Source organism: Leptodactylus fuscus, chromosome 5 (genome assembly GCF_031893055.1).
Source record: "Leptodactylus fuscus isolate aLepFus1 chromosome 5, aLepFus1.hap2, whole genome shotgun sequence".
Lineage (NCBI taxonomy): Eukaryota > Metazoa > Chordata > Amphibia > Anura > Leptodactylidae > Leptodactylus > Leptodactylus fuscus.
The window spans coordinates 117,919,255-118,203,952 of record NC_134269.1 but is presented as its reverse complement, the minus strand read 5'-3'; the positions used below and the strand labels follow the sequence as shown (position 1 = coordinate 118,203,952).

The following is a 284,698-nucleotide window of genomic DNA, read 5'->3' as shown; positions in this document are numbered from 1 at the left end:
TGTTACGAGTGAGCTTACTTTTTCTCATAGGAATGAATTGATCAGCGTTGATTGGCCAGTGTACAGCATTCGGCCAATCAACGCTGGTTCTGCCGGGGGCTCGTCTATGAGGAGGCGGAGTCTAACATTGGACCACAGCAGTCTCCATTGTGGTCCGATTTTAGACTCCGCCTCCTCACAGACGAGCCTCCGGCAGGACCAGCGTTGATTGGCTGAATGCTGTACACTGGCCAATCAACGCTGGTCAATTCATTTCTATGATAAAGAGAGTCAGCTCCCTCATAACAGCAAGCTGCCAGCTCTCCTGACTAGCAAGGACAAGCCTGCTGCAGAACAAGCATTGATTTGGCGCAGGCTCGTCTTTGCTAGCCGGGAGAGCTGGCAGCTGAGTCTCTTTCTCATAGGAATGAATTTACCAGCGTTGATTGGCCAGTGTACAGCATTCGATCAATCAACGCTGGTCCTGCCAGAGGCTCGTCTGTGACGAGGCGGAGTCTAAAATTGGACCACAAATGAGACTGCTGTGGTCCGATCATAGACTCCGCATTCTCACAGACGAGCCTCCGGCAGAACCAGCGTTGATTGGCCGAATGCTGTACACTGGCCAATCATTCCTATGAGAAAAAATAAGCTCGCTCGTAACAGCAAGCTGCCAGCTCTCCTGACTAGCAAGGATAAGTCCTGCGGCAAATCAACGCTGGCTCTGCAGCACGCTCGTCCTTGCTAGTCAGGAGAGCTGGCAGCTTGCTGTTACGAGACAGTTGACTTTTTTGCAACTGCAAGCACTGCGCAGTTAAAGCGCACGGACCCCATAGACTATAAAGGGGTCTGTGCGCTTTAACTGCACAGCGCTCCTCCTAAACACTCTCCTCCTGCTATTAGTGGACTTGGTGACTCTCCTTTAGTCAAATAGTGGTTTTCCCTGAAATGAGCATTTTTTCCCCTAGACTATAATGGGATTCGATATTCGATCAAGTAGTCGAATATTGAGGCTCTACTTGAAACGAATATCAAATCTCGAATATTTCACTGTTCGCTCATCTCTAGTTCTAATATGTTTTACTCATTGGTTTGATTTGGTTTGAGTCTTTGATTAAAGAATATACATGTGAGCCCAAGTTAACCTCTGTTTTACTTGCTCAGCCCTGTACACTGAGTCTTTCTTGACTCTCCAGTTTCTGTAAGGGTTTTGTGTTTTCTCCTGACTTGAATCATAGCTTGACCATGGCTTGAGTCCTGACTCTGCATCTGTTTTTGTTCTGCTGTTTATCCATGTATTGACCTTGGCCTTTTTCTTGACCCTGCTTCTCAAGATAAGAGCATGTGAGTGAACTGCTATAAACAATGACAATACTCAGGCTGATCATCTGAACTATAAATAGATACCAGCGAACTACTATTGATGCTAGGTTCACACTAGCATTCACCTGTCCGTTCTGAGCTTTCCGTCTTCTGCATGCCAGAAGTCGGAAAGCTCAGACCGGGTCCGGCTGTGAGCGGCGGTGAGCGTTTTATGCTCTCCGCCGCGAAACCGGATTTTTTAATCCGGACACAGAGTACTGCATGTCCGACTCTGTGTCCGGATTATAAAACCCGGTTTCGCGGCGGAGAGCCTAAAACGCTCACCGCCGCTCACGGCCGGACAGCTTTCTCACCCATTCAAATGAATGGGTGAGAAAGTCTCCTGCAGGTTTCCGTCTTCTGCCTCTGTTTTAGGCAGGAAACGGAAACCTGAACTACGGAGAGGAGAACGCTGATGTGAACGAGCCCTTACTGGGGTCAACTTCAGGACTATAGTTCCTGCTGTTATGGTAACTTCCCATGTGGATAGATAATATGCACCATACTCAAAAGTACACATCGTTTGATTAATTATCGTTCTTATATTCTCATAGATGTATAGAGGTCAAAACCCCATCTCATGCATTTTGATATGTGTGCCAGATCTCAATGTGTTTATCTAGTGTCACTATGGCCAAGCAGATAAATAACAATTGTATATGAGCATAAGACAGGTTCCAGACCCCCTTTTGCTTCTTTCTTTTTTTCTCTGTTTGTCTCCTTGATCAACTCCATCGCATAAATAAGGCTTGCACATTCACCAGTGATAAGGAAATATAAAAAACAAAAAACTTGAGAGTCCTCAATAGATGATACCTTTTTTAATGGCTAACTCATAATGATGACAGAATATAACGTTTCAAAGCTCTTTGGCTTCTTCTTCAGATATAACTAAACACAATTTCTGAAGGATGCATATTTATGTACAGCAGGACACATAGGGATAGAATTGATAAGGAATAACATGATCAAAAAATCATGCATATCAGATAACGTCATTAAGATCCAGTGGCTTCATGCTTTTAGTCCTGAAAATCCTCAGGGTTTCTTTTTGTAGGACTTTCCTGACCAGATTCCCTCTTCACTATGTGGGGAGTACAAATTCCACCCCTTGAAAGGTCAGACGCTTGGGGTCCCCGTCATGGCAATCCCGGACATCCCAGACTTGCTTACTTAATCTCCCTGCATCTAGATGTTACCCACATGTTCTAGGATGCAATGCCTGAATTCCTTTTTCTTTTTCCCAACTTAATTCTTGGGGCATTGACATGTGGCCATATATACCAATGCAGTGGTGTAAGAATTGATGTAACACCGTATGTCATAGGTCTTGTCAGTGGCCACACTCTTAAATATTGGACCTCTAAGGACATATTTGCACACTTTGCACGAACCCCATCTAAACGTCCCCTTATACTTCTCCTTAAACAACTATGTGTTAGGTGATGCCATCGGAGACAGGTGGCTACAAATCAGCCGATCTTTAAGATTCCTCCCACTTTAGTAGCTAAATTCTGGTCTATCCCCAATCAAGCCATGTAAGTGGGGGTCCATTCTCTAAATACTCCAATAGGACTAAAGGATTTTCCTCACATCATTGGCCCTTTTGTTGTACATGCCAGTCGTGTAATTTTTGTGTCTCCATGCTAGGTCCATGTGGGTTGAGTAGGCTGACCCTATCACAAGTACCTACATTTGTTAAGAGACCTTATTGGGGTAACCTCTTCTCCTAAATCCAGTTCATCTACTGCCCACTGATATTCCTCATGAGACAAGCAGTTCCTCCTAATACGTAGGAACTTCCCTTTTGAAATACCTCTCCTCCGAGGAAGGGGATGTGCAATAAACTATTGCTCGCATCGATTAAGCCAGTGTCAAAGTTAGGGGAGCTTTGGTACTTTTGGGACGAAAGGACGAAAAAGAGCTTGTCATACCTTGACCCTCACTCCAAAGATCTTCTAACAATTTGTAGATTAGGAAAGTCTTCTTCATCAATCCCCCTGTCTTTGACACTGGCTTGCTCAATGCATTTGAGGAAATGGTAAAACAGGGTCTGGCACATCTGTCTAAACGTAAATTCTCGGGTAGGATTAATCTTACAAATGCAATTTCAGGCATTGGTAGATCTAGAGAAAAATGATTCATTAATCACAAAACCCTCAGATAAACGTGGGAATATTGTATTGATGAATCGCCCCGACTATAGGAAGATGTGTTTGGACATCCTCATGCATCATGATTCTTACTGTGTCCTTGAATCAGACCCTGTGTGAACTCATCAATTATTATTATTATTATTATTGTTGTTTATTTATTTATATAGTACCATTAATTCCATGGTGCTATACATGTAGGGGTTTACATACAATACACAAAATATACAGGTAGATATAATACTAACAATGACCAACTGGCACAGTGGGGTAGAGGGCCCTGCCCGCGAGGGCTTACAATCTATGATATATTGGATATTGGATGATGCCTTATCAGATGGGCTTGTCAATAAAAAGGAGTACCTAACAATCTGCACATAGACACTTTCTACGGTCTACCCAAGGAGCACAAGGGGCTTACACCCCTGAGAGATGTGGCTCATTATGTCTGAGATAGACAGTCTAACACAAGGCTTGTGTTCTCCTTCGCACTGGTTAAACTGAAAGTGCAAGTACATGCACCTCCGCTTTAACCAGTGGTATCTCGAAATCTTAAAACAAGACCAAGATCACAGGCTCTAGACCCACAGCTCTGGAGTTAGAACTGGTTAAAGTTAGTGTCTCTGACCATGCAGTACTCGGGGTGAACATTAATGCATTTAAATCAAGCCCCGAATCCTGCTCTTTGGGGGTTTTCACTCTTTGGCCTGCACAAATGTTAATCTAGTCTTGATTGGCAATAACTACACTAAGGCTAGGTTAACATGTAGGAATCTGCCACTGATTTGGGAGTAGATTCTGCTCCCGAATCTTTGGCAGAGTTTGGTCCCAAATCTGCCTCCCATTGTTTTCAATGGGATGCAGAGATCGCAGCAGGATGGAGGAAAAAAAAATCAGTGTCCTAGATTCTACGGCTTGGGATTCCCTGCTAATTAAGCCTATTCATCTTGTCCTATTCAACAGAGAAAAAGCGCAACGCAATGCTGATGCTCTACATCAGCATTCCTTTGCAACAATAATTCAGCCGAATAAGTCAGTGGAAAATGAAGTGAAATTTCACCGTGTGACTCTAGCTGTAAATGGCATAGATACGTTTAAACACATTTTGAATATTTTGAAAGCCAGTATGCCATGTGAAAGTATTAACTTGTACTTGTCTTGAGATATTAGCCAAGTGTATAGAATTTTGTACACATTTTGCCTAGCTGTTAAAGGGTGCATGCACACTACGTAACGCCGGGCGTGTATGAGAGCCGTACACGCCGGCGTTACAGCAGGGCTGCCGAACACTTCCCATTCACTTCAATGGGAGCGCTCGTAAACGCCGCTGTTACGAGCGCTCCCATTGAAGTGAATGGGAAGTGTTCGGCAGTCTGCCGTAATGCCGGCGTGTACGGCTCTCATACACGCCCGGCGTTACGTAGTGTGCATGCACCCATACAGAGTAAAATTCCACTTGTTTTTTTCCATGAAACAGAAATTGCAATTACATTTTTTACTTTAAAAGCGATAACATGCTAGCAATATGAAAGTAAATATTATATGCAGTAGTCAGTGAAACACTTACAGTAATGCCATTATACAGATGGCTTGGGTTAAGGATTAAACTTTATGAGCATTCATACTTTTGGTGAAGCTTTTGTCATACCAGAGGATTACTCTTTATTAACATAATGCTCTTATTAATAGAGGTTTTGTACTGCTGGACTTTGTGCAAACTTGAATATTAGCATGTTTATAGGCTATACAGGATCAGTGTATAGTATTATCAGCTTTCTTTCTGTTTTTTTTCAAACTTCTAAAGTCTGCAATGGTCTGGATTTTGGTACCATAAAATCTGTAAGAAACATTCCATGCGTGGATGGAGATATACATTATTGTCTAGAGGAACAGTATCTGCACAGGTAGACCACAACTATGAAAGGATATTAGACGTATTTACAAAAATGTATGTATATAAACTATATAATATACAGTATAAAGAAAGAAGTCGGCATGATCGCTTATATGGTGTCAGTATTAACACCTAGCCTTGCTGCATTTCTGAATGGTGGCCACTGCCCATAATTGCTGCTCCACATGATGGCAGCATCATGAGGCACACATGGCGATATCAAGCAGGGATAGCTTTTGTAGAGAAATAATGGTGGCCAGGTATTCTCCATTACGATTGCGCACATACCATCAGTTGGGGAAATGCAGTGGAATTCAATAAGTTGTACAAAAGTGACTGCACTGCAAGCAGGGCCGCCGATAGGCCAGTACTACTGCTACTGGCGTCAGGGGCCCGGCCAAATTTAAAAATTGGGGGGGCCCGGGCCCCCTGGCGCCGGCAGCAGTCATTGTATGTCCTGTTTGTTTCAACTCAGATCTGCATCCAGAGGACGCAGATCTGAGTTAAACACTTACACGGCTGAAGCAAGGAGCTGACACAGGTCAGCTCCTCGCTTCAGCCGCATATGTGTCAGCTCCTCGCTTCGCCGCTGCGGCCTCTCTCGCTGACACAGATATGCGGCTGAAGCGAGGAGCTGACCTGTGTCAGCTCCTCGTATTGCCACTGCCGCCGGCTACCCGGCAGTGTAGATGCGATGTGATGACGTCACATCGCGTCTACAACTGTGCGCCAATAAGAGAGAGAGGCGCGCAGAGAGCAGCGGGGGAACGAAGGAGAAGGTAAGTGTAATGTGGAACGTGAAACTGGGGGCAGATGAAGGAGAGGATGGCATGACACTGGGGGCAGAGATGGAGGGACATGAATCTGGGGGCAGAGATGGAGGGGACCTAAATCTGGGGGCAGAGATGGAGGGGACATAAATCTGGGGGCAGAGATGGAGGGGACATGAATCTGGGGGCAGAGATGGAGGGGACATGAATCTGGGGGCAGAGATGGAGGGGACATGAATCTGGGGGCAGAGATGGAGGGGACATGAATCTGGGGGCAGAGATGGAGGGGACATGAATCTGGGGGCAGAGATGGAGGGGACATGAATCTGGGGGCAGAGATGGGGGGACATGAATCTGGGGGCAGAGATGGAGGGGACATGAATCTGGGGGCAGAGATGGAGGGGACATGAATCTGGGGGCAGAGATGGAGGGGACATGAATCTGGAGGCAGATGGGGGGACATGAATCTGGAGGCAGAGATGGAGGGGACATGAATCTGGGGGCAGAGGTGGAGGGGACATTAATCTGGGGGCAGAGATGGAGGGGACATTAATCTGGGGGAAGATATGGGGGGACATGAATCTGGGGCAGAGATGTGGGGACATGAATCTGTGGGCAAAAATGGAGGGGACATGAATCTGGGGGCAGATGAAGGGTGTATATGAAGCTGGGGGAGAGACGGAGGGGGGGACATATAATTTACGGGTGACTGTAGGAGGATTATACAGTGTGCGGGCACATGAAAAATTAATGAGTGGGCGGAGTCAACATAACTGGGTGGGGCTAAATTTCCCGCGCCGCACATTTTGTCCCTCTTTTGGTTCTTCAAAAGTTGGGAGGTATGGGTACAGGGGGCAATGGAAAGATGTTAGAAGGTGAACGGGGGGGGGGGGGGGATTGTTGGGACATCGGGTGTGCGGCACTGCGGAGAGGGAACTGGGGCAATAATATATAATATATAAGTTTTTAGCTGGAGAATAATAATGATGTAGGCTATGCTACTAGCATAGCAGCCTGTTTGGGGGTGGGACTTTCACTTTAAAGGAGTGTTCACATTGTGTTTTTGGCCTCCCTTGCTGGGATGCATTGGTAACCAGTCACAATCAGCTCCCCACTTATCCCTGCACGGAGAAAAGCAGGCCCCCCTTTTTTTTTTAATGGCCAGTTCTTCGTGCAGGGATAAGTTGACAGCTGATTCTGACTGGTTACCAACGTATCCCGGCAAGGGAGGCCAAAAACGCAATGTGAATAAGCCCTGAGGATTTATTAAGAGGGTTCTTATAAATGGTGTTGGCTCTCTATAGGCACTTTCACACGTAGCAGATTTTACCTGCAAATAGAATCTGATTAAGCCTTGTAATGCTGCTAAATAAAGGGAAATGTAATACAGAATTGGTATGACGCAAAATAAGGTAGTTTTAAAGTGTGGGGGGGGGGGGGCCCAGACACTTAGGCTGTATGGGGCCCCAAAATTCCTGATGGCGGCCCTGACTGCAAGTAACATGGCCAAGTGCTAGTTAAGGTTGCAAACCGGCTGGGTGACTGGACATGTTACTGTTTCCTGGACACACATTCCCTTATTGGCAACTGATGTTGACATGACGACAATGACCATGTGCTAGGTGTGGATGTGGCTTGTATACAAAGAAGATCATGAGGAAAAGGAGTAGTACAGTCTTGCTCACTTTGCCTGCCACTGACACTGCCAATTCTATTTTTCCAAATGAGCTGTTAATGTCATTTCATGTGAGTATGGAGAGACCTAGTTCTTGCATTTTTGCCTGTACAACCATGGCTAATTTCTTGCTTGCAGATCTTCCACCTTACCATGGAATTGATATTTATAATGTACAAAATAATTCCCATATAGGAGATGACTGCATCACTACCACCACCACTTCTACCTGAGTTTACTTTACACAATATCCAGCAAGGTGGTGAATCCATAAAACTTACCGTATTTTTCGGACTATAAGACGCACTTTTTTTCCCCAAAATTTTGGGGGAAAAGAAGGGTGCGTCTTATAGTCTGAAGGTGGCGCCTGGCATCCGCTGTAATAGAGAGGCGGAAGCCGGCAAGTGATAGACGCCATTACAGGTGCCGGGGCCTGAGACATCGCTGCGCTCCTCTGCCCTGCATGCAGGGCAGAGGATCGTAGCGATGTCTCAGGCCCCGGTGTCTATCCCTCCCCGGCATCCGCTTCTCTAGTACAGCGGATGCCGGGTCAGTATCCGTGGCCCTTTCTCCCCCGGGGCCGGTCCCCACCGGCCCCGTACCTCTGAAGTTGCAGGCCGGCTCCTGCGCGGCGATATCGCAGGAGCCGACCTGTTCGAGTGACAGCCGGGAGCCTAATGAGGCTCCCAGGCCTGTCACTGCTGTATTAGTATTGCGGCTGGTCTCTATGACCAGCCGTAATACTAATAGACAGAATGTCCCATAGACGGCAATACAGTTGTATTGCCGTCTATGGGACTTGCGATCAAGCGACCGCAGGTTCAAGCCCCCGGGGGGGAATAAAATAGTAAAAAAAAAAAAAAAAACTTTAAAAATAGGAAATAAATAAAAGTTCTAAATCACCTCCTATTTTTTTTTCAATACAAGGTGATCTAAGCAATAGATATCCCCCAAAATGGTATAACTAAAAAGTACAGCTGGCCCCGCAAAAAAAAAAACGCTCTATGCATCCCCATACAGCTGCAGGGTCACCTGTCAATGTGGCCTTGCAGCTGTTGCAAAACTACAACTCCCATATATTAAATATTTTACCAGTTTTTGCTTCAAAATTTTTTTTCCCTATTTTCCTCCTCTAAAACCTGCGTCTTATAGTCCGAAAAATACGGTAACTTTTATTTCGTCAAATTGACATCATAAAATTCACAAAAAGTACATGTGATGTTTAAAAATTCCCCATATGTTGTACAAAAACGGCTTGACGCGTTTCTGAGATGCTCTGTATGTCTCCTTATTCATAGCCTAATGTAACAGAACTGAACCTGCGCTTATAAAGACATACGTGACTTTGCACATGTGTTCTATACCGGCTAATAATCGTTTAACCCTGTGTGTGGTGGGGCAAGTAACCTCCACAACAATATGGACACATAAACAAACAAAAAAACAAAACGCAGATCATATTATAGAACTAAAAAAGTTTCAAACAATAAATATAAAAGAAAAAAAAAACACAATGGGGAAAATAGATATCTAACACTAAATCATGTGACGCAAAAAAGACTTATGCCACCTACCATGAGTTGTTGATATCACACTAGGTAAGTAACACAAAGTTAGAACAATATGAATCCACCATTTCCCAGAGAAAAATATGCTGTTCAAATTAACAAGGCTGTATTGAATCACACAGAGATTCCACTATTTTCTTTTTTTCCCTGAGATAAGGAGTCCGTTACCTCTGTAGGTAAACACACACCTAAAACAGAGTTTATTGCAATCTGACTCTTGTTCCTGTAGCATGTTCTCATCACCTATCAAATCCAGCTCTGCATCAGCTTCATATTGCGCATCTTCCAGTGATACTGTGCTAATTTATTTACAACCATCCCTCATTGCTGACTGCAAACATGTACTGCTATGAAGAGAGCTAGCAGAGCTGGCTTTGTCTGGGTCACCACAGTCATCTCTATCAGAAGGTCATGGAGACCATGCTATCCTTCTCCTATGCTTTTCTACCTCATCTAACATGCGACAGAGGCCATTTTGTTTTGCCTGAAATGAGTCACAAAAAACAAAACATTTGGAAAGTTTGGGTTAAAATCAGTTTGTTGTCATCATCGGCCACTTTATGTATCATATAGGAAGGAAACCACCTGTACCAACAACCAGTATAAGTGAGTAAATCCAGGCAGGGTGTAATAACACAAAGAATGTGAGTTATAAAGTCTCCCAATGAAGTTAGAAGCAAGATACAAGATACGCTGGGTTCACACCTGCGTCTGGGGTCTCCGTTCTGTGGTTTCCGTCTTCTGCATGCCAGAAGACGGAAACCACAGACCGGGTCCGGCCGTGCGCAGCGGTGAGCGTTATGCGCGCTCCGCCGCGAAACCGGATTTTTTTATCCGGACACAGAGTACTGCATGTCCGACTCTGTGTCCGGATTATAAAACCCGGTTTCGCGGCGGAGAGCGCAAAACGCTCACTGCCGCGCACGGGCGGACAGCTTTCTCACCCATTCAAATGAATGGGTGAGAAAGTCTCCTGCAGGCTTAAAACAGATGCAGGAAACGGAAACCTGCAATAAGGACCGACGACGCAGATGTGAACGAGCCCATACAAATAAGCTTTATTAGCATTACCAAAGAATAAAACATTTGGTGTTGCCAAAACAAAAAGAAAGTTGGGGGTGGTGGAGGGGGAAGTTGGGGGTGGTGGAGGGGGATGGGTACAGGATTCGTGGGTTGGGGATTTGAGTGTCTTTTGGGTCTCCTCGTTCTTGTTTGGGGCGTTGGGGTGTCGGTGGGTATGGGGTAGACAGGTGATGGGGGAGCTTAGGGGGGTTTAATAGTCCATGGGAGGTGGGTGATACAGTATGTGGGGTCTTTTGGGTGGTGCGTGGGGGGTTTAATAGTCCATGGGGGGTGGGGGGTTTGATAGTCCATGTGTCTTATCTTCCTCTTGCTTGGTGACAGCTGGACACATATTGGGCAGCGATCTCCACAGTGGCCTCTTCTTCTCCCAGTAGGATGTAGAGTTTCCTCTTCTCGTCTGCAGATGTGAAGTCTGGGATGTGGGCAGAGAGTCTTTGGTAGTAGACGGCCCTCACAGCTAGTATTTGGTGCAGTGTAGCAGCCCTGCATAAAACTGTAAGTATATTACCTATCTACATGGGGTATCCTTTGTTGCATATACTAGCAGCACAGAAAGTTCACTGAAGTACATGCACAAATATGGTGTCGTGCTAAGCTTTACCAGATGAACTCGGTGGTTCATGTCTTGCCAAACTATAATTCTAGCAAGTATGGGCATATATGTGGCACTAGTGTCATTCTCTATGTATGTGCGCATCAAATGTGTGCCTGCTACTTCTTGTAGAAGACCAAGTACACTAGGTGGCATGGGACCCTTTTTTATGACATCGTTTTATGTTTTCTACACTTGTGCGTAGCAGCAATGTGTGGTAATATGGCATGTCTCTAAGATGGCTCTGGATAATAGAGTAATGTATTGTGCGTCTGTGTGGCTTAGTCAGACTAAGCCAGTTAGTGGTGGAACTACTGCCATAGAATCCATCCACCCAACTACTCGCTGCTCCCCATCCCTGACCTGTTTCTCCTCCATCACTGATGAAAAACTCTCCTCCCTAATCTCCAAATCCCACCTCACCTCCTGCGCGCTCGACCCGATTCAATCACATCTCATCCCCAAGCTCACTGAAGTTATCACTCCAGCCCTAATCCATCTCTTCAATCTATCCCTAACCAATGGATCCTTCCCCTCTGCCTTCAAACACGCCACTGTCACTCCTATACTTAAGAAACCATCCCTCGACCCATCCTCTCCAGCCAACTATCGTCCCATCTCACTGCTCCCGTACGCCTCAAAACTTCTTGAGCAATATGTCCACTCAGAACTCTCCTCCTATCTCTTGTCCAACCTGCTCTTTGACAGACTACAGTCAGGCTTCAGACCCCGGCACTCCACTGAAACTGCCCTAACAAAAGTCACCAATGACCTGCTAACCACCAAAGCCAAGCGCCATTACTCTGTCCTCCTCGACCTCTCCTCTGCCTTTGACACAGTTGACCACTCCCTCCTGTTAGAAATTCTCTCATCCCTTGGTATCTCAGACTTGGCCCTTTCTTGGATCTCCTCATACCTCTCCGACCGCACATTCAGCGTCTCCCACTCGCACACCACCTCCTCACCTCGCCCTCTCTCTGTAGGTGTCCCCCAAGGCTCCATCCTAGGACCCCTCCTGTTCTCCATCTACACCCTTGGCCTGGGCCAACTCATAGAAACTCATGGTTTCCAGTACCATTGCTATGCCGACGACACCCAAATATACATCTCTGGACCTGACATTACCTCCCTGCTGGCCAGAGTTCCAGATTGTCTAGCGGCCGTAGCCTCCTTCCTCTCCTCCCGCTTTCTCAAACTCAACATGGATAAAACAGAGTTTATCATCTTCAGCCCATCCTGTATGGCCCCTCCACCCGACCCATCTATCAAAGTTAATGGAACCCCACTTACCCCTGTCCCACAGGCCCGATGCCTTGGGGTAACCCTGGACTCCAACTTATCCTTCAAACCACATATTCAAACCCTCAACACCTCTTGTCGCCTACAGCTCAAGAACATCCACCGAATCCGCTCCTTCCTCACCCCAGAAACTACCAAGATGCTCGTCCAGGCTCTCATAATCTCCCGCTTAGACTACTGCAACACCCTTCTGCATGGACTCCCAGCTAACACCCTCGCCCCCCTCCAGTCCACCCTAAACTGCGCTGCTCGCTTAATCCACCTCACCCCCCGATCCTCATCGGCTGCTCCCTTCTGCCAGTCCCTCCACTGGTTACCCATAGCCCAGCGAATCGAGTTCAAGCTACTAACGCTAACATACAAAGCCATCCACAACCTGTCCCCTCCATATATCTCTGACCTCATCTCCCGCTACCTGCCCACACGTAACCTCAGATCCTCCAACGACCTCCTACTCCGCTCTGCCCTCATCCGCTCCTCACACAACCGTCTCCAAGACTTCTCCCGTGCATCCCCCATACTCTGGAACTCCTTACCACGACACATAAGACTGACCCCCACAATCACAGGCTTCAAAAAGGGCCTGAAGACTCACCTATTCAGGAAGGCCTACAACCTCCAATAACACTATCACCGCACCGCCATCTGCACAGCTTCCCCCCTCTCCTTCTGCCTCTACCCCCCTCCCCTCATAGATTGTAAGCCCTCGTGGGCAGGGCCCTCTACCCCACTGTGCCAGCCGATCACTGTTAGTATGATATGTGCCTTTATATTTTGTGTATTGTATGTAACCCCCAAATGTAAAGCACCATGGAATTAATGGTGCTATATAAATAAACAATAATAATAGCAGTTGTAGCTGCTGCCATTGGGCCTGTGACGTTAGCTACCGTTGCTTTTTTTTTTTAGTAGGCCATTATTTGCTGTATTACACTAGCAGATAACAACCCCTATATACTTACTACTCCCCGTTCCTTCCCAGGGTCGGCTCCACTCCCCCATCAGCACCCCAGTGGGATCCATTTGGATTCGCAAAACAAATCTTGTGAGGTTCACTCATCTCTAGTAAATATATTTCATGTATTAGGGATGTTGTTACAGCGAAGTAAAGTGAATGAATACAGATATGTAATAGGTAAGTGTGACTGAGTAAAGGGTCAAGCTACAGTTTGAAGATTTAAAAGTTTAGTTTTGTTTTCAAGCATTGATGGTGGAGAACAAAGTGTTAAACCTTCTGTTTACTCATATTTATTTCAGTTAGTTTGTCTTGTCCTACAAGGTTTAAAGACTATAATTCTTCATATACTACATACAATATGGCACTTTGTGAGGTTATAGCTTCTTGTAAAAGTAGCATAAAGGAATGTATTGTAACAGAGTGATTCAGTGCTGTCTCCATGGGGATATAGTTTGAGCATTAAAGGGAGCTTGTCAGCAGGAAAATCAGTATACAACTAATGACAGTACATTGTAGGTCTGTTTCTACACTTTGCAATGATGCCTTTCTTATTCTGTATTACAGCTCCATCTTCATGAATATCAGCATTTCATTCCTATGCTAATTAGTTGAAAAGGGCTTTAGGGGCCTTTCTTTCCCTGCCAGGGCTTCCCTCTCCATTCCATATAACCGCACCTTACTGTAAACAAAGTGTGACATAGTGGGTGATGTAGCAAATTATTGTGTGATTAGGACATTGTAATTTACACAACAATGTAATTGGCAAACATAGATGAAAAGTAGGTGTTGTGTGTATAAGAAACCTGCCACAAGGTTTGGTGCCTAAAAACCAGCAGCAAGTGCTTATGCTGCTAGAACAGGGATAGGAAACCTTTGGCTCTCCAGTTGCTGTGAAAGTACAACTCCCATCATGCTCCATTCACTTCCATGGGAGTTCCAAGAACAGCAGAGCAAGTATGCATGCTGGGAATTGTAGTTTTGCAACAGCTAGACAGCCGTACGTTCCCTACCCCTGTGCTAGAATATAGAACCCCAAACCTGGTGACCCTAGTGCTGTCCATTGTGGCTTTGGGCTGAAATTGAAAGTTCTTTTTAGTCATGACTTCTCTCAGCCATCCCTTAGTGCATGTGAGTGATGGCATTGAATTAGAGATGAGCGAAAAGTGTTCTATCGAACACATGTTCGATCGGATATCAGGGTGTTCGCCATGTTCGAATCGAATCGAACACCGCGTGGTAAAGTGCGCCAAAATTCGATTCCCCTCCCACCTTCCCTGGCGCCTTTTTTGCACCAATAACAGCGCAGGGGAGGTGGGACAGGAACTACGACACCGGGGGCATTGAAAAAAATTGGAAAAAGTCATTGGCTGCCGAAATCAGGTGACCTCCATTTTAGACGAATAGTGGATTTCAAATCCGGGTCATATGAGAATGTGAACTTTGTGACTATGAGACAGGGATAGCTGTACAGGCAGGGATAGCTAGGGATAACCTTTATTTAGGGGGGAATGTTATTAAAAATAACTTTTTGGGGCTCTATCGGGTGTGTAATTGTGATTTTTGTGAGATAAACTTTTTCCCATAGGGATGCATTGGCCAGCGCTGATTGGCCGAATTCCGTACTCTGGCCAATCAGTGCTGGCCAAAGCATTCTATTGGCGTGATGAAGCAGTGCTGAATGTGTGTGTTTAGCTCAACTACACCGGTGGAGTAGTTATGCTAAGCACACAGATTCAGCTCTGCTTCAATCAGCGCTGGCCAATGCATTCTATTAGCTTGATGAAGCAGAGTGTGCACAAGGGTTCAAGCGCACCCTCGGCTCTGATGTAGCAGAGCCGAGGGTGCACTTGAACCCTTGTGCACCCTCGGCTCTGCTACATCAGAGCCGAGGGTGCGCTTGAACCCTTGTGCACCCTCGGCTCTGCTACATCAGAGCCGAGGGTGCGCTTGAACCCTTGTGCACCCTCGGCTCTGCTACATCAGAGCCGAGGGTGCGCTTGAACCCTTGTGCACCCTCGGCTCTGCTACATCAGAGCCGAGGGTGCGCTTGAACCCTTGTGCAGCCTCGGCTCTGCTACATCAGAGCCGAGGGTGCGCTTGAACCCTTGTGCAGCCTCGGCTCTGCTACATCAGAGCCGAGGGTGCGCTTGAACCCTTGTGCACACTCTGCTTCATCAAGCTAATAGAATGCATTGGCCAGCGCTGATTGAAGCAGAGCTGAATCTGTGTGCTTAGCATAACTACTCCACCGGTGTAGTTGAGCTAAACACACACATTCAGCACTGCTTCATCACGCCAACAGAATGCAATGGCCAGCGCTGATTGGCCAGAGTATGGAATTCGGCCAATCAGCGCTGGCTCTGCTGGAGGAGGCGGAGTCTAAGGTCGGACCTGAATGGAGACTGGTGTGGAGCGATCTTAGACTCCGCCTCCTCCAGCAGAGCCAGCACTGATTGGTCGAGTTCCGTACTCTGGCCAATCAGCGCTGGCCAATGCATTCTATTAGCCCGATGAAGTAGAGCTGAATGTGTGTGCTTAGCACACACATTCAGCTCTACTTCATCGGGCTAATAGAATGCATTGGCCAATCAGCGCTGGCCAATGCATTCTATTAGCGTGAACTGAGTTTGCACAGGGGTTCTAGTGCACCCTCGACTCTGCTACATCAGATTGCTACATCTGATGTAGCAGTGCCGAGTGTGCATCAGATGTGTAGTTGAGCAGAACTGGCTCAGCACTGCTAAGTCTCTGCATTCGCATAGGAATGCATTGGCCAGCCTTCGGCCAATCAGCGCTGGCTCTGCCGGAGGAGGCGGAGTCTAAGGTCGGACCTGAATGGAGACTGGTGTGGAGCGATCTTAGACTCCGCCTCCTCCAGCAGAGCCAGCGCTGATTGGTCGAGTTCCGTACTCTGGCCAATCAGCACTGGCCAATGCATTTCTATGGGGAAAAGTTAGCTTGCGAAAATCGCAAACTGACAGGGATTTCCATGAGATAAAGTGACTTTTATGCCCCCAGACATGCTTCCCCTGCTGTCCCAGTGTCATTCCAGGGTGTTGGTATCATTTCCTGGGGTGTCATAGTGGACTTGGTGACCCTCCAGACACGGATTTGGGTTTCCCCCTTAACGAGTATATGTTCCCCATAGACTATAATGGGGTTCGAAACCCATTCGAACACTCGAACAGTGAGCGGCTGTTCGAATCGAATTTCGAACCTCGAACATTTTAGTATTCGCTCATCTCTACATTGAATGCATTGTGAAATACTGTTCTTGGGTATCTTGAATTGGCAGCATTAAGAAAAGTGCAGAAGACATTTTTCCACTATAGTTCTAGTATGTCGGGATATGAATTTGACCTTGGAAACTTGATATTCTAAAATGTCAACTTTTATGAAAAAGTTGAAAGTCCATTATATCAACATCAAACAGGTTTTACGATAAAAATATTGTTTTCACCACACAATACAATTACTTTATGTTCAAAGAACCCGAGATCACCTTGAGAATCAAACACTCTGAAATTAGTCATAAACATGCTAAATTACAAACAAATCACTGTTTTATAAGAGTCATAATGTTTCATGAGGGTAATAATCCTTTTGTTTATATACACGCAATAGGTAGTCTTGAATGTTATAAAGGTATATATTCCAAGTAAATGAGCACTGAAATTACATGAATTTTCTTACATCCTCCTGCTTCAGTTTTCAGCTGAAATAGTAAGTATGTGTGATACATTACTCTAGGTTTGTGAGAGCTGTATTTAAAGGGGTTGTCCAGTTACTGTTTTTATTATTTAACTTTAAGAAACCAGTAGTCATCTCTCCATGCCCCTCCATTTCCATCACTGGCAGCTGTGACTGTCATGTGTCATTTGTGAAGAGGGGATAATTAGCTACAGCAATTCCCTTGCACAAAAGGCATGAGACCTACAGTATATACAAAACTGAACAGAGCTGCAGGTGATGAAAACAGTGTGGGAAGATGTGAGTACTTCTCTTCTGTGTTTATAGTCCCTGTAGCAGCATTAAAATAGTTTTCCGGACAAAAAAAAACATTTTTCTTTTTTTTTTTTTTGTTAGGTCTGTTAGTGTTAATGGGTTAAATGTGCACCCATATACTTTTAGCAGTGTTTTGAGTGATTTCTAGGTGTTTGTGGTATGTTCTTTATTTGTTTACATGTGCTCCTGTTAGGGAATAGCCAGATGATAATTCCCCAGAAGCTGCTGGTGAACCCTGGAGGAAGGGGCACAAGGGACAGTGAGCCCTAAGCTGAAGCCCCCAACTTTCCCTTCCTATTGCCAGACCCTATCCTAGGTAATAGGCGACAACCACGAAGACAGTCCCTCCCTGAATACGTGAAACACAAAACGCAGACAAGACGTACAACAACAAAGGGAGGTCAGCTAGCCAGGGTTCGGTAACAGTAGAGCGATGCAGTGCCAAATCAGAGTCAAGAGAATAGTCAGTAGGGAAGCCAGAGGTCAAGGATTAGAATACAAGTGTAACATCTCTGCCTGTTCGGGCCTCTGCGCCACCCTCTGCTCGTGTGCTGCGGCGCAGGAGGCGTGTGCAGTTTGATAATCTGCTTAAAGTTTTTAGTCGCACTGTGTGCACTCAGCTCTAGTTCTGTGATTGCATTTGAACCACACCCGTCTTCTGCCTATGTTGCCTCTGTCCATTAAGTGGTTAATCTGTCTTGCCTGTGATTGACAGCTTTTCTTCCTATCAGGTTCTGGGCAGGTTCTTCCTCCCCTATTTAGTCTTGGCTCACAGTCACACTGGTGCCGGTTATTGCCCTTGCTTTCTGGTATCTCTTGCTGTTTATTTACTTGTATGCTAATCCTTGACCTCTGGCTTTCCTACTGACTATTCTCTTGACTCCGATTTGGCACTGCATCGCTCTCCTGTTACCGAACCCTGGCTAGCTGACCTCCCTTTGTTGTTGTACGTCTTGTCTGCGTTTTGTGTTTCACGTATTCAGGGAGGGATTGTCTTCGTGGTTGTCGCCTATTACCTAGGATAGGGTCTGGCAATAGGAAGGGCAAGCGGGGGGCTTCAGTTTAGGGCTCACTGTCCCTTGTGCCCCTCCCTCCAGGGTTCACCAGCAGCTTCTGGGGAATTATCATCTGGCTATTCCCTAACAGAATAACCAGCCCAAAACCTACATCCATTGCTTCCCTACAGATAGCATGGATCCTATCCAGTGCCTTGCAGCAAAGTTGGAGGGATTGACAGGCCTGGTAGCTGAGCTTGCTAAACAGGTTCAGACCCTAACTGAGGCTGCTGCACCATCCCCAGCTGTTTTGGCACCTTATAAGGTCAAGATGTTACTCCCAGACCGTTTCTCAGGGGACCGTGCAAAATTTGAAACTTTCAGGAAGTCTTGTCGCCTGTACTTCCGTGTGAATCCACATGCTACTCAGGCCCAAATGGTGGGAGTGGTTATATCTCTTTTACAGGGGGACCCACAAGCTTGGGCCCTTAATCTCCCTGCTGAGGCTGAGGAGTGGGTTGATCTGGAAAAAAATTTTAAGTCCCTGGGCTCTATCTATGCTGAGCCAGACCACATTGCGCTTGCGGAAACTCAACTCCTCACCATGCGGCAGGGCAAACGCTCTGCAGAGGAGTATTGCTCTGAGTTCCATAAGTACAGTGTAACCGCAGGTTGGTGTGAGTCAGCGCTAAAAGCTCACTTTAAACAAGGGCTATGTGATCGTGTTAAGGAGCTCTGGGTCGGTCACCCAGATCCCCCGACTCTTGAGAAGGCCATGACTTTGGCGGTCCGTATTGACCGCAAGATCCGAGAAAATTTAAAAGAGAGAGTAGGGCCTGTTGCCTCCAAGTTTTCTGTCTCTTCCTCTCTCTCCTCTGAAAAACTTACCTGTCCTCCCATCACTTCTGGTGAGGAACCCATGCAACTGGGAGCTGTGGACGCCAGAACACGACGAGAACATCGTCTCAGGAATAACCTCTGCCTGTACTGTGGTTCCTCTGGTCATGTCATCCAAGACTGCTCTATCAGACCCTTGTCACCTGCGAAAAAACTTCAGTGCCTGAGTGGTAATCAGAAGAACCACTCAGGCAACCAGGTATTTGGGGGAAATAACAATAAGATGTTGTTATCTGTGTCTTTGTCCTCTGGGGACAGATCTGTTTCTGGCAAGGCCCTAGTTGACTCTGGGTCTGCAGCAAATTTTATTAAATATTCAGTTGTTGAATCTTTGGGCATTGAGCTTTTGCCACTTGATACACCTATGTCTGTTACTGGAGCGGATTCTACTCCACTGGCCAGGGGTAAAGTCAGTTTTAAAACCCCCTAATCTCTTTGCAAGTGGGTTCTACACATTCAGAGGTCATAAGCCTTTTTGTTATGGAGAATCTGTCTGCTGATGTTATTTTGGGGTTCCCCTGGCTGAAGCTCCATAACCCTATTTTTGATTGGGGTAAAAAGGAGTTGGTAAAGTGGGGAGATCAGTGCTCATCCCACTGTATTGATTTACATTCTGTAGATTGAGTCACTGTGGAGAAGGTCTCAGCTACTAAAAGTTGGAAACGCCGGATGAATAAAAAATGTTTGCCTGGTTCTCAAGCGTCTGTGGTTCAAGATGAACCAAAATACAAGGCAGGGAAAACTCAGAATTCCTCCAGAACTGGTTTGTCTGGTGAGGGTCCGGTGGCCCCTCATAAAAGGGGGGGTACTGTAACATCTCTGCCTGTTCGGGCCTCTGCGCCACCCTCTGCTCGTGTGCTGCGGCGCAGGAGGCGTGTGCAGTTTGATAATCTGCTTAAAGTTTTTAGTCGCACTGTGTGCCCTCAGCTCTAGTTCTGTGATTGCATTTGAACCACACCCGTCTTCTGCCTATGTTGCCTCTGTCCATTAAGTGGTTAATCTGTCTTGCCTGTGATTGACAGCTTTTCTTCCTATCAGGTTCTGGGCGGGTTCTTCCTCCCCTATTTAGTCTTGGCTCACAGTCACACTGGTGCCGGTTATTGCCCTTGCTTTCTGGTATCTCTTGCTGTTTATTTACTTGTATGCTAATCCTTGACCTCTGGCTTTCCTACTGACTATTCTCTTGACTCCGATTTGGCACTGCATCGCTCTCCTGTTACCGAACCCTGGCTAGCTGACCTCCCTTTGTTGTTGTACGTCTTGTCTGCGTTTTGTGTTTCACGTATTCAGGGAGGGATTGTCTTCGTGGTTGTCGCCTATTACCTACGATAGGGTCTGGCAATAGGAAGGGCAAGCGGGGGGCTTCAGTTTAGGGCTCACTGTCCCTTGTGCCCCTCCCTCCAGGGTTCACCAGCAGCTTCTGGGGAATTATCATCTGGCTATTCCCTAACAACAAGTAATTTAACAGCAAGAGAAACCAGCAAGCAAGAGGCAATAACCGGCACCAGTGTGACTGTGAGCCAAGACTAAATAGGGGAGGAAGGACCCGCCCTGAATCTGATAGGAAGGAAAACTGTCAATCACAGGCAAGACAAAATCAAACACTTAATGAACAGAGGCAACATTGGCAGAAGACGGGTGTGGTGCAAATGCAATCACAGAACTAGAGCTGAGTTCACACAGTGTGACTAAAAACTTTAAGCAGATTATCAAACTGCACACGCCTCCTGCGCCGCAGCACGCGAGCAGAGGGTGGCGCAGAGGCCCGAACAGGCAGAGATGTTGCAGTTCCCTCCTACTATGTAACTTCCTGTGTATCTGTCACACTATCTCCCTGTCACTGCTCCCTCCTCCTCTCTCACTGTGTTACACCCCCCTCCCTGTCTCCCTAGCTCAACTACACTAAACTATCCCAACCACTACTAGCCCCCCCTCCTTCCCTAGCTATGCTAAGCTAGGCTATCCTGTCCACTGATCAAAACATACAGAGGCCAATAACACATAATAAGGTATGGGATATATATAGAACAAACTTAAAGCAACAACCACACTTCCATTTCAATAAAACTTTAGAAGTTTATTTTGTATCCAAAGGTAAAAAAAACAAGGACACATAAAGACAAAATTATATACATAAATAACAGGGAAACCGTGAGGTTAAAGTGCCAGCAGCACCAAAATGATACAGGTAAAGGTGCAGTATTATAGTACTTTTCAATGTAAACATTGCCCACAATCCTACTAATATTATAAGTGTGAAAGTTTGTGTGTTTGGATGTTTGGATGTTTGTGTTTGGATGTTTGTTCCTCAATCACGCTAAAACGCCTGGACGGTTTTGTGTGCAATTTTCCACAAACATAGTTTTCCCTTAGGATTGAGTCACAGGCTACTTTTGGTGCCACTAAACAACATGGCTTCCTAGCAGGAGACTCACAAAAGCAGGACTCCTAGCCCCAGCTATAGACTCACACACACTGCCTGGCATTTCCTGCCTCAACCTGCCTGCACACTCCTTACTGTCACCTCAGGAGTAGCCCTCACTCTACTCACTCACATTTTACATATAGCTTTCCACTATACACATCACATTGTCTGTATCACGATATACACAATACAACACATCACATTGTCTGACACAATACAACACATCACATTGTCTGGATCACGACATACACAATACAACACATCACATTGTCTGTATCACGACATACACATTATAACACATCACATCACATTTGCTAGCCCACCAAACTTTTTAAAGCACTTTTACAGTTTCACACGTCTGTGTCCGCCCAATTCTCAAATCACCGCAGACGAAGTCGCGGGTAAAAGCTAGTAGGATATAAAAATACATAAAGTCATAGGTTACCAAGAGGATAAGGGAAGGATATAAGATTAAGCCTATAAAGTGCAAACCACCTCCCTGAATACCCTTTGGCACACCAGCCAATAAGATCCAAAGTAAAATATCCAAATCGCAATGTGGAGTAATACCAATGTGTATGACACCTTACCAATGTATCATTATAAACTGTCCTGTTTAAAAAATAAACTTCTAAAGTTTTATTGAAATGCGGGTGTGGTTGTTGCTTTGAGTTTGTTCTATCCTGCCCACTGATAGCCCCCCTCCAGTCCCATAGCATCATACTTACCAAGCTTCTATAGTGGGAGACGACTGATCTTCTCCTCTTCACTGTGCGCAGCCTGGAGACGCTGCACATAGACCAGAAAGAACTGTGAGGCATGCACTGTAGAGATGGATTGCCATCTCTACTGCGCATGTCTTGAACTCACCTTCAGACTGCACAGGTGCTGGAAGAGAACAGGAGAGGAGGACCCATTTCGGACACAGGAAGACGTAAGTATTGATGGGGATGGGGGGGAGTATTGGTGACGTTCCGTTTTGAAAGTGGTGAAACGGAACATCATCAGATCATCTCCTAATTATGACCCTCACACAGCATATGACACCTTTTTGTATCCCTCCCCACAGCATATGACCCTTTTTTAAAGCCCACCTGCAGTATATGACCCCCTTTCCCCCCTCCCCCTCCCCTACACAGATTAGTGGCCAATAATTTTTACCTATCTGTTGATGCTCCAGTCCTGGCTACCCTCCACTACAGAGCTACAGGCTGGACGTATTGCCCAGGTGTTCTTTAGCATCGTGACGTAAGTGTAGCGCTGCCTTGAGGAGGCAGTGAAGGGCAGCCAGGACAAGAGCGTGGATAGGTGAGTAAAAATTATCAGCAACTGTTTATTGCAATAACATAATAAGTACTTGCCGATGTGTGTCACCTAAAATGTCTTGGCATGTCACCTTTGGCATGCGTTTCATAGTTTCACCATCACTAAACTAGCAGTCCACATTTAGGAGAAGCTATTCTGATGGTTAAGATCCTAACGCAGAAGTTCCTCCATCCACATAAAGCAATATATAGCTCCTGAGCCCACTCAGGAAGTTAGAAGGAAGCACAGAGGATCATCAATAACAACAGATCACAATGCAAGTCACAACCAGGAGAAATGGTAGAATCAATTTTTTTTTTTAAGGCCCTAGAGGGAGCTAGGTACTATGGGCAGAATAACCACAAGCGAAGAATTCTGCACTGAGGAACCAATAACCGTTAAAGTTCTACAATGTTCTCCCAAAAGGATCATTCCACACGGTGGCTCGGTGGTTAGCACTGCAGCCTTGCAGCACTGGAGTCCTGGTGTTCAAATCCCACCAAGGGCAAAAAAAACCATCTGCAAGGAGTTTGTATGTTCTCCTCGTGTTTGCATGGATTTCCATCCCATATTCCAAAAAAAAGACATACTGATAGGGAAAAATGTACATTGTGAGCTCTATGTGGGGTTCACAATCTACATTTAAAAAAAAAAAAAAAAGGATCATGGGTCTTCTTCACTAAATATGGAGTAGGGAAACCCTCTCATAAGAGAATTTCTAGAATGCATCATGGACTCCAAGAACAAAGGCATGGACGTCTAAAGGGTTACAATTTCACTGAGAAAGAATTTTGCAGTTTTTCTCTTGCACCCTGCAGGATGCTGTCAGTGGGGGAGTAAGGACGCTTTCCCTCTTCAGTTCATAAGGGTCTACAATCCAAAAGCCTTCACCAGTGTCAAAAGTGAAGGTAGTTGGACGGATTTTGGGGCTCAAGTTATCACAGCAGAAAATGATATAAGAAAGAAATACTCCACTAACTGAAGTCAAATGAAAACCCACAATAAACTTACAAGGCAGATAAAAAAAAAAAACAAAACAGGAAGATGAATCAGGAGAGTAAATGTCCAAGTTACAAGTCAGTCTGAGTGGTAGTGTCAGAGCCAAAAATCAAGAGACAACCGGATATCCAGTAACAAGCTAAAGGTCCATATGGGGCAGTCCAGCACAAACAATCAAATTCAGGATATAGCGGCCACACTACGTATAACCAAATAGCAGGCATCTGGCTGAAGAGGAAGAGGTTTCAAATATGCCTCCTCAGCTGTTTAATTGGATAGCCCTAGGAAAACATTAAAGCAACAGCAGTTAAATTCCCCCCCCCCCCCCTCGTCTTTTATGAATGAGGAGTCACCAAACCCTAAACCCTGGACTAGGTTTCAATGGAAATCTTTTGTAAAAATTCCTAACTATCTGAATGAACAGAATGAGACAGTATCCAAGTACTTTCTTCTAGTCTATACCCCTTCCAATGTACTAAGTATTGGAGAACACGTCTAACTCTACACGAGCCAATGATTCTTTGACCCTCAATTTCCAGGCACCTTTTTCCTGGATGGGGGGGGGGGGGGAGTTTATTAGGCAGAGTATCCAGCAGCAAATATTTTTTATGGAGAGCTTTATAAAAACATTTTGTATTTTGAAGGACAGGGGAAGACGTAAATGAAAAGTCATAGAATTAAAAACCTCAAGAATTTCATAAGGAACAATAAACCTTTGACCTAACTTAGGAGACAAAATCTTTAGGCAAATTTTTTAGTAGAGAACCACACTTTTCCCCCATAGCAAAAAACAGGACCTTCTGACGTCTTTCACCTGCAAATATCTTAGGAATTAAATTCTTCATGAAGAATGAAGAGATTAGGGAGATTTACCCCTGCAAACACATACACCTGGGGTCTCAGAAACATTTTGCCAACTTACCAGGGTTTATAAGTATAACTTATGGTCATTCTGGGAAGTACAAACCATATTTAAAACATAAGATAGTACCTCATGGCCTTAAGATCAATTTGACTGCTTCTTCCAGACTGTGCTTCCCCAAGTTAGTAGCTAAGTGGGAACAGGAGTCTATTGAATTCTCTGGGCCAGAGGTCTCCAATGACTGGGCTGCTGGAGATTTCCCATGATAAACCAAGAGGGTAAGTGTTGTATCGTAGAGCTAATGCTGCGGCTGTGCAAAAACAATCATGGCAATGATTGGATGAGCTTCTGAGCATTAGCCAATCAGTGCTCAGTTTTTATTTCCCCAGCATTCATCCAGTGGAACAAAGTTCTACTGGCTACCATTGAACCATTGATCTTTCAAGGAGCAGCAATCTGCTGGGAAAAAAGTAGCACTGATTTGCTAATGCTCAGCAGGTCAGCCAATCAGTGCCATGATTGTTCTTGCACAGCTGTTGCATTGACTCTGTGATCCAGCACTTTCCCCGTGGTTTACCTACTCATAGGACTGCAGGTAAACCTAAGGGTGAGTAATGGCAAACGACGGGCTGGCTGATACAATACTGACTAAGGTTTAGGCGCTAAGTCAGGGGTGGGCAATTAATTTTCCCATGGGGCCGCATAAGAAATTGAAACTATGCTAGAGGGCCGTGCCACGGCAAATTTAGCTCCACCCACTTCTGCATTGACTCCACCCATTCCCAATCATCTTACCATGTGCCCCCACGCAGTATAATCCTTTCTACAGTCACCCGTACACTATATGCCCCCACATTATAATGTTCCCTTCCAACTGCCCCACAGTATTAGGTCCCTCTCCTGGTGCCCCAGTATAAACTGGTGGAAACTAGAGGGGACATGAAGCTGGAACTGCTGGAGGGGGACATTAAACAGTGGGGGTAGTTGGAGGGGGGCAATAAATTGACAGCTGGAGCAGGACATGAAACTGGGGGCAACTAGAGGGGGACATTAAAATCGGGAAGCAGACATTAAACCGTAGGGGTAGCTGGAGGGTGACATTAAACTGGGGGCAACTAGAGGCAGACAGGTCCTCCTACAGCTTCCTCCACGGTTTAATGTCCCCCCCAGTCTAAGTGCCCTCTTCATCTACCCCCAGTTTCATGTCCCCCCCTCCATTTCTCCCTCAGTTTCATATCCCCCTTTATTTTCCCCTTTTCATGTCCCCCCCCCTCCATCTCTCCCCCAGTTTCATGTCCCCCCTCCATCTGCCATCTCTGCCCTAGTATAACATTCTCCTTCCATTTTTTCCCCCTAGGTTGCTGAGACACACACACACATACAGATAGACAGACACATATAGACAGACACACACACATATATATAGACAGACACACATATAGACACACACACATATAGACACACACACATATAGACACACATATAGACAGACACACATATAGACAGACACACACATATAGACAGACACACATATAGACACACACATATAGACACACACATATAGACACACACATATAGACACACACACATATAGACACACACATATAGACACACACACATATAGACACACACACACATATAGACACACACACATATAGACACACACACATATAGACACACACACATATAGACACACACACATATATATATAGACAGACAGACACACACACACACACACATACTCTCTCTCTCCACCCTGCAGCTCACCTTACATCTCTCAGTACTTTATGACACGCTCCACATCTCCATCTTCGGTCGGCACTAAGACACGCCCCCTAGTCAAAGCTGTGCGGGCCGGACTGAATCAGTCAGAGGGCCGGATGTGGCCCGGGGGCCGGGCTTTGCCCAGGTCTGCCCTAAGTGCATGCTAGGAGTTGTGCAAACAAATCTCAGTATCATACAAGCATCATAGGTCAGAGCATCAGCTAACACCGGGTAGGCGTGTCTGTATTAGGACTCATTTTTGAGAGTGATCTGCCTATACCAGCAGATCACTCTCCAAAATGGGTTCAGGGTATGCTTAGCAGGTGTCGGACAATGGTGGTATGCTCTGTGCATGCTGCCCCAAACTCCACCCTCATCCTGCCGGACCACAGGAAAATTAGCTTGTTTGATAATGGTCCATAGTACAAACAAGCTTGGAGACCACTGCTAATATGTGGTTCATGGGATTGATATTAAAGGAGAAGAAAAAGATTCTAACTGTAACCAAACAAACACTAAAGGAGAAAATAGAATCCAGCCCTCAAAATGGAAATGTGTCTGGTCCTAAACCACAAATTAGCCCAATACTGAAGACGTTAAAGGGGTTTTCCAGACAAAAAGATCATTTTTAAAAAAGGTTTGTCAGTGCTATTAATGAGTTAATAAGTGCACTCAAATACCTTTAGCAGTCTTTTGAGTGATTTCTGGGTTTCTCTGGCACCTCCGCTCATCCTATGATATGTTTACATGGTGTAGCTTTCTGCAGCCAGTTATAGGCTGACTCACATAACCTCCCTCTCACTCTCCCTCCCTGTCTCCCTAGCTATCCTGTCCACTATTAGCGCTTTTCAAGTAACTCAGCCCACCCCTCCACCCCATCATACTTATGTGTCTTCCTCTCCAGCGGATCCTCCTTTGGATAAGATTTATAGATGACATATTCATACTGTGGAACAGATCTAGAGATGACTTTCACAAATTTGTTCAACTCCTAAATATTAAACAGCTTACGCTGGGTTCACACCTGCGTTCATGTCTCCGTTCTATGGTTTCCGTCTTCTGCATGCAGAAGACGGAAACCATAGACCGGGTCCGGCCGTGAGCGGCGGTGAGCGTTTTAGGCTCTCCACCGCGAAACCGGATTTTTTAATCCGGACACAGAGTAGTGCATGTCCGACTCTGTGTCCGTATTATAAAACCCGGTTTCGCGGCGGAGAGCGCAAAACGCTCACTGCCGCTCATGGCCGGACAGCTTTCTCACCCATTCAAATGAATGGGTGAGAAAGTCTCCTGCAGGCTTCCGTCTCCTGCATCTGTTTTATGCAGGAAACGGAAACCTGCAATAAGGACAGATGAACGCTGATGTGAACGAGCCCTTAGTCTTTTTTTCACATTGGACCAACAGGAACGCAAAATGGCGTTTTTTGATTTTCTGATTATTAAGTCAGAATTAGGACATTTGAACATTTGAGTATACTGAATGGACAAGCTTCTATAGTGGGATAGCTGGACTCTAATTACATTACCTATATAATTACCTGAGCTATATAATAAGATAGCAGAAATGCGTTAGCTTTAGGTACTCTGCAGACTAGCATCAGGGGTGAACCTACCCCTTTCGCCGCCCGAGGCGAATGACAGAAAGCCACCCCACCCCCCCGGAGGAGGGGGCGGAGCGGGCGTGGCGGTGCGAAGGGGGCGGGCGAAGCAAAGGGGAGGCTTAGCGGCGTTCGCAGGCAGAGAGCAGGCACGGAGAAGACCTGCTCTCTGCCTGAGCGTGAGGGGAGTCCGCTGGAGCAGCGCTGCTTCAGCGGCCTCCCCAATCCACCGCTTGGTGCTAAGCCAGTCCAGGACAGCTTGTTCTGGACTGGCTTAGGTAAGCAAAAATGCCACCCTCCCTGGGGCCCTGACATAGCGCCGCCTGAAGCGGTCGCTTCAGGTCGCCTCATGGGAGGTGCGGCGCTGACTAGTATGTGTTCAGTCTGTAACAATATATCAGTGAGGGGGCAGACAGGATCAGAGCACTTAATGTACCTATATAGTATGCGATACTGAAATCAGGAGAACCTAACAATGGGTGCAAGATACGTTCACATAGCTATGAGATGTGATTAGATAAGAACTACATTTTATATATGGAGCTACAGGTCACCAGCTACATACAACTAGTTACTTTCATTTCTGGTTACAGTATTGTAGCAATATTTATTAATGATAGGAGAAGGTGTGAATAGGAAATTAACAAAAAAAAAAAACACCTCCCTAGTTGAAACAGTATTATTGCTATAACCTGTTTAATTTTTCCATCCTGACAGATAACACTTCTTTGTGTTGCTGACACGAGAGCTGGGGCATTCTGATATTCTATTATACATTTTGCCAAGAGCAATGCCACAACTATGAACCCCCTAGTGTATATACAGTAGGTGGCATTTTTACATGCTACGTCCACACCTGTTCGAACTTCTGTGCCATCCGCTCACACACTGCGGTGTAGGAGGCGTGTTCAGTTTTGATTCCTTGCTTGGGGTTCTTGTTGCTCAGATAAAAATGATCCCCATTGATGCAAATCTTTCCTTTGAAAGCAATTGTGTTCTAATTTCAGTTGACAAAAACAACAAGATATTATTTATCAGCCCACAGGTGATGGAGCAGCATTTCTCAAGGAATTAACAGAGTTGTTGTTCGTATTAACCCTAGACCACCAACGGTGTATCATACTTGCAGATTTTAATGCTTGGCTTGATGAGCTCCTTTCATAGCCACACAGCCACTCACAGGAAGTAAATCTTATTTTGATATAATTATTAATTAAGGTAGGGTTCACACTTCTGTTGGTGTCCACTAAGAAGGTGTCCGTTTAAAAAAAAAATCAGTTACTGTCTGTTATATGTCTGTAGACATCAATGTTAAAAAAAAAACAAAAAAAAACGGATACTTGCTGTCTGTTCTTTCAAACGGACAGAAAAGTCCTGCATGTAGGATTTTTTTGTCCGCTTGAAAAAACGGACATGGTTGTAAAAGGACACTAAAGGACATATGATAAAATCCCATTGAAATGAGTGGAAATTGCAAACGGACCAGCTAAAGTCCGTTGCTAAAATCTTGTACGGACAATAGCCACGGACAATGCTGATTGGAAACCATTGGTAGTGTGCATGCCCCCTTAGAAAAAAAAAGTACATTACAAATGTTTGTTGTTGCTTTCAGCTACAGTTCAATGGAAAATACCAATGTTCAGAAAGCAACAGCCAGATATCATCCGAGACAGATAACCCCCCCCACCACCACCACCAATTTTGACTTTTGACCTAATGATTATGTGTTTCACAGTATATTTTACTTTTAATGCATTGCAAATTACCAGCATTTGTATTACAGGCTGCATAGAGCAGCCTGTAATACAAACAAATGAGACACAAGCCTGGGAGTCTTCAATAGTCTCCTGGCTGTCATAACAACTGAAAAGTAGTGGCACCCATGTACTTCCACAAAACTGGCACTTTGGCCAGTGTCCTTAATGCCTGTGATCAGGGCGAAGGTGTTTCCCACATCACTTTTTTGTTGCATGACACTACATGAAGTCTTGGCCTTAGACAGTTTTTTTTTTATAAATCTGTCCTAATACTTTTTTCCACATTTCTTTTGTCCTCTACTTATGTCTAGTTGACTCATCCATTTATAGTTCTGTGTTCTCATCAGTGGCGTAACTAGGAATGGCGGGGCCCCGTGGCGAACCTTTGACATGCCCCCCCCCCCCCCCCGGGCTGACGCCGAAAACCCCGCACGACCCCACCCCCCGCATTCCTACGCACACTATTATGCTTCATAGTGGCCCCTGCACACATTATTATATCCCATAGTGGCCCCTGCACACAGTATTATCCCATATACTGGCCCCTGCACACATTATTATATCCCATAGTGGCCCCTGCACACATTATTATACCCCATAGTGGCCCCTGCACACATTATTATACCCCATAGTGGCCCCTGCACACATTATTATACCCCATAGTGGCCCCTGCACACATTATTATACCCCATAGTGGCCCCTGCACACAGTATTATCCCCTATATTGGCCCCTGCACACTCTAGCACTGATGCACCCCGAGCCTGCAGGATAGCTTGAATTTCTTTGGAACTTGATTGGGACTGCTTGTCCCCCATCCAGATTATCCTGCTTTCTAACATTTCACCAATTTAACTCTCTTCTGTCCACGTCCAAGGAGATTAGCTATAGTGCCATGCATTGTAAACTTCTTGATTATATTGTGTACTGTGGACAAAGGTACACCAAGATCTCTAGAAATGGACTTGTAACCTTGATATTGTTAATATTTTTTCACAATTTTAATTCTCAAGTCCCCAGAAAGTTCTCTTTCTTTCTGTTCTACGTGCTTAGCGTGGCACCACAGACATACAATGCAAAGATTGAGTCAACTTCTCTCCTTTTTATCTGATTTCAAGTGTGACTTTTATATTGCCCACACCTGTTACTTGGTGAGTTATAGGAACGAGCATCACATGCTCGAAACTTATTTACCCACAATTTTGATAAGGTGCCAACAATTTTGTCCAGCCCATTTTTGGAGTTCCCAGTGGAATTATGTCCTATATAATATATATATATATATATATATATATATATATATATATATTTTTTTTTTTTTACAATAATAATACAATGATTTTGTGCATATTGGCTGAAGTTCTGCCAAAAGAGGGTAATCATGCCAAACGCTTATTTACACTATTTTCAGCTAAGATTTCTGATATTTTAATGGCCAAATTAAAATTTAAATGCATAAGAGCTTACATTGTAATGAGTAGCAAATTGTGGACCAAATGTGCTATCAGTTTGACTTTGGGCTAACTATAGGGGTATAGTCTAAGCAGACTGCCAAATTCACTATTTAACTTCCATATAGGGTCTTGAAATTTGATAAGGGAATCTCTTCAGATGACTCTGGTATCAGTAGCCAGTGAAAAGGCAAATCAGGGACTATAGTAAAGTACACCACAAAGTTAGGCAAGGCATACTGAGTGAGTACAGACTAAAATCAAAGCAGAAGAAAATACATAGACTAAAACCAGACAGCAGTAGCAGAGGTACTAAATTAAAAACAGGTTACAGAATATAGGAATCTAAAGGAAAACATCAGGACAGTAGCAGTACCTACTGTACATAATAGCAGCGGATAGACCAAATATTCAGAGCAGAAGCCTGAAGGCCACAGGTAGCAGATGTAAGAATCTCAGTGTGCGGCGCTGATCGCTGCTCATGGCTTGAGGTTGCCATGCTAGCATATGAAGCTTTCTGCAGCCATCAGGGCTCTATTATGCTGAACCAATTAGCAGTAGTAGAGGGATATATAAAGTCAGTTTTCTACTTTCCATGTGCCTGCTATTTAGTTATTTATACTAGTTAGGCTCCAGATCTCTTTTAATAACTCTTGTTTTCTGTTATATTGACCTTTGTTGTTTATTGGATTTTTTTTTTACTGATTCGGCTCTCCTGGTTTGACCTGTATTGTTGCTGTGGATTCTGGTTTTGATTTCAGATTGTAGAGGCATCTATTTCTTGCAGTAAGCTTCAGAGGCGATCACCTGGGACTTTAAGTCCTGCAGGTTCTGATGAAGTCTTCTGAACATCCTTAGACTCTAACTCCCAGTGCTGTGTAAGATTTAGGTAGCTTGTTCTACTTCTTTTTAGTATCAGCTAGTTTTGGAATGTTTTGAAGAATTACTTCTTTGCCAATTCCTTAACAGCAAAAATACCTATGTGGCAGATGGAAGAACATGTGTTCAAATGGAAGGAAGGATGTACATCCAACATAACAGAATGAAGGATATACCTATATCCACACAAAATCAGAGATGCAAACATGGCGTAAGGGCAAACATGTTGACACAGAATTACTAAACAGATGGACATATGTACCAACACAGAAGCAAAGATGAAAACATGGAAGAAGCCCAAAGGTCAAACATACATCACAGAAGGATATATACAAAAAAGTATAGTAGAAAAAAACAAAGAAATAGGTATACAGACACTCAAAATAGTGAGGTCAGAAATAGACCAAAACTCAGGGGGGCCACACGGTGGCTCAGTGGTTAGCACTGCAGCCTTGCAGCACTGGAGTCCTGGTGTTCAAGTCCCACCAAGGGTATAAAACCATCTGTAAGGAGTTTGTATGTTCTTCCCGTGTTTTCCATCCCATATTCCAAAAAGACATACTGATAGGGAAAAATGTACATTGTGAGCTCTATGTGGGGCTCACAATCTACATAAAAAAAAAATAAATAAAAAAAAAGACCAAAACTCGTAATAGGAATATACAAACTTTAATAGTATCACATTAAAAAGTTATATAAAATATATGATGCGAGTAAACAAACAGATAAATGTACAAAAAAGAGCACAGCAAAGAGTCCAATACTGCCCAGGATAGTTATTATTAGTTATTAAATGTAGTTAAACGTGAGTGGTAAACAGAATATAAATATACCACATGAACCAGCAAGGTAAGCTAAAGCATAAGGCCAGATTATACAAATACTACCAAAAGGAGGCCAAATTTATCCTATAATATATATAGTGCAAAGTGCAATAAGGTAAGAGTGCAATTAAGCTAAAAGTAAAATATTATAACAACATGTAAGCATTGAGTACTTTTAGACAAGAAATAATGGCCACAAAGTATATTGTGAAAGACTTAATCAGCGGCAGCAGAGGTTACAAAGCAAGTCTATCATATTAATAAATGGAAGTACAGCTTACCCATGATATAAACCACATAAGTAGAAGAAGGGGGGCAAGAAGAGGAACCGCCGGCTCGCACCCGACGCGCACGTTTCGGCACGCCTGCCTTTCCCTCACCGCCAGACGAAGGCAGGCGTGCCATTTTTTAGATACCAAAATTTATACTACCATATGACAAACAACATGCGGTAAAAATGCAGCTTCCATATAATGAGAGCAATAGTAGCCAGTATTCGGTCCATTAAATATGGAATAATACAACTGATGTGAGTCACAGACAGTTGGTACAGTATAAATCGCAGAAATATGACAAATACATATAAGGAAGGCACAATTCTATATTAATAGAAAATATCAATCCATAACACACCAAACAAAAAAAGTGGCTAATTTAATTGAATAAGCCAAAGAAAGTTGTTAGTAGTGGTTGGTTCAAGATAGGGTGCAACACAGTGGCTCAGTGGTTAGCACTGCAGCCTTGCAGCGCTGGAATCCTGGGTTCAAATCCCGCCAAGGACAAACATCTGGGTTCACAATCTACAAAAAAAAAAGTTGTGTATAAGATAAACATGGGTTACAGTCCACAGAATAGAGGAAATATCTAAAATTGCTTCTCGCAAATAAATAAGCCTCTTGGCATTGTGGAGCAATATTAAAAGCAGCACAGCAACAGCTTCTTGTATACAGATAATCATAAGTCTGCATCCAGAACAGCAGGAAAGAACAATCTAAATATGTGAAAAAGATTAATTTAGTCTATAGGGACTAAATACACAAACAGTTGCCATAACTATAACTATAACCACTTGTGCATCCATCTTTGCTCAGAGAAAGCAAGTTGCCCATCCCAAGAGGCAAGACATAGATAGATGCTGCAGGTTCTGCTGGCATCTTATGTTAGACATTGGCAGGAGGACATTTAGACGAAGGCTGTAAAACATATGAGTCCTTATGAAGACTGAAACTGGGGAGGAAGAGCAAATAAACAACTGAGTCTATACTAGTAAGAGACTAGTTTTATACAAAGAGAAATTGATCATCAATGACTTGCACAATATTAATAAAAAATAACACTAACACTTCTCTAACATTCTATCACATTTGCATAGAACATTTATTTAAAGTCCTTGTCTTAAGCAGGCTTTTTGCTTTCTGGCAGGAGTTGTATTTCTTAAACGTCCCAACTATGTAACAGTGGAAATCTACTGAACATCTAAGAAGTAACCATCCTTTAGCAAACATGTGTTAGATTTACTTAGCCTTCCATTATTGTTTTATGCCATTGTAAATTTTGTTACAAAGGCTGGTTACCAATAAAATAAATCTAACGTCATACATTTTACTAAAATGAACATATTTATAACAGAAAATACTTGGGGGATTTATTGGAGTTTTCCATACTGATGCTATGATCTTTTTACATCAGATAACTCGCATAAGAAGATAAAAAAAAAATTCTCTCAATGTTTATTTGCTAGTGAATGAGGGATGGATATACTTAAAATAGTTTAGATTGACACACGACTTTCAGGTTATGTATGCACAGGGCCACAATCGAGGCTGAATGGTCGATACTATTATAAGGGGCTCATTTAATTTTACGGCGGGTTCATACCAGCGCCCGATCTCCGTTATGCAGGTTTCCATTTCCTGCCCGAGAAACTGGGCAGGAGATGGAAACTGGCAGGCAGTTTTCAAACCCATTCACTTGAATGGGCTTGAAAAGTGTGCGCTTGTGAGCATCTTCTGCTCTCCGCGGCAAAACCGTTTTTTTTTTTAATCGGACATGCAGGACTTTGTGTCCGGTTAAAAAAAAAACGGTTTCACCGCGGAGAGCAGAAGACGCTCACGGGCGCTCACTGGCAGACAGTGAATGCCAGTTTCCGTCTTCTGCCGACAGAAAATGGAAACCTGCTTAACAGAGATAGGGTGCTGGTGTGAACCCACCCTTACTCTGGTTCTACTATATTTCAGGGCCATTCCTTTCACAAGTGTAAATTACGCAGTCTCTAAGTCTCTGAAGTAGATGAGAATATTTTCTAGATATACAAATAAATACTCATCTAGCAGGTTATATCATGTATACTGAGAGATCACTGCAGAATTGCCTCTTTAGGCATCGATAATGTCTCTAGTATGATAAAAACACTTTGATCATGGGCTGTCTACCCTTTGGAACTATGTGGGTTAATGGATTTATATATAGCTTTATCGTTGTAACACTGTAAATGCGGTAATATTGTTTTTGTATATATATGGGTGAATATTGTAGTTTTAATTCAATTTAGTGAAATTGTTAGTTGAAAGTGTCGTTCATGATAAACATAATAGCAGTTTTGAGGGTTAACTTGTGCTTTGGACTAATTTTGATCAGGTGTTATTGTAAGGTGGATAATCGTGTTTTCAGCCTTTAAAAAGGTTTTGGTCGGTCAGTAGACTCTAGATTGGGCTATGAGTAAGACACAGACGTGTCGAAACATGTCAGCCACAATGAAACCTATGCGGTTTTAATCACTTTTTTCCTACTTTTGCACTTTTGTTCCTGTCTATGGAGTGTTTTTTAATCATTATGGATTAAAAGTTATTTTTTAAAGAAATATTCCTGGTAGAGCGGATCCTTCTATCAATTCATTTTGTCTGTACATATCTACACTTCCTTTTGGACTCCCCGCCTTCAGGCCACAGACCCTCCTACTTATCAAGATAGGAGGCGGACCTGAACCTGTCTCTCACAAATTGGCAGTGTGCTAGAATTCTTGAGTTCGCTCACAAGAGTTCGGTGGCTAGCAAATATCAGGAGGCAGGAAATAAAATCTTGACCAGATGGTACCTTGTTCCATCTAGGGTGCACAGGTTTTTCCATATGCGTAATACAGTCATGGCCAAAAGTTTTGAGAATGATACAAATATTAATTTTTACAAAGTCTACTGCTTCAGTTTTTCTAATGGCAATTTGCATATACTCCAGAATGTTATAAAGAGTGATCAGCTTCACAGCAATTACTTGCAAAGTCCACATTTCAACATCATTGCAGCCCTGCCTTAAAAGGACCAGCTAACATCATTTCAGTGATTGCTCCGTTAACACAGGTGTGGGTGTTGATGAGGACAGGGCTGGAGATCAATCTGTCATGATTAAGTAAGAATGACACCACTGGACACTTTAAAAGGAGGCTGGTGCTTGTCATTATTGTTTCTCTTCTGTTAACCATGGTTATCTCTAAAGAAACACGTGCAGTCATCATTGCACTGCACAAAAATGGCCTAACAGGGAAGAGTATCGCAGCTAGAAAGATTGCACCTCAGTCAACAATCTATCGCATCATCAAGAACTTCAAGGAGAGAGGTTCCATTGTTGGCAAAAAGGCTGCAGGGTGCCCAAGAAAGACCAGCAAGCGCCAGGACCGTCTCTTAAAAGTGTTGCAGCTGCGGGATCGGGCTACCAGCAGTGCAGAGCTTGCTCAGGAATGGCAGCAAGCAGGTGTGAGTGCATCTGCACGCACTGTGAGGTGGAGACTCTTGGAGCAAGGCATGGTCTCAAAGAGGGCAGCGAAGAAGCCACTTCTCTCCAGAAAAAACATCAGGGACAGACTGATATTCTGCAAAAGGTACAGGGAGTGGACTGCTGAGGACTGGGGTAAAGTCATTTTCTCTGATGAATCCCCTTTTCGATTGTTTGGGACATCTGGAAAACAGCTTATTCGGAGAAGATGAGGTGAGCGCTACCACCAGTCTTGTCTCATGCCAACTGTAAAGCATGTACAGCAACCGTCCAAGAGCAGTTTGGCGATCAACAATGCCTTTTTCAGCATGATGGAGCACCTTTCCATAAAGCAAAGGTGATAACTAAATGGCTCAGGGAACAAAACATAGAGATTTTGGGTCCATGGCCTGGAAACTCCCCAGATCTTAATCCCATTGAGAACTTGTGGTCAATCATCAAGAGATGGGTGGACAAACAAAAACCTACAAATTCTGACAAATGCAAGCATTGATTGTGCAAGAATGGACTGCTATCAGTCAGGATTTGGTCCAGAAGTTGATTGAGAGCATGCCAGGGAGAATTGCAGAGGTCCTGAAGAAGAAGGGTCAACACTGCAAATATTGACTTGCTGCATTAACTCATTCTAACTGTCAATATAAGCTTTTTTACTCATAATATGATTGCAATTATATTTCTGTATGTGATAAAAACATCTGAGAAACACACATAAAAATCAGAGGGCAGCAGATCATGTGAAAATATAAGATTTGTGTCATTCTCAAAACTTTTGGCCATGACTGTACACAGCTCTATTTTCCTTTTCTCATTTCATGATAAAACAGAATCCATCGAACACAAGTTGATGAAATATTTTTGATCATTAAGCTTTTAGTTTGGTCACGGACCTGTGAATCACTGATGAAACATTTACCTATCTATTGCCAGCTACTGCCCTTTTGCAACAACTAATAGTGCCAAACATTGCTTTACTCCAAAGATTGTTTCTGAGTTATATTTAACCACACTGGTTAATAAATCATGATGTTCTGATGTTAGAAATGTTTTGGGTATATACATGCCAAAACAGACAGTCTTTTCAATCATAAAAGTCCCTAATGAAAATAGTTTCCGATAAGTTATAAATGTTAACAAACTAGGGCCTTGGTCAGCAGTTATGTCAGAGTTAATGTTAAGAACAGCACAGCATGCAGCGCCATTCTTCTCATCAAAGCTATGGATGCAACAATGCAACCATGGCAGACCCCATTATAAAGTAGTGGGGTCTATGGATGAAGGTTGTGTTTTAGGGGTACAGGAACCATACATAATGTCCATCATGTGATGGGTCCTGCTTTAATGTAAGCAGGTAGTAGAATGTTTTGGGTTGACCAAGCCACTTTTTGACAAAGTTGAACTCCTTTTTTGGTGAGTTACGCCTCTTTTTGTCACTCAGGCTATTGACACACAAGTGGCACACTATATGCCCACACTACATAAAATGTGACCAAGAGTTTGTCAGATATAGGAGCATTTAGGCCTTTAGTGTCATGATTATGTTTCTGATATAACCCTATAATTTTTAGGAACATTTATGTCCTGTACATTTAAAATATAAATGTATTACCAGAAAAGACTATTGACCTCCAATAATCTCACTATCATAATAATCCCACCATAAGAATTTCTCCAGACACATTTTCTTCAGTAATGTTCCCAGTCTTTCTGAATAGTGAACAGAATAAGTTAAAATATAACTGTTCTTAAATAAAGTTAAAGTGAGAAAAACAATTTTTTGTCTGTGATGTTTATATTCTCTTACAAAGAATGATCCCTGACCAAAACTATGACTTTCCAAAGCCAATATAAACAGGAATAAAACAATTATTGTTAGATTCAATTAACTCCTTAATGACAAGTCCTTCATGACCAGAGGCCTTTGATATTTTGACAGCCCAAACTTTGATATTTGTTGGTCTACCAAAATTATTTTTTGCAACAATTTTCACCATGACCTCCAAACACCTTTTTAGAGAGATTCAAGATTAGAGAGATTTTTATTTTTTTAGTGTTATTAGGGTTTTGCTGTACTAAAAGTAAATGTATTTACCGTATACACTCGAGTATAAGCCGTCTCGAATATAAGCCGAGGCCCCTAATTTCACCACAAAAAACTGGGAAAACTTATTGACTCGAGTATAAGCTGAGGGGGCGGAGGGGGGAATGCAGCAGCTACTGGAAAATTTCAAAAATTAAAATAGACACCAATAAAATTACATTAACTGAGACATTGGTAGTAGTTTTTTGGTATAGTAGATGCTGAGTGCTGGGGAAGGGGAGGGTGTGTTTTGGTTGTCTGTCTGCCCCTTCCCTGGGCTTGAGGACTGGGTTTTTTCACCCCACTTGGAATTCAGCCTGGCTGTATATAGGGTATCTGCAGTGCTCCTATTAACCCCTTCCCGACGGAATAGGATCACTGCAGATACCCTATATTCAGCCTGGCTGTAGTCAGGCTGAATTCCAAGTGGGGGGAAAAACTCCCAGTCCTCAAGCCCAGGGAAGACAACAGACAACCAAAACAAAGGCAGACAGCCAACCAGCACCTACTGCAGCCCAAATCCCAACCCCCATCAACATCAATCTAGTATTTATCCCCTATCCTAAGGATAGGGGATCCTATGGGACTTACTGAAGTTCAGTAGTGGGAGATGTATCCAAAATCGGAAGAGAGGGGAGGATGGTATAGGCTGCTTCTTATTAATGACAGAGGTCAGGGTAAAAGATTGAAAGACCAGTTCCTACAAACATTCAGTGAGGGAGACTATAACACCCTATTGCCTCTTACAGAGTCAATGCCCTAGACATCGTTGCCCTGACCAGATCCTTACCCTACACTAGGGCTAGGTCCCTAAATTAGCCCTTCCTATAAGTATATGCAATAAGAAAGGTAGGTGAGACAAAATGTGACAGACACATTCAACTTAACAAAACCCGACATGCATGTTTCATTATATAGTGTAGTCACAAACATACACAAATTCATCAGGGGTAATACAATAAAGAATGGTAATACCATGCCCTTAGTTAAGCATATATACCACTCATATAGGGGTAAATACATCCACACTCATTCAATAGCTGTTGCTCTTTAATGTCAAGTATCAAAACAGTTTAGTGGGACATAAGTGGTTCAAGAGGGTAAGATAGGTAAAAGAAAACCTGGAAGCCCGTCATAAATTCATCCCAGAACACACACTCCGGAGTGCCAGTGATGGTGAACCTATCAGATGTATTCCCTATGAGTGTGACGCGCCAACTGCGGACTTTTAAAGACATCCTAAATTTGCACGCCCGAAACGAAGTTATGCGCATGTGCAGATCCTTCAGGAGTCTAGCTGTAAACAGCGCATGCGCGAACTGTTCACATCTAGACTTAGAAGAAACCCGAAATAGGTGAGTAAGGGCTTAGATGAGGGGTAGCAGTGATCAGAAACAGGCAACCCTTAACCACCACGCATTCCACCATCCTCATCTATTGGATACCGCCATGCATGGGAGAGCAGTGGACAATGTCCAAAAATAAACCGCTTGTGAAATGCACCATCTGAATAGGGATTAAGTATCAGGTGCCAAAATTTAAGTATTCAAACTGGTATCTCAGACCCAATCAGGTAAAACAATGCTACAATGGTCAAATGGTAGAACATACAAATACTCAAATAATGATAATTGATGAATGAGAAAAATTGAAACAAATCATATATACAAAATGAAATCCCCCAGGGGACTAGATACATTGACCGGACTCAAATAAACGTCGTGAAGCTTAGCTGCTCATTGTGGCCAGACGGACTGACCGTTTGTAATTGGAAGATCCATTTGTTCTCTGTCTGTGTTACCAGCCAGTCTGAGTCCCTTCTACGTGTTGGAGGCCTAACTACATCAATGCCCATAAACCTCAAGCCAGAGGCATCCCCTGCATGTAGACAGTGAATGTGTCATGAAATAGGAGTATCACGTTTGTGTCGAATATCCCCAGATGTTCACCTACACGTCTTCTAAACTCACTAACAAACATCATGGAAAAAGTGCAAGCCAATAATATAAATCAATAGTCTGGCTAAACAATTATATAAAACTAGCTTTTACCCGCGACTTTGTCTGCGGTGATTTGAGAATTGGGCGGACACAGATGTGTGAAACTGTAAAAGTGCTTTAAAAAGTTTGGTGGGCTAGCAAATGTGATGTGATATATTGTGTATGTAGTGATACAGACAATGTGATGTGTTGTATTGTGTATGTCGTGATACAGACAATGTGATGTGTTGTATTGTGTATGTCGTGATACAGACAATGTGATGTGTTGTATTGTGTATGTCGTGATACAGACAATGTGATGTGTTGTATTGTGTATGTCGTGATACAGACAATGTGATGTGTTGTATTGTGTATGTCGTGATACAGACAATGTGATGTGTTGTATTGTGTATGTCGTGATACAGACAATGTGATGTGTTGTATTGTGTATGTCGTGATACAGACAATGTGATGTGTTGTATTGTGTATGTCGTGATACAGACAATGTGATGTGTTGTATTGTGTATGTAGTGATACAGACAATGTGATGTGTTGTATTGTGTATGTAGTGATACCGACAATGTGATGTGTTGTATTGTGTATGTAGTGATACAGACAATGTGATATGTTGTATTGTGTATGTAGTGATACAGACAATGTGATGTGTTGTATTGTGTATGTAGTGATACAGACAATGTGATGTGTTATATAGTGGAAAGCTATATGTAAATGTGAGTGAGTAGAGTGAGGGCTACTCCTGAGGTGACAGTAAGGAGTGTGCAGGCAGGTTGAGGCAGGAAATGCCAGGCAGTGTGTGTGAGTGTGTATGTAGTGATACAGACAATGTGATGTGTTGTATTGTGTATGTAGTGATACAGACAATGTGATGTGTTGTATTGTGTATGTAGTGATACAGACAATGTGATGTGTTGTATTGTGTATGTCGTGATACAGACAATGTGGGTTGTATTGTGTATGTAGTGATACAGACAATGTGATGTGTTGTATTGTGTATGTAGTGATACAGACAATGTGATGTGTTATATTGTGTATGTAGTGTTATATTGTGTATGTAGTGATAAAGACAATGTGATCTGTTATATAGTGGAAAGCTATATGTAAATGTGAGTGAGTAGAGTAAGGGCTACTCCTGAGGTGACAGGAGTGTGCAGACAGGTTGAGGCAGGAAATGCCATGTAGTGTGTGTGAGTCTATAGCTGGGGCTAGGAGTCCTGCTTTTGTGAGTCTCCTGCTAGGAAGCCATGTTGTTTAGTGGCACCAAAAGTAGCCTGTGACTCAATCCTAGGGGAAAACTATGTTTGTGGAAAATTGCACGCAAATCCGTCCAGGCGTTTTAGCGTGATTGAGGAACAAACATCCAAACTCACAAACATCCAAACACACAAACTTTCACACTTATAATATTAGTAGGATTGCAAATATTTATTAAATAATCAGTAAATAATTATCATTGAAATCATATATGAATGTGAGTGCTGATCAACCACACTAATAACATATATAAATAAAATTATTAAAATTCATAGTGACAATAGTGCACCGCACTGGATTCGAAGTTTTTTCATTTATGAAAGTCCAGAACCAAGATGTGGGACTTGGTATATGCCAGAAGCCAAGGAAGACAGGACATGGATCCACTCAGATGAAATAATCCCCATATCTCATCGAAAATTCTACAGAAGAATACATATAAACATAAATAAATAACAAAACACAAATAACAAAACAAAAGGACACGAACAACTGCCGTATTATGAAACAACATGTCATATCTAAACAATAATCACAAAATACGTAATTTAATTAACTCCTTAAGGACCAGGCCATTTTTTGGTTTCGCATTTTCGTTTTTCCCTCCTCACATTTCAAGAGCCATAACTTTTTCATTTTTCACAGAGTCACATGATGGCTTATTGTTTGCGGGACAAATTGTACTTTGTAATGGCATCATTCAATATGCTGTGCAATGTACTGGGAAGCTGGAAAAAAAATCAGAATGAGGTGCAATTGGAGAAAAAATGCATTTGCGCCATTTTCTTATGGGTTTAATTTTTACAGCGTTCACTGTTTGGTACAAATGACATGTTACCTGTGTTCTACGTGTCAGTACGAACGCGGTGATACCAAATTTATATAGTATTTGAAATGTTTTGATACTTTTAAAAAAATGATAAACTTTGCAAAATAGAAAAAAATTTTTGTGTCATCATGTTCTAACACCTGTAACTTTTTCATATTTCCATGTATGGAGCTGGTTGTGGTGTCTTTTTATGCGGGACAAGATGACGTTTCTATTGATACCATTTGGGGAAAGATCTGATGGTTTGATCACTTTTTATTCAATTTTTTATAGGAGGCAAAGTGTTGAAAAAAACGCTTTTTGGCTGTTTTTATTTTTTTTGCCGCTACGCCGTTCGCAGTACGGGATAAATGTTTTAATATTCTAATAGTTTGGGCATTTTGGAGCGCGGAGATACCTAATATGTTTATGTTTAATGTTCTTTAATTACTTTTATAGCTAATCTAGGGAAAGGGGGGTGATTAGAACTTTTATATTTTTTTTATTTTTTTAATACTTTTAAAAACTTTTTTTTTCTTCTGTTACATTTATGATCAGACCCCTTAGGTACCTTGAAACCTAGGGGGTCTGATCGCTCATACTATTCACTGCAATACTACAGTATTGCAGTGAATAGGAAAATCGCAGCACTTCTATTAGACGATGCCTCTGGCATCCTCTGGCATCGTCTAATAGATCTCGTGCAGAGACAAGCCTGGAAGCCTTCAATAGGCTTCCGGCTGTCATAGCAACCGATCACCGCCCTCATGTGACGTTCAGGAGGGCGGCGATCGGCGAAACATGGCGGCGCCCATGCCGCCGGCGCCGTTTACACACTGCGGTCACGTTTGACCGCAGTGTGTAAAGGGTTAACAGCAGCGATCGGCTCGGGCACCGACCGCTGCTGTTATTGGCAGGTCCTGGCTGTATTATACAGCCGGCATCTGCCGTGTATGGAGCGAGCTCAGCGTGTGAGCTCGCTCCATACATCCCCATGCGACCCATGACGTACAGTTACGTCAAGGGTCGCTAAGGGGTTAAAAAAAAAAGAACAAGGGTCTGGTGGAATAAGGTCACTTTAGAGAACTATCTACAAAAAAAACATCATCCCCAGGGGACCGCGTATTCAGTTGTTTCCCACTCTTGATAGCGTAGGTATTGTGTTTGTGGGTAAGTGGGAGGAGACACTTTCCAAGTGCTCACAGACATTAATCGAACTGCTCATTGGGGCAGACCAAAAAACTTTGGAGGCACTGGAACAAGATATCGAGACACACAGGGAAAAGGTTCAGCAGGTATTGAGTGACGTGGAGGTTGTGGCATTTGAGAAAAAATTGGAAACAGAGATAGAGAAATTGGAGAAAGAAATACAACTACTAAACCAAAAAAATTCTCCAGAGACTTGGAAGATTTTAAAAACAACAAAGTTTATCGGTGGCACAAAAACAACCAGAATAGATCTCGCACAAACCTTTCCGTACTATAATTAGAATCCCCAAAATTTTACCCTCCTCTGTCCCCGCTCCCACATTTCCCCACATGATATGATGCCATTTCAGACTAACTTTATAGGTCCAAGCTCCATCCACATGTTAAAGGACACAACTGGTAACGGCTCATAAAGTTTTATGTTTCTGTAATGACAGTAACCACTATTACAGAATTATCGGACCCCCTGTATAAGCAACACCGCCCCTGCTACCTCTTGTGTCACCACCTCTACCTCATAGATTGTAAGCTCTTGCGAGCAGGGCCCTCAGTCCCATTGTGTGAAATGACTTTCTTTGTAATGCATCTTCTGTCTGTATTTGAACCCTACAAATTGTACAGCGCTGTGGAATATGTTGGCGCTATATAAATAAAATTTATTATTATTATTATTATTATTATTACCTCTCTCTTTTCAGATACAGAATGTGGTGGCTCTTCTTTATTAGGCCCTCGGGCGGGCAAGGAGATATGCAAATTCTAAATGGAACATCCGACAGCCCCAGAGCCCTGTCATCCAAAAGCAAAGTACTGATAACCAACACGAAAGACAAAAGAAGGAGATACTGAAGGTAATCAACCTTTCGTCGCACACATTAACTAGATCCCAAATTGAAGTGTTACAAAAGGGGCTGACATTTGCTTCAACAGGTAAATTTGACTGCTTTACTGCAATAAAAGACACGGAATTATTTGCACGTAAGGTCCTATGGAAAAAAGTTTTTGGTCAGGGAATTCATGATCGGGATAGTAGTGATCACCCAGATTGCCCCAATGAATCTGCAGCTGATAACGTTGATACAATTTCAGAGTCTCGACACAACTCTTGAAAGACAGGCAGTTGCTGATCTTGAGGTACTTCTGGGTGAGCAAAATAACAGTGCAGATTCTGACCCTGTCATTAATTTTAGTCCAGCTGTTGTATCCAGTGTACTTGAGGCTTCTCTGCATCTGCGTCGGCGCTCGCAACGTTCCCTCCCTTTGTCCTTTTGTCCAGCAGTTGAAATTTTTGTTAAATTGGTTAAAAAAGAACTTCATATACCGGAGGATATTTTTGAACCTAATTTAAATTATCGACTGCGCCAAGCACTGCGTGAACTCCGTTGAATGGTTGAATGTACTGAGATTGCCTAGCTGGGCTTTGCTAGATCTGAAAATGAGCCCAGCCTAAGTACTGCTTCTTAGTAGATTATAGCTAATAAATGATATAGGATGTGCTTTCCTTTGGAGACTTGAGATTTGTCATCTCTGTAACCCCTTTAAAACATATGGGGGGGGGGGGATGCCATATGCTTCTATCTGTTTAGTTTAGTAAAGCTGTTATTGCATACTTTTTTTTAAATAGATGGAAAAAAAAAATTCAACAAAAACAACCTGATTACAATAAAAATTTGTCAAGACTGTAAGCAATCTGTATCAGGGCACACAGTTGCAACATGCTATGTTTTTCTGAGTTCTTAAAAAAAAAAAAGTTCCGACTGAAGCAATGAAAACAGATTTGGGTAGTCAAAACACAGAAATCAATAAGATATTATTGTTTGTATTATAAAGTTGTAAAGTTTGTGTAAAAAAATAATTACCAACACATTAGACAGGACAAAAGCGTGTACTTTAAGCCCTCTAGTGGTGTACAAAGAAAAGTGCCTGCTATAATATGCTATCAACACTCAATAATAATTAAAAAAAAAACAAAAGAAAGATCAAATGGATACATTTTATTGCAAAAATATATAAATGTGTGCAAATGTCCTTTAGTATTAAGATTAAAATGTAAAATAAGAATATTTAAACTTAACAAAAGTTCAAACTATTACTTCCAGATAAACATAATAAATTAAACGTCAAATAAAAATGTTATGTTTTGGCATAAAATAGTAGATATTATCTGAAGAAAACAAAAAAAAAACAGCGTATTAAAGGGATTTTTTCAGTTTTGAATTTCTTGCTGAATTGTACTGAAACAATACATAATGTAACTTAAACTGGGTTCACACCAGCTCTTTAACTCCATTTAAGGTCTCCGTACATACGGTCCACCAGGTACAGTTTCTGTCCTCACTTTCAGATCATCCCTTAGGCCAAGGCCAAAGCTGCATTTTTTTTGCAGATTGTGCAGTGTTTTATTGAGCCAAACACAGAAGTAGCTACAAAAGGAATTGGAGCTTTGGCTCAAAAAAAACTGAGCAAAATCTGCAACAAAAAAAGCAGCTTCTCTGTAAAGTAGGGCCTGAGCCTCGCACTGTGTTCATACAATCTCCAGCACTATGTCCACACATATCCACTGATGGAAGGTCATGTAATCTGGTACATGTATAAGCTGCCTCCAATAACACCGCAAACTAGCTCATGTGCAGATGATGTCCACAGTGTTACGTGGTGAAGATCACTAATGCACATGGAGGTCGTGTGACCTTCTGTCAGTGACCATGTCTGGAGATACTATGAACAAAGTGGTGCAGTAAACAATGCAAGGATTTTGTTTGAAAGTAAGGATAGATGGGATGAACCTAGTGAGTAAGTTACATTATCTGCTGTTTGTAGCACAATTCAGCGAGTTATAATAATAACACACTTATGTTACAGCTAGTAAACGAATAGCAGAAAATACATGGACTCAGAACCATAAAACACAGCTCTAAATAAGATTATTTTGACATTTCTCAGAGTAACAAGCAACTTTATATAGGACAAAATATTAGCAATAGAGATGAGCGAACACTATTGGAAACAGCCGTTTCGAATAGCACGCTCCCATAGAAATGAATGGACGTAGCCATTCATTTTTATGGGAGTGTGCTATTCGAATAGTGTTCGCTCATCTCTAATTAGCAAGTCAGAGCATGTATATTAAAACGTATAGAGCAATTTAGGATGATGAGAATAACTTGAAGATGCTACCATAATGTTCCTAATACCAAAAGGGTCAACCACAGACGATTAAGAATAAGGACATTACATATACATAGCTTCATAGGAGCCAAATTAAACTGTATACATATCTCTAACTTTAATGAAGTCTGTAGAACATAAAAGAGTAGTAAATTACAACATTAAAATAAGACTCTGTTCACACCTGTATTCTGTCTCACATTTACAATGGGGGCAATGACAGTGTCAGATTCGTCAATGGGACATACAAAAAACATGGGGTACAGCACACTGACTTGCAATGTTGTTTTGACTGTAAGAATAGGGCTTTATGCAATGCTATGCTCCCATCAGATCTGACTGAATTAATAACATCACACTTCACAGTAGTCTCTTAAATAATCTAGGACTGCAGATGTACTAGACAAGACATTAAAAACTCTCTTCTCTTGCTTCGAGGTTATTCTCTCCATCATGTACATCAAGTGATGATGAAAACATGTGAATGGTGTTCCATGTTCCAGAGCGATGTCAACCCAGTCTTGAATACAGGACGTAGGTGTCTCCTCATATCCTGCAAACATGGCTGGGTTTGCCAAGAGGCCTCTTGCTGCCATCACTCCTTAAGAAAAAAAGAAGTATGAGCTATATTCCGTATAACGGAACATAAAAGTCTGAACAATAAAATGTAGGCAGTCTATGCAAGTTAGATTTATTGTCCCACTGGAAGCACTACTAAAAGGTTGATATTTAGTGTATGCTTTTGAGAAACATGTTTGCACTGTTATGTATATAAATAGAATAGGCCAGATTTTTCATGGTCCCTGAGCTGCCAGAGGGTGCATCTCATACATTTGCCAGGTCACTTACACCTGATGGCCCTGCCCCCTATAACCTCCCTTTACGAAAAAATGTCTAGGATGATGCAGAAGTGAAAAAATTAAAATGTATTGTGCAAAAATCATATTTGAAAACTGGTGTACAAAGTATAATAAATCATGGTCAATGTATATCTATGAACAGACTAAACCACTTAAAAGGGTTGTCCCATCTCAAGGATCCTATCTATACTGCTAGCTTATGTAAATTTAAGACTTCTCCTAAATACATTGCTTAAAAGGATTCTACCATTAAAAACCTTTTTTCTGTGGATAAGACGTCGGAATAGCCTTTAGAAAGGCTATTCGTCTCTTACCTTTAGATGTGATCTCCGCTGTGCCGTTCCTTAGAAAGACTGGTTTTTACTGGTATGTAAATTAGTTCTCTGGCAGCGATGGGGGCGGGCCCCAGCGCTGAAAATGCGATGAGGGCATCCCCACTGCTGCTTGAGAACAGGATCCTGCGACGCCTCCATCTTCTGCTGGATCCTCCCCTTCTTTCTTCTCTTCAGTGGCGTCACCTCCGACGCCTGCGCAGTTGGCTCTGCCAGTGAGTGGAGCCGACTGTGCATGCTGGCTGACGGCCATAGTTTCGAGGATGCAATTGCGCGCATCACATTTTCAGCGCTGGGGCCCGCCCCCATCGTTGCGATAGAACTAATTTACATACCAGTAAAAACCGGTATTTCTAAGGAATGGCGCGGCGGAGATTACATCTAAAGGTAGGACACGAATAGCCTTTCTAATGGCTATTCCGACGTCTTATCCACAGAAAAAAGGTTTTTAATGGTAGAATCCTTTTAAGCAAAACTGCTTTGTTTGGCTATTATCTTATGATTATTCACTTCATTGTTTACACTGCGTTTCCATAACCACAGACTTGGGGATGGTCTTATCTCTCCGCCCAGGACAAGTGATTTCATAGTACTGTCGTAACGCACTGCTCTCAGATAGGGAAGGGGAGCTGAGTGCCCGGGAGTAGCTTGTATTTCTGGAACGGAGTTTATTGCAATCTGATTCTTGGTCCTGTAGCATGTAAATTTCTGATTCTCATCACCTATGAAATCCAGCTCTGCTACATCAGCTTCATATTGTGCATATTCCAGTGATACTGTGCTAATTTATTTACAACCATCCCTCATTACTGACTGCAAACATACTGCTATGAAGAGAGCTAGCAGAGCTGGCTTTGCCTGTGAGACAGCAAGTGAAACCTTGCCCACCAATTCACAGAGAAAACCAGGAAGCACTAGGGTCGGTCTCCAGCGCTCAAACAGCACTGGGGGCATCCCCAGTACTACAAGAAAACTATCCAGCGCCGCCGCCTTCTTGTTTGCCGCCTCCACCTCTTCTTTCTTATTCAGCCACACTGCTCATGTCTGTCGGCCATTTTCCTGTGGCCACTCCCATATGACCACAAGAAAATGGCGATGGACATGCACAATTGGCGCTTTTTGACGGCACAAGGAAGAAGAGGCGGAGGTGCAGAAAAAGAAGAAGGCAGCGCTGTATAGTCTTCTTGCAGCACTGGGGACACCCCCAATGCTGTTTGAGTGCTGAGGACCGCCCCCCAGCGCTGCAAGAAAACAAATTAGAATATGGACGAAAACTGGGATATCTAAGGAATGGCAACGCAGAGAAGACATCTAAAGGTAGGGGAAGAATAGCCTTTCTTAAGGTTATTCCTAAGTGGGTTTAGCTTACAACGGGATTCTAATGATAGAATCCCTTTAAAACTTTTGCCCAGTACTGTAAATTGATGATCTAGCTGACATCTGATCTGCTACATTTACAATATTATTAGATTAAAAGAAATTTACCATCTGCTCCTGTTATCTGATGAATACTCTCGGCTTCTTCTAAGGTCTTGATATCTCCATTAGCCACAACTGGTATTGATAAGCTGTCCTTAATGACTTTTATAGCATCATAGTGCACAGGTTGATGCCTTTCTTCAGTCAGTCTACCATGGACAGTGATCCAGGAAACACCAGCAGCCTGAGCTTTCTGACACAAGTCAACTGTTCTTGCAATGTCTGCATGGATCCTAAAATAATACAGATCACAATAAGAAAATTGAGAATATATCTCCATGAATTTCCTTTTAACCCTTTAGTTTAGGTTGGAGTTAGCATTGGAGAACTGTCACCGTAATTAGGTTTAGCATCAAATAAACTTGCATCAAATAATGCACATTAGAGATGAGCGAGTAGTATTCGATCGAATACTACTATTCGATCGAATACTCGTATCGGTCGAATACCACGCAGGAAAATTCCATTGAATTCAATGCAAAAACCTCCTCGTGCTCCACATCCTGCTACTTCTGGAACTTGGAGGATCCAAGGTGTCGAACTTTGGTTTCCATGGAAACCGGAACAACATTCCCGTTTTTCCCTATAGACTATAATAGGATTCGATATTCAAACGAATACTACTTGCTCATCTCTAATGCACATCATGCTCATGAGAAATAGAACTTTAATATTAATGGATTATGGTACAGATTTTCTGCATTGAAATCTGTGTGGAAAATCCTCACGTAATCCTGATCATTCCCCCCCACCCCTCTAGGGGACTTGAGCCAGTGATCTTTTGCAGTATTGCAGTGCATATAGGCTATTAGACTACGTAGACACCTCTTGCCACAATCCTCATACAGGACTGCCATGACAACAGATCAACATCCAATGAATGTGCCGCAGGGGAACACTTTAGAAAACCCCTTAAATGCCATGGTTTAACACCCATGAACAGAGCTTAGGTCAGAACCTTGGCATTACAGGCGTGTGTCAGTTGTATTATTAAGACTCAAAAAAGTTTGGTGATTACAGAGTTAATAAATAGTAAGGGGCAACACGGTAGCTCAGTGGTTAGCACTGCAGCCTTGCAGCACTGGAGTCCTGGGTTCTAATCCTGCCAAGGACAACATCTGCATGGAGTTTGTATGTTCTCCCCATGTTTGCATGTATTTTCTCCCATACTGCAAAGACATACTGATCGTGAAAAAATGGACATTGTGAGCCCTGCATGCAGATGGGGCTCACAATCTGCATAAAAATAAAAAATAAATAGTGTAGTTTTACCATGAAGAACCTCATATACAAAATAACCTTTATAGATACTGTCAGTGACCCACACACTAGTGAGAATCAAATGGGGGGGGCAGTGCCTATTGGAGTGATTATTGATCATAGACTGCAGCAGTCTCTGGAATAGCTATTTATATGGCTCATTTTATTGTGGGTTCAAGAGGAGAATTGTGAATGGAAAAACATTTTTATTTGAGGCACCCCAACAAAAGTGAGACCAAAGTAACACATTTACATATGAAAATACAGCAATGATGCAGAATACCTTATTTTAATTGAGACAGAAAATCTTTCATTCTCAACTCGGCTGCGCACTTGTTTCACCATATCCTGGACTAGCTCAGGCTGATTTATTAAGCAGGCTCCGTAACCTTCAGACATTGCCCATCTTTTCAAGATAAAATGATTTCCATTGTTAATGCATAAGCACTTATGAATTCTCCAAACACGATTAGTGTATAACTTAGTTGCTGTATAGGTGCGGGAAGGTTTAGCTAAGTTTTACAAAACATTTCATAATTGTTTCTCCATCTCTATATTTGATTAATAGTCACGTCTGCTAAAGTTGGAGATATAGGTATGAACATAGCTAGACAAATGTCAGAGGTACAAAACAGAGGCATTCCCCTGCAATAGCCACAAGACTAAACAGATGACTTTTTACAAAAGGCACCATCTTTAAGGCATATAAAGTGTATAACGCAGCGATTCCCAACCGAGGTGCCGCAGGAATCTAGTGGAGAATTGGCCGTGTGTGTGTGTGTTAATGCAGATAAGTAGCAGATGGAGCAGTCTACAGTTAATGTCCGTTTTTCTCATCCTATGACAGATGAATCAACTGACATTAATAACGGTAGTGTGAACCTACCCTAACTGAGCAGATTTGCTCAGTACTTTTTCACATTTTGTCACCTTACAACACAAAGTAACACAATTGTGAAGTGGAACCAAAATTATACATGGTTTTCAACACTTTAATAAAATAAAAATGTGAAAAAATCTAATTCAAGTCAAATCAAGTGGTATGAACACTTTTGCAAGGCTGTGAGTATTAAATTACTTATTTCTAACTGAAATTCCATGGGATCATTCTCTTCAGTTGGGTTATGTGATCTCAAGGTAACCTCCCGAGAATAACATGACTTTCAGTTCTGTCAAGGAAGTCACCATCTCTAGTGCCAGATGTTCCTATATAGTTGAAACTGCATGGAGAGTACTATACAGGCTCCCCACAAGGAGGACACAAACTCTTATCACTAGCTGCTAATGAGACAGCCCCTGTTACCCAGTTATAATATACTGATGGTCTCTTAGATTATAAGAGATAACATAGGTGAAGGATAATAACACTGCAGGCAGAGATGGTATTATATTTAGCTGATGGGTTAAACCATCACGGGATTGAGAAGTATTATTGGTGACAAGGCACTCTGGAATAAAGCAGAAAGGAACTCATTCCTTTATGTGTAGTAGAAAAAAGGTTCTGGCACTCAAAAACTCAAATTGCAGTTTAACTGATCATAAGGCTAGCACCTGCACCTGTATTCCATTCAGGGTTTCTGTCCCCTCTTAAAAATGCTGAGAAAAAACTCCTGCAATAGTCTATGGGGCTACTGCTTATTAAGCAGGTTAGGTTTCTGTTCTTCGGGTCCCAGGATTTGGCGAGATGAAAATGTGTGGTGACAACCATTCAGCCTAACATTGTTTTAACTATTAACATTAAATTAATTATTTTATGAAATTTTTATTGCAAATAGCATACTTTTCATTTCTTCACACAGAACACAAATAAATCTAAGTTTTTACCAAAATCACTCTGCCTTTCATACTTGAAGACCAAAATCAATTCAATTGGATATAGTAAAGGTCCATACAGTGGCCTCTTCACTGGACCCCTCTATAGCATTATTGGATCATTTCTTATCTGTCTACTCCCCAGTTCCGCTCTGTCTTTCTGCTCTGGGTGCATTGTTGTGACATCATGTATGCCGGGAGCAGGAAGAAGCGGAAGGCACCAGAGAGCAGAAAGGAAATTATTGGTACTTAGCTTCTAAGCCACAGGCTCAATGTGGCCTACAAGTTAGGGAATGGTAGAGCTTCTGTGGCTTCTTGTGCTACCAATAGCAGAATCGGGTCTTGGTAGTGCCACTTCTCCCTGGGTTCTGCTAATACAGGTGTCATATCATATGTCTGGGAAGGTTTTTCTAAGGGTAAGAACCTTGCTCTTAAAGGGGGTAAAGAGCCCTATAAGGCTTATTCTCTGTGGGACAAATCATATTTCATAATGGCGACATTTAATATTTTGTGCAAAGTCATGGGAAGCTGAAAACAATTAGAATAAAGAGGAATCAGAACATTTTTTTTTTTACAGGTTTTATTTTTTATTCTGTCACCATATTGTAAAACCTGTAACTTTTTTTTTTCTTTCCAGCTACAGACTTTATTGTGTGAGAATAATTCTTCTATATATATTTGTAGTTTAAGATGCAGGGATGCCTACTTTGTTTATCTTAATTTTTGTGTATTTATTTTTATTATAATAAAAGGAATGGAGGTTATTTAAACTTTTTTTTTTTTTTTATTTCTCATACAATATACTGCAATACAACTATATTGCAGGATATTGTAAAATCCATTCAGTAATGGAAGCTCGGAAAAGACATTGTAAAATCCATTTGCTGCAGTGTGGCTCCTTGCCAACCCATTGTTTCCATATCAGAATTTGGAGCAACTTTAACTACTCGTAGTGACTTGCCACAGTATGAATTATTTGAGGGAAGTCTATACTGTACTTTTTTCTAATATCTCTCCTTCAAACAATAGGAAACCACTAGCACACTTCATATGTTACCTAACTTTTTTGTTGCTAGTAAAAGCTTTCTGCACTATCACATAAACAGATTTTAGATTTTCCGACTTGTTTATTGGATTTTAAAAAAGTGCTTTTGACAGTGGAGAAATTTTTTATTTTACATATAAAAATTTTATTTGCATTTACATGCAAAATGCTCTTAATGGTGAATTTGAAAAAAAAACCCCTATAAAATCCTCTTAATGGCGAATTTGAAAAAAAAAACTATTGGAAGAGATGGATGCAGATTGAAGAGACACAGGGAACAAAGAAAAACAGAATGAAAGAGAAGACTTCCATGTTACTGTCATTGTTTTGGTTGGACTGATATCATAAGGCATGTCCTATACTGTTCATATTTGGCTCAAGTTTAATATGTTAATTCAATAAAGAGGAGTTCTTTGTTCATTCCTGGATGGTTGGCAGTGCACCTGACACTTCTGTGCATTTGGCAATAGTGGTGAGTTGGACAATTATTGTTCTTTTGTGATATTTTGGTATTGTTTAGAACTATATAAAATATTGCTGTAGGCTGATCTCTGAGTTAATGGTTAACATGTCATGAAAACTCTGGGTTGAGCTTACTAACAGCCTGGTTCAAATAAATAAACCAGAAAAGTAAGTGCCTGCAGTCTTCTCGTATTTTCTGGAATTATTTCATGCAAATAAATCTAGGAAACCTATTTCCAGTATATAGATTTCTCAATACTGATAAACATGTGCCATACGCAGCAACTGAATAGGACTCCAACTATTTATGAGAAGGCAATAGAATGATGGACGAATCTTAAATCAGTGTAATGTGATTGTAAATAAAAAATTATTATAAAATACCAGTATCAGTAAATTTCTCCCATCATGTTTAGAAAAAATGAAGTAGAATGGTATTAGACAAATGGTATTACTGTAGCAAGATGAAAACATTAGCCTTACCTCTGTGGACACCCACAATTAAGATCAATACCTCCAGCAAAAGGGCAAACAAGTTGAGCTGCATCAGCTAAAACCTTGGCATCTTTAGAAGCAAACTGTACAATAAGTGGCTGATCTCCTAAAGAAATACATTAAATATGAACATTATCAGAGTAACGTGGTTAACATAAAAGAAAGATACTGAGAAAAATTATATTCAATTCAAATGATGCAGAGGGGAAGTCAAGGGCACAGGCATAACCTATTAAAGAGGTTATTCAGGATAAGTTTTTTTGGTACTATTCCGTTATCGGGCCAGCAGAGCTGTTCAGCACTAGTATCGGGACAGCAGCAAGCAAGGCCGCATACCCGCATCGCAGTACAGTTCCGGACAGCATCGCGCATCGCAGATGAGTTTGGGACAGCATCGGGTTCAGCAGCATTCACACACACACACAGCTAATTGTAAGTGGATATACTTTATTTCGTAATTGCCGGCAGAGATGCTCAGCACTAGTTATCGGGACAGCAGCAGCATCGTAGTGAGAGAAATGGACGTGCCGGGCTGGTCCGATGCTGACAGAAAAATTGGGCGCCAAATTAGTGTGTTCGTAGTTGTAGTCACAGTACTCACCATTGTTTCAGTCACAGTTCTCAGCAGTTTTGTCAGATGGATTACACGCTGTGGGATTTACCTGCAGATGAAAAATCAGCAATTGAACTGTTCCAAGCCAATGGTCTGATCCATAAGAGCCGGTTTTGTGTTCGTAACCACCAGATGAAAATGTGTTTTTTGGCCAAAGCATCTCCAAAATGGCGGTGCAGCAAACGTCCGTGTGACGAAAAAAAGGGTGTGAGATCGCAAACTTGGTTTGCCAACTCACGCATTCCTTTTCTTACGGCTGCCCGTTTCATATATTGTTGGTGCCAAGAGCTGACATCCGTAGAGTTTTGTGAACAGCAATTGAAGATGAATCACAACACCTTCGTAGATTGGAATAATTACCTCCGCGAAGTGTGTACAAGTGCCTTAATATCCCGACCTTCTGTACTGCAATGCGGGTATGCAGCCTTGCTTGCTGCTGTCCCGATACTAGTGCTGAACAGCTCTGCTGGCCCGATAACGGAATAGTATGCGGCCTTGCTTGCTGCTGTCCCGATACTAGTGCTGAACAGCTCTGCTGGCCCGATAACGGAATAGTACCGTTTTTTTTATATTAGGCTGGGGAAAGTAAAAAACAAACAAACAAACAAAAAAACCCCCAAAAACAATTACCTGTCCCCCAGTGCTCCTTTCCCAGGGTGGTCTGCTCCTGCTGTGAATTCCTCACTGGCTCTGACGTCCCATGTCCCTATCCATAGGTCGCTGATTGGCCTCAGCGGTCATGTGAAGTTGGGACTTCCAGAAGTAAACACAGGAGTAGTAGGACCACACAGGAGCACCGGGACTTAAACTAGGGAGTTTTTACATTCTATTTTACATAACATTTGCGAATAAATTCACTGACTAGAGTCATTGTTTCATTTTACATAACATTTGCTAGCCAGAAAATATCTTAGACTATGTTCACACTGCAGCTGGTTGTTCCTGTTGTTGATCTGTCAATCCTAATGGACTAATTAATGGATACAAATTGAACACTTTCCATGCCTATCTCTCATAATTCTCTTAAATGTTAAAATGTTAAATCTAATGATCCCTTTAGTTGGAAAACAGAACATCTATTTCTATTTTTATGTGGAAGTGAATTAGGACAGAAAATCTTCTATTTGCATCATTTATTAAGGGAAACTTTTCGACATATTGTACAGTGTGAGAGCAGCCCTAGATTAAGTGGCTGCAAACGGTGTTACACATTTACAAATTGGTAGGAATTGGTTCAGAAATGTACACGCTCTTGTTCCAGCAAGTGACCCACTAACATTTATCTATAAAATATTTATCTATAAAATTCAGAAGCATTTTGTAGTGTAATGATATTTCAGTTCACATATACCTTGATTTGTAGTGAATTCACTGTCTCTGGCTTTAGCAGATTTGATGAAGTCAGCAGCAACTATCATTGGTGTATAGCACAAGTCACAGCCATATTTTCTCACCAGGTTCCTGAAAGCCAATCTTGTACAGGAAAAAGAACAAGCAGACAGTAATTAAATATAAGTATGCGTAATGGCTAATGTTCAGAAAATGGGACACTATTAGGGATCAGTTGTACCAGGGAACCCAAAGATCCAGTATGTTTAACGTCTTAAGACTAAGGCCTCACGAGACGTCCTGCAGCAATAAAGCACTGCTGGAAAAACCGTGGCAGAAACGCATTGCGGTTCTTCCCGCAGCGCTTTAGACAGAAAGTTTGCGGAGTTTTACTCCTCAGATTTTCTGTTACAATTATAGCTCTGGGGAAACCGCTGGCATTTCTGTAGGTATAATTGACATGCTGTGATTTCCAAAACCGCGCCGGTTTTGGAAATGGTGGAGTATCTGCACCGTGGTTTTTACCAGAAAGTGGGCATGAGATTTGCTAGAATCTCATCCACTTTGCCATTACTGTAAAAGCGCAGCGTTTGCATCCTGTGGGGCTCTGGCCTCAAGTAAGTTTGTCAACAGAACACAGCATATCATCTCAGGACATCACAGATAGGTTAGGGTCATGAATCAAATGTTGTTTTCCCCGTGTGAACCAGTGAGTTAGCTGGCGAGATATCACTGTCTGTCAGTAAGCAAATTAACTCTTTGGAGTAATGGCACTACCCACTTTGATCTAAAGAGGTAAGCAGCAGTACTTGTCAGAGACCCAGCCGTGATCGCCTTTTTGTGGACAGGCTATCAAGAGAGTTACTGAATGCATGTGAATATATAACCCAGCCATAATAACTGAATTTCTGACAAGTCCCAGACAATAGAAAGTTCCTGTGTTCTTGCTCATATCCACTGGCAACATATCAAGATAACGGACGGTCACCAATAAACAAATTAGGGAAAATCTAAAAACTATGCAAAAGTTTTATTATTTATATTTGCAAAAATGTTTTAATTTTAACACTCTACAAATTTAAATGTGTTTCCATTCATGGGAAAACCCCTTTAGGTATCCTCTGGCAGTATCAAATGGGACGTGTGGATGTGAGGGACATTAGAGTTCTCTAATTCCATGACAACCCAATGGATTGTGCAAATGGAAATGGGAGAAATAGCTCTGGCAAACTCTTTAGATGCTGCTGTCACTACTAACATAGGCAGTAAACGGATTAAACAGTGCAAATCAATTTCATCACCAATCATAGGGATTACAGAATCACATCAACTGTATATTCCAGATGACACCTGCTGCTGACCTATGACCTATCATCCTGTACATAAGATATCAGGCAGGAAGGTGATAGAAAAAAACCCCAAAAGAGAATATTTGTAAGAAATCTGTACATATGAATAAATACACCTTTCTATTATATTAACAAAAAAGCAAAACAGCATGTACATATACATATAAATCCACTTAAAGCCATGCAATAACAAGTGTCTTGTCACTGACTCTAAGTCATGAAACATCGATATTTAAAGGGGCTCTATCACTGGGAAAAGTCATTTTTAACTAGTCACATCATTGCATAGGCTTTAGAAAGGCTATTCCACACTTACCTTTAGTATGTAGATTGCCTCAGTGGTTTCTGAATAAGTCCTCTAGCGGAAAATAAAGCTAGCAGAACCCATTGAAATCAATGGGAGGCTTTTTTTCAGCGTGGAAAATTCCACACCAAATTCCTCACCATTTTCCTCTGTGTGAATGGACCCTTACTATGTTTTGGGTTTTTTTTTTGACTGATTTAACCATAAGCATAGACAGAACCTAACTTTACATGGAATAAAAGACAATCCCACTGTACATATCCATAACATTATGGAACACTTGTGCTTCAATTAATATTCACATAAAGAATGATGTATGAGATCAAGAAAAATGAATAAAAAATTCTGAATGGCACTTACTTAGAATATCGTACCATTGGTGCACATATCTTTACTATATTATTAGAGTTGAATAAATCTGCAGGGTTCTGTGGCAGATATATTTGATTATCTCTTTGCTGAAGATGCATTGCAGCTGATAAAAAACCTACAAAATAAAAAGAATGGAACACCAATGAGCTATAGCATAAGTCAACATTTTTTTAAAAATAAAAAAAATAGTGCAAGGTAAAGGAAACAAACTTTGCAATATACCTTACTAAGGAAAAGTGCCTTTGTCTTAAAGAATTACTGCTATCTTAAATTCTTATCTCATATCCCATACTCCATATACAACCAGTTTCAATTTACAATGAAGTCTATATAAAAGGAAGGAGAGAAACAAAGCTGAGTCCATCTACAGCATTAAATGAATCATTTCTGTAAATAGAAATCTCGAGATTAATTTCAGCTGTGTTGTGAAACAAAACTGTCTCTTTTAGTACATATGTCGCACTTCTGTAAGCAGGGTTGTTGAGTCGATAGCAGGGCTGTGGAGTCGGAGTTGTGACCAATTTTCCGAGAGTCGAAAAAAAGGTACCAACTCTGCTTGCAAAATAAAATTATTATAGCGGTTGTCCAGTTTCAGAGAAATTTGAGAGTCAAATTTTATTGTTTGAAAAGTTAGGTGTCATTCACACTATAGCTATGAATGTCCATTGCTCCATCTGTCATAGGATGAGAGCAACGGACTTTAAAAATAGTAGAGTGACGGACATCAACAAAGCTCCCACATCTGCATTCCTTTTGACACCAATGTAACTTTCCTGCACGCACAACTGTTTCTGTCACGAAAGGTTTTTTTATAAAAGCATATGGGAAGGAAGATTCCATCATGGTTTTTTTTTATTTTCACATTGGTTTAAATACAGACACTAGAAAGAGGGGGATCTGCCTGCATTAATTACTCAATGGGGTTGTGCCATTACAGGACAGGGCATAAGTGTCTGATTGCTGGGGGCAATTTAGTGATTGAATTGCTAAGAAGGTAACGATCCAAAAAAATATTTTTTTAAATCAATTATACTGTACAATATCAATACTTGTATAAACAACAAAAAATAATCATTTTAGTTTGAAACAGGAGTCAGAGTCATGACATTTTTCTTACGCTGGGTTCACACCTGCGTCTGGGGTCTCCGTTCTATGGTTTCCGTCTTCTGCATGCCAGAAGACGGAAACCATAGACCGGGTCCGGCCGTGCGCGGCGGTGAGCGTTTTGCGCTCTCCGCCGCGAAACCGGATTTTTTTTATCCGGACACAGAGTAGTGCATGTCCGACTCTGTGTCCGGATTATAAAACCCGGTTTCGCGGCGGAGAGCGCAAAACGCTCACCGCCGCGCACGGCCGGACAGCTTTCTCACCCATTCAAATGAATGGGTGAGAAAGTCTCCTGCAGGTTTCCGTATCCTGCCTGTGTTTTAGGCAGGAAACGGAAACCTAAGTACGGAGACCGGGCCGCAGATGTGAACGAGCCCTTACTCCAACTTCATCTAAAACTGGCCTAAATTCCAACTTCTCAGCCCTAGCTGGAGGAACCTTCCTCTTCCTACCCCTTTTCTCTTTTTAGACATATAGGAGGTTATTTATCAATTTGCGCCTCTTTTAAGGTAAATTTTGCTTTTGTGCGTCCTTTTAATTTCTGGCGTGTTTACTAGAGATGAGCGAGTACTGTTCGGATCAGCCAATCCGAACAGCACGCTCGCATAGAAATGAATGGACGTAGCTGGCACGCGGGTTAAGCGGCCGGCCGCCGTCAAAGCGGAAGTACCAGGTGCATCCATTCATTTCTATGGAGCGTGCTGTTCGGATCGGCTTATCCGAACAGTACTCGCTCATCTCTAGTGTTTACTAAACAGGCACAAGCTGTTGATAAATTCCATGCACATATCCTCGCCATGTGTGTTACGGCTTTTTTTCCCCCAGATGTTCGCAGTGCGCAGAATTTACCAAAAAGGAACAACTACATCATAAAAACAGTGCAGACACAGAACAGAACGCTATTTAAGGCTGAAGCTCCACACTGTGGAAACAGCTTTATCTGTTGCAGATTTTTTTGCGTTTTTTTGAGCCAAAGCCAGAAGTGGATTGGGAAGAAGGGATAAGTATAAGAACTTCTTTATATCTCCCATTCCTTTTGAAGCCACTCCTGGCTTTGGCTCAAAAACCGCAACAAAAGTACTTCAAAATCTACTTCCCTGTCCGCATGACTTGTGCGGACAGCATGCGGCAAGCACACGGACCCCATTACAGTCTGTGGGGTCCATGTGCTTTCAATGCACCCCCATGCAGACTCCCCGAACGGATTACCAAACGCAGATGGGAACCAAGGGTTATGTTCGTACAATTGTGGTCTGTAGTCTGCGCTGTTTTTACGTGACTTCCAGAGTGGAGTGATTATGTGCCTTTCTGTATAAAGGTGTAAAAAATAAATCCAGTGAACACGTTCACCCAAGCAGCCACATCTAGTTTTCTCACCAAAATCACAAAGTGTTGGATAGGGAATTCTCACGTGAAGTAAAGGTGCAAACTCTTCATAAATTCCACGTAATGGCGAAAAAGGCACAGCACACGCCAAATCAGGCGCAAACACATTGGTTAATGTGCCCCATAGAGATTTGATCAGGGGCAGGAGGCAGCAAATAAGCGAAGAAACAGGTCATTATCATTAATAAAGCAAAGTTTAATTCTACAAAGTTTATCTTAACCTGCACTAAGGATTTATAGGAAAAATAATAATAAAAGTTTAATTATGCTTTACATCACAGATTTAGGCCTTAACATTTCTAGTTCTACCTGTAAAAACTGTACTGTGTGGAGAAAGCCTCACAAGCCTATTACACAGGAATAGCAATGCAATCAGTCTCCAATGGCAAGGATTGCAGGCAAGTCTAACTAGTCACAGGGTCTGAGTTATGCTGGTGCACAAAAGAAACAACTTTATCTCTGCTACATGTGTATATACTGCAGAGCTCCAGTATGTAAAGATGGTGACGTATTCTACATGAAGGCAAACCTTCCTAGCACTACCTGCCCAGCCGCTGTCCTCTTAGCCTGCACGTCCTGCTCCTTCCTGAACACGTTGTTTACAGGTGACGTCACTGGGCGCAGGCGGATGACGTGGCTGCTGGTTGGCAGTGACAGCCCTGTATCCAACATGGAGGGGAAGAAGAGTTCTATAGACTTAATAGGGGGACCGGCGTCAGTGAAGGAGATGTTGCGGGACGGTGAGTATGAGGGCTGAGGGGAGACAGCCGGCCTCTGTGCCCCGCGTACTGCCAGGTGTAATATGCTGCACTAAGAACTGTCCCTCCTTTTACTGTGAGGGGCACTGGATATGTTGTGACAGGCTGTCTGCTCATGTCCTGTGACTGAGAAGAAGTACTAACGTGACATAGGTTTTATGATAACAGACTGCTGTACCTCACACTTCTGCTCTGCACTCCATAGCCATATGTGGTTACTGTTCCATGTCTGACTGCTCTGTTCTCATCTTTTTTGTATCTAGGACCTCTCCCTCCCCAGCTTACTCTGCTTGTGTGCAGGACCCTTCCTTCCCTAGCTTTACTCTGCTTGTGTGCAGGACCCTTCCTTCCCCAGCTTTACTCTGCTTGTGTGCAGGACCTCTCCTTCCCCAGTTTTACTCTGCTTGTGTGTAGGACCCTTCCTTCCCCAGCTTTACTCTGCTTGTGTGCAGGACCCTTCCCTCCCAGCTTTACTCTGCTTGTGTGCAGGACCTCTCCTTCCGCAGCTTACTCTGCTTGTGTGCAGGACCCTTCCTTCCCCAGTTTTACTCTGCTTGTGTGTAGGACCCTTCCTTCCCCAGCTTTACTCTGCTTGTGTGCAGGACCTCTCCTTCCCCAGCTTTACTCTGCTTGTGTGCAGGACCTCTCCTTCCCCAGCTTTACTCTGCTTGTGTGCAGGACCCTTCCCTCCCAGCTTTACTCTGCTTGTGTGCAGGACCCTTCCTTCCCCAGCTTTACTCTGCTTGTGTGCAGGACCTCTCCTTCCCCAGCTTTACTCTGCTTGTGTGCAGGACCCTTCCTTCCCCAGCTTTACTCTGCTTGTGTGCAGGACCCTTCCCTCCCCAGCTTTACTCTGCTTGTGTGCAGGACCCTTCCTTCCCCAGCTTTACTCTGCTTGTGTGCAGGACCTCTCCTTCCCCAGTTTTACTCTGCTTGTGTGTAGGACCCTTCCTTCCCCAGCTTTACTCTGCTTGTGTGCAGGACCCTTCCCTCCCAGCTTTACTCTGCTTGTGTGCAGGACCTCTCCTTCCGCAGCTTACTCTGCTTGTGTGCAGGACCCTTCCTTCCCCAGTTTTACTCTGCTTGTGTGTAGGACCCTTCCTTCCCCAGCTTTACTCTGCTTGTGTGCAGGACCTCTCCTTCCCCAGCTTTACTCTGCTTGTGTGCAGGACCTCTCCTTCCCCAGCTTTACTCTGCTTGTGTGCAGGACCCTTCCCTCCCAGCTTTACTCTGCTTGTGTGCAGGACCCTTCCTTCCCCAGCTTTACTCTGCTTGTGTGCAGGACCTCTCCTTCCCCAGCTTTACTCTGCTTGTGTGCAGGACCCTTCCTTCCCCAGCTTTACTCTGCTTGTGTGCAGGACCCTTCCCTCCCCAGCTTTACTCTGCTTGTGTGCAGGACCTCTCCTTCCCCAGCTTACTCTGCTTGTGTGCAGGACTCTTCCTTCCCCAGTTTTACTCTGCTTGTGTGCAGGACCTCTCCTTCCCCAGCTTTACTCTGCTTGTGTGCAGGACCCTTCCTTCCCCAGCTTTACTCTGCTTATGTGCAGGACCCTTCCTTCCCCAGCTTTACTCTGCTTGTGTGTAGGTCTCCTTTTTCCCCAGCTTACTCTCTTCGTTTGCAGGACCTCTCCTTCCCCAGCTTTACTCTGCTTGTGTGCAGGACCCTTCCTTCCCCAGCTTTACTCTGCTTGTGTGCAGGACCCTTCCTTCCCCAGCTTTACTCTGCTTTTGTGCAGGACCCTTCCTTCCCCAGCTTAACTCTGCTTGTGTGCAGGACCCTTCCTTCCCCAGCTTTACTCTGCTTGTGTGCAGGACCCTTCCTTCCCCAGCTTTACTCTGCTTGTGTGCAGGACCCTTCCTTCCCCAGCTTTACTCTGCTTGTGTGCAGGACCCTTCCTTCCCCAGCTTTACTCTGCTTGTGTGCAGGACCCTTCCTTCCCCAGCTTTACTCTGCTTGTGTGCAGGACCCTTCCTTCCCCAGCTTTACTCTGCTTGTGTGCAGGACCCTTCCTTCCCCAGCTTTACTCTGCTTGTGTGCAGGACCCTTCCTTCCCCAGCTTTACTCTGCTTGTGTGCAGGACCCTTCCTTCCCCAGCTTTACTCTGCTTGTGTGCAGGACCCTTCCTTCCCCAGCTTTACTCTGCTTGTGTGCAGGACCCTTCCTTCCCCAGCTTTACTCTGCTTGTGTGCAGGACCCTTCCTTCCCCAGCTTTACTCTGCTTGTGTGCAGGACCCTTCCTTCCCCAGCTTTACTCTGCTTGTGTGCAGGACCCTTCCTTCCCCAGCTTTACTCTGCTTGTGTGCAGGACCCTTCCTTCCCCAGCTTTACTCTGCTTGTGTGCAGGACCCTTCCTTCCCCAGCTTTACTCTGCTTGTGTGCAGGACCCTTCCTTCCCCAGCTTTACTCTGCTTGTGTGCAGGACCTCTCCTTCCCCAGCTTTACTCTTCTTGTGTGCAGAACCCTTCCTTCCCCAGCTTTACTGTTCTTGTGTGCAGGACCCTTCCCCAGCTTTACTCTGCTCGTGTGCAGGACCCTTCTTTCCCCAGCTTTACTCTGCTCGTGTGCAGGACCCTTCCTTCCGCAGCTTTACTCTGCTCGTATGTAGGAACTCTTTCTTTTCCCATTCATGTGATTGTATTCTCCAAAAACTCTTAGCACATCCCTTCTGTTAAGGGCTCCCATCGCATGACTGGTTGAATGGGATCACATCCATCCATAGTATGCTAAAGGATCATTGTTCTGGCGATATTGGCTTAAACGGAATACAGAGGTTGCTGAGCTATTTTTCCTTAGGCATGAACCATAAAGGGGTCCTCCAGGATTCCAAATATGGATTTATTTTCCAACAAACATTGCCACACATGTTTATGAGACTATTTGTTAGTAAACCAGAAGAGCCCCTAAGGCCCTGTTCACACGGGGCAAGAGGGGGCGGATTATGGCACTGAATCCACGTCATAATCCGCCCCCTCACAATAGAGGTCTATGTACCGCCAGTTTACTTTTTTCCATGAGCGGCATGTTGCCACTCACGGAAAAAAGAAACGAGCTGCCCTTTCTTCGGGCGGATTCTGCCGCTGATTCAGCTCCGGCGTCCGCCTCACGGCAGCACCCCCCTGACTAGGCCCATTCATTTGAGCCTACTCCAGAGGAGAGAGCCGCGACTGTTGGAATCCGCCAATCCGCTCCCCGTGTGAACGGGGCCTTAAATAGGAAAGATGCTATTTATTGACTTTAGTATGCTAAAAAAGAAGTAGTAAGGGTCCTTTTTTTATGGGCAAATTTTCTAGCTACATGTGACTGAAATTATAGCAAGTCAATGTGTGTCTGGTAAGCGTTTTTATGTTTGGAATCATTAATATGGAGAAATAATTAATATAATTAATACACTTTGTATTTGTTAATAATCCCTTCTGTATGTGGGGAGACCTGTTGGCAACCAACAGGCAGTTTTAGGGCTTTATAGACAATGTAATCTCCAGGTAAATGTGCTTTTGTTACGTGTTAGGGTAAATGCCTACATGTGGCAATGATTAGGAGTGAATGTTCCTAATGATACTCCTGTACATGATCATCAGCCTATGAAAGGTTGGCGTTATATTGTGCTTTTTAGCATTAAAAAATTATGTAAACACACATAAGACTCCTTTTAGCATTGGCATATTCACATTTGTGTCGGGAGACTCTGTTGCAGTGGCGGTCTACAATTGTTGAACAAAAAAGTCCTGCAAGACCTGCATCTGTGTACTGTTCAGAATGGAGTCCCTGCACCAGGCTGAAAGAGGCAGTATATTTTAGTAAGCTGCTTTTTCTATTTTGCTATGGCCTGACATAGTGAAATAGGATAGCAGGAGCAGAAGTTCCAAATTCTCAGCGTATATTCTTATCCACAGGCCTTCTTTCATGTGACAAAGGCCACAAGAATGTTTTTTTTGTTTGTTTACCCTTTTTCCCAGTACGGAACAGCATAGTAGACAATGGTTTATTTTTTATTTTTTTATTTTTTAATTCAAAAGTTTTATTTGGTTTTCCAGGTTATTTAAAAGAACAATACAAAAGGCAAAATAGTGAAACAACTGAGCATAAGATCATATACAGAGCATTTCCGGGTAAACATCGCCAAAAGCAGAAATAAATCAGATAACATAAAATCACAGGTGGTATCCTTTGGGCAGAGCATGTGAGCGACAGTAGGATAACACAGATCACCGAAGTGGTGATCCCATCAGAGCACAAGGTACTACAAACAGACAGACAGGAGGGAAGAGATTCCCAGAGAGAAGTGGCCGCCCCCCGAAAAACATAAGAAACAGCAAACAGTACCGGACACGTAACTAGCAGATAACAAGAGGAAAGGGGAGAAGGGGGAAAATATAGGAAGGAGAGAAAGAGGGGGAAAGGGGAGGGGGTAAAGGAGATTACAAAAATCACAAACATAAACGAAGAGACCCACAGCTCCCACATACCACAACTCTCCAGCAAACACAGAAACACGTGGCGGTCACCTGGCGGAGAATACGACCACGACTATAGCAATGGCAACTAAAGTGAACCAAAATGACTGTAAGAGGAATACACAACAAGTCCCCTCATAATAAACACTTGAAACAATAAAGACATGTATAATGATCGCAGGGTGGCGTTTACGCAAAAAGAGAAAGGCATCAGAGAGTCAAGGCGATCAGGACGTACGAGGGGAGAGTGGGAAACAGTCCTACAAAGTCCCTTTCAAAAAATGTAAACCAAGTGACACCATTAATCCTCCATAGAGGTAGTCGCAGCAGTCGCAGATTCCGTCTGAGCCAACAAGGATTTTCGGGCCTTCGGTGACTTGTTTCTCCCCGAAGATCTAGAGGGATCCAGGGTGATAGTTGGCAGTGCGGGGATCCTTATGGACTCCTCCTGGACTGGCATCCACGAGGGGACAGAAATCGGGGGAATGTCCAGAATCTCCCATAGGCGATCTAGGTCTTGTGGCGAATGTACAGCATACCTCTTGCCTTTATGCAGGATAGCTATCCCGAAGGGGAACAGCCAAGCGTATCGGAGGCCCTTAGCTTTCAGGTGATCCAGAAGGGGTTTAAGTAGCCTACGTTTTTGGAGAGTGAAAGGCGCTAGGTCTTGATAAAGTCTCAGTAGGTAATTCTCATAGGCCAAGTCTGCCCTGTCTCTGGCCGCTCGGAGAAGGTCCACAGTGTGTGCGGAAGATAGGAGGGCACACACCACATCACGCGGCGGGTCCTCAGGGCTAGGCTTTGGACGAACTGACCTATGGACCCTCTCCAGGGACATCATGGAGGCAGCATCTTCGCCCACCAGGGAGGCAAAGACTTCAGCAACAATGAGAGGGAGCTGTTCCGGCAAGTAGGTCTCCGGCAGACCCCTAATGCGAAGGTTTCGACGGCGGGACCGGTTGTCCAAATCCTCCATCGCCAAATAAGTGTAATTAAAATGTGCAGTATGGGTGTCCAAGCGCTCCGACATAGATGAGGCAGCTTGCAAGATCTCTCCCTGATGGGACTCTAACAAATCCACACGGCCAGTGACAGTAGTAAAGTCAGCACGCAGTGCAGAAAGTTCACTCAATACAGGAGCAAGGGCTTGGGAGAGAGTCTGAGAAAGAGTTTTCTTGAAATACCCTTTGGAGATGGGCGCCGGAGGGTTGTCCTGTAGGGAGCTGTCTCCATCAGAGTCAGGTGCCCCATCCCTCATGTGAACAGCATCCTCAGGAGATATTTTCTTCGGGAGTGCAGGAGAGCCCGACAGCTGCTTCTTAAGAAACTTTTGCATCCCTGCTGACTGGTTCGGTCGATCCCTTGAATCAGGGGGTTCATCGGATCTACCACGGCCGATCTTAACCATGGCTAGGAGCTGCGGCTGTGTTATGATGATGTAGGCCGCAAAAACAAAATGGCGGCTTGCGGGGACAGTCCCTCAGGCAGGAGAAGAGCAGAACCAGTTAGAGTCGGCAGGAATGGCACCGGAGGGGCATCCAGGCCCAGAGATCTCATGCAGGGCGTCCGAGGAGGAAAAGTCCCGTGGCAGCCAACTCCGGTGCAGAAAGCAGACAGAAGCTAAGATGGCGGCCGGCAGCAAGAACAGGGGGAGAGGTAGGCCGCAACAGACAGACTCTCTCGGTAGAGGGATAATCCGGTGCGATATCACCCCCGGTAGGCGCACGGAGACTCGGGGGAGGGTCTCAGGGTAGCCGAGTCAGCGGATGGCAGCCAGAGAAGCTGTAGAAAGCAAATTTTGGGACCAGCGCTGGGAGCTCAGAGATGGTGCATCCACACTCACCAGCCGCTAGCCACGCCCCCCCAATGGTTTATTTTTTAATAAGTACAGGAGCATATGGACAACTTATCTCTCACAGTGTACGTCTATATAATATTTGATAAAAATGGAAAAAAATTGCAAGGCACCAGACTCAAGTTACGATTGCAACTAAAAGTTGCATAAGCGCAATTACATAAGCATACATACATAGAGCATAGTTGCAGTAGAGGACTATGTTGTATTGTATATGTTGTCAGAGCCATCTGAGGATCCATAGTTTGGTGTTGATAGACACATATATTTTGATATACTTGATATATGCTGTGGCCGCTTTTGGAAAGTATCAGATCATCTGAAGTTTATCCTAACATATATTGCAAACAGAAAACTCTTGAGTTGATATGACCATGTTGATGTTTTGTGACATAGGCTTCTGTATTTCAGATTGTTACACTGATTTCCTACGAGAAGATTTCGATGTCAAAACCTATACTTCTCAGTCCATTCATCAGGCTGTGATCGCAGAACAACTGGCAAAGCTGGCTCAAGGCATAAGTCAGTTGGATAAAGAGCTGCATTTACAGGTGGGGATCCATTTTTAGTGCGTGCTACTTTGTGTATAGTCATTATAACTTTACATAAAAGACACAATGCACCTAAGTTCTGGCTTAAAATAGACATATATTACACACATATTTTAGGTATACAATATAGTTTTAGGCCGTTTCTCCCATCTGGCTTGACAAGAGGGTGTGACTTAATAGTAAAAGATTTTGGCTTCAGATGCAACAGTCTATGCCGCAATTACGTCTACATTTACATAAAATTCTTGTTCAAAGTAAGCCAACTAAATGTGGACCGACAGTGTGAAGGTGCATCAGATTTATCATTCAACCACTGCAGTAAATCTGACACTTTTTCATACTGCCTGTCTAAGTTTATACTTTGAAAAATTAGAGAATTTGGGTCGTTTATTAAAAAAAAAAAAAAAAGCAACTTTACAAAAATTTGGCTGGTATCATACTTAGTATCCAAATAGTATGGGCATCAGAAGTAGCCCTAAAAAGCTGATTAGCTCATCCCTGCATCATCTAGATATTTCTGAGATGTTCCACAGGCCATAAAGTAATATTCTTGGACAACCCCTTTAAGGGTTTATTCTCAATTTACAAGGTTAAACTACCTGTTAACCGCTACCATTTACCTGTTAAAAGCTAACTTTAAACGTTTAACCATTTAGGTGGTTGCAAGACATGAAGACCTTTTGGCACAAGCAACAGGAATGGAGTCTTTAGAAGGTAAGCTCTTTATCTTAAGATGTAACATGATTTTGCTATATTTTACTACATTCTTTGCATATTGTTTAAACAGCTTTTTGATACGGTAATTTAGAATAATTCTTGTAGTGAATGAAGAAGATTATTATATGACCTTTATGTGACCACATTTTAAGGGGTGTTCCCATCATTTATGACATATCCCCAATATATGATACACAAGATGCGAAGAGCAGAGTAGGAGATCTTCAGAGGATCAGAAGTTATGTGTGTGCAGGTAGCGGGAGATTAGGTCAGAGATGTATGGAGGGGACAGATTGTGGATGGTTTAGTTCGTCAGCATTAACTTTTTGAACTGTATTCGCCGGGCGTCGGGTAGCTAGTGAAGGGGTTGGCAGAGGGGGTAGCTGATGGAGAATGAGGAGGAGAGGTAGATTAAGCGAACAGCAGAGTTAAAGATGGACTGGAGAGGAGACGAGCATTTTCTTGCAGGCCGTGGAGAAGGGTGTTACAGTAGTCTAAGTGGGAGATTATGAGAGCGTGGACTATTTTTGTAGTTTCAGGGGTGAGGAATGAGCGGATTCAATGAATGTTCTTTAGTTAGAGGCGGCAGAAGGTGTTGAGGGTTTGAATGTGTGGCTTGAAGGATAGATAAAATGTGCTGACATGTTCTGAAGTTGAAAATTGCAAATACAGTATGAATGCATGCTAATACAGAGACTGAAAGGCTCCCAAACGCTACTGTACAAGCTGTGTGTACATGCCGTTGTCTATAGGAGGTTACATTATTTATTGTGAGCATTCACATACTCTTTCTCTGACCTTGATTTAACATGCATGGCTATTATTTTTCCTTCTGCTGTTTTAAGTTTATACTACATACATCTAAACAACTTCTTAGCATTTTCCAAGAATTTTAGAAACTAAGTAACTATCCTTTAGGCTACACTATATGGAAAGGTCAGAGCTACATACCTAGTCTGATTCTGGGTGTTAAATAGTTTAGTCACGTCTTATCTTTCATCTTTCTGTATAATTCTTCCTATGTTGCATAGCATACATAGCTATTGATAGTTTGTGGCATTGGTCTGTTAATCAATAATTGTACCCTCAATGTTACTGTGTTAGATTTACATAAACTATGGCTGCCTGGCCTGGTGACTACTGGGGCGTGCACATGAATACATTTCTTTAATCTGTGGAATTTCCAAGTCAAGATAACCAGCATATGTAAAGGTGATGATTTCGTTACCTGCATTGGAAGAAAAGTAGTATTGGTAACATAGTTATTCACTATTTTCTCTTTGTATATACAGTATAATATACACAATATTATACAATATATAAAGTCAACGTTAGCCCTCCTCTGGAGTCTGATAGATTCCATGCAGACTTGGTTCTCCTTGCTGCCAACTATGATCTACATCTTCTTCACTGTAACCAGAAGTTGGGTGGTAGGATAAATAAGCTTGTGTAAATCTGTTGTTTTTTTTAAAAAAAATTTAAGTGAAAATATGAAAATCGAGATTAAAATTGAGAATCGTTCATAAACTTGAGATTTAAAGAGGACCTTTCACCTCCTGGGCACATGTGGTGTAATACACCGCTAGAAAGCTGACACATTCTGTGCCCCCGGTCAATGGCTGTTGGTGCCGGTACCGTAGCTCTTCACTGTCAGAAGGCCGTTTCTGACAGTCAGTCAGGAACGCCCTTCCTCACAGCAGTGTCTATAGCACTCCTTATAGCACTCGTCCATAGACGAGTACTAGGGGGACGTTCCTCACCGCTCAGCATCACAGAATGTGAAAGCCGATAGTGCACCGAATTCAGCGCACTGTCGGCTTTCTAGAGGTATATAAAACCGCATGTGCCTCAGGAGGTGAAAGGTCCTCTTTAATTTTTTAGGCCTAAATCACACAGGCATAATTCTATTATGAATGATTTTTTTTTTTTTCTTTTTTCTTTTTCCTTTGCCAATAGTCTGTATTACTACTTTAAATCTAGAAAGGCTTTTCTAAGTGATCAGGGAATACTTGTGCAGCAGTCACCAGAAGTGTGTACCACGAAAACACTTTAAAAAACACTTTTTCTATAATAAATCACGTAATCCAGTTGGTTTGTGGTGGTCTTTGGTTTAAGAAATAACTGAATGTACATTCGTTCCGGTTTGGTCCCAGGTTAGGACAGATGCAACTTTCATGTTATTTAAGTTGCATGATTTTTTTCTTTTTATGTATGAAGATTGTACAAGTTCCTGTTCAGCCATATTGTAGATGCGAGATGTCCCCATAGCTATTAAGTTTTTACAGTATAGACATTGTGTCAAAGCATTGGTGGTTCACTAACGTACATGAAAGTGGTAAATCTTGTTGTTCATTTTATCCAGGTCTGCATAGCATTTTCCATTTACAAACATTTTAGAAACCGTAGTACAGATGTGAAGTATTGAACATACATGCAACGGTTTATTGGATTTAGTGTGCTTATTACAGTTTGGCAAATGAACATTTTGATCTTTCATTTGTTAAGTATGGTACAAGCTTCTTGTCTGTAAATCTTGGCGATGCTTATGTTAAAATTAGTTTTTCTTATTCAGTCATTCTTCATGCATCTACTGTAGGTAAAAGATGCAAAACGAGATACGGTACTATGTCTTTTTTTTGCACAACAGCAGGTGGCACTGTAACACTGCCTACATAATGATTCTCATAAAGCAATTCTTAGAAGCAGGAAATCCAGTTTGGGTGATTTGCTTTTTGTATTGCCCGAGTGGATTGAAGATGTATTGTTTCGAGAGAGTTTAGGTCTCCTGCACAGACATTGACTGAAAAATCATTACATTAAAAATATATTTATTGAGCCACAGATGTTGTCACTCGTAGTCAATTCCTGTGTTTGGGTTTAAAAAAAAAAATGAATGGAAACTACATGTGTGATTTCCTTCTAAAGAAATTAAATGATAGATTGCACGTTTTCGATTTCATGTGATATTTAAGAGGAGCAGAAACTTACATTTCTCCATAAACCAATTAAGCAATGTAGAGATAATCAACTTTTTATGAACTTCCAAATTAGTCTCCCTGTACATTTGGAATGAGCCTGATTTGTCGACAAACTACTCTGCAAATACCCTGTCCCCCCTTTAGCTGTGATTGACATCTTCAGTCTATGTTTCCATCTCATTTCTGTGTAGGCAAATTTGGAAAGTCAGGCCCTACCTGATGCACTTGGAGATGTATTTGCATATGATATTTCAGAAAAAGGCAACATTCTCATACTTAAGTGGTTTTACATATTGTCGACTCTCCTGTTATGTTCCCTGCGGCTCAAGGTATCGGTGTCGTTCATTTTGGCACCCATCTCTTCCCACTGTCAGAAGGGCATTCCCTAATTGCTGGGCTGTGAAGAATGGTATTATGCTAACATAGCCTTGTACTGTCAGAGGGGACGTTCCTTACCACCCAGCGGAGAGTTTAGCGTCAGAGCCCCCCCCAGTACAAGTCTATGGACAAGTACTATCAGGGAGGGGTGTTCCTCACTCAGCTCAGTGATGACGCTAGACTGTCAAGATCATACTTCTGATAGTGGGGAGAGATCGGTGCCGAAATTAGCGGCACCAATATCTTCAGCATTGGGGCACATAACGGGAAAGCCGACTGTCGGCTTTCTAGTGGTACATACAACCGCATGACTGAGGCCAGCTTTTTTTTGTTGTTGTTGCAGACTTTGAGGTTTTTTTGAGCTAAATCCAGGGGTTGATTGTGCAGAAGGTAGAAGTGTAAGTACTTCCTATTTATTTCCCATACCCTCTCTAGCCATTCTTGCTTTTGGCTCAATAAAATGCAACAAAATCTGCAATAAAATAAAGCTGTGTTTCTGCAGCGTGGGGCCTAATAGTAATTATGGGCAACAAAAAATTTCCTCTGCTTTATTTTTCTAAAAGACATTCAGTTGATCACTTTTCTAAAAGTCATGCATTTTTCCTTACGTGGGGTTGTCAGTCAGCAGGAAAATCTGTATCAAAAGTCGGGATGTCACTTAAGCAATGGGGGGCGGAATTGGGCGGCAATTAAGGACCTTTATCTAGAGCACAGATTGAATCCCCAGTAGAAGAAACATCCCTAAAACTATTTAATCTAATTTGCATAAGACAAAAAATATCAGATTTTCATGAAAATGATATTGCAATTTATCATAAGAAAGACATCTTTGGAAGGTGTAGAAGCCACCCTACAAGGCACTGTCATTAGTCAGATAATGATTTTCTTGCTGATAGACTCACTTAAATCTTGTTAAACTGGCCGTGCACATCACATTTCTCTTTTGACGTCACATAAACGTGCACACTTACATTTTGTTTGAAAACTGTTTTTTTTATTAAGTAAGTATAACATACAAAGCAAAAAAGAGTAAGTAACAAAGACTTGAAAAACCTATCAATAATAACATGCAAGTTTGTTATAGTAGAAGTGAAAGAGGAAAAAGGTGGCGGTAGGTGGAAATGGGGGATTGAAACCATGTCAGGAGTGAGTGTGGACAAGTGATGTCTATTGGTTGTTCTAGTGGTAAATTGATCTCTGAGCAAATTGGCTAATTGCAATGGACAAAGACTCGGGCATGGGGTGAATTAGAGAGCGCACCGCCGTACATAGAAAATTGTCAACATGTGAGTGTCTGTTTATCAGCCAACCATGGTGATCACGTCTTGACATAGGTCAAGCTGGACATGGTGGTCCAATGTGCTAGTTCCTCCATCCTACAGATGTCATTTATTTTATCGACCCATTGATTGAAGGAGGGGGGAGAGAGGTTTCTCAAATTTAATGACATCAAGAGTTTGGCTGCAGCTAAAAGATGGGTATTTAAGCTTTCCCTGCGGATGAAAGACCTCATGGGGGAGCCAGAGCAAGACAGGTTTGTGGGGTATGGTCGTGTTACAAATCCTCATCCTAAAAAGACTAGATCAGGGAATATTGTCACCAAATATGGAGGAGCTCTCCCGTCCCTCTAAGGCACCACCAGCAGGTATCTTGGTTTGAGGGGTCTATGCTACACTTACATTGTATGCTGAAATCTTTATTTCAGTTGGAGAGGATATACATCGTTGCCAGACACCTCAACAACATGTCTTAATCTTTCTCCTTGTCAGGGACTCTTGGGTTGCCTCTGTATATGATAGATTTTTGGCTGAACTTTCATTCATTTTGGCCAATATTTAAAGTATTCCTGTCTTTTTTTAAAGTGTTGTCATATGGCTAAGATATACTATCCCTTCATGAAGTGCGAAGGTCTGCCCTCTGAAAACCCCACTGAGATTGTGAATTATTTTGCCTTGATCCATCGAGATTGATTGGTATATTGCAAGTGTCTTTTTCAGCTCTATCCAATTCTGTACATTACATAATATCAATGTATGCTCTGATCATTTAGTGATTATTATAAATCCTACTACCAATTTCTTTTAGGTGTTCTTCAGATGATGCAGACTCGGATTGGAGCGCTGCAGAGTGCCATTGATAGGTAGGGGTCATTCATTATTATTCATAATAAAAAGGCGGCCATATATAATGCAGATTGAATAACTGTCTTTGACCTTTGCAGAATCAGAACAAAGATTGTAGATCCATATAACAAAATTGTATCCCGCACTGCACAGCTGGCACGACTTCAAGTAAGTACATGACATTCTACATAAAAACTGAAAGCTTTTAACCTGGTCATACGCACAAGACAGAAATCCTAAAGGGAGTACTGCTATAGTGTCATTTTACAGTATTTTCTCTCTACTGCCTGATCTTGCATTATCTTCAAGGAGATATAAGTAGTATGCAGGGTGTTACAGTTGCCAAGGCAGCCATACAACGCCCTAGGAGTCTCTCTTGCATGGGGTCTATTAATTAGAATCAAACCCGTACCGAAGACTCCTCAGACATAGTAGGGTTGCCTTGGCAACTATACCATCAAGTATGTTACCTGAGTGTCTCTACGCCAGATGTAATAGTGATACTTATAAAATAGCTGGCTGGCTGCTTGATATGCGGCAATGCATTCTGACTTGTATTTCCATACATTATATGTGCACCACATGACAGGAGCTTAATGTAAAGCACTTCATACAGATTCATCACAGACGTTTGTCTTACTTCATTGGCTGCGCACTGTTTAGTTTTCACTATTTTAGAATTCAGAGACTAATGCAGAGAATTTCCTTATAAATATGAGACAGTAGCACTGTTCTAGGTTATATAATGCCGGAAATATTCCCCCTCCGCCTCAGCTTCACTGCATTATTGGAGCCTCTATCCCCCTATTCCAGTGAAGAGAGGTTAGGGAAACCAGTGAAAGCATACAGAACAGAAAGTTGATTAGAAGACAGGATTTCTCTGAATGGAGCCAAAATAAAGTAAATTACAACATCTATTAATGTCACAAATGTTGCCAGATAATCATAAGTTTCTGTACACTTTAAGTGTCTGCTATAAATGCATTAAATGTTTTAATTTCCAGTCTGCTTGTGATTTGCTTCGGAGAATTATACGTATCTTATATCTCAGCAAGAGACTTCAAGGTCAGCTGCAGGGTGGTAGCAGAGAAATTACTAAAGCCGCCCAGAGTTTAAATGAGTTGGGTAAGTTCTGTACTTTTTGCTTCTCTATAAAGAACATGAAGAATGATTTGTTCCAGTTAAAGGGGTATTCCGACAAAGACAAACATGTTGAAATGCATCATTGATTGACCAAACGAATATTTTCTAATTTTACCAGACTGCTTGTGGTCACCATTATATCTGCTATGTTTTAATTTTCCTCGAATGCAGTTTGTTTAGATCTCTTGAAACCAGACACTACTTCTTTGTATGATTCACACATTTTCGGATGAGGTATTTGGCAGGCACATGTCCACAATAAAAAGTGAAGCTGAGTGAGTACTGGATATCTTGCCTGTGCATAATGCTTACTGACTGCTGGCCTGTATAAGATCACCTCAATGAGCAGGAAGGCCTTTTACTGTAGGACATAGACTAAGATCTAAGAAGGCCTACAAGTAATCCTACACGTGGAATGGTTACTTTATAACAAACAGTAAAAGTTATTCATAGATAGTTGGTGCAACAACTTTTTCCAACTGGATTATCAGGATCTGCCCATTCCCTCTTTTCCCAGGAAATGGAAGTATTAGGTTACCTCATTCTTTGAATAATGTGCTTGTCAAACCGAGCTATACTGATCTTTACAAAATCTCAAGAAGCCCAAATATATGGTTTGAGGCGCATCCCAGTTCTTTCTGTTTTTAAGGCAATTCTGTGATGCTCTCCCAGTGTTCACTCCAGAGTTTACTTATGTACCGTATATATTTGTAGATTATGTCTCTGCTTGAGCATTGTGTTGCTTTTGTGTTGCTTTGCACAAGCTACATTGCATTGTATTTTCAGTAATTTAGTATCCTCAGTTCACTCAGTCTGTGGAACATCATATGACATTGGCACGTAGATTCTGCTTTTTATTCTGATTTCATGTTCATTGACTTTCTTGGCATTCTTGTTATGAATTTTGTGTAAATTCCCTTACCATTGCATGTTTGTTCAGCATTACTTATTGTACCACTGGCCCTTTAAAGGGATTCTATCATTAAAACTGCATTTTGTCTCACTAACACGTAAGAATAGCCTTAAGAAAGGCTATTCTTCTCCTACCTTTAGATGTCTTCTCCGCGCTGCCGTTCCGTAGATATCCTGGTTTTCGTTGCTATGCAAATGAGTTCTCTCGCAGCACTGGGGGTGGTCCTCAGCGCTCAAACAGCACTGGGGGTGGTCCTCAGCGCTCAAACAGCACTGGGGGCGTCCCCAGTGCTGCGAGAGAACTCTCCAGCGACTCTGGAACACCCTCTCCATGACGTGTTTTTCGGATGGCTTCTTCTGACTTTAAAGGGGACGCATGCGCAGTCAGCCCTGCCATGCTCGCAGCCATTTTCTTGTGGCCGCTTACACAATACACTCTCTAAAGGTAGGAGAAGAATAGCCTTTCTTAATGCTATTTCTACGTGTTAGCGAGAAAAAAAAAATGCAGTTTTAACCCTTTCCCGACATCCACTGTAATAGTACGGCGCATGCTGGGTGAGTAACTATGGCAACTGCTATAGCTGCTGGTGTCTACTGCTAGGCATTAACTTCTCCGGCGGTCAGAGGCGCCACTTTCCCTGTGGCACATGGGCGCCGCCATTTTCTTTGTGATCGCCGGCACCTGGCGTAAGCTCCGAGGCCGTCGCCACGTTACTATGACAGCCGGGAGCCTTGTGAAGGCTCCCCGGCTTGTCATTACATTACTTCTATTGCAGGCTATGCTACATAACCTGAAATAGAAGTGCCGGTATTTTGTAATGCATTGCATTAGTGATCAGACCCCTGGGGTTCAAGACTCCCTAGAGGGTCTAATAAATGCAAAAAAAATTTAAAAAAATTAAAAAAATATAACTGCGACTTTTAGAAAAAAAATTTTTTAACACCGTTTTGGAATTTTTTTAAGGGGTTAAAATGTAAATAAAACCATATAAATTTGGTATCCCTGGAATAGTACCGAAACACAGAATACAGGGGACATGTCATTTTGGTTGCACAGTGAACGCCGTAAAACCGAAGCCCGTAAGAATGTCGCAGAAATGCATTTTTTTCTTCAAATTCACCCTATTCTGAATTTTTTTCCAGCTTCCCTGTACATTATACAGAATAGCTAATGGTGGCATCATGAAGAAAAATTTATCTCGCAAAGATTAAGACCTCATATGGCTCTGGGAGCGGAGAAATAAAAAAAGTTATGGGGTTTAGAAGGAGGGGGAGTCAAAAAAAAAAACAAAAAACGAAAATCAAAAAATGCTATCGGCGGGAAGGGGTTAATGATAGAATCCCTTTAAACCTAAAATGAAATGCATCTTTTGTTTTGGAGCTGTTACTCAGTCTTCGCTTATTCGGTAGGTGTCAATGCTGAATTAATCTCAACTGCTGAGATTTATAGACACATATTACATAAATGATGGATTGCCATGGTGATGTGAAACCAAAATATGTTCACGAAAATAATGCATAATGAAATCATCTTGACGTCTGTTACTCTGAGATATTCACAAGCCCCCTAGAAATGTTGTTGGCATTCTCTACTTTTTTTATCTTGAAGTTAATGACCTTTTTTTATCAATGAAAAACATTAACAGACATAACTTATAACACATGTTTAGTGTTATAAGCATCGGGCAATGCAATCTCCCTTTAATCACTTGCCTTCTTAGCAATGAAGCAGCTGTACATATGAAGCAGTTGTATTTTGGATTCTATATGTACACTCAATGACAATAAAATCACATCCAGATATGATTGTCGAATTGATGCAAAATTCAGCATGCAGCTATGTCTCCGGCAGATGTCTAAATTATTACTGGTGTGGTCTGATTAAACCCTACGTCTAGGTACTTCCCCCAATGCCCTATAAAAAGGCTACTTTTGTGTAATTTACCTCTTGACAGATAGTTGACTGCTAGACTTGCCTCTTGCCTCTACGATACACTAGAAGACATTTTGCCCACTTGACAGACTTTGTGAGGTTGTGCATCATTAGATTGAATGAAGCAGGTAATTTTGGATTGCTGGCCATCTAGGTTGTTCTGACCCAGTTACTGGGAGCAGTGTTATGTGAGGGCTTTCACACACAGTGAACAGGTTCTGGATAGCCCAACACAGACCACCAGTATAAAGGATCACTTGATCCACAGTTTCCTAAAGTCCTTTATCTAGGTAGTGGTGGTAACTTTATGACACACTCATGTCTCTGCTTGGACCATTTTCAGGTGTTTATTAGAAGGAAATTTGGCATCTGAACACCCATTACATGTCCTGCCATTGACAGCCGGCCACCGTCACCTTTGTTTACAGTGGTGTTATGAACAAGAAACTTGGACTACTAAGAGTTGTAAACGTATCATTATTAGTGATCCAGGTTCTGTTTGGGATCCAGCGACATTAGGCTTGGGTAATGGGGCCTCCTGGTGAGCGCTTCAATCCTTGCTTTGCTGTGGAACAACACACTGCACCAACTGTTGCTGTGATGGTGTGGGGAGCCCTTACATATGACAGTTGGTAACCTCTAGTAATGATATGAGGGACAGCGATATGTGTAATACATCCTGCAGCTACATATCTTGCTTCTCATAGCAGGGATTCCAACTGGCATTTTTCAGCAGGATAATTCTTACTTACACACACAAAAGATGTTTCGCAGGAATGTCTTTTTTTGCCAATCCAGCATTTATGGGACCGGTTTGGATGCCATTTTCAGCATCCTTCAGGTATGAAGGATCTACAGACCCAGCTGCAACAACTGTCAGCAAATGTGCCATATGATACCAGACAGAACTTGTATGCCTACCTGTATACATGTATGTCATCTTGTAAACAAACTAGATGCAGCCCAGTAAGGTGCTAGAGCCGCCTAACAATTGTGTATGACTAAATATCCCCATGTGGCCCTGCTACATTACAAGTAATGCAGGCTAATGAAGTCACAGTACGAGCCTGGAGTTGCCACAACCGCAACTGTCTAAATTGAACCAAATTAACAGAACAGTATTAGGCTTAATTTTTGTGGGACACATTGTACTTTGTGATGGTATCATTTAATAATCCATATGACATACTGGGAAGCTGGAAAAAAACCTCAGAATGGGGTGGAATTAGAGAAAAACTGTATTTGTGCGAATTTCTTTCTAGTGTTCACAGTGCAACCAAAATTACGTCACCCTTCTATGTTTACGGCAATACCAAATTTATCTAGCAAGCATACCTATTGTGTGTTTTACTTTATTTTTATATCTGATCTAAAGAATAAGAGAGGTGATTTAAACTTTTAATGTACAGTCCTATGAAAAAGTTTGGGCACCCCTATTAATCTTAATCATTTTTAGTTCTAAATATTTTGGTGTTTGCAACAGCCATTTCAGTTTGATATATCTAATAACTGATGGACACAGTAATATTTCAGGATTGAAATGAGGTTTATTGTACTAACAGAAAATGCGCAATATGCATTAAACCAAAATTTGACCGGTGCAAAAATATGGGCACCTCAACAGAAAAGTGACATTAATATTTAGTACATCCTCCTTTTGCAAAGATAACAGCCTCTAGTCGCTTCCTTTAGCTTTTAATCAGTTCCTGGATGAAGGTATTTTGGACCATTTCTTTCTACAAAACAATTCAAGTTCAGTTAAGTTTGATGGTCGCCGAACATGGACAGCCCACTCTCAAATGATCTGAAAACAAAGATTGTTCAACATAGTTGTTCAGGGGAAGGATACAAAACGTTGTCTCAGAGATTTAACCTGTCAGTTTCCACTGTGAGGAACATAGTAAGGAAATGGAAGACCACAGGGACAGTTCTTGTTAAGCCCAGAAGTGGCAGGCCAAGAAAAATATCAGAAAGGCAGAGAAGAAGAATGGTGAGAACAGTCAAGGACAATCCACAGACCACCTCCAAAGAGCTGCAGCATCATCTTGCTGTAGATGGTGTCACTGTGCATCAGTCAGCAATACAGCGCACTTTGCACAAGGAGAAGCTGTATGGGAGAGTGATGAGAAAGAAGCCGTTTTTGCACGTACGCCACAAATAGAGTTGCCTGAGGTATGAAAAAGCACATTTGGACAAGGCAGCTTCATTTTGGAAACAAAAATTGAGTTGTTTGGTTATAAAAAAAGGCGTTATGCATGGCGTCCAAAAAGAAACAGCATTCCAAGAAAAACACATGCTACCCACTGTAAAATTTGGTGGAGGTTCCATCATGCTTTGGGGCTGTGTGGCCAATGCCGGCATCGGGAATCTTGTTAAAGTTGAGGGTCGCATGGATTCCACTCAGTATCAGCAGATTCTTGAGAATAATGTTCAAGAATCAGTGACGAAGTTGAAGTTACGCCGGGGATGGATATTTCAGCAAGACAATGATCCAAAACACTGCTCCAAATCCTCAGGCATTCATGCAGAGGAACAATTACAATGTTCCGGAATGGCCATCCCAGTCCCCAGACCTGAATATGATGAACATCTGTGGGATGATTTGAAGCGGGCTGTCCATGCTCGGCGACCATCTAACTTAACTGAACTTGAATTGTTTGTCCAAAATACCTTTATCCAGGATCCAGGAACTGATTAAAAGCTACAGGAAGCGACTAGAGGCTGTTATCTTTGCAAAAGGAGGATGTACTAAATATTAATGTCACTTTTCTGTTGAGGTGCCCATATTTTTGCACCGGTCAAATTTTGGTTTAATGCATATTGCGCATTTTCTGTTAGTACAATAAACCTCATTTCAATCCTGAAATATTACTGTGTCCATCAGTTATTAGATATATCAAACTGAAATGGCTGTTGCAAACACCAAAATATTTAGAACTAAAAATGATTAAGATTAATAGGGGTGCCCAAACTTTTTCATAGGACTGTATGTATATTTCTTATATTATTCCCCCTAGAGGTCTTGAATAGAGATGAGCGAGTACTGTTCGGATCAGCTGATCTGAACAGCACGCTCGCATAGAAATGAATGGACGTAGCCGGCACGTGGGGGGTTAAGCGGCCGGCCGGCATCAAAGCGGAAGTACCAGGTGCATCCATTCATTTCTATGGAGCGTGCTGTTCGGATCGGCTGATCCGAACAGTACTCGCTCATCTCTAGTCTTGAACCCCAGGGCGTCTGAATATTAATGCTATGTACTGCAAATCCTAATGCATTGCAATATATAGTGAAATCCATATACTTTTATAATAGACTTCCCAGTACCATCCTCCATAAAATGGCAGTGCCTACCCATTGCTGGAAAAATGGTGCTTTGGTCAGGTTTGATGGCTATGGTGGACGCTCTGCTCCTGACTCCCACCTTGATGTAAATTTATGTAATGGTATGTTATGGAAAGGTGTACCTTCCCGCACCATTACGTACTATAAAGCGTCTCAAAGTTATTGCCACATAAAATAACATTGGAGAATGGGACAATGACCTTAAGACTTTTTTTTTGTTGTTGTGTCCTTAAAGGGTTAAAGGCCGACATCCGCTGTAATAGTATGTTGGAAGGGGTTCAGCCAAAGAGTTTTCCCATCTCAGAATTTCAGCTCGTCTCCCCTTCACTTTGTTATTTAGCTCAGTCCTCAGCATGCTGGTAAATGGCAGAGTTATCTCTGTATTTACATCGAGAGATAACAAAGACACTGATCAAGAAACTTTTCTAGCACTTATGTGGGCTCAGCAGCTGAACGCATTATGCAAAGAGAAGAAAATATAGATGGGAACATGGAGTTATTAAGTTGTTATATATGTTGATATCAATGTTCATTAAGATTTGGATCCACACAATATAAGAGCGTAATACCACAGCCTTGGATTTAGGTGTTGGTGTGAGGACATACAAATACAGGAACTTCTATCCGTTTTGGTTGTACTTGCTCTATACCTGGAGAACTTCTTTTTTTCTGTATAATAAGCTTTGACAGAACCGTGACGTGATGTGACAAAGCATAATCCGCATGAAGGTAGAATGAGCAGTTCCTTGCCCTCTGTCTCTATATTAATTGCGTTTGGGATATTTAACTATTGCAATGGAGTGTTAATACAACAAATGAGTTGACCACTAGGTACATCTCTTTTTATAACTCTACAGTTTGCCATTAACAGGTTTGTGCAATATAATCTGGCTGCACATCCTCAATCATTTGCACTAGTTATTCTCCTTGGATTGGTCGATGTATTGGAATTATAAAGCAAATAATTTTCAGTCTTTTAATCTTATTCTATACACTCTTGTTACTGATATTTGTATTCATAAATTCTATTGTGCGGCATGTATTATATAGTATGGCTTTGTACATCCATGTGATACATTGGTGTAAAGAAGTAACATAAAGTACTTGTAATAAACATATTGTATGCATTTTATTGGACAAAGAAATCACACCTTTTCTAGCAGTTTTATCCCGACATGGTCTTAAGGGTAGGTATCCATTAAACACGTTTCCTATCTGAAAGATCTGTGAAGCTTCCATCTAATCTACACAGATTCTGTAGCTGTGAAGTCTATATCCTAGATTAGATTAAAATGCTAATAGTAATGCACATGGATGGGTGACAGTGCTTTTAAAATATGTCTACCCATAAATATAAATGGATACTGGAGGTGATAAAGCTGCTTCATAAATAAAAATATCATATACCCTTTTATTTAATTGTGGAAAGAGTGATCTATTGAAACACTATATATTATATGAGGTTCTTTACACATAAGCCATTCTGCTAGCGTAAACCATTTTTTGCTCTTGCTAGCAGAGTTCAGCATTGAAATTTTGTCAGAAGACATTTTCACATCCGTATTTCCAAATTTCTCAGTTGCATCCCTCATGAGTTTTAATGAGTTTATAGGGTTGTCCAACACTGGATGTTGATGACCTATTCGTTGGATAAGTTATCAGTATCAAATTGTAGGGCTCCGACACGCAGGATCTCAGCTGAACTGTTACACCTCGGATTGAGCATGAAGCAGATAGCTCCGTTCTCTGTGTAGTGGCTGAACTGAGCAACTGCAGCTTAGCTTCCATTAAAGTGAGCTGACCTGCAGTAACATGGTCTGGTCACTACACAGAGAACACAGCTTTCTCCTTACAGTTCCATTCTTTGTGTGTGAAAACAGCTGATCGATGGGTGTTCTGGGTGTCAGACCCCAAGATCTCTTATTAAACGATCTGTCATTAGGTGGTTTCCAAGTTTAATTTCTAATGACCTATCGTCAGGACAACATACAGCTAATGTTTTAGCTCGGTATGTCTTCTCAGAGGGCAAAGCCACTGACCCTTCCCCACATGATTGATTTGCTGTATATTGATTGTTGTTTCTGAATCTCACAGGCGGTCAGAGTAGGCTGTTTCTGACTGCACAACCTTTGTATAAGGTAAATGTATCTAGACAGAAAGAGATGCCATATAATTACATTCCATGTGAGTTTAGTTTTTTTTTCTCCCTCGTTTCCACACAATCTTTTTTAAGACCTGAGGATTTTATGGGGAGACATGCAGTTGTCACCAGAAATTTTGATAATGGATGCTCTAAATGTTCTCTAGTGACGGATATACTTTAGGTTTATGACTAGCTTTATGCTACTGGTTTATGACTAGGTTTATGTTTTTATAGATGCTAGTGCACCATAGGCTTCCTGCATTTTTCAGTTTTTTTTTTTTTTAATATATATTGAAAAAGATTTTTTGGACACAACCCAGCTTACATGACCAGGAAATGTGAGGTCTACTTCAATGCTCAGAATCAGGAGTGGCCCAGGAGGGATACAGTGTATGGAACTGGAATCAGACTGCTCTTTCCACTGTGTAGTAGCTATTCTGGATTACTATTGTAACCCGAGTGTCTGATCAATGATATGAAATTGGTGAGTTATTGTTAGTATCGTCATTCTCTTTCGCCAAAAGTGTAAATTATTGGGACAGATCGATCATGGCTTGTTTAATATATTTCTTTCAGAATGTGATATGATTTGACAAGGTTTGGGAAAAAACTGTGTCTACCATGACCATATACTTTTTCAGCTATTACGATTCAGTTCCCTTAAGCAGATGGTGCTAAACCACATTACCACACACAGCCTATGGAGTGGCATTATTTTTGGAACAAAGTGGCTATGTTTCTATAATACTGTATAACTTCTTTATAGCTATCTTCATGTAGGACACTCCATTACAATGTCCATCTGAAATCGGTCAACAAAAGAGTCCTGCACGCACAACTTTTTTTTGTCTGCTGCTCTTAGTTTTTAAACAACAGATACCCAATGGACCCTATGACAGTCAATGGGGTCTGCTGGGCTCCATATGTAACCACTATGTAACCCATTGTTCTAACCCTCTGATGGACCAGAACAACAGAGAACTAACACTAATGTGAACTTGGCATAAGCTGTGTTTCTGTCTTTTTATATACAACTTTGCATGGGTATATTTTTCATTTTTTGTTTGTGTACTGGCCCCATAAGAGTTGGCATTGGTCTTTTTTGTATGACATTTGTGTGTAATTTAAATAATTTTCAATTCATAAGAATGCTGACATCCAGTATGGCAGTCCAGTATAGGTATAAGCTATTTATGGCTGTGTTGTTATGGAAACCTGGTAAATGAAATGTGAAGTTATATTGGCTGATACACGGCATAAGACTGAATATTTAAGGACCTGCGATCTGCTATTGACTAATACAGGTCATAAATAGCTCGGTTGCTATGGAAACCTTGTGTAAAGCTGTTTGTATGTCAAGACTAACGAACCTGCGGGTATCCATTGGGCCATAAATGTCATGTGATCATGTGTATCTCAGTTTGGATATCAGTGAAAAACCTGCAATTGGTTGCTATAGAAGCCTGGAGTAAAACTGTGTTTATGTGACCTTGTGTAACAGTGTCATCCACTTCGCCCAGCACATTTTAAAGCTGACCTTCAGCAGTAAAGACAAATGGCTGGGTTGTTATGGAAACCTGGAGTAAAGCTGTGTGCATGTGGAGAGTAAGCGCCTGCGAGCTTCTATTGGCTAATACAGGACATGTGACCATGTGTATGGCAGTTGGAACATGAGAGAAAGACTTGCAGGCTTCTATTAGCTAATGCAGGTAATTTTCTGTGAATACTTTATCTCAGGAACGGTATGTCCTAGAGAGCTGAGACCTGGTCTAAAACCTGCCCGAACTTCTGATGTAACTGTGTGCCAGTTGTTTGGTCGTGCATGAGGAACAGACAGACAGAAACTCCTTTATATATATATATATATATATATATATATATATATATATATATATATATGAGAAGAGATATTTAAAGGTTTTGTGAAGGCATTACGTTTTTTTTTTTTTTTTTTTTTTGTTATTATTGAAACCTATTTTTTCCACTCTATTTAACACTTCCAAATGTCTTGAGAAGTCTTAGCTAATTCCCCCACAATTTAGCAGCCTTTGTAACACCCGCATCCTCTTTGCACCTAACAAGGAATTGGTTTTCTGCTTGGTTGGCTCAGTACAATTTGCACTAATCTGCATATAAAGTCAGTTATTTAATAATCCAGAAATCATTCTTGTAATAAACAAGCAAACAACTGTATCAGTGTAGTTCTTGTGCATTTAGTAAGAAATTATGTTTCGTTCTATAAATGTCTAAGCTGTTTATTTCGCAAAGTTTGTAGTTATGTTATGCAAGAATAGAACCATTTGACTATTTCTGTATCTCAGCTTATATATTGTGTATGTGCAGTTGGTCATTAGACAGTAATGGGGGCCCTTCACTGATATTAGTTGGGGAAACATTTGTTGCATTTCTTCATTGGGATGATTTATACAAAAACTCTTTAAGGCTAAGGCCCCATGTTGCAGAAACGCAGCTTTTTTGGTTGCAGATTTTGTTGTGGTTTTTTGAGCCAAAGCCAAGAATGGCTACAAGAGGAATGTGATATATATATATATATATATATATATATATATATATATATATATATATCTATATAATGTATTTATACTTCGCCCATCTTCTCAATCCACTACTGGCTTTGGCTCAAAAACCCACAACATAATCTGCAACAAAAAAAGCTGCGTTTCCGCAATGTGGGGCCTTAGCCTAAGGGCTAGTAGACATGGGGGGAATCCGCCTCAAGATCTGTTGCCAAAAATGGCTCCCATTGACTTCAATGGGAGCCGCTTGCTTCTTTTTTCCACTAGCTAGTACTGGAAAAAAGAAGTGAACTGCCGTATCTTGCTGCGAATTCCACGGTTGAATCAGGCAGCATGAGACTTCGGTCCATTCATTTGGGCCTAATCCATCGCGGAATACCGCAACAGGATGCCAGTGCACTGGAAGTTCATTCAACTCCGTGTGAGCTAGCCCTAAGAGTATATATTGGCGAAAAAAATCTTTGTTTCCACAATGTAGGACCTCAACCTAAAAGAGTGAAATCTGTGGCATAAATTCCATTTTCAGTTTTTAAAGTCCCACCACAAGTCTGTTTCTGTAGATTTTTTTCAGCAACATGTCGTTGAGATTTTTAGAGGAGAAAAATAGGGGAAAAAAAAATTTCAGGCAAAAAATGGTAAAATATTTAATATGGGAGTTGTAGTTTTGGAACAGCTGCAAGGCCACATTGACAGGTGACCCTGCAGCTGTACGGGGATGTATAGGGCGTTTTTTTTGTGGGGCCAGGTGTAGATCGGGCACTTTCAGACACAGGGATACCTAATGTATATGTTTCACAGTAATGTTATACTTTTATATGTATTCTAGGGAAAGGAGGTGAACTTTTATTTATTTTATTTTTTATTATATTTTTTTTAAGTGGTTTTTTTTTATTTTTTTACTATTTTAATATTCCCCGCCTAGGGGGCTTGAACCTGCAATCATTTGATTGCAAGTCCCATAGACGGCAATACAAGTGTATTGCCGTCTATGGGAGATTCTATACATTACTATCGCGGAGTGTCATAGACCAGCCGCGATAGTAATATATATCTATGACAGGCCTGGGAGCCTTCATTAGGCTCCCGGCTGTCATCGGAACAGGTCGGCTCCTGCGGCCTCGCCGTGCAGGAGCCGGCCTGCACACTGAAGGTATGTGGCCGGTGGAGGGGGGGGGGGCTAACTGACTGTCGGGACCTGCGGCAGTCAGTTAGGAGGAGCGGATTTACAGCATGCCACTGCTGGTTTTCTTCAGCGGCAGGAACGTGGCAATCCGCAGGCCCCGGCAGCTAAGACACTCCCCGGCATCTGCTGTAATAGACCGGCGGATGCCGGGGAGTGTCTTAGCTGCCGGGGCCTGCAGTATTGTCACACTCCTGCCGCTGAAGAAAACCAGCGGTGGCAGTAGCGCGGCCATGCTGCAAACCCACATTCAGACTATAAGACGCACCCTCATTTTCCTCCGAAATTTGGGGGAAAAAAAGTGCATCTTATAGTCCGAAAAATACGGTAAATCTCAACCACTTTGCAGGGACTGTAAAGCACTACATCTATTATGAAAGCTTTTACGCAGCATCCAAAACACAACATTTCTGCTGTGACCTCAGTCTTGTGGCTCAGTTCAACAAATTTGATATAAGCTGGTTTAACAAGTATTCTTTGGTGTATTTACAACTACAAAACTTCATATCATGAGAGATTCTCTATTACTGTATAAGCTATTTTATATTGCTTCAATGTGTCATGAAAAGCATAATGCTTAGGGAAATTGGTTACATCATTTATCATATGCTTGTCCCCAGATGGAGTTTTAGTCATTAGATGTGCAGTCCAACTAATTCTTGGCGGAGTATCTGTGCTGTATTTCAAAAATCTTCTAGTTAACTTCAGGATGAATACTTATCACATGCCTACAATGCATAGAAGTAATTCTTAGTGCTATTAGATGCACATGCAAAGTATGAACAGTCATACACGTATACCACTGCATCAGAAAACGGCGACTTCCACTCATCAGCCCTATGTGGAGTTGTCCTGTGTTCTCATTTGCATCACCATAGATATAAGGTTACCAAGTCTGATGTTGAGGTCACCCTGGGAATTTTGTTAACTTTAGAACACTATTTAAATAAATTTCATATGATATGAAATATATTATTACAAATTTGCATATTCTGGCTAATGTTTAAACATTGTTTTCTGATGTATTTTATCTAAGAACGTTGAGTTTATTGAGTTATTCAGGGGTTAGTTCGTATACAGTACCCCACTCCCCATGTTGGAGCATCTCATTGAGGGTTGGGGAGAATTTCTCTTGCTGCCCTTTCTAGATTCCAAGAGCAAACCACTCTGTCTTGACACTTCCTCAGGATAAATGAGCCTCCGTGTATTTTAGCGGCCAATATTGTTGCATTTGTGACTGGTGTAACATAGAGTGTTGATTTTCACGAAAATACAGCTACAAAGCAGAAAAAGAAAGACATCTTTGGAAATTATAGAAACGGCTCTACAAGGTACTGTCATTGGTTTGATACCGATTTTCCTGTTGACAGACTCCCTTAAAATACTGTGTGTGCATATATATATAATGTGTGTGTGTGTAACATATAGTGCTGATTTTGTTTAATTTTATCCATCTGCGAAAGATTAAAAATAGGCTTCATCAGTCTTATTATCATGAAATAATAGAGCTCTCTGTAAGTATGCCACATTCCAAATCATTGTGGTTTTGCATACATAAGTACTAATGGCTTTATAATGCGTAATTGCAGCTACAGATGGAGCTGCAAGCTGTTATCTACTAGTACCTCAGCTTAAAATAAAAGCTGAATATTGAAATTGAGCCCCGTGATGAAGCAAATAAAGAGGAACGGTCAATAAGATGCTTATGACTTTTATGTGGGTTGTGTATTCAGTGGAAGAAGATGAAGAAAGTTCTATCATATTTACCATAGGCTTAACTCTGTTTTGGCTGTATTTTTATCTCATGCTTTTCTTCTTTTTCTCTGTTTATTGGCGTCCCTGTGCAAATAATACTTTATTTTAAATCAGTCTTTTAATTTGAGCAACCTGTGTGTATGACTTAGGATGCCCGAGAAAACTGAATTCAACATACAACAGGTCTTCTTAAAACCCATAATGGCACAAGATTTAGGGCTGAGGCAACCTTTGATCAAAGCATATGCTATAGAGCCTGTTTCAGAGATCTGCAGAAAAGCCTCAAGTTGTAATCTTCACATTTGATTCTAGACATATACATACATGAAGTGATCCGATTTACTGTAAACGTTTGCTGAACTTAAAAAGGAGCGAAGTTTTCCTGACTTTAGAACATGACAGAGCAACAGTTTTTATGTTTCAGAAATGACATGTAGGCCATGTTCATATAAACCTATATAACTTTGGGGGCAATTTGCTAACCCATCTCCACCAGTTTTCAAGCATACATGGGTGTAAATGTGGTGCATTTTTGGTACATGGCCCTTTCTTGTGCCGAAGATGCACCATATTGTTCCGTCTCCTTTTTTACAAAAACGGACAGAGTAGGTCAGACAGTAAAGCAGACCAGACTGTGGATGCCCCAGACCAACAAATATATTACTTGCTTAAGTTATACCTGAAATCTATGCTAGAATCTATATCGGAGACTGAGAATTCAACGGGTGCATTGCACCAACTGGGGACTTCTTTAAAACTTGCTTATAGAGCACCAGTCTTAATACATTCCTCCTATTACTGGATCAAGAGGCTGATCTTCAAGCCTGTCTTTTCTGCAACATGGAGTAAAGTTGTGCATGCGGTAGTACGCATAGCACCATACACCATTATGGGTCTGTGAACATTTCTTGTATATGCCAATGTGTACTCGAACATCACACAGACCACAAATGGAGCTGTGTGAATCGGCCCTTAGAGGAAGTTGACACATCAAGGATACAATGTATTGTACACTGACTTCTGTGACATTTGTATCTTGTAATAATAAAGAGTAGTTGCTGTATAGTTAACACTGTAGTGCTTGACTTATTGGACGAAGTAAACTCCCAGTATAACCGGAAAACAACAATCTAGACATGTTCTGTAGACACGATATTCTGAATATTGCTGGCAAGCAGAGGAGGATGACTGACAACAAAAAAACCCTTTAGTGAAATCTCTGAACATAATAGCAAACATATATTTAAAAAGAGAGTACAAAGCGTTCATAGTGTGCAAAGAGTCATACCCCCATAGGCCATGATGGAAATATTTGCAACTTTTACTTCAATAAACGCAGCTCTAAAGTCAAATGAAAGTGTAGCAATCTCTTGTCGGCCATAGACAGCAGGTGCTGGTGTGGATTATGAGGTTTTGCATTCATATTATATTGGAAATAATGTTTTTTGGCATAGAAATCTAGTATGCTCTAAATGTGTTTTGAATGCTGCACACATTGAATGATAATTCCCTGTGTAATGGAGACGACGAGTAATAAGATGTATAAATTATATCACAGTCTAATGGTGCGGTTACAGATTAACTTTTATGATGTGGATTTTCTCCCACTTTAAGATGATTGATACTTTACTCAAGTATGTGCCCTTTGTGCATGCTGTCATCTTCTTCGGCAGCTCAGTGAGAATTCATTTGGTTGTGGACAATGTTTTGTGGTGTTGACTGGTAATAATAATAATAATAATAATGTATAGATTTGGTGAATAAATACTGTACTAAGGCAGAGACTCCTCTTTATCTTACTATATCATGAATGTTACTGTATTACATTATTGCCTGCATTAGTCACTTACTATAAATATTTGTAAAGAGTAATCAGATATTCTCAGCATATGGATATGTGAGGGGCAAGTATAGTCATGTCATATCTCTATATACTCCATTTTGTTCTATAAACTCCATTTTGTATATGTCATCCATTTTGTATTCTAACACATATACTATGAAATAGTCACTCGGAGTGTGAGGGGATATAGGCACAGACTTTCTGTAGGTTATTGTTTATCTTGAAGGCTTCAGTTTGGGAGTATTCTGGCACCCAGCATGTCTCTCTATCTCTCTTTCCATGATATATACATCTGAACATAGTGTGGAGGATGTCGGCTCACATGTTAAGCATTTTGTATCCTCCTTTGTTCAGTGAGAAAGCTTATCCTGCTCTGGAAAGCTATAATGAGATGCAGGTTACATTAGGCCTCATCCAATAGTCATGTGTCAGGCTTATTTTATAACTCTACAACCAATCATGTTATACTAATTAGAATAGTACAACCTTTTCTTTGTCTTTTCTTTGTATTGTATAAACTACCTGTTTCCCGACATTAAATTAGATCACTTTGAATACAACACCTGAGTGTATGTCTGTTTCTGTGATTCTTCAAGCGCTCTTATATTTCTTCCCAAAATCTGGAAACCGGCAACATCTATTCCCTGGGGTGTTCCTCCAACAGATATGGCTTACATTCATCGGACTTCTAGCAATAGATGTTTTTGCCTCCTCTTTTTGGCATCCACTGATCACTGATGATGTTCAGATCTGGGGTATTTGAGGATTTATAGGGTACCTCCAGTCAGGTGTGTAGTACGTGGTAATTGGAAGTGCATGGGTGCAAAAAAACCCAATCTGTCGTATTGTAGGGCCAGGCTAACAAACTGAATCTTTGCCCTGAGTGAAGGGAAGCATGGCTTTGTTTCTGTTATCAATATTTACCTCCCTATGCTTGGAGCCCTCTATGTCCAGCTCATTTTAGAGAATGGTTACTGGAAACAATGTAGTGTTCAACTTAAAACCGATTTCTTTGTAATCATGGAGCCCATCATCTATGCTGCAAATGGTTTAGGTAGCAAAAGCCTGATGACAGGTTCTGTTTACATAACTAGTAACATTACTTTACAGAATTGTCTAGACTGAATTCATGTAATATTTAACCCCAGGTGTTTTATTTCCTCACACAGAATGTACAGTATATTGGGCCAATATATGAATAAGCTACAAAGCGGTCTGGTAAGGTTTTATATTGGGCTGTATAATTGATCTAAGTAGAGGCAGATCTCTCCCTTATCAGTATATGTAGGAACAGATGGTATTCTGTGAGAGTTGTCAATGTATTGTTTCGTGGTATTTCTTGTTACGCTACATAGTGGCTTATACTGCTATGTGTCTTGACTTTAGTCAACACGTCATACTTTCTCAATTATACCATCATTGGTTATTTCTTCATTTGCAACCCAGTTCTGTTGAAACAATTCACGCAGTTACGCAAATTTGATCAGCAAGTGCCTGTTACGTTCAGTGAACTAATACAGACAAGACTGTGTAATCTGTGCTTTTTACCAAGTTCTTTGAAAATATAGAGGAATATAGAGTGACCCATGACAGAACAGATGGAAATTATGGTGAAATGTCTTGCATTGGCTGTTGAGCCATCCATTTTTTTGGGATAAAGAATCTGGTCATACTTTTACTAGTGTATGATGGTTTATTAGTATGGAAGGTCTACAACCCTCAATAACTCTACTGCCACCACACCACCATCTGAACATCTTCAACCCTCATTTACTGTCTGTATCCCCTTTCCTTCATAGATTATAAGCCCTTGCAGACAGGGCCCTCTATCCCACCTTTCCAGTTGGTTATTGTTGGTATTGTACTTGTTTTGTGTATTGTATGTAAACCTTCAAATGTGCAGCACCATGGAATTAATGATTACCTGAAATAAATAATAATAATGGTACCCCCACTGACTTACTGACTTAAGAGATCTTCTAGAATGTGAACTCAAGCGTGAACAAAGCCTCAAAAAATAATAGAACCAGTTAATTATGACAATTAACACTCTATTTACCTTGTGCATTTCAATAGTACATTTGATATAGTTGAAAATGATTGCTTTCACATGGCTTCTCCTTTCTCTAGATATTAACACAATTGACTGGCCTCCCCCAGATATTAAGAGCAAAAAACATGGATTGATGTGGCTTTTGAACAGAAATGGGTTCTCTAAGGGTGTATTCACACAGAATTTTTAGAGCAGATTTTGAGGAGTTTTCTGCTTCAAAATCTGCTTTAAAAAATGCCTTAATCTGCCTTCCATTCATTTCAGTGGGAGGCTAGGGCAAGTTTTTCAGCTACCCCATCTTCAGACAGGGTGCACTTCAAAATAACCATTGAAATGAATGTGAATGGAAGGCAATGTCATCAATTTAATTTTTTCAAATGAAATGAAAGGGAAAAATAGCTAACTTTCACTTTCTTGTATTTGCTCTACAGTATAGTCTATTCTTAATAAAATATGGTTATAGATTTCCAAATTATTGCATTTTGATTTTTGGAATTGGGTTGTAGCTGAATAGACAATAAGCAGTCGGTGCATTTATAAAATATTACGGTACATTAGCCAGGTTCTCCAGTCAGTCTTTTAAGGGCACTCAAATAAGGCTGTATAGACTACACAATGTACAATGGTTTCTGCATCTGAAATGGCTAAGTGTGTTACATAACAAATGTGTGTATTTAGCTATGTTCTCATGTTTCCACTGCTGTCTGGTGCTTATACAAGTTATTGTTACTGTCATCGAGCTGAAGCCCTGAGATCAGTGAAATAACCAGCAATGTCTTGTAACCAGCAGAGTGCTTGTCCTGTTTCTTCAGTGAGTGTGCATGTGTTTGCATTAGAAACCTGTTGCACGTTAAAATAAAAAGTATTTCAGCAACGTTATCTGTTCTCACATCCATTGGCATTTATTTGTGTCCTGACTAGTTATGGATGGGTTGTCTGTAGTCAGGCTATCTGTATCTGTGTGTAATGAGCTTTCTGTAAGCTAATGCCAAATTCTCATTTCCAAGATTTCTAATTTTCCTTATTGATTACATTTTTTGAAAGTGGAAACCTCTGACTTGTTAATAAAGGGTTCCTGACAAGCGCTGAGAACATTTGTCGGAATTATAGTCTACCGTATGCTTTAATTATACATTAATATTTAATACATAATTTTGCAATTTTAGAAATGCTACAAACAGAACTGGGTAAATTCTAGGAGTCAGATTGCTTTTATCTGCCAAAAACATTTGTTCTGCAAAACATTTGTGTCGCTAATCCAAAATGATTTTTTTTTTCCTGCAAAAGGCATACTGTTTAAAAGATAAATTTGTTGTATAATTTTCTTTTTTTCTTAAAAAAATCTGATACTCATAAATGTCTTTTTGTGAACAAAATACTGACAAAGTATACACAATACTTGAACAGACTGCCATGCCCAATGAACTATAGGTAGTGAGGAAACTGAACACCTAGTCCAGGTACAATTTACTGAAAATATACAGTGTAATCCATGTAAAAATAAATAAAAAATGTAGGCTGTAGGATTTCTTTTCATATTCCTACCTGTTTTTCAGTAAAAAAAAAAAAAAAAAAAGAGAGAGAGACGTTAACCTAGTCAGTGACAACCTGAGGTGCTAAACATTTTTGTCTTGCTTCATTGTCATCAGTTGTTAATTGTTTACTCCTTTTGGGTTCTATCCATGAGTTGTGGATCACTGCATTGTTAGGCATAGGATCGGCCTCCACAATTGAAACCACCCGTTTTTTCATTTTGCTCTTTAAAACTTTTTGGAATTTTTGTCTTGTGAATGCGTACAGCAAAGGGTGGAAGATGGTGGTTCCATAAGCCATGACTAAAAAGCACAGTCTGAGTTTAACCAAAAGGTCACTTGGGCCAAGACATAAAATTGTTGTATTTAATAAGGAAATAGGTGTCCAACAAAACAAAAAGGTTGAAATGATTAGTAGTGACATCTTGAAGACTCTCTTTTGCCTTTCGCGTCTCTCCCTGTGCCTCTTTACTGCTCGGCGTAGGGCAATAATAACAGATACAGAAGTCCTGACACCAAGTACTACGTTTCGTCCTCCACTGCTTTGCGATATATCTGTTGTCTCATGCTGTGTAGCCATAGAAATAGTTTTTTTCTTTCGTATTTTCTTTTTTTGACCTGTTGAAAACCTTGTGCCAATTCGAATGTTGAGGGCTTGAAGAATTTTGCTGTATGTGATCAACATCACAACTATTGTGAAAAAGAAAATGGGAATCTGAACTAGAAGGTGGTAATACATCCCGAGTTCAGTATGATATTCATTTGTGCTCACACACAACAGTGTTTTATTCTCCCACTTGTTTTCGCTTTGAAAGCTGAAAAAGCTGACCTCAATAAAAGGAATCAAAAAAGAAAAGAAAGACACTATCCATGTTGATGTCATCAATATAACGGCGCGGCCCATGGTCAGGATACGGTTGGCGGGTTTGACAGAAATGTCGTAACGATCCAGAGTAATCGCAAAAACGTTAACAGCGGTGGAAACACTGGCAAATGAAACGCATGCTTCATGGAAGCAGCAAATGAGTGCACTATTGTTCTCCAGTGGCAGTAATAGGATTACAATAGTTAGTGGAATACATCCTACACATATTATCACATCAAGAACATGGAGGTTCATAGTAATAATGTTGCTGACAGAATTGATAAGATTGGACTTCATGCAGTAAAGAACCAACACTGTGAGGTTGCTCCCAAGGCCCAGAACAATTTCCAGCATGAGGAAACAAGTGAGTGAGATTTGGAAGCTAAGCGGGTATGACAGCGGTCTGTACATGTTGCTGCTGACGTCTCTAATCTCATCGCGGACTGTTATATTGGCTTCAGACTGCATGTTGGTTTCCAGGATGAAGGCGAAAAACATCCTTTTGAATTAGGTGGCATGAGTCCTATAAAAAGGCAAAAAATATCACATTTAGTTCTCTTTAAATTATTATTTAGTTTTCTTTTTACTCCTGGGGGGGGGGGGTGTTCCCGCTTTATATTATTATTTATTAATTTAAAGAGTTTGTCCAGGTTAAAATTTTTATTCTTTAATTAGGCTTGGGGAGGTAGAGGAGGTAAAAAAAAAAATACTATCTCTCTGGTGCTACACAGTGCGGTTTGGTCCTGCTGCTTGGCTGTTGTCTTTTGCGGAATTCCTTGCCAGCTGTGACTTCCTTGGTCCCTTCTGCTGAGGCCACTGATTCGCCTCAGTAGTCACGTGACTGCTGAGGCCAACCAGCGGTCTAAGGAAGGGGGACCCAGGGATGTCACAGTGACATCCCGTTTCCGTTACTGAGGCTGCTGATTTGGCTTCAGTGGTCATTGGCGGTGGGGACTTCCACCAGAAAAAAACTATGGAGCTGCAGGGCCATGCTAAGGTGCACCCGGAACAGGTTAGTGTGTGTTGTTGTTTTTTGTTTTTTTTTTTCACCTCCCCCGGCCTAATTACAAAATAAAAACTTTAGCCTGGACAACCCCTTTAAAGAATAGGTCATAAAATTTTCTAATACACATTGATTTACAATTTTCCTGGCATACCCAAGCAGTAGGACCCTGATTATGAATGATAGCAGCCACAAATTAGTGAGGAATGCCAGACAATTTACTGGAATAGGGTATATGCATTGTATATATGTATATATTCCATATATATTATTATAATTGTATAATTATTATTATACAATATATATACTATTATATATATAACATATATATATATATATATATATATATATATATATATTGTGTGTATATATATATATATATATATATATATATATATATATATATATATAAATATATATTTTAGATGAAGTCCATGATGTCTCCATTTTAACGCAGGTTGAAGAATAGTTCACATGTATGCTGTAGTTATAGTAGTAGTCAAAATTGTAAATTACAATTATTGTAACTCCAGAGCATAACTCTATGGAAAACTACCATAGTTATTGTTTTTCAAGTCATCAAATGTCAACCCAGAATAATATAAATTAAAACTGAAAAAAAATAAATAAATCAAGACAACTAATACAGATAATGCAAGCCATTACATGAAAAAGTCAAAGAATTACTGGAAGCCGTAGATCAACGTCTGTGTAGTTGTTACTAACGCTCCCATTTGGCTGGAGGATGATTATTTTTTAGTGGTATAAAAATACTTCTAAATCACTTTCTGGGTACTGTGGGCCTTAAGCCCTGTAGACAATGGGAATCTGAAAGAGGATCCTGAGCCCCAATGTAAAATCTGTAATGGTGGCCATTTTTAGTACATTTTACGTTTTATGGGGCTCTGTAGCTATCGCTGCACCCCACATATTACGCCCCTTGAATCTGACATTGAGGATGTAAATTGATGAGTTCCAATGGTTTTCTTTCACACTTTTGTCATTCATAGACTCCAGTGCTCCACTAATCATCTTAAAAATATTGGTTTGAGACAGTCATATAAGTGCATGGGCCCCAGGGCTGATTGGGTCCAATTCATGCGACACTGTCCAAAATCGATAAAGTATTGTGAAGAAATAACAGCATTAATAGAAATTTTTTTTCTCACTTCCACTTGACCTGCTGATTAGCATTTTGGGAGTGATCTCTTTGATATCATCATCTATTATCAATTCAACTGTCCTGACCAAGTTATAATCTATTGCCAGGATTGTGACTACCATTGTTGGCTCCTAGGGGATTGTTAAGAGGGAATGGGGGATAGACAATTGTTTAAGTTCTTTCTGATTGATTGGTTTGTAATTTTTTTTCCTAATTTTGTAATATGTAAGAAATAATTACAAGGGCCCAGGTAAATGAAATGGAGCTCCCTTTAGCTGGTGTCTAATGGAGCCGTCCTAGGACAGGTAGAAAGCAATATACTGTACTGTAGAGACCATACAGATGTGTTATCAATGACCTGCCTATGCTGATTGGTTTGTAATTTTTTTCCTAATTTTGTAATATGTAAGAAGTAATAACATGGTGAATAATGTATATTTGAAAAAAAGGCCTTCTTTGCAGAGGACAGGGGCCCAGATAAATGAAATAGAGCTTCTTTTAGCTGGTGTCTAATGGAGCCGTCCTAGGACAGGTAGAGAGCATTATACTGTACTGTAGAGAGGAGAGACCCTACAGATGTATTGTCAATGACCTGCCTATGCTGATTGGTTAGGTCCTCCAGCCAGTCCTATGTGCCACTGATGGTCCATGTTTGTGGCGTTGTATGTTTAGTGGTTTCATAGTATAAATCATTGTATGGTAAAATCTAGTGTTCTTAGGCCATTGTAAGTTGTGGGATCACTGTGTATATTTATATATATATATGCTCTTTATTTAGCTCCCACTGATTTACAGTCTTTGCAAGTCCTTTAATTTATGCAAATGTGCTTTAGTCTGTGCTGTAGTTGCTATAGCAACCAGCTGAAAGTTCTTCCAAGTTTAATGTTGCTAAATATTTTTCAGCAATATTGTTACATTTTTCTTACTAGTGGTGACTGATGCTTTCAAGAAATACCGAAGGTTCCTATTAGTTTAAATAATACATGGTGGCACTTTAAGGGTTTTTTTGTTGACTTTCCCATCAGGGCTGTACAATATGTAAGTACATTTTGTTTCACTTCAGCAATGACCCATCCATTTCTTCCCTGTGATACATGGAGACATTATAGGTGTAGCGTCAGTGTAGATAGACCTGTGCTGTGGATATGCATTGTGTTGTGGATGTCTGCTCTGTTTACATTTTAGTGATCTGGTTTTGTGCTTTTATAATGTCAGGTCTCTTCCAACTACAGCTTACAAGTGAAATTCTGCAGAACCTGGGGGGGAGGGATCAGATTTATCTCGGGTAACACGGTAATATTTCAGGATACAAACAGTTAGGGTTTTGGTTTTATTTACCTTTTATACTTATCCTGACACTTTCTTAACATGTGATACATAATATGGTTTACAAATATGAAGTAAGTTACTCAATTGCTCTTCTTCTCTGTCGTTTTTTAAATAAATGAAACCTGAGCGTTACGTGAGTTAGCGGTTTATGTTCTGTCACGGAAAACCGTTTTTCCTTCTCTTTTATATGTGTAACTAACAGAGAGTGACTGCAGAAAATGGAAAATGTGAGTGCTGCCAGATCTCACGCTGGCCAAAGATAAAGCATCAGTCCTGTGTCACAGGCATTACATTTCCTGTGACTGGAGAGAACATATTGTGAGAAGGAGAGTTAATGAAGTAAATTCATCTCTTGTCTCTGTATGTAATGTGCAGTTGTGTGGTGGGCCGCATACAGCTTTCTTCAAGGCAGTAAGATGTGTGGCAGAGCTTGGCTTCATGCTGTTAAACACCTACCTGCTTCCTTCTGCCATAAGGGCCTTTATATCATCAAAGCATCTTTTTAGAGATTGAAACATGATGTCATTGTCATACTCTCAGTTGGCTGTAGAGATGTTCAGCAGCACTGTTTTTCAGCAGGGGTGGAATCTATTTAGAGATGTACTGAAGCTCGCCAAATGGATATCAACTGACTGATGTTTAGTTATCCAGGCTGCTGTTCATGTTTTTCACCCTGTGATCACAGATGTGTTGCTGAAACTTTCTTTACAAGATGTTGAGTGTCTGGTCTTTTTCGGAGCTAATATGTAACACGAGTAGAAATATTATGTTTCCACCACTACTGAAGGTATCCTTGTTGATATAAAACTATATAATGTGTAATGTAGCACAGTCATAGACTGCAGGTATAAATCTACTGCCTTGTTCTTAAAGAGATTGTACCACGATCACAGATCCATGAGATTGGTAATTACTGAGGGGAGGGATCAAGAGAATGGGGGTCTTGTGTCCCCCATTTAAATGTAGCAATGGTCAGGTAGGCACACTTATCCCATTCCAATTCTATGGGACTGAGAAAGATAGTTGAGAGCATAGACAGTAATTGGAGCAACAGCGCCCATATGTGATGTAGGACCCCTGTTCTCGTGACCCCCCCCACACACACACACACCCCCCGATCTCACAATTATCACCTATCCCTTAGATAGTCCTAACTTCAGCTGTAGTGTTAAAATGTCTCTCTCAAAAATCTAGCTTCTCTGGAAACACTCATGAAACTGGTAACATGGAGTGTGTGCTTAGGCTTAGGTATTATTAAATACAAGCCAGGAGCATCACTTTCCCTAATAGATCCATATTTTTTAGTTAACTCTTTCCTGATTTTAGTATCTACCATAATGATTTTACATTATGTGAGTTGCTCACCATATTGTTTTCATGCAGACACACCTGCAAAGAATGAGTCTGGATGGTGGCAAACTCTTCTTGTTGTATTGGGTGCATAAAAGTTCTAGCCTTGGTCTTTGTTAATCCCTTTGGGTCTTCTGGAATCATACATTAAATGTAAAGTCCATACTGTACTTTTGGGGCTATAATACCACTTCATTCACTTTTCATTTTTTTCTGTTGTAGGACTATCTATTTAGCCTTCAGAAGAAAACAAAACATAGTTATATATTGCTACTGCTCGGTTGTATCTATGTGGGGCGGTGTGTAACTAATGGATCCTTTGTGGGACAGCGTTCTCTGGTTGTAATGTTATGGAATGTAAATGTGTTAGCATAGATAGACAGGTACGAATGTAGAAAAATAGGATTATGCATATTGAATTTCATACACTGATATCATGTAAACTACACATTATACGGTTTCCATGTACCTGTTTGCTGATGTCTCCTCTATAAATTGGCGGCCATCTGAGACTATATATGTTCACAGTCTTCTATCTTACAGCAGAACTGTAATAATGTCACGAACTTCAATGTAGCCCTTTCACTGATGCATTTGTGTATTCATTTGTTTTGATGGTTTTTTTTTTTTCCCTTTTGATTATCACCTTGGATGCGATGCAAATAAGTTCTTTCATGTCTGTTCTGTTCATGTCATGGCTATGTAAATATATGGAATAATTGCAGGGAATGCAAATGATAATACTAGCAGCAAAAATCGAGCCGCCTCATACAGACGAGCGTTAGGATGCAAGTACCACAGCTTTGTGTCTGTTGTCTCATGTCTGTGAGGGGACTTTTTCAATATATGCCATTTGATTCTGTTAGAATATAAGCCTAGACCCAGATCTCTACCTATCCAATTTTGTCAAGCAAATAAGTGCAGACACCCTCATTAACCAAAAGTATTGGTACTGTCCTCCAATTTCTATTAGAAAGAAACATTATGCTGCATAGTGTCAAAGCTAAACTCTGTGCCATGCGAAAAGTGGACAGGCAGCTCTTACCTGTGCTAAAGATTACAGATCCTTTGTGAGCCTCCTTCAGTTGCAGTTGCCTCATCTTGTTCACTTGTAGGCAGAGTACACAGGAAGCCAGGTGCTACATATCTCTCCAGAAAATGACCTTAATGAAAAGATGTTGTGGTGTCGAGCCATTGTCTCAGCATATTGCTAACGTGCAGAGCATATACTGCTGCTCCCAGGCTGCTGCGGTCAGTCGCTCGCTCAGTCTTCCCACTGTGAAATCAATAAGCATCTGAAAATACATGATGAAAGTCATTTAACATACTGAAGGCTGCAGCTCTCAGGAGACGCGAGTGAGCGCCTGTCTTTTTGAGAGGAGCAGCAGTGTTGCTTGTTAGGGCTGCTTTTGCAGAATGACAGCTTGCCTCTGTGCTTCCCTTCACTGCAGAGAGATGCAGTGCATCCACTAATTTTCATTGGCCAGATTTGCTCAGCTTTGGGACAGCACTGCATTTTTAAAATTCTCCTTAAGAACCTGTTCCTTTCGCCTCCAGTCTGAGGCATTGCTATGTGTAATGCTTCTGAGCTGACGTAGATTTAGCTTTTTTTCATTATTCTCTTCCAGTTGGCTCTGTATTTTTGTTATTGTGTAGGTGAAGACCGCACTCAGTTTACCTCAAATTCCTTTATTACATCATACCAAAATTTCAATATTTGGTAGGTGGAATATATAGTAGCTTATGCGTTTCAGGTAAATATGACCTTAGTCATAGTCCAATATTTATTTGTGTCTATAAAAATTATAGTAAGATGAAAGGCTTTTCCCTGAGTCACAACTTACCTACCTACAAGTGACCGGTTACCCACTACAGTACTGCTCCATTCTAATCTGAGACTGATAGAGATAATCAAGAACAATGCTTTGCTTTCTTCGACTGTCCTATAAACTTTGAATGGAGCATGTATAGCCATTGTTCGATGAAAAACGGGGAACACTGTACACCCATACTTGTAATCAGACACTTACACCAGTCATGTGGATAGATGATGACTTCTGTTTCTGGGAATTTCCCATTAAAGGGATTCTATCATTTAAAAAACATGTTTTAAATTAAAAGCACGTAGGAATAGCCTTTAGAAAGGCTATTGATATCTTACCTTTATTTTGAAGATGCACACCACAGTTTTTAAATTTTTCTTCTTTTCTTCATTATGGTAATTGTGTTCAGAAAGCACAAGGGGTGTTCCCCACGTAGTCAGAGCACAGCATTGTCATCCATTCCATCGCCACCTCTATCTTCTGCTCTATCGGCCATTTTCCTCCTCTTCATACACAAGACCACCACAAAATGGCTGCATGAACAGAGAGACCACTGTAAAATGTTAACTGAGCATGCGCAGTTGGCTGTTCCGTCGGCCATTTTGCGGTGGTCTTGTGTATGAAGAAGAGAAGAATGGCCTAGGGGTCTTGAACCCACAGGGGGACTGATCACTAATACAGTGCATTACAATTACTATGCATTGCAATGCATTGTAAAATTATGGTGCTTCTATTACAGGCTACCTAGAGCAGCCTGTAACCTATACCAAACAAGCTTGATAATCTTCAATAGGCTCCTGGCTGTCATTGTCATAATGGATTGTCTGAGACAGACTCCAGAATGACACTGCTCATTTGCCACCAAGGAAAATTGAGTCTCCAACATGTTTGACGGAAATATCAGGGATATTTAAATACTGTGGGGAAGGTAGCGAGGTATGACCCAACCAGTCAGAGACAGGGACACAAAATGTGGAGCAAACAGGTTTATGTAGAAAAAAAAGGGACAAAATAAATAAACCTTCACATCAGGTATAAAAATAAGCAAAAAAAATGCAGCCTTAAAGGGGTTGTCTCATCACAAGGATCCTATCTATACTGCTTGTTAATGTGGATTTAAGACTTTTCCTAAATACACTGCTTCAGCAAAACTGCTTTGTTTGTCCACTATCTTAATTTATTCAATTTTTTTGTGGCCACAGCCCTGACTTAGCTGCTCATGAGTCAAGTGATGTATCTGCCTGCTCTCAGGGGGGAGGGAGGAGGGGCTAAGTGCAGGGGAGCGAGCCTGTGTATCTAGCTATTCCTGTGTCTACACCACGTGACCTTCCTGCTATCAGATAGGGGAGAGGAGCTGCTTTCATTTCTTCTGTTCTCCCAGTTATCAGGCTAGCTAATTCAATTGTGTTCATTATGGCAGAGGCAGGCAGTCTCTGTATGTAACACAGAATGGAGTTGCTGCTGCCTGTACTTCATAGTCCAATATGGGTGGGCGGAGCTACACGTGAATTTGGGGGCGGAGCTAAACGGCAGGTTGTATGTGAAACCCCACCCACCAAATGATGCAAGAAACCAGGAAGAAAGAAGATTTTACAGCAGTAAAGACTGATGAGTATGTGAGGTGGGAATACCCCTTTAACTTCTGGCAAAAAGCCAAAACAAACTCAACACAAGTATAATAATGCTGGGTATGTGTACCTAAATAATACTCTAACAAAAACTCATATTGGTACACTAAAATATAACTTTTATTGGTATTCTAAAAGCGAACAACCACTACCCCTAAAAACATATGGGCTAGGTAGTTACAACGGGGGCTAGGAAATCCTAGATATTTTCAACCATGAAGAAGTGAATGTTATTTGCAATGTGGCTAGTGTTTCATTAATGTAACCACACCAATCTTTGCACTGAGCGCTAAATATGCGCAGTATTCGTGCAAGTCCAAAATTGGATCTATTGTGGCCAAAACAAGATCGCCATTAATTGCATACTTGTGGCACAAACACACTCTTCATAACTAGTACAGTCAGTAAAGGACCGACTCAACTAATTGGAGGGCCTACATTACACCCCATTTCTATCTAGAATTGCCAACATACACACATTGCACCCAGAAGAAGCTAGGTGAAAAATACACACTCCACATGCCCCACCTGATGTATTTCTGCTGGCAGGCACCAGCTCATCAGAGGCTATACAGTGGAATAAAACCAGGGTGTACTAGATTATACACCACTGGCTGTTAGAGTAATGAGCGTTTGATGTGTACAGCCCGTCCGGCTGTAATGAGAAGCCTCGGTGCCAGAGCCGGCTGTCTAGTTTTAAACAGACTTAGCCATGCCCCCAACAAACCACATGACTGTGTGGTGTAACCGATTACTGGGCGCCATACCTTCAATGACACAGGCATAAGGAAAAGCCTAGGAACGCCCACCAGGTGTTTTCTACCTACAACATCAGAGATGCAGAAAAACGTCTATGGTAATCACCGGATCCTATAGTGCGGCACCTCTCCCAATCGGGGAGTCAGAGACAAAACCAAAAAAAATAGCCCAGCAAAGAGGCAAAATAAAACTGCTCGTCTGAGCTCTAACTAATACAGTGTAAGGCTAACTGTACGTGTGACTTACTTCCAGCCATCATGTGGCTTTGTCTTTCATAGGTAAATACCAGTGTGTAAGCTGTTGCAGACTATGGAGATTCTGATGCAGATCCAATCATTGCTAGATGAAAAAAGTGCTGCAAGCCCAATTTCACACAAAAAAAAAAAAAACTCCCAAAAAAGACACCTGACGGACACTCAAAAAAACACATTACAGTCAAAGAACTCTCTTGGGCTTTATTCATATCCATCATAGAATGCGTCAGTTTTTTTTTTTTTTTTTTATTTCTCTGGTTTTCCAACAGATCATAAGAACAGATAGCCAAATGTATCATAAGGCTAAGGATTTTTTGTTTTTGTAGATTTTGATGTGATTTCTGAAAAAGGAATGGGAGATACAGTATATAGGAAGTTCCCTAAACTTCTATCTTCTACTCAATCCACTCCACAAACCAAATCAAAATCTGCAACCAGATTTCTTTTTCTAGATCCCCATATAACTGTTTAGAAAGCTTTAAAATGTGTTGCTACATGCAGAGAATATTTTTCTGCTTCAGAAATAAAGTTTCTTAAGTTGTGCTGTGTTACATTTGTAGACACTCTGTGTGTTAAGAATTCTCTGCATACTTTTAAATATTACTCTGGTTATCTGGCAAAAGCTAAAGAAGAACAAGTAAATTGTTAGTACTGCAAAGTTTAAAGAAGCAGAACCTTAGGACATCCTGAAGACAATATTTAGAAAGGCTCAAGGTTTCACTATCGCATCTAACTGACAGTTCCTGAATTTTTTGGTGTTTGTAACCCGCAATAAAGTTGCTCTCTATTACAATCTTCTGGCGCCCAATGTCTTACTTAGGAATCAGAGGTGTTTTGAATTTTTTATGCCCAAGAGAATTTGGCTAATGCATACTAGAGTGCATGGGGGACTTGCAGAAATTAAGTGCAGTTTGGGATAATGGGAAGGAGATGTTCTTCAGTTGTGTGATGTGTCCAAAGAATATTTTCACAATGTACGTGCAATCGATTGCACATTTAACGGCTAAGTGGAATCTTAAGAAGAACCTTTCACCTCCTGGGGCACATGCAGTGTAATACACCGCTAGAAAGTGTACAGTGTGCTGAATTCAGCGCACTATCGGTTTTCCCGTTTGTGCGCCCGGTGAAGAGGTATTGGTGCCAGTACCATAGCTCTCCACTGTCAGAAGTCACTTTCTGCTAGTCAGTAAGGAACGCCCTTCCTCACAGCAGAGTCTATTGCACTGTATTATGAAAGCGGTGAGTACTGGGGGGGGGGTCCTCACCGCTCAGCGTCATGGCGGGGCAGTAAGGAACACTCCCTCTCTCAGTACAGCGCTATAGACGGTGCTGTGAGGAAGGGTGTTCCTGATTGAGTGTCAGAAACGCCCTTCTGACAGTGAAGAGTTACGGTACTGGCACCAATAGCTCTTCACCGGGGGCACAGAACAGAAAGCCGGTAGTGCACTGAATTCATTACACTGTCGGCTTTCTAGCGGTGTATTACACTACATATGCCTCAGGAGGTGAAAGGTCCTCTTTAAACTGGGTTTAATTTAAGGTGTACCTCCAGTTCTACACAACTTTTCATAAATGAATAATACAGATAAAAATAAGAAACTTGTAATATTTGTTATTAAGGAGAGCTGTTTACTTCACTTATTAACCTGTTCTCCTGCTCCCTATCTTCAGTCTGACTGCTCGTTTACATTTTATTTGTCTCTGTCTTCAGCCTCACACATAAAGCTCTAAGGAGGCTGGGGCGGTGGAGAGTAGGTTTCTTCTTCCAGATAATGCATTGATTTATTGCTTCATTCTGTTCACTGCTAGCCTCTTATCTACAAACCTAGCAGTACATAAAGAGTTCAAAATAGCAGTGTAGTGTAGAATCAGCAGTTACCGTATTTTTCGGACTAGAAGACGCACCTAGGTTTTAGAGGAGGAAAATGGGGGAAAAAATTTTGAAGCAAAAAAATGCTAAAATATTTAATATATGGGAGTTGTAGTTTTGCAAGGCCACGTTGACCGATGACCCTGAAGCTGTACGAGGATGCTTAGGGAGTCTTCTTTTGCAGGGTCAGGTGTACTTTTTAGTTATAACTTTCTGGGGAATGTGTATTGCTTTGATCACTTTTTATTCAAATCAGAAGTAAAACAGCGAAAAAAAAACGGCCATTCGGCATTTTTTATTTTCTTTCCTGCTACAATGTTTATCGTATGGGAAAAATATTTTAGAAGTTTGTAGATTAAGCATTTTCAGACTCAGGGATGCCTAATGTGTACGTGTTTCTCAGTAATTTTCTACTGTTATATGTATTCTAGGGAAATGGGGTGATTTAGAACTTTTATTTTTTAGTATGTTTTTTTTTAAACTTTTTTTTATTTAAGTTTTCTACTTTATTAGTTATCCCCTAGGGGGCCTAAACCTGTAATCATTTGATTGCAAGTCCCATAGACCAGCTACAATAGTAATATTCTTATGACAGGCATGGGGGCCTTCATCAGGCTTCTGGCTGTCACAGGAATAGGACGGCTCATGTGGCCTCTCCGCGCGGGAGCCGCCTGCAACTTTAGAGCACTTTGCCTGTCACCTTCTCACAATACATCTATAATATTGATTTATTTTCTTGAAAATGGTGGTTTTTTTTTTTTTTACAAAGATGCAGTTAGTAGCTGATACAGACAAACAATTTTGTACTTGGTAAGTAATATTTTACTAAACTACATCTCAGTTTGAGTGCTGAATTTACAGTTCATAGCCTTCTAAAAAAATACTTGGATCATTGTTTCTAAACCTTATAATCATTATTTTATAACCTATGTCTTCTTCCGATGACTTCAAGGTGTGCCATGTGACGAACAGAGGCATAGGACCTTGACCTAATATGTTTCTATGGGTATGTACAGTGCCCATAAGTGCAATCTTCTGCACCTTTCAAGCACTGTGATGTCCTGGAAGCTCTTGAAGATTTTATTTTTTAATCCTATTTTTATGGTACTGAGCTCCAACCACTATGGGCACAATTCTGGCTTTGAAATACCACGTTCTATTCACTTTGATCTCCATAGCTTTATATTTTGAGTTTTTCGGCTTCTTTCAGCGTTATGTTTTGGTCTTCTATATACAAGCAGTGTTTTTTTATTTTCACCCTGGAGCAATTGTTTAGTATTAGTATTATTTGTATATGATTTCAAATGTATGGAAATAGTCTTAAGAAAAGTAATATTGTCTGCAAGTGAAGTGAATTATAAGAGATGCATCTTTTAATGGGAAGCGAACTGTTCCAAAGCTTATTGATGTCATTAATCTGGTCTTGGAACACAAAACCTTCTTAAAACCTTTCCCAGCATATCTGAATAGTAGAAATATATATTGTTTAAAGAAATGACATTATTTCTGACATAAAGTAAAACTCTATTTAACTCTTGCCTTTACTTTGCTTTCTGTTGTATATGTAACAAAAAAATCTAAATTTGCATAGTGTCTACAGTACACTGTTGCCATGGACACCAAGGTGGTGCTGAGATATACATCTTCTGACACTGTGGCTCCTAAAACCTCACGAGTAGGTATATGAAGAAGGATTTGTTGATAGTGATCGAAGCTGATATTTTATATGCTATGTAGGTCTCAAAATTAAGATCTTGATTTAGCTGAAACGTGTTCAATGTATTGCACATCTGTGTGTAATGAGGATGGATATGTAAAAAGTGCAAGTGAATTTATTATGGCGTGGTTCATTCTACGTAGTGTGATTGAGAAATACACAAAGGATATATGGCTACTTCTATTCAGAGGTGTCTAAAGTAAGGAAGTCTTTGATACCTATAGCAGCCAATCACAGTACAGCTTTAATTTCTAATAGCAACCTTGAAAAATTTAAGCTTAGTTGTGATTGGTTGCTATGGGCAAGAAGGGCAAGAAAAAACTTCTTTTCTGTTTTTTTTTTTTTTCCCTTGTACGCCTCGTTCACATCTACGCCCGGGGTGTCCGTTCTGCAGGTTTCCGTTTCCTGCATGAAACTGGTCAGGAGACGGAAACCTGCAGTCATGTTTCAAACCTATTCATTTGAATGGATTTAAAAATTGTCTGGCCGTGAGCGCCGGTGAGCGTTTTATGCTCTCTGCGGCGAAATCGTTTTTTTTTTTTTAACCGGACAAAGAGTCGGACATGCAGAACTTTGTGTCCGGTTTAAAAAAAACGGTTTCGCCACGGAGAGCATAAAGCGCTCACGGCCTCACTCGGAAACCTGATACGGAGACCCGAACACTGGTGTGAACCCAGCGTTAGACAGTTTTGCAAAGCTGCCCTGTGGGCTTTGTGAGAAGGTGACAGGCAGAGTGCTGGAGTCCCGCTATATCACAGAGATGACACCACTTCATTTGGGTGACCAAAATAGTACAAAAAAAGGATAAAACTTCACTTTTATTATTCTGATTAAAACAATGAAAAATCAGGAGACTGTCTCCAATAAAATAAACAGCAGTCGGTTACTCATCTGGTTAGTATATTCCCACAACCAGCTTCTCCTCCAACACACCATATATTTGTGGGAGATATTGACAGGGATTGGATACAATGCCCTCAATGTTGCTTTCCCTAGCCAACCAAAATGACTGACTCCCTGTAGTATAGAATGTAGGTGGCGCTGTCAATTAATGCACTTCAAAAACCCTTAAGGCTCAGCAGATAAATCCCCCCACTCTCTGAAGATACTGGCTTTGTGCCACACCAACTGGGTTAAAGGGGAAGACTAGCTGCAGTGTATGATCTTTCCATACACTGGGGCTGTGCCACCTGAGTATGGAAAGATCCATACAATGGGTCTGAGACAGTGGCCAGATGAGAACCCTGGCTCCTGGACATATTACTCAGAAATTCTTACAAAGAATTTAACAGTTTAAAAAATGATGCCTTGCTCAATCTCATACAGCTAATTTTGTTAAAGGGATTTGCTAGTGATGCAGTAACCCAGGGGAAGTGTGAGGAGAATCGGAGTAGTACTAGGCCTTATTCACATGACTGAGAAAAGCATCCGTCTGATGGCCATTTTTGCAATATCTGTCACAATGTTAGTTTCAGAACACATTGATTTCAATGTGTCTTTTCATATGTCCGTTTTTTTGACTGACCATTTTTCATGACTGTCGAAAACTGACATACTCTGACTTTGCCTGTTTTCACTGACACTGTGATCCAATAGAAATCAATGGTTCCATTTTTAATGGATGTAAAACCGATTGACATATATGTTTTACATTGGTTAAAATGGATCAGTTAGTTGCGTCAAATAAGAAAGACCAATTGAAATTCATCTGTTCTTGTCACAGACTGTTAAAAAAGAATGCAACATGGATGACGCTCAGACATAAAAACTTAAAAATGGAATTGATTGCAGGCCGTCTCTTGAACCATACCTCCCTAGGACTTGTGCAATGGAGAGAGAGTTGCATAAAGATGATGGTGGTGGTCACTCCCTAAAGCACATCCTGTGTCTCCTGGATGGTAGTAGGTGGGTCCCCCTTGGTGAAAAATGATAGGCAAGAGACTGAGGTGAAGTTGAACATGTAGAAGCAATAAAGCTTATATAAATATAATTTTCTTCCAGTTTAGATTGAGACACACAATCATATTAGCAAACTTTAGGAAAAGGGTTTATCTGGACTGGAAGAAGGTTTCTCTCGGATTTCAGCTTATATTTCACATTTTGAAAATACATGCTGTGTTAGATGCAGCAGGGTGCAAATCTTCAGAATACTATCCTGTATTGCCCAAGGGTGGAGCACTGGTCTCAAATGCAGTCCTGCAAATTTTAAGGACCAGACCTCAGTTCCTTAGCCTTACAAACTCATCTACTCAATCCGACTGAAGACATTGGATAAAATATATACTCTCTTTGTGGCTGATGGCTCTGCATAGTACAACCAGCATGTTTATGATGTAATAATAACACAAGTAGTAATTTTAGAGTTGATTTCCTCACTCACATCTCTCCTGCACATGGATGCATCGTGCCTTTAAAAAGAAGACTTTTTTTTTTTCCTTTGTGTGTAAGAAATCCTATTGGCAGAGTTTGGCATGTTCTTTCCAGAATAATTTGGTTCACTATTTCATTGGATTCATTTGCAGCTACCATGTAATTGCAATGGCAGACATAGAATACCATATATATAATTTTATTAATAGAAGAAATAAAATTAAAGGGGCTCCCTTGAACAGCACTTACCCGTTGTCCGTAGGATCCCCAGCAATCATGAGAGTAGGGGTCCTCAAATCCCCTGTGCAAATGAATTGAAACAAACAAACACAACCACTGCTCCCTTCTCTTGGATAAGACTGTTTGAGCGCTGTACTTGGCTATGTCAATCAATAGAAGTGCTCCCTTCACACATGGGGCTCACATATTGCAGGGGGTGCCAGTGGTCAAACACCTATTCAACAAACACTTATCACCTATCCATAGGATAGAGCATACATCCTGTTTGTGAGGAAAAAATCTCTTTACAGGGAATGTGCCACCAAGTCTCTTTATTGTTTTATTTTTAAGAATCCATGTCTCTTTTTTTTTTTTTTTTTTTTTTTTTTTAAAGTACTTTATTCCCCCAATTTTCACTCTGACCTAAGCCTAATAGACTGAGTTGATAATAAGCAATGACCTTGTTTATATCCTAGATAAAATAGACAGGATTATAATAGAATATCACACTTCTACCGATCGCCCCCATAATGAGCCATCATTGCATTCACTACTGACAATGGATGATGTCCCCTCCCTGCACAGAACATATCTCGGCAGCTCTCCCATAGACCTCAATGAGTTGGCTCCAGACTATTGCTGCCTATGGCCATGACTATGCGGTAGAACATATCACTAAATGCTGTTAACAAAGCAGAGAAGTTCAGGTAAGATGGTAGCCTTCATAATCGTATACAGAAAATAAAATTTTAAAATCTACACTTTAAAAATAAAAAAAAAGTTTACAGGTTTCATGGGTTTAACAAATGCATAATAAAATTGCGTCTTGGATAGCCAGATACACATTATCCTTGATTTTAACAAATAAATGTGTCCTTATATGCTACGACTGACTATACTGACCATCCCACATATACAAATATACAAGTAAAATGCAGCTATAGACAATTACTTACTGTACATACAGCAAAGTTTAATTCTTTATATAAATAAATACTAAAATATATGTAAATATTACATTATTAGTACACATCAGTGACCTCTTCCAGATGGGCGATTGCTACATGATAAAGAGCTCACTGAGGACTATCTTATTGCAGAATTATACATAGCCATATTGAAGCATACGTTTATCGGATTCAGAACAGTTTCTCATGGCACTAATAGCATGGCTCCATTCTATTTGACATTTGAGAATTCAGTGACCTTTTTTCAATTTTTTCAAATTTTTTTTGTTTACAGTAGAAGGATCTAGGGGACAGAATTGACCCAGATTGCTACTATTTCTGAAAGCTGCTTTTCTAACTTGTTGCCTTTGGTATCACATCTTACTCAGTGGGTATTTTTCCCCAGTTCTTTCTGTAGCATCTCAGTTTGGATTATGACTGCACGGATCATGTTTGGAGCTCACTGATCAGTACAAGCCACATTTCATTAAAAGAAGGTGACAGGGCACCTGCGAAAGGCAGACATCTATTAAATAAATGGCCTCATCCTGTTCAGAAGCTCTTGTATCCCCAGGGGTGCACCTTGTCTGAACACAGAGAGGATGACTTCTTCAGACGTGTACACTTTATCCACACATTTCCAGTGATTTCATTTATTTTATGCCAGCATTGACCTCTTTTGAGGTATATATGTATGTAGATCAGAGTTGCTTATTATATATTTAATCAAGGATTGACCCATGAGAATATATTCATTTAGAGCTCACATAAAGCATACGTTTTCACCTGGAGTAACTATAAAACAATATGATTCTGTATCGTTCTCTGTTACATACTTATTGTGGTGTCCCTTTATGTTCTTTTTTTTTTTTTTTTTTTTTTTTCCAAATGTCTATGTAATGTCTAGTGATGGCGGTCACACATGTGACATGCTCACTATCTCACTCTCAGCGCACAGATTCTTTTGTACATGGGCAGCAGAAACATTTAGGACAGAAGTAAGTAACATGTATGTAACAGCAATATCTAGAAGATTTAGAGAGAGTTCCAAATGAAAACTTGTGTTTTATGTAATTCAACAGAGTAAGCTAACAAATATTTGTGGGACCACCTTTTAATTGTTATCCTTATTACATAATATTAACAAACTGCCTATTTTTTTAATATATCCCCTGTGAGAAGGTGACAGGCAGAGTGCTGGAGTCAGCCCAGGTGTAGATCCTTGGCTCATTACTGGGCCAGAAATGGTTGCAGTTCCTGCATTTCAGTGCAGTTCCGTGGAGTGAAAGGAGGTGTATGGTTCTGTCCTGTAACCTTGGGTCCGGGCAGACAATATTGTGCTTGTTTTTGTGGAACTAAGCCACACGTATAGTTAGGTTAACCTACTGTTTAGGTAGTCGCTCAGACGAGCAGGTTTTTTTTTTGTTTTCTTTATTTTGTGCCTGAAGTCATGGTTTATTTATTTTCCTGATTATTTTTCTAAATAAACCAGTTTGCTGCGTATGTTGTGTCCCTGTCTTCACTGTTTGGGTCCACACCACTGTCTCTACCAAGCTAACTTCCCCACACCCCCTTACAAATGTATGTATTATTGACTAATTGTAATATGTAGTAGTAATATGCCACCTGCATAGAAATCTAATTCTGGTTGCTTTCTTCTCCTGGTAAACCATGGACCTTGTGTTCCTTGAATAGAGAGGGGAAATCTGCTTTTGCCGTGTGGTGACATTTATCACAACAGTTCATCTTCCATACATGATAACTGTAATCTGTTTATTGCACCATGAAGATTTGACATGATATATATGCAGCTGCTTCATATAAAAGTGGGGGTTCTTAAAAAAACAAACCTTCATTTAAGTTGATATATGAAAAGGTTCATCTTGAATGACTAAAGTGTCTTTTACTGCTGAATTATTTCACGTTCAGCCTTAGGCTGCAAGCTTTTTTTTTTTTTTTTTTTTTTTTATTATTCAGAGCTGAAAAACCCTCCATGTGTCTCTGTGTGAAAGTGGAGAGGCTCTGCTGTTCTCGGGAGTCACATAGAAATGTATAGAAAGAGCTGTGCATGTGTGGCCACCTCTTTGCTCACTGCTGTGGCAATTGTATGTTTTGTTTTTTGTTTTTTTTTTTTTTGTTTTGTTTTTATGGTTTTCTTTCTTTCTCCTTACTACTACATTCATACCTCTCTAAAACCTAATTTTGATGTGATGGAAAATTGTTACCCTATGTTTTTTGTATAGTGATATTTATTGGCAGCTAACCAGGCAGGTCAGGGATTATGGTGCAGTACACCACAGAATGAGGGAAAACATATAATGTGAATATAGTCTAAAATCAGAAAACACAAAATACAGTGAAAACAAGACAATTGTTCAGGACTGGTAACAGAGGTACTAAATCAGGAACAGGCCACAATGTCCAGATTACAGAAGCTGAGTGTAAAACAGGAATATAAAGCAGGACATAAAAGGCAGACAGAGGGACTTGCGTCCAAAGGATGTACACATCTACTTGGTAGGAGACATGTGAATATGTTGAAAGACAGACACATCCACGCTAGAATATTTAATAAAAGGACAAATGTGTCCTCACAGGAGAAGAGAAGCACACATGATGGAACCATAAAGGCTAATCATACATAATGGAGGGATATACACATCCACACAGACAGGGAAATGTGTAAGAGGGACAGATGTATCCACAGAATTACAGATATAACTCTTGCATCAAACTGAAAAATAACTGGAATATACAGGCAGGAGGATAGCAAGTATCCAAACAACAGATCATGAAGCAGACCACTACAACACTGCCAGGAAGTAGCTAGAGAAAGAGATCTACACTCACCGGCCACTTTATTAGGTACACCATGCTAGTAACGGGTTGGACCCCCTTTTGCCTTCAGAACTGCCTCAATTCTTCGTGGCATAGATTCAACAAGGTGCTGGAAGCATTCCTCAGAGATTTTGGTCCATATTGACATGATGGCATCACACAGTTGCCGCAGATTTGTCGGCTGCACATCCATGATGCGAATCTCCCGTTCCACCACATCCCAAAGATGCTCTATTGGATTGAGATCTGGTGACTGTGGAGGCCATTGGAGTACAGTGAACTCATTGTCATGTTCAAGAAACCAGTCTGAGATGATTCCAGCTTTATGACATGGTGCATTATCCTGCTGAAAGTAGCCATCAGATGTTGGGTGCATTGTGCTCATAAAGGGATGGACATGGTCAGCAACAATACTTAGGTAGGCTTTGGCGTTGCAACGATGCTCAATTGGTACCAAGGGGCCCAAAGAGTGCCAAGAAAATATTCCCCACACCATGACACCACCACCACCAGCCTGAACCGTTGATACAAGGCAGGATGGATCCATGCTTTCATGTTGTTGACGCCAAATTCTGACCCTACCATCCGAATGTCGCAGCAGAAATCGAGACTCATCAGACCAGGCAACGTTTTTCCAATCTTCAATTGTCCAATTTCGATGAGCTTGTGCAAATTGTAGCCTCAGTTTCCTGTTCTTAGCTGAAAGGAGTGGCACCCAGTGTGGTCTTCTGCTGCTGTAGCCCATCTGCCTCAAAGTTCGACGTACTGTGCGTTCAGAGATGCTCTTCTGGCTACCTTGGTTGTAACGGGTGGCTATTTGAGTCACTGTTGCCTTTCTATCAGCTCGAACCAGTCTGGCCATTCTCCTCTGACCTCTGGCATCAACAACGCATTTCCGCCCACAGAACTGCCGCTCACTAGATGTTTTTACTTTTTCGGACCATTCTCTGTAAACCCTACAGATGGTTGTGCGTGAAAATCCCAGTAGATCAGCAGTTTCTGAAATACCAACAACCATGCCACGTTCAAAGGCACTCAAATCACCTTTCTTCCCCATACTGATGCTCGGTTTGAACTGCAGGAGATTGTCTTGACCATGTCTACATGCCTAAATGCACTGAGTTGCCGCCATGTGATTGGCTGATTAGAAATTAAGTGTTAACGAGCAGTTGGACAGGTGTACCTAATAAAGTGGCCGGTGAGTGTATATACTGTAGTATAAGCCAAGTTTTTCAGCACAGTTTTTGTGCTGAAAAAGCCCGCCTCTGCTTATACTCGAGTCAAGCGGCAAGACCCCTGTGGCAAGACATCTGTGGGAGGCCGCTGGAGCAACGCTGCTGCCGATAGGTGAGCGGTGAGGCAGCGCTGTCTCCAGGGCCGCCCCAAGATGTTTCCAGAGTGTTTTCTCTGCCTTGGAAACATCTTGGGGCAGCCCTGGAGATAGCGCTGCTTCACCACCCACCTATTGGCAGCAGCGCTGCCCCAGCGGCCGCCCACAGTCAGCAGCGGGCCCATGATCCAGCAGTGTACTGCCGGGAGAAGAGGAAGCAGCAGCGCGAGGTTGGTAAGTATAAGAACTTTGCGTTTGTTTTATAATAGGCCGCTACCTGCTGGAGTATACCCCAGAAGGTAATGGCCTATTTACCAACCTCCCCTGACCTACTCACTGCCGCCTCCCACTTCACCTTATACTATAGGCCGCGGAGGCCAGCAGTGAGTAGGCCCAAGCCCAGGCCGCCATCCCACTGCCACTATTATTATACTCGGGGGTCTTTTCAGACCCCAGAATATAATAATCTGAGCCCCAGGGGAGGTGAGGGAACATAATAAACAGTTTTACTCACCTCTCTGTGATCCGGTGTTACTCCTAGTAGGCTTCGGGCCTATATGGTAATATTCCAGACGTCACATGGTCTGGGATATTAGCATATAGACCCGAAGCCTGTGCTAGCAGTACCGTATAGGCCCGAAGCCTGTGCTAGTATCAATAGCCTGTTACTGCTAACACAGGTTTTGTGCCTGTATGGTAACAGGCTGTTACTGCTAGCACAGGCTTTGGGCCTGTATGATAACGCACCAGATGTCTAGGATATTATCATATAGGCCCGAAGCCTGTGCTAGCAGTACCATATAGGCCTGAAGCCTGTGCTAGTAGTAATAGCCTGTTACTGCCAGCACAGGCTTTGGGCCTGTATGGCAACAGACTGTTACTGCTAGCACAAGCTTCAGACCTATTTGGTACTGCTAGCATTTTCCCCCCTCGACTTATACTCGAGTCCCAATTTTTTGTGTTAAAATGGGGAGGGGGATCAGCTTATACTCGGGTTGGTTTATACTCGAGTATATACGGTAATCACAGACAGACAGGAATTGGAAGTTTAATAGGGGAACACACTAATCCTTAAAGAAACAGGTACACTGACACTTTTTGTAGCATGCCCTCTGCTGTTATTCCATAAAAGACCTGAACCAGAGATCAATATGTGGTTGATCTTAACTTTACTTTCTGCATTTAGAGTTGTATCATTGTTGAAGTTTTGGGTAAAAATGCTTTTATATGTTTCTATGTGATATGGATTTGTGTGTGACAATGCTTTTTAATGTTGTTGCTAGTATGGTCAGCATATCAATAATCGTGCCCATTCCTTCCTTGTATGACATGGCTTAGGTCCGGTCACAGGAAGCAGTGCCCAAATATGTTTACTCTAGCTTCACTGCCCTGTTTGTATTTCAGAGATTTTAAAAGGGGTTGACCACTTTCAGGCCAATATTGAGATACAAATGTTATGGTTTGTGTAATAAAAAGTTGTGCAATTTTCCAATATACTTTCTGTATCAATTCATCACAGTTTTCTAGATCTCTGCTTACTGTCATTCATTCTGTTACTTATAATGGATAAAGGTCTTACCATGGTCATGTGATTTACGGTCCATGGTCATGTGTTGGGCACACAGGTGCCGCTCGTTATAGTCACAGCACACTAATCAGACATCTGCCTGGCACCTGTGTGCTCCTCACATGACCATGAACTGTAAATCACATGACCATGGTCAGAGTTTTATCCACTAGAAGTAACAGAATGAATGACAGCAAGCCGAGATCTAGAAAACCGTGAGGAATTGATACAGAAAGTATATTGGAAAATTGTATATCTTTTTATTGTACAAACAATTACATTTGTCTCTTAATATTGGTCTGAAAGTGGCCAACCCCTTTAAGTCTCAATACAGAGTAAGAGCAGTATATCAATGGCAAATATAACAGCCTAAAGCGTATATAAGGGGAAGTATTATGAAAACAATATGGTGAGTGTATTTCCATAAGCTGGTAACACATGAGAATACTGTATAGTGTATCAACATTACATCTCAAAAAGATAAGGTTGATTTAGGGAATGAAGGGAAGATTCAAGAAAAAGTACATGCATCACATGACCATGAACTGATCTTTAAGAACTGTAAGTAAACAAGGCACAAGCAGGGATCTGGAAAACCACAAGGAATTAATACAGAGAATATATTATACAAACAATAATTTTCTGAAATTAGACAACCCATTAGCAACTTGATGACTGGGCCATTTTCCCTGGTTCATAACTGGAAACATTTATTTATTTATTTATTTATTTATTTATTTATTTATTTACATGGTTGTAACAGCTTTAAATCAAAAAATTCATTTGGGTCAGTGAAATAATATTGACATATATATAGGGCTTTATGTTTAAGTGGGGTTTTTTAGTTTTGCTTGGTTTTTCTTTATCTTCTTTATCTGGGAAATGTAAACATATTATAATTAATATTATAAATGTGAAAGTTTGTGGGTTTGTGTGTTTGTGTGTTTGGATGTTTGCATGTTCGGATGTTTGTTCCTCAATCACGGAAAAACCGCTCCACCGATTTGGCTGAAATTTTCCACAAACATAGTTAATACACCCGATTAAACAATAGGCTACTTTTCGTCACAATAGCGCACATACGTTTGTGTCAGGACCCCCACAAAACCCAAACTCACACCACCATCTCTGCAATCTCACACACTTTGGACCATAGCACGCCACAAAATTCCTATTGCCTTCTACAGCCTCGCCCCTAACCCCACACAATCTCATATACATATACTTTACCACTTTGCCCCTCACCTTAACGATACTCCAGGAGGCTCTCTTTAACGCTCCGGAGCAGCCATGTTTGCCGACCCCCACCGCTATGACAATCCGCGACACCGCCCACCCATGTCAATACCCCTAGGCGGTCTAATAAATGCAAAAAAAAAGTTTAAAAAAAATATAAAAAAATAAATAAAAAGGATTAAAAATTCAAATCCCCCCCTTTCCCTAGAACACATATAAAAGTAGTTAAAAACTGTGAAACACATACATGTTAGGTATCCCCACGTCCGAAATCGCCCGCTCTACAAAGCTATACAAATATTTTTCCTGTTCGGTAAACGCCGTAGCGGGAACAATGGTCAAAAGTGCCAAACCGCCGTTTTTTCACGGTTTTGATTCTGATAAAAATTTGAATAAAACGTGATCAAAGCAATAACATTTCCCGAAAATGGTAGAACTACAAAGTACACCCAGTCCTGCAAAAAAAGACGCCCTATACATCCCCGTACACGGACGTATAATAAAGTTACAGCTGTCGGAATATGGCGACTTTTCCCCAAAAATTTTTTTAACAAATTTTTGGATTTTTTTAAGGGGTCAAAATGTAAATAAAACCATATAAATTTGGTATCCCTGGAATCTTAACGAAACACAGAATACAGGCGACATGTCATTTTGGTTGCACAGTGAACGCCATAAAACCAAAGCCCGTAAGAAAGTCGCAGAAATGCATTTTTTCTTCAAATCCACCCCATTCTGAATTTTTTCCCTGCTTCCCAGTACATTATATAGAATAAATAATGGTGGCATCATGAAGAAAAATTTGTCCCGCAAAAATTAAGACCTCATATGGCTCTGGGAGCGGAGAAATAAAAAAGTTATGGGGTTTAGAAGGAGGGGAGTCAAAAACGAAAATCAAAAAATGCCATCGGCAGGAAAGGGTTAACTTCAAATACTTCTGTCCCAAAGTCACTATGTACAGTTTCTCACAACACCGTATAGTAGCTCAAATACAAATTAACTAAAACACAAAAGTCTCACGTATTCTCTGAATTACTGCAAAAACAAGATACAAACTTACATTTCATATCCCATACCTTATACACACTACGAAAACCTTATCCGCGCCTGTATATACCCACTTCTACAATCACCGCAGACGAAGTCGCGGGTACCAGCTAGTGTATATATATATATATATATATATATATATATATATATATATATATATATAGCACAAACTGCTACACACAAAAAAAAATGGAAATATCTTGCCAGCGGTCAGCTTTAAAGGGGCTTTACAATTTAATGAGTTTTAAAGGGGTTCTATCAGCAAAATCATGCTGATAGAGCCCCACATATGCGTGAATAGCCTAAGGCTATTCAGGCACCGTAAGTTATATTATACTACCCCCCCCCCCCGTTTTAAAATAAAACCCTAAAACAGAATGCGATAAACTTACTGAACGTGCACGGTGGGCGGGCATTCAGGGTGCGCTGTCTTCTTCATCCACGCCTCCTCTTCCTCCGATGTCCTCAGGTCCTGTCTTCCTCCGGCGCTCGCGAACTGACATTGCTTTAAAAAAAAATGGCCTGGGCGCATGCGCAGTAGATGCAGCATGCTACTGAGCATGCGCCCAGGCCATTTTTTTTAAACAATGTCAGTTCAGTTCGCGAGTGACGGAGGACGGGACCCGAGGACATCGCAAGAAGAGGAGGCGTGGATGAAGAAGACGGCGCACCCTGAATGCCTACCCACCGTGCACGTTCGGTAAGTTTATCTTTTTAAAGGCTATTCACGCATATGTGGGGCTCTATCAGCGTGATTTTGCTGATAGAACCCCTTTAAAACTCATTAAATTTTAAAAACTTCAGCTTTTCCCAGGACTGTGGAGTCGAAGTCAGAAAAAAAAGTTACTAACTCCATCTACCAAATAAAATGATTATTTTTTTATTATATTTTTCCATTATTAACATAGTATAGTTAATTAGATGCATAGTTTGTTACATGTGTATTTTCCTAGGAAATTCAATCACTGACTTTTTAATGAATTAGAGGACCTTTACTGCTGACTGACTACGACTGTCATTCATTTATGAAATTCACAGCACTTGCTTTTCCACATTATGTGGCCCAAGCCAAATACAGTACACTTATAAACTGGATACCTTTGTGATATCTTTCACTTTTGTAGATTTGGAGAAATGTCACCTCAGTATGCAAATGAGGTGGATGGTGCATTGGGACATGCCTTCAGCTCTTCTAGCACTTCTTTTGAATATTGGAACCCTTCCTCTGTTCTCTGTGCATCCGCTGCTCCTTTCAATGAGAGTTGATCCTCCTATTTCTATGATGTGATCAATGCAGTTCTGTAAATTCTTTTGCATGTGAAATTCGTTCAAACATGGTGAAAAGAGAAGCAAATGTGCTCAGCGATGTGCACTATTGGATGGATCACATCATAGCAGTGGTACAATTAACTCCCACTCCATGGGGCAGCACAAACAGGAGAGTGGTGGGATATTGAAAGGCACGTACGGTACATGGAGAGCTAAAGGAACGGACCACGTGCAACAGCTGATTTGCATAGTGAAATTAATCCAACTCTATAAAAGTGAATAACATTAGACAGATATGTTATTTATCACTGTACTATTGTGTACAGTCATGGCCAAAAGTTTTGAGAATGATACAAATATTAATTTTTACAAAGTCTACTGCTTCAGTTTTCCTAATGGCAATTTGCATATACTCCAGAATGTTATAAAGAGTGATCAGCTTAACAGCAATTACTTGCAAAGTCAATATTTGCCTAGAAAATGAACTTTATCCCCCAAAACACATTTTAACATCATTGCAGCCCTGCCTTAAAAGGACCAGCTAACATCGTTTCAGTGATTGCTCCATTAACACAGGTGTGGGTGTTGATGAGGACAGGGCTGGAAATCAATCTGTCATGATTAAGTAAGAATTACACCACTGGATACTTTAAAAGGAAGCTGGTGCTTGGCATCATTGTTTCTCTTCTGTTAACCATGGTTATCTCTAAAGAAACACGTGCAGTCATCATTGCACTGCACAAAAATGGCCTAACAGGGAAGAGTATCGCAGCTAGAAGGATTGCACCTCAGTCAACAATCTATCGCATCATCAAGAACTTCAAATAGAGAGGTTCCATTGTTGGCAAAAAGGCTCCAGGGCGCCCAAGAAAGACCAGCAAGCGCCAGGACCGTCTCTTAAAAGTGTTTCAGCTGTGGGATTGGGCTACCAGCAGTGCAGAGCTTGCTCAGGAATGGCAGCAGGCAGGTGTGAGTGCATCTGCACGTGCTGTGAGGCGGAGACTCTTGGAGCAAGGCCTGGTTTCAAGGAGGGCAGCAAAGAAGCCACTTCTCTCCAGAAAAAAACATCAGGGACAGACTGATATTCTGCAAAAGGTACAGGGAGTGGACTGCTGAGGACTGGGGTAACGTCATTTTCTCTGATGAATCCCCTTTTCGATTGTTTGGGACATCTGGAAAACAGCTTATTCGGAGAAGACGAGGTGAGCGCTACCACCAGTCTTGTCTCATGCCAACTGTAAAGCATCCTGAAACCATTCATGTGTTGCTTCTCAGCCAAGGGAATCGGCTCTCTCACAGTCTTGCCTAAAAACACAGCCATGAATAAAGAATGATACCAGAATGTCCTCCAAGATCAACTTCTCCCAACCGTTCAAGAGCAGTTTGGCGATCAACAATGCCTTTTCCAGCATGATGGAGCACCTTGCCATAAAGCAAAGGTGATAACTAAATGGCTCAGGAAACAAAACATAGAGATTTTGGGTCCATGGCCTGGAAACTCCCCAGATCTTAATCCCATTGAGAACTTGTGGTCAATCATCAAGAGACGGATGGACAAACCAAAACCTACAAATTCTGACAAAATGCAAGTATTGATTGTGCAAGAATGGACTGCTATCAGTCAGGATTTGGTCCAGAAGTTGATTGAGAGAATGCCAGGGAGAATTGCAGAGGTCCTGAAGAAGAGGGGTCAACACTGCAAATATTGACCTGCATTAACTCATTCTAACTGTCAATATAAGCTTTTGTTACTCATAATATGATTGCAATTATATTTCTGTATGTGATAAAAACATCTGACAAACACACATAAAAACCAGAGGGCAGCAGATTGTGTGAAAATATAAGATTTGTGTAATTCTCAAAACTTTTGGCCATGACTGTATACTGAAATGGTGGCAACAATGAAAACATTCCCCTAAACATTAATCTTCATTAACCTTAAGAATGTAGTGAGGTTATGCTCACACGTTTGTATGTCCAGTTTGTGCTCTTTGCCAATGTAGACAAATCGCTTAAAATATGGGCATCTAGATTTGCCTATAGCCATAAATTGAAGTGAAGACAATGCTAATTTTTTTTTTTTTTTGTCACAGGCTTCACAAGCAATATACACTAAGGAAACTTTTATTATCTTGTATGCATTATAATATTGTAGCTTCATGCAATTTTTTTTTTCTTTTTTTTCTCCTAGCAAGTGTATTTATGTTGTATATCATTTTTTTTGTGTGTGCATCTCATTTCCTATGGGCTTTATGGGATGTTATATATTTTTTGTGTCAAAAAGATAAAAGTAATATACTGTACTGTAATACTTGTATTGGCTAACCAGAAAAATTAGAGGCACAGAGACCCCTTCATAAGGCCAGTTGAAAGCAAGCTGCTTCTACATAGCTGGGTTATTCCCATCTTGGCAAATTGCTGCTTTGATGGGAATAACTGCTCCTAAGTATCGACCCCTAGGGTGCAACTTATGGGAACAGCTGAGTAGTTGTATTTTGCGCTTTCTTTTTCTTCCATAGGGGTGAACAACAGTTACAGGAATTGCATAGCTTTCGTTGCCACACAGTTTTTTTTTTGTTTTTTTTTAACTTCCATTTAGCTCTATGGGAATTATGGAAGAGGAGTGTTGCTGCAATCCCATCCACTATATAATGGTGCTTCTTGGGAAGGATTGTCTTTTTTCCAGAATCACTTCGTCTAACCGATGTTTGTGAGAAAGTGTTAATTATCTTTTGCTTCTATAAAATCCTCTTTATATTGACTGGGGAAATGGTCATGACTTTAGTGTCAAATGAGCTATAAACAGAAATAATTGCTTGAAAAATATATTATTATCATATATGTGCATCCAGTAGGAAAATACAAGGCTACTCGCTAGAAAAGCAAAGCGACACAACCATTCAGTACTAAAAGAAATCTTTTAAGCCTCCCTTACTTATGTGTTCATTGTGAGATGTAACATTTGCATAACCAGGCCTTATTTTAATGGCATTTCAGGAGATCATTGGTATTAAATTCATTACTTTTTATAGTTTAATATTTAGGATTTTAGCATGTCGCCTGACTGTACCTACATGCCCCCTGCACTCTGCTTTTCGAGGGCTCCTGTAATAAGATAGGTACACATTTAGCTATTGGCTGAATAATCATTTGGCTGACCTCTACTCCTCTCTACAATAACCCAATACATGCATGCTTAGCTCAGCTAAATGTGAGGGGATCTCAGTAATGAGAGGGGAATAGGTTGCTGGCTTTGGTTAGTACAGAAGCAATGGTCATTGTAACACCTAACTGCTCGATCCCAGGAGAGAGTGGGGTGGCTATTAAACATGTAGCTGCTCTGCCTGTCCTGTCGAACATGGGGAGACTCTCCCCTTTTAACCACTTGACAGAATTTTGTCTCGATATTTATTATGAAGTAAAATTTTTAAGCTTGAAAATGTATGTAATATGGACAAAACAAGTGACTTCTAGGGGTTGAATACTTTTGCAAAGTACTGTATATTCCATTGCATATTTACCAATATACTTAGCACTTTTCTGGATTTTTCAGATGTGATTTTCTGATCTTTGTCTGGACATGTAGAATACCATTGCTTTGGAGGAAATAGGCATTCTTTGGCGTTGATGTGAGTTAGCGAGTGAGCTTTTTATTCAGACTCCTCTATAACTAACATTGTGGATACTGTTTGACTTGCATGACAGGTGATACTGGGCGGCATTTCGTCTCGCATTAACCCTGGTTTCTAAATGCTTTTGTAGTTGAAATGAACTTATATCTGCATATTTTCTTGCCTAGAAATAGTTCATCAAATGAATGTCTGTGTAGAATAACCCTGTAAAGCACTGTGCAGTTTTTGCCTTATGACTCATTTGGTGCAGACAGATGCCAGCATGTTCTGTTTGTTTGCATTTCTATGCCATCAGCCCAGGCTTTTCATGTGTTCTTCCTTTGTAGTCCTGCTGTGTTTTAATGTGTACTCGCATACCTTACAGTACACGCAGCAAATCACCATGTAATGAGATTATTAATATATGATTAGTGAGAATATTGCCAATATACACATTGTAAATTAAAGAAACAATATTACCAGGAATTACTATAGAAAGAATGAGATTGTAATTCAGATTTATTTAGTTTCTTCACACTCATGCCCTGCCTTAACGTACGTCTTTTCATTATACCCAAAATTAATTTGATATTAAAGAGCTGCCCTATCTGTATCTATTATTGAAACTGCTGTAAAAGGATAAGCAGTACCATATCCTTACTTGATACAGAGATGAAGGCAAGGATAACAAAAGGTACATTCTTGCAATTAAAATATACTTTATATATCTTTTACATTATTTCAGAGGTAAAATGGTGGTGATTCTACTCATATGCTATTAAGTTGTCCATAGCGTTTATATCTGGCTTTACAGGTGACCATGACCTAGCCGTAGCAGTTTTTTTTCTGATGCAAAATACAGTATGTATAGTGCACAAAGTGGTGTGAATCTTCTGTACATATGGAATTTCTCCTCAATAGCAGGTCACTGAGTTTCCAGCATCTGTCACGCCAGCCAATACGCCGGTTGCAGCAACTGTGATGTAGCAGAATTCTGGGTAGCATCCAGAGAAGTACATGCAAGCTCAGATCCATACTGTTTAATGGGGCTGAGCTTGCAGTACATTTTCCAGCTTCTACACAGTGTATGGAGCTGTGCTAGCTCCGAAACACTGCATCTGCTGCAAATAGCTGATCACCACGGTTGTCAAGATTCAGAACCCTACCCCATAGGTCATCAGTTGTGTACTCTTAGATAATCCCTTTATCCCCTTCCTGACCCTCTCTGTATATGTATTGATTAAGTTGGAACAGTGTGTGGACTGGGATCAGGAGCTTTGGCCACTTGTAACATTTTGGATCAGAGAGAACGCCAATCCCTTTTTTAGGGACTGTGGTGTCTAATTGTTTAGACATTGAGCAGGGGCTCTCAATGTTACCCAGTTGGGGTCCCTTGAAAATTGTGGGGACTTAGTGAGGGCCTCCCACATATCTCATCTTATTATCCTTATATCTTGCCAAACGACATAGGATAACATTGAATGCACAATAAACTGCAACATTATTGCATCATATTACACAAGAGATGAAGCACATGCAAGTTCCTCAGTGGAACTTTAAGGGCCCGTGCACACGGGCACAGAGGGGGCGGATTATGGCGCGGAATCCACGTCATAATCCGCCCCCTCAAAATGGTGTTCTATGGAGACCGCTAGCGTTCTTTTTTCCTCTAGCGGCATGTTGCCACTGGCGGAAAAAAGAAGTGACATGACCTTTCTTGAGGCGGATTCCGCCTTCAATAGAAGCAAATCGGAGGCAAAAACCAAGTTGCGGTTTTTGGAAAAAACTGCAACCAAAAACAGCAATGTGGTTTTTTTACGGTCCATTTACTGTCCTGGAGGGGGAAACCGCCTGGCGTTTTCTGAAGCGGTTTTTACCAAAAACCGCTCCAGAAAATGCTCCAAAAACCGCTTCCTAATTAGGAAGCAGTTTTTTTTCTGGACCAAATAACGCCACGCGTAATTCACGTGTGAACTTAGCCTAATGATAAAAAAGTCAAAGGTTTCTGTGTCAAGAAGGGAGTAAAACTGTTGCCTCTGTGTAACTGATTTTCAGAATTGTACATATTTGATGAATGAATCATTATAATAGCTAGAACTAAACAATGGCTGCTCCACTTCCACATCATAGCTGGGATTCTGTGCTTGCACAGAAGCTGCCAGGTTACTTTACAGATCCCTTACAGTCTGGGTATTGTGTATAACTCTATGCCAAGAACAAACGCGAGGAACAAGGCTTAGCCTGAAGTGGTCACTAGAAAATCCTACACTTGACAAACACTTTGGAAATGTGCGATCCTTAATATGTCACTCCATCTTGTTAATAGATTAAACAGCAAATCTTTTGTTTTTTGCAATGACTATTTCAGGGTGATGTTATATACACTACAGTAGGTTTTCCAGTTCTTTGGTTTATATGTCTGACTTGCCAGCAAGAGCAGTAAGTAAGTGACGTTGTATAGGTCCGTGGTTATTGCAACGCTGTGTAAACAATGGGAAAAATAAGTTCACATAGCAGGCAAACAAAGCAGCATCTCTAAAGCAATATAAGCCATATATTTAAGAAAAGTCTTCAATTTACATAAGCTACCAGTATAGATAGTATTCTTGATATACCCCTTTAAGATGTAGCGCAGATACTGGAACACTCTGGACATGCCTCTCCCCCGAAACAGGTAACCTGTACAAAGTGATTTACAAGGCAATGATATTTTATTAATCACGTGACCTGTTTACAGCTTATGTAATATCTAACCATGTGCATAATATACAGTGTGAAAGCTGCAGCATTTGCACAAATGCTGTGTTTTTTTCATCTGATGTGTGGGGTTTCCTGGTGTTGAACTGCCACTAAACTAAGGATAGGTCATCAGTATTACAGTCCCTGAAACCCCTTTAACATGTAGTTCTCCAAATTAATTATTAAACACCTCTTAATAAATGTGATGCATCTTTGGTTGTCCTTGCAACATAAATTGAATTATACTCAAGTTTGCTTGGTATTTTTTCCAATTTATGGCCTAAGGGATTACAAATCTATCAGTCTACAGGAGGTTCCAACCTGGGACAGCAGGGGAAGCATGCCTGGGGGCATCTAACATGCCCAAGTACCTGTATTAAGCCACTATCTCGTCGGGATCCCTGTCAGCTTGCGATATGCGGGAGTTGACTTTTTCCCATAGGAATGCATTTACCAGCGTTGATTGGCCGAATCCCATACAGAGTACAGCATTCGGCCAATCAATGAAAAAAATGCAAAAATTATTCGGCTCACCATATAAAAGTTCTTTTTCCTCAGATATAGTCCTGGAAGCACGGCACACGGGAGGACCCAACCCGTTTGGATACAAATAAGAGGACAATAAAAATATAGCCAGCTGATCCAGATGTATGAAGAGTCCGCGGTAAATAAAATATAACTTTTATTTAAATAAAATAAAACAAGTTACATAGTAACTCTGGTGTCATATCTCTGTACAAAAAAGCTACGCGTTTCGGGACACTAGTCCCTTCCTCTTGGCTCAAACATGTAACACCAAACTGATCTTTTAAACCATTACATCGAGATGACTCCTCCTCCCGCCCATTCTATTAACCCTTACATTGTAAACACACAAAAAACATTAGCATCAACAATGCATATATAACAACTGCGTATATATAACTCAATGTGTGTACAATAAATATCCATTACAGGGCGATACATAACCATTAACAATAATATACATACCAATATAATTACCGCGGACCATATATATAAAACCTTCAATTTGAATGTGAACCTATCTACGTACTAGCCCTACTGCTCGTACACCAATCTCAAATGCTAAACTGCAAGACAAATCCTACGAACCAAAAAAGAAAAGAAAAAGAGAAAGATTAGAGACAATCCTACTCACCCTCCCCGAAGAAATATACTGTAGAACCTGTATATAATCCTCGCACTCCCTCGTTGTTTCTCTATAGTGCGACCGACTTCCTGATATGCCTGGTAACCATGGTATTCTATTTCTCTCCGGTCACATGACCTCCCCGATCACGTGACTGAAAGACGTCACATGATCGGAGGATAATGCACGGCCGAGGTAATACCAAGCCCACCAGGAAAAATACACTTATTCCACCACTGAAAAAAGAGAGAGATATATATATAAGTGAAAATCTCTATCTCATAATCCACAAGTTCCCATCTACTTATGAGGAATTCAATAAATATAAGCTAGATCAGACCTTAGATTAAGACCAGACGGCCATCTAGTCTTCAATTTCCTTATCCAAAAGGCTTCTCGAAGGAGAACCTTTTTTCTCCAATCTCCTCCACGAAGAGGTTTTTTTTTACTTGTTCTATTGCACAGAACCTCAAACTGGATACATTACCCTGATGTTGAAAGAAAAAATGTTGAGATACAGCTGAAGTGTTGTCATGTTCTTTACTACTCCCCGCAATGTGCTCAGCAATCCTCACCTTAACCGCCCTAATCGTACACCCAACATATTTTAACTTGCACTCAATGCATTCTATTACGTAAACCACGTGATCCGTGTTACAATTTAGAAAAGATAGAATGGAAAAGTCATGGATGTTATCCGAACTAAAAAATGTAGTCTTATTAACATACCGGCAGGCTGCACACCGTGGTAAACCGCACTTGAAAAAACCTTTATAATTTAGCCATGTGGACTTACCATTATCTCTACTAGAGTATAAACTGGGGGACAGTTGACTACACATAAGGGGCGTATACCACCACCATTACGCCCCATTGTGGCTGGTATTGGGAGTGTCAATGAAGCCTTGTGTGCATGGCTGGATGATTTACTTAAACCTTTGGTTTGGCGGACACCCAGTTCTTTACGTGAATCAAAAGCAGTTTTGCAGGTTTTTGATAATTTTGAATGGAAACCGAATTATGTATGGATCACGGCTGATGTCGAGCAGCTTTATTCGAGCATACCACACGACGTTGCTGTCGTAGCTTTAGAATATCATTTATCTAAATACAGTAAATTTTCTTTACAGTTATGTGAATATATTTTGGAAGTCACATTATTTTTACTCCAACACAATTTTTTTGAGTTATATATACGCAGTTGTTATATATGCATTGTTGATGCTAATGTTTTTTGTGTGTTTACAATGTAAGGGTTAATAGAATGGGCGGGAGGTGGAGTCATCTCGATGTAATGGTTTAAAAGATCAGTTTGGTGTTACATGTTTGAGCCAAGAGGAAGGGACTAGCGTCCCGAAACGCATAGCTTTTTTTGTACAGAGTTATGACACCAGAGTTACTATGTAACTTGTTTTATTTTATTTAAATAAAAGTTATATTTTATTTACCACGGACTCTTCATACATCTGGATCAGCTGGCTATATTTTTATTGTCCTCTTATTCGGCCAATCAATGCTGGTTCTGCCGGAGGAGGCAGAGTCTAAGATTGGACCACAATGGAAACTGCTGTGGACCGATCTTAGGACTCCGCCTCCTCACAGACGAGCCTCCGGCAGAACCAGCGTTGATTGGCCGAATACTGTACTCTGTATGGCATTCGGCCAATCAACGCTGGTCAATGCATTCCTATGGGAAAAAGTCAGCTCCCGCATATCGCAAGCTGACAGGGATCCCGACGAGATAGAGCCCCAAAGAGCTGTGTAACATTCCCACCTAAATAAAGGTAATCCCTAGATAACCCTGCCAGTACATCTATCCCTGTCTCACAGTCACATAGTTCACAGTCTCATATTACCCGAATCTGAAATCGACCGTTCGTATAAATTGGAGGTCACCTGATTTCGGCAGCCAATTACTTTTTCAGATTTTTTTTTTTCGATGCCTCCGTTGTCGTAGTTCCTGTCCCACCTCCCCTGCACAGTTATTGGTGTAAAAGAAGCGCTAGGGAAGGTGGGAGGGGATACAAATTTTTAGTGCGTTTGCCTCATGGTATTCGATTGGAATCGAATACCTCGAACGGCCTGATATTCGATCAAATGCCGTTCGCTCATCCCTAGCAACTAACAAAGTGCTCTTGCTATTTTGCCAATGGTTTCAGCATCGTGCCCATTGTCAATAGTTCTGTTGAAATGTGAGCTTTCTATAGGAATCCTTAATTGCAATATGCTTATAAGTAACTGATTCATGACAGCCTGTAATCTGCAGTGCAGTAGTTGGAGGTTTTAAAGCTTGCTATGTCCCTTCTTTGTGTTAGAAGCCTTTTCAAAGCAAATGTATAGGGAGTTCCTACGAACTTGCCAAAGGCAGCGTATTTGTCTACAAAATAAGTACCGTATGTACTCGAGTATAAGCCGACCCGAATGTAAGCCGAGGCCCCTAATTTTACGACAAAAAACTGGGAAAACTTATTGACTCGTGTATAAGGGGGGGGGGGGGGAATGCAGCAGCTACTAGAAAATTTCAAAAATTAAAATAGCTGGAGTTTTTGGGTGCAGTAGATGGGAGTTATTTTCCAGCATGGAGCTCACCACGGATAGTATCCTTCTGTAACCCACCACCTGCACTGGGTCCAGGGGGCTCCCCAGGACAGAGTTGGCCCTTCTGATCAGCATGTCGAGTCTATTCTTATCTCTGGTTGATATGCTACTCCCCCAACAGGCCACTCCGAATAAGATGGCTGATGCCACTACAGAGTTGAAAAGCGCATCCAGGTGATCAGCCCAGTCCAGCTTATTATTAAGGAGCACAACTAGATACTTATAGGTGTTGACTATCTCAGTGCCCGTCCCTTGGATGTTCACTGGTTTTGGAGCATATCTGTGCTTGTGAAAGTCCACCATCATTTCCTTGGTCTTCCCAGCATTAATCCTAAATTGCGTCAATGCCACAGGTCTGTAGCCGATAAAGTCTGTCGGATGAGGGGGTCTTTGGAACTGGTACAAAACAAGATGATTTCCACTGTTGTGTTACCATTCCCAGCTTCAGGCTCATGTTGAACATATATGTAATAACACCACACAGCTGGTCGCCTACAAGTCTTTAGTAGCCTGGCACTGATGCCATCTGACCCTTTGGCCTTGCCCATCTTAATGTTTCTGAGTTCCTTTCTCACTTGGGCGTTTGTGAAGATCAGCCTGTAGCCAGATGACTGACTGTTGGATTTACTGCTCTGGAGGTGAGAATAAACAGCAGGGGGTGAGGTCACTGTTGGAGAGAGGATCGAATGACATGCAGGGGTGGGAGGAGCTGGCGTGTGATCAAATCTATTGAAGAATAGATTTAGATCTTTAAGTCGCTTTGCATCTCCTTCTACCTGGGAGACAGGTTGTCTGTGTCCAAATATTGCCTTAAGACTATTCCAGACTTTACTGATGATATTGTGTGCCATTTGCTGTTCCATCTTTCTCTTATAATTGGCTTTTCCCTCCCGGATTTGACGCCTCAGCTCATTTTGCACCTCCTTCAGTCCTTCTTTGTCTCCAGACCTATTAGAGAACAAGGTTAAAATAGACATTTCTTCATTACTGAACTGAATCTATATTATCACACCTTCATAATATTAATTTACATTTTCTGCATACATTATCTATTCCCCCCCCCCCCACACACTGTTTTCTCACTAAAAATTGCAGCTATAGAAGAATAGAGCACGTTTGGCTCTTAGAGTAAATTAATCATTAAGTATTATAAAGGGGTAACTTATGAATTCTGCTCTTATAAAATGTATGTAGGATTTCAGGTTCTGGGGCTGGAAATCCTACTAATATTATAAATTGTGTGTTTGGATGTTTGTTCCTCAATCACGCAAAAACCGCTCAACCGATTTGGCTCAAATTTTCAACAAACATAGTTCCTAGGCAGGATTGAATGATAGGCTACTTTTCGTCACAATCGCAGACATACGTTTTTGCCAGGACCCCCCACAAAACCACAACTCATACCACCAGCTCTGCAATCCCACACACTTTTTAACATAGCAAGCCACAAACTCCCTATTGCCCTCTTGGGCCTAGCTCCTAACCCCAGGCAGGGGAGGAGGCTGGGGTTGCGGGGGTGGGTGCAAAGGGGTCGGGGGGGGGGGGGGAGAAGGGGTGTTGGAAAGGGGACACGGGGCTAGGGGGGAAAAGGGGCACGGGGTAGGAGAAAGAAGCGAGCACATGAGGGAGTGGGTAGGAAAAAAGGGGGTTGGTGGGCACCAGGGGGGAGATGAGGAAAAGGGAGCCGCTGTGGACACAAGTCAAAGGAAGAAGCCTGTGCGGCGCTACAGGTGGGTTACGCAGGGGGTCAGGGTTCCGCGGACGAAGTCGCGGGTACTGCTAATACATTATAGACCAGATTTATTAAAACTGTCTAAAAGCAGAGCTGTCTTATGAAAGCTGCTTTTGTGTTTGGGTACTGAGGGCAACTAAAGACCGGTTCACATCTGCGTCCGGGCCATTCCGTTCCCCTCTCCGCATGAAAAATGCAGAGAGAAAAGCGTTGCAAGCAGCATTTTTTTCTCTGCATTTTTCGTGTGGAAACCACTTTATTAATGCAGATTAGGTATTCGTTTCCGGGGGTCCCCAACCAGACTCCCCAAATGGAAACCCATGCGCAGATGTGAAACGGGCCTAAGACAGTTTAATAATTCTGTCCACGGTTTTTATTAATATTTGGTAGCAATTCCCTCAATAAATTAAGAGTAAGGAATTGAAGTCATTTAGATTTCAGTCATCACAATTTCAGATTTTAGCAGTATGCTGAGGATATTGCAAAGGTGATGATGTTCATATGTGTAGCCATTTACATGTAAGTATATGTTCCAGTGATCGTCTATCAGATTTGTGGCTCATATTGTAATATGTATGTATTATTCTAAATAATATAGTTTGATTTTTCTATGCGTTTTTTTAGAGCTTTTCATACAGCATAATAGCGCGGCAAATATTGAAAGCATTGCTTTATACATTTTCATGTAAAAGATTACCATTTTACTTCCTATGTGTTAGCCTCTCTTCAGTCACATTTACAAAAAAGTGTACAAAAGTGTTTCTTTCAATGTCTCCTGTGATTTCATTCAATCCTTAGGTTTCTCTTTTGATTTTTGAAGAGGACCTTTCACTGCCGCCAACAAGTTTAGCTCTTTACATTATTTCATAGGTCTTGCTCCATTGATTCTGATTCTGGCACAGTTGGAATTTTTTCTTTAGCTCCCTCCATTCCTGAGAAATCAATGCTGTTAGATTTGGTGCCTGATATGCTATTTAGGTTCTGTACTGTCAGGAGGGCGGTGTCGGGCAGGATCAGACAAAGGGTGTGATTCTAAGCTCTGACACTGGCTGCCTCTGATTGGTTCTGTGAGACATGCCCCCTTCTAATATTACAGAGCTTAAATAGCACATCAGGCAACAAAACTAACTGCACTTATTGCTTGTGAACAGTGGAGGCTAGAGAAAAAATTCCAACTGCACTGCAATTGGTGGAGTAGCAATTAACAGAGGCGAAGAACTTGAAAGGATGGAGGTAGCGAGAGGTCCTCTTTAAGAACTAATTTTCACAAATCCACAAGAAACAAAAGCTTTGATGCAGTTTTGGAGACTAACAATCCCATACTTGTCAACACTGCTGAGTTTGCCAGGATAGTCTCTGATTTCAGAGACAGTAATGGCAAATTCAGCTTGTCCCAGACTAGAAAGGGGCTTTTATTTATTTATTAAAAAAAACAAACAAACCCCACAACAAAAAACCACCTGCCTATATGTGAGGATTCCTGGATAGAGTAGAAAATTCCTGGAGTGGGGTTGAAATGCTCCATTTACCAGAAAATCTTGGTAACTTTCTCTCTCTCTCTCTTTCTTTTCTTTCTTTACACTCACAAGCGTGCACACACTGGGTGTAAAGAAAATTGTGAAAGTTGTTCATGGGACATTAATGTGAATTGTGTCAGGGCGGGTTCACATCTGCGCCCGTGCGCACTTTAGTCAATCCAGTGGGTTTCCGTCTTCTGCCCTGAGAAACTGCACAGAGGATGGAAACCCGGCAGTCAGTTTTCAAACCCATTCAAGTGAATGGGTTTGAAAAGTGAACGCCCGTGAGCGTTTTGTACCATTCCGCGACAAAACAGTTTTTTTTTTGTTTTTGTTTTTTTGTTTTTTTTTTATAACTGAACACAAAGTCCTGCATGTCTGACTTTGTGTCTGGTTAAAAAAAAAATGGTTTTGCTGCGGACTGGTACAAAACGCTCACAGGCGCTCACTTTTCAAACCCATTCACTTGAATGGGTTTGAAAACTGACTGCCGGGTTTTCCGTCACTTGTCCAGTTTCTCAATGCAGAAGACAGAAACCCAGCTGGATTGGCTAAAGTGCGCACGGGCGCAGGTGAGAAACCCGCCTTCACTGTGAAAAAATTTTTCTGTTGCAAATCAGATGTATGTTGCAAAAATGAAAAAGTAAGTATATGACAATACATTGTAATTTCTTTATCTTAGTAATTGTCAGTGTGACCAGCATGGTCACGTAGTGGTTAAAGGGGTATTCCCATGACGCTTGTTCACCAGACTGCAGGCTGTTGCGTTCTATTCACTTGCTTTTCTCGGCACATTGGTGGGTGGGGTTTCACTTGCACAGGATTGGTTGTAAATGAATTACCACAGTGTGAAGCTGATGTAGCAGAGCTGGATTTGAGTCAGCTTGCATTACATACAGAGGTAACAGACTCCCTCAGCCCTTATCAGCCAAATTCAATTAACCCGACTGATAAGAGCTCAGAAATCCCGGAGCTCTCACCTCCCCTATCTGAGAAGCTCCACTACTTAAAAGACACAAACAGCTCAGAGCTGCTCCCAGCACCTCCCTCCCCCCTGAGAGCAGGCAGCTACATCACTTCACAAATGAGCAGATAATCCCAAGGGCCATAGAAACGTAGTGTAAACAATAAAGAGAATAAATTAAGATAGTGGCCAAACAATGCAGTTTTGATAAAGCAATGCATTTAGGAAAAGTCTTAAATCCACATAAACTAGCAGTATAGATAGGATCCTTGTGATGGGACAACCCCTTTGATGCATAAAGGTTAGGGCTCGTTCACATCTGCGCCTGGTCTCCGTTCTGCAGATTTCCGTTTCCTGCACAAAACAGAGGCAGGAGCCAGAAACCTGCAGGACTCTTTCAAACCCATTCATTTGAATGGGTTTGAAAGATGTCCGGCCGTGTTCGCCGGTGAACGTTTTATGCTCTCCGCCGCAAAACCTTTTATTTTTTTTTTAAAATCGGTCACAGAGTCGGACATGCAGTACTCTGTGTCCGATTTTTTTAAAAAACGGGTTTGCGGCAGAGAGCATAAAACGCTCACCGCCGCTCACGGCCGGATCTGGTCTGACAGGTTTCCATCTTCTGCATGCAGGCGACGTAAACCACAGAACAGAGACCCGAACGCTAGTGTGAACCTAGCGTTACATGTATAGCAGGTTTCACTTTGCATAGGCTTCCTGGTAGTTTTTGGGGTAGGAAAGAATGCACATAGCCTAGTAAGCTTGGTACATGTTTATAACACATTTTACTCCTTCTCAACCCCCTCCAGTGCTTGGTATATTATCTTGGCTATTGACATAAACCTTTATATTTGCATTGTGTGAATTGAATGTATTTCTCTTCCTCTGAGCAGAAACCTCTTTCCCTTTGTTGTGCCACATTTTCTTATTGCTCTTTCCTCTTTTGTGAATATGTTTTAAGCCTGAAGATAGTCATAGGAATGCCAGTTCTGCTCATTTGCTTTAGGGAGAACATGTGTCACCGCAGGAGAGATGAACTGCATGATTTCTTTTTTAACAGGCAACTGCACAGAGTTCTATAAGGAGGATTTATCTGCTAGAAATCTGTTTCACTCCATTGACTCAGCTTGTACCGGGTACTAATCTTTTCTCTAATCAGTCAGATATGGGTAGCGGTATACCCCATGAGAGGACTGCTGTCACATTGTAGTATATTAAATTAACCCACAGTGGATTGTGGTGCTTTCTTTGAGCTGGTCCTTAATGAAGACTAGCGCTTTAATTAGGAGAATAAAGTGACAAAGAGCATAGGCATCATTGTAGATGGCTAATGATGTGCCAGGCTGTGTATAGGAAGAGAGAGAGCAAGGGTCATTTAAGGAGGGAGGAGAGAAAAGAAGACTTCAACTGCAAATGTTTGGTTATTATGTTGCTTACATGCAATACAATACCCAAGACCCTTACATAATGCCAAATGGTGGGCACTAATTTGTTAAAGATGGCTAGCTGTGTGCAGATGCTGAAAAATGCCTAAAATATTTCTCCGCCCGCTCATTTTTTTTTACCTAGGTTGATCAGTATTTACACTCGCAATGCTGAAGTGTAAGAAATATCACAGGCAGTGGCAAATATTTCATAAGACAGAAACAAACCTGCTGTTTCTAGATATTCACTTTTCCTTGACCAATATTGTAGTTATTGCGTATGAGGACAGCCTTGAAGTTTGATGTGTTCTTAGCTGTAGCTAAATATAAGCAGGAGTGACTTTAGTGAAACAACCTTACTAGACTTTCTATAGCTGTTACCATGTATGAAAGGTTGTTGGAAATCATAACTCAGGGAGGTATTTCAGACATAATGGATTGTCCAGCCAGGAAATATTACTTAGAAAATGGCTTAGGGTGGCATTAAATAACAAAGTCATAAGTCATACATAATCAATCCCCTACTATTTTGGTTCCAACAAGTCCTGGTTTCCTTGCTAGTCTCTTTTCGGCTCCTGCACTGTCATGTGACTGCTACACCTGGGCACTTGAGCATTTGGTCACCGGCTACAGCCAGCGATTAGTTGCAGCAGGCACATGTCCATGTTGTGGAGTAGAAACTAATGACCTTTGGGGGACCCAGGAATCCAGGGGACCAGATCGGCAGTGAATCGGTATGGTGAAGATCACATTGTCATTTTATTTTCTTCTGAGCTATTTTCAAAATAATATTTCCTGATAGGCGGTCGGCAGTATAATATTTGCAACAGAATATCCCACATTGGATCCACTACAGCAGTAAATATTTGGTTTACGTTGCAGGTTTATCCCATGTGGCTTCAAGCATTGTAACCGTTGAAAACCACTGTGGATTCCACAGCAATAACACTAGGTTTAAAACTGCAGTTGGGTTTCTGTTCTTCGGATCCACCAAGCACACCCGAAGATCAGAAACCCACTCCGCTTAAAAAGCGGATACCTGTGGAAACCCGGGGTCTGCCGGGTTTTTCACTTTTCACTCCGCAATTTTTAAATCGATACGGGGACAGAAACTCCGAACGTATAGCAGGCGCAGGTGCGAACCTATCCTTACTGACATGCTGCGGGTTCCAAATCTGCAGCACAAATCAGGTAGTGGTGCATTTTTCCCCCACAGTGTATGTTTGAGATTTCTTTAAATCCCATCCACTTCACTTCTACGAATTCACAGTGGGTTAGCAGCCAGAGATTCTGCCAGCAGCTAACACATTGTAAACTGCCAACATGTGGCCCTGGCCTTAAAGTAATCTTTTCTTTGCTGTGATCAAAGTACACCTCCATGTCATCCATTCATTATTTCCTTAATGGATAGCTGACAGGTTTGTCAATAAATGACTAGGCCATATGTAATTTTGGCCAAAACCAAAGTGTTCCAGATGAGAACATTTTAATTATGTTGTAGCATACATATAGACAACTACGCCCAGAGATACAAGGGGCACAGTCCTCTATTACCAAACCAATGGTGGAAGCATTACTGTTTACAAGCATTTACTACCCTGCACCACACTGAAACATTGAGTCCACTAATGCCGTCAATGTGGGGAGCTTCTTCTACCATTTAATATCTTACATCTTGATCATTAATAGTGTTTGGTATTTCTTTAAATGCTCTGACATGACATGAATTGGTAAACTTGTAATAATACACTGGCTAGCAAGCCTCTTCTGTATCTCCATTTTCCATTATAATGACTCTTGTACCACACAGCAACTCTTTGGAGAACTTTTCTGAAAATATATTTACTGTTAGATTTTACTCCACTGTATTTTCACAGTACCAGTTCTTTAAAAAATAACTTGTGATGTTTTGTCATAGATTTTATACTAAGAAATCAGAATGAATACAGTCTTTGTAATTTTCACTGTGTAGTATACATGAACAGCAGAAATACTTCCACACTGGCATGTATTCAGTACGGCTCATGAGCACTGCGGCTTCTTCACTGTGGTCAGTTCTTTAATGGGGTGAGCTGCAATATACAAGCACAACCGCTATGATATGTGTGGTGCTGTGCTTGGTATTCATTGAAGAGGCTTCAGCATTCACCTAGGTTCTGCAGCCTCTTCACCCAATTGAACTGGGGGGCATGATTATCAGACCCCTGCTGATGCTTAATTAATGACGTACCCTAAGGATAGGTCATAAATATGCAAGTCCTCTACAAAACATGCATGTGTATATGGGAGTATGTGTAGTCATGTGTCATCTTTGTATACATATGTATAGAGGATGACCATATAAAAATACACTCTGTAATGTTGAATTCTACAGGATGTTACAGGGAGGGGTATAGGAGGAGTAAACTACAATTTCCAGCATGCTCAGGTTTTTTATTGTTGGATATCAAAGGACCTTGCTACGGGGAGGAGGTATAGGAAGAGAGAACTAGGTATAGCTTTTTACTTTTGTATATTAGTAGACTTTTAGGGATGGTGCATAGGAAAAAAAGATGTACAAGTCCCATGATGTTCAAGCTGTTATTATTGGATAGGAAGAGAGAACTTACAGGGAGAGGGTATAAGATTACAGAACTATTCATTCTAGCATGTTCAGTCTCTTATTTTGGGATATCAGAGGACAGTACAGTCAGTGCAAGCATGAAAGGTGAACAGGTATATCCCCCAGTGGGCCCTACAACTGGGTGGGTCCCCAGCACACCCTTCATGGCAGAGTACATTCAGTGTGCCTCATATAAACAATTTAGCATCTCAGCTAGGCTGAGTGACAGTAGAATATCCTGAATAGATTATTTAAAGGGATTGTGACATTATGGACTCATTCCCTGTCCTGTCGATAAGGGATAAGTGTCTGATCACTGGGAGCTCTGTCGGTGGATCCCCCATTGATCAGGAGTACAAGGGACCATAAGTCCCCCTAAAGCCTCCTTGTGAATGGAGTGCATTTAACCCTTCCTATACATAACTCAAATAACATGGCCACATGTCATTCCAGTGATTTATGTGTACATTTATCCTATTAATATTATAAATGTGAAATGTTTGTGGGTTTGTGACTTTGGATGTTCGGATGTTTGGCGGTCAATCACGCAAAACCCGCTCCACCGATTTGGCTGAAATTTTCCACAAACATAGTCACTACACTCGATTGCGCAATAGGCTACTTTTCGTCACAATAGCGCACATACGTTTTTCACAGGACCCCCACAAAACCCAAACTCACATCACTATCTCTGCAATCTCACACACTTTGGACCATAGCAAGCCACAAAATTCATATTACCCTCTACAGCAGAGGTCAGCAACCCCTGGCACACGTGCCAAGAGTGGCACTCCTGCCATATTTCACTGGCATGCCTGCAGCACAGGACCTGCAAGAGTTAAATGAAGTCTCTGCTAGAGCTGAGGCATAAGGACACTCCCCTTTGAGAGGGGTGCAGGAAACCCAGGGGGTGGAGCTTAATCGCTCAAGTCTCTGCCTGCTATAGTGATAGCTCCTGCCATCTGCACCCTGCAAAGATTCCCGGAAGAGGACAGGAAGCTGCTAGCAAACTGAAAGTAAGAAACACACAGCTACCTTCCTTTAGTTCCTATTCTCATTAATGTCAGGCATTTGGGGTTATTAGTTTAGTGTTAGTAACTCCATGTGCCTCACATTAATAGGAATAAACCCCATCATGTCCCTCATATTAACCCCTGTGTGCCCCATATAAAGGTTACTAATATGTGAGACATATGGAGCTACTAATAAAAGACCTCAATAATGAAGATACTTAATTATTACCTCCAAGTCTCTCACATATCAGTAACTAGAGATGAGCAAGTACTGTTCGGATCAGCCGATCCGAACAGCACGCTCCATAGAAATGAATGGATGCACCTGGTACTTCCGCTTGGACGTAGCCGGCGCGCTTAACCCCCTGCGTGCCGGCTACGTCCATTCATTTCTATGTGAGCGTGCTGTTCGGATCGGCTGATCCGAACAGTACTCGCTCATCTCTATCAGTAACTCTTACACAGGGGTTAATGTGAGGGACATGATGGGGTTAATTGCTATTAATAAGAGGCACATGGAGTTACTAAACTGTCATGCACAGGGCCAGACTTTATGTGGCTTGCTCAAGAGTATCCTGTGCCCAAAACCTACATGTGCTGGCGCAAAATAACAAATCATACAACGTCGTATATCCAAGTATATTCACTTGAAATACCTCTGTCCCAAAGACACTATGTACAGTTTCTCAGAACACCGTATAGCAGCTCAAATACAAATTACGTTCAACACAAAAGTCTCACGTATTCTCTGGATTACAGCAAAAACAAGATACACAGTTACATTTTATACCCCATACTTTATACACACTACTAAAACCTTACCCGCGCCTGTATTTACCCACTTCTACAATCACCGCAGACGAAGTCGTGGGTACCAGCTAGTAATATATATATTTACTGTATATACACACATATAATATATGCCATTGGACATGTTTGGTCAGTGGCACAGTTTTCAGAATTTAGCCTTTGTACACCAGTACAATGGATTTGAAATGAAGGTGAACTTAAATGCAGATTTTCAGCTTTAATTCAAAGAAAATTTACAAAATGATTGCCTCTTAGGAATTAGTCTTTTTTAACGTTCCCTTCATTTTCACAGACTCATGAGTAATTGGAAAACTAACATAATTATAAATATAAACATTATCTTTAATGCCTTGGTGCAAATAGCTTGCAGTCAATGACTGCCTGAAATCTGGCTGGCATGGACGTTACCAAATATGGAGCTTTGCTACATCAACCCAGTAGCCTCTTAACATAATTAAAATGAATATGCGACAATGATGGAGTCAGTCATCTGACTTCAAGAATCCATTTTACTTAAAATAAAATTGAAAACCCACAAACACGAAGTACCTAAAGACTATAGTAGCAAAGGCCTGGCAAGGCATCTCAAAATTCTGTATTGTTGTCAGTGGGCTCGATATGAAGCAGCATTTGTCTACCAAGCATTTATGTCTATGTATTATTATTATTTATTTATATAGCACCATTAATTCCATGGTGCTTTACATTTGGATAATAATCCTTAAGTAATATGCAAACAGCACGTATGCGTGTTGCCAGGCCATGATTGAATGGCACTGACGGCACATGAGGTCAGTAAGCACGAGCTGCAAAACGGACTGGAGTAGGACCTGTCCTGAGTTTTGCTTACACCAGATCTTGAAAATACATGGTAATTTCTTTGGGGCCATAGTAATGATGTCAGTGTCATAGCCTTGAAAAACATGGCTAGCACATTGACTATGCACATGGTCATGTGCATAAAGCCTTATATAAATATATGTATATATATATATATATATATATCTATATCTATATATATATATATATATATATATATATATAATCAGGTGGACCCTGCTTCGCATGGGTATATTTCAGTTTTTGTTTGTGTAGTGGCCCCATAAGAATTGCCCAGTTTTGCACTGGTGTGTTTTGTATGTCGTTTGTATGTGTGTCCATAAGCGTCATGTGATCATGTGTATCGCATTTTGGATATCAGTGAAAAACCTGTGATCGGTTGTTATGGAGAACTGGAGTAAAGCTGTGTGTATGTGACCTTGTGTAACAGTGTCATCTACAGCACCCTGCCCCTTTAAAGCTGACATACAGCTGTGAAGAAAAATAGCTGGGTTGCTATGGAACCTGGAGTAAAGCTCTGATGTGTGATACTGTGTGCTGAGCTGTGTATCTAATCCTCCAGTGTGTGGTACTGTGTGCTGAGGTGTGTATCTAATCCTCCGGCGTGTGGTAAAACCAGATTTGATATGATAAGTGAAATGTATTACTTTTTTCTAATTAATTATAATTTTTTAAAATTCTATTTCCGGTGCATAAACGTTTCATCTTATCTGAGCTTTTCCTCTGCTCTGTTAACAGAATTTAGTAAATTTTGGGTGTTATCTGTAGATCTTCTAGTGTCATCCTGTCTTTTTTTTAAATCAGATAATTTTTATTAACAAATTTTTCTTAGCATAAAATCAAACAATCGACAAAACAACAGCAACACAATAACAATTCAAAGTAAATATGGAGACACAATCTGACACATAAAGAGGGAGGGGGGGAAGTCCATTAGGACCCCCCGCTAAATCTCCCGAACCTCCTTTGATTTCCATGTAAAGAATAACATTCAGGGGATCAAGGAAACAGAGAAAGTTGAAGTGTGAGATCTGTTCCTAATCAGAGACGGGGAGGGAAGGCCAGGTGTGTCCAACCATGCTCCCCAAATTTTTTCAAATTTAGTTTGGGCCTTTCTCTGTATATATACTCCCCTCTCCAGCCTAATAGTATTATTAACTCTAGATATCAATTCCACTAGAGAAGGAGGACCCGGGTCCAACCAATGATAAGCAATTAATTTTCTTGCCTGGTATAAAACCCTGGACAACCCTATAAAATCCAGGCTTTCCGTGTCCACACCCTCCCCCAAAAGACTTAGGAGGCAAACTAATGGTGATTGCAGAAGTGCAATAGTACACCCGGCCAAGCAAGGACAGTACCTGACTCCAGTAATTGGCTAACTCCTGACATTCCCACATCATATGCAGGAGATGTGAGGGTTCCATTCTACAGCGGGGGCATTTGGCATCAGAACGGATATGCATACAGAACAATCTCTGTGGGGTCCTATAGACCCTATGCAAGAGATAAATATGAGACAGTCTCTGCGCTTCACTAGGGGACAGTGTTGGGGTTAGGGCTAACACATCTCACCAGGTTTCCTCATCCACCGCACCAACATCCCCCTCCCACCTTTCCCTAGTCTTGTCCGGGAAATCCTCCAAGTATGCCATTAATAACTGTCGATACAGTGCAGATATCATTCCCTTAGTAATAGATCCCATAAGAGTATGTTGCAGTGCGGGGTGTAGTCCAGCTGTCAGGGGGGTATGTATACTCTGAACATGGAAGGCATGACGAAGCTGAAGATACTGATAAAACCACACCTGGGGTATAGAAAAATCACTCTGAAGGTCCGCAAAGGTCTTAAATATCCCGTTATCTAGGATATGACTAAGGCAGTGATTTTCAACCATTTTTGAGCCGCGGCACACTTTTTACACTTAAAAAATCCCGGGGCACACCACCAACCAAAATGGCACAAAATGACACTAAAACAGTACATATTATACATATAGTTAATAATATAGATTCTAAATGGTTGATTCTTTGGTTGAAATAAACTGCCGCAAAATCTGCAACAAAAACGCTGCGTTTATGCAACGTGGGGCCTCAGCCTTACGCCTTCTGCATACAAGTGGCACGCATGTGGTTTTCACTGATATAAACATTAAAAATTAATTGACAGGGCCACAAATGCAGACAGATATAGGGTATGTATAGGACAGATATAGGGTAGGTATAGGACAGATATAGGGTAGGTATAGGACAGATGTAGGGTATATATAGGACAGATATAGGGTAGGTATAGGACAGATATAGGACCTGCTCTATAATTTTCAGCTCTTCAATTTGGCCCAGATACACAGCCACAAAAAGAATGGCTGTATATATGGGTCCTTAGAAATGTATAGGTCTGTACTTTTATCCACAGTTGTGTATAAAAAGTCTGGTCATGTATATTACAGGTTACAACTCAATATGCCTCATATTAATAGCAGTGAACCCCATCATGTCCCTCACATTAACCCCCTGTGTGCTTTACATAAGGGATACTGATATGTGAGACATATGGAGGTGATAATTAAGTAAATATCTTCATTATATAGTCCCCCATATGTCACACGTTATTAACTCTTATGTGAGCCACACAGGAGTTAATATGAGGGACATGATGGGGTTAATTGCTATTAATGTGAGGCACATGGAGTTACTAAAACTAAAGTAATAACCCCAAATGCCTGACATTCATAAGAATAGTTACTAACCTGGTGTTTTCTTTTACTTTCACTTTGTTCAGCTTCCTCTCCTCCTCTCCTATTCAGGGCTGCAGAGCAGGAGCTCCTCCTCACGTGTAGCAGCAGGTCCCTTATCCTGTGCAGTGAGAGGCTCACCTCTGATTGGTGGGCAGGGAGAGAAGGGGGCGTGTCCTACACCTCAGCTCTAGCTATCAGAGCAGTGAAGGGACGCTCCGTCTACATTTACAAGGGCACTGGCTGCTGTGCCAGCAAAATAGGTCTCCCGTGCCAATCTTAGCACGCGTCTGGGGAACTTTCCCCGCGGCACACCCGACCATGTGTCACGGCACACTAGTGTGCCGCGGCGCACTGGTTGAAAATCACTGGACTAAGGGACAGGACACCATTATCCCTCCACCCCTCGAAGCCCGTTAGCACAGTAAATTCAATCAAGCGATTATTATGCCACAGAGGAGTAAATGTAGTAAAGCCACAAGTACCTAACAGTTTCTTCCCCCTATCCCATACCTTGTATAAGAGGGCTAACGTGGGGAGTCGAGAACGAGCGGTTGGTAGGGGACCAGCCTCCAAAACAGCCACCGGAACAGTCCAAGGGGTATCTTGCACACATAGATGGCCCGATCTCACCGAGCCCAGCGGAAGTCCCCATCCCTGAAACTGCTGCAATTGCGCTGCCAAAAAGTAAGTCCAGGCATTCGGAACTGCCAAGCCGCCCTCTGTCTTGTCCCGCTGTAGTGCCTCTAGACTGATGCGTGAGTGTCATCTTGTCTATTTAGCCTGCAATGTAAGTTGAAGTGACCTCTACAAACAAAATCCATCCACAATTTGCAAGTGTCAGTCTATAATACACATTATGACCTGAGTGAAAAATCAAACTTTTTTTTTTTTTAATAAAAAAAAATGGATAGTGACATGGAAAATTAAAGAATTATGTTTATTAGAAATTCTTGGTATTAAAAAAATAGGTAATTTTCTGATGATACATTCCTTGTTGTGATTGTAACAATATGTTTGTGTTGTAACCTAAAGAAAATAACACTGTTGCCCAATTGTAACTGTAATAAATAATATTTAACAGTTGACTTTAAGGTTACTTCACATCGCATTAGCTCAGAAATCGGTGAATGAAAACGTCCTGCATACACAACTTTTTTTTTTTTTTGTACAGCGCTTTCAATTTATAAACAGTGGACACCCAACAGACTCCTTTATAACCAATGGAGTTTGTTGCGCTCTATATGTGTCTGCTATTTTACGGTCCTCCAATAGACCAGAACAACTGACAGTCTTAGTGTGAACCTAGTATTACTGAATACACTCTGCCCTGCCTGAGATTTAGGGTGCATTCACACTGAGTAAACGCTAGCTTATTCTGAACGTAAAACACGTTCAGAATAAGCGGCGTCTAAAGCAGCTCCATTCATTTCTATGGGAGCGGGGATACGAGCGCTCCCCATAGAAATGAATGGGCTGCTTCTTTCACTCCGTGCAGTCCCATTGAAGTGAATGGGGAGTGCCGGCGTGTACGCTCCGGCATGAGCAGAGCTTGCCGTATACGCCGGCACTCCCCATTCACTTCAATGGGACTGCACGGAGTGAAAGAAGCAGCCCATTCATTTCTATGGGGAGCGCTCGTATCCCCGCTCCCATAGAAATGAATGGAGCTGCTTTAGACACCGCTTATTCTGAACGTGTTTTACGTTCAGAATAAGCTAGCGTTTACTCAGTGTGAATTCACCCTTAGTCAGATATTTAAAGCATGTTGCTCCTTCCGTGCTAAGCAGTTTAAGCATCCCACCTTCTTGCAGTTCATAGTATGTGATCTTTTTTTTTTTTCTAGCTTTATTTGGGGAGCGGGGGAATTGAATCTCCTTCTCCAGCACTTGGTTCTTTATCTCAATCTGTAGTATTCTTATGCTAAAATGTCAAATGCCAATAGGCTCTTGTAGAAGAGAAGAGTGCCCTTGCATTGAATTGAAAACAGCGGCTGTGATACCATCTTTAGTCAGGAAGCACACTTCAGTTTCTTCTCATTAATTACACTAGCAGATTTTTCCCAGCCTCCTCTTTAGCTTAAGCCAAAGTTAAGAGGAAGGGGTTTAATTAGCACAGGTGGCCGCAGAGTTTGTTCTGTATTACATACTTGCTGGAAGATATATCAATGACTCTGAAGATCTGCACAGTATTTTCTAGATAATGAAAGAATATCTGGATATAGTAAGTAACGTAGGTAAATAAAATTGTTCAATAGCGTCACTAGATAAAATCCATAGATCCTCTTCATTTTTCTCACACATAAAATCCATATTCCTGGAAGGCCCTTTTCATTTTCTCAATCTGAAATGATTATGAGATGGCGCTACTAAAACTGCCCTTGTCATCACGGCAAATGGGAACCAGTCACTAAATAGAAAGAGGCCTATCAGTCCTAGTAATCCACAGACCAGTACTAATGTTATGTTTTCTCTTAAACGCAACAGAGCTGTAAAGTAAAATCTAGCCCCTTTGACTGTTGGATGTGCCTGTAGTTAGGGCTTGTTGACATGTTCCATCTTAGACACAGTCACACATATTTAATGGTACAAATATATATATATATATATATATATATATATATATATATATATATTAGATCAGTAGCGTAACTAGGAATGACGGGCCTCCGCAACGAACTTCTGATATGGCCCCCCCAAAGACCGCCTCCCCGCCCCATATTCCTGCACGCATTATTATGCCCCATAGTTCCCCCTGCACACAGTATTATGTGAATAGTGGCCCCTGCACACACTATCATGTACTGTAATACATAATACTTATTGTAATAAGTCTACTGCCTGGGGAAGAAGGGGTTACAAGTGCCAGTGAAGAGTGTTCTCACAGTTTTCACTTAAAACACTCTTCACAGACACTGAATGTGCACTTGTAACCCCTTCTTCCCCAAGCAGCACACTACTTGTAATTTGGAAAGGAGAAAGGAAAGGCAGCTGCCAGCAAAGTATTGTGTGCTGTACAGCCTGCCCTGCATGCATGGGTTAACCTCAGCAGTCTCCACTGACTCTTCAGAAGTCCTCAGCGCTGCTGCTCTTCTCACTATATAAGATGAATTCCCCCCCCCCCCCCCCCCCCCCCGACACTATCTTCTTCCTGCACTATGTCTCTGCCCCTCCCCCATTGTCAGGACGCACGCTGAGGCTCTCCCCCGCCTGGAACCTGACACGTTAGGGGGCCTCAAAAAGTAAACTGTATTTTTTATCTCTTTTTTTGGCACATTAACTAGTGAGGGGGCCCAGGCCCCTTAAGGTGTCGGTTGCGATACTGTTTTAGATGATGTTTTTATATTGTATATTTTTGTTTCTGATGCTCTGTATTCAGAGGTATAGCTATAGGGTATACAATCGAAACTGGGCTTGGTGACTGAGAGGGCCCAAAGAACTCTTTACAACATAATAAGACACTAGTATTATAGATAGTACATGGTAAGATGAGGCCCCTTTATAAATTTTGCACTGGGATGCAGGAGTTTCAAATTAAGCCTCTGCTTGTATTATTACTACTTTTATGTATGTGCTTACTTGTGTTATTATGAGATACCATATATGACATATGATATAATCTATCATTGGTTAACGTTTATGATTCCGCACCATGACTCTCCCTTCTGCTCCCCCCCAATGTAGAGATACCTTTCCAGTTGTGGATTTTTATTAGAAATTGTAATCTAAAGAACATTCTTTAACTTTATTTTGGTGCATATAAAGCATTTTTTTCCTTTTTTATTATTAATCATTTTCAATTGAACCTGTCTTATGAAAAGAATATATTTTAGTTTTAAATCTATTTTGTTGATGGCTTTAGGGTCACTGTACATTGTACTGCTTAGTCAGTGCTTCCCTTTGGGCACCCAAAGCATTGCACACTAAACTGCAGATTTTGTAGCTAGCAAAGTAAAAATACAATGCAATTATGATTTTGTGGCAGCTACAGGACAGTGGTTTATAAACAATTTACTTATGTATATTGTATACAAAAAGTACTGTATAAAGAATAAGAATATTCTCTGTCAGGTCTGGTTCACAGCTGCGTTCGGTATTCCGTTTGGGGAGTCCGCTTGGGGACCCCCCGAACGAATACTGAACTCATTAAAAAGCGGTGAGCATTGAAAGCACACGGACCCCATAGACTATAATGGAGTCCATGTGTTTCCCGCGTAGTGTCCACATGAAACATGCGGAGAGAACAGTAGTGCTTGAAGTACTTTTATCTCAGCATGACTCGTGCGGACACTGCGTGGGAAACACATAAACCCCATTATAGTCTTTGGGGTCCATGTGCTTTCCTTGCTCACTGCTTTTTAATGCATTCGGTATTCTGTCCGGCGGAGACCCCAACGGAATACCGAATGTAGATGTGAACCAGGCCTTAGTTGTGCAGATTACAAGTGGAAGGTCCTCTGCTGGGACATAGTGCATAGCGGTATGTTGTCCTAGCAGTTGAATCTGGACAATAAATTAAGGTCCTGGGTCCTAAGAAGGTATTTTACTGGAAAGTTGTCAGACCGAGCAGCCCATTTAATTACAGTACTTTAGGCTGCTGAAAAACTGCTGAGCAGCTGATGTTTTAGTCAGTACGATTGATCTTAATAGTCAAGCAGAACTTGTTCTAGTGAATCAGCCTGCCATTTCCATTAGATTTTCTGTGAAATATAACAAATAATACCTAACCACTTGCTATTTTATAGATTGTAAGGAGTCATTGAATCTAGAGTGTCAGCGTGTTAACATGTCTTGGTATTTTTCAGAAATTGGTAGCTTAATACCATCTCATTAGTCATCTTAACCACTTTCAGTAAGTGTTCATACAAAGCAGTCTTACTTTTCAATGGCTGTCATTATATTTGTAGAAACATTCGATGCATGTGGTCTCCTGGCTTACATAATAGACTAAAAACCCTATTTGAGACTATTTGATAATGTATAGCATTACTATAAAAATCATGGGCCAGCAGACAAACATTAAATCATTTTCTTATTCTTATAGACATAAATAGATTTGCATACTACAATATAGTATTTTCATGATATGTCTAAAGACGGTATGTCGATAACGAGTTGTTTTTTTTTTTTTTTTAAGTGTGGATTTTAGAGCATTTTCTAGCCACTTAAGAGAAATTTCCACATTGAAGTCACATTCTTTTCAACAGGAATCATTGAAGGAAGCAGTTTTTAGCACATTGAAAAACGTAGCTTGACCTTCCTTTTCTTTAGGAGTTTCCGTGCTATACTAGTGCTAAAAACCTTAGAGTAGTCAAACAATGACTAGCGGCAAATTTAATAAAAATAAATAATAATTAAAAAAAAAAATTGCATTGGAAAACCGCAAAATCTGTGCATATGTTTTAACAGTTTAGGTTTTTGACATTTTTTTCTAATTTTTTTTTTGGTAATGAAAAAATCATGTAAACGTACCCTTGTTGTACCCCGGAAGCCTGATGAAGTGCGTCTAGCACGAAACGGTCGTTGTTTCATTGTCTCTGCATTCCATTTAATCCATCTCCGATTGTGTATGCTGTCTAAGTGCAATTTTTTAATGATGACGAATTAAAGCTTGAAAATTTTACTTTTGGTTGGTGAGTGCCCTGTTTCCCTTTACAATTTTTTGCCCAAGACTTTTTTATATATCCTTTGAACAGTGAGCACCACCTATATACCACATCACTTTGCCTGCTATTCATACCTTGTATACACATTGAGGTGTTGTATTTTAACACAGAACAATGCCACTACCTTCATATATCTTTTTAGTTTATACCCTTGTTGAGAGCCCACATTGCGGAAATGCAGCGTTTTTTTGTTGTTGCAGATTTTCCCGGTGGTTTCTATTGAAATTTTGCGCATGCGCAATAGTGCTCCCTCCGCAGCGGTACTGCGTACGCTCCAGCGGGCAATATTATCGAACAGGAAAACGTTGCTGGAGCGTGGTGGAGGCAGTGAAGTAGAAGGAGCAGGAGGAGTTATGCAGCAAAAGCAAGATGACGCTGGGATGTGCATAGAACGTCCACCATGCACGAAGAGAGTGATTTATATAATCATTTCAAAGGTAATTAGAAAAGGGGGGGGGGGGGGTCTTTTTAAAAACGACTAACAGCGCCTGAATAGCCTATTTAAAGACTATTCAGGCATATCTTTATCTCAAAACACTAAAATGTGTAGCATAAGGGAAATGTCTAAGGACTTCCTATATATTTTCTACTAGCTTTTACCCGCGACTTCGTCTGCGGTGATTTGAGACATACAGACAATGTGATGTGTTGTATTGTGTATGTCGTGATACAGGCAAGGTGTTGTATTGTGTATGTCGTGATACAGACAATGTGATGTGTTGGTGATGTGTTGTATTGTGTATGTCGTGATACAGACAATGTGATGTGTTGTATTGTGTATGTCGTGATACAGACAATGTGATGTGTTGTATTGTGTATGTCGTGATACAGACAATGTGATGTGTTGTATTGTGTATGTCGTGATACAGACAATGTGATGTGTTGTATTGTGTCAGACAATGTGATGTGTTGTATTGTGTCAGACAATGTGATGTGTTGTATTGTGTATGTCGTGATACAGACAATGTGATGTGTTGTATTGTGTCAGTCAATGTGATGTGTTGTATTGTGTATGTAGTGATACAGACAATGTGATGTGTTGTATTGTGTATGTAGTGATACAGACAATGTGATCTGTTATATAGTGGAAAGCTATATGTAAATTTGAGTGAGTAGAGTGAGGGCTACTCCTGAGGTGACAGTAAGGAGTGTGCAGGCAGGTTGAGGCAGGAAATGCCATGTAGTGTGTGTGAGTCTATAGCTGGGGCTAGGAGTCCTGCTTTTGTGAGTCTCCTGCTAGGAAGCCATGTTGTTTAGTGGCACCAAAAGTAGCCTGTGATTCAATCCTAAGGGAAAACTATGGTTGTGGAAAATTGCACGCAAATCCGTCCAGCCGTTTTAGAGTGATTGAGGAACAAACATCCAAACTCACAAACATCCAAACACACAAACTTTCACACTTATAATATTAGTAGGATTCCTTTTGTGGTCATTCCTAACTTTGGCTCAAAAAAACCCCAAAACATCAAAATCTGCAATAAAAAACGTGGTGCTTCCGCAACGTGGGGCCTCAGCCTTAGGTAAGAAATTTTAGTCTGATGTGCATGCACTGTGAAATTACGAACCCTCTTGTTTACCACCATGATATTTACCTTGCTTATACTTTCTTTGCTTACATTCACATGACAATGAAAACTGACCGTGTAACCGCGTTTTGTTTTTTAATGGCCGTAACATAGCTGCATTAAATTCATGGTATGTGAATATGGGCTATTCATATGACCAGTTATGAAAGTCCATCAAAAAATAGGTCACAACTTATTTTTGTCTATTTTCACAAACCTCTCAATATACTCAAATGTATGAGAGATCTGTAAAAGCGAGTGCCCCTTGGGTTCAAATTGGCTGTGAAAACTTTACATTTTTCATGACCGTTTCTACCACAAACATGTCCGTCTAGGCTTACACTTCATTTGTAGTTTCTATTGAGAAAAAAAAAGAATGTAAGGAGGATTTCCCAATGTATACGTCTGTTGATAGTGTAAAGTTACCTATAGGATCCTATATTGTGCAGGGTACATTTTCTTGCAAAATGAAGAGTACACTTCTGTATACCAGCTAATAGAGTTGAAAAGGGCTATCCTTTGGCCTCAGGTGAGTAAACTATGTCTGGGGGGTCTGTAGTTACTTTTGGAAAGTTTCCGCTGCATACCACAAATGGATTTTGAAAACACAAATGTGAATGTAGTCCTTTTTTAGCTTTATGAAGTTATGGATCTTCTGTTGGTTCGTATTTGATGTTGATCCATAACATACGCATCCTTTGAAAGTCTCTTCTAAAGATTAAAAACCTGCTTCTGAATCTGAGGCGGCCTCAAAAATCTTTTCTATTAATTGGCGCAAAGACTTTTATTTCTTTGCAGCCAAATGCACCAAATGTTTCCGCTGCATTTTCTGGTCGTTGGCTGTGAAGGTGTCTGCCAGGGGAATAAGAAATACCATTATATAACAGACGGATAGAGACATAAACCTCTTTCACAGAATTCATTGTATCACTAGGGATTTTGAGGCCTCCTTTCATCTGTAAATGTGAATCTAAAAGACATCCTGAAGTTGTTTTGTCATTTGATATTTCGACACTGCTTGTTAACATTGCCTTTTGGAATGTAAATTGTAAAATGGCTCTAATTTTAGAATTCCTTCCATTCTGTAACTTGATGAGTTCTCATTATTAATCTTATTATCAAGCTTTGGTAACACTACCTGTCTGTTGTATCATGTAATATAACAACATTCATATTCATGTTCTGACTCTGGTTGATCCATTTGAACTTTTTTTTTTTTTATGAGGAATTTACATATATTCCAGGGAGGCTATAGTGGTTGTTGGTAACATAGAGAGCATGTGTTAGGGGGCTTCACACTACCGTCGGTGTACGACAGCTAGTGTCCGATGCTAATGTCTGCGCAAAATCTTTTGCGGACATTAGCATCAGACACTAGCTGTGTCCGTTACATTTTGCATTGATTTAATGGGACATCATGTGCGTTCTTTTACAGTCCGTGTCTGTCCTTAAGTGTCCGTTCACAAAGATGTCCGATTTTTCAAGCAGACAGCAAAAACCTACATGTCGGGTTTTGCTGTCCACTTGAAAAATCGGACATCTTTGTGAACGGACACTTAAGGACACCCATGGACTGTAAAAAAACGCACATGATGTCCCATTAAATCAATGCAAAATGTCACAGACACAGCTAGTATCCAATGCTAATATCCGCACAAGATTTTTCGTGGACGTTAGCATCAGACATTAGCTGTCGGACACCGACGGTAGTGTGAACGCCCCCTAAGACAGAAGAAAGAGAAGTGGCACTCACATTTCTCTAAAACCTTCTTGTTCTTTATTGGTAACTCATTGCAGGACAAACATTGTGCAGCAAATATATGACATCTGCACAAACTGTATGGGCAATGGCCTTCCCCCAGCCCTCAGTCGTACCCATACCCATATTTATGTTCTGACTCTGGTTGATCCATTTTGAACTTCTTTTTTTTTTTTTTTTTTTACATATTTTTCAGGGGGGCTGTAGTGGTTGTTAGTAATATGGAGAGCATACCTCTCTTGTGTCAAGGTGCAGTCTTTCTGCCAAGAAAATTAGCTTTTAATCCAAATTTCTATGAGCTGTTAGTTGCACCCTGGACAAGGCCTCACCTTCCAGAGCAGCTTTTTAGGCCTGTGATCGCCAATCAATGACACCGGTTGTATAAAGTTGTATAAAATTGGCAGGTTCCAATGTACTCTGACAACAGGTGAAAAACAGTGCTTTATAAACATGGAAACAACCTGGTTGCGAATGAGCAACTCATTTGCACTTTCACACACACAGTGTATGTGCAGTATGTGAATAAGAGTGTAATGTAATGCACTACTATGCTATAATCCAATTATTTTGGTCACCACCATTTAAAGGGGAAAATGTGGGGGGGGGGGGGAGAAAGAAAGTGGCAAAGAAAAAAGAAAAATAATATTTATAAATAATACATAACCTTTATGCAAACGCCATAAGTTTACACATTCATCGGGAAAAATGTTCTTAAAATTCATGACCATATAACATGCAGCAGAGGGGACTATTTATTCCCTTTGTTACACTTCCAATCTATACTGTTTTTGGAAAACAAACCATTAACTAAAAATCAGAATTTGTGAACATATTTTGAGCATAAAGAATTTTGCTCATTTGGAAAAAATTAATACTGAAAAATCTCAAAAAATCACTCAATTTCCACCAGTGCCAAAACATTTTAAAGAGAAACACAATCTCAATTATAAAGAATTGACTGTTTGGGGCATCCGTCATCTGAAATTTGAGACCAGAGGCGGTAACTTGAATATCCAACTGTTACATGCAGAAAGTCCTTGGATATATAGACTAAATACAGTTAAACTATATCCACATTGTGGATAAAAAAAAATCTGCGGAAAAAACACGTTTTCAAAAACACGTGTTTTAGAGAAACACAATACGTTAAATTTAGCTGCACAATCGCAAGTGGTTTCCCTATGTAGAAAACAAAACACACAGCAAAAGCACAATGGCCATTCACGTCACTCTTTTAACATTTGATTAGTGGAAGCCAAAAAAGGAGTTAAACATATAGCCATGTGTACAGTATATATACTTGTCCTTGTGTATGTTTATATGTATTTTGTATGTGTTGTTAACATCACCTCCTATATTTATATTTTTTGGTATAATTCTTCCCATGAGGTCTCCATGCAGTATAATGCCATGTTCTAGTAACTCATTATACGCTAACTATGACCTTTATTACAAGCACTCTACTTTTTCATAAAAATAAGTGATGCATTTTTTGTGACAAATATTTAACGATGTGATTTTTAGCTTTGTTTTTTTTTTTTGGTCTCGTGTCATTTTGTAATTGCCAACCTTCATCTATTGTAACAAATGAAACAGACATTGATGTTGGCAGATGGAAAAGGCATTTCCCTTTCTAAATATTTGTTTGCGTAGTTTTGTTCTGATTCATTGATTTTCTGACAAATGGTGTCAGTGCAATAAGTGCTTCCTAAAGCGTGCTCCTCAGTTCTAGTGGATCTTGTAATGGGATGGATAAAGGGCTTAAATTAAACTCTCCAGAACATGAAATATAACAAAATATTGTTTTATAAATGATTTAGTAAACTCTTACAAGTGCGTATGGCAGAGACATTTTTTTCTACCCCTTGACTATGACTGTCACCAGCTATAAAAAAATGTATTTGGTTCTTTTTGATGTTCATATAACTAGTGAGTGTTTGTTGATTTAAAGATAACGCGACAAGTCGATTTGGGACATGAAGCCACTCACATGTCTTTATAGATTGGGGGTTTAGTCCCGGATTTCCCTGTTTTAAATTCATATGTGCCTGCATTTAAAAACAAATAAACCTTTATACTTGTCAATGAGTCTCATTGGACTCCTCTCTGGTGCTCCCTTCACCTGTGCAGCACTTCAGTGAAGCCGAAGATGTACATTCCCACTTCATTGTACTCCTCTAGCTTCAGTAAAGGACTGTGCTGGGTGTATGGTGGCAGGGTGAGTATAAAGATATTTTCATTATTATTGTGGGCACTTATGGCTTTACAGCTAGGTAATATTGGACCCTAAACTCCTGTTCCAGGACCTATGTCCTACAAGGACTTTCTCTGCCGGTTTTGATATGAAACCTCTTTGGAAACCTGGCAAGCCCCATTATTGTCTAACAGATCCCTGGGTTTCTGTAGGTAATTGCTTTTTAAGTAGACAGGGTCTCCGTCTTTCCGGTTCCCTTATAAAATCAAATTGCCATTGAGAAGATAGAAGCTTTAGCAAATTTGTATAGGTTTACTATATTTCTGTATATAGTTCTGTGAGATTGTCTCAGAGAAATTAATGGCCCAGATTATTTCAAATCCTATAAATATAACCCTACAATCTGTATTCTTTTGATTGACTGTTAAGATATGATGACAACCACCATGGCTGACATTACAGCTCCTGCAGGGGTTGTCATCAACCTCTTCAGTATACACAAATCATTTCTAAGTTCATTTGCTAAGGTTATGGGTATCCAATAGCAGACTCCCTTGAAGCAGTATGATGTTTTATCCTTATTGTTTTTTTAACTTATATACTTAACAAATGTTTTGTTTTCTAGACTACCTTTCACAAGGGGTGGACCTTTCAGGAATAGAGGTTATCGAGAATGATCTGCTTTTTATTGGTAGAGCTCGCCTTGAAGTTGAAAATCAAGCAAAACGTTTACTGGAGCAGGGAGTTGAGACCCAGGTAAATAACCTTTTCCAGTGCAATTTCTGTTGCTTTTCTATTTTCTAAACTAACATGTAATATTTTACAGTTCTGAAAGCCACAAAATATTATTCTGAAACCTTTGCAACAATTTAAATTATTATTATTATTATTATTATTATTATTATTATTATTACTTTTCTATACAATTTAGTTTTGCTCAGACTAAGTTCACAATTGCGCCGAAGTCTCCTTTGGAGATTCTTTTGCAGAAACCGATGAAAACGGCAAAGACAAAAGTCCTGTATGGAGGACTTTTCTCTCCACCAGTCGCAGTTTTGAAATGGCAGACACCTGGGAGACCACATTTTAGTAAATGGGGTCACCAGTGTCTGTGTGTAACCGATAAAGCAAGGGTCCGGCTCTACATCCTTCAGGTCCGTGCAATCAATGGTGTTAATTTTGGTGTTTGATATGCTATTTAGGCTCTGTAGTAGCAGGAGAACAGCACCAGGCAGGAGCTGACAAGGAATGTGATTCCAGGCTCTGACAATATCTTCTGATAGGACCTCTCAATCATGAAGCCTTGCTTGCTCCTGTCTAACACTGACCGCCTGACAGTACAAAGCCTAAATAGCATATCAGGCACCAAAACGAACTGCACTGATTTAAGAATTGGAGTTGGTGAAGGTGGTGGAAGGTCCCCTTTAATAGTAAACAGGGTAATGGATAGATATATGAATAATGAAGGTAAGAAGATTGCCTTATTTTAAAAGGACCTTGGAAAATAAAACTAGCAACATGATCATGCTATGGGCCAACTACCCATTCTACTCTCCAAAGTGTAAGCTCACATGGCAGGCTTGTTTTCAAGTAGAGGTTTGATCAAAACTTGAGTGTCCGCTTGGTAAAGGTATTTTCTTTTGTTTAAAAAACGAAAGCCTTTTGAATGTCACATCTTTTTCTGTTACGTCATATTCTGTATTCATTAGTTGAAGCATAAACCTTCCAATGAATAGGAATGTCTTGCTCTATTTTCCCTAGTTTCCTAGAGTTTGATTTGTATTAAACTATATACAGTTTTATGTAGTTGTTTAGTGCCATGTTTCTACTTATTTGGCCTCAGGTTTAGCCCAGGGCAGTGTCAGTGTGCAGGCATTATGCAGATTGCTTGTTGCCGATGAATGTCAAGTTAAAAAGAGGACATGTTTTCTGCAATATTAAGGAGCACTGGCTTAAGTACTACTGGTAGTTATGTCATTGGTATAGTCTGCTAGGTGATGAAATATTGGATTATGTTTTATATCAGTATCTGCTGGATGTACTCAGCTTCAAGCTGCTCCATAAAGCATAACTGATATGAGGAGTAATAGAGGTCAAAGCAGGTAATAATGATGTGCATGCGTAATACTTGCACATTTTATTACAAGCAAGGTTTGTAGAGCTGGTACTGCTATCAGCTATATAGAGCGATGGATTTGTTGTGTGACATAGAATGATAGAGCAACTTTGTCCTCAGTGTATCAAAAGTAGCTTTGGTGGGATTTAGTCTGTCTGTTTCTAGCTAGCTATGTAATGATTGACATATTGATTCAACCCTCTCCTGAAATCTGTCTATTCATCTGGTTGTACAGTATATGAGATTGAGCTTCATCCTTCTGTTCCCTACTGTGCTCCTCATTTATTATCTTTTAACACCATTTCATGTGATGCTGCAGAAAAGGTAATGATCGTACCAGTACAGCTATTAATGTCAGGCTCCTAACCTTTTGTGTCTGAATTTCAGCACTTTCTCCTAGTAACATACAGTACATGCACAGCAGCTTGCAGAAGCTTAAAATGACTAAGAAAGGTATTTGCTTTCAAAAGAAATGTCTTAAATTATGATCTAGGCACCAAATGAACTTACATAGCTGGCAGTTACAGTATAACTGTGCCATTGGTGTGATTACATTTTAGGATATTTGTACTTAGCCTTATAAAGCTCATTTTACAAGAATTCAGATGGAGTGGGATAGGGATAGATCATCTATTTAAGACCACCAGGGGGTCAACACTCAGAACCCATGTCAATCAACCATCTTAAGAATTTGTTGGAAGTTTCTACATCACTTTCATGGATAGCATGGGTTGTTACCAGCTCATTCCAGCGATACCAATCACAACTGCTATACAAATGCATGGGGCTGTGCTTGGTAGGTAGCTGTTATCCCAATACTGTGGCCTCTTCAAACAGCTGATCCAGAAACCCTCCGATGTCGGAGCTTTCTCCGATATGCAATTGATGATCTATTCTAGGATTTGGTCATCAGTTATTCAAGGGGTTATCCAGGATAAATCAACAATTTGTGTCCTCCATGACCCCCCCCCCCTCCAACTTTCTAATGTATCCTCTTTTTTTTTTTTCTATTTTATATAGTTATTCAGTTATATATGTAGGTCATGTGATCTACATATATTACATTTTCCACTGATGGAACAGGTCAAGATATGGATTAGACCGAAGACCTGTTATATCAGTGTAAAGGCCTTACCTTCCACAGCCCCATTGTACTTACCATTATCTCTGGGTTCAGGACCAATGCGTCATCCAGGGAAGGCCACCACTTCTTCTTTCTTTTGACAGGGTGAAAGAACTACAAAGTTTTTTTTAATAACCAGTTAGGATTAGACATCATTTTAGATGAGCTAAAATATGTGATTTTGTGGTGATTTTAAGAAGATAAATTTGGGTCAAAACTGCAATATAATTTACCACTTGCACACTGATGTGATATGTGTGAAATATGCGCATTAGCAGCCATGTTATAAATTGTATATCAGTCATTTAAAGCTCTAGTTATTTGATATACAAAACTGAGAGGACTGCTACCCTGACAGTTGGGTACCATGTGGAAAAGTTGTCCTGCACCCTCTAAAACAACAGGACACAAAGTGTCTGTCAAAGTAAAACAGAGTATGTTTACACACTGTATACTACCAACCGGTGTTTTAGTACAAACATTTCAATGGTCATAAGTATACACAAATTTTACCATTTGCTGTTTCTAAATATGATCTGTCTTATATTATTATGCACATCGCTCGGAAAGTGTCAGTATCCACTTCCAGTTCCTGGTGTGAATACTGGTCTCACGAAGATACAGATAGTCAGGAGACATTATAGGTCGGTTTAGTAATCCATCATGTTTAAGATGGGTTCCGAAATATTCAAAATAGATTCATGAACTTGAACTGCTTTTTCTTTTTATCGCACATCCTATCACGTACCATAGATTGTAAAGCCTCTTATGTTTTGTGTTGAGGCATATAATAGAGCAGACCTTATTGGTCCTAGCTAGTGTAAGGTGAATTGTCCAGGGGTATGTCCATGTAACTTCGTCCCATCAGAATTTTTTTATGCATTTAATTTTTAATGCCCTTTTTTTAAATTTCTAAACGCCATTTACATACTACAATAATCTAAGATGATCATATCAGCAAAAAAAATTACATGCTAAATATATTAAAGCTAGGGAATAGAGTGTTCTTGATCCAGAAACCAGAGCAGACCTGCAGACCAAGTCACTTGTATTTTCAGCTTTTAAGGATCACTGGTGATTTGGTGGATGTTCTGCAGCAGTGAAAGTGTATGTGGCCCTGGCCTAAGACTTCTTTTAGAGTTAGTTCACACGGGGGAAAGGGGGCGTATTTTGGTCCTGATTTTGATGCGGGAAGCAGTGGCACTCCGGTCCGGAGTAGGCCCAAATGAATGGGCCTAGCCCGGAGCGTGCTGCCACGAGGCGGATGCTGCGGCTGAATCTGCCTGAAGAAAGGGCAGCTTGCTTCTTTTTTCCGTGATAGGCAACATGCCGCTCACAGAAAAAAGTAAGCTAGCGTTCTACATAGACCGCTGTTGTGAGTGGGCGGATTATGACATGGATTCAGCGCCAAAATCCGCCCCCTCTTACCCCGTGTAAACGGGGCCTTAATCCTGTTTCTCGCTTTCATTTTTTGGACATGGAGACCACTAGAATATATTATTGCCTATGAATTTCTGTGGATCGTAATAAGGCAGGATGAGTTGCATATTTTATTCGTAGGTTTTACATCTATTTGCAGTGTATATAGATTTTTTTTTCCTGTTGTTTAGCGATTTATTTTGGCTCTGTTATATGTATTACTCCCAGATAATACTCCAGGGACTTCTCATTTCCTTTCTATATGTTGTTTTAAATCTTACGGCTATCATTAATATTGAGATGTGAACCCCCTATAAATCTTGACCGGCTTTGTTTCTATTACGTTGTATAAGATGTAAAATGACAGTGGAATGCCGTCTGGCTTATATATCAGACGCCCATACTGGCCTTTTCTCTTCCTGCTATTACATTCTTTATTTTACCTTGAATATTTTGTGTAACTTTGTGTAACACTTTGCGTAACTAATAAAAACTCAGAATGTCAGAACACAATGAAGTGCGGTGTGTATAAATGACCAGGAAAATGGCTTATCAAACGCAGCTTTCACTTGTCAAGGCAGACCTTTGGCACTTTCGTACTGAGAGAGTGAAGCCTAGTTATTTCCCCATGTCATTGTACAGAAAAGTGCTTGTAAAACAAGATTCCGGAAGAAAAAACCTTTTGCTTTTGATGATGGATTTAAGCCCTTCGTGTATCACTCTTCCTTCGTCTCTCCTTGGATAGTGTTTTAGTCAGTGTATAGCTTATCTGTACACTTTAGCCAGGTTATGTGAGGGTCACTGCATTAAATAAAAAGAGGTTATTTCTATTTTAAGATGTCTTTCTGGAAATTGTTCGGTTTAAAAAAAGAAATTTCATATACTGTATATATATATTTAGTGCTGCACCGTTTCACTGAGACTTGCTGGAAGCATTAACAATACTGTACAAGTGTGGGGGATGGATTTGCTACTAGCAGGCAATGTGGTTCAGCATGTGCCAGAGCACAGTTCTCTCCCTCGTCCCCAGGCAGCAGATGGAGGTGCCTCTTGTTGAGACAATTGATTTTTCGATTGTACGACTCTACAGCAACATCAACAGTGTTTCAAACTCAGCTTGTATTTTTCTAAACCAGCTGAGAGAAGCAAATATTACTTGTAAGATATGCAGAGGTTAGAGCTAGAAATGTATTTTTGCAAAGCAAATGCCCTTATTATGATGATTTTATAGGTTGCCATTTTCTGAGATTATGATTTTTACACTTTCCAATTTTGAATGCATTCCACTTCTCTTATCACATGTAATGGACCAAGTATTCTGCTTATTTCTCTTACACTTAAAGTGAACCATGAATTATAAAATTACTTTACATAAATGAGCAGTGCAGGAGAATATGAGAAACGTAAAATCATTCTAAAGAAATTGGTTTCCTTCAACACTTATTAGGCTGCTCTCCCCCCCCCCCTTATCTTCACTCATTCATTATACTTTGCCGTGCAGCACTCGATCATTCCACTTCACCACAACGGACCTTTTACCCTTTAGAAGGTCCGTCAAGGGAGCAGATACCGTGGCAAAATTGGGTATAAACCGCCTGTAATACCCAACAATGCCCAGGAATGACCTAACTTGTTTGGTGCTCAGAGGTCGAGGCCATTCCCAGATAGCGTCAACCTTGTTGGTCTGGGGTTTGATTATACCACAGCCAATCACATACCCCAAATAGTGTGTCTCCTCCATCCCCAAAGCACACTTTTTGGGGTTAGCAGTCAGGCCAGCTGCTCTCAAAGAATCCACTACAGCTTGTACCTTAGGCAAATGACTCTCCCAGTCATTGGTGAAAATGATGATGTCATCCAGATACGCTGAGGCTTATTTTCTATGAGGTTTTAACACTATGTCCATTAACCATTGGAATGTAGCTGGGGCCCCATGGACCCCGAATGGTAACATGACATAGTGAAAAAGTCCTTCAGGGGTGATAAAGGCAGTCTTTTCTTTGGCGCTATCTATCAGGGGTACCTGCCAATATCCCTTAGTGAGATCAAGCGTAGAGAAGTACCGGGCTCCTCCCAGCCTCTCAATAAGTTTGTCTACCCGAAGCATGGGGTAGGCGCCAAACTTAGACACCTCATTTAGTTTCCTGTAGTCATTGCAGAAACGCAATGTCCCATCTGGTTTGGGTACTAGAACAATGGGAATAATGTTATTTAAAAATAAATAACATTAGAGAAAATGGCACAGCATACTTTGTGTGGTTACTGACACCATAATAGATAGAAGTCATTGGGGTTGCTTGAGTGCTGTTGGTCCATCTTGCAACAAATCCATTACTTCCAGCATATTCTTTATTTTGCTCCTGAAGAAAACAATGGAAATGTCAGTGCAAACATTAAAAATCCTGATATGTGCTATTCTTGGTTAACTTGAATGACTGTTCAGTGTGCCGCCACTCATTAAGCTGCCAAGAGTCCTTCATATAAATGAAGCAATTAAAGTAAGCCAATAAGCAGAATATGAGATGAAATAATAATACATAAACCCAGGGGTGTAACTACGGGGGTAGCAGCGGTACCCCCGTGGTAGCGGCTGCCACAGGGCCCGGCACATTAGGGGGCCTGTCAACAGCCGCTACCGCTGCGGTTTTTTATTTTATTTTTTTTAATAGGCCGTTGCCGGCTGGAGTTACTCCAGCTGGTAACGGGCCCTACTTACTTACTGATCCTGATCATGGGTGGTCCATAGTACTGTGTGCAGGGGCCACTATGGGGCATAATACTGTGGGCAGGGATCACTATGGGGCATAATAGTGTGTGCAGGGGCCACTATGGGGCATAATACTGTGTGCAGGGGTCACTATGGGGCATAATACTGTGGGCAGGGATCACTATGGGGCATAATACTGTGTGCAGGGGCCACTATGGGGCATAATAGTGTGCGCAGAAATGCAGGGGGGGTCGGTTGATTGAGGTCTTTTGCTGTTGGGGGAGGGCACCATTCCTAGTTATGGCACTGAACCATTAATATGTGCTTTTGAAGAAAAAGTAGGGTTTGTCTATTTTAAAGTATATTGTTAAATATTGTATTACTTCAGGCAGTAGAAATGACTGCCTATTAGGGCATGGGTCACAAAAATGAAATGTCATAATCTGTCTCTTGATTTTAGCAAAGAACTACAATAAAATGTAGAATTTCATGAACAGCCAAGGTTTACCAGAGGTTTTTTGGTGTACCTTACTGGAACACCCTCTTTGTCATCCATATGGCCATTTAATAGTAATGTACGGTATTTAACAGTAATGCATCACATGATGTAATATATAAAGATGGACATTTACTAATAATCATTATTTATATAGCTCCAACAAATTCTGCAAAGCCTTATAATTCGTGTTGTTTCTGTGTCATGGTATTAATGAATATGCATTTGTAGTTATGTATTAAATAAAAACTGAATCCTCCCAAGTGTCTGCTGTTGTGTCCCTGCCTGTTTAGTGCATGTTTTGTGATGCAACACTTTTCCCTCTTCCAGCTCATTTAATCCCTAGTCTGCCCAGCTATTACTGGTATTACCAGTGTGTCTCAGTGCTCACAGACCGTGTGGAGAATCCCTTGGATTATACAAATATTATTCTGACATTCAGTGGACACAATAAGAGGATTTCTAAGGGTTTTAGCAATATTATGTTTGTGGATTTCCATTAGGGTCTTACTTCCATGATAAACCCTGGTTTCACTTATTCTTACTGCAGCAGAAAACAGCACAAGTACCAGATATTACTAAATGTCTGCACTTTGTGTTCACTTTTATATTTCTTATAAAACCTGAAACTTTTAATTGACTTCTTGGGGTTTTCTTTGCGTTCCACTCTGTACTGTTTCTATCAATTTACATCATATTTGTATCTTAAAGAAGCTGTGTTCCCTTAAGTGTTCAAATAATTTTTTTTTCAATTAGCATATGCCACAGTGTATTATCACACTTGCTTAAAGAGTATCTTTCTCTTTCCATAAGTCCAGCTCTTTCCATCATTTAATAGGTGCTCAACTGATTCCAGCACAGGTGGAATCAGTTTCTCTGGTCACCTCTTTTCCTGAGCAATAAGTGCTATTAGTTTTGGAGCCTCATATTCTACATAAAGTCTCTGCTCTCACGTGGTTGGTGTCAGGCAAGTGGTGTGATTCCAGTCTCTGACACTGTCCACCTCTAATTCCAGCTCCGAATCAAACTCTTTGTATGCTCCTGCCAGACACTGCCCACCTGACAGTACAGAACCTAAGTAGCATATCAGGCACCATTACCCAGGGGATGCTGGAGGTTAGAGAAAAAATTCCAGCTGTGCTGGAACCAGTGGAGCAGTGCCTATTACTACTAATAGTAAAACACAGGTTAAAACTTCTAAAATGAATCAGAGGAGGGTGACCAATTAGGGGATGGGTTGATTAGAGTATAAAGACAGGTTATCAAACTTGGCGTTCCTCAGTAAGGAAAAGAGATGGCTTAGAGGTGACCTAATTATGATGTATAAATATATGTTTGGACAGTACCGGGATTTTTCCAATGATCTCTTTATACTGAGACCCATAAGTATGACACTTATAGATAGAAAATCTTTACAGTAAGGTTGGTCTTACACGAACGTAATTAAAGTCTGCAAATGGTCCGCAATTGCGGGTTTTCAATTGCGGACCATTTGCAGACACATTGTATTCAGTGCGGCCTCTTACACCGCCGGATATTTTATCCGTGGTGTGCCGTGCCGTGACCGAGGTCTGCACTGAATACCGCAGGTCCACAAAAGCTGTGAATTCACGGCACTGCACGGACTCGCCCATAGAACTCTATGGGCGCTTGTGGCAGGACACGGATGTCTGCGAAATGTCTGTTTGGAGTAAAATAGTAGTGTTACTGATCAGCAACTTGCGGACTGTAAAACCAATACGGTCATGTAAGACCAGCCTAAAGAGTGGTGATACTATGGAACTCACTACCACATTATGTACAAGTGTAAGATTAACCTGGATTCCTTTCTTGACAGTAAGAATATCAGAGTTATGAAAGCTAGAAATTTTTGAAATAGGATGTTGATCCAGGAACTCCAATTGCCATATTTGGGATGCAGTTGATGTCTACCTCCATGTTGTTTTTGTTTTTTTACCTTCGCCTGGATCCACCTGGTCTTTATTGAACCTTTATATACTATGTTATTACTTACACTCACCGGCCACTTTATTAGGTACACCATGCTAGTAACTAGAGATGAGCGAACAGTGTTCTATCGAACTCATGTTCGATCGGATATTAGGCTGTTCGGCATGTTCGAATCGAATCGAACACCGCGTGGTAAAGTGCGCCATTACTCGATTCCCCTCCCACCTTCCCTGGCGCCTTTTTTGCTCCAATAACAGCGCAGGGTAGGTGGGACAGGAACTACGACACCGCTGACGTTGAGAAAAGTAAGCAAAACCCATTGGCTGCCGAAAACATGTGACCTCTAATTTAAAAGAACAGCGCCGCCCAGGTTCGCGTCATTCTGAGCTTGCAATTCACCGAGGACGGAGGTTTCCGTCCAGTTAGCTAGGGCTTAGATTCTGGGTAGGCAGGGACAGGCTAGGATAGGAAGGAGAAGACAACCAACAGCTCTTGTAAGAGCTAAATTCCAGGGAGAAGCTTGTCAGTGTAACGTGGCACTGACGGGCTCAATCGCCGCAACCCAGCTTTCCCAGGATCCTGAATGGAATACACTGTCAGTGTATTCCCGTATACCCGATATATACCCCCGATACCCGTTCCAACGGTGTGCCCCCCCACCTTCACCCCAGAAATACCCTGCAAGTCCCCTAGCAATAGAATTGGGGCTATATACACCCACTATTTTTGCTACTGCCATATAGTGCCATTGTCTCACTGGGAATTCAAAGAATATATTGGGCTTACATATAACTTCAATTCCAGGGAGAAGCTTGTCAGTGTAACGTGGCACTGACGGGCTCAATCGCCGCAACCCAGCTTTCCCAGGATCCTGAATGGAACACACTGACAGTGTATTCCCGTATACCCCATATATACACCCCAAATCACCGTTCCAACGGTGTGCCCCCCCACCTTCACCTCAGAAATACCCTGCAAGTCCCCTAGCAATAGAATTGGGGCTATATACACCCACAATTTTTGCTACTGGTATATAGTGCCATTGTCTGACTGGGAATTCAAAGAATATATTGGGGTTACGTGCACCCACAATTTTTACTACTGGTATACAGTGCCAGTTTCTGACTGGGAATTCAAAGAATATATTGGGGTTACAAATACCCTCATTTCTTGCTACTGCCATATAGTGCCAGTTTCTGACTGGTAATTCAAAGAATATATTGGGGTTACGTGCACCCACAATTTTTACTACTGGTATACAGTGCCAGTTTCTGACTGGGAATTCAAAGAATATATTGGGGTTACAAATACCCTCATTTCTTGCTACTGCCATATAGTGCCAGTTTCTGACTGGTAATTCAAAGAATATATTGGGGTTACGTGCACCCACAATTTTTACTACTGGTATACAGTGCCAGTTTCTGACTGGGAATTCAAAGAATATATTGGGGTTACAAATACCCTCATTTCTTGCTACTGCCATATAGTGCCAGTTTCTGACTGGTAATTCAAAGAATATATTGGGGTTACGTGCACCCACAATTTTTACTACTGGTATACAGTGCCATTGTCTGACTGGGAATTCAAAGAATATATTGGGGTTATAAATACCCTCATTTCTTGCTACTGCCATATAGTGCCAGTTTCTGACTGGGAATTCAAAGAATATATTGGGGTTACGTGCACCCACAATTTTTACTACTGGTATACAGTGCCATTGTCTGACTGGGAATTCAAAGAATATATTGGGGTTATAAATACCCTCATTTCTTGCTACTGGTATATAGTGCCATTGTCTGACTGGGAATTCAAAGAATATATTGGGGTTACGTGCACCCACAATTTTTACTACTGGTATACAGTGCCAGTTTCTGACTGGGAATTCAAAGAATATATTGGGGTTACAAATACCCTCATTTCTTGCTACTGCCATATAGTGCCAGTTTCTGACTGGTAATTCAAAGAATATATTGGGGTTACGTGCACCCACAATTTTTACTACTGGTATACAGTGCCATTGTCTGACTGGGAATTCAAAGAATATATTGGGGTTATAAATACCCTCATTTCTTGCTACTGCCATATAGTGCCAGTTTCTGACTGGGAATTCAAAGAATATATTGGGGTTACGTGCACCCACAATTTTTACTACTGGTATACAGTGCCATTGTCTGACTGGGAATTCAAAGAATATATTGGGGTTACAAATACCCTCATTTCTTGCTACTGGTATATAGTGCCATTGTCTGACTGGGAATTCAAAGAATATATTGGGGTTACAAATACCCTCATTTCTTGCTACTGGTATACAGTGCCATTGTCTGACTGGGAATTCAAAGAATATATTGGGGTTATAAATACCCTCATTTCTTGCTACTGGTATATAGTGCCATTGTCTGACTGGGAATTCAAAGAATATATTGGGGTTACGTGCACCCACAATTTTTACTACTGGTATACAGTGCCATTGTCTGACTGGGAATTCAAAGAATATATTGGGGTTACGTGCACCCACAATTTTTACTACTGGTATACAGTGCCATTGTCTGACTGGGAATTCAAAGAATATATTGGGGTTACGTGCACCCACAATTTTTGCTACTGGTATATAGTGCCAATTTCTAACTGGGAATTCAAAATGCGCAAGGCTCCCGGAAAGGGACGTGGACGAGGCCGTGGGCGAGGTCGGGGGAATGGTTCTGGGGAGCAAGGTAGCAGTGAAGCCACAGGGCGTCCCGTGCCTACTCCTGTGGGGCAGCAAGCATTGCGCCACTCCACAGTGCCAGGGTTGCTTGCCACATTAACTAAACTGCAGGGTACAAACCTTAGTAGGCCCGAGAACCAGGAACAGGTCTTGCAATGGCTGTCAGAGAACGCTTACAGCACATTGTCCAGCAGCCAGTCAGACTCTGCCTCCTCTCCTCCTATTACCCAACAGTCTTGTCCTCCTTCCTCCCAAAATTCCCAAGCTTCACAGAACAATAACCCCAACTGTCCCTGCTCCCCAGAGCTGTTCTCCGCTCCTTTCATTGTCCCTCAACCTGCCTCTCCACGTCACGATTCCACGAACCTAACAGAGGAGCATCTGTGTCCAGATGCTCAAACACTAGAGTCTCCTCCATCTCCGTTCGATTTGGTGGTGGATGACCAGCAACCCACCCTCATCGACGATGATGTGACGCAGTTGCCGTCAGGGCATCCAGTTGACCGGCGCATTGTGCGGGAGGAGGAGATGAGACAGGAGTTGGAAGAGGAAGTGGTGGATGATGAGGACACTGACCCGACCTGGACAGGGGGGATGTCAAGCGGGGAAAGTAGTGTGGATGTTGAGGCAAGTGCAGCACCAAAAAGGGTAGCTAGAGGCAGAGGCAGAGGTCAGCAGCTTAGGCGAAGCCAGGCCACACCCGGAATCTCCCAAGATGTTCCAGTTCGTACCCAGCCCCGAAAAACTCCCACCTCGAGGGCACGTTTCTCGAAGGTGTGGAGTTTTTTCAAGGAATGCGCCGAGGACAGATATAGTGTTGTCTGCACAATTTGCCTCTCGAAATTGATTAGGGGCTCTGAGAAGAGCAACCTGTCCACCACTTCAATGCGCCGTCATTTGGAATCCAAGCACTGGAATCAGTGGCAGGCAGCAACGGCAGGACAAAGGCCGCCTGCCGTTCACGCCACTGCCACTGCCTCTGCCACTGCCTCTGCCACTGCCACTGCTGACTGTGCTGGCGATGCACTCCAGAGGACGAGCCAGGACACCACTTCATCTGCCTCCGCCACTTTGTTGACTTCTCCCTCATCCTCCCCTGTTCCTGTCTTATCTCCTTCTCCTGCACCATCAAAGGCACCATCAGGCGCTTCTTTACAACAACCCACCATCTCTCAGACATTGGAGCGGCGGCAGAAATACACTGCTAACCACCCACACGCGCAAGCCTTGAACGCCAACATCGCTAAACTGCTGGCCCAGGAGATGTTGGCGTTCCGGCTTGTTGAAACTCCCGCCTTCCTGGACCTGATGGCAACTGCGGCACCTCGCTATGCCGTCCCTAGCCGTCACTACTTCTCCCGGTGTGCCGTCCCCGCCTTGCACCAGCACGTGTCACTCAACATCAGGCGGGCCCTTAGTTCCGCGCTTTGCACAAAGGTCCACTTGACCACCGACGCGTGGACAAGTGCATGCGGACAGGGACGCTACATTTCACTGACGGCACACTGGGTGAATGTAGTTGAGGCTGGGACTGCTTCCCAAACTGGCCCGGTGTACCTCGTCTCCCCGCCTAACATTCCTGGCAGGGACACGAGAAGAACACCCCCCTCCTCCTCCTCCTCTACCGCCTCCTCCTCCGCCACCGCCTCCTCCTCCGCCACCGCCTCCTCCTCCGCTGTTAGATTGACCCCAGCTACGAGTTGGAAACGTTGCAGCACTGGCGTTGGTAGACGTCAGCAGGCTGTGCTGAAGCTGATCAGCTTGGGGGACAGACAGCACACTGCCTCCGAGGTGAGGGATGCCCTCCTCGATGAGACGGCAATATGGTTTGAGCCGCTGCACCTGGGCCCAGGCATGGTCGTTTGTGATAACGGCCGGAACCTGGTAGCAGCTCTGGAGCTTGCCGGACTCCAACATGTTCCATGCCTGGCCCACGTCTTCAACCTAGTGGTGCAACGTTTCCTAAAGAGCTACCCCAATGTTCCAGAGCTACTGGTGAAAGTGCGGCGCATGTGCGCCCACTTTCGCAAGTCGACAGTAGCCGCTGCTAGCTTAAAATCTCTCCAGCAACGCCTGCATGTGCCACAACACCGGCTTTTGTGCGACGTCCCCACACGCTGGAACTCAATGTTTCAGATGTTGAATAGAGTGGTTGAGCAGCAGAGACCTTTGATGGAATACCAGCTACAAAACCCTAGGGTGCCACTAAGTCAGCTGCCTCAGTTTCACATCCATGAGTGGCCATGGATGAGAGACCTTTGTGACATCCTACGGGTCTTTGAGGAGTCCACAAGGAGGGTGAGCTCTGAGGATGCGATGGTGAGCCTTACAATCCCGCTCTTGTGTGTTCTGAGAGAATCCCTGATTGACATCAGGGATAACTCAGATCACACAGAGGAGTTAGGGATAGCATCCGATCCGTCACAGCTGGAGAGTAGGTCCACACATCTGTCCACTTCACTGCGTTTAATGGAGGAGGAGGAGGAGGAAGAAGAGTTGTCCGATGATGTGATGGTGATACAGGAGGCTTCCGGGCAACTTCGAATCGTCCCATTGTTGCAGCGCGGATGGGTAGACATGGAGGATGAGGAGGAAATGGAGATTGAACTTTCCGGTGGGGCCAGAGGAGTCATGCCAACTAACACTGTGGCAGACATGGCTGAGTTCATTTTGGGGTGCTTTACAACCGACAAGCGTATTGTCAAAATCATGGAGGACAACCAGTACTGGATCTTTGCTATCCTTGACCCCCGGTATAAAAACAACATCTCGTCTTTTATTCCGGTAGAGGGGAGGGCCAATCGCATCAATGCTTGCCACAGGCAATTGGTGCAGAATATGATGGAGATGTTTCCAGCATGTGACGTTGGCGGCAGGGAGGGCAGTTCCTCCAGTAGGCAACCAAGTTCTCACCGGTCCACACAAACGAGGGGCACACTGTCTAAGGTCTGGGACACCTTGATGGCACCCCCTCGCCAAAGTGCCGCCACGGAGGGTCCTAGTGTCACCAGGCGTGAGAAGTATAGGCGCATGTTGCGGGAATACCTTTCCGACCACAGCCCTGTCCTCTCCGACCCCTCTGCGCCCTACACGTATTGGGTGTCGAAGTTGGACCTGTGGCTTGAACTTGCCCTATATGCCTTGGAGGTGCTGTCCTGTCCTGCCGCCAGCGTCCTATCTGAGAGGGTGTTCAGTGCAGCCGGTGGCATCATCACTGACAAGCGCACCCGTCTGTCAGCTGAGAGTGCCGACCGGCTCACTTTGATAAAAATGAACCACCACTGGATAGAGCCTTCATTTTTGGGCCCACCTGTGTAAAGCACCCCAACATGAAACTCCATGTCTGTACTCAACCTCTCCAATTCCTCCGCATCCTCATACTCATCCACCATAAGCGTTGCACAATTCTGCTAATACTAGGCTCCCTCCACCCTGATTTCCCCCAACTCTGCTGGTTAGAGGCTCCCTCCACCCTGCTTTCCCACAACTCTGCTGGTTAGAGGCTCCCTCCACCCTGATTTCCACCAACTCTGCTGGTTAGAGGCTCCCTCCACCATGAATTGGTCCAAACTGGGCTGTTTAGCGGCTCCCTCCACCATGAATTGGTCCAAACTGGGGTTTTTAGAGGCTCCCTCCACCATGAATTGGTCCAAACTGGGCTGTTTAGAGGCTCCCTCCACCATGAATTGGTCCAAACTGGGGTTTTTAGAGGCTCCCTCCACCATGAATTGGTCCAAACTGGGCTGGTTAGAGGCTCCCTCCACCATGAATTTGCCCAAACTGGCCTGTTTAGAGGCTCCCTCCACCATGAATTGGTCCAAACTGGGATTTTTAGAGGCTCCCTCCACCATGAATTGGTCCAAACTGGGCTGTTTAGCGGCTCCCTCCACCATGAATTGGTCCAAACTGGGGTTTTTAGAGGCTCCCTCCACCATGAATTGGTCCAAACTGGGCTGTTTAGAGGCTCCCTCCACCATGAATTGGTCCAAACTGGGGTTTTTAGAGGCTCCCTCCACCATGAATTGGTCCAAACTGGGCTGGTTAGAGGCTCCCTCCACCATGAATTTGCCCAAACTGGCCTGTTTAGAGGCTCCCTCCACCATGAATTGGTCCAAACTGGGGTTTTTAAAGGCTCTCTCCACCATGAATTGGTCCAAACTGGGCTGTTTAGAGGCTCCCTCCATCATGAATTGGTCCAAACTGGGGTTTTTAGAGGCTCCCTCCACCATGAATTGGTCCAAACTGGGGTTTTTAGAGGCTCCCTCCACCATGAATTGGTCCAAACTGGGGTTTTTAGAGGCTCCCTCCACCATGAATTTGCCCAAACTGGGCTGTTTAGAGGCTCCCTCCACCATGAATTGGTCCAAACTGGGGTTTTTAGAGGCTCCCTCCACCATGAATTGGTCCAAACTGGGGTTTTTAGAGGCTCCCTCCACCATGAATTGGTCCAAACTGGGGGTTTTAGAGGCTCCCTCCACCATGAATTTGCCCAAACTGAGCTGTTTAGAGGCTCCCTCCACCATGAATTGGTCCAAACTGGGGTTTTTAGAGGCTCCCTCCACCATGAATTGGTCCAAACTGGGGGTTTTTAGAGGCTCCCTCCACCATGAATTTACCCAAACTGGGCTGTTTAGAGGCTCCCTCCACCATGAATTGGTCCAAACTGGGGTTTTTAGAGGCTCCCTCCACCATGAATTGGTCCAAACTGGGCTGGTTAGAGGCTCCCTCCACCATGAATTTGCCCAAACTGGCCTGTTTAGAGGCTCCCTCCACCATGAATTTGCCCAAACTGGCCTGTTTAGAGGCTCCCTCCACCATGAATTGGTCCAAACTGGGGTTTTTAGAGGCTCTCTCCACCATGAATTGGTCCAAACTGGGCTGTTTAGAGGCTCCCTCCATCATGAATTGGTCCAAACTGGGGTTTTTAGAGGCTCCCTCCACCATGAATTGGTCCAAACTGGGGTTTTTAGAGGCTCCCTCCACCATGAATTGGTCCAAACTGGGGTTTTTAGAGGCTCCCTCCACCATGAATTTGCCCAAACTGGGCTGTTTAGAGGCTCCCTCCACCATGAATTTGCCCAAACTGGGCTGTTTAGAGGCTCCCTCCACCATGAATTGGTCCAAACTGGGGGTTTTAGAGGCTCCCTCCACCATGAATTGGTCCAAACTGGGGTTTTTAGAGGCTCCCTCCACCATGAATTGGTCCAAACTGGGCTGTTTAGAGGCTCCCTCCACCATGAATTGGTCCAAACTGGGGTTTTTAGAGGCTCCCTCCACCATGAATTGGTCCAAACTGGGCTGTTTAGAGGCTCCCTCCACCATGAATTGGTCCAAACTGGGGTTTTTAGAGGCTCCCTCCACCATGAATTGGTCCAAACTGGGGTTTTTAGAGGCTCCCTCCACCATGAATTTGCCCAAACTGGGCTGTTTAGAGGCTCCCTCCACCATGAATTTGCCCAAACTGGGCTGTTTAGAGGCTCTCTCCACCATGAATTGGTCCAAACTGGGGTTTTTAGAGGCTCCCTCCACCATGAATTGGTCCAAACTGGGGGTTTTTAGAGGCTCCCTCCACCATGAATTTGCCCAAACTGGGCTGTTTAGAGGCTCCCTCCACCATGAATTTGCCCAAACTGGGCTGTTTAGAGGCTCCCTCCACCATGAATTGGTCCAAACTGGGGTTTTTAGAGGCTCCCTCCACCATGAATTGGTCCAAACTGGGCTGTTTAGAGGCTCCCTCCACCATGAATTGGTCCAAACTGGGGTTTTTAGAGGCTCCCTCCACCATGAATTGGTCCAAACTGGGGTTTTTAGAGGCTCCCTCCACCATGAATTTGCCCAAACTGGGCTGTTTATAGGCTCCCTCCACCATGAATTTGCCCAAACTGGGCTGTTTAGAGGCTCCCTCCACCATGAATTGGTCCAAACTGGGGTTTTTAGAGGCTCCCTCCACCATGAATTGGTCCAAACTGGGGGGTTTTAGAGGCTCCCTCCACCATGAATTTGCCCAAACTGGGCTGTTTAGAGGCTCCCTCCACCATGAATTTGCCCAAACTGGGCTGTTTAGAGGCTCCCTCCACCATGAATTGGTCCAAACTGGGGTTTTTAGAGGCTCCCTCCACCATGAATTGGTCCAAACTGGGGTTTTTAGAGGCTCCCTCCACCATGAATTGGTCCAAACTGGGCTGTTTAGAGGCTCCCTCCACCATGAATTGGTCCAAACTGGGGTTTTTAGAGGCTCCCTCCACCATGAATTGGTCCAAACTGGGGTTTTTAGAGGCTCCCTCCACCATGAATTTGCCCAAACTGGGCTGTTTAGAGGCTCCCTCCACCATGAATTTGCCCAAACTGGGCTGTTTAGAGGCTCCCTCCACCATGAATTGGTCCAAACTGGGGTTTTTAGAGGCTCCCTCCACCATGAATTGGTCCAAACTGAGGGTTTTTAGAGGCTCCCTCCACCATGAATTTGCCCAAACTGGGCTGTTTAGAGGCTCCCTCCACCATGAATTTGCCCAAACTGGGCTGTTTAGAGGCTCCCTCCACCATGAATTGGTCCAAACTGGGGTTTTTAGAGGCTCCCTCCACCATGAATTGGTCCAAACTGGGGGTTTTTAGAGGCTCCCTCCACCATGAATTTGCCCAAACTGGGCTGTTTAGAGGCTCCCTCCACCATGATTTGGTCCAAACTGGGGGGTTTTAGAGGCTCCCTCCACCATGAATTTGCCCAAACTGGGCTGTTTAGAGGCTCCCTCCACCATGAATTGGTCCAAACTGGGGTTTTTAGAGGCTCCCTCCACCATGAATTGGTCCAAACTGGGGTTTTTAGAGGCTCCCTCCACCATGAATTTGCCCAAACTGAGCTGTTTAGAGGCTCCCTCCACCATGAATTGGTCCAAACTGGGGTTTTTAGAGGCTCCCTCCACCATGAATTGGTCCAAACTGGGGGTTTTTAGAGGCTCCCTCCACCATGAATTTGCCCAAACTGGGCTGTTTAGAGGCTCCCTCCACCATGAATTGGTCCAAACTGGGGTTTTTAGAGGCTCCCTCCACCATGAATTGGTCCAAACTGGGGGTTTTTAGAGGCTCCCTCCACCATGAATTTGCCCAAACTGGGCTGTTTAGAGGCTCCCTCCACCATGAATTGGTCCAAACTGGGGTTTTTAGAGGCTCCCTCCACCATGAATTTGCCCAAACTCTGCTGGTTAGAGGCTCAATCCACCCTGATTTTCAAAACAAATGTTGGTGCCAACCTCAACTTACTACAAGGGCCAAATTCACTGCTGGTGACAAGCTCTCCTCACTGCAAGTGCCAAATACACATGTTTCAAGGTGTTTTCCTACTGTCAGAGAGGTGGTATTGAGTGTGTAAAGTGTGTAGTTGTTAGGCTGTGATGTTGGGGTAATAGAGGGTCTTTGGTGTGTTAGATGCCCCCAGACATGCTTCCCCTGCTGTCCCAGTGTCATTCCAGAGGTGTTGGCATCATTTCCTGGGTTGTCTTAGTGGACTTGGTGACCCTCCAGACACGGATTTGGGTTTCCCCCTTAACGAGTATCTGTTCCCCATAGACTATAATGGGGTTGGAAACCCGTTCGAACACACGAACAGTGAGCGGCTGTTCGAATCGAATTTCGAACCTCGAACATTTTAGTGTTCGCTCATCTCTACTAGTAACGGGTTGGACCCCCTTTTGCCTTCAGAACTGCCTCAATTCTTCGTGGCATAGATTCAACAAGGTGCTGGAAGCATTCCTCAGAGATTTTGGTCCATATTGACATGATGGCATCACACAGTTGTCGCAGATTTGTCGGCTGCACATCCATGATGCGAATCTCCCGTTCCACCACATCCAAAGATGCTCTATTGGATTGAGATCTGGTGACTGTGGAGGCCATTGGAGTACAGTGAACTCATTGTCATGTTCAAGAAACCAGTCTGAGATGATTCCAGCTTTATGACATGGCGCATTATCCTGCTGAAAGTAGCCATCAGATGTTGGGTACATTGTGGTCATAAAGGGATGGACATGGTCAGCAACAATACTCAGGTAGGCTTTGGCGTTGCAACGATGCTCAATTGGTACCAAGGGGCCCAAAGAGTGCCAAGAAAATATTCCCCACACCATGACACCACCACCACCAGCCTGAACCGTTGATACAAGGCAGGATGGATCCATGCTTTCATGTTGTTGACGTCAAATTCTGACCCTACCATGCGAATGTCGCAGCAGAAATCGAGACTCATCAGACCAGGCAACGTTTTTCCAATCTTCAATTGTCCAATTTCGATGAGCTTGTGCAAATTGTAGCCTCAGTTTCCTGTTCTTAGCTGAAAGGAGTGGCACCCGGTGTGGTCTTCTGCTGCTGTAGCCCATCTGCCTCAAAGTTCGACGTACTGTGCGTTCAGAGATGCTCTTCTGGCTACCTTGGTTGTAACGGGTGGCTATTTGAGTCACTGTTGCCTTTCTATCAGCTCGAACCAGTCTGGCCATTCTCCTCTGACCTCTGGCATCAACAACACATTTCCGCCCACAGAACTGCCGCTCACTGGATGTTTTTTCTTTTTCGGACCATTCTCTGTAAACCCTAGAGATGGTTGTGCGTGAAAATCCCAGTAGATCAGCAGTTTCTGAAATACTCAGACCAGCCCTTCTGGCACCAACAACCATGCCATGTTCAAAGGCACCCAAATCACCTTTCTTCCCCATACTGATGCTTGGTTTGAACTGCAGGAGATTGTCTTGACCATGTCTACATGCCTAAATGCACTGAGTTGCCGCCATGTGATTGGCTGATTAGAAATTAAGTGTTAACGAGCAGTTGGACAGGTGTACCTAATAAAGTGGCCGGTGAGTGTATGTAAGTAATAGGAGCGGCCTTGCAGTCCCATCCACTGTAATGTGGATAGTAAAGGGAATTTCATTGTTGCCCCAATTACTTGTATGGGTGCAGCCCTTGTACGCTCCATGTCCACAGCAGTAGCTTCCAGTGCCTCCAGGCTAAAGGATCAGCTATTTATTTATTTTGCTTACTTATATAGTGCCATCAGATGCAACACTTTACAGACATTATCAGTGACTGTCCCATATAGAGCATTTAGAATGTGAGTACTATCAGTTTGGGCTGTGGGAGGAAACCCACGCAAACATGGGGAGACCAGGCAAAATCCATGCAGATGTTGTCCTTAGTCAAAGTTGAATCTATGACTCCAGTGCTCCATTGAGCCACCATGCTACTGAGCTGATCTCTGCAGGGTCTGGTGTTGAACCCATGCAGATCAGATACTAATGACCTATCCTGTGGACAGGTAATCATCATGAAAAATGTATTGGAGTTATAAACCCGCTTAAGGTATGTAGCCTGCATCTGGTGAAGATGGAGACAACATTTATTAGATTTCATTGACAGATTTGACCACACGGATGAATTATTTACAGTGACAATTCAGCAGTCAAGAATTATAATCCATACCTGCATTTGGTAGAGCCATGATGAAAAAACTAGAAATAATCATCACATGTAACAATATTTCTATATGAAACATATCAGCAATGTCTAGCCAGTTGTTAAAAGCTTTGCTCAGATATTTAGGCATGCTCTGTGCAGGTTGGGGTGTAGCTAAATTGTGACATCATCTTTTGTAGGTAATAGATGCAATGATGACTCAGTGGTATCTATAAAGGTGTTATCTTCTATTATAATCCTTTCTTATGATGTAAATAAGATAACTGCTGTAAAGAAAACTCGACATAATTGATAGTCGTTAGGATTAGTGGCAAGAGTAAAGATTGTAGGATTTACTACTATTTTTAACTATAGATAATAACAGAGAAAATGTTGATAAATTCTAAAAATATAAACTTGGATTTTTTTTTAAAAAAGGTAATTTTCTGCTGACATTCCCTATAAGGGCTTTTTTCTTAACCCTTTTTCTATACTATTAATGTATCTGTCCTTCAGACAAACTAAGGTACAGCAGCAGAGCTATAGTAGCCAATCCACTTCTAAAGATTTTCCAGATATATGTATGAAAAGTGGGCAAGCAAGTAGGTTTATGGTAGCCAGTCTATATCTGAATGTCCTTCATATCAGTTGAGTAAGCAGGTTTTGTAAGGTGGTGTATGGGTAGTGTAGCTGGTTTTCTGTTATGGCTATCTTGGCGATATTGACATGTTTTGGTGTTGATTTATTATAAATAGAAGATATTCTTGTTGTATGATACTGTGTAGCACAATGTTTGGTGTTGAACCAGGGCGTAATCCTGTTTGCAGTTTCATTGCTGTCTGCTGATAGTTAACAGGTTCTGTAATAATCTGTTTAGAAGAGCTGCAGGATATATATCATGCATTAGGATGACATGTGTATGTAACTGTTACCCGGCTAATCATAGAATCACATTCAGAGGGTCTGATCTAATTATCAGTCTGTGCTCTTCACTTACAGACCTGTCTCATGGGGCACACAAGTACACTCTGTCAGAGCACCAGATCTGACCACCCAATTCTCTGTTGTGCTTTATAGTATCACCTATTCTTGCATTTCAATTAAATGGAAAATTATATTGTTTAATAGCAGATATGTAGCCCAAGTGTATTCCATTTGAACAGAGGGGTCTATATGGAGTACAGTTTACGCTAGGTTCACACTAGCATTAGGGTTTCCGTTCTTTGGTTCCGTTTAATCTGCATAGAGGGATGCTCTCATTAAAATTGTATTTTGCTGCCTACCACGTTGGAATAGCCTTAAGAAATAGCCTTTAGATGTCTTCTCCAGGCCGCCGTTCGGTATAAATCCTGGTTTTCGTTGATATGTAAATGAGTTCTTTCTCAGCAGTGGGGACGGGCCCCAGCGCTCAAACAGCACTGGGAGTGTCGCCAATGTTGTAAGAGAACTCTCCAGCGCCGCCTCCATCTTCGTCTGGAACGACCTCTCTTTGCGTCTTCTTCCGGCACTGACTTCAAACTGCACATACCCTTGCCACAAGAAAATGGCAGCTTACACTTACTGTGTAAGGGGCCATTTTCTTGTGGCCGGCGGGCATGCGGCTTTGCCTGTGGTCTAGAAGTTTGAAGCCAGCTCCGGAAGAAGACTCGAAGAGAGGCTGTTCCAGACGAAGATGAAGGTGGCGCTGGAGATTTCTCTTGCAGCATTGGAGACTCCCCCAGTGCTGCGAGAGAACTAATTTGCATACTGATGAAAACCGGGATTTCTACCGAACGTCGGCGTGGAGAAAACATCTAAACGTAGGAGAAGAATGTCCTTTCTTAAGGCTATTCCGACGTGGTAGGCAGAAAAAATACAATTTTAATGATAGAATCCTTTTAAAAAGCAGTAGCATGTGGGCCCAATAGACTATAATAATAATAATAATAATAATAATAATAATAATAATTAATAATATCAAAGGTAACCTGTTGGGAAAACTGTGCCTGCTGGGAGAATTAGTATGCCAGCATGTGCTGAGCACTGGAATTACACAAACTATTCCCATGATTATTAGTATACAGTGTGTTGTACATTTAAGAAGGATGGTGTGCACCAGCCAAGGTCCATGCCCTACCGGTCGAGAACCGAGCCTCTAGGTGACATATATAACCTTTGTAGAGTGGACTTTTGCTCACTCTTCTAAAATACGCTTATGAAAAAATTACATTCCAATTTTTTTGTTCCTACAACCACTGTAAACCATCTTTTTAATGGAAGATTTTACCTTTCAAGGCGTTATTTGTAATAGCCATGTTTATTACAAGTTTCTCAATGTGCGTGATTTTCAGCTTTTTATACTATATTCTTTATTGCTGCACTTTCACAAATAATAGCTAGGACTATGAAACTTTTTTTTGCTTACAGTAAAGTTTTGTGGCACCAGTCATAAATGGGATTCTGTAGCACTTACATATTTTATAGTCCAATGTGAAAGCTCTCCTATAAACATTGGAGGTGATTTACAGATCTGTGATGTTTCCTCTTTTAAGGTGACAGAAATAACAAAGGAAAGCATTATGTTAGAGATATTATATTGCTTGACATTCTAGTTTTTGAAATGTTTTCCATATGAATTTATGGTACATTTTAAGTTTTGTATCGCTCAGACCTCACAAACTTCATGTCATCAAAATAAACAGTGATAAACTAAATAGAAGTCTCTGTAAGAAGTGTACGAATACTAAGACAAGCAGCCATTTATTGCCACACAGTGTGAAATGTCACAGCTGCGCCCATACACAATAACCCAAACACGGATACATCTGGTAATTTGGCTTAATTTCGCCTTCGGAAGCCATAAAATCCAACAGCATAAGTGATGGTGTGGAGGATAAACCTTTCTGGTCTTCATAGCTCCAAATACAACAAAAAGACAAAAATTGGTCAGCACTGCCAAAGAATATGAACAAGAAATGCAGGTGCACGCTGCTGTGTTCGCATTCAAGGCTCAATGTGACCTTCTAAAATACCACAGGTTGTAATTGGGTTGATGTGGTCAATGACTGTAGCTCAGACTGGTTTTCTGTTATGAGTGGTTCAGTGCTGAGTCCATTGTCATTTAACTTATTTATTAATAATATAGAAGATGGGATTATTAGCACTGTCCCTATTTATGCAGTTGACACCAAGCTATGTAGTACAGTACAGTCTATAGAGGATGTACGCAGGTTACAAGCAGACTTGGACAGAATGAGTGTTTGGGCATCCACACGGCAAATGAGGTTCAATATTTATAAATGTGAAGTTTTGTATCTGGGTAAAGATAATCTGCAAACATCATAGGTCCTCAGGGAAATAAAGTTGGGAGAGTCACTGATAGAAAAGGATCTGGTGTACTTGTAGATCATAGATTAAATTACAGCATGCAATGTCAATCAGCGGCTTCTAAGGTCAGCAGGATATTGTCATGTATTAAAAGGGGTATAGACTCACAGGGCAGGGATGTAATATTAACATTGTTGGCCCCATCTGCAATATGCAGTTCATTTCTGTGCCCCAGTCCACAGAAAGGATGTCCTAGAGTTGGAAAGAATACAACAGAGAGACACAAAATTGATAAGGGTCATGGAGGACCTCAGTTATGAGGAGTTAAATCTGTTTAGACTTGAGACGATGCTTATAAAGGAAGATATGACTAACCTATACAAATGGCCCATACAAAAATATTGGGAAAATCTGTTCCATGTAAAAAATAAAAAAAATAAAATTTTTTTTCAAAAGATAAGGGGCATTCTGTTCCTTTGGAGAAAAAAGCGTTTAATCTCCAGAGGCGAGCGACAAGTCTTCTTCACTGTGAGGACAGTGAATCTAAGGAATAACCTTAGCTACCCTTTTACGGGAAAATAGCATTGATGTTTATGGAAATATACAGAACACTTAATTCATGCAGTCGTGAATTTTCGCATACCTTGGTTAAACTTTTTTAACCATACAAACTATGCAAGGCTGTGTTCACACAGAAGAATTTGTTGTGGATTTTGGGGCGAATTTCACACCCGAATCCGAGGCATATTCCTCGCGCAATACGCCTCTCATTGTTTTCAATGGGAGACAGAGATCACAACATGACGCGGGAAAAAAAGTGTCCTGCTCAATCTTTCTGTGAACACCATGGCTTGAGACTCCATTCATCCAGGCCTAATCATTAGCAGGAATCCGTGATGGAATGCTGATGCACTGCATTGTATCCTGTCGCAGGTAGTACGCGGCAAAAATGCCGGCGGCGGCGGAAAATGAAGAGGAATTCCTCTTGATTTTCCACCGTGTGAACATACCCTAACTATGAATGTGCTCAGCTTGTCGTACTGTATAACATGCTGCCTGCTGCTAGGACTTCATTTTCATGGGCCCGTTCCCTTTGAACTAGCACAATTAGTGGAGTGATATGGTACCTGCTGTTATGTACATATTTACGGGAAAAGAGGTTGTTTATCAGGTTGTGAATCTTTCTGTAGTAGAAATACTAAAGCAATCTTAACAGAATTAAATAGGCATTGCAATACCACAGACATCAGTGGATGGCTTCAGAGAGAATATTAATTGCTGCCAAGCTTTAATGGCAGAATGTCTGTCTATCCAAAACCGTAGCAGTCACGTTGTAGTTGAAAAAGATTTCTTCCTGTTGAGATTTAATTGATCAGTGAGATATTTTTAGAGAAATGTGACCTTTATAAATGTAGAGTTAGAGGTTATAATAGGTTTACTAATCCTTTACAACCTGGCTAGGAAGTAGAGGAAGCAAACATGGAATTCAACAGTGAGGACATATTATATCAACATTCTGAGATCAACCTCCAGTGCAAAGGAAATAGAGCCAGTAATGGAGGCAAAATTGCACCCTTACTGACTCCAATAGAATGATGGGAACAGCTGGTGTTTGTAAGTTTCCATATAGTAACATGTGCTATCCCAATGGATGCTTAAAAACGTGTTCCAAGAGGAGACAAGACTGCAATTTGTTCCCAGAAAGCATATGAGTTCCTGAGGAGATGTGTCGACCTGTTCTGTATTTATATTGGCTTGCCTTTTGTGGAATTGTTCAACTTGATTTGACACATAAATAGATCTTGGCCTTTATGTAATGAATGACTAACTTTTACAAGGACCCCATGTTTCTAGAAATTCCAGTGGAGTTTGCTTACTTTCAGAATGTGTATAGTTCTGTTCCTGTTCTATAATGATAAAGAACCCTCTTGCATGAGATTAGCTTGTTAGCAGTAAGAATGTAGCCAAATCGTAACTTTTGTAAGATTAGATTTAAAGAAGATCTGTCTCACAAAATTCAAAATAAAACACAGAATTTCATTCTTGCTCTGCCCCTGATCAAATTGACATTTTTATTTCAAAAATCCATCCTTCCTTTCACAAGATAATCCCCCTGGAAGCTTGTATGTAAATTAGCTCTTATTCTCCAAGTGGGTGGGAATCTTTTGTTTTTGTCTTAGAAAATAAGTCACTGCCAAATTGGCGAATAAGAGCTAATTAAACATATAACCTTCAGGGTTCCAGTGACCATATCTTTTGAATGAATGGACACAGAAAGAGTCAAATGATGTATGACAGTATTTTAAGTATCTTTAGGGAGATGCCATGCACTCCTTTTCACTGCAGTATTTTTATCCAAAGCCACAAGTAGATACAGCAAGAAGAAAAGTTGTTGTTCCTCTTTATTTCTTGATCATTTTGAATATTCTTCTAATATTGGGTCAAAAAACTGAATGGAAAACTTCCACAAAAGCCTGTAATCTTTTTCTAAAAAAAACAAAAAAAAACACGGTGGAGAAAGGTCTCTTAATAATCCTGACGCTGGTCAGGAGGTCCCATGTGCTTGAAGTCAACACCAGTTTTCTGGTGTGAGTTTGTGTAAATTAGACAGCACATTTTCCGCAGCACACCTAGGTTCCTCTGCCGCTCTGCCTATTGTCTTAAAAAGTGGCGAAGAAGGCGCAGGAGAAGAGATGTGCCATAATGCACCTAAAATCAGACAAGTCAATTTTCAGTGGTAGAGACTTTTCTGGCACAGCAGTAAGACCCCATGCACACGACAGAGCGTGGGTCTGAGTTTGTAGCAGAATGCAGTCAGATGACAGAGTGACATCTGAGTGCCATCCAAGTGCATTCTGTGATGCATTCATGTCTATGGGGATTCTCATCCGTTGTGTTCCGATAACACGGGGAAGGATAGTACTTGCTCTCTTCTGTTCCATGTACGTCCGAATGTATCCGGCTGCAAACTAGTCCCCACATCAGGTGAACATGCAACCACACTCTATGCACAGTATGTGAGGTTTTTATTTATTTTTTTTTTCTTTGCTGGTGGAATAAAACGTCATGCATACAGGTTTTTTTCCATTACAAATGCAAATGAGCTTGACAAAAGAATCTGTCTGCCATGTTTGTTTGTTTTTTACAATACAGTCAGTGCGAACAGACACTGATGAAAGGAACTCCATCTGCATCCATCCCTCTAGAATTGTTAATGTTCATTGCTCTTACCATTTGATGAATGTTTTTTTTCTTTTAAGCCAAAGCAAGGCGCGGATTGTGTAGTAGGGAGAAGTATTAGTGCTTGCATATATTTTCCATTCCTTTTTTAAAAAAACACAGCAAGATCTGCAACAAAAACAGATTTTCTGCAATGTGGGGCCTTAACCTTAGAGTGCTGCTGCTGCATGAGTTTATCACAGATTGTGAGCTGCACCTATACTTTCCTATTTGAAGCAAAGACAAGTACAGGTGTAGCTTCATTTACTGGCAAATGCATGCGGCCCAAAACACGGTGTGGCGGCACCTTTAAAATAACAATATGATGTTTTTTTTACAAGTCATAAATACTATATAATCTCACATCCCAGCAAATATTTTGTGTGACAAGCTGTGAAAATCCCTCCAGGATATTGTCCTGGATGCCCACCTGTCTCAGGCACCAGTGTGGGATGAGATGCGAGTTCCTGTGGATTAGTAATTACATACAGTTTGAAGCCTTTTGAGTAAATCTGAATGTGGGTGACCCAGAAAAATGATCATCTTAGTTTAATGCTTAACAGATTACAGGGATACCAGATGTACAAACTTTTGAACATGACATACCAAGCACAAAGTGTCTGGCCTAGAACATGAAATGTATTTAAATCTCTTGCAAGATCTTATCCATTATATGTCTTCTGCAATATACATGTGAGAATTAACAGTAGTATTAGAGTGCCCTTACACAGGGCATCCTGGCCACATGCCCTAATTGCTGTACAGCACCTGGCCCTTCTATTTAATACAATAGCCATAGTACAGGCAGAGCCCCAACAATTGACACCCAAATACCTTTTCTGCTATTTTTCAGCTTGTACCATTGAAATGTTATCGCTTCTAGTGCAGGCCACATGTGGCTGGACTGTGCCATGTAGGAGCACTCTAAGCCTTTCCTAAATTCCAAATTTTCGCTGAGGCCTACCTGTCTTAATTTTATTTATTTATTTATTTTGCAAACCCCAATTCCAACTTTCAGGGGAACGTACAGTTGTGGGCATATTCTGGCGGACATTATAATGTGCGGACATCTTCGCGGGATTTTATGTTGTAGGGGAACATTCAGGGGTAAATTATAACATGGGGATCACAGCAAAGGGAGCATTTTGAAGGGACATTATGCTGTGTCAGGAACACAAGAATCATGATACATTGTCAGGGCCATTATTAGGCCAGTATACTGTGGGGGGCACAAAGGATCATGGATTGGAATAGGTGGGCTTATTATTTGTACATTCACAGCAATGCATAATACTGCAATTCTTTAGAACCCCTGTTACACAGTACTTGAATAGGAGCGGTGTTGCTTGCGCTGTCCGTGTAGTAGCAGCTTCTGGCATCAGGAGGCAGCTGCAACAGCTGATCTGTGCAGGGTCTGGGTGTCAGACTCCCAAAGATCACATACTTATGACCTATCCTGTCAATAAGTCATCAGAATAAAAAATCCATTTGATCAGGAGTCAGTAACAGGTCCTGTTTCATTTACATTATATAGTTAATTAAATCCAGGAAGCCTAAAATGGAAATGATTTAGATTATATGGCCAGTCGTGTAAACCCACCCTCCATCCCCCTCCCCTGCTGTAAGACAGCTGGCTGGAGAAGAATTTTATTTGGGGACATGTGCAGCTGAATATTTTGGCTCTTTGTGCACATAATGTTGGTTTAGTTGTCATATAAATAATTTAAATCCAGAATGTTTTTTCATAAAGACTGAGATTGTTTTCCGTGTGATTTTTATGTTGCTTGCACAGATAAACATACAGAATAGGTTTTCCTTAAATTTAAAATAGGGGATAGATACTGAGAAATGTTGAAAACTCTCAAGATTTGGCACTTGCTTTAAATAGAAACACTTGGACGATCTTCTGTTCTGACCTTTTCTATTTTTCTTTCTTAGAATCCAACACAAGTTGGGACGGCATTGCAAGTGTTCTACAACCTGGGAGCTCTAAAAGATACCATTACCAGTGTTGTGGATGGTTATTGCGCAGCACTTGATGAGAATATCAACAACGCTCTTGATATAAAGGTTCTAACACAAACATCACAAGCCGTTCAGAGAGGTATGAAAGCAATTTTTACCACTTTAAAGGCAAACATTTCATTTCAGCATTGTTGCAAACTGTGAAGAATAAGTGTTTATCTTGCTAATGTATGCCCTTCTATTTTTACACTGTATTGTGTTTTTTTCTATTTTGTATGCTCAGCATGAAATCTGAAACAGGTGCATTTGCTGGTGGTTGAGACTTTCCCATATAATTCTGTTTTCTAAACATAATACTGTTTCTATGATCCTTTTGTTATAGAAAAGCTGCCACTAGGTTTTCATGTGACTGTTATCAATTTATCAGGCTATAAAAATGTTTTTTTTTATTCGGGTCACTTTCTTTTTTTGCCTTGTCTGTTTTTAGATTTTACTATAAATAGCCCTCTGAATATGATGATACTTTACCTTTTTTTCCTATATTTATATACTAGCCTCTGCCCGCGACTTCATCTGCATGTTGTTGGGGGTCGATGACCTGCCTATATTCAGCACATTGCTGCTGTCAATGGTTTGCCTGCTCTGGCATTTCAGCAGCTCTCAAGCTGTCCTGCTGCTGAACTTGTTCCTCACACTGTTCCCGTGATTGCTCCAGCATCTCAGCAGCTGGCTGGGATGCCATATAATGAGTGTGTTGTTAGAGTTGATGATCCCCCTCAGCTCCGCTTGAGGAGAATTCTGTTGACTTCTGGCTACCTTCATAGCTCTCCTTGTTTTAGAATTTTGCGACAAATTAGATTTTCTTTTTCCTGGCATGTTTAAAATTGACAAACTGACAATTTGGATTACAGGTGTTTTCCCATCCAGGGTATCAGCACTGCCTGGAACAGATCAGATAATATGCAAATGCCTGTTCACAATGGCCTCAGGGTTAGCTGAGTGTTTACATAGGGAGATAACAGACCTGGCTTTATCAGTCTGCTGCAAAGAACAGTTTAATATAATATATGAATATAAATTCATAATAGTTGTGAAGCCATGTCATTTACGGGGATAAGAAGTAGCCTAAGTTTTAATCGAGGTTACAAACTATCTATGTGCCAAATTTAATTCAAATCCGTTCAGCTGTTTTTGTGTGAAAGAGTAACAAACATTAAAATTAGTAGGATTGACTTATTAATGCATATTACACATGCAAAGATAAGCAGTTAGAACATCTAAGGTAAAGTATAAAACAAAAGAATAAAAAGATGCATTGCTTAACATTAGCCATTTAGAGTTCCAGACTCATCCCAATACTCATCACACAATGGATTCTTCTGCATGGTTGCGTTAATCAAATTTTTATCTTTTTTGCATTTATAGCTATATGTAGTCTTTTGTTTTTTCTTTAGGTGCTAAAGCTAGTGTAGGTGGCAGCCAATAAATAATACATTTACAGTAGAGTCTGGATTAAAGCAGGAATTATATATTTACAGCATTCATGAAGTCCTCATATTTTACAATTCTAATTTCTTGCAATACTTGTGGTATATACATTCCTATGAAAAAGTTTGGGCACCCCTATTAATCTTAATCATTTTTAGTTCTAAATATTTTGGTGTTTGCAACAGCCATTTCAGTTTGATATATCTAATAACTGATGGACATAGTAATATTTCAGGATTGAAATCAGGTTTATTGTACTAACAGAAAATGTGCAATATGCATTAAACCAAAATTTGACCGGTGCAAAAGTATGGGCACCTCAACAGAAAAGTGACATTAACATTTAGAAGATCCTCCTTTTGCAAAGATAACAGCCTCTAGTCACTTCTTGTAGCTTTTAATCAGATCCTGGATGAAGGTATTTTGGACCATTACTCTTTACAAAACAATTCAAGTTCAGTTAAGTTTGATGGTCGCCGAGCATGGACAACCCGCTTCAAATCATCCCACAGATGTTCAATGATATTCAGGTCTGGGGACTGGGATGGCCATTCCAGAACATTGTAATTGTTCCTCTGCATGAATGCCTGAGTCAATTTGGAGCAGTGTTTTGGATCATTGTCTTGCTGAAATATCCATCTCCGGGGTAACTTCAACTTCGTCACTGATTCTTGAACATTATTCTCAAGAATCTGCTGATACTGAGTGGAATCCATGCAACCCTCAACTTTAACAAGATTCCCGGTGCCGGCATTGGCCACACAGCCCCAAAGCATGATGGAACCTCCACCAAATTTTACAGTGGGTAGCAAGTGTTTTTCTTGGAATGCTGTTTTTTTGGACACCATGCATAATGCCTTTTTGTATGACCAAACAACTCAATCTTTGTTTCATCAGTCCACAGGACCTTCTTCCAAAATGAAGCTGGCTTGTCCAAATGTGCTTTTGCATACCTCAGGCGACTCTGTTTGTGGCGTGCTTGCAGAAACGGTTTCTTTCTCATCACTCTCCCATACAGCTTCTCCTTGTGCAAAGTGCGCTGAATTGTTGACCGATGCACAGTGACACCATCTGCAGCAAGATGATGCTGCAGCTCTTTGGAGGAGGTCTGTGGATTGTCCTTGACTGTTCTCACCATTCTTCTTCTCTGCCTTTCTGATATTTTTCTTGGCCTGCCACTTCTGGGCTTAACAAGAACTGTCCCTGTGGTCTTCCATTTCCTTACTATGTTCCTCACAGTGGAAACTGACAGGTTAAATCTCTGAGACAACTTTTTGTATCCTTCCCCTGAACAACTATGTTGAACAATCTTTGTTTTCAGATCATTTGAGAGCGGGCTGTCCATGCTCGGCGACCATCAAACTTAACTGAACTTGAATTGTTTTGTAAAGAGGAATGGTCCAAAATACCTTCATCCAGGATCCAAGAACTGATTAAAAGCTACAGGAAGCGACTAGAGGCTGTTATCTTTGCAAAAGGAGGATCTACTAAATATTAATGTCACTTTTCTGTTGAGGTGCCCATACTTTTGCACCGGTCAAATTTTGGTTTAGTGCATATTGCACATTTTCTGTTAATACAATAAACCTCATTTCAATCCTGAAATATTACTGTGTCCATCAGTTATTAGATATATCAAACTGAAATGGCTGTTGCAAACACAAAAATATTTAGAACTAAAAATGATTAAAATTAATAGGGGTGCCCAAACTTTTTCATAGGACTGTATGTAATAGAAGAATAAAGTAAGATGAAAAAGCTGTCAACTCCATCTTCATTAAATCTTCAGAGTAATCCGATTTAGTTATCTTTTATCTGCCTAGTTTTGTTGTATGAGTTTTCTGTTTGCATATCCACCTACTTTAGTTCCGTGCTATTGAAATGTCGCTTTCTTTATTTTCAGCAGAATCCCTGTTTAAGTTTTAAATGTGTTTTTCCAACATGGTGTTTACCACTTATATCATTGTGGTTTGATTAATATGCTAGAAGTAAATTTTGTTTAGTATTAAATGACAAATTGACTTATTTGCAAGTCACAGTACTGTAAAAATAGTTGTATGAAATGTGAGTGTCTTCATATAATATTTACTGCATTATTACACATCTTTTCTGCCAAAGCTAGGTTTGAAACAAAGTTCTTCAGTTATCATACAATGTGCTGCACATTGCCATATGAAGAGGAAACTGTGACATTTTCATTCCTTCACATGACATATGGGAAATTAGGTGTTGTATAGAAATAACATACAGTGGGACATTGACTCATCACATATCCCAAATACATGGGGTCTATGAAGCAGAGCATGAGGATGGCGAAAATATATGTATAATATATATAGAGACATTATATGTACCAACGGTGTTACACCTAGCACAGATTTAGAATTTAGTATCTAGATAAATATATATAAATAAGTAACTTTTTCTCTGGTCAGGAGCACCAGGACGGGCAGCTATGCCTCAGCCAGGGAATACAGCAGCGTTTCGAGCAGCCCTTTGGACTAATATGGAGAAACTAATGGATCAAATCTATGCAGCCTGCGTCCAGGTAACTTTTTACACTGTGATTTTACATACTGTCTTTAGTGAGTGAAAACGTCCTAATGTACAATGTGTATTACAGGTACAACACCTCCAGAAGGTTTTGACAAAGAAAAGAGACCCTGTGTCCCATGTTTGTTTTATTGATGAAATTGCAAAGGTTAGTGTCCAATTTCCAATGCACACAGTCTTGGAGTACAGACTTGAGTGTTACAGATTTCATTTACATTCAGGTAAACAATGGATCTTGCAAGTATAGAGCTGTGGAATAAAAAGCTTCTACAACTGCAACAGGCTGCTACATTGGATCTTAGTGTAAAGCTTGAAATTATACTTCTCTTCCTTCTAGGCTATCTGCTGCTTTAAAAAGTAGGAAGGCAAGGAGTAGAATTTTGTGTGACCTTATTACAAAATAGCATTTTAGATTTTGAGCAGAAATATTCTCATTGAGCTCTCGTTCACATCTGCGCCCGGACTCCATTCATACAGGTTTCCGTTTCCTGCACAAAACTGAGCAGGAGACAGAAACCTGCAGGACTCTTTCATACCCATTCATTTGAATGGGTTTGAAAGATGTCCGGCCGTGAGCGCCGGTGAGCGTTTTATGCTCTCCGCCGCAAAACCGTTTTTTAAAAATCAGACACAGAGTTGGACATGCAGTACTCTGTGTCCGGTTTAAAAAAAAAAAAAAAAAACGGTTTCGCGGCGAAGAGCATAAAACGCTCACCGGCGCACACGGCAGGACCCGGTCTGACAGCTTTCCGTCTTCTGCATGCATTCTTCTTCTGTGTGAACCTAGCGTTAGACATATCGCCAATACTTTGTCATGCTAGAAACCAAAACTGTTTTTTGGTGCCTGTGGATAGATAGCATGTTTGTCTATTGTCTATCCCAGTATAAGTTGTTGGGGTGTGTGACCTTGCAAAGCCTTTTATTCTGCTATATACAGTGGTTTCATAGAAAATGAATAGCACGGCAGTGCACATGCTTGGGCTTGCTACTCCATCAGGATGGAAGAACCAGGCCCCTGTTCTCAGGATCAGTGGGGGTCCCCAACATTTAGGAAGTGATTCCCTATCATACTGACAACTTCTAACCTTGGTACAACCTCTTTTAAATATTATTTTGAATATTTAAACATCATTCAATATGTTTAAACGTTTTTTGTTTTTTTCTGGTATAAAGGACACCAATTCCGTTAAGCTGTAGAACCCTTTTAATAAGTGTCACATATCCACAAACAAACCAGTTACGACTACTTTTAATCCATTGCATTCTTTAATGAACTTCACACTTTGTAAGCATGGAGATGAGGATCAAATATAATCGCCTCTCTTCAAAGCTAAGGATTAAAGTGACACTCCAGTGGTTTTTTTTGCCTTTAAAGCTATGCAAGTAGTCATTAAAGTAGATTCAATATGCTATTGCTGATGCTATCTCCCATGTCTGGTGTATGTACCCATGCCTAGTGTATGAATCGTTGCAGAGCTAATACTAAAATTCACCTTCCAGGAACTTAAAACGTGAGCCTGTTGTCACCCAAGGTCCTGCTAGATGCAGGTAATGCTGTAGAAGGCATGGTGACCCGATACTGTATGTGTCAGTGGGCAGAATGTGAGAGGGGTTGGCTATAGAGAGCAGATTATATGAGAATTGGAGCAGGGTGGCATTTTTACAGAAGAGGTAGGGCAGAAGACTGGGGGGTGGCCCTTTGATGATTATGAGGTCACATGATAGTTCTCAATAGTATTTGCAGTAGAAAGACAACTCTACTAAACTAAGCCAGAGCCCTCTCTAAAAAGAACTGTCACCATAGAATTGTTTGAGGATTCTTTCCCCTTGTCTTTTGATATGGCTAGAAACTCTAGTCAAGTTTTATAGCCCTTGGGTGGGTCAGATGTTGACCTACAAGATAGATCCCTCAGGATGGAGCCACACATTGTGGAAAAGACACTTTTTTTGTTGCAGATTTTGCTGCTATTTTTTGAGCCAAAGCCAGGAGTAGATTTAACAGAATGGAAAGGTATAAGTACGTCCTGTTATATTTCTCATTCCTTTTAAGGGCATTCTTGCTTGTGATTTTAACCACTTCCGAACCACCCATAGACTATAAACGTCCGGATAGTGGTTGCCTAGTTCTGACAGGACGTACCAGTACGTCTAGTCAGAACACAGCAGCTGCACGGACATCGTGCAGCTGCTGATACTAGGAGCCGGCTGTAACTTCAGCCGGAGCTCCCAGAGAGAAGGTAGGAAAGGTTTATTGCATTCCCTGCCTTCTCGATCACTGTGTATACAGCGCTCAATCAGCTCTGTATACACAGCTATGGGCATACAAATTGGCCCGGTACCGAAGTGGTTAAAATAAAATACAGAAAATTCTGCAACAAAGAACACTAATTTTCCAGAAAGTGCGCCTTAGCATAAAGGTGGATTTAGAGAGGCAATTTTCCTTCTGGTGAAGAGTTGTTTCTGTATTTTGCCAGTAGTCCAAACCAATAGGAAAGGTGCAAGAGAGATAGTCTTCACAACAAATACCATTTATTTACCATTGCAATGATATCAAGAGATGTCATGTACTGTATTTCTTTGTGCTAGGCCACCAATATGGGGGTTAATCCCTTAGACTTTTATAATTAGTCACACCTTTTTTGTTATAAAGCTGAGATTATCTATTAATAGAAATATACTGTTTCTGCTCCTCCAAAGGCCACATTCATACACATGGGTCTTTATTCTTCAAGTTGTAGAAATAGAAGTGTTTGTTATACAGCTGGATGATAAAGCAGCCTAGTGTGCATATTATATTGGATTGTATTTTTTACGGTATAATTTTCATTAAAATGACTCCTGCAATATCTATGGGTCCCTATATATAGAAGTCTGCACTACAGCAGCTTTACCAAGCTACATATCCTAGAATTCTGGCTTAATTTGCACCAAAAACTATTCTACTTGCTTCTACCTTTATGTATTTATTTTAGGCCATATGTAGCGGTCCATTGTGGATATACCCTGCAGTAAACCTTAGTTTTCTCTGTGGGTTGCAGCTGTATCTGCAGCAAAGGTTGAATACTGCCATGAAATCTGCAGCAATAATTGACATGCTGCAATTTGCAAACCCACAGCATCAATAATTTGCACTACTTTATTATTTTTTCTTTCCACGCTATGGATTTGTTTAAAGAAGACTTGTCACCACCTCCAATTCTTAGCATCCTTTATTAGGTGCTGCTCCTCTGATTCTGGAACTACTGGAATTGTTTTCTGTAACTGTTCCTGAGTCAAGGAATTATGACCAGTTCAGTTAGGTTTTGAGCCTGATACGACAACCTGGACTGATAGGTCAGAAACGCAAGAAAAAACAATTCCACCAGTTCTAGAAATAGTGATATGGCACTTATGCAAAGAGGTGGAGTTTGTGAAAGGTCCTCTTTAAGTCTCATCCAAATCACAGATACTGAAATGTATAATGTGTTAGCTGCCTGAGGCAGATATGCTGTGAACTCACTACATGTGATCCAGGACACTTTTTTTTTTTTTTTGCCTTGCTCAACAAGTGGGTGGGGCTTAACAAAAGAGGTAGGGCTTAAGATGCAACAGAGTGTGGTGACTTTCTGTTGCAAATTACTGTTACACACTAAGCCGACTAATGTGGTATAAACATAGATAAGACAGTCTAAAGATGAGCCAGATTTATCGTCCAGCCACTGTGATCTGACATTTTATGATTGATTAATCTAAGTTATACTGTTTAAAAGTTAGATGGGATTAGTAAATGTGCCCCACTGTGTGTGCAGTAGTCTGGTTGCAGTTTTAGGCTTGGTTCACATCTTGAGTTTTTTTTACATTTAATATATATATGCTTACAAATGTTTCCATAAAGAACCAAACTTTTCTTGCATATATGCTGAAAGCTTAGTAAAAATGTCATATTAAATAATAGTGAATTTTATGTATCTCTTACTAACCAATTTTTGGTATATTTATGCAGTCTCCAGCTTTTTTACAGTTGATGATTGGCATTTTAATTTTTAGTTCGCTAAATACTCAAACATATTTAAAATCCATTCTGTAAAATAAACATCAGCTGAATAAGTTTTGACTTTCAATAGTATTTAAATAAACCCAGCTGGGGGGAAGGGGTTGTAAAATAAAAAAAAATTAAAAAAAGGAAAGAGCTACTTTCCCTGGTCCTCTGTTCCATCCCATTCCAGCCCTGACGGGGCCAGAAGGAAAGCAACTCAGGTGCTTTGTACTAGTAATGTATTATCAGTGACATCACCATACCCAAAATGTGACCACTGAGACAAAATTTCTAACTGTAGCAGTCATTTGAGCCACTTCACTTCCCGCCCAGCTATTGTTAGCATGGGAAGGAACTGTGGATGTGATGTTGAAACAAAGGACAGGGCTCCCTATGGATTTTCCAGTTTACGTGGAAAACCTTTTTAAACAAGATTATACTGTGAGTTTGGAACATTTTTATCTGTCATTTTAATGTCTCTATTGTCTCTGTTTTTAGGATGGTCACTCTGATATTTTGCACACGTTTTGGAATTCTGTTACACAGATCCTTTCTTCTCATTTTGAGAAGGCAACAACCTGTAAGTTTTCAACGTTGTTGACACATCTGATAGAATATAGTTTGAGCATTAATCTTACATTTTGCAAGTTGTGTGTTGCAGCTTGGATGCAATTGATATGTAGTCTGTATTCTTTAGTGTGATAGCTAATATATAGTACCAGTACAGAAAGGCCTTTCATTTCTTGCATTTTCTTGTTTTGTTTTACTTATTAATTTATTTATCTTTAATTTCCTACATTGTATATTCACATTGAACACATGAAAATGCAAAAAAACAAACAAAAAAAACATAATTTTTTTCTACCACAATGCGAACATTAATGTGTTTTGGTCCCCTCACCTTTCCCAAAAATAACAATAATAAGTGATCAAAATGTCATTCATACCAAATATTGGTACCAATAAAAACTACAACTTGCCCTGTAAATAAAGAGCCCTGACATCACTACATCAACAAAACTGCAAAAATGTTATAGATGTCAGTGACCCCAGGCAAATTATTTATTTTTGTAAATTTACTTTTTAGTTAGTAAAAGTAGCAAAACCTAATAAAACCAATATAAATATTGCGTCGCCATAGACATAATGACCTACAAGGCAAAGTTACTATGTCATTTTTAATACCGAGTGAACATTGTAAAAACAAAATGCAAAAATTAATGATAGAATTGTAGTTTTTTTTTTCACTTGGAGCCGCAGTAACATTAATAAAAGCTAATCCAAACATGTTTACCCCAAAATAGTGGCAAATGAAAGTACCACTTACAGTCCTATGAAAAAGTTTGGGCACCCCTATTAATCTTAATCATTTTTTGTTCTAAATATTTTGGTGTTTTCAACAGCCATTTCAGTTTGATATATCTAATAACTGATGGACACAGTAATATTTCAGGATTGAAATGAGGTTTATTGTACTAACAGAAAATGTGCAATATGCATTAAACCAAAATTTGACCGGTGCAAAAGTATGGGCACCCTTATCATTTTATTGATTTGAATTCCCCTAACTACTTTTTACTGACTTACTGAAGCACAAAATTGGTTTTGTAACCTCAGTGAGCTTTGAACTTCATAGCCAGATCTATCCAATCATAAGAAAAGGTATTTAAGGTGGCCAATTGCAAGTTGATCTCCTATTTGAATCTCCTCTGAAGAGTGGCATCATGGGCTACTCAAAACAACTCTCAAATGATCTGAAAACAAAGATTGTTCAACATAGTTGTTCAGGGGAAGGATACAAAAAGTTGTCTCAGAGATTTAACCTGTCAGTTTCCACTGTGAGGAACATAGTAAGGAAATGGAAGACCACAGGGACAGTTCTTGTTAAGCCCAGAAGTGGCAGGCCAAGAAAAATATCAGAAAGGCAGAGAAGAAGAATGGTGAGAACAGTCAAGGACAATCCACAGACCACCTCCAAAGAGCTGCAGCATCATATTGGTGTCACTGTGCATCGGTCAACTATACAGCGCACTTTGCACAAATAGAAGCTGTATGGGAGAGTGATGAGAAAGAAGCCGTTTCTGCACGTACGCCACAAATAGAGTTGCCTGAGGTATGAAAAAGCACATTTGGACAAGGCAGCTTCATTTTGGAAACAAAAATTGAGTTGTTTGGTTATAAAAAAAGGCGTTATGCATGGCGTCCAAAAAGAAACAGCATTCCAAGAAAAACACATGCTACCCACTGTAAAATTTGGTGGAGGTTCCATCATGCTTTGGGGCTGTGTGGCCAATGCCGGCATCGGGAATCTTTTTTTTTTTATTGAAAGTTTATTAAATTTTCAATATAATGAACAGAAAGATACATTTCTTCTTAGAGAAACAAAAGCTGAATAATCAATATAATGAACAAGAAAATAAAGAAATACAGCTCTTCTTGGAGAGACAGAAACTGTGAGAGCTCATTCATAGAGCAACATACCAGACTAGGCATATTCAAGCCAAGGGACCTATAAGAAGCGCACATTGCCTGAGACAGCATAAGACCGGGTAAGACAGTAGACAAGACAGGGACACAACTAGCGAGAGAAAAGGGGGAGACAAGGGGGAACACGGGCAAGGAAGGAAGAGAGAAGGGGACGAGAAGGGAAGGGGGGGGGTATTTAGAGTGGAGGGGGAAAGAGAGATGAAGCATAGGGAATCTTGTTAAAGTTGAGGGTCGCATGGATTCCACTCAGTATCAGCAGATTCTTGAGAATAATGTTCAAGAATCAGTGACGAAGTTGAAGTTACGCCGGGGATGGATATTTCAGCAAGACAATGATCCAAAACACCGCTCCAAATCCTCAGGCATTCATGCAGAGGAACAATTACAATGTTCTGGAATGGCCATCCCAGTCCCCAGACCTGAATATCATTGAACATCTGTGGGATGATTTGAAGCGGGCTGTCCATGCTCGGCGACCATCTAACTTAACTGAACTTGAATTGTTTGTCCAAAATACCTTTATCCAGGAACTGATTAAAAGCTACAGGAAGCGACTAGAGGCTGTTATCTTTGCAAAAGGAGGATCTACTAAATATTAATGTCACTTTTCTGTTGAGGTGCCCATACTTTTGCACCGGTCAAATTTTGGTTTAATGCATATTGCACATTTTCTGTTAGTACAATAAACCTCATTTCAATCCTGAAATATTACTGTGTCCATCAGTTATTAGATATATCAAACTGAAATGGCTGTTGAAAACACCAAAATATTTAGAACAAAAAATGATTAAGATTAATAGGGGTGCCCAAACTTTTTCATAGGACTGTATAACGCAAAGAGTAAGTCCTCACATAGAAATGTCAATGGAAAAGTAAAATGTTATGAATTTTGGAAGGCACAGATAGAAAATATGAAAAAAGTCAGAGAGCTTTAATGCTAACGCTAACCTTGCGTTGTTAAAGGGTTTAAGTGGTAAGTAAAAATTGTTAAACTGCCAACTGCCCTTGCTCATGAAGGTGCACCAATCAATCTATTGAGGTAAGTGAGGTCTTCAGGTCCTGCTCCCAGGCCAACATAAAGTGCAATTAAAGTCAGTATACCATATATGAAGGAAAGGGAAGCTCTGTTGACTACTCAATACAAACACAGTCTCTCAAAGCACGTGTGGGCAATTTCAGGGTTAAGCATGGTGAGCAAGTACAGGAAAAGAAAGAACTGAGTAAGTCGTAAAAAATTCATAGGAAGGTGGGGAATAAGTACGGGTGTAGTAGTCTTTAGAATGTCATTGAGAAGCCTAAACCTAGCGTGTCTCCACCAAACAGACACATTGGGGGATAGGCCAGAAGGGAAGAGAGGATTAGAGAATAGGTGGAGTACAGGCCATAAGGGCTTTGTAATCTAAATCTGAAACATACTCATTGCCACAGTAGCAGCATGTAGGTAATAACCTTGGCAGTTGCTGAAAGTGTGTATGAAATTGATTCGGGAGTTTGCAAAAGGGCCTGAAGTGAGGTTGGGGCAACCAGAGCCGCTTTTAAGGCCACCCATTATGGACAATCAATCTCATTATAAATGGCACAGATTTACAAGAGTCTGGCAGCAAATCAATAGTTATAGAGATTAGGTACCGACAGGCCACATAGACATTTATGACAGCACATGATCCAACTCGGATCCATGGGTGCTTATAAGCCCCAGTTTAATGTTCCCCTTCAGCTGCCCCAGTTTAATGCACGAGGAGAGGGACTTAATACTGTGGGACATTTGGAGGAGAACATTATAATGTGGGGGATATAATGTTAGGGTGACTGTAGGAGCATTATACTGTGTGGAGGTACATGGAAAAATGGATGAGAATGGGTGGAGTCAACATAGAAGTGGGTGGGGCATAGTCCTCTAGAACCATTTTAATTTCTCATGTGGCCCCATGGGAAAATTAATTACCCACCCCTGTTCAAAACTGTTGAATATCTTTACAGGTAAGCTGATCGAGACAATGCCAAGAGTGTGCAAATCTGTCAAAGCAAAAGGGAGCTAATTTAAATCATTTAAAATATTTGTTTGCTATCTAATTCCATAAGTGTTTCTTCATAGATTCCATGTCTTTAATATGAATCTACAATGTAAAAAAAAAAAGGCTAAAAAAAATCCCATAGCATGAAGAGGTGTGTTCAAACTTTTGACTGGTACTGTATATACTGTATAATGCTTATATATTTTGAAGTTATATGAATCTTTCTCTAAGCATGCTGTGGTGGGGCATATGAATTCAGGGACATGGCTGTGTTTGGTTCACTTTTTGAATGTATGTTGCACTAGTCCCAAAACTACGCCTAGACTAGTTTGACTAGTTTGACACATTTTAACTCATGATTACCCTATGGACTGGATATAAACTAATGGGATCAATAAATTGGAAGGGAATGTATTATTGTGTACAACATAGTCTGAATGCATTGTTGGCTATGTGGTGAAAATGAAAATTTGCACCATATAATGGAATTCACCTACTCTATTGTAGTGGATTAAGTCTGCAGTAGGATTCATATGTAGAACTCCTGATTGATGATGTGGATTGTGTATCCATTACAGATTTTGGTCACAGGGTGTTGACCAAGAGAGATGTGGGTTTTAGAATAGGGTTTAGAGCAGGGGTCAGCAACCTTCGGAACCCCAGCTGCTGTGAAACTACAACTCCCAACATGCTCCATTCACTTCCATGGGAGTTCTTAGAACAGCGGAGCAAGTATTCATGCTGGGAGTTGTAGTTGTACAACAGCTGGAGTGCCGAAGGTTGCCTACCCCTGGTTTAAAGTTTTGCTATATCCATTATGGCACAATTATGGTGTTCTTCTGATATAGATCTCAATAAACCATTCATTGAAACTGAATGAAATTCTACAATTTTATTTGCCTGCAGCCACCAGTATGGGGAGCTACAGTATGTGCTTACAGCATGCCGTGTATTATTGAGTTCAGTGCATAAACAGTGTGCAGTAATCTCCTAGTGGTGACTATCTGTGCACAAAATTACATAACTTAATGTGGCTGACCAGCTCCTTAAAGTTATTTTTGTCCAAAAGCTGAGAATGGCCTAAAATAATGAACTGACTAATACTCGGTTTACTGATTCCCTGCTTCCTCCATGCTGCAGCTTCCTGGGTCACTATCAGGGTTCTATGTCCTGGTCTTCAATAATAGCACTTACACATGGACATGTGATCTCAGCAGTTACATGTACACTCACCGGCATTTTTATTAGGTACACCATGCTAGTAACGGGTTGGACCCCCTTTTGCCTTCAGAACTGCCTCAATTCTTCGTGGCATAGATTCAACAAGGTGCTGGAAGCATTCCTCAGAGATTTTGGTCCATATTGACATGATGGCATCACACAGTTGCCGCAAATTTGTCGGCTGCACATCCATGATGCGAATCTCCCGTTCCACCACATCCCAAAGATGCTCTATTGGATTGAGATCTGGTGACTGTGGAGGCCATTGGAGTACAGTGAACTCATTGTCATGTTCAAGAAACCAGTCTGAGATGATTCCAGCTTTATGACATGGCGCATTATCCTGCTGAAAGTAGCCATCAGATGTTGGGTACATTGTGGTCATAAAGGGATGGACATGGTCAGCAACAATACTCAGGTAGGCTTTGGCGTTGCAACGATGCTCAATTGGTACCAAGGGGCCCAAAGAGTGCCAAGAAAATATTCCCCACACCATGACACCACCACCACCAGCCTGAACCGTTGATACAAGGCAGGATGGATCCATGCTTTCATGTTGTTGACGCCAAATTCTGACCCTACCATCCGAATGTCGCAGCAGAAATCGAGACTCATCAGACCAGGCAACGTTTTTCCAATCTTCAATTGTCCAATTTCGATGAGCTTGTGCAAATTGTAGCCTCAGTTTCCTGTTCTTAGCTGAAAGGAGTGGCACCCGGTGTGGTCTTCTGCTGCTGTAGCCCATCTGCCTCAAAGTTCGACGTACTGTGCGTTCAGAGATGCTCTTCTGGCTACCTTGGTTGTAACGGGTGGCTATTTGAGTCACTGTTGCCTTTCTATCAGCTCGAACCAGTCTGGCCATTCTCCTCTGACCTCTGGCATCAACAACGCATTTCCGCCCACAGAACTGCCGCTCACTGGATGTTTTTTCTTTTTCGGACCATTCTCTGTAAACCCTAGAGATGGTTGTGCGTGAAAATCCCAGTAGATCAGCAGTTTCTGAAATACTCAGACCAGCCCTTCTGGCACCAACAACCATGCCACGTTCAAAGGCACTCAAATCACCTTTCTTCCCCATACTGATGCTCGGTTTGAACTGCAGGAGATTGTCTTGACCATGTCTACATGCCTAAATGCACTGAGTTGCCGCCATGTGATTGGCTGATTAGAAATTAAGTGTTAACGAGCAGTTGGACAGGTGTACCTAATAAAGTGGCCGGTGAGTGTATGTGATGAACTGTCATCACTGAAGGCCAAGATGTAGAGATGGTGGATGACCTGACAAGCAGCACTACAAAAGCAGAGGGGGATAGTCCTGAATGACAATCACACTGTGTACTAACCAAACACTTGCCTGAAAAACAACACTGTCTTTTGATCTAAAGTAGACTATGTTGAAGCCATATAACTAAAGCTTTTCTAGATGGTTATAGTTTGGCTCTGTTCATTTGTTTGGTGGATATCATAAAAAAAATTCCAGTTGTCATGTTTGTAGATTTGGTCTTGCCCTATCTTTTCATGATATTTAACGTTGTGAAAATGTACAAGCAATTTTTCATATATTTTTAATATTCCTTTTGGACATTCAAGATGTGATTGAATAGAACAAGACAATCATTTGTTCTCTAACTAAAGGTTCTTTTTGTACACCACCTTCAGAGACCACATTACGTTATTCATTTTGACATTGCCCACATTTCTGTTCTATTTCCTAGCTTCCACATTCCTGAAACAAGCTTTTGAAGGAGAATATCCTAAACTATTAAGACTGTACAATGACTTGTGGAAACGTCTCCAGCAATACAGTCAGAACTTACAAGGTTCCTTTGCAAGTAGTGGCAACTCAGATTTTGTCCCTGAGATACAGCAAATTGAAGATGACACAAAAGATGTTTTCACAATGAAGAAACTAGATCACGAGTGAGTATGTGTATGCCAAGTAGAATCCACTTTCATTGCTATTAAGGTCCGACAGTTCATATTAAAGTCGTCTTTAAGATGATAATTAGTTTGTCAGTGCAAGTCATATGGCTTCTATTCTGTGTAATCGCACGTTTTACGCATTTCACTCACTTTTAAGTATGTTTTCATTGGCAATGAATTGCGTTTTTTAATGGTTATAGTTAACTAGATTTTATTAATGTAAATAGTCATATTTCTAATATATTTTGTCACCTTACCCATGGCATCAGTAGCAGATCAACTGAAAGTTAAAGAGGATCTGCCATGTATACATTAGTAAAAACTTGTATTCTCTGTAAAGTAATTCTGTAACATATTTTCTTATAACTTGGCTGTTTTTCTGTTATTCTTTCTAAAACTAATAACTGATCCTTGGAACATCTGGGGTATCTGGTCTTCATTGATAAATAGTTGGTCGATCATGGTGGATTGCTTGAGGTCTTGGTTATTGAAAAAGCATATACTCTCACTCACACCTTGGTTGTTTGCCTGTAGAGCCCAGTAGATGAATTATAAAATCCTCTCCCATTGGTACACACACCAGTGTTAGTCCATGCTTTTGCCCCTGAGGTTCCTGACATGTGCTGCTCTCTACTGAGTAGAGCACATTGGTGGGAATGCCCTATGTGTAATTCCTTCTGGTAGTAGATCTTTGCTCTATACTGCTCCATAAGCAGCCCCTCCCTAAAAAACTTCCCACAGGTGTCTTTTTATTTATCATCTCCAGTCCCTTTAGTCCCCTGACCGTTTTGAAAATATCTCCATTTTCAGGTTTCCGTCTTCTGCATGCAGAAGATGGAAACGTGTCATGCCGAGTCCGGCCATGAGCGCCAGTGAGCGGTTTATGCTCTCCGCAACGAAACTGTTTTTTTTTTAAACCGAACACAGAGTACTGCATGCCCGACTCTGTGTCCAGTTTAAAAAAAAAAAAAGTTTTGCCACGGAGAGCATAAAACGCTCACCGGCGCACACGGCCGGAGACTTTTCAAGCCCATTCAAATGAATGGGCTTGAAACATTCCGGCAGGTTTCCATTTCCTGCCCCTGTTTTGTGCAGGGAACGGAAACCTGCAGAACGGAGTACAGGCGCAGATGTGAACGATCTCTTAGGATTTTAGCAAAGAACATTACAGTTTTCCCTTAGCAGGATACTTTCATTGAAACTTCAGAGGGTGCACTTTCTTTAAGCCTCAGGGACTAGAGCCACAATCTTGGCTTTAAAATAAGACCAAGATCATGCCTGTTAGCTCACATAATCCCAGTATTTACTCCAACCAGTGTGCAGAGCACATGCAGCTGACAGTGTGTAAGAAGAGATTGATTTTTATTTTATTTATTTTTTTTAATTCTCCTTTCCCTGTTAGGGACGAATGGGATTATAAAACTGAAAAAAAAATCAATTATCTGCTTTAGCCTGGTAATGGCCTACATTGGGATTCCTTGCCACTGCAGATCTCTGGTGACCTCTACTCTCTGTGAGTGAGCTCAAGAGCTCATCAATCTTATACGAATGGAGGAGCTCCTTGCTGAAGTCCTCGGTCGCCATGATGGTTTTAGGCAGACCTGGCACATTTGGTTACTGGATACAATTATGATATATTTCCTACATAATTATTAGCATATGGAACTGATTTATGCCTTATTGAAACTTTTACTTGTGCTGTGGGTGTGGAAAGATCTCATTTTATGCTCATGATCGTTGGTGGCCACTAGGTGATACTTCACTGTATTTGAGAAGCCAGTTTTTACAAAATCTCATTCACATGTTGCATGATTTTAAATCCTCAGCACATGAATTTATGCTGCAGGCGAGATCTGTGGCAGATCTGCAGCACCACCTACAAAATATATATATTAATCTGCTCGAATCCTCCTTCCCTAGACTGCATTTTTAGTCTAATGGGCCCCCTTATTTTTTTCCTTTTCAGAGTCCAGCAGCTACATGTTTTTTCATTGATGTTACTTAGGGAAGGTATGGCTAATGATAAAGGAAAGGCGCTTTTTTAAAATGTTCAGCGTTTTGTTTTTTTCAGATGATACTTCAATAATGTAAAATGAAGTTCTAAAGCTAGCATATAATACAGACATTTCAGGATCATGTATTTGTTATGATTGCAACTCCTATATAGGTGGAGCAATAATTTAAAGTAAGAAATAAGGTAATTTTTATTTTACAGCTTGTGAGTAATGAGATTTGTTTCCTCTTTAGTCCAGAGAAAACTCTGAAAGACTCCCTGCAACCCTATGAAGGTGCCTACCTGTCTAAGTCCTTGTCTAGGCTCTTTGATCCTATCAATCTAGTCTTCCCAACAGGAGGTCGGAATCCTCCTTCGGCTGATGAACTTGACAGTATAATCAAAACTATTGCAAGGTATGTAGTGGAGTGTAAAGGAAAGCATGTGCCCATATGTTCTCAAGGCTCTTTGTATTTTTATACAGGTGTTCATGTAAGGAAATGTTCAACTCTTCTTAATTTTGCACGTCTTTTCTATTTCTTGTTTTGTCTATTCATTTGAATGTAGCTTTGCTGCAGTGACACCCGTTGGGCAGTCACACTTGCGTCTGTGTCTGCCCAACGGGTCTCCGTCCTATTCCCCTGGGAAACTGGATAGGGGACGGCTTCCCGGCGGTCAGTTTTAAAACCTATCCATGTATATTCCATGTGTTATATGATTGTCACACACTATAAATAGACAGTGCAGCGGCTGTATGAAATTGTGCCAGGAGAACTATTCATGATATTTAGCTTGCAACTGTTCTAGTAATCCCAGGCTGAAAACTACTACTTACTGCACTAAATCCAAACTAGAAGGAAAGATGGATTATGGTAAATATCCCACCGAGAAATATGAGCTAAGAACTGTAAACCACAAATGAAATACTTCATAAATCCATGATTTGCTCTCTTTAACTCACAAATATAAAACTGAGGATTATTGCATGACATGAAGCAAGGCATTGAGTGGTTGATTTAGATTTTTATGCATTTAATGAAACATCGTGATAAATTACAAACGTTTATTGCAGCCACAGAGAACAATGGCCTCTGCATTTCCCATATGGAAGAGCTGTAAACACATAGTACTGCGTTCCCGCTGCTTAAAGCATAACTAAACTTTCATTTTCAGGCAGCGTTTTTGTCATTAATACATTTTGTAATAGATTTTATTAATTTTTTCCTGCTGCAACCATTTTTTGATTTTCGTTTTTGTCTCCTCACCTTCTAAACCCCATAACTTTATCTTACTATTCACGGAGCCATACGAGGGCTTAATATTTGTGGGACATATTGTACGGTATGGTACCATTTAATAATTTGTACAATGTAGTGGGAAGCTGGAAAAAAAAGTGGCTCTTTTTGTATTTTTTTTCCCCACTACAGTGTTCACTGTATGGGGAAAATATTTTTAGAAGTTCACAGACTAAGCGTTTTTGGACCCAGGGATAGTGTGTATGTGATTCATTTTTTTAATTTATTTATTTATTTTTTATTTTATTTTATTTTTTTTGGAGGGGGGGGGTGTTACTTTTATACGTGTTTTTAAACTTACTTTTTCTTTGGAAGAGAATGCTTATGGTCAAAGTGGGCACTGATTGCAGACATTAGCACCGGGTCACCACTATAATGGAGTGCTGACATAGTTACATAGTTGATGAGGTTGGATAAAGACATCAGTCCATCAAGTCCAACCTATAACCCAACAATCCCTACAGTGTTGATCCAGCCCGGCAGCTATGGTGGCCACTTAGCTCCTGAGTGTCTTTCATATTTAAATACCCAACACATGCCATACTATTATCCCTTTCGCTGCCAGGCACATACACTGTACGTGCTCCCAAGGTGGCACTTCAGTAGCGGAGGACGTAGTTAGTATGTCCTCCCTACTAATGCCGATATCTCTGGACTGCATCAACATATCTTGATGCTTTAAAATGCATTTTAAAGAAGAGACTCTCATCTTTAAAATGATGCCAGGGATGATTTTACTTACAGTCTTGGAACGATTCACTGTTGAAAACACTATTTGGCATTGAGATCCAACTGCAGATTTCAATTCCTGACAGCATTTCAACAGTGAATTGCTCCAAAACTGTACATCCAATCATCGAGTTTGGACTGCATCAAGATATGTTGATGCAGTCCAAAGATATAGAGCTCCAAAGTGTCCCCCCCCCCTCCTGTCTAAGCAAGCAATTTGCGAACTAACAAGAAAGGAAGAGGGACACGGAGCAGTGCAGCAGAGAGAGAGAGACAGTGAAACATACTGACTCTCTGCATAACTTGTATGTGACAGCAGGAGGGGGGTGGCAGGGACTGTATTGTCCCTATTAACCCTTCTCCTGCCAATCAGAGCGTATACTATACATTTGTCTCTGATTGTCACATCCAGTTATAATGTCATTCCCCCCTGAGCTTTACTAGTGGGGTATTCTTATGTTATACCTCCTGAACATAACCAGGAAGTTTGTTGGCACTGTGACCCAGACGTTTACCATTGTCCAGGTCGCAGAGCCAAAAAAAGAAAGTCGCACCAAACACTTACACAACATATACATAAAGTCGCAAATAAAGTTTACATTTCACCCAATCCCTGTCCTGTCTATACCTGAGCTTTCTACAGTAAAATACATCTCTAGTGATGTCCGTTACACACTAAAATAATAGTAATAACGATTATCACTAGAGATGAACGTATAGATTGCTAAAATTAATATAGGGGGATGGAAAATAACATTTTTATGTAAAGTCCTATTTAATTTGCATGCACAAAATGGGATGGCGCATTTCTGCGATTTTGGCGATTCTTTAACACCCGCCCCTGTAAATATATACATGTGTGGTATGTATGAACTCCTCACATATTGCAGTTTTATGGACAGTACATTATGTTTGCAGAAAGGGATTTCTTGAGCCGCACTTCAGTGGCAAATTTGATTTTTGTGCGCAATTTTTGCTAGCAATCTCTGTTTGCGGCAAAGTTGAATGAAGGTGGTTGTATATATAAACTATTAAATTGTGTTTTTATATACGGTATGCTGTGTACTCTGAAAAAAGTTAGATTTTGGTATCACAGTCACCGTTTGGTAGGTGCAGTATAGCTTTTTAACATATTAGTGAACAACAGCAAAATCCTGCTTGTCTTCTGTATTCGTGTTTTTGGGAGTCCGAGCTCTTGTTGTAGTTGATGTTTGCGGTACATATAGTATATATACACATTGTATACACCATAAGCTATTATTTTAAAAGTATTTTGTATATGAATGTGAGATTGAACATGAGTTTTAGGTGCAAATATTTGTTTTAGCGTATTTTTTCAAAAAATTATTTGTGTTGGTCGCAAAGTTGCATAAAGGTGGATGTGGCTATCGATGACCCATTAAGACATTTGTAATCTTCAGGTTTTCTACTTTCAAAAAATATATAGGGTTTAGGGGTTCACTTAGTTTTCATGGTGTGTAATCCCTACATTTTATAGGATGATACTTTTTTAACATTTCCAGCTTCAAAGCAGAATTTTGTTCCTTCCAGTTCTAGCGATTTTCTGAAGACACGTGCATGTGGGTTCAGGCCATAGTGATATGTATGAACTCTGCACATGTTGAACTCTTATTTTTAGGAGGTTTGGTGCATTTAATCTTTTGTTTGGTTTCCGCTTTTAACAACTAATATACATTTATTTGCATTTTTTCATAAAACATTCACTTTAAATCAAAATTGCATGAAGGTTCCTGTTCGTATACAGTACCAAGTGGCATTCTGACAATGCTGCAGGTGTCTACTTTAAGAAAATATATAGGTATGGGGGGGTTGGATGCTTTTTTAATGTTGCAATTTAGGTTTGATTTGTCCATCTCAAAACTGTGAAAATTGCTCTGGCTACTGGAGGTGCAAAATTTCCAGTGACCCTTGGCAGCGAAAAGGTTATGGTATATGTCCAGAATGGATTAACCAATATTGACTATTTGGGCTATTGCCCAAGATATAACTGAGCCGACCCTCCCCCACCCTCATTTTCTCTTCATAACACACAAGTCCCTCACTGTACTGAATGGGAAGCAGATCTCAATAGAAAAGACAAGGACATAAAAAAATGTAGCATTTCGCATAAAGGATCCAAAATTTGTTAATAAAGTATATCACAAATGTATTTATTGACGCAAATACTTAAAAAAAATCGAACGGTGTTTGAAGTTCTGCAGCAAACTTAATTTGTGAATATCTCTTAATAATTTTCTAGTAGAAATGCCTATCGTTTCATTGTCAAACCCACGCTAGAGTTATTATAACAAGGGTATACATATCAGAAGCTAATGAATAAGCATTAGCACAAAGTAAGGCTGAAGCTCACATAGACAAATATCATTAGAGGAATTGATACTTGAGAGGAGAACAGAGGCTCCAGCAATTTTCCAGGAAATTTTAGTGCAACCAAACACTGTGTTCATCTTTGCAAAAAAAATAGTACAACTTGACTGATTCTAATTTATTATACTATATCGTAAAGTATCACTTTGACTGTGTCCTGCTGTAGAAGTTTGTGTCATGTATAAAGTCCTGCTGCCTCCACTGTAAATTGTTTTATTACTGTTGTACTATGTGGTAGGGCTGTGTGATTATGATCTAAATCACAATTAATAGAACATTTTTCTCAAATACAAATAATGAATAGAGATGAGCGAGTACTGTTTGGATCAGCCAATCCGAACAGCAAGCTCGCATAGAAATGAATGGACGTAGCCGGCACGCGGGGGGTTAAGCGGCCGGCCGCCGTCAAAGCGGTAGTACCAGGTGCATCCATTCATTTCTATGGAGCGTGCTGTTCGGATCGGCTGATCCGAACAGTACTCGCTCATCTCTAATAATGAACAATTCTTTTAGAACACTCCCCTTTTTGTATGCCTCACCCCGTTTAAATGCCACGCCATGACATTGAAGTTTGGATCTATTTTTTCACATATCAGCAATCCTGGCTGGATAGATACAGCTAGTGACATATCCTTAACCAATATCATTGTGAGACAGGATGGTATGGATATAAAATAATTGAAGTAATCGATGTGAGCAATTTCACATCAATTAATTGAGCTAACTTTCATTTTGAGTATTTTGTGGTTAATTGCTCTTGTATTCTAGCTTATTACCTTGTGGTAATGAAACTGTTACAAAAGTCTTGGTTGCAACAAAAGCAGGTAGTCAAAGTGTTCGGCTAGGACTAGACGGCAGCTTTGGCCTAGCCCTCATCTGTAGAACAATATAGTGTGGGGAATGAGATTGAAAAAATGTTGCCTAATTTGAAGGATCGATTTTTGAGGCAAATGATTGTATCTTCATCTTGTGTCTTATTTACAGTGAAATGAATGTGGCTGCTGTGGACCCCAATCTCTGCATTGCCGTCTCCAGAAATGTGGCAAAGACCATACAGCTTTTTGGTGTTAAATCTGAACAGCTTGTAAGTCAATATGCTTTTTTGTCTTTTCACTGTCAGTAAAAGTGTTTATAATTGGATGCAATGCTTAATAGACACCTTAAATTAGAACATTTTGCTAAATTTATAAGTCATTTGAAGCCATGTGTTTGTTATAGTATAGTATCCACTGATAGGTATCTCCCCCGCCGTACCTTAACTTGTACTTACCCAAGGTGTTCAATTGCTTATCAAACAAATTCAGTAGAATATTGTAACAATTCTTGGAAGGCTGCAATTCAAAACACAACCACATAGACAAATATGGAATAAACATCTCTACATAAAATGTTACAAAATCTTTTTTTTATTTTTAAAAAGCTGGATGTTTCACACAGAAATAATTAGGCTTTTGTAGGGCCTGGTTGTTGGAATTAGGGAATTAGGGGAAAGAAGGGAATCTTCCACTCCATGAACTCTTCTGTATACCAAAGTATGCTAGGGGTACATGTGAGGCCATCAACAGCTATATCTTGGCCAAAACTGGGTCATACAACAGGGCAATATTTTTCTTCCCCGCTTTCCAAAATTCATAACATTTTTATTTTTCAAGATAGCTACTGGTATTTAAGGTAGTTATTTTTTGTGTGATGAGTTGTACCTACGTTTTGCACCATTTTGGGTACATATATTTAGATTAGATTTTATTAACAATTGGGGGGAGGTCCATGTGAACAAAAGGTTTATAATCATTTTTTGCATTTTGATTTCCCAGTGTTCACTCTGCATTAAAAATGACATACTAACTTTGTCCAGCATGTTCATTCCGATTACGGTGATACCGTATTTATATTTTTTTTTATCATGTTTTACGGCTTTTAAAAATAAAATGTCACTTTTTGAAAACGAAAAACTTTCCTGGGGTCACTATATTCTGACACCTATAACTTTTTTTTACTGTTTTGTTGATGAAGATATACAGTATAAGGGCTCTTTATTTGCAGGAAAAATTGTAGTTTATCCCATACTGTAAATGTCATAATTGGTACCAATAAAACTACAACCAGTGGCGTAACTGCTGTAGAGGCAGCGGAGGCGGCTGCCACAGGGCCCGGGCCATTAGGGGGCCCGGTGACAGCCCCTACTGCTGCGATTGTTTTTTTTGTTTTGTTTTTTTTAATGGGCCGTTACGGGCCCTATTCACTTGCCGATCCTGGCTGGGCCGGGATCGGTAAGTGACACCGCGGGCCCCACAAATACTATCATTATACACGGGAGTCTTTGAAGACCCCCGAGTGTAATGATCGGAGGCCCGGGAGAGGTAAGGGAACGTAACAAACACTGTTACTTACCTCTCCACGATCCTGCCAGGCCTGTGTCCTACTTGTCTGACGTCTCTGTTGTCACATGAACCCGGTCTGCTTCCCGGGTCATGTGACGTCCGACGTCATAGAAGAGGGCCGACAGCGGACAAGACAGCGTAGGAGCCAGGGACAGGTAAGAAACAGTAATTTTTTATGTTTTTATTCCCCCGGGTCTCCGATTATTATACACTGGGGTCTGAAAAGACCCCAGAGTATAATAATTGTTTATGGGTGTCCATTATGGGCTATAATACTGTGTGCAGGGGCCACTATAGGGGATAATACTGTGTGTAGGGGCCACTGTGGGGCATACTAGTATGTGCAGGGGACACTATTGGCTATAATACTGTGTACAGGGGACACTAAGGGATATAATACTGTGTGCAGGGCTTACTAAGGGACATAATAGAGTGCGGAGGAGGAGGTCGGTCGAGGTCTTAGGTGTCGTTTGGGGGGGGGGGGGGGCATGTCAAAAGTTTGCCACGGGGCCCCGCCATTCCTACTTACGCCACTGACTACAACTTACCCATAAATAAAGGGCCCTTGCATATCTCTGTCAACAAAATATTAAGAAAGTTTTAGAAACCAGAATACCCCAGGAAAACCTAATTTCTCGTTTATTTAATAGGATGACAAAAATGCAAAAACAAAAGAAATCTGTACGATGTGTGTGTGTGTGTGTGTCATTTTTCCAAAACTGAGCAATTCAGCTTTAGAAACTTTTAACATTTACTGTGTATGTTGAATATGTCTCCTAGTATATGTTATTGTAGATAATGTTCGTATATTCCTTATTTTTTAACAATTTATACTAGAGGAAATAGTTTTGCATGATACTCATCGCTAGCTCTAATTGTTTTACACTTGCCTTTACTAATGTGGCTTCCTGGACTGGAATTATGCATTTTTGACATTGCTAAAGAGGATTAAACCAGTAGTGAAGTCTTATGCAAAGCTGCCTAATTGGCTTCTTAGGGGGGCATTAATGTCCAGAAGTATAGTATAATATGTGTTATCTATATTTTAATCACATATTTGTTTACAAACTATTTTCTGTAACAAGTTAATATTTACAATAACTAAAACTTTCAGTTATTACTATAGTGTACATTATCGTGATTATTTTAAATGCTAAAATAAACAGCATTATTCACGTTTGTTTTTATATCAGTAGTCCAAAACTAACATAAATTCCTAAACTAACACAATGTGTTCTCAGAAATTACTATTAATATAAACTAACATATACTTGTATAATTTAGTAGGGCTTTGACATATAATTACAGTTCGGGTGCATTCAGAACAAAAGTTGGTTGTCCGTTATGATAAAACAAAATCATAACAGACATTATTGGACACTGATTTTAATGTGTCCATTTTTTAACTGATCCATTTAATGAATAGTTAGTGTCCGTTAGTGTCTGTTTTTTTGCTTTTTCTTTCTGCTTTCTGGGTATGTGCAGAAAACAAATGGTAATAACTGACGCCTCAAAATCCGCCTGCAAAATAGGCTGCCATTCATTTCAATGGGAGTCACTTGCTTTTTTTTTTCCCGCTAGCGGGAAAAAGAAGGGACATGCCCTATCTTCCCTTGAATCAGCCATGGTGTTTGCGGCTCAAGACCCACTCCTGATTAGGCCCATTCATTTGGGCCTAATCAGCGGCGGGATGCACTGCACTGGCATTCCGTTGCGGCTAGCCGCATGGAGAACTCACATGGTGGAAAAGGTTTCTGCCGTGTAGTTGGGCCCTTACAGGAAAGGATTTTATTCTTCCTCACATTTTAAGGTGCCTACACCAAGTCATAGAAGCATAGAAGATTGGCAGCAAAAAAAGAGCACAAGGCCCCTCTAGTCTGTCCTTCTATTATTTCAGTTTTATCGTAGTATAGACATGTTCATCCCAAACAATGTGGTGCAGGAATACCTGATGCAGACAGAACCTCCTCAACCTACATTCACCCCAAAGTAAAAGACATGATAGAATCTTCCATTTGCATGCAGGACATTTTCTTCTGCCTTGAAAGTAAACAAACATGGAAGAAAGCATCCGTTATGTTTTTGTTTTTTTGTTTTTTTTAATACCTTGTAGTGAATGCTGACAGTGGAGGCTACATCTGAATAAGTTGTTCCTGCTTTTATTGTTGCCCACCTCTGACAACCTGCACCTGAGTTACATAACCTTGTTGCTCCTCCCTATTTACAGCCCTGTAGCTGTGGCCTCAGTAGCGTACGGTAAAGTGGGATTACAATGTCTCTCTTACTACTGGCTATACGCCTTATACAGCCAAGCAACTTTGAATCCCACCAGTAGTAGTTCTGCTTTGATACATTGTGCAATAGCTCTTGACAGATCCCATTGACATTTAAAGAGTCTGTTCTGCCACTAAAGCAATCCAGAACTGAATTCTAATGTTAATCTGTAGTATAAGAGCATATTCTTTTGGAATCTTTGAAAATCCTGCTTTTAAAATAATTACCCGCAAGCTAACTAATGGGTATAAATATGTACACGTTTATTATGGAGGCTGCTGGGTTGCATACTTTTACATAAAATGGCTTTCTGCTGCTATAAAATTCATAAACTTACTTGAAATACATATTCCTCATGGATTAAACCTACTTCTGTGCTGCTGACTAATGCCACTATCATTTGAATTTCTTTTATTAGTCATGTTTAGAATATGAAGATCTTGAATGTCTTCAGAAATTCACACTTGTTTTGATCTTTTTGTTTGCTTTTAATTTTTCAATTACCGCTTTTATCATTTCCTGTTGTATTTGTACAACCCTATCAAATGTGTTGAGACAAGAAAACCAAAGCACTGTTCACATCAAGCTATTCAAGATGTAATTCTTCTTGACATTGGCGTACTGCATTTTAACAGTGATCTATTTTTGTTATTGTAGCTGTCTACTCAAGGAGATGCAAGTCAGGTGATTGGACCTCTCACTGAAGGTCAGCGAAGAAATGTGGCTGTGGTCAATTCTCTTTACAGACTGCACCAATCCATTCACAAAGTGGTAAGATTTCATTAAAGGTGAACAGATGTCACTAGTATAGAACAGTAAATTCCTCCTGATCGAGTAATCTTTATTTACTAGCTGTATGAAATAGCTGTAGAGAAATCACATCATGATCCTGCAGTTCCTTATATTCTGAAACCCTGTCGTCACAAATAGGAAACTGGATGGGAACTAGCATCTGTTGTATCGTATCGTATCGCATCGTATCATATCAAATATTTGTGTTATTTGAATAGTTAAGAAAAAAACCATGACCTTGACATAGTGCAATAGTGCAGTTCCTATGCTTCTTTTATCATTCAGTGGTAATAAAGATCGCTGCAACTGAACCATGAGGTCAAACTAGCCTCAATGGCCATATTTTTCTGTGTTTTTTTTTTTTTTGTTTTTTTTTAATCTGTTTATCTGTTTAGTTTCTAGATCATTAAAGAGGACTTTTCACCATTTCCATCAACATCATCTCTTTACACTCTTCAGTATGCGACAGTGCCCTGGTTCCAGCACAATTGGGATTTCTTCTCTAGACCCTACCATTCACAAACAATCAGTGTTGTTAGGTCTCAGCACTCAATATGCGAACTATGCTCTCTACTGTCATGTGGGGGGTCCCACACTGTCTGCTCCAAACCAGGACCATGGCACTTTGAGCCTAATTAGCATACTGGGTACTGAAACTAACTGCACCAATTGTTTGTAACTACTTGGGGCTAGAGAAAACCCTTTAAAAGTGATGAAACCAGTGGAGTGACAAATTGTACTTGGCGCCTTTGGCTCTGTTATTGGGAAAAGTCATTTTTAACTACGCACATACATGCATAGCCTTTCCAAATGATATTCCACACATACCTTTTGTATGTGAATCACCTCAGTGGTTTTTGAATGAGACCATTTTTATTCTTATTCTAATTCGCTTCCAGCCAGCACAGGAAGTTCCCAGCAGCACTCATCTCTGCTATTATCTCCTATGAGTGTGTGCAAACAGGAAGCTAAGTCATCAGCAGCAGCCTGTGCTGTATACACCCATAGGAAACAATTGCACAGAGGGTGCACGATGAGACTTCCGGGGTGCACCAAGAGGCTAATTAGCATATGAATAAAAACAGGCTCATTCAAAAACCGAGACGATTTACATACAAAAGGTAGGTGTGGAATAGCCTTTCTAAAGGCTTTGCAAAAATATTCTGTACAATTTTCTGGAAAGCTGGAAAAAACTTCAGAATGGGGTAGAATTGGATGCAATTGTGCCATTTTCTTACAGGTTTAATTTGTACACCCTCACTGTAACATGTTGTTAAATTTTTTATAACTGTTTTAATAAATATAACAAAAGACAGATCATCATATATTCAGGTCAGGCAAACCCATAAATCACAGTATAGTGATCAAAGATACTCGGTATTATCATTATAGATCCAATCTACTCACACATCAATATAGTAGACATGCAGGTGTCAAAGAGAATTCACAGCAAACCCTACAAGAAGTCTGAACCAACACACAATGAAAATTGCAATTAACTTTAAACAGCAAACAGAACCAGAGAATGAGTCTGCACCAGTACTCAAATACCTAATGCATTAAGGTGTAAGGGAGATGGTCTGGAAATGGTGTGGCATGAGGAACTCCCCTACAACTCTTGTGATAGCACAGATAGGTCACATTGGCACCAGGGTATGCCCAGCTTGCAGTTGGTATAAACATCGTCACATGTTACTTATGTAGATGAGCGAATAGTATTTGACAAATAGTTTCGAATACCGCCGCTCCCATAGGAATGCATGTAAGCGGCTCAACAGCAAGGGGTTAAGCGCCAGCAGCTAACACACATTCCTATGGGAGCAAAGTATTTGAATCTAGTATTCGCTCAGCTCTAGTTACTTATATTCTGTGGTCACTTCGGTCATGGCAATACCAAATTTATATAATTTGTCCATGTTTTAACATCTTTACAAAAAGTTAAAACTTTGAATAAGAATTTTTTTTTTTTTTTTTTACCATATTCTGCCACACAATGTTTAATGTTTTCATGTTCAGTGCTTTGCATGGCTTTTTTTAGTGTTTTGGGGGGGGGGGGGTTGATGAGTAAATTGTAGTCTTTATCATCACTTTTTATTCTTTGGCGGTAAGCAAAAAAACTTCCAAAACGCCAGCAATTTGTGCAAACTTATTTTGCTTTAATTTTTAGACCACCTGATTGATCATACAATACACAGCGATACTACTGTATTGTAGTATATAAAATGATTCCTACAATGTAATACCCGTACTATACTTCCCTTGCAACATCATGATGTTCTAGCACGAATAGCGGAAAATAGGTCTGCAAAAACATCAACAGAAGCAGATCATTTTATTCACTGATGGACCACAGATGCATCACAACAATAAAAGGCTATGGGTCTATTGTATGATACCAGTAAAAGTCTACAGTGATCACACTACCCACACATGAGCAGGGTGGTATGCTGTCATAAACTTTAATGTCTTTAGAAGATATCAATATTAGATGCAGACTTGTAAATAAGACCTTAGGCTTGGATTCCATGCTGTACTAACTGCACTTAGATGAAACCCTGCCCACCTGCACTGGCCAATTTTGAAAGAAAATCTTGCAGCTATTGGCCATTGTAGTTGGGCATGGAAACCCATACAAGACCTTATTCACACATCAATGTTTTGGTCACTGATTTGCATCAGTGATTGTGAAACAAAACCAGGATTTGAGACTCCACAGAGAGAAGTTAAAAAGGAAAGATGTACACCGGTTCTGTGTTTTTGACTTGCTCTAATTTTTTTCCGCACAATCAGCGAAGTAAATCTCTGATTAAAACACTGACATGTGAATAAGGCCTTAGGCTGAGGACCCACACTGCCGAAACAGTTTTTTTGTTGCGGATTTTGCTGCGTTTTTTTTGAGCCAAACCCAGGAGTGGATTGAGCAGAAGATAGAAGAACTTCCTACATATTTCTCATTGCTTTGGCTCAAAATAGCAGCAAAATCTGCAACAAAGAAACTGCATTTCTGCAATATGGGTCCTCAGCCTAAGGCCTTATTCACGTCAGTGTTTTAATTAGAGATTTACTTCACTGATTGTGCGGGAAAAATCGGAGCAAGTCGGCAAATTTCCGCAACGTGGGGCCTAATCTTACTCTGCTTTTTTATTTTTCAATTGAATTTCAAGTTGAGTGGCTCTGTGTTTGGCTAGTGGGGAGTTCCTTAATAGTAATTGTTCTTCTCACAAACTTTTTTTTATTTTTTCTTCATGATTTTGAATGTAATTATCTTTTGTTGTCTGAAATGTTGTGTCTGCTAATTTTATAACCTGTTGCTGTTTGCTCAGCAATGTCACAGTGCCCTTTTAGCAAGACACTAAGATTTTGCGTATTGGTTCTGCTGTGCATTTTATTATCCAATAAACTAATAAAATGACGTTTAAAAGTAGGGATAAAAATGTTTAATACTTCCACTTAACCTTTATGTTTTCATACACAAGTAAGTTTAGGAACTGAGTAATTTATTATTTTTGCCTGCCTTTATACAATCTTGTAAAGTAGATCAATTCTCTGAATACAGATTTTTCAAAATGACAATGTAAGGCTGAAATATTTTCTTAAAACTGGAGTATGCTATCAGAATATTTCCATCCCATTACAAAAGAACAAATCATTGCAGCAGGTTGTAGTCAGAATGGTAAAGAAAGAAACAGAGGCTCCCCTGTGAGCTATTGTATCCCTCTACATGTATTCTGTGTAATCCTGAGTAGTATGGTATTATTGTTCTACTCTGGATCTCCATCTGCTGGTTACCTATTGTATCTCACTGTTAGAAGATTACACTGGTGGAATAGGTGAGTCCATTTGATCCTGGAGTACAGCATAACTTCAAGTAAACAAGGTTTCTTTGCATCAGTTCAGGGAATCTACATTAGAATAGAAATATCAAGTTATTTGAGCAGGTTCCAATAAGGCATAGTTATCTGTCCTAGATTAGTCGGGGCTAGTATTTAATAATCTTCTAACATTGTGGTATTTTTCCCATGTAACATTGTTATAGAGTGTGCTGAAAGTGGTGTGTCTGGGGGAAAAACATACAGTGGATAAATCCTGTGGCCTTAAATAACTCCTCCATGAAAGATGCCACAGTCAAACATATGGCCTATAGCTGGAGACAACTAGCTTGAGTGCCTTTGCTGTGTAACAGAAATATAAGGCAAGACTTCAGTGGGTAAAAGCGCACCTGGTTAGACGAATTTGGGCTTTTGTTGTAAGTGAATTTGATGTTAGGAACATCAATCGATTAACCCGTCCTGCCTGGTGTCAGAAGTTTGGGCTGGTAGAGGAGGACTTATGGTGGTTGGTGAAATGGGTCTTTTGACACTTGAGGATGATACCTGCGTATATCACTATGATTTGCTTCAGAATAAAGGTGGCCCAATCCTGAAATAGCTGGACGCCTCTGATAAAGTATCCATTCAAAGTATATTGCTGGAAATGAGTCCAGAGAAGAATCCATCATTCACATCATAGTGTGGTGCACAGGTCACCACTTCATCTCTACATGCACCTGAGGCCTCTGGACTCAACACCAGTAATTTTATTTACAGTTACTATTGTGTAGTGGGTGTTTGGTTAAAGAGGACCTTTCACCTCCTGGGGCACATGCAGGTGTAATACACCGCTAGAAAGCCGACAGTGCGCTGAATTCAGTACTGTCAGAAGGGCATTTCTGACAGTCAGTCAGGAACGCCCTTCCTCACAGCAGTGCCTATAGCTCTGTACTGTGAGAGCGGTGAGGAACGCCCCCCTCCCCTCCTGATAGTACTCTTCCATAAACGAGTACTGGGGGGGCGTTCCTCACCACTCTCACAGTACAGCACTATAAACACTACTGTGAGGAAGGGCGTTCCTGACTGACTGTCAGAAACGCCCTTCTGACAGTGAAGAGCTACGCTGCCGGCACCGATAGCACTTCACCGGGGGCACAGAACGGGAAAGCCTGACAGTGTATTGAATTCAGTGCACTGTCTGCTTTCTAATGGTATAAAAAACCACATGTGCCCCAGGTGGTTTTTAATGTGCTTTATCAACCATTTTACTTTCTTTTAATAGAAAACAAGCTCTAAAGTCCTCCCTAGCCATGTTCTAAGGGTTGTCAAGAAGATCAATACTGTATTTAAAGGGAAGGGGGGGGGGTCAATTTAAATAGCTGTATCTCCAGTTATAACACCTATAAAAGTGGTGTCATATCAAAGCTGAGAGATTGCAGGTCTAGCTTTAACACAAATGGAGAAATCACTAGTTAAAAACACAGTTGGGAATGCGATTTTAAATGCAGCATATTCTGCCTTGGTGCCTGTGGTCTGCGGGGTTCCCCAGTGTGTGTCGGACCCCTGAAAAATCTAATATTAAGGATAGGCTATCGATCTTAGAAACCCAATAACCCCTTTAAATCATTCTATAAAGCACTACAGTCTATCTGCCTGGAAAATCCCACATGATGAAGACTTTAGAAATGTGACTGTTGTGTACATATTTGCCTTCCAGACCAGAGATATCATAATTAAACTTGAGTGTATACATAACACATTGGACTGTTTGATAGCTCTTAAAGATACCAAAGTTTTCTTTAAGGTTTTGTATGGGTACTTCTGTTTGTTGGTTTTTTCTCACTCTTGTAATACTGCATGTGGCATCACAAAGCATAGTACTATGCTGAAAGGGAAAGCATGCCTGTTGATGAGAGGTTGACATCAAATGATCACTTCTCATGATCCAGTTGGTTGCCTTCCTGTGTATGTCTTCTCTGGCTTTAAAGGTGTGTTGTTCTGTACCATATGCTTAGATAAATAATAAAAAATACGTGGGTAGAGTTAGGTTTAGCAGGACAGTCCCATCACTCTTACAATGCTGCAGATGTCCATACTGTAGCTTTTGGCGTTGAATGTTGTGCCTCTATACTTTGTAACCTACATGGTATAGGAAGGGCTTGACCTTCGGCTGCTCCAAATAAACCTAATTATACAGCTTTTAGTAGTTGCTGCTGGAGAAAATGTGATTATGCCGCTGATCTCATTGAAATGAAGTCTGTAAATTCAAGCCATATGAGCCTTCTGATAAATGAAGTTCTTCTCCATGCTTTATTATCAATATAAATAAATGTAATCAAAAGATGAACATTTGCAACACTTATATGCACGCTCACTAGGCATGGTTTATTATCTCTATTAACAAAGATAATTTTGTTCTTGAAATTATGGCCAACCAGTGCACCACTCGCATTATCACATCATGACTTTTAATGTCTTGCATGCCGTTGGAGGAACTATCCATACACTCATATCAATACGGTATAATATCAACAAGGATTGGTATTCTATAAAGTATGCCGTTTCAATTACTTTATCATAATAATTGTGGAATACTGAGGCCTGTAAGTGTATAAAAGCTTATATCTCCGTCTTTGCTATCTTGAGTTTGTTTCTTCTGGGGAGTCTAAACTGTCCCACTGTACTAGCGGTGTAGATGGGCTTTCAAAAACAGTTCAGTTTCAGTAATGAAAATTCAGTATTATGGCTAGTTCAGACGGTATTCCACGTGTGCACATCCAAGTGCGGCTGTCCGTGTGCTTTCCTAAGCACATTGCTTTTCAATACGTTCTGTATTCCATTCGGGGAGGGGTCCCCATGTTCCCAAACAGAATACCAAACGCAGATGTGAACTGGACCTGATCTGATTTTTTTTTTCGTTCTGGAGCATGGAAATGAGGCACAATCCCATTGAAATACATTGCCTGCAGGTATGCTCCAAGTAGAGTCTGCAGCATGTGAAAATCCCCTAGTAGTAAGACTATTATCCTATGTATGATTGTACCAAAGGGTGCACTGAGATGATAGAGACCTAGCTGTCTTGCTTCTTAGCCAAAGGCTATCTATATACATTAAACTATAGCCAGACTTTATGCTGCCATGCAGTGAATGATGGGATCCATTGTATGAACAGAGCACTATCACTGTTAACAACTAACTGGCTGATCAGGTGAGCACTTTAGTTTTTATATCTAAAAAAAAACAACAACACAGAATGCACCTATTGGCTGATGATTTTCCAGAAGCAGCCGTTATGCCACGACTGGTGTTTTCATCCAACAGTAGTGCAAAAATATGCAGCATGGCCGATCTGAGTGTTCACAGCATTTACATAGCCAGTTGCTTTCCATTCAAAGTTGGCCATTTCAGCCAATAAAAACTTCATGAGTATGGCAAAGTTTACTGTTACTACAATAAGTTTAACCATCTGCAAGTACAGAATTTGCCAACTTAAAACACACCATCCATTTCAATGATATGTAACACATTTAATGTTTGCTATCTTATGGCTCTTTGCTTTGTGGTCGCTAATGATTGCAGATTATATACTTGTGCGATAATTGGTGAACATGTTTGGGCAGGATATCAGCCATATGTTGTAGCTACTCTTTTATAGGGTACCATAACTGAGTGATACACGAAAGAGATTTGGTCAGCCCTGGTTTTAATGTATTAGTTAGGTTTTCCTTAGGGATCATAGTGGTTACACCTGCTTCATGTCATAGCTTCACATTGATCCATCGTACTGCATTAATACATTGGTTGAGCTTGTGCTGGAATCACCAGGGATTCTTTCATACAAGATGAAACCCTGCAAAAAAGGTTTTTTAATCTAGAAGTCACATAGCCATACTCACTTTTTCATCTCTGATAGATTGGTGTGTTTTCACTCTCTGAGCTGTGAAGTGGTAAAAGGTGCCATTTCACTGTCAAGGAGTCTTTAACAAGTCACAACATTGCTAATTGTTTATAGGGAACCTCAGCCCAGATATTAGGAAATGTAAGAGAATTTATGTACTATACTTTACTTTGGGATTTCCCTATAGAAAGCTGTTTTCTGTTCCTTTGAGGCCTGGCCCAGGTTGATAATGACAGTAGTTTAATGACACAATGAAAAATTAATTAAAATAAAAAATGTAGTGGGAAAAATGGGAAATAAAATGGGAAAAAAAAACAATATTACTTATTCTCTGCAGACTTTTAATGGCATCTTCATGGCACTACTCTTATTATGATATTATGTAGGTCCAAATTAGCATCTTAAAATTAAAGGCATTCTATCATTAGAATCCCTATACTTCTCCTACCTTTAGAATTCTTCTCCGCGCCGCCGTTCGGTAGATATTCCCGGTTTTCTTCGTTATGCTAATGAAATTTCTCGCACCACTGGGGGTGTCCCCTGTGGTGCTTGAAAACTCTCCAGCACCGCCTCCATCTTCTACTAGCACACCTCTCCGCCGCGTCCTCTGCTATGTCGTCTTCTGGCGCAGGTGTCTTCGGGATCTGCCATTGGGCTTCGGGCAGTTTATTTTTGTCAAATCTCAAAATGAAAGTGTTCCTCCAATTATAAAAACACGTCCCATAAATGAATAGTACAGGTAAATATTAGAAACTGATGCAAAGTACAGCAAAAATTCAAGGCAGAAAAGTCATGCAAGACCAACTTTTTAGTCCAGCAATGTCTCTTTGAAAATGGACACCCTATGGACCCAATTATACTTAATCTGGTACCTTGAGATCAGTTGCTGTTCATCATTTGACGGTATGTTTTTTTAAAGTTTTTCTAGTCCTGCAACAGAAACCTATATGCATTAAAAAGCCGTTACCTGGGAAACCCTCGGAACCCATAGACTATAATGGGATCTGTGTAGTTTCCGGTCGGTTTCCACACGAATCATGCCGAGAGAAAAGTCCTGCAAGCAGCACTTTTCTCTCCACATGTTTCATGCAGAAACCACACGGACTCCATTATAATTTATGGGGTCCGCGGGTTTCCTGAAGGTAACCGCTTTTTAATGCATATAGGTTTCTGTTCGGGGGGTCCCCAAGCGGACTCCCCGAACGGAAACCCAAACGCAGATGTGAACTGGGCCTTAGAAGAAGCCATGCTGTTTTGAAAGCAAGGGAATGGTCACGCCAAAAGCTGATTTTATTTAGATTTCTCTTTTGTCCATTCACTTTGCTTTTTGTTAATTGACCACAATAAAATATTGACACTTCTGTTTCTGAAAACATTCAGTACTGTAGGTTACTGTTAGAGCAGGACAATATTAGTTTGGAATTTGTGTTTTTTGTACCTTACAAGATATATGTTTTCTTTTTGAGTTATGCTTCAGTTTTTCTTGTAAGTGATTTTTGTCCTTTGGAATCCATTCTTATTTTTGAAAAAAATAAATCTCCATCTTATACACCTTATACCAACTTCTTAATTGGACTTTACATTTGCACAGATTTATATTTTCAGATGATATGAGTCATGTGAAAGATAGCCTTAATTAGAGGCAAGAATATCAACGTGAAAATAAAATAAACCTTCCTCTCGTCCTCCCTCTCCATATATATATATATATATATATATATATATATATATATATATATATATATATATGGAGAGGGAGGACGAGAGGAAGGTTTATTTTATTTTCCAATTGTGATATACTCTGTTTTTCAGTAAGTTTCTGAATTGGTTTCATCTCTTTCAGCTAATTGTCTGAAATGTGATTAAGGACAGTATTTGCAGTGCAGATGGTGCCTATTTATCAAAGCACGGGTTACAATTTCAGATGTTCTAGCTCTTTTATTTTAGTTACATTAAGCCACGTTAACAGTGATTCTGAAATCTGTGAATATCATTTTAGGCGGTTTAGTATTATTTAGTATTATTTGCAATCTGTGTAGACATTGCTAAAAATGATTTAATGACAACCTTATTACTTTTTCTAACAAGGTAGTAATAGCACATTTTTTTTCTCGTCCATATCAGTGACTGTGTGTTAAAACTGACACCTTTTTTTTTTTCTAATCTTGAACGAAGCACATAGTGATCTTGGAGTGGGAAACACAATAAGATTGTAGTCCCATATTTATGGCAAGTTCCCTCTGTATTTAATGGGATTGACCAGAATTCATAAAACGTGGATGCTTTCTTTGAAAAACTATGCCACGCCTGTCCATAGGTTGTATGTGGTATTGCAGCTAAGCTTCCTTAACTGCAGTGCATTACCAGATGTGGTGCTGTTTTTGATATTTCTCTAATCATGGACAGCACCTTTAAAGGGGTATTCCCACGTCGCATACTCACCAGTCTTCGTTGCTGAAAATTCTTCTGTCTTCCGGATTTGTTGCGTCATTGGTGGGCGGTGTTACATATGCAAAGCCAGCGGCGAGATGCCGTTGGCCCTGCGTGCACGCTCATAGCTAGTGAGACCAGTGTAGCCTTCACAGTGTGACTACTGACCCAGCATCCGCTGTAATAGTTACAGTGGATGCCGGGGAGTGTAGACGCCGGCACAGGTGCCTGCAACATCGCTATGTGCCTGCCCTGCATGAAGCCAGCAGCGGCAGGAGCTCCTGTTAATCCGCTCCTCTGCCTCCCCCTCCCCTCTGGAATAGCAGCATTGCTTCTGCCGCTGCTGGCTTCATGCAGGGCGATGTTGCAGGCACCTGTGCCGGCGTCTACACTCCCCAGCATCCGCTGTAATAGAGAGGCGGATGCCGGGGAGTGTAGACGCCGGCACAGGTGCCTGCAACATCGCTATGCTTCTGCCCTGCATGAAGCCAGCAGCGGCAGGAGCTCCTGTTATTCCGCTTTTGCATATATAATTAGTTACAAATTCTGCAGCGTTTTAAAGATTTTCTCTAATTATCTTAGTGGTGACAGTCTGTTGTCTTGCACTGTTGTCAATGGATACGACCACAAATGCAGAAACTTTCTATGGTCTTGAACTTTCTTGTGGTCTTGATTTTCTTATTGCAGCAGGGTCATCAGACAGGGACACTACATGTATGAGAAGGCCATAAGAAGGAAATCATGGTGGATTTTCTGACCTTAGAAAGTTCCTGCATTCATGGTCATATCCACTGGCAACTGATCAAGATAACAGACTGTGACCACAAGATATTTAGAAAAAATCTTCAAAACTCTCCAAAATGTTTAATTACTTATATTTGCAAAAAAATGTTTTTTAACTTTTAATTATCTACAAATTTAAAAATAGTTACCGTATGTTCATGGGAATACCCCTTTAAGCTCTTGGACAACTGCTGTTGTAAAATTGCATTGAATACAGCAGGAAAATTTCATTTTTTTTCTACTAGCTATTAAATAAAATCCTCAAGGGAACTGAGCCTTGCCACTGTATACATCTGAAGGGCCTTAAAATAGTATCTCACCTTGATTGCAAACCTGCCAGCTTGTTTGTGTCTGTCTGAATTTATGTATGGCACTCATTAATATTTATTATAGTGTATTCCTGTCAGATATAGTTGCTATATTTGGAACCTGTATTTCAATTTTCTACCTGTTATACAGCAATATAAATGTTTCCTAATACTGCATCTTTATTCTACTTGAAGGTTATATCCGGTCAGGGTCCACTTTCAGCAGCTGCAGAACAGAATATAACTGCTGCCATGAAGGTAATAAGATGTATTGAAAAGTTATTTAAATTTTTTTTTAAACAATTAGCTTAATGATTGTTTTGGATTTACACCTCTGAATGTGACAATTGTATTGTGTTTGCTATAACGTTATTTAATTTCTGAAAGAGTTTGCTTTTTGGTCATGAGAAGCATACAGCACTAAGGCCTAGTTCACATCTACATTTAGTATTCCGTTCGTAGAGTCCACTTGGGGACCCCCGAACGGAAACCTATTCGCAATAAAAAGCGGTTAACTAAGAATCCACACGGACCCCATAAACTATAATGGGGTCCATGTGTTTTCCATGCAGTGTCCTCACAAATCATGCAGAGAGAAAAGTATGCAAGAAGCACTTTTTTCTCCGTATGATTCATGTGTACACTTTGCAGAAAACACACAGACCCCATTATAGTCTATACCGAACTCAGATGTGAACCTGCCTAAACTAGACACGTGCTTCCGAGACAGTGGTGTGTGTCTCAGGGTTTCACCTGCTTTCCCCTCTCCTCCCCCTTCCACTTCCTGGTTGTTATTGACAAGTTAGTGGGCAGGCTTAACTTAATAGACCAGCACTAAGCTGAGATTAAACTGCACAATTATTTCTGGATTTACCTGCAGATATAACAGAGGCGCTGACCAAGGGACTGTTCTAGCCCTTTTCTCTTTGCAGAGCAGTCTGACTGTTCCATTATCAATTAGTCACAGAGAAAAGAATAAAGCTGGTGGTGAAAAGTGACTGATCATCAATCTGACCACTGCAGTTACATAAAAGAGCTGAAACCTAGGCAACGAACTGTATACACTGAAGACACAAACTCAGCTGTATCTCCAGTTATAAAACAACTTTTCATAAATGAATAATGCATGTGATTATAAGAAACTTTATACAGTATCTTATTAAAGAAAGGGTTATATTCAGATAGAATGGTTCTGTGGTAAACTATATTACAAATGTATGTAAGTTTATTATTTATATTAGACATTGAGAGTAATTTTTTTCTCTAAAGCGTTATTAAATAGAGATGAGCGAACAGTGAAATATTCGTTTCGAGTAGCCCCTCAATATTCGACTATTCGAATGAATATTGAATCCCATTATAGTCTATGGGGAAAAAAAGCTTTGTTTCAGGGGAAAGCACTATTCAACTCAGGAGAGTCACCAAGTCCACTGTGACACCTCAGGAAATGATGACAACACCTCTGGAATGCAACTGGGACAGCAGGGGAAGCATGCCTGGGGGCATCTAACACGCCCAAGTCACTGTATTACACCACTAATAATGCGGGAGCTGACTTTTTCCCATAGGAATGCATTAACCAGCGTTGATTGGCCGAATGCCATACAGTGAACAGCATTCGGCCAATCAATGCTGGTTCTGCTGGAGGAGGCGGAGTTTAAGATCAGTCCACAACAGTCTCCATTGTGGTCCAATCTCAGATGTAGCAGAGTTCAGCGCACAGCTCTGCTACATCTCAGATATAGCAGCGTTCAGCGCACAGCACTGCTACATCTCAGATGTAGCAGCACTCAGCATACAGCCAGCTCTGTGTTCAGCGCACAGCCAGCTCTGCTACATCTCAGAGGTAGCAGCGCACAGCCAGCTCTGTGTTCAGCGCACAGCTAGCTCTGCTACATCTCATATGTAGCAGAGTGCTACATCTGAGATGTAGCAGAGCTGGCTATGCACTGAACACAGAGCTGGCTGTGTGCTGAGCGCTGCTACATCTGAGATCGGACCACAATGGAGACTGCTGTGGACCGATCTTAGACTCCGCCTCCTCACAGACAAGCCTCTGGCAGAGCCAGCGTTGATTGGCCAATGCTGTACACTGTATGGCATTTGGCCAATCAACGCTGGTCAATGCATTCCTATGAGAAAAAGGCAGCTCCCGCATAATGCAAGCTGCCAGGGATCCCGACTAGCATATAATGGGCTGCCACAAGATGTGCTTACAGGTGAAGTTTGAAAGTGATGAGACCAGCCTGAGCTAAATGCGAGAGTAAGTTCAATGCAAACACATCGTGGCAGCGCACCATATGCTAGTCGGGATCGCTGGCAGCTTGCGGTATGCAGGAGCTGACTTTTTCCCACAGGAATACATTGACCGTACTCTTGTATGTATCTCGGGCTGGCAAGGAAGGTGTATAGAGCCCCAAAGAGCTGTTTGAGTAAGATTCCTACCTAAATAAAGCTAATTCCTAGCTAACCCTGCCAGTACATCTATCCCTGTCTAGTTTACAGTCTCATATGAACCGAATCTGAAATCCACTATTCGTGTAAAGTGGAGGTCACCTGATTTAGCCAGCCAATTACTTTTTCCGATTTTTTTTCGATGCCTACGTTTTCCTACTTCCTATCCTACCTTCCCTGCACAGTCATTGGTTTAAATAAAGCGCCAGGGAAGGTGGGAGGGGAAAAGAATTTTTAGTGCGTTTGCCTTGTGGTATTCGATTGGAATTGAATACCTCGAACAGCCTGATATTCGATCGAATACCAATTCAATCGAATGCCGTTCGCTCATCTCTATTATTAAACAAAGATAAGATGAAAGTTAATGAGATGAAACTGAATAGGGTTGCACGATTATGATCAAAATCGTCATTAATTAAACATTTTTCCTCAATTATGATTAATGAACAATCATTTCTAGTTTTTACATACTACGACCCTATATGTATATGGTTTCAGTAATTCACGTATCGCCAATCCTGATCGCATAGCGTGCATTTAGTGACATATGCTTTAAGCAATTAAAGTGCGAGACAGAATGTCATGGATGCAAAATTACAGAAATAATCCTTTTGAGTAATTTCACCATGATCAATTTAGCTGACTGTCGATTTACTATCTATATTTATTTTAGACTATCGATAATCTTATGGGAAGTGCGGTGCAGCCTCTAATTAATTCTGTGAGTGACTCGGTTGAGGCCATTATAATAACCATGCATCAAGAAGACTTTTCTGGGTGAGTTGTTTTTGTTTTTTTACTTTTATGTGTATATGAAATTTGTATTGAGAAATTTGAAGGCTTTGATGAGTAAAGCCTTGCCATTTATGGACTTAGTTATGAAAACATGGACATAGTTTTTGTGCGCTCTGATTCTATGGTAAATGGTATATGTTAGTTATGCAACAGAATAGAATTGTTATTTTCCTCTTCTGGCTCCAAAATGCAGGTTCATCCAAGTTCAATTTCAACCTTTAACCCTACAGTATTGGGCACAAATTACATGACAGTAGGGGATAAATTCCTTCCCTACTAGTAAGTCTATGCCTCGACCTCCTTCCAGAAATAAGGTTCCAGTAATTTACAGTTAGATTAATTATAACCCTAGTTCTCATGAGCGATTCAGTACAAAGTATTCAGCAAATTTTTTTTTAATCTGAAATGGTATAAAATTATGCGTGACCCTAAATGGAGTTATAACAGATTTGATTTATCCAGGGATTTAACCCTTCAGGTTTTAGAAATAATGTTTTATCCCCTCTGAGTAGGGCTGGTCGATTATGATCTGAATCAAAATTGCAATTTATTTAGCATTTTACCTTTTATGGGGATTATTTAGGTCACACCCCTTTTAAACCACACCACTTTTACAGTATGTACTGTATTGTGTGAACCTCACAAGGTTCCATCAGAAGCTTTGTTCAGACCGAACACAACCGAACTGGAACTGCTATTATACACTATGGGTCATTTCAAGTATGGAGACGATCTGGTGAGCACTTCATTCCTGCACACCTCATTCCTTTACTGTGGGGTGACTCACTGCCCCATTTGCTGGGGTGATATAATAGAAAATTTCCACAGATTACAACTCCATCTTGGTCCATTATTTTTTTGTCAGCTGAGTATATACTATGTTGCCTTCATTTTTTTCATACTTAATTTTATTTTGAGCCAATATCTTTTCAGATCGCTTATTTAAAATGTTGCTGTTGTCTGCCTGAAAACCTCTCTAGAGTTGCTATGTTTCCCTACAGTTTACCCTGCCTGTACACTTCACAGAGAGGATTCTTCAGTAAAGATAATCTAGCTACTTCTACCTATTTTTGACTAGTTGCTTGTGTTACTGCTGAAGGGATGGTAGTCATAGATTGCAAGCAGCTTTCCTTATTGTGCTCAGCTTATTGTTCTCTCTTTGTATCCAGAAATCTTTTTAGATGCATCATAACCTGGATTTGCAGTTCAGTGTCCCTGGATCTCTTACGTTATGTTCACTTGGACTTTTCTATTACTTTTGGCAGAATAATACATGTACAAAGAAACCAGCAGTAGTAGTAATGGATTTGGGAAGGGCAGTCTGCTCTGTATTATACGTATCCCCTGTCTCAGGCAGAAAGGCAAAATGTGCTTCAGCTGTAATGAGGCTATTATCTGCACAAAAACGGATATGATATCATATACAAAGGCTTATATAGGCAGAGATCAGATTGCTTAGCAACACCATGCAGATAATTCAACTTTTGATGAAAACTGTGATGGTACCCTTTAATGTGAAATTTGAGTTTTGATAGCAATTCCCTTATATACTGAAACAATGTAATCTATCATTAATTTCAATGTGTGCATTTTCTCATTTTCAGAAATGTCATGAATTCAGGAAAGCTAGATGTTCAATGTTCCTTGTACATGAAAGAATTACAAGGCTTTATTGCAAGAGTCATGAATGACTACTTTCGCCACTTTGACTGCTCTGAATTTGTTTATGATAATACTGAAGCCATTGCTCAAAGAGCCATCGAACTGTTTATACGCAATGCAAGTCTTCTGAGGCCACTTGGTGAAGGAGGAAAAATGAGGCTTGCAGCTGACTTTGCACAGGTAAGAGTATAAACGTGAATTCGTTGAAACACCAAGATTTGTGCATGCCCAAATTGCTAGTGTAAGTGTAATGTAAAGCAAAGCCTTCTGTAGAAGGCTTGCAGTAAGATACAGTGGGGGAGATTTATGAAAGTCCTCCATAATGTTATATTGTGTAAATCTGGCAGATGTAAGGAATCTATAGAAAAGGCTCAGATTGTCTGTAACTTGCATATTTTCACTTGGTATGGTGACAATTCCTGGTCCTTCAGAACAAGTCTCAGTTTGGAATAAAAAGTATTAGCAGTTCACACTCTAGTTCTCTGAATTCCTCATTTTGGGGTATTATATGATAGTTTTTTCTATCTCTTTGTAAATCACAGTTACAACAAAGCTTTTCTATGTTCTTTTAGTTTTGTGCTCTTCCTATTAGAAATGATACAAAAGCCATTTCCCTGTGCCGGTATTTCTATGTGTTTTTTGTCTGTGACATTTGGAATCTTGCAGTCATCTGTAAAGTAACTGTATGAATAAATTCACCCGCTCATCCATTTCATATGGGGTCCTTCAATCCATCTCTCCAGTACATTGTCTCTGAGGTATCGTTTGGTCCTGATGTACTTTTATTCCCTTAATCCAGGCACGATTACCAGAGAATGTCACCTTGGAAATTCAGTTTACACATTGATTATTTCAGGCAGCTGGGAAAATGTCCTGTGTTAGTTAGAAGATGGAGTTAAGGGAAAACTAACCTACTAATTGAATAAACATAATTGCTTTTATTGAAAAGCTCATGGCCACAAATCTAATAATAAAGCTTGACTAGTGTAGTGTCCATGGGGTTGTCAGAGCTCGCGCACCTGCACAGCTCACAGTTGTGGTTGTTTTGTGGGGTTTTCCCTCTTAGTTTATAGGTTAGATTTACATATTTAGTCATTCTACTGTATGAGTATTTAGTAGTAGTCTTATTTTTTTTATTGCAGTGCTTCTTAATGAATTTAATCCACCATAAATTATAGTGACTATACTGGTGATCCAGTTACCTTACAGTCAGCCCTCAGAATAGGTTTCCAGATGTCTGAAGAGTGAGGTTCAGGTGCAAAGAAAAAACTACTGCAGTTGTACAGTGATGTGAATAGGTTGTTCATGGTGGCTTCCTGGTGCAGCAGTTGTAACTTAGCTATAGTGAAGTGTATCTAGTCCACATCTACAGTATAATAAGAAATCTTCATAGCTATGCCACAATATGTTGAAACTTAGAGCTGTTTTGTTGATTTAACTGGTTGTGGCAGTCTCACAAACTGGTGACCATCGGCCAATTGACTGTTCAGGCAAAAGTCCATTTGCATCATGACTTCTCATAAACCTTGAGTATGAGGGATCCAACATATGGCACATGAATGAGGTAAACCAATTATGTTGGTTTATGCACTAGATCTGCCTATTGATATGAATAGGTCCATGAAAAAAAAATGCAAATCGGTCGTGAAAAACATGTCCAAGAATTGACATATTCATATGATTTTGCGTATTACTAAGCTACTGTACTATCTATATGCTGTCTTCTATAGAAAGTAACGTACGATTGAGCATTCTCAGTTACTAGAAACTGAAATGTAGGTATAAAGATACATTTACTGAGATTGAATTTACAATGAAAATTGATGATGAAAATTTATTGCATATTTAATGTGGGTGACATGTAATTTAATATTGGACTGGCAAAGTAGCATATGAAAGCCAGTACCTTATCACAGTGTCAGCTACAGTGCCTCATATTGCCAGACATAATTCCCTATTATACTGTCACTAACTATGCTCTATCATTATCCATAACAACCTTTTAGAACGTCTCCTTCATGAGCTTACTAGTCAGAAGCAGTAGACAGAAACTGGGTTACTGGATCAGCTTAAAGTTTGTGGGTCTGTGTGTTTGTTAATCTTTCACGCAAAAACCACTGAACTGATTTGGATGAAATTTGGCACATAGATAGTTTGTAACCTCGATTAAAACATTGGCTACTTTTTATCTTGGTAAATGACATGGCTTCACAACTGTTATGAATTTATGTTCATATACTATATTAAACTGCTCTTGGCAGCAGCTTATCTCAGTTAATTGGTTTGCTGATAAAACCAGGTCTGTTATCTCTCTACATAAACATGCAGCTAACCCTGAGTCCATTGTGTATATTCATTTGCATATTATCCGATCTGCTCCAGGCAGTGCTGATACACTGGATGGGAAAACACCTTTAATCCAAATTGGCAGTTTGCCAATTTTAAACATGACGGGAAAAAGAAAATATAATTTGTTGCAAAATTCTAAAACATTGAGAGCTTTGAAGGCAGCCAGAAGTCAGAGTTCAACTGAAGCGGAGCTGAGGGGGATCATCAACGCCAACAATAGACTCATTATATGGCGTCCTAGTGAACTGCTGAGAAACCGAAACAATCACAGGCACGGTGCGAGGAACAAGTTCAGTGGCAGGCCAGCTTAAGAGCTGCTGAAATGCCGGAGCAGGCGGATTATCAACGCCAACAACACGCTCATTATATGGCGTCCCAGCGAGCTGCTGAGATGCCAGAACCAAGCATGGCGTGAGGAACAGCTTGAGAGCTGCCGAAGTAGGCGAACCATCGACGGCAGCAGTTTGCTGAATATAGGCGGCTCATCGAGTCCAACAACACGCAGACGAAGCCACGGGCAGAGGCTAGTAGGAATATAAGTACAACTAATAGTATAAAAAGCCTGATATCTTACTGAATCCTATTAATAGTGATATAAAATAAACTGCAGCTATATGAGGCTTCCAGGAAGTGGAATCCTGACTTACAATTGCAGTCAAAGTAATAGCATATATTTTACGCTAGGTATTTGATTATGTTTTAGGCCATCAGTTCACAAATACATGCAAGGAGAATATTAGAAATAATAATAGTTCTTTATTTGGTTGTTGAGTTCATATACTTAATTCAACATTTTAATTAGAAAAAAATCTTTAGTTGGCTGTTGGTATAGGAAAGGATGATCAGCTGAGGAAATGTATGAACTGAGAATACAAAGAAGGGCAATCCTATAGACAAAGCACATTACCATTTTTTCCGTTTCAGTAATGTGTCCTGCATCATGTGTATAGTGTTCATGATTACTAATGGCTCTTAATAAAGATGTAAGTAGCATGAGGTCTACTGGGAATCTTGGAAGATTTGATGCTGTGAATTAGGCAAAGGAGAGGACAATTGGAAGAGATTGAGTCTCAAGTAAATTCAGCCAATACAGCCTTGGCTCTCCGCACTCCAGCGCTGTTAATAAGTATGATGTATCTTATTTGTGAATTATTGCCAAGCATGAAACTAATCAGGACAAAGCTAACAAATGACTATAAGGACAATGTTACAGCCACAAGAGATTCATTTCAATAGGAAGAGTATAATTAAAGTAGTATATATATCATGTTTAATGTAAATCTCCACTAAAATTAACTTCCATAAGATAAGGCAAGAGAACAAGATGCCCAAAGAAACACGGAAAGATGGGAGATGGGGAGGTGGCGGACAGATATTTTCTACCTACATAAGGCCTACAGCACATGAATTGTTTATGCAATACACCACTATGGAAGCTCTCCTAATAGGGCTTATGGAAAAGGGACAGCAATGTACTACCCCTGACCATGCTGTATTATGAGCATTCATCTTGTCATTACAGCAGCCACAGCCTGACTCTTCTGAGTACTTTCTTCTATACTCTATGCCCAGGTTTGTACATCTTTTAGATGTAACCTTTTCACTGTGTGTAGTTAATGTGACCGGCCTTCTGTGGGTCAATCAAAGATTCTTTGACATTTATTTGGCATTTTAATAGTCGCTACATGAAGGACATGTTTCTTCTATTCATTATAGGGCTGTCTGTCAGTACTAGTATTCATGATTTACACATTTACACAATCATCATTATTGTATTAGAACTTACATTAAACTTAGTCAGTAATATCCCAATTATCTTTATGGGATACTTTTTCACCTATAGGATGTCAGAACAGTGCACATCTAAGAAAATCTAGGGTGAAACTATTTTATTTCATGACATGGGGCCCAGTGAATGCTGTGTTATGCCATTTGGAGAGGGTTACATTGTGACATCTGTCATTGGCATTTAAAGATCCATTCTGAGCTGTAGTGTTAAGCAGTGTTTCCTATGACAAATATATTTCATTAACATTCTCCTTTTCACCAGGCTGGCATTTCACATCTAGTTATAAATAAGCACAACTGATTTATTGATTCACCAATGCTCACTTTAATAGGATCAGACTTATTGCTATTTGTCATTTCCAAATGTTGACATCTTTGTCAGATTTGTATTGCCATACATGCTAACCGCATCGCAGCTTGTTATGAAGTGACGCCCAGAATGCCACATTTTATGGGCACAGAGCAATAAAGTTGGAAATGGAAGTTTGTCCTTAGAAATGTTTGGACTATGCTAACCGCATTGGAGGATTTCAGAACTGAATCACACATATCTGAACACCTCTATAAAAACTCAGTCTTTTAAAGGAGTATTCTGGTGTCTGCAAATAAATGGTGTTTTTTGCATGATAAAAATGTATGCAAAGCTCTGCCGTGCACTAGTCATGTCCAGAACTGGTTTCTACACCAACATAGAATGGAGTTCTTTACTGTAAGAGCAGTGAGATTATGGGACTTTGGGTTGTTGAGTTGTTTATTCTGGGATTTTTTCTGGTTGTAACATTTGGTGCAGGGAATTATATTTTCCCCTTGTATGTGGAAAAATTGCTTCATTTTCAGATCTAGCTAAAATGACAATACAACTGATTTATTAATTCACAGACACTTTGTGTATTAGCAGAAGACTTATTGCTTCATGTTCTCTTTGTGCCTTACCATGGATCAACATGGTAGGATAAAAGGCTGAACTGGATGAACATGTCTCTTTCCGCCTTACAATCTGTTATTACGTTACCCTTGGTTTTCAGTACAAGTCTTCATGCTTTTCTTTCAGTGGATAGAAATCTATCCTGGTCGTGTGATGCTCGCAGAGCTAAAGAGCTGAAATCTGCCTGGTAAACAGAGCTTTACTCAAGGCAGAAAATTCAGTCATTAGTTCCAGCCCTTTATCTTCTATAGCTTTACAGCACCAACCTGACACCACCAAGGTCCAGTACAGTTATGTATCCATTTAAGTAAACTTAGACCATTTCTGTTGAGTAAGTCCATGCAGAGAACCTGAAAGTTTAGGACAGTGGTTTTTAACCAGGGTTCGATCGAACCCTAGGCCATATGCACAGTTCATTTTGTTCACCAGTAAAAAAAAACATATACAGTATCTATGTCTCGAATTTGGAAAAAAATCATATTTGATTTATCACTAAAGAAGGGTTCGGTGAATGTGCATATGAAACTGGTGGGTTCGGTTCCTCAAACAAGGTTAAGAACCACTGGTTTAGGAACTGTTTCAGAATATATATAGTAAATGTGTAAACCAATATAGTGAGTAATATTTATTGCACCTTAATATACTGTATATGCATGAGGACTGTAGGACTAAGTTCACACCAGTCCTGTGTGTTCAATTATTCTGATAGGAAACATAGAACTAGTTACAAATATTATTTCTTCTGTGTTGGATGTAGCTGATGTGACTGCATCTTTTGGCAGATATCTGTTGAGCTGCATATTCTTTTTTGCCTCCACATTTTCACAAGTTTTCTGAATTATTTGATTTTCTTTATATATTGCATATACGTAATATATGAATTTTCATCTAAATGCACATGACAAGTACTAGAACACATGTTCAAACAGGGAGGAAAACCATCAGAAAGGTTGAGATAAATCCATTACCTGGTGACCTTTATATATTATGTATACTGTGTGTTCAGTTGTATTATTAGATATAGAGAGAAAAGTCACTGCAGAAAATAAGTGTATGAATAGTAATTATATATCATAAGAGTCTGACTCTTAGTAATTGTTCTTATATGTCGCATATGAGAAGATGGTTTTGTAATTTACTTTATTAAACATTTTGATAAGACAAGGCACCAAATACTCAGATGTGAATCAGTGGAAAGTGAATACAGAACTGTGGTGCTATAAAAGTAATGTGAAATAAAGGTATAATAAAGACATAGATAGATAGATAGATAGATAGATAGATAGATAGATAGATAGATAGATAGATAGAATACACTTACACATCATCTTGAAAAAAGGCAAGTTGCACTACATTCACACTAGCACTGCCTCTCTGTTGTTCTTTTCTGTCAGAGGACCAGAATAATGGAGAGGCGGACCAAAAAAAGCGGTTACCCACAAAGTCCGATAGAACCCATTGACTATAAGGGGGTCTGTCGTTTTTAAACGGAAACCAGTGGAGGAAAAAGTCCTCTGCAGGACTTTTTCCTCTGTGCATTTTTAGCAGACACCATGACGGAATCTCCATTGCAGATGTGAATGTAGCCTAACCCAGTTAATAAATAGAATTAGTTGTCCTCATTCTCAAATTAGGAGCTATGCTATACTCTAGAGCTTTATTCACTATTCATGCTTCAGAGCTGAAATCTCTTATCCTTCAATGTGATCACTTGTATTCTGGGAATTAAACTGTTTACGTCAGGCAGTCAAATATTGCAATCTGTTGTAGCAAAAATTTACATTTTCAGAATTTAGTGCAGAAGATCTCTGAGTCTCATAGGAGTTCAGCTTATAGGAAGTATCTGTTGTGCCTTCACTGAATATTCACTCGGGGGGGGGGGGGGGGTCATGAGTAAATTGTTAGATAATTGTGATAGAGCACAAACATATATACTGTATTTATCTTTCTATAGATGGAACTGGCTGTGGCCCCTCTGTGCAGAAGAGTTGCTGATCTTGGAAGATCTTACAGGCTCTTGAGATCCTTCAGGTAAGTTTCTTCTTTAGTAAACATAGAAAAAGTCCAAAATAGGCTGAAATTCATTCATGTATTGATGCAAATATGATCTTGAAGTTTTTGTTTTCTTTGCACTTCTGAATAAGAAGCTTTGTAGCTACTTTTTGTTGGTTTTGATGAATCAGAATCTTCTTTCTTCGGGATCTGCGAGAGTCCCAGTGGTTGGATCAGTGGGGATCCAACCAAACAGAATATATAGCTTTTTGGGACAATGTTTTTGGTCTGTTTATGTGTTTCCTTTCATGATATTGCAACAATAACACCTTTCACCTATAAATTAGAAAACAATTTGTGTTTAAATTATGTATCAATGAAAAAGAACAGTGAGTGTTAGATACTGTCTCAAATCACTGTGCCTGACGCATCCTTTTTAATGTACGTTCATACAGATACACTATATGCATCCAAAGGTGTTCAGTGGGGATGTAGTCAGGGCTGTGTGTGGACCAGTCAAGTTCTTTCACAACAGACTTGCCCAACAATGCATTTATGGACCTTGCTTTGTCCACTTGGGCAAAGCCATATTGGAACATAAAAGGGTCTTATCTAAACTGTCCCCACTAAGTTGGATCTTACAATTGTCTAAAATGTCTTTGTATGTAATGCCTTTGTAGATTTCCATTAATAGAACTAAGAGACCTAGGTCAACTCCTGAAAACCAATCCCAGTTATGGTACGCTTTACATTACTCCATTTCGGCACTTGGCATTGTGTTTTGCAGTGTAAGGATTTCATGCTGCTGCTTCTTTAAGGAAATGTATGCCATGAATCCCCTGATGCACAGTTTTTGTGTTGATGTTAATGCCAGAGAAGGCTTGAAACAAAGTAATAATTGTCAGTGATGGTAACTTTTATGCACGATGCACCTCAGTACTTGGCGATCCCACTCTTTACATGACGTGTAACCTCATAGTTGCTGTAGTACCTAAGGAAATACATTTTTTCAATAACCCACAGGGGATTGTGGAATATTTAAGAGGGAAGACGTTTCACAAACTGACTTGCTTTGGTGACATCCTATTACAGTACCATGCTGAGAAACAAGTTGTAATCTCCTATAAGACCCTGCATGGAATATTTATAAGCTTTATGTCTCATGGGAATAGCCCATGTGCGCTGTCTGAACTAGAGGGAGTCGAGCAGTAAAGTCATCTTCATTTAGGTGCATTCTATCTGTAAAATAAAGATCATGTGTCAGACATATATTCTGAACTGAACGCTGAACAGGGTCCCAGATTCAAGGTATCATAGTCCTCTATGATGCTCAGATTCCCTGCTTCGCCATGAAACTACTGTCCTGTACTGACGTTTTTAGTAAGGGAACTACGAGTATCATAGATACTTGGGGTCCAGGTCAGAGTTCAGTCCAAAAAATATGGCTGACACATGGTTTGTCTGTTTTTATGGACCTATTATAAATATGCAGGTTCACTCTACTCTGCATTTGTTCTGGGAAACACGTCTGACCTATGGCCTGTATTTCACCCATGTGACATCAGCCTCAGTCACTGTAAGTCACAGACAGAAACAAGTAAACTGACACGAACCTGCCACCTATAAAATTGGCACACTAAGGCTATTATGGTCACTAGCTTCACATTAAGGCAAAATTTGACCCCAAAATGTTTAGCCTGATATTCTGAATACAGCACTGCAAAGCTTACAGACTGTTCACTAAGTGGCACAGAATATTTTAGAAAACTGTATTTTAAGCATTTTTGACTTTTTCTTTGCTGCCGGTCTCTAATGAGCAGTTTTTCATTCATTTCCACTCATTATATTGCGTTAGATGCATGGAAATCTTCACGTGTTGGGAGAGAGGCTGAGAATGAAGGCAATGTACAATTATAGCACAATCAGTCTGTTTTGTTAGTCGCGATGCCGCTTCCACAAGCCACTATTTATTTCAAGGAGCAGCTTTTATTTATGAAGGAATGACATAGCTGATTAATGTGCCTGAAAATGGCATTTAGCATCAGCCGAGGAGCCGACTCATGAGCTGCGTGTATATTGTTGTCTTTTCTAAGAAATCACTGCTTTAGGAGACGCACAGGCCCTAGATTGGAAAGGCTCACATAGTGTGCTGTACTACATGGTATTAGAATAAAAGTGTGATCTGGTCACAGTCGGGGTTGTATGATCCAGATTTGCATGTGGTATGATGAGATTCCATCTACTATACAAAACTTCTATGTGGTATGGATTTTGTTATGAACTATAGTAGGAATTTGAAATAGCTGAAAGCATAAATCATGTTCTCTGCTATATTGCACATGTAGTGTCAGTAATATATAAGGGGGGGAGGGGGAGTTATAATGGAGAATACCTTGCTCTTGTGTGTGGAAGACTTAGACAAAGTGCTTTACATATGTTTTTTGGGATTTTTCTAGGCCCTTACTGTTTCAGACCAGTGAGCATATCGCCAGTAGTGCATCTGTAGGAGACATCATTCCTTACAGTGTCATCCTCCAGTTTCTGTTCACTAGGGCTCCTCCAGAGCTGAAATCCCCCTACCAGGTAAGATGAGAATTATACTTGGCATTGTCAACCATTATCTTTACAAGACAAAATTGTAAGGTAAAGAAGTTCATTTTGTATGCAGTGGATGCTGTATGAGGCAAATGCATCTATTGCTGAATTACAGAGAGGACGATTTTTATGCAGAAATTATCTCTTGATTATCGAACATTTTACATTCTTGGGGCTGTGATTCTAGCTGGCATTTTTATGTATATATGATATATGATATGATCTAGGAATAGCCAACAGTGTTTGCACTTTAAAGCTTAAAGGGGTTGTCCAGGCAAAAATGGACAACACTTTTAAAGTTTAGATAAGGTGGGGTAGTAAAAATTTGTTTGTTTTTGTTTTGTTTTTTTTAATGTGTATACTCGCCTGTCCCTGTTGCTCCGGTGTCCTCCCAGGCCTCCCGTGTCATCTGATCCAGCAGCGTCCTCTGGTGTTATGCTGAAGTGAAAGGCCTCAGCAGTCATATGATGTTTTTTTCTGCCCCAACATATTTAAACTTTAACAGTTTAGTTTGGACAACCCCTTTAAGGTTTCCTGCTCATCATTCTGTTTAACAATATCAGAGTCTTGAGGACACCTAGCGGCTTACGCCCAGTGACTTTGCGGGGCCCACCCTGTGACCTCCAACCACACACACATGATTTTCAACTTCAGGATGATGATATAGTTGAATGGAATGGTGAGCAGGAAGCCTGTCCAGACCTCAGGCCAAAACTTACTACATGAAAAACCCTTTGTCACGAATAAAGGGTTTTTCCAGTCCCATTTTATTGATGACCTATCCTCTGGATACAACACATTATGGCTAGTGTGCAATATGCTTCAGGGTAAGTTCACACGGCAGATTTTGCAGTGGGACTCGTCAAGCAAAATCCACCACAGAAATCTTCCTGACTTTGGCAGAGAATATTTTTTACTCCTATTAATTTCAGTATGGAATCCGGACAGAATTTTCCTGAAGATTTGGCAGCACACTTCTTTATTTTTTCTGATAACTGATAGTTTTTTCTCAAAAAAAAAAAAAAAAAAATATGTCTACCTCCCATTGAAATGAATGGCAAATAATTCTGTCAGGTAAACTTACTTCAAGTGCATCATTGATGCCCATGTGACATTTACTGGCCATTTAGCACACTTTGCCATAGAATATTAAAGGAGCAATACGTACTCTAATAGTTCATCCACAGCTAATAGTCCCCTCACATTGAATAATACTGCCCCCAACAGCTAATCGTCCCCTCACATTGAATAATACTTACCCCAACAGCTAATAGTCCCTTCACATTGAATAATACTGCCCCCAACAGCTAATCGTCCCCTCACATTGAATAATACTGCCCCCAACAGCTAATCGTCCCCTCACATTGAATAATACTTACCCCAACAGCTAATAGTCCCCTCACATTGAATAATACTGCCCCCAACAGCTAATCGTCCCCTCACATTGAATAATGTTTACCCCAACAGCTAATAGTCCCCTCACATTGAATAATACTGCCCCCAACAGCTAATCGTCCCCTCACATTGAATAATACTTACCCCAACAGCTAATAGTCCCCTCACATTGAATAATACTGCCCTCAACAGCTAATAGTCCCCTCACATTGAATAATACTTACCCCAACAGCTAATAGTCCCCTCACATTGAATAATACTGCCCCCAACAGCTAATCGTCCCCTCACATTGAATAATACTTACCCCAACAGCTAATAGTCCCCTCACATTGAATAATACTGCCCTCAACAGCTAATAGTCCCCTCACATTGAATAATACTTACCCCAACAGCTAATAGTCCCCTCACATTGAATAATACTTACCCCAACAGCTAATAGTCCCCTCACATTGAATAATACTGCCCCCAACAGCTAATCGTCCCCTCACATTGAATAATGCTTACCCCAACAGCTAATAGTCCCCTCACATTGAATAATACTGCCCCCAACAGCTAATCGTCCCCTCACATTGAATAATACTTACCCCAACAGCTAATAGTCCCCTCACATTGAATAATACTTACCCCAACAGCTAATAGTCCCCTCACATTGAATAATACTGCCCCCAACAGCTAATCGTCCCCTCACATTGAATAATACTTACCCCAACAGCTAATAGTCCCCTCACATTGAATAATACTGCCCTCAACAGCTAATAGTCCCCTCACATTGAATAATACTTACCCCAACAGCTAATAGTCCCCTCACATTGAATAATACTGCCCCCAACAGCTAATCGTCCCCTCACATTGAATAATACTTACCCCAACAGCTAATAGTCCCCTCACATTGAATAATACTTACCCCAACAGCTAATAGTCCCCTCACATTGAATAATACTTACCCCAACAGCTAATAGTCCCCACATTGAATAATACTGCCCCCAACAGCTAATCGTCCCCTCACATTGAATAATACTTACCCCAACAGCTAATAGTCCCCTCACATTGAATAATACTGCCCCCAACAGCTAATAGTCCCCACATTGAATAATACTGCCCCCAACAGCTAATCGTCCCCTCACATTGAATAATACTTACCCCAACAGCTAATAGTCCCCTCACATTGAATAATACTTACCCCAACAGCTAATAGTCCCCACATTGAATAATACTGCCCTCAATAGGTAATAGTCCCCTCACATTGAATAATACTGCCCCCAACAGCTAATAGTCCCCTCACATTGAATAATACTTACCCCAACAGGTAATAGTCCCCTCCCACATAAGTAATGGTATTAGACGCTGTGAAAGAAAGGGGTTTTTTTTTGTTTTTTTTTTAAAGTCGTAGCATTTCTCTATAAACCATATTGGAGCCGCACCCTTCCGTCCTGTGTTGTCTACATAGACAGTGCAGCAAGGTTGCTTTCACTTTATGGCAGCTGCAATAAATTTGAGAAAATTGACAGAGAAACGTTCTAGACTTACATTGCTGAAACCCTGTGCTTGTCACCTGACAGTGACATCCTGAACTGGCACATGCCACTAAAGTCAATCACCAGTCTGTAGTAAGTGTGGCAGATGGCGGCTGGAGCATCCGTTTCCTTGCTGGTGGATTATTATTAAAGCACCTCTTGTAATTTATCTCCATTTTTCTGTTCTTCAGAGGGCTGAATGGTCAATTGCCCGTTATTCCCAGTGGCTGGATGATCACCCATCGGAGAAGGACAGGCTGGTTCTAATAAGGTAAAGTGTACTATAGAAGAATCCAACACATTGCAACAGGTTTCAGAAACATCCATGCTAGACACTTGTATCAGCCAACAATTTGGATTTTTCATAGACTTGGTTATTAGGGCTAAATTGAGAGTGTTCTTTTTTATTTTTCAATTACAGATTTGCAAATTGTACTTTATAATAGTACCATTTAATATTTTATGTACTGGGACCTGAAAAAAAATTCATAGTAGAGTGGAATTAGGGAAAAAAAAACTGCATTTGCACCTTTTTCTTATAAGTTTTGTTTTCATGAAGTAAAAATGATGTTACCTATATTCTGTAGGTCAGTACAATCATGGCAATGCCAAATATATATAGTTTTGTTATGTTTTAATGGCTTTACAAAATTCCAACTTTTGCCACCTGTAACTTTTTTGTTTCCTTTGTACAGAGCTCAGTAAGACGTCGTCTTTGCTGTTGATGTACCTTATGCTGTTTTGAGGATTGTCTAATGTTTAAATTGCTTTTTATTGAATTTCCGGAGTTGTGTGAAACAGCAAAAACCCTGTAGCATTTTGGGTTTTTTTTCCTGGTATAACGTACACTGTATGGGATAATCATTTCTATACGTTTCTAGTTTGGGCAATTTCGGGCATGGCAATACCTAAGTATGCCTGTTGTTTTATTGGACGGTTTAGGGTAAGCTGCTATATATACATACATGAGAAGTAATACTATTTATGGTTATTTTATGACATGTATTCTAAAAAATTTCAGCAGTGGTGCCCCACTGCATGCTGTATCTGGAGTTTGCAGTAGTGGGTGCAGACTAGCTGCCATACACCGCACACAGTAGGTAGAGGAGGAATCTGCTGTTTCACCTCCAGATTCAGTGGGTCACATTTGGGGAATGGGAGGTATGCTACAAGTTTTATCCTGGTGTGGTAATGCACGCAGTCTGATTACCTCCGGATTTCTATGACCCTTCTCAGCTGCTGAGGTGACCCCATGGTTAAAGGGAGTCTGTCAGCAGAAAAATGGGGGTTAACTAATAAAAGTATCTTGAAGGGCGACTTCTACCCTATTCAACGTTGTCTTTCTTATTATGCATTAGAGCTCCATTTTATTTAAAATTAGGATTTTATTCTCAGCTAAATTACCTGAAAAGGGCCTTAGGGGCGTTTCTTCTTCTGCTAGAGGTTTGCCCTCTGCTCTAGATAACTCAAGTGGAGATGTCACTGAACCATTGTGGGAAAGAAGGGGGGGGGGACTGGTTGGCAAGTAGGAGTGGTTATCTACAGTAGAAACTCCCTGCAGGAGAAGAAATGCCGCTAATCACATAAGAATAAAATGCAGAATAACAGACATCTTTGAAATATGTAGTAGATGCTCTAAAAGGTCATTTTCCTGCTGGCAGACTCCCTTTAAAGGGCCTCTATCAGCAAAATCAATCCCCTTTAAAAAGGCTATTCAGGCACCGTAAATGTTATATTAAACTATTAAATTAAAACCCTAAAAAAGAATGTTATCTACTTACGGATCGTGCACGATGAGCGAGCATTCAGGGTGCGCCGTCTTCTTCATCCCCGCCTCTTCTTCCTCCGACGTCCTCCGGTCCCGTTCTCCTCCGGCGCTCGCGAGCGGACACTGATATAAAAAAAATGGCCTGGGTGCCTGCGCAGTAGCCGTAGTAGAAGCCGCATGCTACTGCGCATGCACCCAGGTCATTTTTTTTTTATATCAGTGTCCGCTCGCGAGCGCCGGAGGAGGACGGGACCCGAGGACATCGGAGGAAGAAGAGGCGGGGATGAAGAAGAAGACACACCCTGAATGCCCGCCCAGCGTGCACGATCCGTAAGTAGATAACATTCTTTATTAGGGTATTATTTTAAAACGGGGGGGGGGGGGGGGGTAGTTTAATATAACATTTACGGTGCCTGAATAGCCTTCACGCATATGTGGGGCTCTAGCAGCATGATTTTGCTGATAGAGCCCCTTTAAAGTCCTGATATATACATGTATGGAAGATGTCGGAAACGGTTAGTATACTTGCTAATGTGACGTAGCCTTATTTTCAGTAAAGTACTGCACATGGCACCAACCATTAACAGTGACATTACTTAGCTGCAGTTCTTGACCTCCTTATTGTCCTACCACAGATCTCTAGCAGCTCTGCGGTGCCCTCATGTGCCATCATGCCTCGAGAATATCACTCACAATGCTACACTTTCCAAACCTTTGTGTAAAATGTTTTGGGGCCATTGGTATTCCAGATAACTCTAACTTTAGGATGAACATATTACTAAGCAGCCATCTCACCTGACATTACATGATCTAGGTGCCCATAAGGAAAGGGTTCACAAATCATAGATCCATCTGAGCTGGGATGAAACAAATTCCATTGCTGCAATCTGAACGTTGCATTATTATTTTACCACAATCCTCAGCCATCCTTTTCTATGTTTCACATTGGATATTAGATGTGTGTGGTGATGTCCAAGCATTTCTGCCTTGGTCTGATCAGTCAAAAGGATATTTGCTCCAGAACCTTTTTTTAGGCTAAGGCCCCACGTTATGTAAATCCAGCTTTTTATTGTGGCATTCCCACAACGTAGGACTTTATTCTTTAGCTTCTTGAGATGTAGATGCCATGTTTTTTGTAAACCAGGTGCCTTTTTTGTAGTGCCAACTCTGTGAATGGCAGATTTGTTCAGTCTTTTCTGTAATGATGTTCTGAGGGTGTTTTATGATCTTAGAGGGGGTAGTAAGTCACAATATTTAGCTCCGGAGGGCTTTTTTTTTCTGTCTGTAAGCATTAAACAGTCTGACTTTGGACAGCGTTTGCAGATATGCCTCCTCCTGAGGAGACTGGCAATTCTCATAAAGACTCTCCATTTGTAAACAATGATTCCTTGACATTGTTGATGAACAGCAGAAATTGCATCTGTGGAGTCATAGCTGATGTCTTTGGCATCATGTAGGTACGCTCCTAAGTAATCCAGAACTCCTCACAGAGGTAGCCAAACTTTAGAATAAGGATATATTCTAGTATACAGTTCACACCTGTCCTGTAATAGACTTGTCAGCTGGAGAACTCTACTACACCTTATCCATGGAGACTATTGTAACCGTTTTGGGGTGGGTTAGAAGTGGTCTGCTTTGGGCAGTTACCTCACATTCATGTGTGAGGCCCGGTGTGACCCTGTTCTGGGTGTTTCTCAGTAATAATATTTTTGTGAGTGAATTATTGTCTCCATTAGTAGTGATACTGTTTCTTTGGCTCCATTGGGTTATATAAACAGCTTCATATAACTAAAGCTGTGCAGACTTTGCTTTGCTGGCAGCCTGATGTCTCTCCTTAGCAACATTGCCTCGTCCTGAGAGGAATATAATTGTCTCATTAATTATTCTAATTTATTCTAATGTTTCTGAGCATTATTTGTGATTTCATCATGAGCAAAAGCAATAGAGGCCACAAACAAATGTGTTGTTGGGTTAGATGTAATCCTCCATTTGTCTAGAGGAGAAACCTCCATTCCTTCATTGCTACATATTAAATGTCACCGGCTGTGATGAAATAATATATGATAATGGATTATTATTAATATATGATAATGGATTTCAGTCATGTAAAGAGGAGGAGCCGTTCCCCACAGAAGGAAGTCTGAAGGAAGACACTTAAATATAAGGGGGGTGGTGGTGGTATTGGTGACGTTCCGTTTCTGGACATGGGGAAACGGATCATTAACAGATAATCAGAAAATTAGGGTAGGTTTGTCTATTTATCCCAGACCACCCCTTTAAGACAACATTTTTTATCATGCACCTTACAACAGGGGTCCCTTGTACTTTGTATCCAACGTGTTAGCATTTCCTTATAGTCTAATTTCAAAGCCACTAGGGCCAAAACTGCCTCAAAGCAAAGGATATTTTAGCTATGATGTCATTGTGGATGTTTCCTAACCATAGACCTATGGTACAGAATTTGGAGTGTATGACACTTGGATGTGAATTAGTCCTAATGTATATCTGTAAATTATATTATCGTTCCTTTAGAAGCCGCACTTTTGCCATTTTGCAACTCATTCTTTACAAGCATGGAAAATGAGTCCTAATATCTATACTATTACAACATTTAGTTGGTTTGGTAATGGAAAATAATGCACTTTTTTCAGAGCAGCTTAAGACATGAGCAGCTTTTATATGTAATGAGATCAGACTAAGTACTTCTTATTGCAAATTTATCCTCTCATTTCTACTATTTCTTTTTAAGGCTCTGTAGAATTATTTCCTCTGCCTGTCTGTACTTATTATTTTCTCAATCTGCAGTATTGGGCTGGGATAAGTCTTGAATATTCTGCTTCTTATGGCCACTGGGGCATTGTGTATGTTTGTGTTCTGTATATTAGGTTGAGAAGACATAATACTCAACAAATCAATAGTTTCTGAATAAAATGCCATTGATTCCTATTTCTTGTCTTCTAGAATGTATCACAAATACATGCTATATACTAGTATATATTTCTTACACGTAGGTACATTTACCAGTACCAGCACAGGAACAAATTGTAACGTTATGTGAAATCATTGGGGTTGAACAATACTGGGCACCATACTGCTTTCCCTCAGTACATTGTGCGCACACCCAGAAAAGCTGTAGTAGTCTTAAAACAATGTCTGATCTGCCCCATTGTTCACTGAATACATGTCCTTTGGGCTAAAGTGAGGAAAAAAAAAATTGTCAGCCAGCAATTGTGCAAGTTCTCCCATTTAAAAAGAGATGGTCGTCCTGTAATTGACATCATAGGAAGACCTCAACTATAAGAGACAAAGTGAGAAAACAAATCCAGAAAATCACATTGTCTGATTTGGGAAAAAATTATTTGCAAATTATGGTGGAAAATAAGTATTTGGTCACCTACAAACAAGATTTCTGGCTCTCACAGACCTGTAACTTCTTCTTTAAGAGTCTCCTCTTTCCTCCATTCATTACCTGTAGTAATGGCCCCTGTTGGAACATGTTATCAGTATAAAAGACACCTGTCCACAACCTCAAACAGTCAGACTCCAAACTCCACTATGGTGTAGACCGAAGAGCTGTCAAAGGACACCAGAAACAAAATTGTAGCCCTGCACCAGGCTGGGAAGACTGAATCTGCAATAGGCAACCAGCTTGGATTGAAGAAATTAACTGTGGGAGCAATAATTAGAAAATGGAAGACATACAAGACCACTGATAATCTCCCTCGATCTGGGGCTCCACGTAAAATCTCACCCCGTGGGGTCAAAATGATCACAAGAACGGTGAGCAAAAATCCCAGAACCACGCGGGGGGACCTAGTGAATGAACTGCAGAGAGCTGGGACCAATGTAACAAAGCCTACCATCAGTAACACACTACGCCGCCAGGGACTCAGATCCTGCAGTGCCAGACGTGTCCCACTGCTTAAGCCAGTACATGTCCGGGCCCGTCTGAAGTTTGCTAGAGAGCATTTGGGTGATCCAGAAGAGTATTGGGAGAATGTCCTATGGTCTGATGAAACCAAACTGGAACTGTTTGGTAGAAACACAACTTTTCGTGTTTGGAGGAAAAAGAATACTGAGTTGCATCCATCAAACACCATACCTACTGTAAAGCATGGGGGTGGAAACATCATGCTTTGGGGCTGTTTCTCTGCAAAGGGACCAATACGACTGATCTGTGTACATGAAAGAATGAATGGGGCCATGTATCATGAGATTTTGAGTGCAAACCTCCTTCCATCAGCAAGGCCATAGAAGATGAAACGTGGCTGGGTCTTTCAGCATGACAATGATCCAAAGCACACCGCCAGGGCAACGAAGGAGTGGCTTTGTAAGAAGCATTTCAAGGTCCTGGAGTGGCCTAGCCAGTCTCCAGATCTCAACCCTATAGAAAACCTTTGGATGAAGTTGAAAGTCCGTGTTGCCAAGCGACAGCCCCCCCCCCCTCCTCCCAAAAGGGGAAAAAAAACATCACTGCTCTAGAGGAGATCTGCATGGAGGAAAGGGCCAACATAAAAGCAACAGTGTGTGCCAATCTTGTGGAGACTTAAAGAAAACATTTGACCTCTGTCATTGGTAACAAAGGATATATAACAGAGTAGTGAGATGAACTTTAGTCATTGACCAAATACTTATTTTCCACCATAATTTGCAAATAAATTCTTTCTAGATCAGACAAGTGATTTTCTGGATTTGTTTTCTCATTTTGTCTCTCACAGTTGAGGTCTACCTATGATGTCAATTACAGGCCGACTTCATTAAGTGGGAGAACTTGCACAATTGGTGGCTAACTAAATACTTTTTTCCCCACTGTATATGGTTTCATTCACATTTTGTATCTATATTGTAAAGCTTGCTAATCTGTAGTCTTGTGATGATGATTATTTATTTATTTTGTGAAAATCACAGCAAAAGCTGCAATATGTGAATGCACTCTTACAAGAACGAACTGTAGAATCAGATTGCTACAAACACCTCTAAGACTGAAGTAATGATCTGATTGGTTATTGCTCCACCTCTGTCTGCACTAGATTTCTATACTTGAGGTTCAGTGTCTGTTGCAACTGACGAGTGACACTTCACTAGTGTTTGGGTTTTCTAATAGCAACACCTAGAAAGAAGAGCCTTGGAATGATGGGAATTGCACAAATCAATAGACATAAACAAAAATATTAAAAACATCTTGATTTATGAGCACTGCATACAGAAATACACACACTTCCAAGCTTTAGCATGCTATCAGTGAGGTTATTATTGGTTGTCTGAGGAATGTTATGCCACGCTGAATGCACTTAGTCATGCAGATCATTAAGATTGGCTGCGGGCAGCTCCCTTTGTACTTGCCAACAGGTGACGTCCCAGATGTGCTCGATGAGAGACAAATCCGTAGACACTGCAGGCTATAATAGCATGTTTAGGCCATGCAGGCTGCTCATTGTAGAATGAGCAACAGGTCTGGCTTGTAGAGAAGTATTGTGATTGTATTGATTTGTTTGCATGAGATGTGATACAGAATAGACCACTATGCACCATTCTTTTAATCAGACGATCAGTCTGTGCCCACCTATTGCTATTATTCCAGTTTGTTGCCATTCTCCCAACCATTGGGACATGTAACGTTGAACAGTGCTTACAACTCTGCCTAGGCTTGCAGCGCTCTGCCAGAGTGATAAACCAAGGTTTCTCAGTGTGTCACAATTGGTAATAACTGGCTTGTTGATGAACAGGAAGCATTGCACAAAAATACCACACCTCTTGATGTACATTTTTGAGGTTTTTGAAGACAAAAGGTTCAATCTTGGTTTCATCAGTCCAGAGAATCTTGTTTCTTACAGTCTGTGTTAATTTTGTCAAACAGGCAATCGATTATTGAGGAAAGGGCTCTTTCTGACCATTATGGCAAAAACTTCAGCTTTTTGGAATGCTACAGTGATGGTTGATCTTGATGTTTCTCCCATCTGCACGCAGGGTCTTTGGAGAGCAGCCACAGTGACCATTGGATTCTTGGCCACCTCCCTTACCAAGAACCTTCACCACTAGAGATGAGCGAGTACTATTCGGATCAGCCGCTCCGAACAGCACACTCCATAGAAATGAATGGATGCACCTGGTACTTCCGCTTTGACGGCGGCCGGCCGCTTAACCCCCCCGCGTGCCAGCTACGTCCATTCATTTCTATGCGAGAGTGCTTTTCAGATCGGCTGATCCGAAACAGTACTCGCTCATCTCTATTCACCACTGATTACTCAGTTTGTTGGGGCTTGCAGATGACGGAAGAATTACAAATTTATTACATTTAAAGGGGCTCTATCAGCAGATTTATGGGCTATGAGCTAAAGAGATGCCTGAATAGGCAAAAGGCTATTCGGGTGCTGCTATTAGTTTGTAAAAAGACCCCCCCCCCCTCCTGCTTATTCACGGCGATTTCTATTGAAAGCACGAGCGTGCACAGTAGCGCTCCCTGCAGCGCGCTACTGCGCGTGGAGGAAGCGCCTACTGCACATGCATGCTTTCAATAGAAACCGCCATGAATAAGCAGGAGGGGGGGCTTGAAGGCAGTGGTGGGCATGCAGAAGCTATGACGCTAAGGTGTGCACGACACGCCCACTGTGCACGATCAAGCTCATTTACATATCGCCGCGTGAGCTTTTGCGGGCTGTTCATGCTCCCATTGGACATGGTCAGCAACAATACTCAGGTAGGCTTTGGCGTTGCAACGATGCTCAATTGGTACCAAGGGGCCCAAAGAGTGCCAAGAAAATATTCCCCACACCATGACACCACCACAACCAGCCTGAACCGTTGATACAAGGCAGGATGGATCCATGCTTTCATGTTGTTGACGCCAAATTCTGACCCTACCATCCGAATGTCGCAGCAGAAATCGAGACTCATCAGACCAGGCAACGTTTTTCCAATCTTCAATTGTCCAATTTCGATGAGCTTGTGCAAATTGTAGCCTCAGTTTCCTGTTCTTAGCTGAAAGGAGTGGCACCCGGTGTGGTCTTCTGCTGCTGTAGCCCATCTGCCTCAAAGTTTGACGTACTGTGCGTTCAGAGATGCTCTTCTGGCTACCTTGGTTGTAACGGGTGGCTATTTGAGTCACTGTTGCCTTTCTATCAGCTCGAACCAGTCTGGCCATTCTCCTCTGACCTCTGGCATCAACAACGCATTTCCGCCCACAGAACTGCCGCTCACTGGATGTTTTTTCTTTTTCGGACCATTCTCTGTAAACCCTAGAGATGGTTGTGCGTGAAAATCCCAGTAGATCAGCAGTTTCTGAAATACTCAGACCAGCCCTTCTGGCACCAACAACCATGCCACGTTCAAAGGCACTCAAATCACCTTTCTTCCCCATACTGATGCTCGGTTTGAACTGCAGGAGATTGTCTTGACCATGTCTACATGCCTAAATGCACTGAGTTGCCGCCATGTGATTGGCTGATTAGAAATTAAGTGTTAACGAGCAGTTGGACAGGTGTACCTAATAAAGTGGCCAGTGAGTGTATCTTTGGGTCCTCAAGGTTTAGACAAATATTTGTATTTGCGTGTGGCCTGATACAAAACACTGTTATTGGACATATTATTTCCTCTTCCTCACTAATACCTTTCCTTCTCTTGGCAGGGGTGCATTAGAAGCCTATGTACAGTCGGTAAAAGCCAGAGAAGGCAAGGAATTTGCATCGGTGTATCCAGTAATGGTCCAGCTTCTCCAGAAGGCAATGTCATCTTTACAATAGCTTCAAGAATCGCAAAAAAAAAAAAACATCTGTACAATGAATCTAGTGATTAGTTTAGAAAAAAATACTGTAAAATTGACAGGGTTAAGGGTTTCCTGTAAAATAGGGGCTAGAAGAAACCAAATTGTATTATGCATCCTATTCTCCAAGCTGTGTAAGGTACATGAGCATACATTTTGTTAGGGTGACTTATGTAGGCTGGGTTTTGATATAGTGTGAGAATTCACAATACAGGCGATTGGTGGCACGCTGTGGATCTTCTGCAGCATGTGCCGCCACTGAATTTTGTTATGTTAAATGCAATGTGAGACTTTTTAGGAATAAATTACCTATTGTTTAAATCATTTGTTAAAAAGTTTTTGTTTTTTTGTTTTTATTTTACAACTTCTCTATAATTAAAACAAAATCCTGCAGTACTCACATTAGCCACTAATCCAAATTATGAACTTAATCTTTCTGTTCTGGAAGTGATTTCTTTTTGCAATAATCTCTTCATGCCACACTAATAATCACAACGAGCATGTACAGATCTAGAAAATATGCACTAATAGAAGGGTTACACAATAGGCATCCCCTCTAAACCTCTCAGAAACTAAATACAAAAGAAAAGCGAAGATCTTTTTAAATAAAACATTTAACAAATATGATCTAAAAATCAAAATGTGAAGAAAAAAAAAAAATGGAACAGTCTTGCCAAAACGTTGTCAACAATAATGGGAGGGTCAAATCTCCAGGAGTCAGAACGATAATTGATCCTGTTGCCCCATATGAAGACTCCTGCACTTACATGGGCAGTCCCACATCTCTATAAACACCCTAATGTGTCTCCTACCACATCTAAAACCAGATTAAGGGTACTCTTCAGGGGATTTAGTGGAACGTATACACATCACTTCACAGTAATTCAGCCTGCATGCTGGGATTAAGCTGAGTTACTGTGAACCATACTCTACTAAATACCCCTGAAGCATACCCTGTATCTCTGTTGAAAGACGTCAGAGACGGGGTGTTTCTAGGGAGAGTTGTGGGACTGACCTTATAAGGGTGGGAGTCTTGGTTTAGGGTGACAGGGTCAATTATAGGGTCACCTCCTGTGCTGCTTATTTTCCTGAGAGATCTACTCTTTGTACCTATTGTCTTAAACGTTTTGTTTTAAGTTTTTATGTTAATTTTCTCGTGAAACATTGCATATAACCCACAGCAGAGGGTGAAGTCTGTAGCCAAATCTGCAGTGTAGTGGCTGAGAAGCCATACTGGTGTAAAATCAGCAATGTTTGACATTCCAGTCTTGTAACTACAACTCCCATCATGCTCCAGTCACTTCTAAGGGAGTTCTGTAAAAGAGCAAGTGTATATGCTGGGAAGGGTAGTTTCTCAAAAGCTGGCATGCCAAACGTTGCCAATCCCCTCTCTATGTACTAATAGGGCATAAGTGCTGATGTAAAACCTGTAGAATCATGTTCATTGGTGTACCATCCCCCTTTTTGTGGTGTGTACATGAATATTCAGATCATAACTTTCTATTGGAATCACTCTTAAATGCCTTTGTGTTTAGTATATATTTTACATGTGTGGTACCCCCAGGTGTTCCTTTGACGTCATCTCAGAATGCAGATTTTGGACTGTTACTTATGATAATTTAATAAAATATCTTTCCTTTCTGCTTGGGTTGTTTGTGTGTTATTTCATGCAACACTGACAATTACCGTACACAGGACCATTTCAACAACATTTATTTGAAATATACAAGAATATAGTGTGCAAAAATTACTGGGGAAATATGATGCTTACAAACTGTAATAGGAGCCATGATTTCCACATGTCACAGTCATACAGCTGAAACTCAAACAACAATATGCATCCGTATATTCCAACAGACACAAGAAAAAGTAAAGTGCAAGTGTTGCACCAGAGATAAGTGCAAAGTCAACCCCCCCATCATATATGACATTTTCATAGCAAAATAAAATCTATCTGTAGATTCTGTAGCAACCTAAATCACTAAACTTTATGCTTCAACACCTTGGCATTTGGAGGGGTCTGTAGGAAATTGCTGGCCCCTCAGTCTCTATAAGGAAGCTAATGATCCACTTGCTAAAATATAAATGTAGCTGAGTGGCAATAGTCAGTTAGTGCTCATGCACCTTGCATTAAAATATCACGTCAGAAACATATACATTCTAACGTAAAGATAATTACATTTGTGCAATACATATTAATAAGCAGTAGGGTCGATAAACCAGCAGTTATATGTTCTATAAATTCCCATTTTTTTTTAGTAACCTGGTTGTTTAAGAAAAAAAAAAAAAAATACGCTGATACACACCTCATTGTAGCACCACAGGATATCGATTTTTCAAGCCTATATTACCTGATATATAATTTTTCAAAAATAAGGCGATTTGGTTTAAAATATTGATATTTTTGCATACGTAATGCTATATTTAAAACAAGAAAACCTTCAGTCACGTCAGATTATTTCTGTGACATTGCTGCTAGTACGGTCTGGTTGCACATTCACAACATTGCGATGTCAGACTTTCTTCTTCCATCCAGCCGAACAGCATGTTCCGACACACAATATCCCACTACATTCATATTTAATGTTGCTGTGAGCCCTGAAAAATCAGAATTTCAGAATTAATCACCCATAATTAGTATCTCTTGTCAGGCAGAACTATAAAAAGAACATGAAAGTTTCCTATTGAATTGTTTTCAGAATATTTTTTTTTTGGATGATTTGTAGATGTAAAGCTACTAGGCTGTTACTGTGGGTATCAAATCTACAGTTGTACACAAAAACCTTCTTGTATAACCTGTTTCACTCTGTGCCATATTAGTACAGTATATTGATCTATTTGATCAATATACTAACCAAGAAACCATATTTAAGTTTTTTTTTTCCCCCATAAAGGAAACAGTTAAACTTGATAATCACTATATACATGGAAGTCTAAACTGCTAAAATTATTCGTTTGTATTTATCTTGTACAGGGAATGCAGTTACAATAAAAACCCAAAAAAACAACTTTCTCCCCAAGCAGAAGGAATAAAAACTGATTAAATGGCTGTGGAACATGATAAATATGGTATCGCCATAATAGTAATGTTTCTAACGGCAGGCTTACAAGGCTCCATAAATGATAGGGATTAGTGATATAGGATAATTGTTTCAGTGACCTGAAATCATGAGACGTTTAACCTACCCAGTGCCATTCCTGTTTCCCAGCAGTTAGTATGTTGTTGTTGGCAGGCAGGCAGGCAATCTGTCTAGTTATCAGAAGAGTCCACCGACTGCAGCTACTGCCCCTATATAGCTTTATTATGTCACCTAGAACAATTTGTGTACAAACACTAAATATACAATAGTGGCCAGTCAGAAATCGGCCCCACACTCTTGAAGACATAATGACAGGATACTTACAGAATTTGTTCTTTTTCTTTTCCAACAGTCAGGATTTAAACGTTTTTGTTCTTCAGCCAGAGCTTTAGCTTCTATTGTGTATATTCTCCTTTCCTCGTTCTTCATCTTTTTCCATCTGTCTCCAAGTATCACACTTATGGCTCTGGAAAAGAAAGCATGTCTGAGCTAAATAAAAAGAAAAACACTTTCTTTAGATACAACTTTAATGTGTTTGCCCCTAGCTGGCCAATGTATCTTACTGTGTGTCTGCAAACAACTCTATATTGTAAATTCTCCATAACTTTCTATAAGGCAAGTGCAGTCACTGCAAGTCCAACTGGTTATAAACAAAAGTTCTCAACAACATTAATAAAAGCAGAATGTCTTTACAGTTCTCAGAATCCTTTTCAGGACAAAAAAAGAGACATAGCGTATAGGTATGTACTGTCCTGATCCAAGTCCATATATATTACTGACAAAACATGGAAACCTTACAAATCAGTTGAGCAGCACACCAGCCTAGGTGTTGGAACGCTATGCCCCCTGTGACACTAAGTATTACACTAGCATTTGGGTAGCTGTTCTTCGGGTCTGCTTAGGAAACATTGGAGAGAATGGGGGATGGAGTTCCCAAACAGTCACCAAACGATAGTGTAAAACAAAAATAATGAGATATACACGGGGTGGACAAAAAATGGAAACACTTGACTTTTTGGCATCATAATGTTTGAACATGTTCAAATCAATCAAAACTTGACATATTTTAATGTTTTTTTGTTTTTTAATTTTGTCATTTGATATGTTTTTTTAAACTACCTTTTTTAAAAATAAAAAAATAAAAAATTTAAGGAAATTGATTATAACCTTCTAGAAATGGCAGACCTCTCAGACTTTCAAAGAGGCCAAATTGTTGGTGCTCAAATGGCAAGAAAGTGTCCGAATGTTTGGCGTTTCAAGAGGTAATGTCTTAAAAGTAATTACTGCTTTTAAAAGAGAAGGGAAAACGTCCTCGGCCAAGCACAGGTCTGGTCGAAAGTCGAAGTTGTCTGAGAGACCGTCGGACTCTAAGGGTGCATTCACACTGAGTAAACGCTAGCTTATTCTGAACGTAAAACACGTTCAGAATAAGCGGCGTCTAAAGCAGCTCCATTCATTTCTATGGGAGCGGGGATACGAGCGCTCCCCATAGAAATGAATGGGCTGCTTCTTTCACTCCGTGCAGTCCCATTGAAGTGAATGGGGAGTGCCGGCGTGTACGCTCCGGCATGAGCAGAGCTTGCCGTATACGCCGGCACTCCCCATTCACTTCAATGGGACTGCACGGAGTGAAAGAAGCAGCCCATTCATTTCTAAGGGGAGCGCTCGTATCCCCGCTCCCATAGAAATGAATGGAGCTGCTTTAGACGCCGCTTATTCTGAACGTGTTTTACGTTCAGAATAAGCTAGCGTTTACTCAGTGTGAATGCACCCTAAAGCGAATTGTTAGAGAGGATCGCAAGACCGCAGCTCCTAAAATCACTAAAGAACCCAGTTTCCACAAAAACTGTTTGAAGGGAGCTTCACAAATCTGGAGTCCACAGAAGAGCTGCAATTAGAAAACCTCTGCTCTCAAAGACAAATGTTTCAAAGCGTTTAGAGTGGTGTAGAAACCACCAGAAATGGTCCATCCAGCAGTGGCAAAATGGGATTTTCTCTGACGAATCATCGTTTACCCTTTTTCCAACCTCTGGCCGTGTTTACGTTTGGAGACAGCCAAAAGAATCATTTCATCCAGACTGCCTTTTTTTTTTTTTTTGTCCCCCCCCCCCCCCCCCCCCGTGTGACCACAGCCTGCGTCATTACATGGACTCCATTATGTGACCTCTTCAGTAAGTGTAGTTACATTCATTTGGCATGAAATATTTGACCTAAAGCAGTTGCCATTTTTAGAATCAATCCTATAATAATATTCTTGCCTTAAGGTCACCATATCCAATGGGCCAGCCTTCTGCTTGTAATACAACCATATCTTAAAATGTGTACTGGACAGTCTACAATAAATCCCACTGCAATATGTACGTTTCATTTGGAAGAACATGTATGTTATTCACCAAAACCAGAAAGAGGTGTAGCTGCCCCAACAATAACATTAAGCAGGTTAACGCTAGATTCATCTGGAAGGTCCATTGTCAAAAGTATGTCTATGGAGAACACTAGATTTTTATTTGATGTGGACTCTCTTGAATACCCAAACATTTAAAGGAGCTTCCAGTCTCCTTAGGATAGGTCATCAGATTGGTTGGGGTGTAGAATGGGAACTGAACTGCAGTAACCCATCACAACCACTACACAGTGTACAGAGCCATCTGCTTTCCACTTTGCACACACTGTAGCCTTGGTGCCTGCTGATAGCTAATTTGTGGTGGTGCTAGACCCCCCACCAAACTTATTAGGCTGGAAAAACCCTTCAACATCAATTACACACTGTAAGGCTATGCTTTAAGAAGGAGCTATGCCTTTTTTTTTTTTTTTGCATACATTGGTCCATACACCAGTGTAATATACACCTTGCTGCTTCTACTCTGTCTACTGCACTATAGTTGTCTCTTTCATGAGAAATAGGAAATACCCAGAATAGTCTCTGGTAAGTGAAACAGCATTCAGGTGCTTGGTCCATTGTAAACAAATGAGGGGCCAGTTACATGAAAAGTACTCTCATGTTGATGGCCTATCCCAAAGGAAACCCTTTTTTAAATTCTACAGTGCCACATTGCACAAGTAAATATAGAACCCCTCCTCCCATGGAAAAAAAAAATCCCAGAATTGCATATCATATGATAAAGCGATTCCTCCTGCATACAGTTATGTCATGCATAAAATATCAGATTGTTTCAGCTCTTGTCTACAGAACAGCACCCTACTATTGTGCATAAGTAATATAATAAATCAGAGCAATTCTGAGAACATGCCTTCTGTCTTGTGGTAGAAATAAATGGAGGTGGGGGAATGGTTGTAGGCTGCATAAATATGGCACCTGAAGCCATAGCAACAAACCAAGGGGAAGTTTAAGACCAGTTTAAGAAATAAAATGAATGACAGGTCAATTAGATACAAAACAGAAATACCTTAGCAATGCTACAAGTCATCTGCCAGTCTCTGTGACCCACTGCAACAGAAAATTCATAGCCCTGGGGGGATTGGGCACTGTCTAAACGGGACCAGCAGGAAATTGGTAAGGCAAGTACTTTTTGTTAATTACCCAATCCCCAGTCGGCATTGATCCCCTCACCAACCGCACTCCAGACTGTCCATTCTTATCTTTTGAACCTGTTACAGAAGTAGTATTACAGCTCCTCGCCCTACGACCTACAGTAGTGGCCCTTTCCCCACACACCTTCTCCAGTCTCTGCCACCTGCAGCCACTACTTACCTTTCTAAAATAGTTAAACCATCTTTCTCTTCTGGAATCTTTCCCTCCTCTTTCAAACATGCTGTTATAACCCTGCTATTGAAGAAATCCATCCTGTGCTGCTGACTATCGACTAGTCTCTAACTTCCCCTTCATCTCCAATATCTTGTAACGCTTGGTCTATTCTCGTTTAATCCGCCATCTTTCCGCTGACTCTCTGCTTGGCCCCTTACAATCTGGCTTCCACATTCTGCACTGTACTGAAATGGCCCTCACAAAAGTCTCCAATGATCTCCTGACAGCTAAATCTAATGGTGACTTTCATTGTATCATTTGTACCCTCCTACCCTTGCTGTTGGGGTTCCTGAGGGCTCAGTTCTAGGTCTCCTGCTCTTCTCTCTTTACGGAGTCCCTATTGGATAAACCATCACCAGATTTGCCTTCCGGTACCATCTTTATGCTGGCATCTCCCAGCTATACACCTCATCATTTGACATCACCCCTACTGTCTCTCTGCTGTCTCAAATATCAGGTCTTCACTTTATCTGAAACGGAATTTCTCAAAGACTGAATTACTGCTAACATCTAACAGGCCTATCCCTGATGTCTCCATTTCAGTCTCCGGCCTTACCATAACTCCTAGGCAACATCAGGGTTATGTTTGATGCAGACTTTTCCTTTACTTCCCATATCTAATTACTCGCATGCTCATGTCATCTCCAGAACCTGGCCTTTACTTACCATGAAAACATTAAAGACTCTTATTTGTCACCCAGATTTACTTTTGACTTGACTACTGCAACTCCCTTCTAATCGGTCTACCCCTCACTAAACTCTGCCCTCTCCTATCTATTCTGAATGCAGCGGCCAGGCTCATCCATCAGTCTAGACTCTACAGCAAATGGTTTGTGTTTGTCAAAGTCTTCCCAATTTACTTCCACAGAAGAGACCCTACAGACAATAGTAGCCACCACAAAATTGTGATAAAACATACACTAAACCTGACTTCTGTACTGCAGTGTGACTGTTGGCTCACCAATATGTGCAAACAGTGTAACAAGCATCTAGCATTACAACCTTCTGTATAAGGCATCTGCACAGGTAAAGTAACAATAGTAGGAACTGTAAGTGGAACGTCTCTATAAATAAAACATTTCTACTAACATACATGGATCAGTTATTAAATTACCGGTTATCTTTTCCTGGGTACATCTGTGTGTATTCAACTCTATATTTTTTGGCAAAAAGCATGAAGGCGTTCATTGGTCTTTTGCACTTATTGGGAGATGTGGCCATCACAGAGTTTGTAGTCCCTGAGCTGTGACTCCTGCCAGTTTTGTTATATAATGAAGTGTAAGAAGTTTGTGGAGATGCACAGTCCTTGCTGTATTCAGATCTCTCAGAATCTGGGCTGCTTGCACCACCATTGGATAAGGAAGCCCGGCGCTGACGTGCCATACTACTTAATACATACACAGCAGAGGAATCCATTGGTGTGAAATCGTAACTGCAAATGAAACAAGGGCAACTTAATGATATCGTATATACAGCACAATATAGAACATAAATTTAAACTTAAATTTAGATACTGCAATATCTGTCATATACAGTTAAAAATTATATTAATGCTCCTTTTAAAAAAGTAACAAATACATCAATAATTAGATTACCTTTTAAATGTATCAAAAACACCAGAATCATCAAAATTTATGGCATCAGGATGTCCTGGAGGTAGACATATATCACCAATGTGCATCTCATAGCAAGGAATGCCATGCTGAACCACGGTTAGACTTGGGTAAAATGACGACCAGCCTGGAAATAAAACAGTCACATTACGACGACACTGAAAAGATACTGTCTCTGACCCAAACATTCACATTACTTGTTCCCTCACCAATGCTGACAGCATGGTGTGGTGTCATTGCTAAGAAGTACTCTGACTCTTGCATATAGTATAGGGAATAGAAGGTAATAAACTCAAGAAAGCAGGTCAGATGGACCTTCAGTAAGTAACCACAAGATCAGAGCATACAACTGCCGTATATGAACTGTCAACAAGAAAGAATGATACACAGTGACCTTACCTTTATTTTTTACATAGAAGGGGTGATCCAATTTGCACTCTACTGTAAGCAAGCCCTCCTGTGTACCTGGGTCAAAAGTCAGTTGAAGAACAGAATCGCCACAAGACAAACTCTCTTCATGAGAAATCAATTTCAATCCATCAGATCCATAGCCCTAGGAATGGTAGAAAAGACACATGAGCAAAGTATATTAAGCAAGTGAAGTGCTACTAGGCTTTCCCATGTCAGTAAGGCATGATTTTCTAGGGAGTACATTATCAAAGTTATTCATCAAAGGGGTTGCCCCAAGAACAAGACATATTCCCTATTAATACGACAGGGACAAGTGTTTGTTCTCTGGAGACTAAACTTTCTTCCATTTTGATGAAGCAATGATCATGCAAGCTCATTGCTGCTCCATCTACCTCTATGGGGCCCAGTTGAAAATGCACATTTGCCACTCCAATCACACAGGCACACACAGGGACACCTATTCTAGTCCCAGCAGCCTATCAATTAGACACTTATCCCTGGGACAACATCACAGACTGTGTGTGAAAATAGCACTCTATGCTCCCCTGGGGAAAACAGCCACTAATCCCCAGTGAGAAAGCATAGATTTCTTCCTAGTTATTTTTATGCTGGAGTCCAGATTCCCATAGGATTATAGAGGGCTGATGACAATAGTGTGAAGAAATAAAAAAGGGAATGCTCATACAACAGATATTGAAGATCGTGGAAATGTTAGTTTGATCATAAAGACTGACTAGGCAAAGAATGAACCATCCACAACTGCAATTCTGCAGTCAATAGAACACTCAACATCATATGGGTGAATGTATGCAAACATGATGGCAAACTCCACTACTACCTTCTGGGAGCCAACATCGCGCTCAGATCGATAGCGTACACTTTTGGAAAAGTCTTCCACATCCTGCCACACTTTCTTGCGTCCTTTATGAAAACACAGACGTGTTCCTGAATGAGATTCAAGAGGAGAAAAATGTCAGGCCTGTAAAATTAAACTGAAAGCTATATATAGATAGCAAGACGTGGAGATATTCTGGTAATGCTATTTCACATTCATTATGACCCCTTGCTGGTGATGTTCTAATCTGACTAAGTACAGTAAAATGGAGGCCGAGCGGTTCAATCAAGCACTAGTTGTACTTGATAGTCATTACTTGATTGTCTAGTGCATCTCGACAAGCAATTACACTTGGCAAATGTGCCCATAATGGTCTGATTAGTCTAATTGACATCAAATGACTGAAGCAGTTTCACACATACTATGGACCCAGTTCACTCCTAAAGCTTCAGTGTTGAGGACTGTCTGATGGCAGAACAAAATCAGGACATAAGTGTCATGGTGGTTTCCTATCTGTAACACTTTAAATATCACATTTTGAATAGTTTTCTAGGAGATTTTCCTTATCATAGAAAAAAATGCACATAAGTAACAAAATGTATCCCAATATACACTACCAAAAGAAAACCTAGCGTGAATTCTGCAACATTCCACTATTTAGGGACATGTTTAGTGATATTACACATGTAGTTACAGTGGGGCAAAAAAGTATTTAGTCACCAATAGTGCAAGTTCCACCACTTAAAAAGATGAGAGGCGTCTGTAATTTACATCATAGGTAGACCTCAACTATGAGAGACAAAATGAGAAAACAAATCCAGAAAATCACATTGTCTGATTTTGTAAGAATTTTTTTTCAAATTATGGTGGAAAATAAGTATTTGGTCACCTACAAACAATCAAGATTTCTGGCTCTCACAGACCTGTAACTTCTTCTTTAAGAGTCTCCTCTCCCTCGATCTGGGGCTCCACGCAAAATCTCACCCCGTGGGGTCAAAATGATCACAAGAACGGTGAGCAAAAATCCCAGAGCCACGCGGGGGGACCTAGTGAATGAACTGCAGAGAGCTGGGACCAATGTAACAAAGCCTACCATCAGTAACACACTACGCCGCCAGGGACTCAGATCCTGCAGTGCCAGACGTGTCCCACTGCTTAAGCCAGTACATGTCCGCGCCCGTCTGAAGTTTGCTAGAGAGCATTTGGATGATCCAGAAGAGCATTGGGAGAATGTCCTATGGTCTGATGAAACCAAACTGGAACTGTTTGGTAGAAACACAACTTTTCGTGTTTGGAGGAAAAAGAATACTGAGTTGCATCCATCAAACACCATACCTACTGTAAAGCATGGGGGTGGAAACATCATGCTTTGGGGCTGTTTCTCTGCAAAGGGGCTAGTACGACTGATCTGGGTACATGAAAGAATGAATGGGGCCATGTATCGTGAGATTTTGAGTGCAAACCTCCTTCCATCAGCAAGGGCATTGAAGATGAAACGTGGCTGGGTCTTTCAACATGACAATGATCCAAAGCACACCGCCAGGGCAACGAAGGAGTGGCTTTGTAAGAAGCATTTCAAGGTCCTGGAGTGGCCTAGCCAGTCTCCAGATCTCAACCCTATAGAAAACCTTTGGAGGAAGTTGAAAGTCCGTATTGCCAAGCGACAGCCCCAAAACATCACTGCTCTAGAGGAGATCTGCATGGAGGAATGGGCCAACATACCAACAACAGTGTGTGCCAACCTTGTGAAGACTTACAGAAAACGTTTGACCTCTGTCATTGCCAACAAAGGATATATAACAAAGTATTGAGATGAAATTTTGTTACTGACCAAATACTTATTTTCCACCATAATTTGCAAATAAATTCTTACAAAATCAGACAATGTGATTTTCTGGATTTGTTTTCTCATTTTGTCTCTCATAGTTGAGGTCTACCTATGATGTAAATTACAGACGCCTCTCATCTTTTTAAGTGGTGGAACTTGCACTATTGGTGACTAACTAAATACATTTTTGCCCCACTGTATAAGTAAAAAAAATGACAAAGTGGCTGTCTGTAATAAAGCTGAGTGTAGTATGTCCTGGATAATATGCTATATTCATACAGTTATGGCCAGGCAATGTGTTTTTTGCTGTATGGCCAAATGGCAGAGTTACTACTGCAGAGGACCGGACTGAAACAAATTACCTAGTTTTATAAATCATATCAAGATGGCCTAGCATACAAATATAATATGATTTTTAATATACTTTTTCCAACACGATTTTTCCATCTTTAGCTATTTTAATATAATCTTTTCCTATTTATAACATAATTTATCCTTACAGTGATAGATACAGACATGTCCATAGGCCTGAAAGGAGAATGACATTCTTGTAAAAAAAAAAATAAGAGTTTGCAGAAATGCAGCAAGTTTATCACAGAAGTTTCTGCATCTCTGACATTCATCTAAATGGGGCTGGTAAAATTCCATGTGTTTGACGCATAAACAGTCCCTGAACTCCTTTTCAGAAACAGAAATTTCTTCAACGAATCTGCTGTCTGGAAATATTCCCTAAAACAGAAGATGTTAACTCTGCTCTTTCATTAGATCTATTTTTTTTTGTGGCATTACTTACCTTTCAGAAAACAGTGCCAAATGGTATGAGGCCATGAATGACACCATCCTAAATCATCATCATCAGAAAACGATGACATGCAGAAAATGCCTGATTCTGATTCACTGTTTGCCTAAAATAAAATAAAACTTTTACATATCTTAAAAATAGGTAACATCTACTAATAAGTTATGCTGGATTGGACATATATTATATACACCTCTGACTTTTCCCATTAACATCTAGTGGGACAGGTCACAGGCAACACCATCAAATTTCTTTATAACACCAGTGTGCTGCCATCATGTCCAACTTTATATGGATTAACACTTCTTACTTCCTGGCGCCCTTAGTGGCTGCCTCGATACAGGGCTCCAAGCTGGGAGCAATCTCTATCTTTCCTTTCTCACTCTCTTCCTCTGTATCTTCAAGAATCGTGTAACTAAGCAATCTAGTACTATGAATTAGCAACTATAAATCGAATGGAAGACCCTGTGGAGTATTTTGTTTCTATTGTAAAGCATGGACAATGACAAGACCTGGTTCAGCTGGTTTCCACATGTGCCTGTTACCATCCCCCCCAGCTAGGACAGCATGGCTCACCATGCGGCAAGGAGGAGAAACCTACATGGAAATGCGGACTTCTTCCTTCAAGGAGATGATTTTTGGAGTCTATTGCTGGTGTGTGAAGACGCTACAGCTGACTGGTATTTATTTCTATTACTGTGGACACGTGGGACTCTGTTACAGCCTGGGAACCATCACCCACCTACCTCCAGGAGTTATGGAAGCTTGGCAAGAGAGCAGCACCATGTATACCTGGATGGCTTCAGACTTCTTTGGGCAGTAGAACACAGTGGTAAGGAGGAGGAGGGCTTGTGATGAAGGACATTTGGGGCATTTTTTGTGGTTAATGGACAATAGTGCTGATACAAGATACCAAACTATCAGCTGTGAGCAGATCTCACCACCTACCAAAGGAACTGCCACATGTTATCATGATAGCTGCATATGTCCCCCACCTCTGCAAAAAATGTTTTCTGCTTGTTATATCCACATGCTGTGACCCCTCCTCATGTCCTCCAACCACATTCTGCTGTATTATTATTATTAACAACTCCACACAGAAAACTAAATGATCCTGCCGTGTATCTGTGTTTCTTTCCTTTTTAGTTGCTCCGATTCCTAGGATTTCTCTATCTGCCATGAGCTTGTATGTGTTTCTCTCTTGTTATATACTACTGTACCATCTATGAAACTGTATCACTGAAATTTCCCCATTGTGGGACTATTAAAGGATTATCTTATCTTATCTTACTATATCATATTCTCAGTTCTGTTTCTTGATGCAGAGATTGTTCCTATGTGTTTACAGGGGAACCTGTTGGCTCCTTTTTCTCCCTCTTTCCCTGCAAAATACCATCAGTACCTTATATTCATCTCGTGCGTTGTCACACCAGCCTCTTTATAACACTTCCGACATACACAGAAAAATAACTTTTTTGAGCATGCAAGTTAGTCCTTCAAGTCAAGGGTTGAAAGGCTAATGGAAGATGTCAACCTCTAAACATCCTAATCCCGTCTCTTGACCCTGCCAAGTCACAGGTTCCCTTTAAATTAATGCATTTCTGCATCCTACGTCGCCATTAGAGGGTTGGAATCGCGACCTTTAGAAAATACAGGTACATTGAAATTTGCGGAGAATCTTATATCTGTGGTTGTCACAGACAAGTTTAGGAGCAGATACTACAAGAATAAACTGGATATGCCAATGACCTACAGCTAAATATCTAAGATATCATCAGAAAAGCATCTGTGTGAAATTCAGAGATGTGAAATTTTCATTAGAACAAATGCACCTAAGAGAAGAAGCATATTCAACCAGATTAGTTTAATCATTGCGAGACACTCACTCGCTCATGTCTCACTGGTGGTTCTTCTTTCCAATGACTTTTGGATACATTTGACTCCATTTCTGTGGAGACTGGTGGAGGGCGGGCATAGGAATGTAAACTTTTGCTGGTAGCTATTATGTGAACAGGTGATGATCTAAAATAAATACACAGCCATGTAACACAAGTCATGCAGGTATAAACAATAACTAGACAAATTTTATTCCAGAATTAATTATATGATTCCTAGCCATGAAATGCTTTATTGGAACACCCACTTAGGGTAAAATGTATTTAAAAATGTAAGTGAATTTGCGTAGGCTACATTTAACAGAAGGTCCTGCTACATTTAGGCAATGAACCTCTAAAATAAAGAAATTAGTAATGGTAATCTGGACTTACCTATTATAGAATGAACATTGCATTAAAGGGCTTTGTGGACTTGTGGCAATATTGGCCAGCTCAGTCAACCAGTTCACCCCGCTTCCACAGGAATAGGCATTTTCTGACATAGTTGAGGTATTCTGACTCCATGAAGGCACTGTATATTCCTGATGTGATACACTTGCATCAATGTGGAAAACCTCTGGTGATGATGTGGTATCAGTCTGAACAGCCTGCAATTCTGGAAGGTCATCTATGGAAATGTAATGGAAAGTAAAGCTTAATGTTTCTTTTCATATCTTTTTAGCAAGCATTAAACTGTATAAAAAAAATATAAACTCTCACAAGACCCATAAGTAAACTCTTATTTGAGAAACTCTTAGGGGCTAGTTCACATGGAGTTTTTTAGCAGCGGATTTTGACGCGGAATCCGCCTCAAAAATCCACTGCCAAGAATGGCTCCCATTGACTTCTATGGGAGCCACTAGCTAGTAGCGGAAAAAAGAAGTGATATGCCCTATCTTGCCGCGGATTCCGCGGCTGAATCAGCTGTGGCGTCCGCGGCTTGAGACACGCTCCAGTGTAGGCCCATTCATTCGGGCCTACACAGGAGCAGGATGCCGCAACAGAATGCCGATGCTGCAAAGGCATTCCTTCTTGGCGAGTGGTGCGGAATGTTCACACGGCGGAAAACGTTTCCTAAACCTTTTCCTCTGTGTAAACATACGCTTAAAACCCTAAGCATTTGCAAGCTCATATTCATCACTAGGCATTCTTTAAAAAAAACAAACAAAAAAAAAACATAAAATACAATAATATGTTTAGTTAACTTGAAATGCTCAACTTAAGCAGCAGGGAAGTTACATGAACAGATGGGCAATTTCAAAAATGAGTTCTAAAACATGGGATGTCCAAAAGACCAGTCTATGTTTTTGGTAATATAAGATGCCCACATTACTCAAAGAGCACTGTGAGAGTTAGAAACATGGAAGATTCATGGCAGAAAAAGACCACATGGTCCATCTAGTCTTCCCTTACATTATTATCTTACGGTAGACGTGTTTTTCCCAGGCATGCTTAAATTCACTTACTGTAGATATTCCAGACACACGTCCTGGAAGTTTGTAGCTAATATTAACAACTCCTTCCATGAAATAATAATGTAATAGGTGAAACAAAGTGTGAAAATAGGTTACTGGAAAGAGATTAAATAGTATAGAAAGAACATATGGATTTGTTCTGGATAATCATTTCACTTATGCGACAATGGTAAGGTAAAGGATAAATTGAATAGTTAGGATTTCTTTTTATTTCACTTTTTTTTTCTTTCCACAGCCATAAGAAGGGGTTGGGAACTAAGGGGAATGTGATGTTATAACAAATAAGGTATAGTTTTGATAGTGTACGCGGTGGCCAGTACAGAGAAGGCTAGTTTAGGGACATTTTGGAGAGTGTATTAACTTGGATTTGAGAGTCAACATAAGAGAATTATTGGAGATCATTTTTTTTAATGAAATACTTATACTTCAGTATAATATATATATATATATATATATATATATATATATATATATATATATATATATATACATACACACACATAATTATAATATATATACACACACATTATAATTATAATATATATATATATATATATATATATATATATATATATACACATACGGTATATATATTTCATCTGACATTTAAAACACTGAAGCTGCAACCTTTTTGAAAACCTAAATTTGTAGCAGTCACGAAACTCTTGGCTACGACTGTGTGTATATGAGGAGGAGTAATACTGTATCTTGGCCAGAATGTGACATATTTTGCCTTTATACAGTTTTTCCCTTTGCAGTCATTATTTCTCATTTTCAGTTGTTTGACAGCTGATGGATTTAGACTAGCTGCTATGTCGTCTATTATAGACAGCACACAAAGTAAAGGGGGATCTGATCTATAAGGGCCTATTTACACAGTGGAACCTGGTCACTGATTTTAAGTCAGATTCCACCCCAAAATTAGCTGCAGATTAATCCCTGATTCCAGCTCACATTATATTCAACTGGAGCAGGATGCTAAAAAATAAAAGAAGCATCCCGCTTGATCTTGCAGCAGATTCTGTCAATCTTGCGGGAGACAAAATGAAAATCACCAAAGATTTCACAAATAAAGTCAGTTTGACAAGGATGGGGGACAGAATAAGAGCCTGGTAAGCAGAAAGAGATGCATTTTTTTTTCTAACAAGTTATTATGCAAGACACAGAACTTCGTATATTAGCTTGGACTATTTATTTATGCAAAGTTTGATGGACAGTCTGATCAAACATCTGCCTCTAAAATCTTGAAAGGATTTCCCATCTAAGACATTTATGGCATATTCTGTATATATACCATCAAGAGCCAATCAAAAACAAGGGTCCCCTGACATTTATGAAAAGAGAGTTAGCCGTACATGTATGGCTCTCTCTACTCATTGTTATATGAGGTCTGAAATCAACAGTGTAAGTGCGCTCTTCATAGAAGTTGTCATCTAGGAGTTTCATGCTGTAAGAGTCTGAAAGATGCACGTCACTCCGCTGGGACTTGGCCCTATCTAGATAATAGTGATCCTCTGACCAGCTTCTCATAGACCCTCTATTTACTGCTATGGAAACTTTTTTTTTAATATAAGCTGAACAGGCAGGCTTGGCTATTCGTGTAAGGCCCATAGCAGTGAATAGAGAGTGTACTGGGCATAAACAGTCACCTCTCCTCTCACTGGCTGGGGAACCCCATTCTCAAGAAAGGTGTGGGATAGAAAGTTGGAACCTGCATCTATCAAGCATTTGTGGCATAAACTGCATATACTAGACAGAATTACCTCTTTAAGTCAATATATTTAAAGGGTTGTCCACTTTCTTGATCTTTTTCTTTAATAAGTCCCCTGACTACAATCTTTTTAAGTGGGGGTCCCACAGTTAGAAGTCCCACAATCTACTGTGATAAGTTAGAAAAGTACTCCATGCTCTCCTCCTGAAGGGTAAGTATTATAATGTACATACCATTGAAATCAGTCAAATGAACGATGTGAATGAAAGCGCAGAGAAGTGAATAGAATCCTGGATAAAATGCCAAGATTCAGTGAAATTAGGGTAATATATGATATATGTATTATGTGGGAACTAAGTCACGTTGCTTTTTAAGAAGTATCTAGTTCATGAATAAAGATATCTATCCATAAATAACAAAAACATACCAAGTTCCATGTGGTCATCAGAAGACTCGTATCCTGGAGAAGATGGGAGTCGTTCATCACATTTCAACACTTCCAGAGATTCATCCATTGCTGTAGGTCTTTTATCCATAACCAACTGGACTTTCTGTACTGTGTTGGACATGTCTTTTCTCTTTACTTCCCACACCATATTATAGCACTTAAACTAAAAAGACCAGAGAGATATTGGTATAATTTTTTGTTACTTTATTGCTGTCATGTACAAATGATATCACTACACTCACAAAGCAAAGGAAGATGTAATTTAGGTACAGATTATTCAGTCAATTGTGAATGGCAGAATCCATGTCTTCACTGAAGACCGTACCATGCACAGAGCTCTGTACTTCATACAATATAAATGTGCTTGCATTACAGCCATTGGAGACAGTTCCTTTACCAGTAAAAATGCATAATGTGAAACAGAACAGTATAACAGTATAAAATCATTCATGAGAGGCATTCTGGCCATGCAAAGGGAAACCCTAAGCTGGTTAGTAGCTCTAGTACATCACGGCAAGCAATAGGGTTTTATAAAAGTCAACCACTGAATTCTAGACTGTAGCTGACAACAAACAACGATTGTCATGCTTAGAACAATACAAGTTACTCTGATGTATAACAACGTGGATGCCATTCCCTTCATGCCACTAGTAATAATTCACAAGCAAGCACCCTGAACATGTAGACACTGGAGGATTATGGTTATGTGTCCATTACATTCATCCACCGGACAGAAACAAATAAGATTAAAGGCTCTATCATTGGGAAAAGTCATTTTTAACTAATCACATCCTTGCATAGCCTTTAGAAAGGCTACTCCACACCTACCTTCAGTATGTAAAGTGCCTCAGAAGTGTTCCAATAAGTCTGTTTTTACTCATATGCTAATTAGCTTCTCCGTGCACCGGAAGTCTCACTGAGACTTCGGGGGCATGGAGATCGCTCAATAGCATATGAATAAAAACGGACTTATTCAAAGACTACTGAGGCAATTTACATACAACAGGTATGCGCATGATTGCGCATGAAACACTGATATGTTGTTTGTTTGTTTTTTGCAGATTACTTGTTTACTAGTTTTTACCAACTGCATATACAGATCTGCAAAGATTTGGAAGTGATACAGAAAATATATTAGAAAATTACATTACATAATTTTCATAATTTAATAAAAGTTTCTTGCTGAAGAAATAATACAACTCATATAAATTCAAGCATGAACTGCTTTATTCAGACTCAAAAGAGCCTGTAAAATATATCAGTCTATAAAGCAATACAAGGCAGATTCTAATGCTATAGTCAGATATTCGAGACATTTATCAAGCCTCTTGAGCCCATTTTCTTCTAATTCTGCCCAACTATTAATTTTTTTTTTCTTGTGCTGTGACCGTGGAGTTATTGTGCGTTTACGCCTATTCTGAAGGCCAATCACTATGTTTTCTTTTGGGGGGGAAAAGTGGGCATAGTTTATCTGGAGTAACATTTTACAATATTTCACATTCATGATAAGCCCCTTTATTTAACAAAGGGAGCAAAAAAAAAAAAAAAAAAAAATATAGAAAGATATTTATGCTGGAGGGCAAATTGCTGTCTCAAACATCACTGGAATCACAATTTACGTCACGTAAATTCTACAGTTTCATTACGCAATTGTGCCTTCTTACTAAGGCACAAAGAAAAAAAAAAAAAACACTAAATTGTGCAATAGATGAATCAACCTCATGTAGAAGGTAGAATCAAAGAGACATAAAATATAACATCACTTGATGCATTGTAGCCACGTTGTGTTTTGCTCCATACTTTCCACAGGAGAAAATACACTGGAAAAACCTGCTAAATCAAAAGAACTCAACAGCAGCGGTTTTTGGTGTGAGAGTCAAAGTATAATAGGTCCCATGAAGACATAGACTTATACTGCCATCTGGCTGTCAATTGTTTTTGCATACTTTCCTTATGGTGACAATTTCCAGTTTGGAGAAGCTGCATATGTGGCATTACCATAGGTCAGAGGCGGCATTCAGTAGAGGTTTTTCAACCTCTTCGCGATGACTACCTAAAATTGCACTGAAATACAGTCTTTTGGGAGAGATGGTCCTTTTAAGATAAGAATATAAATAATATTATAATAATATATAAACATACACATCCTGAATTGCTCAGATTACTACTTTTATCCAGTGACTTGCTGCACAAAAATAACAGAGGGAGTCTCACTGGTTTCTGTGCTATTTTTCATTCTACTAGTTTTCCTTAACTAACCCCTTGGTTCAGAATTAACTGTTAAAGCCAATAGATGGCTATGTGAATAATTCTCCACCTACAGGCGCCTCTCGCTATATATAGTTTGAGCTTAAAATTACAAAAAAGAAAACCCATAATAAAATGTCTTTAAATCTCAATGACTTTTTCTAAGCAAATAGCTACCCCTAGTGGTTGATATTTAGTATTGCATTTTTTATTAAGGCTGTAGTAGAACATTTCTTTTTCTGCAAAATCTGTTGTAAGGCCTAGAACTGCTGCTTCTTCCTTTTAAGTAGTATGGTGTATAATGGCAGTACTTTAGATAACTCACAGGCCTTATTCGACGCTAGGTTCAAACTAGTGTCTGGGTTTCCGTTTTTAGGGTCTGCTTGGGGACCCCAAAAATAGAAATTCTTACTGCTTAAAAAGTGGATACCCGCCACTGTAAAGGGCTGGACTAGCTGAAGGTGGTGAAAGGTCCTCTTTAAGAAGTTGTCTATGTATAGAAAACAGGATGTTTCTTTTCCCCGACATTTGCCCATGGAAGAAGTTACAGCTCACGTTCATGAGAAGAGATGAACTAACACCAGACATATTCTATGAACAGATGAGCACACATATTTCTGGAAAAACAATTACAAATCCTTTGCAATAAATTTTCGCTTACATCAGACTGAGCTTTGGCCTTTTTCACAATTCAGTTTTCAAAACAGTATATGGAGCTATTCGCACATCAATGTTTTTGACAGATTGTGTGAACATGTCCTGTTTTTGGCTGATTCCACAGATCCCTGAATAGTCTCTATACAAGTCTATGAGCGACTTGTGAAAAGGAATGTGACTGTGCCAAATCAGCCATGAAAAATGGAATTAACAGTTCTCAGAGGTGTCTCTTGGTGGCTATTTGCACACTACCCCTTTGTAAACACGCCCAGCCGAGAGCACATGTGTATGACAGAAAGAATGGCTGACAGTTGCCTAAAACGTATAGCCAGCTTACTGGTGGTTTTCAATTTGGCACAGATGGCTGGTTTTACATGTTGTTTTTCAGTGTGCGTGAACTCATGGCCATATTAGCTACATTCACTGGTTTTTTACAATGACTAATAACCAGAGAGTCACTATGTACTGTAAATTTTTGATGCAAGGAATTGTTTTGTGATGTGTGGTATCTATCTAATGGCAGGTTTGGACAAGTACGATCCAAATCGAGAAAGAGAGAAACTAAAAAGCCATAACAATAACTTTAAACTTTGTTTTAGAGTGCTAGCACATAACCAATCCTAGATTATGACAAACAGGATGACTTCATTTCCGAAAAGAAGAGCCATTCTTATCCATTGGTTGTGTCTAAAAACACAGCCAGCCCACTCACATGTCCTTAAAGGGATCCTATCATTTAAACTGAATCTTTTCTGCTTATCATGTAGGAATAGCCTTAAGAAAGGCTATTCGTCTCCTACCTTAAGACGTCTTCTCCGCGCCGCCATTCCGTAGAAATCCCAGTTTTCGCCGGTATGCAAATAAGTTATAAGTTCTCTCGCAGCACTGGGGGCAGGCCCCAGCGCTTAAACAAAACTGGGGGCATCTCCAACACTGCCAGAGAACTCCCCAGCGCCGCCTCCATCTTCTTCAGGAGCGGGGTCTTCACGCATCTGCTTCCGGGGGTTGGCTTCAAACTTCTAGGCCTCGGGCAAAGCAGACTGCGCATGCCCGCTGGCCACAAAAAAAAAAAAAATGGCCGCTTACAATACCGTGCAAGCGGCCATTTTCTTGTGGCCGGCGGACATGTGCAGTCGTCTTTGCCCGATGCCTAGAATTTTGAAGCCTGCGCCGGAAGAAGACACAAGGAGAAGGCGTTCCAGAAGAAGATGGAGGCGGCAATGGAGAGTTCTTTTGCAGCATTGGGGACACCCCCAGTGCTGCGAGAGAACTCATTTGCATACCAGCAAAAAACGGGATTTCTATGGAACGGTGGCACAGAGAAGACATCTAAAGGTAGGAGACGAATAGCCTTTCTTAAGGCTATTCCTATGTGATAAGCAGAAAAAAAAAAATCGGTTTAAATGATAGGATCCCTTTAACCTGCCAGATGGTGTGTAATTGTGACAGCTATAAGTCAAAGATCACATCTGCAGGGACCCAACAGACCTGTATGACACAGAGCCTGGCACAGATATGAACCCAGCCTAAGGAAGCTATAAAACTAGGCTCTATCAACCTGGCATAGATACCATGTGGCCAGTGGTCCAACTCCTGCACTTCCAGTGAGACACATGGGAAACCTCTGCAATACTCCTAACCTGCAGCTAGCCAGAGTGTAAATAGTGCTGAGAGCCAGCTGATCAGCGGAAGGCCCAACACTTTATTTCCCCACCAATTAATGCCAGGGCCCAACATGGCGTAAATGCCGCCACGTTTTTTGGAACTCGCAGCATGTCAATTATACCTATGGAAACGCTGGCCGTTTCCCTATAAGTATAATGGAAGCAGAAAGGAAGATTTCCTTTGGACTCTGAAAAGTGCAGTGGGAAAAACAGTGATGTGCTGCTGTTCTTCCTGCAGCCAAGTACATGCGACCTTAACCTTAGAATGGATGATATCTTATTTTTAAGAAGTGGATAATTCCTTGTAACAGGACGTCACAAAGTAAAACATGCTAAATGACATTTATGGCTTCATTTGACTGCTGCTCATTAACATAAAATATATGGCCCCTGAAAGATTGTAAGTGTGAGGAAAGATTTTATAGAGGGAAAAAAACAGCAAGTTGTTTAGTGGAACATGAGCAAACCAATGAAATAGGTAATTTAACAATCTGTACATGCAGATAGGTCCCCTATGATGATGAGACAACCACTTTTCGATTGCAGGTCCAAGGTTGTTAACTCTCAGTCAGCTGGTTACCTCAGAACAACATAATGATTTTGCCATGGTGAATGGATTTTCCAAGTTAAAGATATTGATGACCTATGTAGAATAAGATGCATTTTAAAAGTGTTCAGATCCCCCCCCCCACACCTCTTTAAGCTTTATTTATTAAAAAAAAAAAAAAAAAAATTCAGGCCCTTTGCTAAGGCTTGAAATTTAGCTCTGGATGCCTCTTATCTTGATCTTTGAGATGTTTCTACACACTGACTGGCGTTATCTGCGGTAAATTCAGATAACTGAACATTATTTGTAAAGAACCTCCTGTACATATATAAGGTCTCACAGACCACAATGCATATCACAGCAAAAACCAAGACATGAGGATGGAAGAACTGCCTGTAGAGCTCAGGACAGGATTGTGCAGGCGCACAGATCTGGAGAAGGGTACAAAAAAATACACTGAAAGTTCTAAGAGCACAGTGACCTCGATATACACTCACCGGCCACTTTATTAGGTACACCATGCTAGTAACGGGTTGGACCCCCTTTTGCCTTCAGAACTGCCTCAATTCTTCGTGGCATAGATTCAACAAGGTGCTGGAAGCATTCCTCAGAGATTTTGGTCCATATTGACATGATGGCATCACACAGTTGCCGCAGATTTGTCGGCTGCACATCCATGATGCGAATCTCCCGTTCCACCACATCCCAAAGATGCTCTATTGGATTGAGATCTGGTGACTGTGGAGGCCATTGGAGTACAGTGAACTCATTGTCATGTTCAAGAAACCAGTCTGAGATGATTTCAGCTTTATGACATGGCGCATTATCCTGCTGAAAGTAGCCATCAGATGTTGGGTACATTGTGGTCATAAAGGGATGGACATGGTCAGCAACAATACTCAGGTAGGCTTTGGCGTTGCAACGATGCTCAATTGGTACCAAGGGGCCCAAAGAGTGCCAAGAAAATATTCCCCACACCATGACACCACCACCAGCCTGAACCGTTGATACAAGGCAGGATGGATCCATGCTTTCATGTTGTTGACGCCAAATTCTGACCCTTCCATCCGAAAGTCACAGCAGAAATTGAGACTCATCAGACCAGGCAACGTTTTTCCAATCTTCAATTGTCCAATTTCGATGAGCTTGTGCAAATTGTAGCCTCAGTTTCCTGTTCTTAGCTGAAAGGAGTGGCACCCGGTGTAGTCTTCTGCTGCTGTAGCCCATCTGCCCCAAAGTTCGACGTACTGTGCGTTCAGAGATGCTCTTCTGGCTACCTTGGTTGTAATGGGTGGCTATTTGAGTCACTGTTGCCTTTCTATCAGCTCGAACCAGTCTGGCCATTCTCCTCTGACCTCAACAACGCATTTCCGCCCACAGAACTGCCGCTCACTGGATGTTTTTTCTTTTTCGGACCATTCTCTGTAAACCCTAGAGATGGTTGTGCGTGAAAATCCCAGTAGATCAGCAGTTTCTGAAATACTCAGACCAGCCCTTCTGGCACCAACAACCATGCCACGTTCAAAGGCACTCAAATCACCTTTCTTCCCCATACTGATGCTCGGTTTGAACTGCAGGAGATTGTCTTGACCATGTCTACATGCCTAAATGCACTGAGTTGCCGCCATGTGATTGGCTGATTAGAAATTAAGTGTTAACAAGCAGTTGGACAGGTGTACCTAATAAAGTGGCCGGTGAGTGTAGCTTAAATGGAAGATGTTTGGAGAAACTTCCAGGTCAACCATAACTGCAGCACTGGCACAGTAGACTCTCCTCAATCAAAGAAACACAAAAGCCCATTTGGAGGTTTTTTTTTTGTTTTTGTTTTTTTCAAAAAGCACCTACACGCCGTGATCACAGCCAAAGGTGCTTCCACTAAGTACTGAGTAAAGGGTCCAAATACATGTCAGTGTAATGTCTTAGTATTTCCTTTTCAATGACTTAGCAGATTTCTAACACAGTTTTCACCTTGACAGTATGGAATATTGGGTGTAGATTGATAAGGGGAAAACTTTATATAGGATATGTAACTAATTTATTTTTTTTATTATAGCACAAGACCGGTGTGGTCATCAATATAAGACCGATGTGGATCTGACACCCAGGAACCCCATTCTGCATTAGGGTTTATAAACAGCTCCATTCTGAGTAGTGACACCGTAGGATTACTCCATTTTAGTTCCCATTCACTTACAATGTAAGTAAGAGCTACAGCACCTATAGGCATAGCATACAGTTACTGTATGTCCACAATGTCCGTCACTGTGGAACTCTTAGCCCCTTTAAAGGGTAAGCTTGTAGAACCTTTGGGACCCACATGCGTTTATTTTTGGAACAAAAACTCACAACAAACAAAAAATGAAAGCATTTTTGCTGGTAATAATAATCAGAACTGGCAGAATTGAGTAAGGATTAAAAAAAAAAAAAAAATTCTAATACTCCACCTGTAATACATAAAGTTGCATCAAGGAAAGGTAGTTTTGGTTTTTGATTGCTATTGTTCTTATGGTAGAGTTGGAAGGGACCTCAAGGGCCATCGGGTCCAACCCCCTGCGAGTGCAGGTTTTCCTAAATCATTCCAGCTATATGTTTATCCAGATACCGCTTGAAGATTTCCATTGATGGAGCGCCCACCACCTCCCGTGGCAGCCTATTCCACTCTCTCGCTACCCTCACTGTCAGAAAGTTTTTCCTAATGTCTAATCTGTATCTCTTTCCCTTTAGTTTCATCCCATTGCTTCTTGTACTTCCTTGTGCTAATGAGAATAGGGGAGATCCCTCTGCACTGTGACTACCTTTCAGATATTTGTAGACTGCTATTAAATCTCCCCTCAGCCTTCTCTTCTGCAAACTAAACAATCCCAGTTCTTTGAGGAGCGGCTAAAAGAACTGGGATTGTTTAGTTTGCAGAAGAGAAGGCTGAGGGGAGATTTAATAGCAGTCTACAAATATCTGAAAGGTAGTCACAGTGCAGAGGGATCTCCCCTATTCTCATTAGCACAAGGAAGTACAAGAAGCAATGGGATGAAACTAAAGGGAAAGAGATACAGATTAGACATTAGGAAAAACTTTCTGACAGTGAGGGTAGTGAGAGAGTGGAATAGGCTGCCACGGGAGGTGGTGGGCGCTCCATCAATGGAAATCTTCAAGCGGAATCTGGATAAACATATAGCTGGAATTATTTAGGAAAACCTGCACTCGCAGGGGGTTGGACCCAATGGCCCTTGAGGTCCCTTCCAACTCTACCATAAGAACAATAGCAATCAAAAACCAAAACTACCTTTCCTTGATGCAACTTTATGTATTACAGGTGGAGTATTAGAATTTTTTTTTTTTTTTTAATCCTTACTCAATTCTGCCAGTTCTGATTATTATTACCAGCAAAAATGCTTTCATTTACTATTGTTATGGTTACAGCAGGCCTGAACAGAAATGTGGTCTGGAAGCCAGCCCCAAAAATTAGAAATAGTCGACGAATACACACGAGTATTGACACAAACAAGATGCATGGTCTTTGTGTCACAAATGCCTCACTTTGTCCAGTTTCCAAACTGTTCACCCTCTTTTGAGCAGTAGGGGGACGAGGGAGGGACAGCTCAACCCTTTACTATATTTCCCCAGGTGTAGGGCAAGGTCCATATAATATTATGAGAAGCAATAGATGCACACTCCAAAAAAATACAGAATGTGAGAAACCGATCCTACTTGGCACTTACAATCAGAATATTTGTATACAGTAAAAATGTTAGTTTTTAAATAGGGGAGGAGAAAAAAAAAAAAAAGAGGAGGAGACGTCCATGAGTGCCTGATGAGAAGGCCAACTGGATTTTGTCTAGCCCTGGGCTGCAAGAATAACATGTTTTGTATTTTTTCTTTTTTGTTGGTGACTTTTTATTTTTTTAACTTGTTTTGCAATATTCCAGTACATTAATGGCTGGGCGAATGAAATGCAAAGGCATCTATTAGCACATCCTTGAGAGATGACTTTACAGGTAATATTGCTGGAGAACAATGGGTACAAAGGGAAGCAGCAGACTGCCTTTCTTTTCATTGCGCAACATATTAAAGGAATTTTTCTTCAGAGCGGGCTTTGGTCAGCGGCGGCAGAGGTACCTGGAAACTCTCCTATACCTCCAGACCTTAGTCATTTGAGATCATTTGCTACACTCCACAGAGCCTGAGGAAGGTCCATAGAGACCGAAAACGTTAGCTCTACCAATAAACACGTTTGGTTGATTGGCATTGGATTTGAGTGAAGCTTCTTCTTTATCTGTTAATTACGGGGTGGGACCCTAGCTTCATCATCGGGACAACGTCTGTATCCCTTTAAATATTGTAGGTCTTTGTAAATAAGACTAATATTTCTCCACTGCTTGCATTTAGCCATATCTTAGGCCTGGTTCACATCTGCGTTTGGGGATTCTGTTCTGATCTCCACATGAAAAATGCGAAGAAAAAAAGCACTGCAAGCAGTACTTTTCTCTCCGCATTTTTCACATGGAAACCACATGGACCCCCTTATAGTCTATGAGGTCCGTGGGTTTCCTAAGGTACATATATATATATATATATATATATATATATATATATATATACACACACACACACACACACACACTAGTTTGGTTTATGGTAAGGAGGTCCCTAAGATTTGAACCTAGCCTTGGGTACAAGTTGTTTCCAAAATTAACACCAGGAAAATCAACCATTACTAGAGTGGTCTCAAAACACTTTAAGGCTAAGATCCCACAGGACATCTGGCAGCAAAAGAAGTGCACCAGGAAAAGCCGCAGCAGCAACGCATCACGGTTTTTCCCGCAGCGCTTTAAACAAAGTTTGTGGAGTTTCCGTAGATATAATTGACATTCTGCAATTTCCAAAAACAGGCCAGTTTTGGAAGTTGCAGCATGTTAACAGTGGTTTTAACTGCAAAGTAGGCATGGGATTCACTAGAATCCCATCCACTTTATCCATTCTGTAAAACGCAGCGATTTTTCCCATGGCGTTTCCGCTGTAGGTAAATCGCAGCATTTCTGTCTCATGGGGCCCTGGCCTAAAGGAACATTCACACCAGCTCACTATTCTGACCTTTTAAAAAGACATTTTACATGTAAGACAATCTCTTTTAGGCCAAGGCCCCACGTAGCAAGTCGCTTTTTCACAGAAAGTTTGCAGAGCTTCGCTCAGAGGACTTTCTGTCCCTATTAAACTTATACGGAAAACGCCAGCGGCAGGTATAATTGATGTTGCGATTTACAAAAATACTATATTTTCTGCAGTGTGTGGATGGGATTAGCCAGAATTCCGTTCGCTTTGCAGTGAATGTAAAATTCCCCAAGAAAGCAAGCTGGGCTTCGGATAGAGGATAACAGCAATCAATACCCTATGAAAGTAAATATGTAACAAGCTATGTATCTAATTCTGCAATGCCGCTGTATAATAGAATTTTAAAGACATTTTGTTTTGAAGCTGGAGTCAGGAACTATTTACTGCCTTCACAGTCAGGGGGTGGCCCACCCCAGCTGGGGGCTCAGTTACTATATCTGCCTCTCTTGTTTCATTTACCAACATGACCAGAAAAGTGAGTCACGATACACGCAGCAGATATGTCGGGCGGGGGCTCTGAAGGGGCAGAGGACTGTGAAAAATGTAGATCAGGAAACACGAACCTCAAACGAGAAGAAAAAAAAAAAAAGCTCGTCACGTGACCGCCCTGTTTATATCCTGGCCGCGCATGCGCACGAGCTTCTCCATTCATTCACTATACTCTGCGACACCCAAACAGCGCAGAATGTATGAATCAGAGCCAATATAACTCTACCGACGTCAGCACGATGACTGACAGGCAGTGGCCGAGGACCGAGACTTGGTCAGGAATGGCTTTACTTCCTTAAACAAGTAGAAAAACACACACAAACAAAACGTTACATAAACGAAACCTTGTATGGACCCGAACTAAACGAACACAACAGGGGAAGCCAAGCACACAGCGCCCCCCGTGGTGAAAGTGCTCACCCCTCAGTCGCAGACTAAATGATAGAACCAAATAAAAATGATGGAGATTAGAAAACGGACACGTAATCCCGTGAAGAGGGCGCCAGGCTGTCCCATCTGTCCCCAGCTATAGCCCGCACTGACAGCCAAGCAGTATGAGGCGCTGCACAGCTGAGGCACAGCGCAGGCTCCGGCTATGAATGAGCCGCAGGATGACAACAGCTGTGAGGAGAAGCTGCGGACATGTCGTGTAACAGAAGGCCCGGGCACAGCGCTAAGCCTCGGACTGCGGCCCGACACTGCCCGGAAATGAATGAACTTTCCGAAACTGAGGCCACAACAACACCGACAAAAACAATGAACGTCACAGGCTGCGTCTCCCAGCGCTCACCGTCTGCCCTCCGCCCTGCCACCCCGCACTAACCCCCGCGCCACACAGCAGCCCTGGCAGCCGACTCCCCACCATCTGCTCTGCGTCACATCACCAACTCCACTTGTCAACACAAACTTTCTTTATCTACTTACCAAACCCGTCGCCATTACCTAATCGCTACCCCCATAAAATGCCTTTGGGGGCAGGAGTTACACGAGAACTCGAACTCCCATTGGCTGTGCACTGAATCTGTCAAGGAACAGCTACTTCTTATTGGTGAAAAGTTATGCCCGTCAGCTATTGGCTATCACTGGGGAAGAGGAGACGTGTCTTCATTGGCCGAGCTGCGTGCCAATCAATTAGAGTCTTGTCATCTGATTGGCTAGTCCAGGAATGTTTTGTCAATGTTGATCGGAGTTTCTCGAGCTCTGGGCGTGTGGGGAATGTAGTTTGTCTGTCGTCTCTCGTGTATATGTTTATGATGGAAGTGAACTACGTCTCCCATAATGCATAGCGGGCTAGGTTACTGATTGTAAACAAGAGTCACTGGGACACGTGTATCAGATTGTGCGTGTTATGGTTCTAAGAATGAGTGGAGAGGGCGCTGCTTGTACATAGATTCATATTTTCCACTGTCAGAGAGCGACAACATAACAGCTGTGGTGCTGTGCAATGATTGTAGATAGATCTCTCTCTAGATAGCTATATATCTATATACAACTGTAGCTCTGACTACCTTACAGCATGATGATGTATTAGATCAGTAGAAACAATGTAGACAATGGCAGAAACCTTCATTCATTACATAATGTTACACTGATTAAAAGGAATATGTCATCAAAAAGTTTAATTAAAGGGGCTGTCCAGGATATTTATATATAGGTACACTAGACCGGGAAGGTGAAAAAAATAAAACATACTCATTTTTACCCAGAGCTCCGATGCCTCACGGAGCAATCCAGTCCTACTGCTCTGACTTTTTCCCTGGATCCCTTTCCTGAGGGTAAGTTTACACGGAGTTTTTTGGTCAGGGTTTTGGCATTGTGAAAACCGGACTGGAAAACCCATGAGAGTTTGCTGGGGCATTTTTTGCCATTTGAAGCGTTTTTTGAGGCGTTTTTCGAGGAGTTTCCTGATGCGTTTCCTCTTGGGATGTGGTCATGAATTATATTTTAAAAAACCCGCCTGGTGTATCCTGATCAGGTTTTTGCCAAAAAAGCTTCAGGTTCCGCTTCAAGATTCTGACCAAAAAACGTGAGCAGGAAAAAATGGCTCACATTGACTTCCATTGAAGCCGTGAGCTGGAAAAAGCTATTAATTATAAAATGAAAGGGAAAGTTAGGGCTAGTTCACACGTGAACTGCCTGCGCGGGTTTTGACACAGAGAGAGACGTGGCGAGCCGCATCTCTCTCTTGTCAAAACCCGCCCGCCGCGACCATCGCTGTCGCAGCTTAACCCTCTGCTGTCGGCTCAAATGAATGAGCCGACATAGGAGGGAGCTGCCGGGGGCGGAAGCCGCGCGGCTGAGCCTGCGCGGCTTCCGCCTGAAGAAAGGACATGTCCTTTCTTTTCTCCGCTAGCAGCAGCTCGCCGCTAGCGGAGAACAGAAGCCCGGCGGTCTCCATAGACCACCATTATAAGGGGAGGTTTTGGACGCGAAATCCGCTGTCAAAAACCTCCCCTTATACTCACGTGTGAACTAGCCCTAAAGAGAGCTTTTGGCAAGGTAAATACAGCCAGGCAAACATTCACAGTGTGCGATGAATACACCCTAAGGGCTAGTTCACACGGGGCCAAAGGGGCGGATTTTGACAGCGGAAACCATGCCATTATCCGCCCCTGCCAATAGCAGAAAAAAACTAGCCGAGCAGCGGCTTCCGCCT

General features: G+C 41.0%; 4 protein-coding genes across 5 annotated transcripts; 1 reads left to right on the top strand and 3 right to left on the bottom strand.

Annotated features, from left to right (window-relative positions):
* Positions 1 to 47,346: 47,346 nt before the first annotated feature.
* On the bottom strand, positions 47,347 to 62,247 carry DUS4L (dihydrouridine synthase 4 like). Of its 2 annotated transcripts, XM_075274132.1 has the most exons (8): positions 62,105 to 62,247; positions 61,552 to 61,553; positions 59,071 to 59,197; positions 57,080 to 57,201; positions 55,104 to 55,221; positions 51,585 to 51,707; positions 50,048 to 50,274; positions 47,347 to 47,971 (listed from the first exon to the last, which is right to left on the bottom strand). In XM_075274132.1, the coding sequence occupies exons 1-8, from the start codon at positions 62,245 to 62,247 to the stop codon at positions 47,724 to 47,726; spliced, it is 1,110 nt and encodes a 369-aa protein (XP_075130233.1). In that variant the 3' UTR covers positions 47,347 to 47,723. The 2 variants fall into 2 exon arrangements, with proteins under 2 accessions (XP_075130233.1, XP_075130232.1); XM_075274131.1 differs by lacking the exon at positions 61,552 to 61,553 and having other exon boundaries at positions 62,119 to 62,167.
* COG5 (component of oligomeric golgi complex 5) lies at positions 62,204 to 255,081 on the top strand. The gene is made up of 22 exons (XM_075274097.1): positions 62,204 to 62,315; positions 69,055 to 69,194; positions 69,851 to 69,908; positions 75,353 to 75,407; positions 75,489 to 75,558; positions 76,395 to 76,515; positions 157,897 to 158,027; positions 187,688 to 187,853; positions 191,638 to 191,750; positions 191,826 to 191,903; positions 196,269 to 196,350; positions 203,209 to 203,413; positions 205,664 to 205,825; positions 210,806 to 210,905; positions 215,134 to 215,247; positions 226,692 to 226,754; positions 229,624 to 229,727; positions 231,350 to 231,587; positions 238,424 to 238,500; positions 240,918 to 241,044; positions 244,157 to 244,236; positions 253,358 to 255,081. The coding sequence occupies exons 1-22, from the start codon at positions 62,204 to 62,206 to the stop codon at positions 253,470 to 253,472; spliced, it is 2,511 nt and encodes an 836-aa protein (XP_075130198.1). The 3' UTR covers positions 253,473 to 255,081.
* On the bottom strand, positions 94,984 to 102,898 carry GPR22 (G protein-coupled receptor 22). The gene is made up of 2 exons (XM_075274060.1): positions 102,519 to 102,898; positions 94,984 to 97,152 (listed from the first exon to the last, which is right to left on the bottom strand). The coding sequence occupies exon 2, from the start codon at positions 97,125 to 97,127 to the stop codon at positions 95,826 to 95,828; it is 1,302 nt and encodes a 433-aa protein (XP_075130161.1). The 5' UTR covers positions 97,128 to 97,152; positions 102,519 to 102,898; the 3' UTR covers positions 94,984 to 95,825.
* Positions 255,082 to 255,189: 108 nt separating the features above from the next.
* On the bottom strand, positions 255,190 to 283,029 carry HBP1 (HMG-box transcription factor 1). Its single transcript, XM_075274115.1, has 11 exons — positions 282,967 to 283,029; positions 271,312 to 271,495; positions 268,092 to 268,326; positions 267,711 to 267,846; positions 265,819 to 265,930; positions 263,201 to 263,307; positions 262,351 to 262,504; positions 261,934 to 262,078; positions 261,453 to 261,770; positions 256,897 to 257,038; positions 255,190 to 256,090 (listed from the first exon to the last, which is right to left on the bottom strand). The coding sequence occupies exons 1-11, from the start codon at positions 282,979 to 282,981 to the stop codon at positions 256,073 to 256,075; spliced, it is 1,566 nt and encodes a 521-aa protein (XP_075130216.1). The 5' UTR covers positions 282,982 to 283,029; the 3' UTR covers positions 255,190 to 256,072.
* Between the last annotated feature and the right edge of the window lie 1,669 nt (positions 283,030 to 284,698).

What these genes read in the sequence shown, in the direction of transcription:
- DUS4L (XM_075274132.1), bottom strand. Translation starts at nt 62,247, where the DNA reads ATGTTGGATACAGGGCTGTCACTGCCAACCAGCAGCCACGTCATCCGC. An exon ending in AATTGTGGGTGTCCACAGAG is followed by an intron (nt 51,708 to 55,103) that starts GTAAGGCTAATG and finishes TATCTTGAAAAG; the next exon opens with ATGGGCAATGTCTGAAGGTT. An exon ending in TCAGATAACAGGAGCAGATG is followed by an intron (nt 47,972 to 50,047) that starts GTAAATTTCTTT and finishes TTTTTTCTTAAG; the next exon opens with GAGTGATGGCAGCAAGAGGC.
- HBP1 (XM_075274115.1), bottom strand. An exon ending in CTTCTATGTAAAAAATAAAG is followed by an intron (nt 262,079 to 262,350) that starts GTAAGGTCACTG and finishes TTTTATTTCCAG; the next exon opens with GCTGGTCGTCATTTTACCCA. An exon ending in GTTTTTGATACATTTAAAAG is followed by an intron (nt 261,771 to 261,933) that starts GTAATCTAATTA and finishes TTTCATTTGCAG; the next exon opens with TTACGATTTCACACCAATGG.
- GPR22 (XM_075274060.1), bottom strand. Translation starts at nt 97,127, where the DNA reads ATGTTTTTCGCCTTCATCCTGGAAACCAACATGCAGTCTGAAGCCAAT.
- COG5 (XM_075274097.1), top strand. Translation starts at nt 62,204, where the DNA reads ATGACGTGGCTGCTGGTTGGCAGTGACAGCCCTGTATCCAACATGGAG. An exon ending in CCAGAGTTTAAATGAGTTGG is followed by an intron (nt 76,516 to 157,896) that starts GTAAGTTCTGTA and finishes TTTGTTTTCTAG; the next exon opens with ACTACCTTTCACAAGGGGTG. An exon ending in ATATAACTGCTGCCATGAAG is followed by an intron (nt 226,755 to 229,623) that starts GTAATAAGATGT and finishes TATTTATTTTAG; the next exon opens with ACTATCGATAATCTTATGGG.